Source organism: Acipenser ruthenus, chromosome 26 (assembly GCF_902713425.1).
Source record: "Acipenser ruthenus chromosome 26, fAciRut3.2 maternal haplotype, whole genome shotgun sequence".
Lineage (NCBI taxonomy): Eukaryota > Metazoa > Chordata > Actinopteri > Acipenseriformes > Acipenseridae > Acipenser > Acipenser ruthenus.
The window spans coordinates 24,931,065-25,191,513 of record NC_081214.1 but is presented as its reverse complement, the minus strand read 5'-3'; the positions used below and the strand labels follow the sequence as shown (position 1 = coordinate 25,191,513).

The 260,449-nt window shown below is 39.8% G+C and overlaps 15 protein-coding genes and 1 long non-coding RNA gene across 27 annotated transcripts; 10 read left to right on the top strand and 6 right to left on the bottom strand.

Annotated features, from left to right (window-relative positions):
* Positions 1 to 2,367: 2,367 nt before the first annotated feature.
* Positions 2,368 to 12,541, top strand: LOC117430642 (heat shock factor protein 3-like). 3 transcript variants are annotated; one of them, XM_034050924.3, is made up of 14 exons: positions 2,368 to 2,599; positions 3,941 to 4,049; positions 4,755 to 4,882; positions 5,786 to 5,910; positions 6,135 to 6,210; positions 6,974 to 7,035; positions 7,116 to 7,197; positions 7,497 to 7,624; positions 8,018 to 8,257; positions 8,760 to 8,865; positions 9,295 to 9,363; positions 9,725 to 9,785; positions 10,859 to 11,156; positions 11,347 to 12,541. In XM_034050924.3, exons 1-13 carry the CDS (start codon positions 2,507 to 2,509, stop codon positions 11,122 to 11,124), a joined length of 1,545 nt encoding a protein of 514 aa, XP_033906815.3. In that variant the 5' UTR covers positions 2,368 to 2,506; the 3' UTR covers positions 11,125 to 11,156; positions 11,347 to 12,541. The 3 variants fall into 3 exon arrangements, with proteins under 3 accessions (XP_033906815.3, XP_033906818.3, XP_033906814.3); XM_034050923.3 differs by having other exon boundaries at positions 2,369 to 2,599; positions 10,859 to 11,083; XM_034050927.3 differs by lacking the exon at positions 10,859 to 11,156.
* A 1,144-nt stretch (positions 12,542 to 13,685) lies between these two features.
* On the top strand, positions 13,686 to 25,514 carry LOC117430643 (V-set and immunoglobulin domain-containing protein 4-like). Its single transcript, XM_034902579.2, has 10 exons — positions 13,686 to 13,775; positions 14,869 to 15,231; positions 15,569 to 15,835; positions 16,479 to 16,529; positions 17,269 to 17,322; positions 19,088 to 19,141; positions 20,284 to 20,319; positions 21,620 to 21,727; positions 22,627 to 22,651; positions 23,271 to 25,514. The coding sequence occupies exons 1-10, from the start codon at positions 13,721 to 13,723 to the stop codon at positions 23,404 to 23,406; spliced, it is 1,149 nt and encodes a 382-aa protein (XP_034758470.2). The 5' UTR covers positions 13,686 to 13,720; the 3' UTR covers positions 23,407 to 25,514.
* Positions 25,515 to 27,650: 2,136 nt separating this feature from the next.
* LOC117430833 (uncharacterized) lies at positions 27,651 to 29,697 on the bottom strand. Its single transcript, XR_004548595.3, has 2 exons — positions 29,595 to 29,697; positions 27,651 to 28,433 (listed from the first exon to the last, which is right to left on the bottom strand). It is a non-coding gene; the product is annotated as an uncharacterized LOC117430833 (long non-coding RNA).
* Positions 29,698 to 51,743: 22,046 nt separating this feature from the next.
* LOC117430187 (rho GTPase-activating protein 20-like) lies at positions 51,744 to 71,907 on the top strand. The gene is made up of 15 exons (XM_034049988.3): positions 51,744 to 52,019; positions 58,627 to 58,709; positions 60,155 to 60,325; positions 61,166 to 61,315; positions 61,843 to 61,884; positions 62,166 to 62,253; positions 62,402 to 62,479; positions 63,225 to 63,291; positions 64,567 to 64,749; positions 66,420 to 66,592; positions 66,869 to 67,030; positions 67,499 to 67,608; positions 67,798 to 67,987; positions 68,800 to 68,917; positions 69,480 to 71,907. Exons 1-15 carry the CDS (start codon positions 51,939 to 51,941, stop codon positions 71,204 to 71,206), a joined length of 3,423 nt encoding a protein of 1,140 aa, XP_033905879.3. The 5' UTR covers positions 51,744 to 51,938; the 3' UTR covers positions 71,207 to 71,907.
* A 2,453-nt stretch (positions 71,908 to 74,360) lies between these two features.
* On the bottom strand, positions 74,361 to 78,443 carry LOC117963245 (adrenodoxin-like). Its single transcript, XM_034902499.2, has 5 exons — positions 78,428 to 78,443; positions 77,695 to 77,959; positions 75,980 to 76,095; positions 75,409 to 75,538; positions 74,361 to 75,005 (listed from the first exon to the last, which is right to left on the bottom strand). The coding sequence occupies exons 1-5, from the start codon at positions 78,441 to 78,443 to the stop codon at positions 74,891 to 74,893; spliced, it is 642 nt and encodes a 213-aa protein (XP_034758390.2). The 3' UTR covers positions 74,361 to 74,890.
* A 2,809-nt stretch (positions 78,444 to 81,252) lies between these two features.
* On the bottom strand, positions 81,253 to 109,136 carry LOC117430701 (moesin). 2 transcript variants are annotated; one of them, XM_059000882.1, is made up of 13 exons: positions 108,734 to 109,136; positions 97,197 to 97,280; positions 90,733 to 90,828; positions 90,078 to 90,352; positions 89,500 to 89,583; positions 88,596 to 88,742; positions 88,168 to 88,264; positions 87,356 to 87,519; positions 86,888 to 87,018; positions 86,270 to 86,430; positions 84,810 to 84,902; positions 83,338 to 83,568; positions 81,253 to 82,759 (listed from the first exon to the last, which is right to left on the bottom strand). In XM_059000882.1, the coding sequence occupies exons 1-13, from the start codon at positions 108,743 to 108,745 to the stop codon at positions 82,595 to 82,597; spliced, it is 1,740 nt and encodes a 579-aa protein (XP_058856865.1). In that variant the 5' UTR covers positions 108,746 to 109,136; the 3' UTR covers positions 81,253 to 82,594. The 2 variants fall into 2 exon arrangements, with proteins under 2 accessions (XP_058856865.1, XP_058856866.1); XM_059000883.1 differs by lacking the exons at positions 90,078 to 90,352; positions 90,733 to 90,828; positions 108,734 to 109,136 and having other exon boundaries at positions 97,197 to 97,255.
* Positions 109,137 to 114,024: 4,888 nt separating this feature from the next.
* Positions 114,025 to 128,645, top strand: LOC117963244 (ribosomal biogenesis protein LAS1L-like). Its single transcript, XM_034902493.2, has 13 exons — positions 114,025 to 114,334; positions 114,780 to 114,905; positions 115,271 to 115,340; positions 115,498 to 115,579; positions 116,180 to 116,341; positions 116,865 to 116,911; positions 118,683 to 118,792; positions 120,115 to 120,200; positions 120,613 to 120,822; positions 121,450 to 121,597; positions 122,960 to 123,312; positions 123,738 to 123,888; positions 128,032 to 128,645. Exons 1-13 carry the CDS (start codon positions 114,186 to 114,188, stop codon positions 128,105 to 128,107), a joined length of 1,770 nt encoding a protein of 589 aa, XP_034758384.2. The 5' UTR covers positions 114,025 to 114,185; the 3' UTR covers positions 128,108 to 128,645.
* Positions 128,646 to 129,523: 878 nt separating this feature from the next.
* LOC117430489 (probable ribonuclease ZC3H12B) lies at positions 129,524 to 149,766 on the bottom strand. Of its 2 annotated transcripts, none has more exons than XM_034050553.3 (6): positions 149,250 to 149,766; positions 136,844 to 137,619; positions 136,550 to 136,689; positions 135,888 to 136,122; positions 135,688 to 135,794; positions 129,524 to 135,463 (listed from the first exon to the last, which is right to left on the bottom strand). In XM_034050553.3, exons 1-6 carry the CDS (start codon positions 149,439 to 149,441, stop codon positions 134,037 to 134,039), a joined length of 2,877 nt encoding a protein of 958 aa, XP_033906444.3. In that variant the 5' UTR covers positions 149,442 to 149,766; the 3' UTR covers positions 129,524 to 134,036. The 2 variants fall into 2 exon arrangements, with proteins under 2 accessions (XP_033906444.3, XP_058856669.1); XM_059000686.1 differs by lacking the exon at positions 149,250 to 149,766 and adding an exon at positions 139,444 to 139,575.
* A 2,871-nt stretch (positions 149,767 to 152,637) lies between these two features.
* On the top strand, positions 152,638 to 158,684 carry LOC117963290 (zinc finger C4H2 domain-containing protein-like). Of its 2 annotated transcripts, XM_034902720.2 has the most exons (5): positions 152,650 to 152,809; positions 154,564 to 154,735; positions 155,618 to 155,790; positions 155,972 to 156,134; positions 157,244 to 158,684. In XM_034902720.2, the coding sequence occupies exons 1-5, from the start codon at positions 152,655 to 152,657 to the stop codon at positions 157,355 to 157,357; spliced, it is 777 nt and encodes a 258-aa protein (XP_034758611.2). In that variant the 5' UTR covers positions 152,650 to 152,654; the 3' UTR covers positions 157,358 to 158,684. The 2 variants fall into 2 exon arrangements, with proteins under 2 accessions (XP_058856763.1, XP_034758611.2); XM_059000780.1 differs by lacking the exon at positions 155,972 to 156,134 and having other exon boundaries at positions 152,638 to 152,809.
* Positions 158,685 to 159,470: 786 nt separating this feature from the next.
* On the bottom strand, positions 159,471 to 166,785 carry LOC131701654 (T-complex protein 1 subunit alpha-like). Its single transcript, XM_059000779.1, has 12 exons — positions 166,605 to 166,785; positions 165,595 to 165,680; positions 165,240 to 165,368; positions 164,542 to 164,639; positions 164,103 to 164,211; positions 163,418 to 163,601; positions 162,674 to 162,800; positions 162,249 to 162,424; positions 161,745 to 161,868; positions 161,245 to 161,437; positions 160,520 to 160,683; positions 159,471 to 160,407 (listed from the first exon to the last, which is right to left on the bottom strand). The coding sequence occupies exons 1-12, from the start codon at positions 166,678 to 166,680 to the stop codon at positions 160,194 to 160,196; spliced, it is 1,680 nt and encodes a 559-aa protein (XP_058856762.1). The 5' UTR covers positions 166,681 to 166,785; the 3' UTR covers positions 159,471 to 160,193.
* A 38,310-nt stretch (positions 166,786 to 205,095) lies between these two features.
* LOC117962384 (uncharacterized protein C8orf48-like) lies at positions 205,096 to 213,254 on the bottom strand. Of its 7 annotated transcripts, XM_059001255.1 has the most exons (7): positions 210,217 to 210,283; positions 209,307 to 209,434; positions 208,373 to 208,683; positions 208,031 to 208,171; positions 206,665 to 206,891; positions 206,205 to 206,357; positions 205,096 to 205,284 (listed from the first exon to the last, which is right to left on the bottom strand). In XM_059001255.1, the coding sequence occupies exons 3-7, from the start codon at positions 208,626 to 208,628 to the stop codon at positions 205,180 to 205,182; spliced, it is 882 nt and encodes a 293-aa protein (XP_058857238.1). In that variant the 5' UTR covers positions 208,629 to 208,683; positions 209,307 to 209,434; positions 210,217 to 210,283; the 3' UTR covers positions 205,096 to 205,179. The 7 variants fall into 7 exon arrangements, 5 of the variants coding, with proteins under 5 accessions (XP_058857238.1, XP_058857237.1, XP_058857239.1 ...); XR_009308961.1 differs by lacking the exon at positions 209,307 to 209,434 and having other exon boundaries at positions 206,702 to 206,891; positions 210,217 to 210,301; XR_009308962.1 differs by lacking the exon at positions 209,307 to 209,434 and having other exon boundaries at positions 206,665 to 206,839; positions 210,217 to 210,301.
* An 8,296-nt stretch (positions 213,255 to 221,550) lies between these two features.
* Positions 221,551 to 224,042, top strand: LOC131701736 (protein shisa-1-like). Its single transcript, XM_059001469.1, has 2 exons — positions 221,551 to 222,300; positions 222,743 to 224,042. Exons 1-2 carry the CDS (start codon positions 222,003 to 222,005, stop codon positions 223,279 to 223,281), a joined length of 837 nt encoding a protein of 278 aa, XP_058857452.1. The 5' UTR covers positions 221,551 to 222,002; the 3' UTR covers positions 223,282 to 224,042.
* A 3,554-nt stretch (positions 224,043 to 227,596) lies between these two features.
* Positions 227,597 to 237,145, top strand: LOC117430344 (myotubularin-related protein 8-like). The gene is made up of 14 exons (XM_059001449.1): positions 227,597 to 227,793; positions 229,798 to 229,920; positions 230,562 to 230,724; positions 231,290 to 231,447; positions 231,963 to 232,091; positions 232,515 to 232,649; positions 232,814 to 232,946; positions 233,026 to 233,135; positions 233,814 to 233,939; positions 234,191 to 234,240; positions 234,639 to 234,839; positions 234,956 to 235,084; positions 235,263 to 235,389; positions 235,742 to 237,145. The coding sequence occupies exons 1-14, from the start codon at positions 227,770 to 227,772 to the stop codon at positions 236,048 to 236,050; spliced, it is 1,917 nt and encodes a 638-aa protein (XP_058857432.1). The 5' UTR covers positions 227,597 to 227,769; the 3' UTR covers positions 236,051 to 237,145.
* Positions 237,146 to 240,793: 3,648 nt separating this feature from the next.
* Positions 240,794 to 245,098, top strand: LOC117430437 (ankyrin repeat and SOCS box protein 12-like). The gene is made up of 3 exons (XM_034902532.2): positions 240,794 to 240,952; positions 241,356 to 242,199; positions 242,996 to 245,098. Exons 2-3 carry the CDS (start codon positions 241,386 to 241,388, stop codon positions 243,127 to 243,129), a joined length of 948 nt encoding a protein of 315 aa, XP_034758423.2. The 5' UTR covers positions 240,794 to 240,952; positions 241,356 to 241,385; the 3' UTR covers positions 243,130 to 245,098.
* On the top strand, positions 245,006 to 247,958 carry LOC117411925 (ankyrin repeat and SOCS box protein 12-like). The gene is made up of 3 exons (XM_034019790.3): positions 245,006 to 245,128; positions 245,984 to 246,754; positions 247,221 to 247,958. Exons 2-3 carry the CDS (start codon positions 245,992 to 245,994, stop codon positions 247,346 to 247,348), a joined length of 891 nt encoding a protein of 296 aa, XP_033875681.3. The 5' UTR covers positions 245,006 to 245,128; positions 245,984 to 245,991; the 3' UTR covers positions 247,349 to 247,958.
* A 942-nt stretch (positions 247,959 to 248,900) lies between these two features.
* LOC117430216 (APC membrane recruitment protein 1-like) lies at positions 248,901 to 258,246 on the top strand. Its single transcript, XM_034050050.3, has 2 exons — positions 248,901 to 249,088; positions 252,171 to 258,246. Exon 2 carries the CDS (start codon positions 252,264 to 252,266, stop codon positions 255,669 to 255,671), a length of 3,408 nt encoding a protein of 1,135 aa, XP_033905941.3. The 5' UTR covers positions 248,901 to 249,088; positions 252,171 to 252,263; the 3' UTR covers positions 255,672 to 258,246.
* The last annotated feature ends 2,203 nt before the right edge of the window (positions 258,247 to 260,449 follow it).

Genomic DNA, 260,449 nt, shown 5'->3' with positions numbered 1-260,449 from the left:
ACAGAGCAAAACACAGCACATGGAATTAATGTGCTGTTCGGTTTATTTGTTTATTTTTTACATTGAGGCATCTAGTGGCCAATCAGTACCACTACTTATGCCTGTAAATATATAAATATATATATAGAGAGAGAGAGAGAGAGAGAGAGAGAGAGAGAGAGAGAGAGAGAGAGAGAGAGAGAGAGAGAGAGAGAGAGAGAGAGAGAGAGAGAGAGAGAGAGAGAGAGAGAGAGAGAGAGAGAGAGAGAGAGAGAGATTCAGACTGCAATAATAATGCCACTTAAACACACGTTGTAATAAGTGGAGAGGCTGGTTTTCTAAAAGGAGGTGGTAAAGCATATTAGTGTTGCACAGTGCGCTGAGGCCCAAAGGTGAAACATTGTGCAACACTGATGTAGATCCCTCCTGGAAAACACCAGCTGGATTAACAGATTTAAAGTGTGGCAGTATCTGTTATCTGAATTTCATTCAAATATATGTGCTGCACATTGTGAAATGTCATAAGGGCTGACGCTGATGCTAAGGAGTGTCAGTAACTCTACTGTTTTCTTATGATTCACTAAGGTGGAGGACTGGGTTACCAGGGTTTATGAAGGCAGTAACAGGAAAATCAGTTCACATAATCTAAGCAGTTAGAGCAAGCAATGTATTTCAAGGCCTCTTCAGTACACTCTAGTTGTTTGTGCCATTTAGTAACTTTAATATGCTGTTAAAAGTAGGAGTTAATTAAAATGCTGAGATGCATTTTTTTTGATGGGTTGATAGCAATAGAAACTGAGTATAACCCTTTCTGTAGGAATAGCACAAACAGCTGCAATATTTTCCCTACACTACCCCACGATCAAGCCTCACGCCTGTCCTGGACTGCAAGGAGCACCATTTCATTTCAGGGCTGAGACAGCATATCAGTCTACAAGGAACATGAAGTTTTTTTTCTACTTTTTTTGTTTTAATTGTTTCTAAGTGCTTTTTAAAACCTTGTAGTGTTTTACTCGATTCAGCTTTTCCATTTAGTGATCATTTTCCTGTTCCTCTAACATCCGTAAAAATTATAAAATTACAAGGAGCTTCCCACACAGAAGCAATTACCTGTACTTATATAAGATGTCACTTAGCAACATTTATATCATTGTATTAAATCTGAACTTCCCAAATGTAATTTAGATCCCATTAATATATATATATTAAAAAAAAGAAAGAAAGCTTTGTTCCCTAAGAGAATTTGATTTCAATCTTTCTACAAATGTAATTAATAAAATGAACGCAGACAGGACTTCATGTTGAAAATTCTCTACCACAGTGCGTTTTGCCTTTTTTCTGTTATGTGCTGATGTGATAAGTAGAAAAAAAATATTTGTTTATTACCCCACTGGAGTTCATGGACACTAGCACACTAATATTTTAATATACAGTGCAGCACGTTTGTTTATTTAAATAGCAGTGCAGTGTCTCACATGGGTTGGTGTATTGATTGATTATATAGTAGATCTAAATGATGCATGTAAAATAAGACGTGTTTTACTTATTCAATTTAGTTTTCATTATATATATATATTACGCCTTTCATACCACAGTATCTCAAAAAGCTTTACAAGGCGCTTAAAACAGAAGACGTATGCAATATCTCGTAGTAGTGCATGTCAAAATTACAATAAACAATAACTCTAAAGCTCTAAATACCCAAATCCCTTGCTTATTGAATGCTTTATATAGTACGGTTGATGTTTGTACGCAATGCAAGACTCTTCATGCGTATTTGCTTCACGTGACAGTATGAACTGCAGAACACCGCCCCTCTCCAATCCTAGTGCAGTACTTCACATTTCCTCCTGCAGATAAATACTGACATTGACTAACATATAAACTGTAACATAGTGCAACATACTACGTTTCTTCATTTAAAATGTGAGAAAGAAACTAAGTTAATGAATTCAGTGACATACGACGATGTCACTTTTTCAATGTTTTTCAAGTTCAGCTTCTCGGTCTGAGAACAAATCTTTGCAAAAATACCAGAACTACTACTGAATCCAGTTTTCGTTGCGTAAAGCAGAGACACGATACATTATTTTGCTGCTTTTGCTGTTAGTTAATATGCTCTCATATAACTTCTGGTAAGTACACTATAAGGATAATGCTAAGGTGTTTATTTGTATATTTCACGTCCACTGCTGACACGATCACACAAAGTCTCCGAATATCTTTGTAATGTACGACAACTACAACTACTGTTCTCCGCATTTCAGCAAACTGGTATTATAAAACGTCTTCACATACTAACTCCTCCAGTACACCAGCACTCCTTGCGCCACGTAAGCGGAGACCAGAGCTAGGACACCTGGCCAATCAGAGACAAGGAAATGTGCTACGTCACCCAACAAGAACGAACGATCATTTATTTATTTATTTCTTTATTTATTTATCTGCGTGTAATGTTGTTGAAATGTCATCGTTGTCTTCGTTAACGTAGAAACACATTTATTATTTCTGTACAATCTGCAAAATCATGAAGCAAAAGATCAATGTCCCAGGATTTGTCTCCAAACTCTGGACGTTGGTTGAAAGTCCAAGCACCAATGATGTTATTTGTTGGAGCTCGGTAAGGCCGGAAGCCGGACACGTATTTACAATAGTTTTCTTTAAATATTACGCTTTTTTATTTTTATTTTGTAATACACATTCGTTACAGTGCTCTGTAGACTTGGTTGTAGCGTGCACGTTATTTGCTTTGTTATTTAGGCTACATAAACTTTGTATACATTTTAAAATTAAAACTTTTCAGCTAGGCCGCATCGACATTTTTTTTTTAATTGCTTTTTTTTTTTGCAGTATAGGTGTATCCTAATCATAAAGATCATTTAGAAGTTTCATTCACAAAATAATAATGTGGTGTAACAGTAACAAAGGTCGTTGATTTGTTTATAAGGGCACATTTATGTAGCCCAAATATATTGCCTTGTACTTGTACTTTTTTTCTTTACTCAAACCTCAAATGCAATAAACGAAACCATTACTGTATTCTGACTTAATTATTAATTGTTTTGCAATAATATGCCAAGCATTTTCATTGGTGTTTCTTTTGAATTGCAAAGTTGCTTCATCCGTGTATTAGATGACATCCCCGTTTTACTTAAATTTGGCAATTTTGCTCTTTCGGCAAATGAGTAATTGTTTTAAGATGATTTGTTTCTTAGTAACCGAACAGTGAAGGGTGTTTGCTGAAATCTCTTCCCTTGTGATGACCAGAATGCCTAGGTCATCCCAGCAGCACTGTACATTACACAATCAGTGCATCATGAAGGGGACGTGACATTTGGAATAAGACAGGAAGTTTTGTATGCATTAATGTTAAAAACATAACTAAATATGCCAAGCACGGGTAGCAACGAGGTTTAAATTCAGAGATCATATTGATTCCAGTGCCAGTAAATGACTAGGTTTAAAAGGGAGTATTGAACCTTGAACCTTGTGTAACTATATCAGCATTTCTAGCACACACTGTATTTACAGAGATCCCAGCTTCTATACTGTATGCAGTCAGTTACCTTCTTTTTAATGGTGCTGACGTTTTCCTGAGGAATAACACGTTTTTGCCTGTATATTCCGAAAAGAAAAGCACCTTACGCTTCTCGTCATCATTCATACAGATTGTTTGGTGTTTACTAAAGAGTTTATAAATGTCATTGCATTACGCTAATGAGCAATACTTAAAGGTCCTCTTTCGATGCCAGTGTAAAACTTTTTTTTTTTTCAAGAATAAAGTGATTTTAAAAGTTATAACTATACGACTTGCAAAAAAAGTACTCAAGCAACAACTTTCATTCAACTAAGCTGTTTTTTTGTTGCTAGTTGTTACCTCAAGAATATTTTATTACACTTTTCTTTGTTGGATCCTGAAGAGTGCCATTTGCAGTGACATGTTCTCTGTCCTGTTCTTTAGAAAGGACAGAATTTCAGGGTGGTGGATGAACAGAAGTTCACAACAGAAATCCTTCCAAGATACTTCAAGCACAGCAACATGTCAAGTTTTATTCGACAGCTCAATATGTGTAAGGTTTTTTTTGGTTTGTTTGTTTTTGTTGCTAAAATCGTTGGCAAAAATATAATTCTGCATCTATTTTCTGTCTGTAACAAGTCAGGGGACTTTGAACTATTTCAGCACTTGATCAACCTATACCCTGCCGGGATGCTACAACTGAATTTTCTAGTACCTGAAAATCCAGCTGGCTTGCAACAGGCACTGATTTTTAGTGTCTGATTAATACGGATTGGTGGTTGATTCTTATTAATACGGATTGGTGGTTGATTCAGTCAGGCAGTGACTTATCGTGGCAGGGTGGAGATTAAAAAACCCTGAGTAACCTTACAATAAGATAACTAACACTTTAGTGATTATAAACAATCTATAAACATGTGATTAATAATGCTATTAATAATTATAGAATATGGTTAGAAATAATAAGACTGTTCTACACTTTTGCTTTTTTTGTGTGTGCTACTGTTTTTAACCACTTATAACGGATCCCTAAACTAAAGTGTTACCAAGATACTATTGTAATGAAATAGTGAAAAACGTATACAAGTGGATATGCATAGAGCCACATGTAACATATTGCATGAGTTTACTGGGCAGCTGTTCTGAGCGGAGTTATCTTTACCTTGATCTGTATACAGGTCTGCAGTGTTGAAAGAGTTTTGAATTGTGAGGGATTTTTCCGAGAGTGAAATTACCTACTTCTTTTGTTTGCTTGTAGATGGGTTTCGAAAGGTGGTGAGTGTGGACGGTGGTCTGATTAAACAAGAAAAGGATGGTGGCATTGAGTTTCATCATCCTTGCTTTGAGCAAGGCAAAGAGGATATGTTGGAAAATATCAAACGCAAGGTATACAATTGGGCTAAGACAGTCTGCTTCTGTTTAAATTATATATATATATATATATATATATATATATATATATATATATATATATATATATATATATATAGACACACACACACACACACACTGCTGTGCAAAAGTCTTAGACATGTTGCATTTTTCTACTCTGATGCATTATGAGCATCGGCAATTTACTCAAAGCCTCCACTAGTGTTTTCTACTATTATAACAGCCTTGACTTGCATGAAGAAGGAAACACATTGAGTGAAATAGCTCGCATCACTTGATTTTCAAGGTGTGGTATCCGAAGCATAATCAACAAGTACAGAGAAACATCATCTGTAATTGACAAACCCAGGACTGGAAGACCCAAAAAGCTGTCTAACAAGGATGAGCAATACTTGAAGATAATATCTTTAAGGAATAGAAAGAAGACAAGCGTTGAATTGACAACAGAACTGGCAGAAGGCACAGGTATCGTTGTCCATCCATCAACATTCCAAAGCACCTTTTGTTCCATAGTCCAATTTCAGTGTTCTTGTGCATATTTTAGCCCTTTAGCCTTGCTCCCCTTTCTTAACAGAGGTATTCTTACTGCAACACATCCTTTGTCCTGATTTCAAGAGTGACCTTCATACTGTTGATTTGATGGACAACGACACCTGTGCCTTCTGCCAGTTCTGTTGTCAATTCAACGCTTGTCTTTCTATTCCTTCAGGATATTGTCTTCAAGTATTGCTCATCCTTGTTAGACAGTTTTTGGGTCTTCCAGGCCTGGGTTTGTCAATTACAGATGATGTTTCTCTGTACTTGTTGATTATGCTTCAGATACCACACCTTGAAAATCAAGTGATGCAAGCTATTTCATTTATAATCAAGGTACAGTAATGCATTGCATATGTGTAGGTGTCTTCGGTCAGAACAGAGGCAACAAAGATCAGCCAGGAAGAAATGCACAAAGTGCTGATTGATGTGCATCAAGTGAAAGGTAAACAGGATGACATGGATTCGAAACTGGAAACCATGAAGAGGTAACTGATAATCTCAAAATAATTCAAGCTGCTGTTACTGTTCTAACTGGATGTGACAGTCAATTAAATTGCTAAAGTCAACACGCATTTAAGGATTACAATTCCAGGCATGACAGAAACCCAGCCACCCATATTTCTGTTCTTTATTTTTATTCTAAGACTAGACTACAAACATGTAGCAGACTGCGTGAGTAGGTAACAAGCTGTGCCAACTTTTATTTTAGGGAAAACAAAGCTTTGTGGAAGGAACTGGCTTCTCTCAGAAATAAGCACAGTCAACAACAGAAGATGATAGGCAAGGTAAAACAAATCTGAGCATTTCCTTTCAGAGTCCAAACAGCTCTCCAATGTGTGTGTATTGTGAACTGTGAACTGATAACCGAATGCCTGAATGTACTAATGAATCCTTGTCACTTTCTTGTGATTTTCCAAATATAAGAGTATATATTCTGTTGACGTTGCATTGTTTGTAACAACATAACATTTTGTGTGTAAAAAAAATAAAAACAAATAGGATGAATCAGGATGAAACAAAAAAAATGTGAGTCCAAAGCAGGCCTGTTTGCAATATCTTACAAAGAGTTGCAATCAATTAATTTAACATTCAGTAGCCAGTCAACACTTGTTGTGTCATCCCAGAGCATGCATGCACAGGCAGTTTTTAATAAGTCCAGTAAAAGCATGACATGGCAACTAAATACCAACCAAAAAACTAAAAAAACATCTTAAAATATAAGGGAGAATTACAGTGTACAATTATGGTACACAGTTCATACAAAGCAGTTTTATTCAGTACACTCTCCTCTGTTAATTAACTTCACTCCTCATAAAACTCAGCCAAGCTCTGAAATTGAAAGCAGATTATAGCCCAGCTCCCTGAACTCAAGTTCAGTTGCCCAGCTTTGCCTCTGTTAAAGCTGCAGTTCTTTTACAGCAGTTCACTGGAGAGCATACCCTCATTTTATGTATGTATTTCTTTAACTGTCTGGCTATTGCAACGTCATTTCAGAAGCTGTCTGAACTCTATTGTGTTTAAATATCTACGTGTGCTTTTGTTCCTCAGGTGATTCAGTTCATTGCAAGTCTTGTGAATGAAAATTGCATTGTTGGAATCAAAAGAAAAAGGTAATTTCATGATGATGTTGTTGTCCTTACTTTAGTCTGGAGCCACGATCACAAACTAATTTCGTCTCATTTATTTTTAGGCCGATCATGATGTCAGAAGAAGCACCTCTCGCAAAACACAGCCACCCTTATGTTCTCAGAGCCGATGAACAGAGTGGTACTGTAAGTCCCCACATTTTAGACAATCAGAACAGGCTAATACATTTTGATAAATGTTTGTGTAGCTGTGGTTCTATTATATAAATGGTCTGTTACATACAGTTTGAATACTAAACTATGTTATTAACAAAAACAGACTGAAAAAAGAAAATCATTAAATAAGACAGATAAATGCTTTGTGCATAGGGCCCGTTATATTAAAATTGCATTGTAATTCTACTACAGTAGTCTTCATAATAGTCAGTAATTAAAAAGAACACGAACAAAACCCTTAGTCTGTAAGATTTCAATTTGTTTTACAGAGTTACTCAGACAGTAATGGCGCTACCCTTTCAAGCAGGGTTGTCATTACGGACATCACAAATATTTCTGAGCCCGTCAAAAGTGGTGAGCTTATTCAAGCTTCCTCAGAAAAAGACAAAGTTAAGAGGTGAGTTAGAATGACTAGTAGAATATGATTGCAAATCACACAAAATTAGATCATGTAAATGAAGCCCATTGAGTACTTTGACAATACCTTTTTAATGACATATCACTGACAATAATACCAACTAGAAAGACGATTTTTAAAGCACCCTTGGAACTAAAGCCAATTAGCATCACAAATCCACTTCAGTATCGCAATTATGCCAATTTGTGTGGGATAAGAAGAACATTAGCTGCCAGATGCAGATGTGGTTTTACTAAGAATGATGCACTTCCTCATTAGCTCTATTGGTAGTGCAAATGAACACTGTGATAATTCTCTGATGTGCCACTTCTTTCATGTAGGTTAATGAGAGTGACAAACCGGCCATCTATTAGCAAAGTTTATCTTTTGCAGGGGTGGGCTGTCAGGTACAGTAACGACTGAGGACTCCGGTTCTGGAACGGAGGGTCAGGCAGCACCAAGCAGTCCAATCTCAGCCTCAGTCAGTCCTCCTCAAACCAAGCAATTAAATACAGATGCCACAGCAGCCTCCACTGAGGCCAGTGCTGCTGAGTTTCCAGACAACTTCATTGAATCCATCCTCGATGAGGCTGGGGATGAGGTTGCTCTTCAGAGTGATTCAATAGGGGACAGGTAACCACATGCCAACAGGACATCTGCTTTAGGCCATGCTTACCCTTATAAAGGGTTACCACAGCAAATCTGAATGTCCATTTTTGTAGTGTTTCCATGGTTATACTATTACTGTATGGCTTGTTATGTTTTTTAATACCTCTCTGGACTACAATGCTTACCTATGCTTTACCATAATTTACATGTGCTTTAATATACTGCTGTGCTTTTCATTATTGTGAACGTTAGTAAGGGTAAACGCTTGTCTTAAAAGAGTTGCCAGAAAATAAATATTTCTGCATTTATTTATTTATTTATTTGTCATGAACAAGTATTCTTGCAGGATGCCCATTCTCCATATTTGCTCTTTTCCCTATTTGGACATAACCCCATTCATTCCTTGGGGCCAAACATACATGAACTTACATGAAGCACAATTCATTATGTTTTATGCACTGTTTTTAACACTGACAAGAAACTGAACAAATGACACATTCTTTTGCATGGATTATGTATTCTTTAGGGATGAGGTCTTGGACTTCCTGGGTAGCGTTGATATCAGCTTGGGAAACTTGCATACACAGCTGTCTGGAAATCAATTCAACATCAGGCCTGAATTGATTGATGAAGTAAATATCTCAATTTTCATTTTATGTAGAACACAGAAAATATTAAATGTTTAAAAAAAAAAAAAAACATATTAAGAAATGTAATGTGCAGTCAGTTTATCTATGAAATATTTGTACAGTATTGAAAGAGCTTCAAGTTTAGACTTCTTTCAGAACTGTAGTTTAATTTATGGTCCAGTAGTATAGCTGTGATTTCTTATTATATACATGCATTTTATAACGTCCAATAGAAGTGTGTGTCGTAGAACTGTACAGTATTCATGTGTACATTTTTATAGGAATATGTTGCTGTTAATCAAACATTTAAACGCCCTTGGAAATCATAATTTAAAAAAAAACAAAAAAAAAAACAATATACTGTACAAAGCTGATGGTTATACCAGCTGTTTCAGAAACTTTAGAGGTTTACCAATGTATTACTCTTTACAGCTTTTTAATCCTGGCATTTCTGCTAAGGATATGAACATCATATCGCCAAGTTCTCCAACTATTGGAATTGTAAGTAAAGGAATAATACATTGTCTTGCTTTTTTTTGTTCAATGTCATCAGTGATGATTACGGAATTAGGAATACAAATTATAATTAAAAACTGGAACAGAGATTTAGTTGGCTTACACTGGAACAGTAAAAGGCTGATGTACTGTGAAGGGAAAAATATATTGGGAGGATAGTAACAAAAACAAATCCCATTTTGATCAGAGATAGTAATTTTGACTTATAGAGAGTAATAGTGCTTTGAGTCTGTTTGCCGTATCTGTTTTCATAACACAGCTTATAAAATTGTAACCTGTTGCTTTATTAGATGTATGTAACCTGTGTTTCACGTGAACATTTCATAAACTCAGTTATGTTCTTTAGATGTCAGAACATTTTGAAACCAGCGACAATGCAGAGACAGACGAAATTGACAGCAGTAATGGTAGGTTGCTTGTCTTCAGCATCATTTATTCATTTTAATAAACATTAAAGCCAGTATCTTAGTTTGACACCATGGGCTGAATGAATGAACTGCTCAAATGGTCTTCCACAGTCAATGCTACTATACCTTTTGACTGTTTATAATGTTTATAAGGCTATTTGATCACTCAAGTGTAGAAAATAGGAAACCTAATTCTTCTTAATTAGATTAGGTGTGGTTCCTGTGGTGGCATATTTGCATGGCAAAGGTATATATTTTTTATTGTCGGTCAAGCAGAATTTATATAGGGGTCATTCCACGCCAGCGCAACCAGAAAAGGGGCATTTTGTTGCCCGACCGTCAGATTTTGCTAGAAAAATTCAGAAATGTTATTCTTTTTTTTTTTTTAATTTCCCCTTCGAGCTGTGACAAGTCACAGCTCGAGTTTTGTTAAACTTAGTAGAAATACAAAAAATTCAAATTGCTGAGGGAGTTAATGACCAGTGGGGGAACTTGAAACCAGAAGTGTTTGACAAGTTTTGGAAGAGTGGTCCCTAAGGTTCTTAAAGCAATACTAACATTTTAGGACTCGCATCCCCTACAGGGTAAAGGGTTGGGCTGAAGTTTGAATAAAACTCGTCACTTACCCCTTGTCTGGCAACCTGCCAAAAGTGAGTCGGGTGTTCCTGGTATTTTTTTCTCGAAAGCCCTATTCATTACGAGTCGAACGAGGTGCTACACATGATGGGAGCGTCTAAGCTGAGCCCAGGGTGATTTTTCTGGTCAGGGTCACTTTTTCACTGTAGGATGACTTTTGCCAGGTCACAATGATTAGCATTTCTGAACTCAGCGGGCCCGAAAACCCCCAGGTGAATTTTTCTAGCAAAACCTGAGACTGTCGGGCAACGGCTGTGATTGAGTTGGTATGGAATGACTCACAGGGAAGAAAAAAAACCTTCTCCCAAACGCTAACTCAGAAATTACAGGAAAATGTCTAGATAACTCCCAAGAATATGTCCAAGAATCAGTGATTCTCTGGTACATTAAAAAGAAACAACATTTAAGAAAGTGTGTGTTCTTTATTTCTCCAACAGGGAAGCATGTAGTTCAGTGCACACACAATCCCCTACTAACCTTACTGGAAGAGCTTTGCTGTAGTTTAGAGCCCGAGGTGGCTGGCCCTGCAGAGCCCTCCTTTCTGTCTCTTGAGGATGAGCCTTCTGTGCCATTCAAAGACAGCACAACTGACCTGAGAGTGGAGTACAGCCCTAACAACCAAACGACTGACATTCATGAGCTTTACGAGGAAAAGAACAAAGGTGAATCTTGTTCCCCTTCAATCCGGCTGAAAAAAGGATAAAGGCTTTGGTAAACAAACTGAAGAGATCACAGGTTATTTGTTGTTAAAATAAATAAATGAATAAATAAATAAATGCATTTCAACCTGTTCAGATTGTAATTTGTCTGAATTTATGGAAAAGCAGTGTGATATGTTTTTTTTTGTTGTTTTATTTTTTTTGCGCAATGCATCTGTTCGTTAAATAGAAGTATTTCTAATACGTTCTTTTAACTTTTGTTTCAGGACCAGTCAACACACCCAATCCATCTTTTTCAGAAGATGTTCTATACATCTTGAATAAGGACACCTTGTGAACACTACCTTGAAGCATCTCTGTACAACCTTAAAAAATAGCTTTGATGCTACGATAGACATTTGTAAACCTTACACCTTTTCTAAATGCCTGCCTTGTGACAGATGCTGCATTAAGCGTGTGTCGGTCACTGTGACAACTGTCTTTGACACAACTACATAGTGTTGATTCCATGAAGCTAAAAGAACAGCTTTAGCAGGTGCTAACCTACGCAAATACATACCCCCAGTGAAAATACTTAAGAGATACAGGGGAGGAGTATTGCTGTACCTAACAGCTTCCGTGTACATCCTTAATCATCCATGCATCCATTTAACAGAAAACTTCCCAAACTTTAGGCATTTTCCCACCAGTTGCAGATATTTTCACATCAGTCCGCAGTAACCTTGTAAACGCATTGGTGCTAAATGACCATCTTATCCCCATGCATCTTTTGGTACAAGTCACTGCATTTGCAAAACTAGAATTCACATTGAGGAAATTGTTTTATTTTTTAAATGGTTAAACAATTATGGACACTCAAGGGATGTTTATTACAGTATACAATATCATTACATAGCCAGCAAATTATTACAAGAAATATATAATAATAATAACATTGTTTTTGTGTTTTTGTAATTCTGAAGTCATAGGGTAATTTTGGTACATTACACAATATTCCTTGCTAAGTACAATGGAATTGTGTAAGAAATTAGTCATATGCAGTACATTTATTTTAAAGGCAAGTTAAGGTGACACATTGTGAGTAGAATCAAAGTATTGTTGGGAGGCCCTGGGGCTCCTAATACCTCTATCAAATACATTTTTTGTTTTGTTTTGTTTTTTTTACTTCCTTGTAGAGAAATGTTATTGATGTTAAAATGTATTATGTTTTTAATCTACATTAAAAAATGATGTTTTCATAAGCAGTCCATGAGAGTATATTGATAAAATGCGCTCAGCACTAATGCATGTCAAGCTAAGACAGGGCATTTCACATTGTAGGGTCATTTTCTAGTGTTTTTATGTATTTTTTTATTACAAGCCTACAATGTAACTCCATGCAATGGGGCGTACTCGTGTCACGATTTTAAAATGGAGGACGTCAGACATGAATTAAATCTAAATAAATATTTGTCCCCTTTACCTCTGTTTATTGTTTGTGCTTACAATTTTTCTCCAGCTAAAAAGTCACTTTAATTTCTGTATTATCACTAAAATAGGGGTATGCATGTATGTGGGGTTTTCCCTTATAAGGTAGGTAATAAGTTGTGGACTGTTCTGTAATAGAGCTGAAGTTAAGGAAAAAAAATAAGGTGAAAATCGAATAGAAATCTACATACAATTTTACTGTCACAACATACCTTTGTGTTTGCAAAGTAAAGTAAAGCAGCACAAGTCCTGCATTTGCTTATTCCTTCATAACAAACGCGTAACAGCTTCCCATATAAGTAACCAATGTGCCTATTAGCAGGATTATACAGTTGGCTTAAAGAGGTTATTGGCATTTCAGAATTGCATAGTGGGCACTGGTGAAGGTTTTCCACGCAGACTTTGCTGAAAACCATGAATTTTTTTAATTGGTGTATAGGTTAGTGATTAGCCATGAATTACTAGATTAGAACAAAGGGGAATTCAGTCTGCCCTAGAAGACCGCTGTGGTTTATATACTTCTCTGATTTTATAGCAGAGAGAGAAAGGTGCTGTGGTTACTTGGATGTCATGAAACACTGAGGTTTGATATCGATGTCTAAAGGTCATGTTAACAGCCGGAGTCTTAGAATTGCATCACCCAGTTAAATGGCTCTATTGGAAATGGTTGTTCCACAGTTACATTATGAAGTGGTCTTCATAGTCACCCTGTATTTGGAGGATGGGTAAACATGAATATGAATTATACGTGTAAATGCTCAACAAAAAAAAAAAAAAGAAGAAGCCGCCTTGTGCCAGCTATATAGCAAAAAAAAAAATTTGCATTGTGTTGTGAATTAATATTGTTGTCGATTTTGTTTGTAGTTTATTGAGGCAGTACAACACCATGCCTCATGGTTTCACTATTCCGCTAATTGTTGGGGGATTTTGTTAGGTATATGAAATAGCAGTATTAAAATAAGACTAGCTTTCTCAGGCTGATATCACTGCAGCGAGGAGCACAAGGAATAGAAAATAGCAACTCTGCAGAAAAAAAACAAGGGTCCGGATTAGCATGTTACAACCACTTACGTGATGAGAGGAAAGAGAAAAAGGAGAACTGGTGTCACCAGTAAATGTATAAAAAAGGTCAGGTCCTTTTTTTCCCCCAGTCTTGAGTATCTGTTCTCCAAAATGGAGCTGCTGTTTGTATTCATTTTGCCACTGGCATTTAGTGCTTCAGGTGTTGGTGAGTTATTATTTTTATTTTTGACAATATCGATTTGTTTCACACAACGTAGGTAACCCTAATTTAAATTTCATTCAGAAGCGCTTTAAAAAGCAAAATCAGCTACTTGATTCTTCTTGAATGTTTTCACTATCCTATTGTACTGTGTGATTAATTATACAGTTGTCTCCATTGTTTATATAGTTATATAACCTGTCCTGGATCACAGAATAGGAAGAGACTTTGTTGTCTTTAATGTATGTATACACTAGATACTTCCCATTATACAGTGTCTCCCTAATGTGCGATCCAGGCGTGTAAGCTAGCTTAATGGCATAAGATTTCTGTAAGATCTGTTACGTACTTGGGTAAACTAAGTCATTTATTATTTATTTTTCTTAAAGTCCAGCCTTTGGATTTTTTATTTTATTATTTAATTAATCTTTCTAAACTTCACCGCATCCCTTCTTGCATTATTATTATTATTATTATTATTATTATTATTATTATTATTATTATTAGTCGTAGTAGTCGTAGTCGTAGTAGTAGTATTAATATGATTATTATTATTATTATTATTATTATTATTATTATTATTATTAATAATAATAATAATAATAATAATAATAATAATAATAATAATACATGTATTTAGCAGACCATATATTAATGTTTTGTCCTATATACAGACCAAAAATATATATTTTGTATTGTGAATAGTTGCCAGACAGTGATCATGGACGTAAGTAAGAGATTGTTTACTACCATCTCCTTAGTTATTTTATACATTGACCACTGAGCTGGTAAATCTACACATATACCGGTTGATCTGTAGAATTACCGATTTTACACATGAACCATAACACACACACACACACACACATATATATATGTATATATATATATATATATATATATATATATATATATATATATTACTACAATAAAATGTATGATACACTGAAAAATGAATGGCCTTGCCTTTTTTCCTTTTTTAATCATATAGTAGAATCCTGTAGGACAAAAAATGAATTGGGTGGAATCAATCACAAAAGCACTATATCAGAACATGAGTTGCACCTTCATTTCTTTTTTCTTTGTTTTTTGCCAACAGATGCCAATAAAAACCTGAGCGCGGTGCCCAGCATCACTGCAGTTCTGGGCAGAGATGTTACCATACCGTGCACTTACCAGCTCTCTCCGGGATACTCGGAAGTGAGTTTAAAATGGACAATGAGGAAGGATGGAGACACTAAGACTCTTCTCTACAGGGACAGGCTCAGCTACAGCATTCCTCTCTCGATGTACAGATCCCGAGTAAGCATTCCAAGCACTGACCAGGTCGGGAATGTCTCGCTCACTCTGAAAGAAATGTATTTCCAGGACAGAGCAGATTACATGTGTGAAGTGACCTGGAGAAATGGGAGTGAAAACACAGTGCAGGACACAGCGCTCATCAAAGTATCTGTCGTCCAGGGTAAGAGGCAGTTAAATATATGTGCAGTAGTTTTATAGTCATTTATATGGATGCTATCAGCATTCTGTCAAAGCATCACATCTTGCAGTCTTAACTATTGTGACTGGAACTGACTTGCACCAGGGAGATGCAGCTTATATATAATATAGTTTGCAGGTCCGAGATTCCATTTACCTAACAAATGAGTCCTCTGAAGCACTGCTCCATAGATGGAAGGTGTCTGTATGAAACTGTTTGACCTCTATTAAAACATTATTTGACAAGTGAATTGGTTTTAAATATAGACATACACATTGTTCCAGTCAATGCTCATGTTTTATTTTCAATTGTGTTCTAGTTCCTGTTTCAAAACCATTTATGCCCAACGTCCAGTCCCCACTCTACATCCAAGCGGGTCAAAGCATCAGTCTCACTTGTACAGCTGCCGGATCTTTACCCATCACATACATGTGGTACAAGAAGAAATCAGATGGGACCAAAACAAGGTTATCAAGACAAGCTGCCCTCACCGTATCTGATGCAGGAACATACTATTGTGAAGCAGAGAATTACGCTTCTGGAAAGAAAGTAGAAAAGAGTGATCCAATAGAACTTATTGTACAAGGTAGGCAAATCCACATGTCTAAAACAGTAGTGGATATGTATAAACAGCGCAGGAGTGGCATTAGAAACAGTTCAAATAAGAAATTAAATACACTTTATTACCCTAACTTTGCATGGCCTTACCTAAAAGAGTTTTAATGCTTTCATTTAATAGTACTTACAGACCTTTCACAATATCTTTAAAAGCTGACCGTTTAGATAATGGCTATTTGAGTAATGCAGGATAACACGAGCTTGCCACAGATAACTTCAGTATGTGACCCAATATCTAATGCCAGCAGAGCAGAGAGGGGGGGGCATCCTGTTGGTACACATATTTTTATAGACCTGAATGGCCTAAGGACTCTCTTGCACTGTTACTGCAGATATTTGATTTTCTGTACCTTGCTCACAAAGGATTGTATATTAATTACAATGGCAGCATTGGAAGTATGTCTGCTAGCGAAGTCAGATGCAACAATATTGTGAATAGACCGCAGCTTAGAGGATCTCAATATTACCATTCCATTATCTCATGATCCCAAGATAATTTATCTCAGGCTCTCGATATTACCCTTCCGTTATCTCATGATCACGAGATAATTTATCTCAGGGTATCGAGACCCTGAAGTTTGAGATGAATGTCTCTTTTTCCGTTCTCTCAGAGTGGATCGAAGCAACGTCTGAAGATTATACTTACCAATCCACTACTGAAGGTAATGTAATATTATCATGTAAAACCAAACTTTTACAATTTTGCACAATACACATCATTGTGTATTGCCAGTCCTCCATTATTTTACTGTTGTCAAGTGATGTTGGATTTAATAATAGACTCAGTATTTTAAACACACACAGAACACAAACACAATCACAAGTCCAGAGTGAATGCTGCAGTGTAAGTGGTGAAATACAATTTATTTAGTGAGTACGAGTGCAGTGAAGTCCGGGTTGGGTGCTGGCCTTAAGCGACAGCTCCTGGAAGTGTTAGCCGTCTATAAATGACAAACAGTACAATTAACACGGCAAACAAAACAAACACAAAACACTCACGGTATAAAACACGGTCCTTCAGCGGTTCTCTCACAACCATAACAAAAGCGCAGATTACCTCGCTACGTCCCCTTTTATACCGTCAGTCAAGTCCCCTTGGTTAGCGAGTGCAACTGTTTCTCCTCCAATCCGTGGTGGCCACATCGCTTCCCTTCTGGGTCGATGACTTGGTGTACTGTAGCTCCGCCCCCTTTCTAGATGACCGACTTCCACCTTTCCCTTGGAATGAATTATCAGACCATCCAGTCCGGGACACTCCGTTCCCTTTACACAGAACCCTCACAGGTCGGGAGGGAGATTTATAACCAAGATTCATTCTTTCTCTGTCACAGTTGCATATTAAATTTACCCACTATGTATATATAAAATCATATTTTCTGTTTCTTTTTTTCTCTGTTTTAGTAAAAAACATTCCAACGTCTACTTCTTATATTGAAACCAGCAGCACTGAACCAGGTAATGATTCCTAATCACATTAATGGGCTTCACAAGGCAACTAAAATCCAAGCACACCTTGGGTGGCTGACTTTCTTAACAAAATGATGTCTTATTGCCAGTACTAAAAGCTATTTGTGATGTTCTCTATTAGCGTGACTATAGGTACTATACCACTGAATGATGTAACACTCACCCGCTCCAACAAATTAAATTATATATATATATATGTATACAGAGCGAGAGAGAGATACACCATGACAATTCGCCATCGTCAGTTCGTCCCAGACAATTGGTCCCGGCGATAATTGGTCCTGCCACCAATTGGTCCCTGTGATAATTGGTCCCACCGACAGTTAGTCCCCGCGATAATTGGTCCCGATGACAATTGGTGCCCATGATAATTGGTCCTGACGACAATTGGTCCCCACGATAATTGGTCCCGGTGACAATTCGCCCCCATGACAATTGGTCCCCAAAAGATATTCTCCATATGAACATTTATAACCACGTGCAAGTGTTTAAAGCTGTTGGAATATCATTGCAAACAGTAAGAACCGCTTGTGTGAACGGGGTGTGTTGGGAAACGTGGTTTGTGTGTGGTTTATGTCTCTTTCTCCTCTCGCTGTTGCTTCAGCCATCAAGTGTCTGTCCCTCTCTGCTGTGCGAGATCAGCCGCTATACGTAGTACGCTGATCTGAGTTCACATGGTCTGTTTGGGAATATGCAAATTTAGACTGCAAATATGAGCCAATAAGTGTGTTCGCTACAACACTTTTATGATTAATGAATTTGTGTCTGTTGTTATTGTCGTTTTTAATCGCTTACCTCAATAAGTTTCCTTGCAAGACTTTGAAAATGTTCTGTTTAATAAGCTGGCCGCTAACAGGAATTACAACACATGTTTCACGTTTTCCTATTGAAGCTCGGTGGTGTAGCGGTTAAGATAACTGCGCTGCAAGGTAGGAGCTGTAGGTTCGATCCCCACCAAGGGAAGTTTTAGTTTTTCCCCTTCAAATAATATGATTTATTTATTAACACGTTAATTATTAAAAGTGATATTCCTGCGAGTTCAGCTTATCACATCATCACAGAGTGGGCTATGTTGTGGCACTGTTACAATGTATAACAACAACAATAATAACAACAATAAAACAATAATAATAATTATTTATTGAATCAATAACAGAACACAAACACAATCACAAGTCCAGAGTGAATGCTGCAGTGTAAGTGGTGAAATACAATTTATTTAGTGAGTACGAGTACAGTGAAGTCCGGGTTGGGTGCTGGCCTTAAGCGACAGCTCCTGGAAGTGTTAGCCGTCTATAAATGACAAACAGTACAATTAACACGGCAAACAAAACAAACACAAAACACTCACGGTATAAAACACGGTCCTTCAGCAGTTCTCTCACAACCATAACAAAAGCGCAGATTACCTCGCTACGTCCCCTTTTATACCGTCAGTCAAGTCCCCTTGGTTAGCGAGTGCAACTGTTTCTCCTCCAATCCGTGGTGGCCACATCGCTTCCCTTCTGGGTCGATGACTTGGTGTACTGTAGCTCCGCCCCCTTTCTAGATGACCGACTTCCACCTTTCCCTTGGAATGAATTATCAGACCATCCAGTCCGGGACACTCCGTCCCCTTTACACAGAACCCTCACAGGTCGGGAGGGAGATTTATAACCAAGATTCATTCTTTCTCTGTCACAGTTGCATATTAAATTTACCCACTATGTATATATAAAATCATATTTTCTGTTTCTTTTTTTCTCTGTTTTAGTAAAAAACATTCCAACGTCTACTTCTTATATTGAAACCAGCAGCACTGAACCAGGTAATGATTCCAATAAGTGTGTCCGCTACAACACTTTTATGATTAATGAATTTGTGTCTGTTGTTATTGTCGTTTTTAATCGCTTACCTCAATAAGTTTCCTTGCAAGACTTTGAAAATGTTCTGTTTAATAAGCTGGCCGCTAACAGGAATTACAACAATAACATAAGTAACAATAACATAAGCAATTTTTTACATTTGTACAGAAGGTCAACAGGAACTGATGTGACTAATACATCAGCCACAGAGTCTACAGCACATACTGCTGAGAAAGATAAGCTGCAGCATGAGACCAGGAGTTCAGGGAGTTTATTCAGAACAGGTTGATGTCAGTGCTAGTAAACTGATGTACCTTCGTGGGCTAATGAGATGTGAAGGAGGGACAGGACAGTGGTTGATTTTTCTTTCAAGGACCCCAATGCACATGTGAAGGAGAAGTAATTCCTCTTCAGAGCAAACCAGGAAAAAGAAAACACGGTTAATTGCATGTCTTTCATAATGGTCATGGAAGGTGTAATGTGGAGTAGGGTGCATGTTCATGTTAAACAACATTTGCATTCTGCTTAGTTTAGCTGTGAATTGAACCAATTGCAGAACTGTACATCTGGATTAGTATAGTATAGTACCTGTATTATACCCAGTGTAGATTTTTTTGGGGTTATGCTTTATCTGAAGTGACCTGACATAATTAGGCACATATCGCTATTGTCCTAACATGTAAGTGCTATGTACTTATTGTACATAGTAATTCGGATGTGTATTAGTTTACGCACAGTTTGTAATGACGGAATGTGTATGTGGCTTGCATACGAAAACTGATCCAGTTTGTACTTTTGATCATTTTATTTTTGGTCAGTAATGGATTTTGTAATTACAAATAGTGAATGTACTAGTACACTATAGGGGCTGTGAAAGAACATCTAACTTACATTGGTCATACCTTTGTACTTACATAGCACTTGATGTGCAGTTATATCGATTAAATACTAAGCTTCTTTTACATGCCATTCATGCTCCACAAAAACAGTAAAAATAATGTGTTTTAGTTATAAAAGTAAAAGTAACTGTTTGTGCCAGTTTAGGCTGTAGCTTGTGAAATAAATGAGAAATAAGCTTGGCTAATTTAAACAAACTTTTTTGCAGGTGGAAATGCCGTTTCTCCTGCGTCGCGCCAAAAAGGTACCAAATAAGTATATTTCAACTAGGACCCACTTTCTGTTGACTAGTGTGGTACACCAAGGGGTACAAGGTGCAGGTGCCTTTTAGAACAAACTAGCCCACGTGATAGAAATGAAAAGTCACTAGCTTACTGCTTTAGAAAACAAAACAAAAAAAACATGCCCTAGTCCATGACACCAGGAAGCTGCACACTGAAAAGTTGAGGTTACCGTACATTGCATTACTGCCAATGTTACATCGCATTTTACCAGGTTTCTTCATACAGGAAAAAACACCTTACTCTCACTACTGTTGCACTGGCTTAGTGGCAGGTCAGTGACACGTTTAGCACACATCTGGGAAAGAAAAATGAAGTACCTATTCTGCCCAGACAGATTGAAAATATGCATTTTAAAGAGAAAGTAGTCAAAATTGTATGGTGTTTGAAATCATTCGGAGTGGTTCTGAGTTATTAGCTCCAACATCTGCAGGATTAAAACAATTATTGAGAAAATTAACTCAGTTTTAAAAGGTACCTAAAATGCCATTTGAAGCTACTGCTGTAAAACAGGATTGTTCTAGCTGGAACCTTCTCACTGACCCTCTTTGTTTCAATAGTCCTGACTAGGCCTTTGCATTAGATTACACAACAATATGCCATTACCAGTAATTCAGCTGCAATTGCTGATTAACTAACATATGGTTTCCTGTTGCATGTATCTTAAGTTCATATAAAGCAATAATGGATTGAAATCAAATTATTGGGAAACTCAGCAGTTAATGCACTGTCCTTTTACACACCAGGTCAGGATAGAGGATCTGAAACAATGTGCTGTAGATGGGGAATGAGCTGTTCTCTGATTCGCCTTGGTTTTCTTTTACTGTCAGTAGAGGTCACTGCAGCCAATATAGCTGGATATATAGAAATGCTAAAAACGTGTGTATACCAATTCATTGCATACAGTATAACTGCATACAAGTTTGAATCACATTTCTTTATAAAATACAAAACTATTTAAACAGTTAAAAGAATTGGCCATATACCTAATGTCAACTGCTAGCATACATGGTGATAAGATCGTTGCATGACTCCAAAAGGGTACTAGTTACTAGTTTAAACAACTTTCTCTATAATTTAATCCATTGTTTCTAAAAAGAAACTTAGCTATAAAATTAGAGGAGAAGCGTCTTTGTGGGTGTCTCGCCTCTCTCTTCAGATATGCTGAGTACCCTTTTCATGACTCTCACAACACCTCTATTATTCTGTTACTTGCCCTGCTTCTCTTGGACTCTTCCAGTGACTTCATTGTGTTTCTCCCAGGGAACAGGACTCTGTTATGGCTCTACATCCTGATTGCTGCTCTCTGCATTGTGGTGCTCTTCGCTGTCATCATAGCCAACGTCATAATGAAGAAAAGGAAAAAGAAAAGTACGCTGTGCATCAAAACCATGACAGTACTGGGATAACACTCTGTTTGTGCTGCACTGTTATTCATTCTTGAGATCGTTCTTGAAGGCGCACGTGCTTTTGTTATCACTAGGGTTAGGCTGGCACAATAATAATCCTGGTCTCCCTTTTCTTCTGTTGAAGATTATTTTAGTTGTTGTTGTTTTTTTTTGTTTTTTTTTAATGGCTGTTGTGTTGTCCTTTATCTCCATGTGGGAGGTGACAAATAACATTATTATTATTATTATTTCCAGGGCTTGGTAACAAAAACAATAAACCTGAGCCGGAATGAACTAGCTGCTTCTTCCTGGTATCTACTCACTTCCTGTGCGGCAGGTTACATGACATGATTAGATACCAGGAAGTAGCATTTACTTGAAATATCTGCAGATTTCAAATTGAAGTGTAAAACAGTAGCAATGTATGACAAGATTTTCAGATGAAGAAAGGGGGCGGGGTAGTCATAATGCTGCTAAGAGGATAGGAAATGGAGTAAAAAAAACATGATTATAACTCCTTTAAAGGTCATCCTATTAGTGTATAATGCTGTCTTGTGGAGCTGAGTTTCAGTACACAGTGTATGACTATTCTGTGCTAAACACCGTTCCCTTCCTACTGTTTGATATTCACTGGAATGGATTTGCCAATGCTAATTGTGTCTTATAAGCCTCAATTTTAAATGCATTCTCCCTAATGATCCATAAATACAACCATTAAGGTTAATAATACTTTAGAATGGTTATCTCGAGTCGAAAAGCTAGCCTATTAGTCCAATGTGACTTGCAAGAAATGGAAAAAACATCTGCATTTATTAATTAAACTAAATAATGTGGTGTTTCTTATTATCTCATTAAAGATTTCTTTCTTTCTTTCTTTCATAGGAAATGCAAATGACCTTAATGTAACGTAAGTAAGACTCTGCACTGCGTGGTAATTCAATCTCACTTCAGGTTTACTTTATAGCTGCTGTATATGATTCATTTGTTTTACTTAGTAAAACCTGACTGGTGGGTGGCTGACACACTTAACTTTATTAGGGTTAGCGAATAGAAGGTAACACAAAGAAAAGTGGTAAGAGGATTCAAAATGTAAGTCCAGATCAGAAAGGAAAAGCTACACAGGTGACTAAGGTGTTACTGGGGGACTGTTGTGCTCACAAAGTGAAATCATGAACACAGCAGCTATCAATGTATTAGCTATGTACTCTGAACCAAAGCTGTCAAACTCAGTTCCTGAAAGGTTGCAGTGTCTTCTGGCTTTCGTTCCACCCGAGCTTCCACCACCTAATTGGCCTAATTATTTGATTAATTGGACAAATTTAACACTTCTCTCTAGCCTCACGTGTTTTACAGGCAGTTACGTTAATTGAGAGCTGGAATGAAAACCAGAAGACAATGCGGCCCTTGGGGACTGGTGTGACCCCGCTGCTCTAAACCCTTACTGTGCATCAGACAGATATACAGTATCTGTTTTTGGTAACTTCGTTAATGTCTATAACATGTAAGGATTTATCTTATTGTTGTAGTTTTTCCTCTCATCTTGCTGGGGCAAATAACAACATGGAAGACAAAAAATACGCTGCTCGCGAAAATGAATATGAAGCGATGATATGCAAAAACGAGAATGAGTACGCTGCCATGACTACGGACCGAGCCAGCTGAGGAATCAATGCGTCAGAAGTCAAACAACAGCCCTAGTTAACAAAGTCATCTGGAATGGTGCTGTGCTGCATTCATGCATGGTGATCAGTTTACAGATCAAAATTGCAATCTTTCACAACTCTGCTCAGTCATCAGGAGTTGCATGTTAGGGCTAGGTTACACAACGCATTGGGGCGGTAACCTTTTCACAACTTTTATTCTGTCTTGCAACCTTTAAAACTGCTGTTTTGTAGAAAACTGCGCAAGTCCCCTGGATAATCATTTGGGGCTTATCTCTGCATACTTGGAAGTGCTGTAAGTTCTTGCATATCGTTTCCATGTTTAGGAATGATCTGCTGATCTTGTGTGTCGATATCTGTGGTACTCTGATCTGACAAGCATTTATATTTAATAAAGAGTAGATTTCCATGAAAACAAAACCTTCATTAGCACACCTGCATTCAGAAGCAAACTGTTATACCTTTATCTGCAGAAATCAGCTATTAAGTAATGGGATCCATACGAAATGTCCTACATATTTTACAAACAGCTCATTGTTATGCTTGCAGCTTGAGTGCAACTCGTAGTATTTATATATATCTTAAAAACAGAGATATAATCTGATATCTGATTGAGGGATGTTTGGTTTTCACGTTAAAATGTCGGTAAACCCACACAAAAAAATAGCATTTGAGTAACTTTTATGGCAGAATTTTGGTTTTCACTAATTTATTTTTTTGTACGGGTAATTCAGTGTATGCGTGCTGGATAAGTCATCATCCTAATTAGTTGTACTTATAGAATAGTTGTTACAGCTGTCTATTATGAACCAGGATATAAAGACCATATAAACATTCTGTACAGCTGAATGTCTAGTTCATATGTTATTTTTTGAAGACATGCTGTGTTAACAATTGGACTGTAAGTGTGAAACATTTTGTAAAGCTAGAAGCTAAAGCATAAGAAACGTGTCCAATGCATTCCTCAATGCTATACTTTATAGATACAGAATTATAGTTGTATTGATGTTACTATACATGTCTCTTAATTGTGCTATAATTACACTGTAATGACACAGTAAGTACATATGGTTGTACAGTTACAATGTTATAACATTTTTAATTACAGTATGAAAATTAGAGTTTCTCGCATATTTTATAATTACAATGCTTTTATGCATTTGATTGTGTAGTAACAATGTAATTACTTTGTAACGGCACATCTAATTACAGTGTAATTACATTGTCATTTGAGACTAAAGGTGGTTGCTCTTTTACTTGCTATATTTTAAATTATATTTGTGGCATTCAGTCAATTAACAAAACTTTATAGTTTCACACTGGAATTCTTGTTCACAGTATGGTATTTTTAATCTGAAAATATTGTATATTATTCTAATAAAACACAATTGAGATGGCTTAATTTTATTCAGCAAGGAGTGGATACCTTATTTTAAAACCATTTAAAAAGCAAAACAGCAACTTAAGAGTTCATCTTAGGCCCTTTCTTTGCATTTAAATGACTGTTAAAATAGCTTACATGTGGTTATAGTATGGATGCATTACATTCTTAAACTAGAATTATTTGTGACTGATAAAACCACAGGGTCCGCTGCATTCTATGCATTCAGAGATCCTGCCACACGCTGGGAAATCTAAACCTCAATTGGAAAGAGCTGGTAACTTCAATTCACATTATCATATTTGTATGGTAGTTTGGTTGTACTTGTTTGAGCTGTTTGCAGTGATTGAGAGTCACGCATATTGTTTAACGCACTATTTAAAAACATATTTCCGCTAAGTGACAATACATTAAGTGTGATGATTGAACTTTGGACCAACCGAATACCAATAAAATGACCTATTGTACTATACTAGAGTATGCAGTTGAATACAGCCCCACACAGACTGAAGAAGCGTGACCAGTTGTGCTTACAGTGCACTAGATTGTACCACATGTGATTTAGCATCTCATTGTTAGCCTCAGATCTCTGAAGAACTGTTATGTAGCTGTAGTTGCCCACAAAGACTGCTTGTCCAATGATTAAAGACTCCCAATGAAATACTAATTGTTGATGTGAGCACACTTCACATTTACTCTTAATATGTACTATGTTGTACTGTATGCGTTTGGCAGGTAGTAAGATCTCTGATCTTAGTAAGACCTCAGATCTTTGAAGAGCCCTTCTGTAGCCCTTCTGGATCTTACCGAACCATCATTGGCTGTGACAGTGTCCATATATAGCTATCTCATCACAGGATATCACACATCCTCTTTTACTCAAAGCCGTAGTTAGCATGGGAAGTCATGAGGGCCATTGACATTCACTGAGAGCCTAAGTAGGCTTTTGCACAAAAAAATAGCTGCTTACTCATTGTTTTTTTTTTTTTCATGTTGCAAACAAGTGAAAAGGTATTGTATGCACGTATTACACAGTGTGTCAACATACAATATTTTACAACATTTCTTCCCTCTAAATTGGGGCATGGTACTCATCAACGCTGAGGTTCATTGGACCAGAACTCCCATGTTCTCCCATCAAGGTGGGTTGAAAATGGCCCTTTGTTTATGTTAAATATCCCTGTTAAAGAGACACTATGACACTATGAAATTAAATGTAAAGTTAGAGTAAACGGAAAATATGAAATGGGCGAGATTCCAGAGAACATCATAACTTTTATGCAATTAAATAAGTGCTTCCTTATCATTTATAGTACAGTGAAAAACAGGGCAAAGTGCCAATGGCTGGTGCACAGACTCCAGTTCTATATTCACTCCTAAGTACTCCAATAGAGGTTCAAACACAGAAAATAAAACAAAATCTCTCTCTCTCTCTCTCTCTCTCTCTCTCTCTCTCTCTCTCTCTCTCTCTCTCTCTCTCTCTCTCTCTCTCTCTCTCTCTCTCTCTCTCTCTCTCTCTCTCTCTCCCCCCCCTCTCTCTCTCGTTTGGAGTAAACCTGTACATAAGGCACAAAGACCAGGAGTGCTTGTCACCCAAAAGGTGAGAGTCTTGTTCATTCACCCAATATGCCCCCCAAGCCAATACTGAAAGAGGATTTGCACACAGACTGTTAGCCTCAATCAATATCTTCAACAGCTTTAAACTTGAATACTCAGGAAGGACGTGCAAGATAAAATTATCTCTGTGATCAGCGCAACAGTGTGGTCATGTGGTTGTTTCTGTCAGTGCTGTGTTGTTCAAACGGCAGACAAAAAGCTTTAATTCGTGTTGGTGCTTCTCCGTCCCTGTCCCAGCAATGCTTGATAAATAGTGAGCATCACAAGACTGATTGAAATGTGTGTCCACTACCGTGCATTAAACAACATGAACATGTGCAGCTGAGTTGTAAAAGAAACGAGAAAGAGAAGCATGCGAATAATGATGTTGAAAATGAAGAAGAGTGTCAAGGAATTAAAAGCATATTACAGGCCTAGTCACAAAGCTTTAAGAAATGTTCTTTTTTCTCAACACTTTCTATCTATGATTTAACTCAGGAGTTAAGGCTTGCGTTTCAAGTAGGGCAGTGTTTTTTTTTTTTTTTTTATTATTTGAAATTTGAAATGAACAGCTCAGAAATATAATTCAGGGGCTTAGGTAGTGGTTGTTTATTTCTAGTTAATATCAAGGGCTAGATGACACTATAGCAAAGTGGGGTTTTTTCTCATGTTTGAGTCATTGCCCTTCATCATCACCCTAAGATAGACAGGCGCTGTATAGAATAGTCACGCTGTTAAACCCTGGCTTCCTCTGTCACTTCTGAGAAAAGTACCTTATCTGGAACACCCAACTACAGTTCTTTGGACATATCGTGTCATCCTTTGTGAAAGTAAAGGTTTTTCTATTTAATCATGATCCACCACAGTACACTGCAGCATCCTTTTTGTGACACTGAGAGTACTTTATCTGAGCTGGCCATAAATGTTATTTCACAGTATGCTATCTCTTAATACTATTCAATCCAACAGAACACTAAGCATTGACCAAGGTCTTAACATTAATCTTGGACTACCTAGTGTTACTTTAGGGTAATCGGTGTCTGAAACCAACCATACATAAAATGTTACCTTAGATCACAACTGGCTGGTTTCAAAGACTCTTATTAGCACTAATCTTGGACTACCTTAGCTACAGTAACATAGGGGGTACAAGATTAGTGGTAGTCAAGGTGTGTGAAACCAGTCAATACTTGATAAAAGTTTCACTACAAAGTAAAACTGTATTGTGGCAATGTAGATACACACACACACACACACACACACATAAATATATGTATTATTTGTGACATACAGTATTTTAATGATCGAAACATAACATGTTATTCAATTATGTGACATGCTGTTCCAGCCTTTAAAACATTGTGTTACATTATTGAAATAAAACTAGCTTTTAGAGATTTAACGTTACATTTCCTAACAGAACAGGCAATCCAAAAATAGAAGTGTTGCATTTTCATAATCTCTCTTTCTTTTGAGGTTTTCACTTCACATCTAAGAGGAATGAGAGTCTGGTTTTTCAATCATTGTTTTAAATAGGAAGTTTGAAAACCTACACCAAATGAACTACAACTGAATGGTTCTTTGGAACAAAATTGCTTTGTTTGGCTATCTTTAACCATATGTTTTATGCTATATTACATGTCCTAATATACTTTTATCAGGGCATACCACACATATTTTATAATGGAAAAATACAGGTTTTTTTGGAAAGAGATATGAAAATTATACATGAAACACAAAGTGGGATAAACAAGGATCAGCCTGGGGAATAGCAGGGGGTGTATTTAAAGAACACCAACATAAAACAATCACATTTTTGCAGCTCAGTAAAATGCAAGGTGCTGCCTTTCTGCATAGGCTTGCACACAAGCCTGTTTGATCGCTTGTCTGCTGACTGGTCTCAGTACCCGGAGTGTGTGAAGAAGCCCCTCACTTGGGGTATTTGACAAACTGACACTGATACCAAATTGAGTGTCCAACTCAGCTTGTCAAATACACTGAGTGTGGGGCCTGAGAATCAGAGTCAGGGTGTGCACAGCGCGGCCATCGATCTGGAAGAAAAGAAAAAGAAAAAAAGAAGAGAAAGATTGGCAAGATAATCCCAGTGTTTCTGTGAATGCCTTTCTGTAGACAATTCCAGCTGTCATGCTAACTCAGTGAGGTGCTACAGCAAACACAGATTCCACGCAGATGCAGCAGCACAACTAACTTAGCCTGTCAGAAACTATGCTTGCATCTTGCACTGCACAGACTTTACTTGCAGGTCGTACCTGCAGGAGGAGTCAAGGAGGATGGACTTGCCCTTGTGGATTTACACTGTAATAATGTCAATTTAAACAGATCTAAAGACTATGAGAGACAAACTTCTCAGAAAACATTTCATCCTGTTTTTTAACATTGTTGATTGTCAAATTGTTGTCCCGCCTAGGCAAATGAGATTTCCCTTTGGCAAATAAACACAAGGCTAGCGGAACTATCCACAGTATATTAAATATGCAAAATCTTTTAATACCAGCCATTTCCAAACAGTGCAGAGCACTTCTCAAAATACCAGCCATTTCCAAACAGTGCAGAACACCTGGGTGGAATGTAATTCTGACTTCATTCACTGTGGTACTACACCCATCTCAACAACCATTCATACAAACTGACACTTTTAAATGTCACTGGAAATCAATGCACTCATATACAAATACATTCTTCATTACTTAGTTACTGCTTTTCGTATTAACCACTCTGCCAGTTTGTTAAAAAAAAAAAAAAACATCAACTGATTGATGAAACAAACAGTAGTTTCCGAGAGTGCTGTTATTTGTTGTGAAGTTTATGGCTGCATATATATATATATAGAGAGAGAGAGAGAGAGAGAGAGAGAGAGAGAGAGAGATGTCGAGTTAAAGTATTCCTCTAAGAAATGGTTCTTTGCCATTCACATTGCAGCTAATACGATCCTATTGCATAGCTCACAATTTAGAAACTAGGGAGCCCAGATGAAAAGCTTTAAAACCTATTTAAATCTACTTAAATCAAATTTCATATAGCAAACACTAAATGACAAAGTCAACTTGATGTACAAAGTTACTTTTAAGTTGTAATTCTCACTTTGGATAGCGTTAAGAAAAAAAAGAAAATTCTCTCTCTCTATATATAAATGTATATTAACAAATACATGCAAGATAATGGATCACAATAAAAAGGCAGCGCTCACATACCCAGGCACCTGTTTCTGGAGCCCTGTCCCCAGCACCTCCTCCTCCTCTTCCTCTGCAGCTCTGCAGTACAGCTCACTGCCTCGCTCTGTCGTGTCAAGAGCGACTGAGAGCAGGGCTGGAAGGCTGAACATTTTGAAGGCCACTGAAATTCTCAAGAGGAAGCATAAAATGGGGAAGATAACTGTGAGGTTAGCTAGCAGGAAATATCTGGGACTAAAATGTCAAAATATCAGAGTTGTGAAACACACAGTAGCAGCTTCAACTGTCTGTTATATATATTTTAATTAATTAATTATTATTATTTATTTTTTCTCCATATGTACTGTATATTATTATTGGGTTTGATACATATGCACCTTACTTACATTTTTGTCTAGTACATATAGCTGTCGTCTTTAGTATTTAATTCATATTAGTATTTATTTCATAGACACTCTCTTCAAATGGGTGTGTTACTGCATTGTTTAAATCTGTAAAGTCCACTACTGCACCAATGCAACACAAGGTTGAAACCCTGTGAAGCATTGTGCTCATAGCTGGGTCTATTTTTCTCAGTATTAGTACCTAGTTCTAAACAATACAGCATGGTATTAATTTACTCCAAGGAAAGGTCAAGTTGTTCATGAATGGGTTAGGTGTAGTAATAATACAAATTGTGCATCATCATAGTGATGGTATTTTTTTGTGCTATGGACACTCTTTAAAATGGTACAGCTTAGTACTGCTAAACATATAACCTCTGTGTTAGCACTGTCATCTATAGCCGGTAGCATCCAAGCCACGTGTGCAGCGTGCATGACTGTGTTGCATGGAGCTACTGAACAGTCATTTAGTAGGATTGCATTTTGCTGAATGCATTTTAATTCATTGAGGTAGTATTTTGGTCACTTTATGTTGAAAGTCAAAAGCCCGGTGAGTTTGATCATAAGAGATGAAGGAGGACCTGAAGAAAATAAGCCACTTTGTCTGAACGGGCTCAAAAACAACCATGATACCAACTTCCTCTTTTCATCAGTTTGGTTTGGCTTGGTTTGGTTTGGGGTGTTTTATTTATTTATTTTGCACATTCTAGAGGTGATAACCACTGTTTTATCTCTTTGGTTTTGCATTTAAAAATGTACTTTGTGGGTGTCAAGCAAGTAACACTGTTCTTTGAGAAACGTTTAGCGACAACCTTGGGAGGCAAAATAGCTTGGTGCAAATTCTCAGGCCCAGTGACTAAAAAACCCACTCCTAACTTATAACTCTCATAACTTATAACTTATATGAGTTGGAATTTGATTAAATGTAAGTACACAATTGTATCAGAAAAAACTGACGAACTGACCCAAACTGTCCTAGTGTAAATGGAGTCATATGGTAACCCTGTGGGTGTTCATTAATAACCTCCCTGACTTTCACTTCTGGACTTATCTGAAATGATGCAGTGAGTGGACTGAACACTCTTTTGGCCCCTATGTTCCTGTCATAGCACCAACCCCAGATCTCAACACGTGTTCTCACATTATTAGTAATAATCACCTTCATGAGTATCAGAACCCATTCTCCAAGTTTGACCTTTTTTGGCTTCGGTGGCAGTGGCAAGCTGCTCACCGAAATCATCACCAGACGTTTTGTGCAATTCAAATATAACTATCATTAACATAAATAAAAAGCTACTGTGGCATTGTAATTTAATGTATAGAAAATGTTTAGAAAGTGTAACAAAAAAAGAGTTTGCATAGTAATTACTGGTAATATTGCAAGTATGTATCACTAGCAGTACAAACTCTCTCTCTCTCTCTCTCTCTCTCTCTCTCTCTCTCTCTCTCTCTCTCTCTCTCTCTCTCTCTCTATATCAGTGGCGGCTGGGGAGGGAGAAAAAAAGCAGAGGACTTGCCCCCAGCAACAGTAGAATCTTATTATTGTATTCTGACTGACAACACTTTTCACGTTATTATTTATTTATTTATTTATTTGACAAATGCCTTTATCCAAGGTGACTTACAGGTGTTACAGGGCAGTACAGGGCAGGACAGGGTTACAATGCAAGAATGATATTTAAATACAGTATCATTTACAGTAAGTGCAAATAATACTACTAAAATGCAACAAGTTTTACCCCAGTTGGGCTGTTAAACGCATTTTTTCCACTAGCCAACAGAGAAAATAAAACAGTAGTGCATCATAGTTTATGCTAATACACGTACCTGAGAGTATTATAATGCTACACAACAATACACACACACACACAAGCACACACACACACGCATCTATAATATATAGCGATATATAACTATATAATATATAATATATATATTTGTATCTGAATCATGCAATGACAAGAAATTCTAATCGAAAGTAGAAAAGTTATTGAATGCAGTTGCTTTTTCAGTGTAGCCCGCACATAACTTATTAGCAGATAGAGGTGTTAGTGGTTTTCATTTCAGCATGATTAGAAGTTGACCGGAAAAGCCCCCAGTTTAAATGAAGGTTTAACACTTTCAGGCTTCTGCATATTTAATTTGCTGATGCATACCTGTTTTTAAACTATCTTGCTCTGCTTTTCTGTGCACTCTTATCTTCAACCTAAATATTCACGGGGCTGGGGGTGGGGGGTTCTCCAGTGAGAAATAATTCATCTTTATTTATTTCCAATGTTCCAGTCTGGGATGAAAGTAAGCATCTCAAATTTAATTGCCATTCAATGACAAGAAGTTCAGTGTAGTGTGCCCTGTCACATGCATGCTTTCAGAGGGCCTAACCCTGATGGGCTTGCACACCTTTTACTTTATGCAAAACTACCTTGTTAGTTCCCATGTTCTAGGGTCTTAGACAAGGGATTTACGCAGCCTTGCAATTCAATGAGTGGTGTTGGCTGTGCTGGGTTTAGGAGGACGCTGGATTAATGATCACTGCTGTTGTGTTTATTGAATAGCGTTCCAGAGGGCACCCTGGTTCCACATTGTAACGTGCAGGAAAATAAACACTTAAAAACGAATCATTTAATCTCCTCTACACGATGAACTGTCCACTTAGTGACATTTCAACATCTTTGTTTTTGGTTGCCAAATGGTTTAAAAAGGGAAGTGCTTAACCACGGGGCTTTTGTAAACAGCGTTGCTTAAGAAAAACAGTTGATTTTCATCAGCCGGACATTTATGTGGCAATTTGCATTCTAGCATTGAAATCGGAGGCGAGCTGTTCATAAAAGAGAGAGATGAAGACACTGTTGCAACCTAGAGCAGTTTAGTTAGCATAGCACGATTTCAAAGGGACAAATAAAAAAAAAACAGAACCCTTTTAGAAGCTGTTGAAACTACACTTATGTAGGGTATTTCACAAGCAATCCCAAGGCACTGGTAAAACAATGTCATGATGGAACCTATCAAAACACTTATTAATACAAACCAACTAAAAGAGAAAACAAAATATAACAAAACCCATGCCTTCCCCGCCCAGTCCTGACCACATCCCCAGACTGCAAGGCCATCAGCCTTTAACACCATAGCCAGACTTTACTTTGAACTTAAACACACAAATAGAACCACTATCTCTAACATCTTTAGCAGCAGCTTGGTGCAGTGTCATAAAGCACAGTGAAAGCATATACTCCAGCATTGGCCAACATGCTAAATCACCCATAAATATGCCATTGTAAGCCTTTAAAGGTGAAAGTCAGTACAAAGGACCCTTCTTCATGGCTTGCTATAAGTATATGACTGTTTCCGCATACTGTATTGTTTGTGATTTCCATGCTGAACCAAATGGATCACTCAGTTATACAGTTTCTGCATAAAATAACTTCAAATTACCTTTACAAATACGGTCACAAAGGCAGCAATTTGGTAAAGGGCAGTCCAGTCTGAGTTCCTCTGGGTTATTTGCATGACTGTACAGGAAAGGGCAAGTCCTGTTCTGTCACTGTGAGCTCCACATTGACTTCAGACCTCTCTACACACAGATAGATTAATAACAGTTGCAATTGGTAGATCACAAAGCTAGTATCCCAGGTCTTCAGCATTCAGTTATGGTTATGGATGGGTAAGGTTCAATTAAGACAGTCGGTGTTGGAGAGTCAAGTTCTGCCAAAGTACATGAACTTTCAACCCATTTTCATTTTTCTTCTAACTGACTCGCTGTGAAGGATTCTACATCTCAGACCATACACTTAGGGCTTTAGGGCCCTGGGATTGGGTTGATACTCTTTTGTTGTAGCACAGACTTATTTAAAGGGAACACAGATAAGGTTGCTGTCTGTAGACACCATCTTGGGAAGGTCAAAAACTGTATTCAGCATTCCCATTTGTCTTGATGTGTTTAGATTGTTAGTATTGTGTAATTAGATTTACCTGGTATAAGAGTATCTTGTCACATACAGGGCATACTACCAAGGAATGGGAGAGAGAACAAACCACAGAGGTGAGAGAGCTGACTGAACTCACCTTAGCACCGTGTCACCCTCACCCACAGAGGTGAGAGAGCTGACTGAACTCACCTTAGCACCATGTCACCCTCACCCACAGAGGTGAGAGAGCTGACTGAACTCACCTTAGCACCATGTCACCCTCATCCACAGAGGTGAGAGAGCTGACTGATCTTAATCCTCAATGACATGTCTTCAGTGTGCGAAAGCAGAGTTCAGGATCAGAAACAGGTGATCCTGATGGTGAGAGACACAATGGAGATGGCAATTAAACCACAGATCCTCTTTAAAAAAGACTGTGTACAGAAAATGCAGCAGTCAGTGTTGCGTGATGCACTGCAGTTATGGACTCTGTCCCCTGTCAGGGAGATGAGAGGAAGTAGAAAGATCTATAATCATGAATGCAGTGGTTAAGATGCTCTCTTGCGGTGTGCAGATCACTGTCCTGTTGCCGAAAGATAAAAGCCTTTTCTGAAAATAAAAAAATATGCATGGGTAACATTTCTTTGGTAACTATGGTCATGTGTTTCTTTATTGTTCTTTTTAAGTGCAGTCCATCACGTTGCTCAAACCGATAATCAATGCATTTCTGTTATTGCAATATCCCTCTACCAACAATTAGTGACACTGGGTTGAAGTCGTTATATTTAAACAGCATGCAAAATTATGAAGAGAGTCCTTGTTACAGTATTACTTTGTCTGTTTTCTTTGTGAAATGGCCATGGGCCAGTTAAAATAATGCAGATTTTTATTTGCTATTGTTGCTCCTTTTAAACACAATTTTCGATGTTGTTTGCACAGAATGCAGTCACGGAAGTGGTTTTGTTGAAATAAAAGACAGATAACCAGCCTGCAATCTTCATCTAATTGAGTGCTGGCAGTGTTCTAGGGGTAGAATAGCACACATGCATTTTGTTACATTTTACAAGTGTTTAGTTCCTCTTAGCAAGGCATTCTTTACCCATAGTAAATATGCAACTAGCAAACACATACAAGGCAGATATAAATGAGTCCTAGAGATAGACAGGCAGACCTGGGCAGATCAATAGATAGATTTCTCATCTTAGCTGTACTGACACACACACACACACACACACACACACATGCACGCACGCACGCACGTACACACACACACACACACACACACACACACACACACACACACACACACACACACACACTTTTACTGCACTTTACCTTAGCAACCCCACCTCTGGAAGCTACATTACATACATGTGTTCAATGTGCTTTTACTACTGAATGCTTTACTACCCTCTGCTATGCTTACACCAGGGTGATGGCTCAGAATGTGCCAAGTTTATTTGCCAGAAATTGGCACCATCTGCAGGCCAGATAGAAGAATTCAGAAAAAGGTCAAAGCAAATAAATCAATGAGAACAAGCTTATAAATGATCAATGTTATTATAACTTGCTTTACCCATATTCATGCAGCCTTCAGGGGTTTCTGTGTGTCGCTCTTCAGATACTGTAATACAATATGATGCAGTACAATAAGATATAATGACATTCACAATTACAGCATATAGCACCATTATATTCTTTACAATTCTTTACATAATTCAAAAATCCTATGAATTAAAATGAAAGCCATAGATGACAAGTACAGAAAACAACATGTGGACCTAGCCTGAAATAGTACTGTATATTAACTTGTAGTGGAGTGATGGGAAGTCTTGTGTGAGTATGTGTCACTTTACTGTAAATAATCTGAGTTCAGGTCGCAGGTCTCTCACTGCTGGCAAAGTGCATAATGCAGGTGCATAGCTCAGGTATATTGCACTGTACAGCACAGAACAGGTCACGGCTTCTCCTTCAATGCACCTCGTTATCTGTGCATGTTAATGTTGTTCGGAAGTTATTTTGTTTGTGAGGTTTGCCTTGTCTGGCATTCAGACCTGCCTCTGAGTAAGATCACATGACCTGCAGCTCAATGAAGTCAGCACATCCTTATACAGCCACTGCTAATACATGACATCTAATGACAATCTTAGTTCTAATCAAATCTAGCTGATTTAAATTGTATTAGGCAATGCTATTTGTTGTGTAAACAAGGCTCAAATGTGGTTTAATTTGGTTTCAAAGGCTTACAGGAAACAACACTAGCATCCAATCACTAAATATTGCTCCCAGACATAGACCCAACCCCTATAATTGTCCTGGGAATTAATCACCTGCCTTGCAAATAAGAAACTGTACATAGTTTGTCCAAGATAATTAAAAAAACGATTTTATTGATCGATTGACTGATTTAGTTGCAACTGTCTGTCATTTCCCCCAGGAACACATTACTATTGATTAAAAATACATTACCATTTCCATGTTGCCATGGCTTCCAAAACAAAGAGCAGACACCTTTAACCTTTCCCCTTTGACACACTGGAGTGTTATTGTATGTGAATCTCTGCTTCACTGCCTTATGGGAAAAATAGCTTTGTGATGAAGGAGCCGATAATAAACTGGGTTCTCTTAGCAGCATTTAATGTACTAAAAAGAAACTTTGTAAACTAAGCAATATTTTAAAAGCCAATGCATCCTGGGTACCCCTGTAATACTAGCCCAGCAGTTTGGTACTTTAGTACTGTGTGTGTGTCTGTGTTAATTAATCACAGCATATTAACTAACCTGGTAACTTACTGATAGCAAAACCTTGCTCTGTAATCACACAATGGAATTCGCTAGTGGTACTGCAATGCATATCCTTCAAACTGTTGCTGTTTCAGTGCCACAGGTATGGTAGAACACTAGTGCTGTTTCATACAAATATAACTGTCACGCTTTATTTTAAGGGCTGTTTTTTAGTTTATTAACTGTTAACAAACATTGTTAATTTTTAGCTAAGGGTTAGGGTTAGGGTTAGGGTTCGGTAAAGGCTTCTCGGTTATTTCAAAGGAGAAAAGCTGCAGAAAGCCCTTTTTTTATTAACGGCACATCATAAATGATTTGAATACCTTGAAACTAACGAGATTGAGGTAAATCCTTTGCACAGTTACACGACAGCCTGTTTACCCAGTTTTTTTTTTGTTTTAACGTAAAGCTAGCACAGGGTAAATTCTCAGACGGGAAGGGTTAAGAATGAAGTAAGAGAAAAAAAAATGTTCTATAATATTTCTTGTTTTCCAAAAGAATCTAATGAAAACGTTTCTCTTAAAGCTCCCAGATGGTCTTTGGTAAACAGAAGGGAAACACAGATAAAAATAGACATCCATACTCTTTCTGTGCTACCAGTGTAGCGGATCAGCTCTTAAAGGAAACTTACCCTGTTATAACCCTGGGGGCTAGACGAAAGCCTCCTGGTGTGTTTTTCATTAACAAACCTGTTTAATATTACGCAAGCTAGAAATGTGCTTTTTAAGTGGAGTCTTGCAATAATCCAACTCAAACATAGGTCAAAAGGATGGCTCTTACAGAAACAAAGGGGCTCACGTTTGTTTTTTCAATTTGTTAAAGAGTGTATGGGATCAATCCACCGCTTTTCTTAACAGAATTCAAACCCAATAAGAACTGATTATCATTATACTGGTGAACAGGAGAGAGAAAATATCATTGATTAATCCTGTGAGGCCTGATTGGGCTAGAGGAGTGGTAAGGAGCTGTGTGAAATCCAAAACTGACAAAACTTTTCACATTAATTAAAGTAACATTAATGGAGTGGTTGGGAAAACTTGGCCGGACTTTAGAGAGCTCTCTATCTGCTGTCTTTCACTTTCTTGGTGTTGTAAACACACAGCAGCTGTGAAAATCTGCTAGCACAACCAGCCTGTTTCTATCGACAAATTTGACGCTATAAATTAAGGAGCATAGGTGCAGAAAGACGGGCCATGCTCTTTACCTGGTGCAGACAGACGGGCCAATGTAAAACTGGACTACATTCTTTCAAACACATGAAACATCCTCTTTGAGCTGTTGTCCTACCCTGACCCTTACTCTAACCCTAACCCTGACTTTATTCAAATGTTAAGTTCAGTATTCGAATTCTCTCAGCTGGCCTGTCTTTCTGCACCTATGCCAATTAAGGGTTCAGCGTATGAACCAATGCCCCTAATAGTTCTATTTCAAACCCTTCGGTTATAGAATACGTTATACCGATGTGCAGTGTATATTAGAAATGTTCCTTACATAAACTAAACAGAATAAGGGCCCCAGCGTTTAGATTCAGTGATTATATCAATTGAATAGCACCTTATTCTAGCGGTTCATTTAGTTTATTTTGGAGCCAGTACCTCTTCCCATTCTTCCTGGAAGCACATCAGTTGAGTCAGACTGCTCAGATAAGGTTTTGGCCATTTCCCAGGTTATTACAGCATGTAGTACCGGCATCTGATTATACGTCTACAGCACTGAGTAACAGGAGATGGACCCCAGCAGCTCCCTGCAGCAGGCCTGCATCAATTGAAAATGTTCATTAGAAGATTCAGTTCCACAAAGAGCCCCCACGAGGATGCAGTGCAGTGCCACTAGGAATCATTTCAGCGTGTTTAAAAGGTATGTGCTTTTCTTTAAGAAACACATACAGAGCGAGGCAGCCAACACACACTGTGCTTGGTAGGGTGGTGGCTGTGGGGGTAGAATATATGCAGTTGATCTAATCAGTACAACCCTACCTGCCCATTCTGCCACAGTGAAAAAATCCAACCACAAAACAACAGTGCACCAAAAAACTAAAACAAACCACTTCTGGCTGTTAGCAACCATTACAGGAGAAACGTTCTCTTTGACCCTCAATGAAGATGAGGGTTTGGGTTAGGGTAAAGATGAACCTCTGTATTCTAATTCTCTCAGCTGACCCGTTGTTTGCCTTTTGTCTTGTAACAAAGCAGTTCAAATGCACTGGAACACTTCATTGAAGGGTCTAAGTGTTGCTTGTACACATAAAGACTTTCAATATATACTTTCTAAAGGCCACTCAGACATTTCAAAGTGGACCTCTGTTATTTAAAATGGCAGCTGCATGCATTACTTTGAATAACTGTTAAGGTTCTGCCAGTTTAATTTGAAGAACTTCAGTCAAAAAATGAAGTCCACATATCTGTCTGTAAACACTTTTGAAACTAAGACAATATGGCCCTCTCATAAACACTATATTGGCCCTTTCAAATATTTCAATCAGGGTACTTTGTAATATACAAGCTTCATATCCAACACAAACAGAGGATTTTGACAGCTGTGATAGTGTAAACAGCTCTGAAAGACAGACTCTGTAGCCCCAGGGCTGGGCATTAGGTCCAGTGGAAGTGTGCTAATGATTATGCAATTACAGAGTAGGGTGGCTTTACAGAATGCTTTTCTGTCTCTTGGAACTACGTTGTTGAGGAGATGTTAGCCATATGTTAAGAGAACATTCTAGAGTCCTTTATATCAAATCACTTTTGACTTGCATTCCTTTGTCACTACGTCATGAGGCAGCCTGGCTGGCAGTCGCAGTGTGTGTCTTTGGAGATTACACCCACAGTAAATAGATCTGCATTTCTTCATTCTCTGCTGAAACGTTTGTCTCGTAAGAGTCAGTTTACTAAACTGGTCTAAATCCACACTTGCAGACAAATGTATTATTTAGATTGAAGTAAGCTCACAGCTTACTCGTTTGCTACACCTGCCCTCCTTTAATTATTTTTCATCAGCTTTATTAACAATATTAGTGCTGCTAGGAATATTCTGGTTCTTAACTGCACTTTTTCACGTTAATTCAAGGTATACAAATATTTGACATACAGCGCAATAGAAAAACTCTTGCATCTCCTTTTTCTGTGGGTGGCTTGATCCTGCAGCTGGACCACTGGAATGAGTTTGACCTTCAACTCATGAAATATTAGATACCGAGAAGCATCAGCAGCAACTTTCCATCTATAATGTTGTCAGTAACACTTTACATTAATTACTATGTATTTGCATAGTAGTTACTTAGTAAATACATGTGCACCTACAATGTTGTTATGTATTAGTTACAACGTACTTAATGTGTAATTGTTTGTGCACGATATAACCCTAACCCCAACTCCCCAACCCTAACCTGATACAATTGTGTACTTACATATATCATGCAAAAAGATGTACACATTAAGTGCATTGTAACCCTGCATTATCATTGTAATGATGTGTAAATGCACATGTAAATACACAGTAATTAGAGACAGTGAATGTAAAGTGCTAGCACGTTGTCGTTGAAGTATCTCTGTGCTTCAAAATACGTAAACCAAAATATCTTCAACAGAAGAAAAAAATAAGGACCAGTGTGATAATATTGCTAGTGCTAATAAGAGATAAAGAAAAGCATTTTCTACCCTTGCTTAGCGCGGTGGAAATGCTCATGAGCTTTGTGTAATGAATTTACAAGGACTGATTGCAGAATCTTGTTTGCTCCTCCTGTTGAATCAATAGTCCTTCCTGATTTCCAGGTTAATAGTTTTGCAGGTGATTATAGGTAGACAGATAGAGCGATCTATAGTACAGAAGGGAACAGGCTGTATTCTGTGCTATAACTGTGTCCTTTGAGAACAGCATTTAGTGGGAGGAAGCGAACAGGGAGGAGATAACACCGTTCCCATGTGAAATCAGGAATAATGACCACGTTTTCAAATCTGGGAATGTTGTTTGTTTCACCGTATCAAACACATCTCGTTTATGTTTTGAAGATGAAAGGGGCGTAATAGTTTCCTGTCAGAAGCGGGTGTACAAATGGACAGTCGTGGCCTGGGGATAATCACAGTTTTAAACAGACTGGCTTTAGGAATTCCTGCTTTGGAAACAAAGTTAATCTGTTCATAGTCTCCAGTCCTTGAAGAGTATTATTGACAGCATGCTTTTTCACTCTGGCATGGCTCTTCTGTTTAATAGTACTGTGGACTGTGTCTAATCTCTTTGAAATCTATTTTTAAAAAACATTTGTTCAATGTTTTGAAAGAGGATTAAAAACACATTAAGGCATCCTGTTATTTAACAGATTCTTATTTATTTATCAGGGGTATAATATAATGTTATTAACCAGGTACAATCACCTTCTGATTAATGGTTACGGGTATGTTGCCACGCACGGTATCAGTACTCCATGGACAATGTGTTGTCTTTAGAAATCTCAAATAAAGGTTTCCGTGACAACAGCAACAGTTCAGCCCTGTTCACAGTATCAAGGGGAACTGCATATCCCCCTACGCTATGTGCCCACACCCAAAAGCCAACTACTATCCACCCTACTGGGACCTTAATTGCTTCAGCAGTTTTTGAGAATAAAAAAAAACAGATTTGTATCTCTGTGTTTACAGTTCAGTCTTTCCAGATAGATTTTCTTACTTGGAAGCTTATGTAACATGATGATTTATCTGCATTGTGATGCAACTACCGCTAGCATCTTTGGCTGCTATTGCAATGTGAAACTGTACTGAGAAACTATAATATCTCCAATACCAAAACATACACTTGTCGGGTGGGAAAAGAGTTTAGGGATTTTACACTAGATGCTAATCCTATTCCCACATTTAGTAAACACTACCTGATTGTAAACGCTCAGGATGTCAGAACAGTAATAATACAGCATTATTAATAAGGTATCAAATAGGACAATGCTGCACAGAAAATTGTGACCCTACAGGTTTCTAGGGGTATTCCCAGGCAATGCTGGTTGATGCAATCCAGGGTGATTCCCCTGTACTGTAAAATGCTGAAACAAACTCCATCATGGAAATACATCTTATCCCAGCAGGGTATGCAACAAACTGACCACTTAGTGCTGAGAGAGTTAAAGGTGTTAACATGTGATTAGTCTGTGCTACTCTGTGTGAAAATATCATGCAGTTTCATAAAAACAGAGTGTTGGGGCACAACAGGAAAGGATTCTATTTTTTGGTATTATTTTCAGGCTATTCTTGAACAACGTGGCTGGTTGATAGGAAATGGGTGTGGTGTATTAATCACTCATTGGTAGCAAACAGAGTATTTGTGCATGTCGTCAACACATTGACCTAGTCTGCAAACACGCTGCTTTTGAAAAGAAAATAACTCAAAAACAGGAAGTCCCTCCCAGCTACCCCAATCATTTGAATTTCTTTTTCTTTTTATTCACAGGAATATGGTGGGTGAGGTGCTTACAGTACGTGGTGTCTGAGGGTTGGAATATGAAGCAAACAGCCCATTATGCCATATTGGAAGTGGAAAGTTTGTATACTGAAGCTTTTGTGTTCCGCTATGCATGCCAGCAATAGAAAAGGAACACTTTATCACTGTGCAAACGCATCTCTCTAGCTTGTATTTATTTTCTCTGCTAAACTCCAGGCGCGACTCTCCTTGTCAGGCCCCACAGCGCAATACTGTTTATGTGAAGCTCTAAAACAAATAATAGTTAATGTGGACTAGCTGTGGATACATCTTCAACAGCTCAGAGTTTTTCAGCAATGTTCTGGGCCTGTTATTTGATACCAGGAATAGTAATACCCCATTACCTCTTATGAATATAAATAAAAGTATCTAACTTCAAACCTCCCATTCTGCTGTAGTTGGAGCATCCATGTAAATACACATTTGCAAAGACCACAGCCATTATTACATGGCACACTAGTACTTGCAGTATTTTGGTGTTGTAGGATTTTTAATATGTGAAGAATCAAACTTAATAAAAAGTTCAAACTGGTGGAAACAGATAATACAAGAGGGTTCTGTTACAGCTCGTATAATCAGAATATATTCAGACAAGCATTTCAAGGAGAATCTTTTGATTTCTGGAAGTCAAAACAAATACAGAATTTGGAATCAGAACAGATGAATGGAACTGAATGGAAATTAAAGTTGAAAGGGGGCTTTGTCCCAAATTGGGATGTGTGTCTGATTGTATACAGTATACAAGTTTGGATAATTACAGTTTTATTTTGCCAATTATTAAGCAATCAAAAAGTAAAGCAAGGAGCACATGTGCCCAATTGCCTTGTGATGTGTCTGTCTTTGGTACCTAGCACAACTGAGCAATGTTGGTGGATCGTTTCTAGGTACTGAAGTGCATGTAAAAGCGAATGGCCTACGTGAACACACATTTCGCTGGCAGAGACCAGACATGTAACAGCATTGCGCTGATACTGTGAGCCATGTTACTGGAGGACCTGAGGGGCAGTCTGTCCAGATTCACAAGGCCTGTGCATTCTAACCCTCTGCTCCACATTCCATCCAGGCTCCTGTTTGCTGTCTTGTTATGCTGATCGCCAGGTTCCCTCTTCCTTCCATTGTCTACCCCAGATTGGGAGACGGGTGATGTCATCCCTGCAGCGAGCACCCCCCTGCTACAGCTGCACTCCAAAGTGCTGGAATGTTCATTTCTTTCAAGTGTCATTTACTGGGTAGTTGTACAAAATGTGTCAGCCTGTCTATATGTCTGTCTGCACTGGTTCTAAAGCTTGCTAGATTTCACAGTTCATTATGGTAACATATGGTGTTTTGTTTTTGCTTCTTTTGTGAAAAGGTGTTCCCTCCTGAATGACACAGATAAGAGGAAGAAGGAAGGGATGAGCACACAGGAAGTAAGAATGGCAATGGAATCTGGGACATATACATTCCTTCGAATGAGACGTAAAACCAAGGTCTTATTGTAAGTGACTGCAGCAGCATAGGTCACCACCTAGTCTCTGTAAGGCGCTTTGGATAAAAGCGTCTGCTAAATGACTCATTTGTAATTAATAATTCAACTACCCAGTCAGCAGGCACTGAATGAAGCATTAGGAAGCATGTTTCAGTTTAATCAGCTGATGATTAAAGACCCAGGGGTAATTAAGATGAACATGAAAACAATCTGTGGCCATAGTATAAAATGCTATTGCTAGAACAGTACTATAAAATACATATCCTTAGGTGCTGGTATACATACAATGTGGCAACCGCTGCATCTGCATGAATTTATTCAGACAATACAATATTCAGAAGCCTTGGTGACATAATCAAACAATTATTAATGCAAATTGAAATGTCATCACTTCCCCACAGAATGAGTGCTCAGCTGGTTAAGAGATGGACCTTGTACATGTGTTTTTCTAATGAGGAAATGGTGCCTGATCAAGCAATGTGTTTCACGTGTTCAAATGAAATGCTTGTATAGTGTTTAGAGCATGAAAAACAAGAAAGGTATGTTTTCTGTCAGCTCAACTACGAGCACACAGTACCAGGGAATAATCAGCCTGGTAAGATATGCTACACGAAGCATATCCCAATCTGAAAAAATGTGACCTTTTTATTCCACATAGGAACTCTGATGGCCTGCTTTCTCTAAGTTTAGAAAAAATTTGAAGAATTTCTCAACCAAACACGTTTCATTTTACTCCACCTGCAATAACAGTGTCTAAAAATAAATGATGACCTAGTCATCTAATATAGTATACATTCATAGTCCAAGTTCTTCTGTTCTTATGTTCCACATACATTCTTTATTGTATCCATTTGGCACCCAGCTAACCTTGTGACCTTTCCCAAGGAAGTCCATACTATGAGGGGAGCAGCAAGCACACAATAGGTTGTAATGGATTGGGATCTTTCAGCCCAATGGATTGAGAGGCAAGGGTTGGGTGTGAATTGGTAGTCCTCATGGAAAGCTCTCTAGAACTAAAGTCAGCTCTGAATCATAGCTCCATACAATGCCTCAATGCATCTAACACCCATTTGCTATTCTGAGTGCTGATATTAAGTCATTACACTGTAATACACATGTAATAACATAGTAACTACACCCCTTCACGTAATGATTCCAGTGTAAATACTAAACCTGTTTTCTAAAAACACAGTTACTGCACACTGAAATGTATGTGCAGTTACAATCAATTGCAATAGTAGTAGTAGTAGTTTGAGCTAGGGGTGAGAGTGTGGGGAGTTGCTGTGTCTCAGCCATGCAAGTGTAGGAGTCCTTATCATCATTAACATGAACAATGCTTATAAGGCTGCAAGCAGGAAGACTGTATCCTGTGATACAGTGCAGGCAGCAGCTGTGTTTGCCTACGAGGAAAATTAACAACAGCTCAACTGCAATAAAGGCTGGTAAATAAAGCGAGATAACTGAGTGTAGTTACGCAGCAGTTACCAGCATCAATTGACGGAGTAACGAGAACCGTTTATTTAAGCGATCCATTGTTACACAAAGACATACTCCAACACCAAGTTAGCTTTATTCTCGTAATAATTTGAAATGACAGTGTTAATAATAACGACTGCACAGAGGCTATAGAGTTGACTGTTGTTTCCCTGTCTTCGTATAACTTACGCAATTGTTTCATCCAGAGCTGATTTTGTGAATGACTATTGAAAGATGGATATGCATCTTGGTTTGTGTTTTCTATGGAATGTGTTCGCTCTGGGAATTGTATCCACACAGCCCTGGACTTCCTTTGTGGAAGTGGATTAGGGTGGGATGATGACTGCTATGCTTCACTTGATAGTCAAAGCAGACGCTTGTTTTTCCAGAGCATTCTCCTGGCACTACTATTACTATTTCCTAGTAAAGAATGTAACAACTTTGTAAAGGCTAGTTTCTTTTCAGAAACACTGCATATAACTGCAATGCTATACTGTATAGGAATTAGGTGCTTGTCAGCAAAAGACCTTGGCTGAAGGCATTTAATTCCAAGTTCTTTCATCCTCAGGGGGGGAATGAAGCAGCCAGGACTGACCTAAAAGAAAAATGGGAAAGGGCATATCCCTTAGCAGCTATTTCCTGTCATTGAACTCCAATAAATACTTCTGTCGTGTTTCACTTCCTTCACTTTGATATGTGTCCTTGGGTCAGGTCGATTCTCGAAGAATTCATCACGTTGGCTGAGACTCACATAAAAACATGACTTAGTTGTTCTCGAACCAAATACAGGACCTGACGAGGAGGAGTCACATCTTATGACACTGAGGAAAAAGAAAACAAATCGACTGCTGAAAATATCACAAGTGGACTGGTGGAATGCTAGCATAATCTCAGAGCTCAGTCAGTGTACCTCAATCCTGACCTGAACACACCCCCTGCCATACAACACTGTGGCTAGCTCAAGCACAAAGCGCTTTGAACCCAGGCACAATGTTGAGTATTAGTATCCAGCGTCCCCCCAGACCTGGGATCAATCATAATTGTCATTTTGCAATTCCTAATTAATTGTAATTCCAATGTACTGCATCATAACTGTAACTGTAATTAAAGAAAATATCATTGCAGTTCTAATCACTGTATGCTTATAACTGACCACAGGGCTGGTGCCCCCCTAGTCCCATATTAGATTAGTTAACTAAGTTGAATTACCAATTCAAAATCCTCCTCTACTATTATATATAAAAACACAAGCGGTATGCCGCTACCATACTTGTATGGTACACACAGCTCGTGTACAGTACCATATTGAGTGAGGGTGGGGAAACCTATCTAGGAGACAGAATGATCTCATGTTCGAGAATAATATGAGGAACTTTATGTTGAAAAAAATACCCACAAGAAATAGGAAAAAAAAAAAAAAACAGTGTCAGAGTTGCGTCATTTTTAACACCCCAGATTCGAATGCCTATGAAGTAAATGAAGGATGCCTAAGCTAAAGCGCTGGTCCAGGTGTGTAAGAAACCGATACGTCTGCCTGTGTGAATAATGTGACAGTTCAAAGTGAGGGCCTGCTTGTCAAGCTGACATTCACAGTCTTCTAAGATGGAGCAATGACAGTGCACCAAAATATTATTCTCTGGAGTCATAACGTAAAATCCCTGCAGATCAGCATCAACCTGAAACTGAGCCTGGGCTTCCTGCACCCCTCCCTCATACCAGGGGGACTGGATTTGTTTTTCATGGTCCTAATTACAGTGAGATTCAGAGTCAGAGTTTCCAGGAGTCACTGTCAGTCCAGCGTCTTTCACTTTCTGGATTACTGACAGAATGGTCAACTAAATGAGATTAGAAATGAAGTTCTACCTTTTTAAAGTATGTATTAATTGCTAAACTTAATACATGTATGTATTATATTTCCCGCCATGTCATCTTGAGAAATAGTGTATCGGTTCATATTGGGTAACTGCAATCACACTTAAGCTTTGAACAATATACAGTTACTTGGGATGTGTGCTGCTTCATTTACTTACAGTCTGAACCCCAATCTGCTCGTCTGCTGAATCACTATTTGCGAATCAAACAATCACAGAATCTTCTTGATCTGTTCCAAGCAGGAGGCTTTGAGAAAACGGATTCCCTGCATAGTATATCTATTTAATACTCTATTTAACTTCTGTTCCCTGCATAGTATATCTATTTAATACATGATTTAACTTATATCACACTTAGCCAGCACGACTTTAACATCAGGTTTAACACGTAAATATTCAGCAAGGTTAATTGTAAAATAATCTTCAGTTCCATTCCCCATTTAGAACACTTTATTACTGGACTATAAACCACCCCATTCCAGAGAAAATCCTCATTGTCCAGAGCTGGACCTCCACAGCACCTTCCTATTCAAGTCCTGCAAGGAACCACTGCAAGTCAGCAGGCACTGTCCAGCTCGGTCCTTTTAGCAGCTGTGAAATGTGAAACACGGCCCTCCACACAACATCCTGCAGCGCAGCAGTTTCAAAATATTGTCTTTGCTTGTTGTTGTGGTTCAGGTTCTCCCCACCATTCCTGCAGCTGGCTGCACCATGGTGTGCTCACATCTGACCAAAAGAACCCGCAACACATAACGTCCAAAACACTTTGTTTCCAAACACAATGGGGGTCCCAGCTGGTTCATCACATGACTTTGAAGTCCAGCGACTTTCAAAACATTCTTTTTTGTTTCTCCTGAAAAAGTGTGTGGTATATTTCCCTTGTGTTTCTGTAAACATTTCTCTTTTGAGCAAGTCTGGTAGCCAGTCGTATGCTAACGCAATTCATAAGAGCCGGTTCAGAGCAATAATTAGGTGGTTTCGATAAACACATAATCGTTGATAGCATTCTATGGCACAGCTCTAACTTATAGAGATCCCCTATCACTGAGTTACTTGTCAACTATAAGATTCTGTCATTATGTTCAATATTATATTGTTGTTGTTTTTTTCCTATGCAATCTGAGAAACTCACAGAAACAATGTAAAACTTAAAGTTAAAGTATATAATCAATGCTAGATTCTTCCAGTGAGACAGACTGGTGACTCAGGGCAGCAGGATAGCAATTTTGCTGAATACTGTAAAAATTCTGTTTTCTTACACGTGATGTGATGGGGAAGCCAAACAAATAAACAAGTAAATACACAAACCGTAGCCAGTAGAAAACTGTATCACTGTGCTCAGAGCTGCCCAAAGTACACAGCAATAGACACATGCTGTCCAGACACAGGGGTGGAAACTGTTGCTTTTGGCAATGACTGACAGCCAGCCAGGAAGGTACAGCTGCAGGCATCTTAAAGAAAACACAGCATTATTGTTGGACAAAGAGGCCTTATTTTATTCCTCTGAATGGCAGGGGATGTGAATACCTCTGCTGAACACACAATCCAGTAAACTGCAATCACACTGCATTAAGTAGCACGAAGTTCAGCCACCTCCTTGCACTCGTTACATAAAGAAGCTCAACGAGTCGTTTTTCTAAGAGGACCCTCTCAGAATCCTGAGTATGAAACGATGCCATAGAGCGCTAAGCTGTTTCCATAGCTGTCTGGATTCATTCTATCTGTGCAGGGTTGTGGACACCCGTCTGTCTCTGACAACAAACAACAAGTTTGCAGACCAGAGGGAGGCAGAGCCCTAGCTATGATCCTTTGTTTAGGGATCGGTTAGGAGTGCTCAGTTCAGCAATGTGTTTATACTTTTTTATTAAAAACTGGACTCCACTGCCAGAAGAACCATTGAAGAGCAATATATTTATTACTCAGGGTCAGTCATTAATAAAAGTAAAGGCATACATGGTAGCATGCTTTAATAAATACTGTAAAATTTGGCATGTACGTAACTTTGATGGCAGTTTTTAGGATCCTTGAAAAGGATGTAACGGTTTATACTACATAACGGTGCAGTAAATGCTGTAAAGGTAGTAAGTTTCGCAAAAGTGTTTCAAGTTTTATTTTATTTTAAATTCATCATTTAATTGCTGGAATTAAACTTTATTGTTGAGTATGTGTTTACTTTATTACGCAAAAGTATATATTTAAAAAGCCCCAAAACAGGGCACATGTGCAACCTGTAGACACTGTTTTACGGTAATTAGATAAAAGAAGCACATTGCATGCAAAGAAATGTTTTAAAATGCATTAGCAGCTCATTGTTAAATATAAAGGACTGCAATATGTTGAGTGGCAGACTGTAAATAAGAGGTATATTAATTAAAATTGCTTTTTTGTTTTAGACTCTTTTAATTGTTCTATTTTTACAAACTAGCTTTTTGTCTTAGTTTTTCAAATTGTACAATTAAAGCCACGTGTTTTGTCTTTTTTCATTTCTGTTTTATTACATTTTGTATCAGACTTTTTATTTTAATGGTTTAATTGTTCATTTTGTGTGTGTGTGTGACGCTGTTTTTGGATCCTTGTGATGAAAGGCGCTATAAAAATGTGAATTGAATTGTATTGTTTTCTACTGAGCCTCTTTAAAAGATAACATGTTTGTGATAAATGGACCGTGCTTGAAAATCTAGACAAAACATTTAACTAAAAAAATAAAAAATCTATATAAAGACCACATCTAAAGCATTTAAATCCATTGTGCAACAATAACATTTCTTAACTGTTTGACAAATATTTGAGGCTAAAAAATTGTTAACTTGTTGGACACTCAAGTGTTGTTTTTGTCATGTAATATCACTCTTGGGATGAACATTATCTGAAGAGGATAATCATTTCTCTGTGGCTCATGGGTAACAAGTTTGGGTTCAGTGAGCATTAATTTCCCTTTAGAATAAACACACATCTTTTCTAATTATGCCAGATGTCAAATGAGATTTCCAATTGTAGCATTCCAAGCAGGTTTGCACCGTGTAGGTGGGTGTGGTATGTGAAGATGAGACTTTGAAACACCAGCACTGACTGCGAATACAGGGACTGGGCGGGGGGTTAGCAGAGGATTATTAGGGCGACCAGATCTTATTATTAAAATGTTCAACATGCAATTCTTTTAACGTCTCCGTGGATTTACACAGCGCATCTAAAAACCGACAATCTTTAATACAGACTGGCTTTCCCACTAGTGGTGATTTAAAAGGTTAAAACTGATTCTTTACATTTTAGCGCAGCGATATTAAGACCCGCAGGTGTTTAGATCATTATTATTATTATTTATTTCTTAGCAGACGCCCTTATCCAGGGCGACTTACAATCGTAAGAAAAAACATTTCAAGCGTTACAATACAAGTAATACAATAAGAGCAAGAAATACAATAACTTTTGTTCAAGTAAAGTACAAGTTTGACAAATCATTAAATAGACATTTGAATTGAAGGCAACAAAAAGAGAAACCAACAACTTGCGCCTGCTTCAGAGAACTCGTACTCGCTTTAGTTGTTTAACTCTGTGTTTTGAAACATTAGCAGGTGCTTTGCTCCTTGCAAAAAAAGAGTGCATTGAAGACTGGAGGAAACACTTTTACAAATCTGGTCCAGGTGGTCCTAATAGAGAGATGTCTTAGCAAGTCAATAGAAGACGATAACTTCCTGTCAGGGAGTGTTTGACCTGCTCTTGACTGTAATACCCTGAGTTCTAGAACTCCTGATAAAGCACAAAGCCTGGATGTGTTACTGCCCACCTTGTGTGAGGAGGATCCAGTTACTGTCCTTACTGTACACTCAGTCATTTAGTTCATAAGATATTTTTGCATCGTTATAAATTCATGATTGTGCAGCATAGAATATGTTTGGAGACATATTTCATGGGATAGTTAATCCTTAATGTTGACCTGACAGCTGAAGTCTGGATTTTTTCAAGGAATTGCAATGTGTGCGTCAATATGACACCTGCTATATGAGTTACTGCTTCTGCTAGCATCATGATTTTTAGATCAGTATAATCATTCTTTCCAGTGTAGGTAGGACATGTACAGTCTGTGCAAAGAACAGGATTAATCCACATTCTAGTCCACATTATAGACTGTGTTTTTTTTTTTGTTTGTTTTTTTTTATCAATAAAATAAGTGGTTCAAACTTTGTATTGGGAAACATAATTTTAACAAATATGTAACTTTATACCTTTAAAAAAAAAAAAAAAAAAAAGGCACACAAAGGATTTGACACTTTTATTGTTCCACATTACACAACAGTATTCCAATCAAGTGAAGTGCAAAAAAAAAAAAAATGACAAGTTTTTATTTAATAGTCTGCAGGGGCATTTTTATTGCCCTGTTTAATATTTCACCAACGTACAGAGATTTATAATATCATATAGGGTCCTGTATGATATTGAGATTCACTCTGTGAGTATATGAGTACGCCTACTGGCCGCTCTGACCTTGGGTGAGTGAAAATCAGCTTCCATCTTACACAGCATGTTGTACTATATTTTGTATATTAATATAGAGTTAAATAAGAATAATTAAGAGTGGTCATTTCCATCAGATATAAATGACCTGATACAAAGACTTTTCAGACATCAGGCTCTACTACAGTACATATTCTAAAGTAGTGTAAGGAGATACTCTAGAGCTGGAAAATAGCTCCAGTCTTGTTCCAGTGCAGCTGTGCAGAGAGGGACTCCAGTGGGCAGAGAGGAGAGTATGACTCTGGAGGGATGTCCTTATTTAGTCAATGAGGAGGAATCGGCTCTCAGTCCGGTCCCGCTCTGAACACTCACAGAGCAGTGAGCAAACTAGAAGCTCTCTGAGCCACTCTCACTCCAGGACAGCCAGGGGGGACTGCCTCATTTTCATTCTTTCTTCTCAATTTTTTTTTTTTAGACCCTAAACTTTTGTTTTTTAAGTATTCGGACATCAGGACCTTGGAAATAATGTTCATGAAACTTGGACTTTTGCTTTCCCTGGCTTAAGAATGACACCTCAGCAGAATAATTGCAGCCATCTGAAAGGAGACAGCGATGCAGTGAGGTCGAGGATACAAGAGCGAGAGAAGGCAAGTGCTTGGGAGCAATGAGAAACAGACGCCTGGATTAGTGCTGCTTGCAAGCCAGGTTATTGATACCATGCATGGGGAGTGCAGGGCTCCAATGTGTAAAGGAGGAATGTCAGTATTTTAGTAGCTTTCCAGCTCCTGTACAGCTTTCAGATGTCTGCTAATTGAGTCTGTCAGTCAGCCTTTTATCACTGCCATTGCAAAGTCATCGTTCCCCTTTGAAGACGGGCTAAACTTCAACTTAATGAACAACTGTTTACAGAATTGCAATATTTTGCACTCTTCACACAAACAGTGCAGCTCATTTTGTGCTAAGCACTGTTAGTTAAATATGCCACGTCTGTTTATAAAAAGCGGAGCTGTTAGAATAAATTAAGACATGTCGCCTGAGCAAGTGCACAGCTCCTGCACTGAACTAGAAGGTATGATCACTCCTTCATCTGTCTTTCTCTTTACTCGTCTTTCTGTTATCTGAACCATTCCCTTTCACAATCGCGGATTCTTCTTTCATTTATTCACCTGAACTTAATCATTAAAAAGTCAAATTGGGCACCATGGGTTATTGTATTGCTTGTTTTACCCTTTCAGCACTAAGCAAATGTACAGAATGATAACCCAAGGATAAATAACTAAATAACTTCAGTGTCTTGTACAAGAAATGGGGACAAACACAACATAAATATGGACATATGGAGGAGTAGTTTACTGATCTGCTGTTTTGTGGCATTATCTTTATTAGACTGCAATAGCTGTTTGCATTTCTAAGTGGCATTATCTTTCCTAGTCTGCAGTGTTGGGAGTTCTATTAGTAAATGGCAAAGGACTGTTGTCTCAGTGTTTTAAGGTACATAAGGTTTCATGCTTGTATATTGCATTTTGCAAAAGTAGTGCTGTCATAATCAGTATTTCAATTAAATTCCTTTTGCAATCATTATAAAAATTCACTGCTGAATAACATGGTGGAAGCATGGTAAAGCTTGTACAGAAAACTGTGGTAAATGATAAGCATACGGACAGAATTGCAAACTGCAAAACAACTGTGTACTTAACATTGTATAAGGGTAGCACAGTGCAGAATTTGAAACAGGCTGGTATTGCAAAACAACTTCTGCTTGGAAAGTGAGAGCGAGATCATGAGAGAGAAACGCTTCAGTTTCCAGTACTCTGTCCCACTGCTCTCCAAAGACAGCTTTACTGTGAGTAAGTTAGTATCTCCTGCAGTGTTAACAGCAAGTCATTTCCAAGTCTGGAGGAATCTGTTGGCTAAGACCGGCAGTGATTGCATTGTCTTATATGACTAGTTTGAGCTCAAATAAAGGTTTGGGAATTAAAGAGCGATGTTGGAGATGATAGTGGACAGTGGATGTGGAGTCTTCCTGACCTTCTATACTCATGCACTCAATCAACGCTATCCGTTTAACTCACCCTATTCACACACATTCCAATAGAGTCAATATTATCTTTCCGTAAGTGCCTTCAAGTGCATGGAAGGGTGACAGTATAATTTGTCCTGTAATTGGTTTATGTTCATATGATTTATAATGAGCTACTATGCACTTTCCTTTGGGGAAAGTTTGGATGACCTCAAAAAACTGACTTGCCCACCCAAAGGGATCACAAGAAGAGTAAAAGAGACATGGTCAGTTTATATTATGAGTACATAGAAAAGGACAGATTGGATCGCCTCCAACTGATCAGGAATCTAGAACCTGGAACCTAGTTCCGGAATTAGAAGGTGGAAGATATAATAAAAATGACCACTAGAGATGTGCAGCTGAAATTGTTGCCCCTTCTACGGGAAATCTTTATACAAAACCAGACTTTCAGAGGGAATAAAGAATTCAGCTAAGCGCCCCTTGTGGTCATTTCTATAACCACCTCACTTTTAGGAGTCTTTTCAGAAGCAGAACTCGTGGTTGAAGAGGGACATTAGTTAAAAAAACAAATGCCTGGTAAAAAAATTATTTAAGCAGAAACAACAATAGAAAATTATGTAGAACAAACACACACACACACTCACACACACACACACACACACACACACGCACGCACGCACGCACGCACGCACGCACACACGCACACACACACACACACACACACACACACACACACACACCACTACTGACACAAGCATAAGGAGTGGGCGTGAATTCAATTCCAAATCCCACATTTTTCGAGGCTCTTTGTTAAAATGTAACCTGATGTGTGAATTTCTCAGATGGCCAACTGCATTTCCTTGGATGCATTCCTAAAGTGTACTAATGTACACTGAGATAGCATATAGAGAGCCAGCCTTAATCCCTTCTCCCCTTGCACCACTATAAACACAGCCTATAATCTTGTCTCCTAATTTGGAAATACATGGACTGTTCATTCCACGTGCAGGAAGCAGCCAATGCACCACAGGGCACAATTTAATGAAAGTATGCACAGACTGACATTTCTTAAACAAATACGCATGGCCCTAGTTTCGTGGTGACATTTCATGTTGACACAAAGGTTATCTGGGTGTTTTTTCAGGTTGAAGAAATAGGGTCCTGTGGCTTCCTTCTTCCCAGATCAAGCTGACTTTAATCGCATTTCTAACCTCTTCTACTGCCAGGTTGAAAAGCTGCTACCATAATGACATTATGTCTTTGTTATATATCTATTTTTTTTTTTTAAAGCATGGATTTGATGGTAATTCTGGATCAAGTGAAGACATAAAATAAACTGTCAAACTGACAAAAAATTATTGTCTTAAACTCGTAAGAACTGACTAAAGCATTTCTTAACTTGGAAGGAGAAAGCTGGGGGCCACCTCTCTCTCTCTCTCTCCCTCTCTGTGCTTAATCCAAATACAAACTTTAGATAAGAATGTAGAAACTGAGTGGGATTTATTCCACCGTTAAAGCAGCAAAATGTTTTAATTCAAATCTAAATTTGTTAAATTGTACGGTTACCTAGGCAGTTCATCAGTGCTGTAAAACTGGATTGGGGACACAGTGCTCTATAAAGAGCAAGCGCAAATAACTAGTTTTTACATATTTTACACTACAATAAATACATACATAAATAAATGAATGTGTACAGCAACAGTAACTGCGGGAAGGTACCACACCTCTGTAATGCTAAACAATTATTTTACTAGGTGCTGACGGGGAAAAAGAAACTCAAATATACCTTCGGCTAACATCAGAGAAATACTATAAATTGAGGATAACTTGCTCCTAGCAGTGAGAGGGTTATAAAGGACAGCCACATTCCAATGCGTATCCCTCATTTTGAATTAACACGTTTGAATCAATATTTTAAACAAGACTGCTATTGGTAGGTTTGGCTTCAGTCTTGTTCACTGGAAATGGTTCAGATACAGTAGATACAGTATTTTTTCCTGTTCTGTGGGACAGGGTGAAAACCCCTCACATGTAAACAGTGTTTTTATTTTATTTATTTCAGCCTCTTTATTTAATATTATTGTCATGTTCATATTTAACTTTGTGTTAACTTCATTTCTTGTATACCTGTTGAATGGCATTAGTTGTTTATTTCTTGTATTTATTTGTTTATTTAGCAGACGCCTTTAACCAAGGTGACTTACAGAGACTAGGGTGTGTGAACTATGCATCAGCTGCAGAGTCACTTACAATTACGTCTCACCCGAAAGACGGAGCACAAGGAGGTTAAGTGACTTGCTCAGGGCCACACAATGAGTCAGTGGCTGAGGTGGGATTTGAACCGGGGACCTCCTGGTTACAAGCCCATTTCTTTAACCACTGGACCACACAGCCTCCTATGTATACGTGTTGAATGGCATTAGTTGTTGTTGTTGTTAAATGTGTTTTTAACTGACCCCTGGAAAGGGTTAATCTTGAGCCTTGATTTAAATCCCAGTTCCATGTGAGAATGTGGATGGAATGGAGAAAACTGGGGGCCATGATTGGTGGTCCAATCAATTAATTAATCATTCAATTTGGTTTAAATAATGCAGCTGTGTATAAAAGGCTGCAAATGTGTTCAGACTTGTAGATGCTGGGGCTTGGGAAAGAGTGTTGAAATGGTGTGAAATCTGAGGGTTTCTTGAAAAGCATTGCTTTTATTTTTGTTATTTAAAAATATTAAAAGGACGAGGAAGTTCTGATAGATTGCTTGCTGAAATGTAACCTCTTAGCGAACTGAAAATGGAGAACAATGAAATGTGGTGGTGATAGGTTCCACTGCACTTCTATTGCGATAAATGGCTTTTGTAGCCCTTTCTCACAATGGAAGCTCCTGACAGAGTAAACTCTGAGTTCATGTTTTATTAATTTGTTCACTGTAAGCCTTCTCATTCCAGGCCTATCTCTCATGAAGCAGGAGTGCTTCTTGTAATTGCATACCCAGACTAGATTATTATTAGTGGCGTATTTGATCATGTCAAATTTTACAAGTCATAGGAATACGCATCTCTGGTCATATTCAGACAGAACAAATGGCCTGGATTAGGTCACAATGACAGTACTGCTATAACCTTGACAATATATAGGTATGGCAGCACCGTTAACTTTGATTTCATTCCACTCCTTGTGTCCTGAAGGGAAATGCAGATTCGTACAGATTAAATATAATTAGAATGATGTGTTTGTAATTGTAACACTGTGGTTGCTATAGCAGCAGAGGTTATCAGCTTTGCTGTCCATATTAATCTTCTGTAGGCACAAAGCACGTGGATTATTTAGTTATAGATATTTGTTTAGCACAGTGAGAAATGTATAACAAGTTGTCACTGTAAAGGGCACATAACAATTAATGTTTAATAGTAATAAAGACCAGACCAGGCTGAAAGGTTTGGATACTGAATGCCTGTCCCGTGCCAAGTGCGATATGTATGTGAAACAACAGTAAGAGAAGTTCACTCCTAAACGCAAGAATCTTAGACTTGTACATTATTATCCATTAATGAATTAAAGCCTGTATGTGCAAAAGCAGGTATCTGCATATACTCTGTGTGTGTGTGTGTATATAATATATATATATATATATATATATATATATATATATATATATATATATATATATATATATACAGGAAACAGGTGTTTCAGAGCCAGGATTTTTTTCCCCTCACAAACATCCAGCTTCTTCCAAAAATATAACAGAAGTAAAAAAAACATATAGGAAAAACATAACACAATGAGAAAATGAAGATTATAGTCTTGACGGCACTGCATTGTACACAATACCAACCCTGCTAAGACATCCTACTCTGTTCAATGCATTGTCTGGCGCTAACTGGGGCCAGCTGTATAAGGAGTCATATCAAAGGTCATATTTTTTTCTCTTACAATTTGATAGAAAAATCTGATGCAGTAATCTGCAGCTGTTAAAAATTCAGTCTCAACACCAAAGTGTCAAACATCTAAAATGATGTATTAATACTTTACTGGTACTATCATCATTACATTTTAGCACTCAATCGTGAATTCCAATATAAAACTGTAATAACCTATAGCTCTAAAACTACTCTAGTCTTTCACCTTATTATTAGTAAATCAGAAAAAGATGATTCGAGAGTCTTTATGATCCCTTGAATTATATGACACGGGGAAGACTAAAGGACTTGTCATGTAATAGCTTTAGAAGTACCTTGCAGTATGCTACTTAAAGCATGAAGGAAGTTCTGTATAATAGCAGAAAGAAGCCGATAATGTACTTGCTTGAAAACTGTAGGTACTGATATGTTTTCTATTAAAATGCTTGTTGAAATTCAATGAACAAAAATAGCATAAGCAGGCACCTTTGGGAACAGTGCTATGTACTTCCTAAAATGCAAATGGAAATTTAAACCAAAAATGTGACCTGAATTAAACAGACAAAGGTGTTTCCCTTCGGTACCCACTAGTATCCACTGGTGTAAAATTAAAGCTTTCTTTGAGAAGCAGTATGGTTTTGACTCCTTTGAGATCTCCACAGCACGAAATTGTTATAAGTAGCATCTACAGTGCAGTTTGATTCCTTTCAGGATGGAGAGGATCTGTTGTGTTTTTCATATATCAGGTTTCAAAATGACGTATCATTCCTGCCTTTCAAGACTCGTAAGGAAAGATCTGTTAAGAAAATGTTTCCTTCTCTTCCCTGTGAGCATGCAGGTAGAAATGATAAAGCATCATTATAGCACCCATAACTAAGAGAAAAGTGTGAAACATCCACCATCGTTTCATGCCCCACAAACCCAGGGTTAAACACGTCCATTCTATACAAAACAGATCCCTGGCAAAAAGTCTATGAAGTGATGTCAGAAAGTCTCTGCCCCTTTTAAAATCTGTGATGCTATATTAGAACCCCACCGCTCAGGTGATGGTGAGTGCATAAGGTTGTTTTTTTTGTATACTCACTGCCTCAGTAAAGTGTTTTAATAAGCTCACCGGTTCTGGTGCTATAGAAATGTATTGTGTGTTGCACTGAATTTATCACTAGCCAACGCACACCATTTGCCTATTACAGCTGCCCCCAAACCAACATATTTCATGAAGTCTTGTAAGAATTCTTGTAGTTATATAGTAAAAAATGACAAGGCATTTGACAGCCACGGTACAGTACAGTGTGCCTGCACAAAGCTGTTGACTGTATTCTTTCCATTCTCTTTCAGAAGATGAAAACGACAATGCAGCGGAGGCGGTCTGCACCCTCAGCCATCAGTAAAGCCCTCAGCAGATCCAGAACACAAAGCAGGTGAGACCACACAGTAGACTGCTGTCACTGGAGTGCAAACTGGCTCTAAGTGTACTGCGGTGGAAAGTCTGAGTCAATTGGAAGCATGGCAAAACACACAATCGTATGCTAATGCACAGCACTTTGTACAACAGGCAGATAGAAAGACAGGCTGCTGGTTAGTACAGACACAATGCTAACAGGTGCTGCACTGAGAAGAAGTGCTCGTTTTCACTTCTGAAGGCTACGTTCTTTGATAGCAGGTTATATACACATTCCCTGGTGCTGTAAAACACATTAACCTCCAGATTCCAGCTCCCACTCAGACTCAGCGTCACTGTGGTCTTTCCTACAGCTTGGCTTCAGGAGCTCTAATGTTGCTTTCTCTACAGAATTCCTGACTTTATTTGGGAGCAGAGTTGTTCGTGGAAGCTGCAACCAAATAACAAACAAAAAATAAATTAAAAAAAAATCTAAACAGTGGCTTTTGAAATATAGTCCTGGAATTCTAACTGTTGTGCCATCTTGAGTTTGTCTGTAAGTAAACTGCTGGAATTCTTTTTTTTTTTTTTTTTCTGCCTCTTTTTGTTTACAAAAGTATGGAAGTTGTTCAGCGCAGCGGAGCAGACTGGAGATCTCAGTGTGATGGCTTTGCCTTCATGCTGACGCACAAAGCTACGATGGGAATCAATCAGTTTTACAAGTGCTGGCATGAGGCCTGAAACCTCCGGCCGCCGAGCACTGAGGGATACACATTGAAAGCTGTGGGGTCTGAATTCATATTTGGAAGGGCTCAAGCTGCTGACAATAGATTGGCATCCCTTTGCTCTATCTGCCCATTATCCTGAAAGAGAGGAGTGTCCCCCTCATTATCTTTAAATGAATGGATCTATAGCCTAGTACATACACTACTTTTCTAGTTGTCTGTATCCTGTTTTGTGATGGATCTGAAAGGCTGTATATTTAAATAATGCTCGGTTCCAGCTCTCTGAGCTTGTGACAGAGTAGGACGTCTAGTCCGGCACCTTGTCAGTTTCACCATCATTTGTAACGTTATCAGGACCAAGAATTCCTCTCTTAATATAGCATGGTTTACAAAGCTCTGGGAAATATGAACAGTCTGTGTTAGAACGCACATCCTTGGCATGTGCTGAGGTAAGATGACCATGATATATGGCACTGGAAATTAATAGTAGAGACTTTTTTTCTATCCAGTGTAATTTATGGATAGACTAATTATTCTGTTTGAAGCATACAAGACTCCTTTGAATTACTGGTGACCGATTTAATGTGATACAGTAAACTATTTTAAAGAAACTAACAGCAATCTGGAACAGCTAAATTAACATCAGACTGTTTTGTGACTAGGGTCCTATATTTGCTACATTGTTGGCTGGTTTCACAGACCCTCAATTTGCACTAAGCCTTCAGGTGATGACATCATTGCTGTCTTTGCATTCCTCCAGGGATGGGCCTCTCTCCCCAGGCTCCACCATCAACGGGTCTCTGATCCAGGCCTTCAGTGCCCAGAACTCAGCGTTCATCATGGAGGAGCGGGTACAGCTCACCACAGGGCTGCAGACACAGGAGAGACACCTCTTCCTCTACAGTGACACCCTCATTATCGCCAAGTCAAAGTAAGCACTGGACAGCACTCTGCCCACATCGTCACTGATGATAACCCCATCTGAAACAATCTGCCTGAAAAATCTGTATTGTGCAGGGTTCACAGAAGAGTCAAGGGGTGAATGGAACATCATGGAGGGATTTGGATGAAACACGTTCCATTTAAGGAAAGATACAAAATCAGGAGGGGGGGTTCTAGAAATCTTTCATCTTTTTGTTTGTCATAAAGCACTTTCTTTTTTATTTCTCCTGACACAGTACTCATTGACACTGTGCTGGCTCAGTTTTCCTTCTGGAACTCAGCAACCTAGATTTAACTTTGTGACTAACACCTTTCATATAATGAGCACATGTATCTAATGTTACAGCAAGGGAGGATTTGGCAGCCTTTGAGAGTGTTATCTGTCTGGGCTTCCTTATTAAGGAGCTGGTACCTACCTTTTGTTTTAAGATATAGCTGCCAGTGCATATATTTTCCCTGCAGTGTTTTGCAAGGTTGCAATTAATCAGAAAGTTAATTTGCAGTCAGCTTTGGGATGTCAGTATCCTTTGTAACAAGGACTTACAATCCTGACAGGGCTACCATTGTTATTAGTGCTATTTACATTAAGTACCTCTAAATACATTGCAATTACACTGCAATTATATTGCTACATATGCTGTCACATTGTAAATACACAACCGAAAGGTTAATTCCTGTGAAATTACAAATCAATCATGTCAGCAACTTCCTACACTGTTAATTATACTGCAAATAAGTGAAATTAAAAGACGCTTCAGGGAAAGTGTAACCACATACTGTGCTGTGCAAACTAAAGTTTTATTGGCAATCCTTTTTCGCTCTCTCACAGGTCCTCATCCAGCCTGAAGCTGAAGGAGCAGGTGCGCGTGTGTGAGCTGTGGATCGCATCCTGCATCGATGTGGTGTCCGAGAGGAAGATGAATCCAGAGACCTCTTTCGTTATTGGCTGGCCAACCACCAACTACGTGGTAACCTTGAGGTATTGCAGATCCATTACGTCGAACACACAATCACAAACTTGGAGATGAAACTGCAGGGATATTTATCAATTAGGTCACGCAAACATTTCGACCGAAACAGATTTTTAAAATATATATATTTTTTTATATTCCTTTTGTTACCATCTAAATCCACTACTTTTAAGAGCTCTGTCCTAGAACAAGTGGAGGGGTCCCATATTGAACCAGCAAATGTGAACACTGTGCCTAACCCTAAGTCAAGCAAACGGCATGTGGCTGCATCATGCCATGTGTGAGTGTGAAGATGGTAAAAGACAGCAAATATAATAGACTAGGATACGGGGCCTCTTTTAGAAAGTGTTTACTGATGCACGTTTTCTCTCCAGATGGAAAAAAAAAAACATTTTCAAGTTCCAGTTTGATTAGCTCATGATACTTCATCCATGTTGGCTACTCGGGTCCCAGATTGCTTTGAAATGGGATAGTGTTAGGACAAGAGTATGAGCAAGTCCTTAGTGTGTAAAAACTATATCCTATTTTCTTTCAGCTCCTCCGAAGCCAAGGGGAAGTGGCTCTCAGCTCTGCAATGGTAAGGCCTGTTCCACTGTCTGTGCTTTACAGCATCCGCTTTCAGCTCGGTGCAACCATGTTCATCTCTGTGAATTTCCAAACACATTACTGTAATATACGGTAATAGATTGTCAATAGCTCAGTATGAGTCATTAACATCAGGTGCCTTTTATATTCAACAAACTTAGTTCCTTCACCTGACTGTGAAGTTCTCATACTTCTCTTAAGTAGTTAAAGGTGTGTTGGATAAAAGTCTTAAATAGCTTTTCAAAAAGTCTCAAGAATGTTTCTTGTATGCAGGCAAATCAACGAAATGAAACAGGAGGAATACCAAAAGGAAATAGCTCTTAAAATCATGCTGCTGGATGTGGGGAACCACACTTCTTCAGTAAGTGCCTATATTCGGATACAAGTAACAGATATTAGTGTAAAATGTAAAATGATAATTGTGGGTCATTTTAAATAACCTTTTGAAGACATTATTTAGTTTGCTTTTAAGCTTTACTTTTTCAATGGAATCTTTTTTTTTCTTCTAGACAATGACTCTGAATGTGGGCTCGACAGACACTGCAGAGAAAGTAATCAAACTCAGCACTCAGCAGCTTGGAAGTCCAGTGAGTATTTAACAAGTCACCATATTGATTCTGTACATCAGACAGGGGAGCATAATGGAGGTGATTCATGCCATTAATATGCAGGTGCTGTTTGAGTTTGGTACTTAAAAATCAAGCAAGGAAGTGGAAAGTCATGATGGAATATTTAGTGTTTAATTGATATAACCTTCAAATTCCCCTGTTTATTTTTGAAAAGTAGTCATCAACTGCATGATATGCCCAGAACATACAGTATGAGTCAAACTTGTAGAAAAATGTATATTTAACCAGGTGGCTCATAGGCAGAAGTACTGTATTAAAGAAGAGATAGGAGAACAAAAAAAAAAAAACCAGCAACAATAACAACAACAAAAGAGTAATACAGTACCATAAGACACAGGATTAAGAATGCATAAAAACCATTAGTATTTTTCAAACATATTTTGTAGACATGTAAAGTGCTGTTAGGGTTTATTTAGACTAGGAAAAGGCAATATTGCATTTTTCCTCTGACTCACCACATACACATGCTAGTGAGTGGCATTTCTTTATAATTTCTCATGGAAATAGCTGCTAGCGCACTCTGGGAGTGCACGAGTCTGTATGATTGCAGGCTGCAGGATGACCATGCCTTCTGTTATCCTAAAGGAATTTCCTTCTCCCTGACGGGGACCCCAGTTAACAGTGGGCTGGAGTTTCCCTTCTCTCCACTGCCTGGCGTGTTCATCCTCTTCTCTGACTCTGTGCTCCTCTCTCTCACCCACAGGGCCAGCCCAGTGACTACCACCTCTGGGTAATGTCAGGCAAGGAGGAAACCCCCTACCCCCTTATCGGTAAGAGCCATCCCCAGCCATGCAGTCCTGTATAAGGGCCTGGCTTTGTTAACTGTGCTGTTGCATTTGGCATGGATTAGGAAATGACTCTGCTGTGTGTCGGATGTGTATGTAACTGCTGCTGGACCCTCTTTGAAACGGGTTCTTGAGTCTCAAAGGGGCTATCCTGGTCTGAAAATTTGAATTAAATACAGAAATAAATGAACACATGTATTGATCTATATAAAGCTACCTTGTTTAGCCCTGCTCTGTCATGGAGCTCTTTGCAGCCTATTTTTTATGCTTTTAGTGCTGCCTACACTGTCATGCATGGCATGTGGTCCAGTGGTTAAAGAAAAGGGCTTGTAACCATGAGGTCCCCGGTTCAAATCCCATCTCAGCCACTGACTCATTGTGTGAGCTTCCTGTTGTTTTAGCCTAACTGGCACCATAGCTGCTAAAAAGAGGTCTATTCTGAGCACAGTCGCTGCTTTGTAAATGTTTCCACAGAAAAAAGAAAAATAGACGTCCATAGCAGCTAAGGTTCAGCACATACTGCTCCTTGTAGTTACAGCAGCTTTGAACACATATGAACATTTTTATTTTTGATATATCTTTCAATGTTTACAGTGTCTGCAACAAAGAGACCCCCCCCCCCCCCCCCCCACACACACACACAGAAATGACTGCTGTTTCCTGATGCTCGGTAGCACAGTGTCTACAGTACGTGCTGTTTCTTCATAGGTTTTTAATCAGGTTTATAAGGCTCGCAGGTCTGCTGATGTGTCAGCAACAGAACATTCCTTCACGTCTCACTCCTGTGTTCCAGTGGAATGGAAAGTAACTTTGTCTTGTTTCAGTTCTCCTCCCTTTTACTTGACTGGCATGTTTCCAGCCCAGAAGAGATCTGAATAAGTCAGACTGCCCCCTGGTGCTCATGGAGTACCCAGTTAAGCAGTAAGACCTGACAGGCAGTATTAATGAGAACACCCACACACGCAGCAGTGTTAATGAGAACACCCAAACAGCGCTTAATGTCTGGCAAGGCTCTCTGTGCAGGGTCTTAAGTGTTTTATAATTCCATAGTTTATCATCTTTCGTGCTGCTATTTCTCTATTGAAATGTGTTGTCTTTTGAGTTTCAGCTCTATCTGTAGAAGTGGCCTATAAAAATAATATGGGTTCATTATACTTTTTGTGACAAAATGCCATATAGTGCATTATAAAAGAGCATTGTTTCTTGCAGTGGCTCCTGTGCAGTGTTTTTTGTATAATCGGTTGGCCTCCTCTTCAACAGGACACGAGCTCCCCTTCAGTATTATCATGAACTGCCTGAGGGACTCTGCAGACCAGCCCAGCAGGGCCAACAACAACATCCTGGCCCCCGACGGGGCCCTTCTCCTAGAGCAGCTCCCCTGGGAGCGCCAGTGCCAGTTTATCCTGAAGCCCCGGCCCGTGGCACGCAGCCATGTGAGGACAGGTACGCGCTTCTGTGAGTGAGGGGCCACAGCTCGTAGAGCCCCAAAAAGTTATTTATTCAACCAGGAGATTTACCCACTGAGACTAAGGCCTCATTTACAAGGGGGTCCTGTAAAACTATTTAAAAAATCATAAAGTACAAACAACGCAAGAAAAGCATATCAGCGGCGTACAGAGATCAAAAGACAGAGTAAATACGACAATGTCAATTTATTAATGTGGACTGTAGGAGAAGCAATGGCAGGGGGTTCTAAGCAATCCCCAAATACGATCTTTAAAACCAGAGAGAGAAAGGTTATACCATCTTTATACTATGATGGAAACAGTTCCACATCAGTGGGAGTTGATAAGCAAAAGATAATTCTCCCGTATGTGTTTTGAACCCTTGGAACAGCAAAATGAACAGAATCCTGAGAGCGTAAACTACATAGCCAATGCATGTGCTTTCTAACATACTGCACATGTGACAAGAAAATCACGTCTCAGTCATACAACCGACGAGAAAGAGCTTCACCAAATTCAACGGGAAGCGTAAATCAAATCACGCCGACTTCTTTCAAAGTAATTCTTGTTTTCAAAAGTAAGGACATTGGGGCTGTATCAAGTATAAATGATCTCCTTTTGAAAAATAAATGATTTACTCTTTTAGAATAAATGGCTTTGAAAATAACCCCTATTCATTTGGATACTCTAAAAAACTTATCTTAGCAATGCACTCATAACTTTAAATACTCCTGTCACAAACCCTGATGTCTTCAAGCTTTTGTCTACTTGACTGTTTCTTATAGTTTACCCTTGTAGGAAGTCATTGCATTTTGTTGAATGCAAGGGCCTGGCTTGGGCTAAGTACTAGAGCAATCGCCAGTAATTAAACTAAACAAAACTGGCCATATGGGAGACAAGAGTTTGATCCCTGTTTCAGATTGTTGAGCCAAACCCCTGTCTGCGTCTATTGTAAGTGGCTCAGGCCTTGAGTCTCCATTCAAGAGTACTTTCCACACAACTGTGTATTTATTTATTCCTTCATGTATTTGTTTAATATTTGCAAAACTGCATTCTCGAAATACTTTAGAGATAAAAAGAAAATACAACAAGAAAAATGTTATCTCTATCTCCTAGAGGAAGAAGTGAGTTTGTAGAGCAGATAGCAAATAACTTCCTGTCACGCTATCGCTGACAGGAAATCGAACAGAGAACCAGTGCAGTTCCTCTAATTATGTGTCATTTTTTTCAGCGCTAAATGGGCAGCTAAAAAACGTAAATGAAAAGAAAAATGTATTCATGAGTCTTTCCCTATGTCCTACTACATAGTAACAAAATGTTTGGGCCTTTTAATTGAAGTTTTTATATTGTCATATGTAATGTAAGTTAGAAAGACTAGAGGATGATGAGAGAGCAGTCTTGATATTCAGTTATGAAACGTAGACTGCGTTTAGAAATACTAAAAGACTTTTGTCATCAAATTTGTTACGTTTCTTTTAGTAATTCTAAATTTAGCACTCTAGTTATGAAAAGCATATTTGTGTTGTACGCCACAAAACAGTCTGTTTGGAGATACGGTCACCGCAGTAAAGTTCACCAAGCCACTGAAGAACTGAGCGATGCTCGTATTTAAACTCTGTACCATGTGACCGGTGTGGCAGTCTGTATTTGACTGTGCGTCTCTTTAAGATTCCTTCCAGAAACACATCAAGAGGAAGAAGTCTCTGATAGACTGGGCCTTGCGCAGGGGGAGCAGCAGCCCATCAGGCAGTCAACTGGGATCTCCCACCTCACCCCGCAAGCTGTTCGGCCACTCCCTGCCCTCCATCTGCCCCAGTGGAAAACTGCCCAAGCCCATCATGGTGAGCAGGAGCTGGGAGATCACAAACACTGACCAGCGATCACTGTGCCATATACTGACCGAAAAGACATGAAGAGATATGGTTAATCTAGATTTGCAGCTAACAATTGAGGCAATCAGGACTCATCCTGGTGTATCTGTCTTGTCACTAAGTGGCTTAAATGGAAGGTAAAGAACTGCAGTTTGGTGAGTCGAGGTACGTCAAGCAGCACACAGAGGCAGAACTATTTAAATCAAAGCCTGTCAAACTTCAATCCTTCCTCTTCCTCTCTTTTAGGACATGCTCTGCCTCCTGTACCATGAGGGCCCGTCCACCATGGGCATCTTCAGGCGCTCCGCCAACGCTAAAACCTGCAAGGAGCTGAAGGAGCGTCTGAACTCGGGCGATGCTGTGCAGGTGGAGGGAGAGTCAGTGTTTGTGGCCGCGGCCGTCATCACAGTAAGACATCTTCATGACCTCACTTTCCCCTTTCAGTCACTGAGCCCCTGCTGCTAGTTCAGCCAAATCTAAAGCAGATGTGGCGGCATGAGATGGAATTAAAGGAGGAATTGAACGGGATATATATTTTAGATTCATAAACAAATGCTACTGTCTTTTTATACTTACTTTTAATATTCATTGCTGTTTGCCCTCAGCCACACAGATTACAGAACTGGTTGCCCCTCTACATTCTGTGTTTTGAGCACTTTTGGGTTAAAATAGCAGGTGTAAATAAGATTATTTCAGTGTTCAGATGTGAAATGTCATACCTATTAGTCTGACATAAAACAGAAAAGTGAAGTTTTTAGACAGTGTGACAATTACAATTGATTGAGAAGTTTCTATACACAAGGTACTGTTAACTGATTGCTACCTATCTTCAGTAAAGATATACAGCATGGCATCTTCAAACATGTCTTATTACAGGACTTTCTGCGCAACATTCCTGGCAGTATTCTCTCAGCAGCGCTGTATCACAAGTGGATGGAAGCAATGGAGAGAAATAACTCTGAAGAGAAACTAGAGGCCATAAAAAGGTTTGTACGATGCTTGTTTGGTTGGATAATTAACTGACCTGCACATTTCTCTGCTTCACCCCACATAGCTTTGCGGTCTAGCCTTAAAAGAATTCCCAAGCTAAACAACATAAAACACAAGTTTCCTTTTCCCCTGTCGCAGCTGAATGCAGTGATTGAGAGTGTGATTTTTTTTATTATTCTGGACAGGCTTGTGGAGCGTCTCCCTGAAGCTAACGTCACGCTGCTTCGCTACCTGTTCGCTCTCCTGCACCACATCGAGAGGAGGTCTGAGGAGAACCAGATGACAGCCTTCAACCTGGCCCTGTGCATCGCTCCCAACATGCTGTGGCTTCCTGTCTCCACGGGGCCAGAGGAAGAGAGCAGATCCACAAGGAAGGTCAGGCTGCACTACAGCATCTCCCCTTAGTAATGAAGCACAGTGAAAGCATAGGACAGCATTGTAAAGAATAGCAAGGGATGGTAAATCATATCAATAAACATGGCAAACCAGGGTAAGCTATGGGAAATGCATAGTGTAACCAAGTGAAAAGCATATGCAGATATACTGTGGTTGACTTTTATAAGGGTCCATTAGGAAGTAATCTGCTTAGGTTGATAGCTACAGAAAAAACAGCAGCAACACAGGTTTCATTTTATTCTCTGCTTTTTAAAGAGCGCCCCTCTTTTGAATTATAAGCGCTCTTCAATCCTGGTTTATAAAAGAGGCTTATAGCAAGTTAAGCATCAGTAAGAGCATTTGACTTTGTGTCACATACTTTTCAACAGTGAGAGTGCACCTTTAAGAATAACATAAGATTATAAATACCATTCAGTATTTGCTTTTGGCTTCAGGGTTCTTAAAGGTTCTGTTCTCATGCCACCAAACCAGGGAAAAAAGTTTTTTTGGCAAGGTTTGCTCGTTATGAAAAGCAAACCATATTTTAGTTTTGTTATAGCAAAATGTCTGCAGTTAGTCAGTGTAGAATGATGTGTTATTTCCTTCACCTCCCCTTTAGTTTAGACAAATGGCTACATTGATTTACTATTAAACATATAAGAAACAGCGTACAATAAGCATTTCATATTAGAGAAGGACTGTCCACTGTTTTTAAAAAGGGTTAAAGCTGTGTCGTCTGCAGTAGGGTTACTTGTTTTTGTATTTCCGTTTGAAAAGGTGACTGTTAAACAGGTTGTGTTTTCTCCTTGTAGGTTGCCATGCTTGTTCAGCTCCTAATTGAAAAAGCTCCTGCAATCTTCGGGGAAGACATTGTATCGCTCTTTAACAAACATCACAAGGACCAGCTAAGCAGCTCAGAAGATGCACTGGGTGAGTGTCAGACAGTTGGCTAAGAATATGCATGCACATATACAGTTCATACATAAACAGATGCATCTACAGAAATGGTGAACACTGAGACACATCTGCCCTTGTAAGCCAGCTAGCAGTTTTTTCCTCGAAGCAAATCTCCTGACATGAATCTGACAATACACATCAGGCTTGATCCTCAGGGGGCGATCTCCCAAGTCTAACAATGCTGCTCACCTCATGACTGCAACTGTTCTATTATTGATGTCTTAATTATCAGCTGATTCACTGGCTTCCAGTCTGTATGGATTGCTCTGCCAAAATACATGGTTAAGCACATCCGAATCAACAGGACAATCAATAACATAACTGTAGACTGTAGTCCAAAGAGCCATAAACAAGCTCTTTGGACTACAGGCTCTGAAACGATTAACCTTTTTATTGTAGTTTTACATACAATTACGGTAATCAAATGTCTGTTTAAATGTATTATTAAAACCATAGTCCCTTTCCAGATCTCAAACAAGGTTGCATTTAACTTGGAGTGCCCGGTTCTAATCCTAACCTGTTGTCTGTTTTGCAGACGGGCACTTCCAGCAGCAGTACTCATCGGATGAATTCGATTCCACCTTTTCGGAACAGGAGAAGCCGAAAACACTTAACAGAAAGGAAAGGGACTCCTTCTTCCTTCCCTTAAACGATTCAGTGCTCAAAGAAGAGAAGGAGGACTGGGGGCTGTTGGATGAAATGGACGCCTATAAGAAGAAAGTCCTGAACGAAGACAGTGCTTACAGCTGCGATAACCTGGACGAGGTGTCTTTCCGATCCAGCGGGTCGGTCTGCTCGCTCGCCACTCTCCAGAGCATCAGATCGACGAGAGACCGCTGCTCCTCGGAGCCCAGCGTGTGCATGAGCTCCCAGCTGCTGAGCAGACTGCATGAGCCTGTAGCGCGTCAGTCTAGCTGCGATGCTGCAATGATCCGAGGGCAGACCGACTGCTCTCAGTACATGCAAAAGCTGCGGCTAGACAGCCCCACGGTTTTGGAAGGAGACGCTAGCCCCAGGGTGAATAACAGAACCAAACCTGGCCTGTGGAGGTCCCCACAAATTGCCTCGAGGATCAGGCACCTGGGGCCTCACAGGATGAACCTGTCCAACAGGTCCAGTTTCTCCAGCCTGTCCTCCACAACCACCTCTCCTTCTGCATCATCCCTGAGCTCGCTGGACAGTGCCTTCTCTTACTGCTCGGACTCCTTGTTCAGCCCGGCTGAGGTCTCCTCACTGCCTCTCATGTTTGGAACTTCCACCAGACTACAGCCCCTTTCTCCGGAGTTTCCCAGCAAGTTCTCCAAAGATTGGAGTATGACCTTGCCGGCATCTATGGCGCGAGAACCATGCGACTTGGATTGGTATGAAGAGTATGACGAAAAAGACGAGGAGAACAATAATTGCATCAACGAGATTGAAGATACAGCAGTCAGTCGAGTTCCAGAAGAGGTGCAAGAGGCCTACTGTGAAAGCACTTTGAGTGTTAACAGTTACAGGAGTGCTGAGGACGATGGAGGTGATTCAGAACACGAGGGACGAGAGACAGAACCGAGTCAAGCGGACGTGGGAAAGAACCAAGAGTCCATGGAATTGGAACCAGAGTTTGGGGCTTGTGACAGCGAGTCCAAACCACAGAGAATAGAAACATCAGTGAAGCACATAGAAATGGTTAGACCAAAAACTGGTAAAGATAAGATGAAGCGCACTAAGATAACATTCTACATGGCCCCGGGCAAAGTAAAAATGAATAACCATTCTGAGCAGAGCGAGAAAGAAAAGCCCACCATTTCAGTGAACGTGTCAGGCTCAGGTGACGATCCTCCAGTTAGTGCTGAACACCAAAGTCAGACTGTTAAGGTCTATATTCCACAGACTGTTTTTTACAGACAGAACACTCCTCTGGTACTGCAGTCAGTGTCAACGAGGCAGAATTCAGAGGTGCCAGACGTGCAGGTCCAAACTGAAATGAATGGTCCTGCAGAGGCAGCAGCGGCTAGCATTGAACACCTGCCCACTTCAAAGACTCACAGTAAAGCAGCCAGCACAATACGGCACACCATTCGCATCATACTGCCCGCGTCAGTCAGGAACACTGTCAAGGAATACTTTCTGCACGGCGACGCTAAGAACTGCCACACGGACGCCAAAGCTGTGGAGAAAGAGCTGGTGAGGAGCAAATTGGAATGGCAAAACAGGAAACACACGAGCACGCCAAAAGAGACCCTCGGAAAAATGGGGTTTGGTGAAGAATCTTTTATCTGAGCGTGGCGATTTTAAGTACATTCGTGAATTCATAGTTGACATGCTTTTGCTAGATGCTGTGCATGTATCTGAAGTTTCATATGCCATGCCGATTCATGCACTTAACAAAATGAGGTCTGTGACAAAAACACTTTCACTGATATATGAACTTCAGAACAGATACCATGAGGGTAGCTCCTTTGATATATAAGCATGTTTGATATTCACTAGTTAACACATGTTGAAAACACTGACTTGCTTGTGCATTTTCATTGGACAGTGTGGCCTCTGTTTAATATGTACTACACTATTCAAGAAGGGTACTTGCAGTTTCTCCAAAGGGAACTGTTTTAACAAGAGGAGTCATGTCATGAGTGTCATGTTTTAAGAAACATTAAGGAGACAACTAGCTAATCTGTTCTATGGTCAAAGGAGTTCCTCTGGCAAACCACATGGATGATGCCCTGCTAATTAGTTGTGTAAATTGCTCAATGGAAGGTAAATGTCCATTCCAGTGGTGTAAGCATATCAGTATGTGCCAATAAAAGAACACTATTCAAATCGAACATCTGCATTGAAATAGTGAGGGACCAGGGGTAGAAGACCAGTGAGGTGATGAGGAAGTCACGTGCTGGGAGACAGGGGTGGTTGAGATGGGAGACAGGGGTGGCTGAGATGGGAGACAGGGGTGGCTGAGATGGGAGACAGGGGTGGCTGAGATGGGAGAGAGGGGTGATTGAGATGGGAGAGAGGGGTGGTTGAGATGGGAGAGAGGGGTGTTGAGATGGGAGAGAGGGGTGGTTGAGAGGGGAGAGAGGGGTGGTTGAGAGGGGTGGTTGAGATGGGAGAGAGGGGTGGTTGAGAGGGGTGGTTGAGAGGGGAGAGAGGGGTGCAGCAGGGTTGTCCAGTTACGGAGGGTAAAGCTGTACGTTTTCAAAGAAATGTTTGGATGAGATGTTTTACCAGAAAGATGCAACGTTCTTTTGAAAATAAAATGAGTTGTGAGGCAGATGTGGTGGTTTTGAAGAATTAGTTTGGGATTCAAAGTGTTTAAAACATCATTCAATGAGAGTTTACAGGGCATGATACTGAGGGTTTTGAGCATCGATCTCAGATTTAAACAGATATACGAGACATGTCTACACTTCATTACATCGTACTTTCTGGACAGTGTAGCGATTATTAAAGGGTTAAAGATTATATTGTAAAGCACTCATGACTCATTCACAAAGCTTTAACTTTTATTTTTTTACTGGTGTTTTATTTTGAATATTTGATTCACCTTTTTTTAAACTGTTCTAGACTGTTGATTTCTTTGACAACGGTCTAGAACGCTTACATGGATATGAAACGTACAGTGCCCTGTGTATGGAATCGTCTAGGCCAGTGAACACACTGTGTTCCGCCCTGTGCCGTCAGCACCTGTGTCCATTCCAGAGCTGTGGCTGTCAGGAGCCAATCACTGAGAGGTTCAGAATGAATATGTAAAGGAGTTCTGTAACCTTCTTTTCAAAGCTGTCACGGTTTTAAATGTTGTTAATTGAGTCTGTTTTATCATCCTTTAAACTTCTATTTCTTCACATTAAGATGTGTCTGCTGCATTGTACATTTTGTTTATCCATCCTGTTTTTTTTTAATTAAATGCCTTCAGATATTCTGTTTTTTGATTATTTTTTTTACGACCACAAATAAAATATATAAAAAATTGTTTGATTACTTAACCAGTACTTACTTTTTACTTTTTTTTTTTCGTAACTCAAATTGGGTGTTGATTAGCTCTCGTTTTGTATAGTTTGCCAAATTAAATTCCTGGGTAATTATGGCCACATACTGTCCCCTGCTGGCCATTTGACACATTAGTCTTTTTTTAAATCCTTCCTGATCCAGTAACGCAGAACAAAGGTGCTTTTTACAGGGCGATCTTTATCCTGAAAGCAAAGCTGTCAGTTCCCAGACAGAGGATTTAGTAAAACAATGTTTCATTCAGTTAGCTGGGACACTTCTTACAAGCCGTTCTGAATAAAAGGTTCTGTGTTCAGGTCAGGAACCTTTATGCCTTCCTTCCTAACTTGTTTTAGGTCTATTTGACCCCGCAACAAGTTCCTGCCATTTCAGTTATAACAAACAAAAAAAAAACATTTCTGCCAATCTTGACATTTGCTTGGACTGTTTATGGGGATACAAACATCAGGCTTGAATGAGTCAATGTGACGGCCTAATCGAAGTGTTATCAGACATACCAGTATTCTCTTTTGTTTGACAGTCTGAGCTGTTTGAACAATGCAATGAATGTTGGCATGTAATCAATAATCAATTAAACTCTTAACACTCAGAAGAACTGCTATAGGAGGCAGTGTGGTCCAGTGGTTAAAGGCCACGGCTTGTAACCAGAAGGTCACCGGTTCAAATCCCAGTGCTACTGACTGACTCACTGTGTGACCCTGACTTAACCTCCTTGTGCTCCATCCTGCAGATGAGATATTAAATCAATGTCCTATTATAAATGACTCTGCATATAATGCATGGTTCACAGCGTACCTCTGTAAAGTGCTTTGTGATGGTGGTCCTCTATGAAAGGTGCTTTATAAAAATAATTATATTATTATTGCTTGGTGGGTTAAACCATCCCCCTGGAGCTTCGAGGCACTACATTTCATTGCAAATAGAAACTGCTTGGCTCCAGACTCTTATGGGCAATAGTGGGAACAACAGATTGTCATTAGTATTTAGTACTGAGTAGAGAACAATGCTTCTCCCAGGGCTTTCAAATCCAAAACCAACACCGACTGTATTTGTTGCAATCAGCATTTCTCATTATAGGACTTCATATGTGCAGAACTGTTGGTACCTTATGCTGCTACTCTGAGATCAGCAAATGCTGGCCTGGTAGCTCCTTGAAATCAGGAGGGGCGAGGGGTCCTTTAGTTGCTCTGCTCCCTGCCTTTCGAACTCCGTCCCAAATCATATCAGGCGTGTTGGCGCAGTTTAAACTTTTAAATCCATTTTTAAACATATCTGTTTGAATTGTATTTTTGAGCTGGATTGCTTGGCATTGGCTTGTCTTTTTCTTTTTTGGTTTTTATGGTAAACTGCCCTGGGATGTGTCGCATGAAGAGCGTTTTATAAAAGTAAGTTGTATTGTATTGTATTGTGTGAAAGAAATCACACACTGCAGTAACTGTAAATAGATTTTAATGATTACATTTCATCAGCACAAACAATGCTTGCAATATCTTTGAAAACCACTAAGCAATGTATGCACATTAATGGTCTTTACAACACATGCATGGCGAGTTAGTCTGAACGTGGGCATTTGTCACCACAGAAATGTCTCGAGGAAACCTTTATTAGATTCTGACCTGGATAAATAAGAAAAAGTCAATGTTTTTTTTTTTTTACATGCACTCAGCACACTAAGAAGGAATATCAGGGGCACTGGCTTGGGTTAATGAGGGCTACTGGTTACCAGGTACAGGTGGGGGAGGCAGGTAAGTGCTTACTAAAGAGATGAGAATGCTGTGGATTTCTGGGGAAGCCTCTTAATGGGCAGATACAAAGTGTAAAACTCAGGACACAGAAAAAACGTCAGCATCAGCAGCAGCCGCAGCAGCAGTATGAAGTGTGAGCTCTCATTGTTTCCAAGACGATTCTGCTGCCTTCCTGTCTCTCATTATTTCCAAGACGATTCTTCTGCCTTCCTGTCTCTCATTGTTTCCAAGACAATTCTGCTGCCTTCCTGATGTCATTCACCTTTTGCGGCACCTGAACCGTCATCCCATCCATCCCTTTCTGAACAAACACCTGACAGCCCAGACGAGACCTGCAACACACAGAGGGGCGGGGTTAGAGAAACCTGCAGCACACAGAGGGGCAGGGTTAGAGAGCTGCGACACACACATAGGGGCGGGGTTAGAGAGCTGCGACACACACAGAAGGGCGGGGTTAAATACCTGCAACACACAGAGGGGTGGGGTTACAGAGGAGTGTTCAGTAGGTACAGCAGGTAGGGTAGGGTCCAGAGAAAAGCTGGCTTGAGAGAGAGAATACTGTATTATACTGGATGTGGTTTTCAAAGTTCAAGGTTATTATAAACTGACTTTGATTAAACCTGCTCTCAAGGTCTTAACACAGATAACACAGGCCAGGTTGAAGAACAGAGCCTCTCTCTGCTATTCAGTGTCAAGGCCATCTGAAATTATCTGCTGACACACAACAAAACGTACGTGTCAGTCAGGCCATAGGCCAAGTCCAGCATGTCCAGCTCCTCATCCACCAGGGGCTCCAGCTTGTTAAAAACGTTCTCGTCGAAAATCAGGTGGCATGTTGAGCAGGCGAGTGTTCCCTCACAAGCACCTGGAACAACCAGACAGAACAGGGTCACATGTAAAGACATAATGTAACATCTGGGGTAAGGAACATTAATCATCATCATCATCATCATCATCATCATCATCATCATCATAATATCACCCCTTCGATTCAGGGTTGTATAATTAACAAAATAAATGAAGACTTCATTGACTTGGTGTTGAGAGCAGGATGAGGGTTAAGAACAGCCTTAAGCTCATTTAACTATCCACTATATCCTCCAAGCCGACTGGGCCACATGTATTCTTGGGATCCTAAGACATACACTGCAGTTGTGCTTACAAAAAAAAAAAAAAAAGAACCGTAGTAATAAAATGATCAAAACATGCCAACAACATTTTCAGTTATATGTGAAAGGTAATAGCAGAGGAAAGAAAGTTTGGCATTTGAAGTTAAAAACATGATTTATTCACTCAGAAGTCTTACCAAAGCCGCTGAAATCTAAATTCTTGTTAACCACGACATCCAATAAGCTTTCCCCCTCCGTCGCTGTAGTCGTAGTCCTCTCTCCATCTTGGTTAATGAAGTGGATTGTTATTTTGCTGGGAAACAAATATATATTAAAGGATATTAGGACTGGTATTCAAGCAGCCATTGTGCCCTTTTAATTAAGAAATGGGCTCCAAAACCCTGTTTTACACTTTGATGAACAAAACGTGTTGCCCTGAAATACTGCAGCTCAGTGAATCTTCTATAGAAGTCTATGACAAACTTGTTGAAGTGTAAGTACACAGCATGTCCAAACAACACACTGTACAAAAACAACTCTATTACAGAGCATTGTCCCCCTGACCCTAACCTGCCCGTGCGTCAGTGCTTTGATTCCAGTTAGCAAGGACAGTGAGCTGTGTGCGAGAGCGATTTTCACACATTCCATTCGAATTCCGTGGTCATTCTGCAATGTTTTTGTGTTTTCAAAGTATCTATAGTTTTTTAACAAATGCTTTTTAGTAATGCATGTCTTTCTTTTTTTTAATCAAGGTCTAAATCGAGCTATAGAATGGTTAGAGATTCTATGAGAATTCTGAAAAAGAGCCTCCCAACGCTTGTGGAATCCCTGTAGGTTTACACACTGTAGCTGCTCTGTAAGAAATGATAAAGGTGTACAATTATAATCCCCCCTGCCTGTGGATTTAGTAAACTGACATAGATGTTAATTCTATGCAGTAAAGTCTAGTGTTTCAGTCTCAGTGGGTTAACTGTCAGTCAGGAAGAACCTTTACCCTGAAGAATTGTATCCATTGCTCTTTATCACATGTTTACATTGGCCAGCCCCTATTCTTCAGTAATACTGCTCAGGAGGCCAAGGCTGGCAAGGCTGATAACACTGGAGAATGATCCAGCTAGTGAAGGAACGATCACTTGCTGTGATGCAATAGAACAGCTTGCACTGTAATAAAAGCTTGCTGCAGTATTTAGAAGCACAGCAAAGTGTAAGCCACAGGTACACGTATATAATGATGAAGCATGTCAAAACCATAGTAAAAACAAAAGGCAATGGGAAGTCTTTAATGAGTGTGCACACGGTGCCTACTGTATTGAGATCTGAGTTTACCATTGTGCTCAAAATGGATAAAACTTTCTTAACCCTTGACTTTTTAAAGGGCTGACTATCGTTCCTTGTTTAGTGGAATAAACCTCTTAGAAAACAGCATTAGCATTAGCATTCTCAGGAGATCAGCAGGCATTTTTGGAATCCTGGGTAACAATCTGTTATGGTCTAAAGTTTCCTGCATTTTTGGTGAAACCACAGCGCCTCACGCAAGTTTGTAATATTACCTGAAGTCAATCAAGCCACTTCCTTGAAGCTTTCTTGCCACTCTATCACCAAAAAGGATCTCTAAAATTCTGTGCATACCTTTGAAATGCAAGGTTCTGTTCACAGAACTGTAACCCTATCATGCATGCCATTTTTCCCACATATAAAGCAACAGGAAGAAAAATATATATTTTTTATTTATTTTAATGAAAAGTTTAATGAATATCAAACTGTATTCACTGAATCAAACAGACTTGCAGTAAAAAAAAAAAAAAAAATAACAAAAGCACAAGCACGGCTTTACGGATGGTATGCGTAGTTGTTGTTCAGAAGTAAAACTTTTTTAAAACCGATTTTAAAAAGACATTGTTAATTAACGCACCTGTTCTCTGCAGCGTCTTTAAAAACTCCCCGCGTGGTGTGGAAGTCTCGGTGCTGTGAAGCCACCCATGGCAGCGGGCGTCTGAGATGCCGTGTCACCGCAGACCCCAGCAGGTAAGGCTGTAGTAATACAGGTTCACAGAGGAGGGACTGGAGCCGTACCACACATCGTGCACGTCGCTGCCGGGTCTGCAAACCGGGGCTGCCTGGAAGGTCTAAGTACAGCGTCAAGAGCCTTGAAACTAGCACTGCCCAGGGAGGCGGCTCTCAGCTTGCACACGCGACCTCTTTCTTTGCTGGGGTTAATAATGCAAATACGTGCAGGATTTTTATTTTTTTTTCTAATCAGAATTTAATATGAAACTTGCATCATCAAAGCCAATGACGTGCAGTTCTTTATACAGTTTATGTATTGTTTATTTTTTTAGCGTATATTCGTCAGAAATGTTGTTTTGTTTGTATTGCTTATTAAAGTAGCATTTGTGAAAAGGTGTTTTAATCATTATTACGTTCTTATAACCTTTAATTACAAAATATTTTTCATTTCTGAAAATATCCTCCTGTTCCTATTTTAAGTTCTGTCGTTCCCTGCATTCTGTTAAATAGTTTTTTTGTTTGTTTGTTTGAGTACAGTAGCAGGCGCACACTAATTATGACCACAGTAAATGTGTAGTTTACTATGCTTTTACCATGTAAAGACTTTGTATTTACCATGCTTTACCATCATACTGTACCTAAGTACTTTACCATGTCTGAGCTTTACTTGAAAAGGGCAACACGGCTAGCGTTCAGTTCACTGACTAGCAAGGAGACTTCAAGGTGGGGAATGTTTAGGGAGTGTAAACAAACAAGAAAGCTGAGTGCAGAGACTGTTATCCTATGGTGCATGGAGCAATGACGTGAACAGATAGCAAGAATCTATCATGCTGCAGATGTAGTGCTCCGATTTACCTTGAATACAGCCTCTGCACTTAGCTAGGCATCCAGATAAACGACAGGCAGCAGGCTCTGGTGCTACTCATTCAGCTGGAATGTTATTTAGAACAAATCCTAAACTTAGTTGCCTATATATGACCAGATGTTCACAATCTACACCCATCTAAGTTGTATTTTCGTATACTCAGGTTTTCCCCACTGCCACGATTTCCCAATTATTTTACCATGTTCTACTACACGACTGCAATGCTTTTACCATGAAGTGCAGCACTAGACTTGCACACAGAAAATCTCTTCATCGTGGGCTGAACACATTTTATACTGTACGTGTGCCATGCTCCAAGTAGAGATATTTCACCTGTCCGCTTTAGCCAAGAGGTCTGTATAACTGCAAATAAACATGATGTTATCGTATATGTTATTCGATGTGACATACAGCCCTGTCCTTTTCTTTTCTTTCCAGATTCTGCTCACTGTCAGATTCAAGTTATCCGACTCCAGCGTGGTACCTATAGAAAAGTAATGGCTGTGAAAGATCAAGGCCGACAATGCCAGCTCGCACAGATTTAGAGCCGGACAGATGTTTCTCAAGGGCACACACGTGTTTTTGTAGCATTGAAATGCCCACCTTGTGATAACCTCACAGAGTTTCAGACAACCTTGGGAAAAGACATTAGGGTTAGGGGTGGGAAATACTTTGAATGGATTTCTTTTCTTTCGTGTGTGCGTGCCAAGCAGATTAATGCAGGGCTTATAGTTTTCAGGGATACTTTGGCAGTGCTTGCACAATGCTTCTCTTAGTCCCAGAAAGCAAGGTGGGGGTGGGGGGACTGCTGCTTGGGGTGTGCTTGCATTTATTACTTTCTGGGTTCACTGGCAAATGCCAATTATAAATAACTGCTTATCCCTCACAGCCTTATGATTTAAAAGGAATACGGTATAGCATCTACATTTATTCGTCCCTGTTTAATATCCCCTTATGTGTTCTTTACTCTTGTTTCTGCTCAGATCATTATGTACCATTCTTACTACATATCCCAACAAGGATTTAGAAATTATTACACATGGCTGATTGGGAGAAAGTGGGTTGGGGAAGCATATTGATGTTACACCGTGCACAGAAACCCATAAGTGAAGCACTGCACAGAAGCCTGTACAACGCAAATATACTTCCTCACTGCACTTCCTGAGCAGCCTTTCCAGTAGGTCTTGTCAAAATTTGTAATTATTGTACCACTATCCTTTCTGGAGCATTATTGCATCACTATCCTTTCTGGAGCATTTGAAGAGTACCAAATGACAAAGCTATTAAACAATGATAACGGATTGTTCTGGCATTCATAATTGAACATTTATCTTTTTTTTTTTTAACTACAGTATAAGGATATATAGGTGCCCTATTTGAAGTGTAATGCTTGGGGTTTTCAGTGGAAATTCACTCAAAATGAAAAATGCATGTGTGGTTATAGTCACTTTGCAGGCTGCTTTTATTGAAAGCAGTAAGTACTTTGCTGTTCTCTCCTCACGAGGAAACACGGATTCATTCAAAATCAAGTTCCATTGCTCCAGTTTTGGGAGCTGCTGTAGTTAGCCTGTTATTTGGCTCCCCCTGCTGGCTGAAAGCAGAGCACACATCTGAAGTTTGGTCTGGCATGAGTTGGACTCATTCAATCTAATGAAGAGGTTTCCATGCTGGGAAAAATACCTGATAACTGCAGAAACCTGCGTATGTTTTGCAGAGAAGACACTTCAAACATTTTAAGTGAAAATCAATTTATAGAAAAACTAGTTTTTACTTGTCCTTAAAATACACGTAAAAAAAGTCTTTCAAATATAGTTTCTCACTGTACCTCTTGCAATACTGGTATACAGAAGGAGGTATTTCAAATGGAATGAATGCTAATTTTTCAAGCACCAACCCAAATGTTGCAAAACAGACTTAACACGTTTTTCCTGTTTGCAATTTTGCTTCCTGTTGTAAAGGTAAATTTCCATGTCTGGGAGTCATGACACAGGAAGTAAAAACGTAGCAGGAAAAGCAGTACTCTAAAGTTTCAAAAGCTAGAGTGGATCATGAAAACCCTGCATAGCCTCATTTACAAAAATATATTGGCCATATAGATAAAGAGATCTGTGAACATGTTTTCAAGGTGTTATAGCAAACTTGTACTTCTTTTTCTGGGGTTTTCTGCCCTCTAGTGGTAGGAAGTGGTTTTGTTTCCTGTCTGTCAATGCTGCGTGTCATGCAGCTACTTTCACTATTAAGTTGCCTTGTGATATTTCTTCACAGCACAAAAACAAAGCAAAAAGGAAATGCTATTATTAAAAATAAATAAACTACATTGGGCAAATCCACAAAGCTTCAACTTGTGAGTTTCAAAGTTTTGTGAAAGAAGCCTGCAACATTGCAAATTGGTATCATGAATATCAAACTTTATTGAATGCAATAAAACACACTTTAAAACATTATTTAAGATAACTTTAAAACGACCAGTAAGAGCAACAATCCCCTGGACAATGGTTATCACCAGGACCCGGCACAAAAGCACGACTACCCAAAGCCCCTCTGATTACTGCTTCACTAGAACCGCTTACTACGGAAATCAAAACGTCACACTTCGAGTTGTCTTTATTTGTTCAATTTTATTAACAGTTTGAGAATGCTTTCTGAGCAGCAAACCTATCGGCAGAACAAGCTCCGCTTGGCATTAGAAATACAGCAACACAACAATATTAACATTCTTTAGATAGGAACTTTTTTTTTTTTTTTTTTTTGTCTTTCACATAATTTAAATGAACAAAAACGTAAAACTAACATGCCAATGGGACGGTTACATTAGTAAATAGACGCTTCTTTTACAAAAATCAAAAAGCTAGTTCTTTTTATCTGTTTTTTTAATACAAACAAAAAATGTTCTACAAGTCTTAATCAAGCGGCACTTTTCATTTTTTTTAAATCCTTTTTAAAACAGCTGGTGCTTTTAATATACAGATTTGTTATATAAAAAACCTCCTATGTATCTATGAAACTGTGCACAGGTATAAGAGAGCCATTATAGTAGATACACATTGAAAATAGAATACTCATTGAGATGTGTAACCAAGCAGAAAGCACTAATTGTGGCTTTGCAATGCTATGTACTGAATTTATTGAATAAACATTTCTAATACTGAACTTTTTTTTTTTTTTTTTTTTTTAATAATACTGCAAAAGTACGTATTTGCCTTTCATTGCGTTCACAGGTGGGAATTATGTACCTTTCCAAGAACACAATATTGTAGTTAAAAAAAAAAAAAAAAAAAAAAACTTAATTTTAAGAAATACAGTTTTTTTTCAGCATTTTTCATCCTTTACTGAAATTACTGACACTGGCGGACCTGCCGTTTTACACACTGCAAACCTGCACTTCACATTGTATTGCTTTAAAGGCACAACATATAAAAGGATTTCGAGTCTTGCGGTAGCTGCACAACTGGACACTGTTTCCTTTGGCAATGTGGCCAATTGGCAAAACAGACCTGCGCATGCATATATATATATAATGTGTGTGCGTGTGTGTGTGTGTAGCACTGAGGTAGTGCAAAGTTCCACTCACATAATACTGACTTTACCACATGATGCCTATCTCAATATTTAATTTTAATTCTATTCCATTGGTGGCTTGTATCATCAAGGTTAAATTACAGCACAGGGATGAAGTTTGCATAATAAAACTGGACATGGTAGATAAAGATGTAGCTCCTGTACTGATCAGTACAGACTACAACTGGAATTAAATTGCAAGCGGGACTAAAGGAACTATGCTGCAGGCTGCAATATGAAGGCACAAGATCCCCTCCATACTGTTAAACAGTGATAGCAATGCAATCAGTGTTGTTCTTTTCAGAGTCCAGTGAAAGCAGGTTTGCAGTGAAGGGCGACAGGCCCGCTGGGACTTTCCTGCGGTGCGACTGGCTGGTGCAGATCACATGGACTCAAACTCGTCGACACGCTGTTTGGTGTTGCCTTGCCGGATCTGGCGCAGCGTCTTGTACTTGTCACGCCCCGCCCGCACGTTCTCCGCGTGTATCATGTCGTTCGCCGTTTTCTTGGTCTCGTCCCGGGCGTTGGCGAGCTCGGAGGTCAGAGCCTTAAGAAGAAAGAAAACAGGGTCACTAAATGACAGCACACAGCGGTGCTCCCTCGCTACATTCTGGACAGACAATTAGTGAAGGGTTCTGAAACAGCACAGTTTTCTATCAGAATAACTTCACTATAAATTAACTGAATGATCATGAAATAACAACAGCTCTACTCACAATCAAACTCAAACATCTAAAACTACAATCACATCGATGACCCAGGTCCCAGAGAATCTAAAACTACAAATCACATCGCTGACCCAGGTCCCAGAGATGATGGCCAGTGTCCAAGGCACTGACATCCCACTGTGCCACCAAGTTAATAAAAATAGTTTACAAAGAACCATATCTGATATCTAGACTGGTCCTGTAATTGAACTGCATTCCTGGCTGTGTCTCACCCCTCGGTTCAAGTAAACTTGTGTTTTTTGCTATCTAATGCTTATGCTTGTCAAACAGCGCTCCAATACTGTATTGCGTGGATAGGGGAACCATTAAACTGGGTGAATATATCCTGTTTTAAACAGCCAGGCATGTTCATCTGTTATTCCACAGCTAAGCCCCTCCCTCTGGGTCCCCTGCTCACCAGGAGGTGCTTCTGCACGCGCTCGTTCTTCTCGGCCTCGGTCCTGCGCTCCTCCTCACTGCGGTCTTGGATGGTCCCCTCTGACGTGAGCTCTGCACTGGCCTCGGCTCCATTCTCCTCGTTCTCGTCGTTCTCATTCTCTGAGTGGACTGGCTCCTGAACGTGACACACCATCACCTTCTTCCTCAGCTCCTCCTTGGTCCTCTCCAGGTCCTCCTGGACCGAGGCTGCCTGCAGCAGCACAGACACACACACACAGTTAGGCATTTCAAAACACTGCTACAGCCAAGGGGATCGGTTTTCTACTCCCTCAAATGGGATTGTTTCACAAATCTCTTCATTAATGATGCATAGCTATTAGAAGTCAAGGACGGTCTTTAGCAATCATTAGGATCTACTTTGTAACAGGCTTTCATTTTTTAATCAGTATATTAAATGGCAGTATATTAAACTGTCAAGCTTCTGATGTTTTGGCATGGTGATATATGATCCAATTTTACCAGATTACCTAAGACTAGTATGAAACAGAAATAGCTTTACTCTACACACTAAGTTTACCACCTATGTTTGACAATGATTTAACATTTAACACCTGCCTGAAACTAAACTATCAGTGCCCCTACAACAAACATCCCGGACTGCTACACTGCTTTGACTTTTGATTTTGAAACCCTGTCGGCTGTATTGCATAGACAGCGTTTCAATTCATAAAGCAAGGGAACACTACACTACCTCTGTGTTTATTTTAGGAAGCACAATAACAGGACATGTGGGAATTGCCATTTATTATCATATTCTTTCAAAACCCCCAAAAATATGGAAAATAACACAATGGGGCACCCAACATCCTCCCAGGCAAACAGGATTTCCCTGCCTTAAAGAAACCGAGACCACCCTTCATAGACAGAGACGCCTAGGACGAGCTCCGCTCCGCACACACCCCCCCCCCCCCCCCCCCCCCCGGCCCCCCCACACACACACCCACACCCACAGACACACACAGCTGGGGTCTATACAGAGCTACATACGTACATGTGTCAGTTACACTGTGGGTCAGGTCACTATTTTTAGAATAAGGAAAAAATGACAGGGGACTGATTAGCTTATTAAGATTTTGCTCTGGGGCAAGAATCCACTTTTAGCCGATAGTACGCCTCATATGCTTGGAACATTGTTGTCATCCTGATAATTGCTTTTAATTCCGCCCTACCTATAACAGCCCTATGCTGGGTACCCATGCTTAGTACTGTTAACCCTTTCATGACCACTGTGCTATATAGCCCAGAATTCAAACTTATACCTTTGGTTTATTAAGGGGAATTCAGGGAATCTTAAGAGCTGAGAGGCAATAAAATGACCAAGAAAGCGCATACAGCCTTGGAGCCAAAAGCTCTTGGTTTGTTTCTAAGTCCTGCCCTGCACACTGCAGCTCAGCTCTCTTGACAGTTGGTGACACACAAGGAGCACCGCACCTTCTGCTGCCACTCCATGGCTTCGGTTTCCTTCTTCTTCTGGGTGTCCTCCAGGAGGGAGATTTTCGAAGTTAATTCCGCCAGTTCAGTGGCCTGCAGAAACAGAACACGAGTCAGCAGATATAAAAATGAAAGCTATCCTCGCCTTCTGCACAGATGTGCATTTAACCCTTCCACTCCGGTGAACATTCTACCTGTTTGAAGTCTGAGTGACATAACTTGACTTTCTGCTTGTGTATCAGGACAAATATCCACAGAACGTAAACCATATTAAACCTTTCTAAACAGCTGAGAGTCTGAAGATTATTAAGATGATGAAATATACCTTACGATTATCTAGTTTGAATGTGAAAAAAAAGCATTGTCTCCATAAGTGATCTCCTACCTAAAAACTGTAAAGTATCAGTGGAGCCACACCCCTCAGGAACTAGGACCTAAAATAATTTTATTAATGCTGGGTCTGGTTTTGATTTTACACCAAATTGTTTGGCGGGTGCGTAAATGTGAAGAAGTTAGCCATCAGATAGATCTATCAACTCATCAACATCTTCTGTAAAAAACAATTTTTTCGGGTCGGTAAGAATTCTTGTTTATGTAAAGCAGTTTAGTGTGCTCTCCAGTAATGCTGCGCTTGAAAATCAAGGGATATACGGCAATCGAAACTGTGACCCCTTCTGTCAGGAGGTTTCAGCTAAAGTACCCTTTATAATCTTCATTCACTGAAGGGTACCACAGTTGCAATAAACAGTCTGGGGCTGACAAACTGCTGGTTTAAGACAGAATACTAAACAGCAGACTTAATTCTTAAAACTTAATTGGATGCACATAATTAAGACAGTATTTGGGAATCTCTTTGGAAGCACTCGTATTCGCTTAAAACTCTAATACTTAACAATGATGCACTTCCTTTTATTATTAAAGCCAGCATACGCCTGCTTCACCTATATATAAGACACTCAATCAAAATCGAGCATGCGTACAGGTGGAAGATGTGGACGTGATAGATTCTGTGTATTTGTTTTCATCTGCGGTTCACTCTGAGCAGCTAAACAAAGATTACATAATTTTACACAGTGTTTTAGAGAATATATGCTGTTAAAAAATCATTATTTTTTACTTTCATTTTTATTTGTGCAATTCTGAGTCGTCCTACGTACCCCCTATGACCCTTAGAAGTACCCCCAAGGGTAGGCGTACCCCCAGTTGAAAACCCCTGCTCTAAGCAATTAACATCACCACTGTACCTGAAATTTGAGTGCTGAAGTATTCTAACTACACGCATGTTGGTAGTGATTTATCCAAACCACACATGCCAGGTATAATAGAGAGGCAGGTATATGGGCTGTAGTGGCAGTAAATGCCCTGTCCTGCATACTGAGCGGGGATTCTGTCAGTGGATCCGGGTCTGTGTCTGTACACCTGGTTTGAATCGATGCGGTTTTATCTGTTGGTTTCCTCACCAGGTGCTCCTGGTTCTTCATTTGGCTCTCAGACTGATGCAGCAGGGCGGCCTTGGCCTCCTCTGCCATCCTGCGCTCCTTCTCCAGCCTCTCTGCCTCCTCCTTGGCCCGCTTCCTCTCCTGATCCAGCTCGATGGCCCGTCGGGTCTGCTCCTCCAGCTCTGAGGGGAGAGGGATGCTCGGTCAGGCTCTGTCACCCCCCCCCCCCCCACACCACCACCACCACCATTCTAATCCTGAGCTGAACCAGTGCCCAGCATTGTGTTAGGATGAACAGATTGTATTGCACTGTAAGAGCTAGTTATTAAATAAGGCCCAAATGACTAACCCCCCTCATAATAACCTGCAGGTACCTGGTCATGTTCTCCTATATTGTGTGGATTATATACACAGTCCTATACTATACTGTGTGGATTATATACACAGTGCTATACTATACTGTGTGGATTATATACACAGTCCTATACTATACTGTGTGGATTATATACACAGTGCTATACTATACTGTGTGGATTATATACACAGTCCTATACTATATTGTGTGTATTATATACACAGTCCTATACTATACTGTGTGGATTATATACACAGTCCAATACTACATGTGTGGATCCCAACCTTGCTGGGCCTTCTTTGTCTGCTCCTCAATCAGGGCGAGCTTTTCCATCAGCTCTGCCTTCTCCTTCTCAATCTTCTCCTTGTCCTTCTCAGCCATCTCTCGCTTCTTCTTCTCATTCTCCAGCAGTGCCCTGTGAGAACAGCACAGTCAGGGGGCAGCTCCCTCCACTCATGCAAACTAAGGGGCATGCTTTCAACAGGTTTAATCCAGTCTTTGATGCACTGCTAGGTTTGTTTTTTTAAAGTCAATAAAAGTCAAGGTCTCTTAGGCATTAAATTAGGCATTAGGAGTTAAAGAATGGGTGATAGAAGTATGCAATCATCACAATTCGATTTAGTTATGGACATTACGGGTGCATTACCGCCTGTTCTTGTTTTTGCATTTAAACTGGATTTAAAAATCAATGGGGAAACGTTCTTTTTTCATTTTATTTTTTTGTGAATGCATTAATGCAGAGCAGCACCGACCTGTCCATCTGCTTCTGGTGCTTCTCCTCGCGGGCCTGCGCCTTCATCTGCTGCACCTCGATGGTGTCAGGCTTGCGCCGCCGCATGTACAGCTCGTGGTTACCCATGCACAGAGCCAGGATGCGCTTGTTGATCCTCAGACGAGGGGCGTAAAACACAAAGTCCTGAAACAGAGAGCAGGCGTCTTTATCCACCCTCTGCGACGTCACCCAGTGCCAACATGCAGATTGGCAGCATGTCTTTTTGTTGTTGAGCCCAGGACAAAATGATCAACCTAACAAAACAACCCGATAGTCCCGTTCATGTGTCCTATTCCAAGGCTATTCGTGGTTCTGGCCCTGGTTGGTTATTCCAAGAACTAGGTTAAAAACCTACAGTTCAAGGACTTTTAGTTTTCGAGCTCCTTCACTTTGGAACTCACGTCGATATTGTATCCAGAATTCTGAGTCGGTCAGTATTTTTAAATCTAAGTTCTGATTTGGCCTTTCACTAGCGAGCAGTTTGGAGCTCTTTAGACTTGCTGTTTATTTTATTTTATATTTTATTTCTTCATAGTATCCTGGAATGCTTGCACATGAAGGACGCTATATACTGTAAATTAAATTGGTATGGTATGGTACAGTCCTTCAGAAGCCTGGACAAAGGTATTCTTTTATTTAAATAGAAAACTAAAATATAATGATGACATTAGAAACACTTATTACTGTGTGCTGGGTTGCATTTTAAGTTCCATATGATTCCCTTAATGTTAACATATGCATAAGACATGCCCTAAAATGTAATAATAAATAAATACTGTGGTGAGTACTTACAGGAGCTTTCTTGTCAATCGGCTTGATTACAAACTTCTTATCGTTAAAGGAAATATTTCTGATTTCACTCCATGGGAATCCAATCTTAGGGTTCATCCTTTAAAACAGAGGGTAAAAAAACAAGTTATAAATATAGACTGCAGTGGAGCTTGTTACTTGACACAGCTGTGAAGTGCTGAGTCTACAATGCTGTTGCCCCGTCTCAATATTTAGATATTCACAAGAGCAATCTCGCATCAACATTCACAATTAGCCTCTTATGTTGTACGAGTGCTGTGCAAGTAAATTACAGCACTGTACAAAACATAGAAGACAGATTTGTGACTCTGATGAATACCCAACCCAGCAGGGCATTACTTGCTAGATAACAGCACCCATAGCCCTCAGTCCAGTCCAGTCCTGCTTTGCCTGTGCTGTGTAGAGCGTACTTGTCATTATGCTCGTATATATTGAGTCCCAGGGCGTCCACTCCCAGCCACAGTTCAGAGCCTTTCTTGTTCTTGATGCTGAAATAGTTCACTCCGTACATCTCCAGATCCTGGGCGATCTTCAGGTACTCCATCATGGAATCCTCTCTATTCAGAGACAGAGACAAAAGCATGGATCTCAATGTGTCCTCGTGAAACTACTCAAATATATTTGACCTTAAAAAAAAAAAAGATAGAAAGAAAGAAAGCACAGGGCGAGGGAATGGCTTAATGGCCACTTGAGTTATTATTATTATTTATTTCTTAGCAGACACCCTTATCCAGAGCGACTTACAATTGTTACAAAATGCATGAATGCAGACCAGCGTTTTTTTTTTGTTTGTTTTTTCTGAAAATTCATATTTCAAAATGGTTTTAAATCACTGGACCTGATTGTTTGCTGTGATTATTTTACCTTCGTTTGCAGGAGAAAAATAAAAGCCTCTTAAATCAGTGTCTTCCGAATATATTACACAGGTAAAAACTAGCATTATTTGACCACGTTTTGAATGTTTCCTTTTGTTTTAGCCATGATTGTGCCTGCTTTCCTATGCTTTGTGTCAGTGTACTGTATACCATGGTGAAAATAATGCATTTAAACACTGTGAATGGTTTAAGCCCCATTTTACTTGTGTCAAAAAGAGTTATTAACCCAACAGATCCCTTCATTAACGTTGTGTAGCTGGAAGTGTGTTAAAAATAGAACCTGATTTCACCCTCATTTTATCAGTCACACAGTCACAGGGCTATTATTAGGAAGTTCCAGGACTCTGTAAAGAACACCACTGGTTGATAAGTGTGACCCTGGGTTCTGTGTGGTAAGCGCAGCAGTTCTAGAATGCGCAGTATTCCCTGTGTAAGATACCTTAGAATTCCTCTGTGTTCCTCGTGCCAGACCTGAATCCGCTCCTCCCACTGCTCCTTGTTCAGCTTGTGCTGCTCCAACACTCTGCAGACAAAAACCAGCCGGGATATATGAAAACGCCACGCCAACCACAACCCACGCCACTTCGAGCAAACCCCCTCTCCTCAGCCTGGCACCCATTTCCAAGGAATGCTTTCTTACCAGAGGGGATTTGATACAGAGCACCAAATAATAGGGATTTGAATCGAGCCAAATTGAAATCACTTCTAAAAGCTTCAAAGGAAATGTAAGGGTGGGTGGTGGTGTTGAAAGCTGACGGCGAGATTTTAGATGGATTGCTGTTATTGTGCAGTACATGTGGAATCACACACAGTCATTACAATACTGCTGCTGCTCCTGGTCCCTTTGATAATGAGGTGTGCAGCTGAGCCAGCTTCCCTGTACAAATATGTACAAAGACATGGACTAATAAAGATATAACACACCCACTGTGATGGTGCCAAACAGAAATGTATTGAAAAGGATAATTGCAGCTGAAGGACTAGAGATTGAAGCTTCGCTCTAGAAGCAGGGCCTACCTCTGTGGCAGCAGCTTGTCGTTGCTCAGGTAGCCTGTTTTGTGCAGGTCTTTGTTGAAGTCTCCGTACTTGGCTTGCACGGCGTAGGAGCCGAGCAGCACGGCGGTCTCGGGCGGGCAGTAGATGTCATCGTTGAGGAGCCCCTCCTTGACCTGCAGGAAGAAGAGGCGCTGCGTGATGTCCTGGATCAGCTCCTCGGACACGTCCTCGGGGTAGAACTTCGCACGGAACTTGAACAGCAGGGGGCTTTCCTTGCGCACATCCTGGGCAGTCACCTGCAGGGGCACGCGACAAAACGTTTACTCCAGCATTTCATTAATTTAACCAAACTAAAACCAAATCAACTAAGTTCTATATTTCAAGATATCCTCTTAATGTGTTTTGGTAACGTTCTGCAACATTAACATGTTTTTTTTTTCTCCTTTAAAAAAATAGGGTTAGTTAATTAAAGAATGGAAAGGAAACTTTGAAAATATGGCCCTTACAACAGCAAAACACCAAGCTGCTTTTACACATTTATAGAAGCGATGACTGCTGGGTGCACCTGGAGCAGGAGCAGATGACAGTCCTCAATGTTATATGAACTATCCACCAAGCTGGGAGCCGCTGCGAGGCCACAGATGACGCTCCTGACAAAACAGTAAAAGCCGCTCACCTTCTTGTTGAGCTTGAGCCATGTGGAGAAGCTCTTGGTGTCCTGGTACTGCAGTCCGAAGAACCACACCTCCCTTAGGCCGATGGTCTTCACCACCTGGGAAAAAATCAAAGCCGTGGCGTTTATTAGTGACATCACAGCTCTGCTGCACCTTGCAGCTTCCCGCCCGTTCTACCAGGAGGACTGTGGACCTGCAACCCCCCTCCATCAACAGCTCTGAACGCCTCGGTCAAGCTAACTAGCAAGCACCACACCTCTACCAGGAGGACTGTGGACCTGCACTACTGAAAACCTATATCTGGAAATGGACCGGTTTATTTGCTGCCACAATACACGCTGTAGCAGCAGTTACAATGTGCTAAATTCTATTGTTGGTTTATGTGTTTTTGCTTTACATTTTATAATATTTCAACTTTAAATGACACTCACTCATGTGCATTTGGGCATTTTTTGGCGGGTATTTAAGCCGTCTATACTGTTCCAGTGTCACCATAAAATATATTTAACAAGCTGGTTAAAACTAAATCTAAATCCACCACAAGCTGTGAATCAGCAAAAATCAAAGACTCCTATCAACGGAGCCCTGCGCAAGACCCTCCCTCCCCTTTCCAGCTGTATAAAATCAACAAGCAGGGTCTGGCGGCACATTCCTGAGATGGTAACTAAACCTTGAGGTGGGTGTCTGCTGAGCCGCAAGCTCAGAAAAGGCTTGAGTTTCCAGGAGAGCGGGTGGGAGGTGTCAGAGGAGGCGAGCAGAAGAACAAGGCCCATTGCACACAGTTAAAATAGCAAAATAGCCTGCACCAAGATGAGGCCTTGAACCTTAATAGTGACGAAAGATTTCTGTTAAACAAAATAAATATGCAAGGAGGTGGAAAGTTCTTGTTAGGGAGTATTTTTAAAAAGGTACAACGGTTCTTCAACAACATTTATTCCCTGACTACAGTATTCTACAGGACTGACAACAATACTACAGTCACCAGCATGACAAAGCAATATCGTAGAGATCGTCTCAGTGGTTTTATTCCTGGTTAAAGAATGAATAAATACTATATATCGTAAAGCTGGCAAGTTTTCTAAATAAGGTTCACACTGTCCAGACCAGCTGAAACCTCACCAACAACTTTATTCAGCGCTGAATGGAAAGACTTATTTAGTAAAAAATAGCCGTTTCTGGCTGAATACTATTTTGCAGGCTTGTTTATTTATTTTTCTAAAACTGAATCATGCCATATTATCTTACATCAAGAAAAGGACGTCCTTTCAGCACAGAGCCAACTCCAATTCTGTGTCAATCCTAATTACAATTTAACAAAGCACCCAATGTAAGAGAGGGGTCTGGTACAGGGAAGTGGGATGAGCGTTCATCTAAACATGAACTGTATCATTGGGAATGGGGTAAAAAAAAAAAAAAGATTCAAAGATTATAAAGCAGTCTGACAGCGAATGGGTAATCCAATTGTCTGCTCTCTCAGAAGATTAGCTGCAAGACCTCCTATTAAGAATGTCGGCTCCAGTCAGCATCAGACCCAATACAGGAAGAGCGAGCCAGTTTCATTAGAAATAAACGAATGTTCCTGTTGATGCTCTTGGAAAATGAAAAGGCCAGGGGAGCGCTAGAGTCTAAACCAAACCCACACTTCATTAAAAGGTGAAGGACTTTTGAAGTAGTACAGTAACACTACTTCAGGCTGTGTCCCTGAACGCAATCTTCATCTTTTAATGCACTCCGAGTCAATTTTCCGAGTTGCTGGTTTTCTAGCAGTACTGTACTCATGGAGGGTAAATTCTCACTTCTGACTAGCACCCCATATTTACTGGGCAATGGATGTTGTACTGTGGAATCTGCACAACTCTCACAAGCTCTTTCTTTAGCCTCTAGGAACTGTTACTCTCACTGTTTTTACAGAGAGACGCAGGTTGCACTGCTAGCTGTCTGGAGTTATAGTTTTCTCTTGCAATTACAGGACGTGTAAACTACTCTCAATAGATGTCAAAATGTGCCCATTTTCTCACTCAGATTAAACATGTGATGGCTTTTGCGAGGAATTACCTCCCAATGGATTCCGTATTGTTCTGTAAAGCAGTGAAACACTGCGTAATGTTTAACAGAAATATCATCAGGAAGTCGTTTCAATTTCCAAAAGCACTGCACATGGTCATTTTCAGACTGCACCTAAATAAATGAACTTCCACAAAACTGAGCTGTCATCTCCTGGGATAACCCTAAAATAGCCTTGCCCTCTTTATGAAATCCCTGATATTGCATCGTTTACTTGGTCACTGCACTGCTGACTAATTTGCTGTACAATAAATGAACATCCTGTGCATGACGACACATACTGTGTATTGCTGTTACACAAGCCAGGCCTCTTTATCCCTTCAGTTCTGACAGGGCACTGTTTCCATGTTCCCCACTTCAGCGTCTTAAAATAACAGCCTTCAATCTCAAGAGACAAAGGGATCACGAAGGCAAGCTAGTCTAGTTCAGGAAGCCAAGAAATTCCACTAACAGTGTAGCTGGAAACTTCCTGTCTATATACCGTACAGCCCAGGCAGTTTCAGCTCAGGATGTTACTGATTTCAATTGATTTCCATAGTTGTCTGAACTTGGGAGACACCACAGTAAAGTTGATGAGTTAGCTGGGAAAAGGCTCTTTGGGAAAATAAACTGCAAAATTTGTTCCTACAGCGTGAATTTATATTTTCCAATCATGCTTTTTCTAAATGTTAATTTATCCCACGTCATGTGTTTAGTGCCCAGCAGGTGGCAAGCACCTATGGCAAATCACAATTTTATTCAGGATGGAAAGCAGGAGTAAAATACAGATACAGTAAGGCATAGAAACACCAGAAGTGGTCAATACAGTGTGTAGGTGTTCACACTGTGGCTGACACGGGCACACCTTGCTGTTTACATGTAGGCTGAATGAGAGGCTAATACAGTATAGTGTGCAGTCAGTACACGTTCACAAGTAGCTTTATCATACTGCTCTTTCAAAAGGAAAGAGAAAAACAATAAGAGGGGAACGAGGGTGAATAGGACAGGCGAGGATTGTATTCTGAAAGGGAAAACAAGAGTCTCATTGTGGATCCACAGGAAGCCGGCCCATGTGTCCAAATCAGAACGCACGTCACCAGAGAAAGCCCATCTGCTCCTGCACAAACAGCGGAAAAGCATCCCAGACCAAGATGCTTTCAATCAGACTGCTACGTGTTGTGTCTGGGAGGCGCTAAAAACCAAACGACTGCCAAGAAATCTACCCGCACCGAGGAAGAGGTCAGCAGTTTGGCCACTGGGTCTTTATCCATTTATGTGGGCATTAAGTGCTTTTTGAATGCGATTGAGAGTCCTGCAATAGTCGTCTCAGGGGCTGCCAGATGTTCACAGCATGTGCTGTATTGAAACTGTACTCACAGGGCCAGCTGCTGTAAGAACACTTTACTGCCGGGCACAGAACAGTGGAACACTGATTTGAATTATTCAGCTGTTTTTAGTTCATGTGAAAGCATCAGCATCACGTATTACAGTGAGGAGTTTATTGCAGCTGCTGTCAACATCCTGTGCCTGTGGGTAGCTTGGGGCACGCCTGGGGTCCATTACAAGTGTAATTGTGCAATTCCTAATTCAATTACAACAGCATTGGAAATTGAACCTGGGCACAGCTGCGGAACAGTAATTATACCACATAACTGATCAATACAGTTCAGTTTGGCATTTATTCGTCATACGATCATTGCTCTTGTATTTTCAAACACTTTTAGTGACCCCGTTTATTTGAAAAAAATGAATAAAAGTTCTATAGTATGTTTCTATATTTATCCCTGCAATTGTTGCTGGGTTATTTAGGATAAATAGAGGAAACATGTTAATGTGGGCAGTTGTTTATGTTACTTTAATGTAATTGTAATTGTGATTTCAAACAATTCTGCTGTAATTGTAATTCTAATTAATCCCAGGTGTGATCCGGGGCATTGCTGTTTCTTGACTCTAATCTAATGGATAACCAATTAATGACCCGACATCCTGTTTCTCCTGTTTAACATTATCTGCTGTCATTATTTAGATTCTTCATTAGCATTAATTAGCACATTATACAATACTACTCTAACTACAGTATCTAATCTAGTGTACACTCCATTATAATGTATTGTGAAGCAGATGGGGGAAAAAAATAAAAATAAAATAAAAAATACCTGGACTACCAGAATTGGGTTACACAAAACCAATGTATTTCTTTAGGGAAGCCTCATTTAGAAACGCACCCCTTTATTTTCCTGTACTGTGCCTATACTAGCTCATGCATGACCCTGCTATCCTATAAGCTGATTAATGCCACATCCACAAAATGAACGTTCCTTGAGCACATGCACTATGGAAAGCTGTGGCTGTTTCCCATATTGCATCTAATCTGGCAGGAGCAGGAGCCTCGTCTGGGAACAAATCCCACAAGTGAAAGGCAGTTATTTTACCACAGACCCTCTATTTTACAACCCTGACCCGCCAACACAGGAAATCTTCACACATGTCCCCAGCCTCGCGAAACGAACAAACTTCATGCAGCACAAAATTATTACAACGCAGACACCACAAGTGGCACCGGTGCAGGTCTGCAGGATAACTCCACTGACCACTCTAGTACTCCTTTGAGACACTGAAACAGTTTAATTATCTATCTGAGGGCAGTCTTTCTGCAACGCTTCTCAGTGCTAAAACAGGGTTACATTATAAACTATAATATCAAACGATTAGAACAAAAGGAGTCCAGACAAGCATTAGAAATGAAAGCAGTGATGACTTGAACAATCTTCACAACTACTTCTAGATCTTTCCGCTCCTGTCACATGAGAGGCACTGGAAAACACCCAGTGTTTTGTTTGTTTAATCCAAACGCAGTGCAGTACAGACCACACCCATATACTGCTGAAACAAGTTTATACAATCCCATCTCCTAACTAAGCAGCTTGCTACTAACCACTGCAAATCACTGCGGACTGCCTAATGTGTGTGTGTGTGTGTGTGGCAGCAGCAGCAGCAGCAGGCACAGGGAACACATTACAAAGCCAGTCTGTGCTGTCTTGAACGTGGAGAGCTGAATCAGTTCACAGAGAAAATGGATACTGTGAGTCAGCGGTCGACCGTTGGCTAAATTGGACCTTAGGGGATTGCAGCTGGAATAGCTAACGGACTCCCAAACAGCTGTAAATAATAATTCTGATCTTTCTGCCCCCTGCTCCCAATCTAGAGTTCCCACCCTTGCAGCTTCTGTGTGTCGAAGGAAAGTATAACACATGAGCAGCTCTTATCCTGCTGTTACCACAGCATGTAGGAACAGACTTATTAAATGTAACCCTGTTTGGAGAAGGCTGATTTGAGGGGCTTGTTAAAAGGTTTGCTACTTAACCCCTCCCCCAGTCTGGACCACAATGTGCAGCACACCAGTGTTCAAATAAGGACTGCTGCTTTTATTTTTATTGGGAGAGACTGGAGCCTGCAGAATAATGAAGTGGAAAAAATAAGTCAAGCCACTTTCTATGTTTTTGTTTTTCCAGAATATCAATGTTTTTAATTTTTTTACAGGGCTTACTGTAACCCAAAACTCTTCAAAGAAGAGCATGGTTCTACAATATATCTGCCCAGAGTAAGTGTGTTTAGGGTTAATAGCACCACCATGTTGTTAAATCCTGTTTCATAGGGTTATTTTTAATTTGCTGAGAATAATTATAATTATTATTACATACAATATAACCTTTCAATGAAACGTTTAGGATTATTAAAACTAACAAGAACTCCTGCAGTATTTATATATATATATATATATATATATATATATATATATATATATATATATATATATATATATATAGCTGACTGTTCTGCATGAGATGGTGCCCTGCTGTACCACGTTGCTACGGCACGTTGCAAAGGATTAAGCAGCGAATGAGAGAAAGGCTTCAACAGAAAGGCGTCAGTCTGAAGCAACACTGCTGCTGTGCCGGTCACAGGGAGGGGGTTCTGTCCATGCAGAGAGGCTGCAGTAACTGAGGGCAGAGCCAGGGCTGTGAGGAGAAGGACGATTACTAAAACAGGAACTGTACAAATCAGCAGCACTAAATACACAGCCTGCACGTTTCCATTTCAGCATGGACCGGGCAATGCACTACAGTCACCCATACATCAGCACCAAGTCATTTTAAAGAAAGGCTGCACTAGGAGAATAAATTCAACAGTTCCAGCATCTTCAACAAATACCAAAAGGCATAGATGCACATTGTAATAGGCTACTGGCCTGCTGTTTTGAGTGGAGAGGCATCATCCCTGTGTGATTAATAAAGTTAAAGGAGGGGCTTATTATGATCTCAAGCTGATTATATTATTAAAAGCAGGCCCCTCTAGAAGTAAGCTCATGTTCCCTGGTAGATGGTGGCTTTATGAAGAGGAACCTGGCCAGGCTTGGACCTACCTGATCAAAGAGCTGTTTACCAGTCGTGTTGGGCTGGATAGCAAACTCCAGCTCTGCATCCATTGTGGTGACTCGCACGCTGATCTGTGAACAGAACCAACACAAGAACGTTATAGTGCTTTATTACCTGTCACAGGTCAGCCCAGACAATCACAATACAAGAAACCCCATTAGATGCCCAGTAATCTTAGGGACGAAAGATCTCACGCCTTCCAGCAGCCTTGCACAATCCGGTATAAACCCAACTCCCCTTCACCATAACAGGTATTCAGTTTAGGGTTTATGTTAGCAATAGCAATTCACTATGACCCTCAGCTACAGTGTACTATTACATAAGCACACATCACACACAATGTGTTTGCTGGTCTGAAATGTGTTTTGTAATTCATAATAATAATAATAATAATAATAATAATAATAATAATAGACTACAGTAAGGGAAGGGAATGCACAGTTTTTGTCTCTAAATCTGAAAACCTACACATGAAGTCACCGAGTAGAAAACAGATTTTACAGTTCTCACCTCTTCCACTATAAGAGGTCATACCGAAACTCTAAATGTCTATGAGCTGCTGCTAAAAATAAGGATATTGTTGCCAATAACTTCTCATAATGCTAAAAATGGGAAGTGAAAGGCCAGTTCTGGGAGCCACCCAGTTTTTAATGAGAAATCATCATCTTTCTGGGTTCAGTCCTGGCTGGGAGGAAGCAAAAGCATAGCCTAGCAGAACACAGATCAGGATTCATTAAAAAAAAAGTGTATGTTTTTTGTTTTGCTAGTCCTTCATGTCTGATTAAATATAATGTCAAATCTGATTAATGAATTCATCTAAGGGGTGTATGTACAGTACTCTGAAGATTCCAATAGCACACTACACGACAAAACACTCACAGCTGATATGGAAAGAAGCAAGAGACAATCACTGCATCAACAGCATCTAAAACGATCAGTGGTTTGGATGTAACTTCAAGAAGCACACGCATTCCACAGGGGATAAGAAACTGATTTGAAACTGATGATGTTTTCCATTGAGGGTGAGGGAGAAGGGAGGTCTTCCGTGCCTGGTACTGCTGTCTGCCAAATCTCTGCGGAGCGGGGAGACCTGCAGTGTTTAGAGACTGAACCTGCAAAGCGTTTTTCACTGCCAGGGGTGAAGACTCAATTAGAAGCGGAGAGAAGACTGACTGTGACAACCCTTTCCCAGGAAGCTGGTCCTTATGGTAAATCACTTGGCAGCCCTGCCACTGTCAGGGTACCAGCCTAAGACAAGGCAGCGAAGGGGGAGGGTAATGCACTGCATTAAAACTGTGGTTTCTAAATGTAATGCTGCCCCTCTTACAGTATATGAGTCCATAAATATACTGCAAGAATTCATTTAAACGCCACAGTTCCAGCTTGTATTGTAAATAGTCTGAGTACAACATGCCATACTCAACATATTCATTGTGCTTCGGGCGTGTGGAATGCCAAGAGGCCCAAACTATCACAGTTCTCTGTAGCAGAGGGGGCTTTGTTCCCAGCGCACAGGACACATCATGTGTCATGGTCCCACAAGTACAAACACAGCAAAGCAGCACAGCTGGATACCCCTGAAACAGAGTCACTGGGACAGGTTTCAACTTGTATAGAAAATCAGTCCTAGGGGGGCAGGAGTAAAACGACCACTGCGAATCATTGTGGATCACTGAATCCTGATTCCACAGCCCTTAAACACTCAATGAGTCGGAGTTTAGCTGAATAAATGTTTTGGTCTGGAAGACGAACCTTTCTTTTCTTACAAACCATCTGTCTATCCCTGAAAAAGCCACTTTTTGAAGGGCTTGCCGACTTCCAGATTGAAAACACTGTTACTGAAGCCAGCGTTGTCATTAATTAGACTCCAACCCTCCTATTTTTTCATTAAAATATCTTGAAACCTTCTTTTATATCAGTAATCCATTCATCCACCATCTATTGGGTTTCAATAGCTTTTTTCTTTGTGTCCTAAAACACACATCACTGTTTTGCAATTTCCACTTGTTCCCAGGGTTGCTGTTATGTGAAAAGCTTACCTTTCCAATTAGAGACCTTAGTCGCTTATGCTTTTGTTTTTTTATAATAGCTGTAGTCACAGTAATACACCTCAATCCCCACACCATTATATGCTTAAGTTTCGTGGTAATCGTACTAGTCCAAGGTCATTCTAGCAAGGTGTGTGCTAAAAACATTCAAGCTTCTAATTATTACCCCAACTGCTGTTCTCAGGAGGTCACACATTAGGACTCTGAGACTCAGTGGACTGTCTCAAGCCCAATTCTATCATTCCTTTCACTTGAACTCTTGATCCAAGCTTGACATATTTAACAACTGTACTGCTTCACAATCTAAACGTCTTGCTCTCATGCATTCCACTGCAGTCACATTCATTTGATTTCAGAATATAGCAGGCGTACTCACAGACATTACGCTTTCCCCGCAGGTCTCAAACTGTTTCTTAAAGGTTCTCCTGCCTAACCCCGCGTTTCCACCGAGTCATATGAAAGCGCTTGCCATTTTTACAGGGATTACACTTCATTAAACCAGTCCCCTTCTTCAGCAGAGTTAAATGGGCTTTTCATACCACTAATCCAATCAGAGCTCGAGACCCCTGCTTTAAAATGTGACCTGTTATTCAGTTTCAGATTTAACCCTTCCTCTGTGCTAATCAATATGAACAACACCAGAAGCCAATGGAATGCCTTTATTATAATCACATGGACGCAGAGTTGCTAAGCCTAACCCAGACTGAAATTCAGGACCACTGTGCCGTGCATCTACCAGGAATGACCAGCATCCCAGAGACAGCTTCTGAAGTGCTGAAGCAAGCGGGAAGACAGCGGCTGCAGAGGACTGTGAAAGGCAGGTTGTGAACCAGCTGTATCTGTTTGATCTGTGTGCTGGGTGAAAAGCAGGGTGGAGTTCTGAGACTGTGAGCATATTGAAAGTGTTGAGTAAATATTTCAACCTTAAATTAACAGTAATAATAGAAGTTTGTCGAACTGGATAAAAAACATATTTTGGTGCGGAACTTATGGAATGAACAAACATGTAAAAAGTCCTTTCTGTTGCAAAACATACCCATGGCGTTGCTGATTTCCTGTATTAGTTAATACTGTCACACAGTAATACTCACTTCCAGTAAGCAAGCTACACTCAGTGCTCTGCAAGAAAGCTATACGATCGTACAGTACTACTAGAGGAAGCAAACCACATCCTCTTAGCTAGGCCTTTGGGCCCAAGCAGGCTGACAAGCTTCATCTGCATGAGTGCTCCTTTGAATCTCATTAGAGAAAATGTGATGAGAAATGCAAAACAGCTACAGTCCAGGTGTGAAATTGCATTCACTTCAACAGCAATAGCAACACATCCCCCTTCTGCTGAGTTGCTTCCTTTGCCTCCTCCTTCACTTTTACACTAAACACCAGTCCACTTTGAAAAGTCACAATCTTTGACTGCATATCCTTTTAAGGGAATTAAAGCCATATCTGACTAATCTCAAAGTCAGCAATCTTTAGGTGTAATTCCTGGAAATGGGGAGATGATGTTATGTGACCTGCTACTTGACCTTACGAATCATTGACAAATGAGACAAATAAAATAAAAGGAGGCCTGAAACAATGGACTGGAAGCCCCCGCTAGCCAAAGACTGAAGGTACACATTCAGAAAGTGCCAGCAGAGTGGGTTGGAGGAGATTGTAACCCTGTCTCACTATGACCAGCCTGGTCTCAAACAATCACCAGAAGCTTGGTAAGAATGATGCAAAGTTCTCCACGCTGGCGACGCCCCACGGCCCTCACAAAGGGCTGCACTATTTCACAGTTGTGTGGCTGACGTTACTGAATGTGTCAGTGGCCCTCCCTCAATATCACAAGCGCCTGTCACAATGCCACTTCCTGCCTTCACCAACACGAGAGCGGACCAGTCTGCTGGGAGGGGATCACACCAGGGCTTTGTGACAGCAGTGTGTGGTGTGGAGCACTTTCCCCCTTCAAAACCTATTACCAAGCTGAAGTTTATTATTTCTACATGTATATTGGTATTACATCAACCGCTAAATAAGAATGCTCCACTGTTATTGGAGGCACTGCAGTGAACTGAGACAGACAGATAAAGAGGTAAGCAAATCAAAATAAACTCCAGGGTGTTACTGGTTACTCCAGAGCTCTGAACTCCCACCTTGTTGTGTCCAGAAGCGAGGACACTGAGCGGCCTGAACCCTTCATTACACCAGTCAGACAGGCTTTGCTTCAAAATGTTTCACAAACTATTTCTGGTATATAAAAAAAAATAGCTCATCTTGAATATGTAAAGGAGGAACTAAGACACGGAAAGTGCTGCCATGGTAAGGGTGGGTCCCTTAAAGTTCTCTTGAGTCTATTCCAAGAACAATTACTGAATGAACAATCATTGTTGAGACCCAGAAGTCACAGGTCTTTCCTTTGACAGTAACTGACTTCTCTCGACACCGATTGGGGTTTGATGCTGGGTAATAATGCAGGTTTATTCGTTTTTAGCTCTCTTATGACCTTTTTCGTACCTCAGTTGTAAAACGTCCCTATGTTTCCAGATTAACTCCACAAAGCATTACAGTGCCTTGAGGCAAGCACACACACAACACATAACATGGACTCCCAGCAACAACTATAGACTGGTAATCCACCGTCACGTATGAAGTTTTCAAACAGATCTGTCAACATTTCATGAATCCAGGTTAAAGGTCAAAGGTCACATGGAATGCAGGTTTTACATGCAAATGATTTGGAGTTGAACAGTTTAACACTGTCTTCTAAATAATTAGTAGGAGGCAGGGACTTTAAAAACAATGATTAAAGCAATGAGGAGACAGAACATGTACGAACAGCTTCTATTTCAGCACAAATCGAACAGGTTACACCCTTCCTAAATGTTAATTTAGGATAACTGCTGCACAGCCTAATTCCCAGTTACATTGTCTGGACTGGGAGTGCTCCTATTACTGGAATGCCCAGTGATTCAGGACAGAGGGTTCCAACTCTAGTTTCATTCACTAGGGTACAATGTTCCTGTGCTTTCCTCGGAAATACAGATTCCTGTGTAAAGGGCTTTATCCTCAAGGGGTGAACCTACCTTGTTTCAGGATTTAATTTTACTGGGAGCCCTTAAAAAATGGACTACATCATTTTTCATAATATTTACTATAGTAAACCTGTATGTAGTATAATGGTCATCACTTAATTACGTACTGCAACCAGTATTTAAAAACGATGAAAAAGGTCTGTTTTAATTATCCAAAGTGTGGAGGAAGTAAATACCCCCTATTAAATATAACTATATTTACTCTCTTGTTTTGGTCATTACAAGAGACTGCAGCACAGTACGTATCACTGGCTTGACCCTAAAATGATCCATCCCAACTCCTTAAGGTACACAAGGAATAGGGCGGTTGTTCAAAATGGTTTCTTAAAACACATTTGAATGTGAATCAAGTATCACGATGAAACTGACACCTCATTGCATGTATAAGACAGACAGCATCTTTTCTATTTGAGGTACACATATGTCCCCTTGTACCTAAAAGGGTTAAGGAAAACAACCAGCATTAAACAAATCAAACCTGGCCCTCCCTGTGATTTCAGACCTCTCTAAATAAGAATACCCTGAAGTGACTAATGCCCTGCTACAGATGCTGGGGTTTCAATAAACAGATTTTGTTAAGACTTTAAAATTATGTTCTTGGTGTTCCAAATTATACGCAACACTGTCTGTAATGCGGTTACAGTGAAATGGCTTTTACATAATCTTCAGGCTCTGAGCCAAACTAAACTAGTAATCAAAAAGTCTGCAACGGTACCTGATGCAATATTCATTAATATCACATACAGACCTTCTTAAAAGCAAACTCTGCTTAAATATATGATCAAATGTAATTTTGAACAGTGAAACACTCTGTTTGACCACAGCAGGGAAGGGATTTAGCTTTCGGCTTCCTCCTGTGAGACTTCTCTGCAGTAACAATGCAGAGGTCAGCAACGTGCCAGCAAGGTCAAACACCAAAATGTGATAAATAAACAGGAAATGAGAAGGAGGACAACTTTCTGTACAGAAACTTAAAAACCGGAGGTGATGAAAAACATGCAACTTGGGGACATAAACCCACTGGCTGATTTAGATTTCGCATGTCTTCAAAACAAGTTTCATTCAGAGTTTGTGACGTGTGGATGGTTTCTAATGCAACCTGATTTGGGCGGGAAGCTTGTAATCTAATACCGCGGCAAATAAACCACAAAACCCAACCAAGGCTTGTGCAGTGGGTTCTGCAGTTAATGAAACAATCGAATCGTCAATGACTTCTGCAGCTGAAATAAAACCTGTAGCAGGTCGTTTACTGAAGACAATACAGGGATCAAAAAGAATTCAGTGCACTGTGAATCAAAACTCCATCCAGACTCACTTTAGAAGCTACAAGAAGTCTCCAACGTACAAGAAATGACTCTTGGATTAAATTGGGCACGCCAGTGAGCAAGATGCCAGTCTTGAAATGTGTTTGTCAGAACATTTCAGTTTCAACCCAGTGTTGCACCATTCAAATCCAAACCACCACACAGCTTGATTAACTGCTTTGTTCTCACAGACTGCTCTGCTTTATAGCACCCGGCTGCAAGATTCAGCTGCAAGCCCTGGGATAGTTCATATTATTTAACCTTTAACACCAGCTACCGCCTGCAGCTTACTTTATTACAAACTGTTAATCTCCGCTCAGCTTGTCATGCTTCCAGAGGTACTTCATGCCCTGCTTACATACCGCTGGTCTAGCCACACAAACTTACATGTGTTGCCTCTGTTGCTTAGCACTTGAACGGTTTGAGAATTTAAATGCAAGATATAAAACAGTACAATAATGAACACATGACTTCATTTCACTGGCAAACACCACGAATCAAGTCTGGATGCACTTTGGCATTCTTATATTCTTGCACTAAAATGCAGGTCGAGTGAATTAAAGACAGAAAGATCATCCCGGCCTTCATGTTGTGTCTGCTTTAAGATCCACTGAAAATATATTTCTTGGGACCAGCCCGGCCAACGACCAAACAATCAAGCTCAGGAGCAACACACCCAAGCATTCGATAATAATATGCAGATACAAAGATGGAAACACTAATAAATGATGTCAAGAAACTATGGTGTGGCAGTTAAATCTTAAATTCATAAAGTCAACAGAAATGCACACTTTCCATGTTGAATAGTGCCTGATCATGTGGTATCTTGATTAAGCATCAATACTATGTGTGCGTTACTGATATGAATGCACTGCATCAGCCTGGTAACAGTACCCCTAGTAACACAACAACACAGCAGTGTCAAGGTAACATGCATATGAAACTGGCCAGTCTGCACTAAACCCTTGTAACAAACGCACTTCTACCAGCTCTACCCGAAATGGAGCTGTTCAGAAATCAGCTGGGTTCAAGGGCATTTGAGGTAGGTCACGCCCTGTGTCGGAATTCTGCATAGCACCTCTATATAGAAGCAGATTCCTATCTAGACACCCTCTGTCCATTAGCCTCAGCTTCTGTCTATTTTCAAAGCAGGATATCTTGACAGGCAGGGACAAGCATGTTGCTGTGCTTGGTCTGATTGAAATCTGAAATACTGCCTCTACTAGAGATATAGCTGTGCTGTAGCGTCGGTGAATAGCATGCCTCTCTGGACAATAGCATGGTTATAGTGGAGCTATGATCAGGAGGTATTCAAGGCTCCAGCTCTCATGCTCCCCAAGGACTCTCTCTGTGTGATAAGGATCTCAATTTGGAGTTCGCTCAACACTCCATTCTTTTATCTGATTGGTATATCTCGCACACACAGAAAAACCTTAGCTACAGACTGTTCGGTCTGACTGTTACACAAGAAGCTACAGCATGTAATAAATAGACCATGCACTGATTCTCTACATCGGCATGATGATCCTTTTGCCAAAAAATAAATAAAAAAAGATATTTTCCGTTATCCTGATTTGGCCTGCTATTATTAGTCACTACACTCCTAGCTGAAATGCTGGAATCCCCGCTCATTACATCATGTCTCCATTTCCATATTGTACAGACACTGAGTAAGTGAGAGTGTGTGTGGAAGTCTAGGGGTGCTGTAATTAGTGTTTTCCGTGAGGCTGCATAGTGGTGTAATAAAGCGGGTCGGCCTCCTAGCTTCTTGGGTGATGACTGAGCTGAGATAACACCACATCATTGTGCTCCCTGTAGCGGGGAGCTTTGCTTCATAAACTGCCAAATAAGGTCGTCCGACCAAGGCAGCATCAAGTGACTGGGAGCCAGGAAAGAGCCGGCGGGGAGCTGACGTAGGCCAGAGCCTTGAGTCACTCTGCAGCACAGTTTCTTGGGAAGTTGAACCAAGGCCAGCAGTATTTAAGGAAGAATTGAATGCCAGTTGGTTTTACTACCAACCCCAAAATGACCGTTTTTGTGTTCAATCACAAAACTAAGTTAATTTAATTTGCAATCAAAAACTGGAACCTTCAAATGTTTTTTTTTATTATTGCTTTTTGAAATATAAATCTATTCAGCAAATTGTAGGTGTAAATAAAATGAATGCCATGGCAACGAGACAATGCTAGAAATAAAAAACAAATCCCTGACCTCTTAAATTATAGCTGGTGTTGTACTTCACCTTGAACAGTAGATTCCTTTTATGTTTACGGTATAAATTGGCTTTCACACATGACTTATTACAGTCTGTTGATTAATTAAATAAAGTCTGGTAACTGAGATGCTGTTATTAAAGAAGTCAACAGCAGTCTGGAACACTTTTGTCAACATCAAATCATTTTCCATCCATTGAAAACAGACCAAAAAAAACGTATTTAACTCTCATCTCTATCGCCACTCAAAACAGCAGACCAGTAAAAGTACTAAGCATGTGCCTAACTGCTGCTCTTTGTATATACCGGCTGGGTAGGGGAGTAGGGTAAAGTACTTACAATAACACACAAGCAAGTGTTTAACACGTGTGGAAACGTTACTGTTTAAACCAGTACAACCATGCCAGTCTGGTAAGAAAACAGACAGCTGCTTGCACAGGCCTTGGAGAATTCTTTCAGAAGGAGGATGCACTTCATTTCAGAGTTGCTTACCTAGTCAGATTTACTTCCCACCAGATGGCAAACTGGTGAAATCAAGATTTTTTTTTTATTATTTACTTGCATTCATTATTATAAAGACTAATAAAAGCGTAACTTTTTTTAAACATGATATTGCAACTGAATAAAAACTAGAAATACTAACAAAGACATACCCTGGGATCTATTCACAAAGTCTTAACTCAGGAGTTCCTGTACAATGTTTTAATGAGTCTTTTCAATGAAATGCAATATAGTTTGGTGTACATGAACCGTGTTCTAGAACGCTGGTAAGTAAGCCAGCTCATTTCTTGTATTATTTCATTAAAACAGACTCACATCCTTTTGACACAGGTCAGGACCCAGTATTTATAAGACACAGATATCCACGTCTTTGATCTGGACAGACCGATACCTGCGGTGTCCATGGTAGAAATCTCAACGATGTCATGTGGGTGTACAATCATTAACCGAATAAACCAACGCGTGAGAGGGGAAGGATTGCAGAGTCAGCAAAGAGGTTCTCCAACGTACTTGTTCAGGGGTCCTCTTTTTAAAAACAAATCGAAATAAAGAATAAACGAAATGCTGTGTGAAAGTTGTATGTGGATATGTCATGAAGTATCAGGTATATATAGGAGGCTGCGTGGTCCAGTGGTTAAAGAAACGGGCTTGTAACCAGGAGGTCCCCGGTTCAAATCCCAGCTCAACCACTGACTCATTGTGTGACCCTGAGCAAGTCACTTAAGCTCCTTGTGCTCCGTCTTTCAGGTGAGATATAATTGTAAGTGACTCTGCAGCTGATGCATAGTTCACACACCCTAGTCTCTGTCAGTCGCCTTGGATAAAGGCGTCTGCTAAATAAACAAATAATATCACAAGGCCTCTCTCTTACCACAACAGTGAAGGAATGTTTTACTTAACAGCCTGTTTTACAAGAGAACTCTTCAGAAACGACCACCGAGCTAAGAGACAATTGATTTGTTTATTAATTTATATGCATGGCACCAAAGACATATCTAAACATAGTTACAACATTTAAACAGCAGAGCTAGGGGGCTGTTAGTACACAGTACACTATGACAACAGGGCACATTGCAGGCAGCTACCCGCTGGGTTATCTGGTTACAAGGTGTTATTGAGAGGTGGAGAGGATGGAAACACACGATTAGGCAAACAGACAAATCAATCAAGAGTATTTATAGAAAGTGCAAACTGTCATTACTGTAGACTTTTTAAAAAAAAACATAACTATTAGTAAGTATCTAATATTGCTTTTGAAAAAGTTAAAATGAAAGTCTGATATATTATCATCGCAAAAAAAAAAAGTTTCCAAGTGTGGGCCGTTAAGATCACATCCCTGCCTGTATAATCTACGGTAATTGGTCGTATTAAGGGAATCGCATATCTCCAATTCACCACGTTACGCATTTCAGTATGCACGCATGTGGGCGACAAGCAACCACGCCTTAGTTTTAGCAGTTTACCGGTGGAGCGCAATTTGCGTTAGCTGCTGTGTATAGCTGTCTTAACCCTGACTGTCAAAAAGTCCCATTATCCGATTTAAAAAAAAAAAAAAACACTGAATAAAAAATAAAAAAGATTTGTCCACACAGTACCCGCCTATGTGCAACAAAATGAAGCTGGGCTCCGGGCCTAGGACTGTGGGCAGACAGGAGGCATTTCTAGGCACAGAAAGGCCATTGAATTTGAGAGGCACACTTTTCAACCAATCAGGTTGCAGCAGACAGGGGTTCTTTGTGCCGCTACTGAGTAACTGTTTTTCGCGATACAGCTCACTCGAATAGCATTACAATAAACCGAGGGATGCTGTGAGATACAAAGTACATGCGCATGGTTTCCAACAGCCCCGACCCCATCCCCCCTCTGCTTCCTGAAACTACCCTCTTCAGTAAAAAAACGAACTCAGCGTAATGGCAGTTTCATGTTTAATGATGTTTTAGTTTCTACCTAACGGTACACAAATTCAATTAATCCGGGGTTTGGGCATACATACATATAAATTGTTAGTATTATTAAACACTGGCTACAGTATGAACGTAAATACACTACCATCGAAACTGTGTTCAGCAGTGCATTTTGAGATATTTCCAGTCGCCTACTGTCCTCGGGAGTCCACAATTTTAATTAAAAAGGTAATTTAAGTGTAACCATAACTTGTTTCCCCAATTAATCTCGCACACTTAGAAAATCTGGCACACTACTTTGATAGCAATCTTATATACATAAAAAAAATTGGATTCATAAAAATCAAAAAAATAAACACACACACACAATATATATATATATATATATATATATATATATATATATATATATATATATATATATATATATATATATCACACACACGCATATACAAGTAAGCAACTTAAGTAAGTACTCACGGTTTTCGGCATTTTCCTGTCTCGGTCTGCTCAGAGCTTTGAGAAAATGAACTGTACTCTCGAAACTTTTCAGCAATTCTAACTTTTGCCCATCAGCTTTCCCCAGCAGCAAGGTCAGCCACAAGACGAACACTGCCAAGAGAAGTTATTTCACACCGTTTAAACAAAACTCTTTTGGATTAACTTGTTCTTTTTTTTTCTTTTCGGCAGTTTTCTCAAGTTTGTGTGGCTCAGTGTTATCTTGCTCTCGCAGCTCTGAGTAGGTCTCTAGCTGAATTTCCTGCTAACGGAACTGTCTGAAACCACACCCAGGAAAAATGAAGACATTCGCGTTGAGTTTTGAAGAGAGACCCCGCCCAAAGACTGTGCTGGACCTTTCTGCACGCTGACCCATCTCTGAGTCAAAGTCCATTAATAACGATGACAGGAATTCCTGCACTTTATATGAGGGATATTTCAATGCTTCCAGTGTTTGAATCGGTCTCGTTTTAAGTACGGTGCAACAAGTTTCCACTCGTCCATGGTTAAAAAATTAAAAAATGGCTTTTGTTTTGCAAGGTTTAATATTTCTGCGTACAAAAGAATATGCAACTCTCGTAAGTACAGTATGATATATTTATGTGTAATACAGTAAACTAACAAATAGCTATTTTGATGTTTTTAAGAAAATAATTTAAAATGAAGATCTTAATGTAAATCGTATGTATGACTGCGCACAGTCATTCACAATTCTGCGCGTCACCGCACTGTGTTAACTCTCAGAGTCCTGCCCATGTGATATGAGCTTCAGTCAGCAACTCCTATGGGAATTTCACTGGCATTTTATTTTCATATGTGACGTATCAATCCTGCCACTTGATGAGAAACCAATGAGTTTAATCACACACCAGGGGTGCTTTTTAAAAACGTGGTTGTTCTTTATAACTCTTATATACTGGTATTCTGAAGATACATTTAAATTGTTGGTGAAAAGGGTGATATACTATAGATTTCTAAAACCCTTACATTTTCAGCGCTGTTTAGTGATGCTAAAATGAATGTTCGCCGTATTACTAAAGCTCTGAGTATTTTGGGGATCTTGAGTATTGTTCATTAATATAAGCTACAACCCTTTTAGAAATGAAACGTTTTACCAGCAATGATAAGATGTGGTTTTTATGCACAAGAGTCTGCAGTTTCAGTATTGCCCCTTAATTGCAAAAATGTTTTACTAAACTAGTATAGCACTGTGATCCAGAGAAACTGAGAAAAAAAAAAGAAAAACTATTAAATAAAACAAATAGTAATAATTAGAAAAACATCCAATACCACCTACAGTACAGTAAAATTATGTATTGTGGCCACTAATGGCAGGGAGTTCATTGGTTGTATGTAGAGGTTCAGGACATCTTCAGATTGTCACCAGTTGAAAGGGGCTGCTCTGAATTTGTTTTTTAATAAAACCCAAGAGAGAGTTTACTGTACACAGTTTACAAGTACTCCAATAGTGCTGTGTGTAGGTGGAGGGAGTTCTTCCCGTTCAATCTATTAGGTGATGTGACCTGGGCAGAAGTCTCCTATCTCAGTTCCTGCTGATATAGGTCAGGCACAATCTGAACTTCCTGCAGTCCTGTCCTGACCGAGGGCAGGAAACTGTGTTTGCGAGCAGCTTTCTCAGTTCAGGAAATACACAGCCTCCTGCCGCACTGCTGAGAAAAAAAAAAAACAAAACTATGCATTGTCTTTTCAGAATCAAGAAAGGAAGAAACCGATCCATCAGGTTTCCAAGTAGCAGCTCTCTGTCTAAGTATGGTGTGTCAGCCTGTACCCAGAATCCCTTTAGGAATCCTCTTCTACCTGGAATGGGAAACAGTAGCTAAGAGTGTGGTATCTTTAAAGTTTGAGCACTGTCTTACTTATTGCTCAGTCAGAGTCATCGATTTTGGAAATCAACAGGAAGAGTACAATATGAAGTTCTCAGCTCTTAGCGTTTGTGGAGCAGCAGTATCCGATCCTAAAGCAAATATCTGCCCACTTTTTTTTTTTTTCCTGTGCCATGCAGTGCAATAATCAGAGGAAGCAGATATAAGCCAGGAAGTAAAAAAATCACAGAGAAACAGATTCTGCCAGGGTAAACACTCGAACATTTCCTGTTATTGTAGCTCAAAACGTAACATGACATCACCGCTCAGTCCCCGAATCGAAGAATTGAAAATTGCTCTTAAGAAACGAGCAGTTCCTGTTACTCCCTGTCCTGGTATGGGCTAGTGCCTGGATGCCATATATGTGCATGATGTGGAATCACAGCCCTGACTACTGGACCCGCTCCCTGTTTAATTCACTTCCACCTTGGTTTGCATGTTCGTGTGTTCCTTGTCACATCCATACCTGCACACGCACAAGCAGAGCAAGAATGTTTTTACCACTTGCTCTGCTTGTTTGTAAAGGCTGTGTAATGATGGCATGACAGGTGAGGTTGCAGCAGCCTGGATAGTGTCTCCTCACACCCTGCAAGTGCACCTCGACCCTGACCTCACCCCAACACACCTGCCAGCCAGTCCCTGGACTCTCACGAGCCACATAACAATCAAGCCAAGCTGTGTGGTAGTTTTGTGATGTGAACTCGTTTGAGATCATCAAACTTACTTCATCTGAGGGAGTCTTAACCCATTAAGTACCCAATTAAGTAAGTTATCATAACAATATAGTTAAAGAGAAAATGATATGATGTATGGATACGCTTGCTTTTTTGTGTGGGGTTGTCTGTGTTTCAGTTGGCAGTAGTTTTTCACATGCAGTGGGCCTATTTCTTAGGTGCTGGACAAATATAACTGATAGAATTTGACAAATTATTCAGCTTTGAGTCAAAGATCCCATAAGATATGGAAACTGTACACAGTATAAAAACTGTTCACACACCCACATCTACATAAGGATAAAGGTCAACATTTCATCTATGTTGTCGTCTCATAGTGAATAGTGGTCTTAAGAGGAACTGTAATGAAGCTGCCTACAGCTAATGCCAAATATTACAGCAACAGTCAATTATAGCTTCAACACTTCAACACTTTATTTTAGCAGTAAAAAGAACGCAGCACGGTTCATGTTCTCTTTTAATCTAATGTACTGTAGATAATAATTATGAAACCAATATAACTCAAAATAACCCCCACAATAAGCACAGGAGCAGCAGCAATTTGCTACAAGTGTTCAGAGGGCACGTTGGCTGCCAGGAATTAGACAGCAGTAAATGGAACTGGGCGGTGGTACATTTCATCATCTGCTAAATATAGCCTGTTCCATTAGGGGAAATGGCTCTTTGTTTTGAAAGGGCATCTACTATATTAACAGTAACGTGTGCACTGCTGCTTACTTACCTAGTAACATTATGAATAGAATGTTCTATATTTATCCATTTTAAGGTTCACAGCAGCAGGGTTGAATTTGGAAGAACATGCTGTCTGAGTGCCTACTATCAACCCTCTGTCAAAGTCTGTCCGATCTGGCTGTTGTTACTCCCAGTCCTTGATGGGGTATATCGTACTAGAGACTTCAGGCTGTCATACTGCTGACATTATGTATCTAAACGAGAACTTGGTCAGGTTTTTTAATTTGCAGTTGCCTGCAGGCGAGCTCTGGTTTTATCCTGAAACCACATGACTGGGAGTTCCGAGTCTGAGGTTCTTATGGTGCTCATGACAAACTCATCCCTGAGAGACAATTACCCAGGCCAGAGCCTGACATGTGCACTCAGCATTCTAGAAGAGAACTAAAAATAACTTTTAAGATGAATATGCGTGAGGTGTTGTTCAGAACCTGTGCCTTCTGTATGCTTACACTAGAACATGCTGTTATGACAGGACACAAATGGCAGTATACAGTACCAAACATACAGATGTGGCTCTAATGCACATTCAGCTTTGAGGGATAACAACTTAGAACCAAGGGTTCAAATCAATCTTCTTACTTTTTGTAAGCATTAGAAACATTGCCACTGGTTTCCCATATTGTTGTGCTGAAGATCTTTTTCTTATATATATATATATATATATATATATATATATATATATATATATATATATATATAGTGGGGCATACAGACCCCCCACTATAGAAAACGAAAGTCTACACTTCCTTTGTCCTGGCTCAACATCACTTCCTGTGGTACTCTGGTACACCAACAGAGCATGCCTGTCTGACACAGGAAGTAAAAGTAAAATGAAGTAGAATTGAAATCGCTGGGGGTTCAGAGTGTGAAGGTACTACATATTTGTAGAAGGGTGCATGGATTGACTTTGCTGCCGCAGTGGTATTTAACAGTCTTTGTGCTCGGTGTTGTTAAACACTGACCTTGCTTTGAAACGCCTGGAAGTCAGGAATAATTCAAACATTGTTTCCTTTGGGGAAAGGATTTCTGGTTAACCACAAGTTTAAAGAAACTTAAACAAAGCTAGGTTTGATCTCCTGTTGATACATCGATAAAAGGCTGACCCCTTCTGGAGGAACTCGATATTGCATTAGGAATGAATCCAAAACGTGGACTGTGAAAGCCCGGCTCAGCTTGCTGTTTTCACAGGACAGTTAGGGTACAGAGCTGTCATCTGCACCAACTATACAGACACGAAGAAAAACCAATACCAACAAGCATGTGCCTAATAGACAGTCCCCTTCATACTGCAGTATGAGGTACCATGGTACAAGCATAGTAAAGTGTAGTGAAAGCAAGGCAAATGTCAGGTTGTAGTTTTTATTTAATATATATATATATATATATATATATATATATATATATATATATATATATATATATATATTTGGGCAGCTGGCTCTTTGAGCTAATATATATATATATATATATATATATATATATATATATATATATAATATATATATATATATATATATATATTCTATGCAGATTTTTTTTTTTTTTTATAAATATTTAAAAAAATAATAATACTTTATAAAAAAAAACAAAAAAAACCCCCAGAAAGTATCAATTTACTGGTAAAACAGAAGTCTTCACAAGTGTAAGGCCTAGTTACATTACTAAAGGATATGAAGGTATTTTTATATCAGTAATCAATCATAATCATACATTGTATCCAGTTCAATGCATATCCACGGCAGTATTATCTGGTTACACATTGGAAACGGTTGTCCACAGTCTGCTTCATTTACCGGACCACATTATGTAGCGCTCTGACACTTCCTCCCTGATATGCAACCTACCTTGTCTCATCGAATACAAATATGTGCGTAATACATAATTCATGAGGTTTGTGGGCGTGTAAAACGACAACTTCAGAATTGATTCGACCTGCGTTCTGCCGATCTCGTTACGTCACAGTAGAAGCGGTGTGTCGCGGGTTAGGTTGCGGCTGCTGTAGTTCATGCTTTAGTTTTCATAGTAGCGTATGTGTTGAATTTGAATTCTTGAGCTCGGTTCGGTTCGATAGCAGTAATTAAAATAATGAAGAGGAAAACGTCGTCAGGGAAGGCGGGTCACGTAGTTGCTTGGATTAACAAGGCGGAATGGGACCAGGTTCTTGAATATTTATACTCTAAAGATTGCAGTTTACAGAAGTATGCTCTGCAAAGAATATCGGCATGGAGAGGAAGGTAAATCGAGTGAGAATGATGCGCCTCCAATATTGTTATCGTTAGGAAAAAAAAAACCAAACCTGTGTTTAGTGTGTTAGTATTATTTAAGATGTCTGTACACTGTCGCGCTTTATAGAATACAATTGTTTTTGTTTTAAGAAGTAATGTACATTTGGAAATTTAACTACCAGTGTATTATGACGTGCCATTGTAATGGTTTATTATTATTATTATTATTATTATTATTATTAATAATAATAATAATAATAATAATAATAATAATAATAATATCGATACAAGATCACTGTTAGAGGTATTATAGATTATACAAACCCATTTCATTATATTTCATTTATAAGCCAACCTTCTTTTAATTTCTTCTCCAGTCACTTTCTGTTCAGTTTTCTATGCACGTATAGCCTCATGTCTATGCTGTGATCTGTCCTCTTTGTTTGACACTCAGGTACGGCAGCAGCACCCCAGTCGCCGTGGAAAGCACTGCTGACCTGGTCAGGTGTCAGGTGGCGGACGCTTCTGGACGCGGCTGTACCGAGGAGTTAGTCCTCTTGTATGGTATGGCTCTTGTAAGGTGAGATTGGAGAGAACAAATACCGCGGTCTTAACACGCTCCCTGGTACTTTGGTTTTACTGACAGAAATGCACTGTTAAATGTTTGATTGGAATAATACTGCTACACACATTTTGATTATGTTAGATCTGCCACTGTTTAGTTGCTTTAGATCGCTTCATTTAGTACACATCCTTGTGCATTTATCTGAAATATATTTCATACTAAACAATCTCATAGACCTCAGTGCACTGTACTCAGAAAACAACACAGCTGGTTTATATACTTGCCCACAAAGGTACAGCAGTTTTTAGCTGTCGATTTGTCAAACACGTGCAGTATCTTGATACATGCACTGATAATTAATGCCCCGTTTTCTGCTGTAGGTTTGTGAATTTAATCACTGAACGGAAGCAGAAGACAATCTCCATTCCTCTGAGACGACTGGCCAATGAGGTTCGTAGTGTAAAACAAGAAGGTGCTTTTGGATGGTGTTGAAATCTCTGATGCTCCCTTTTATTCGAAAGTATGTTTCGTGGTTGGTAGCTGACTACGTTTGTGTTTGTGATCTACCTTCTGAGACATCATTTTAAGCTTATTTTCGTGTTTCCAGATGAACATTCCAGAGTGGATAGTGAACTTGCGCCATGACATAACTCACGGGAAACTCCCCTCCCTGAACTGGTGCAGGAAAGGTGGGTACAGCCTAGCATGAGCTTTCATTTACCTCGGATGAGACCAAGAGTGGCTGCTCTATAGTTAATGTACATTCAGATAGTATGGATGCGTCTAGTAGTTAAATAGATCAACCAATGCTGCAGAACTATTTAGACCTGTTTAGACCAGCTCGCTACAAAAAATGCATTATTGCACTTGAGAAGGTACAGAGAAGGGCAACTAGGCTAAGTATTATATGCTGTTTGAGGATATACAATAATTCAATCACTCCAGAACGATTTAGACTTCTTTACACACAGAGTTATTCATGCATGGAATAGTTTAGTACCAGCTACAACTGTAGAAACAGTAAAAATACAATTGGATTCTGTCACGAGGCATTCAGTTCTAACAGTGTATTAGCAACGAACACACTTCAATGGGTCAAACTGCCTCTTGTTCACAACATATCTTGTATTTGTTGTGAAAATAATAATTCATAAAATGGATTTCTTGGTTAAGATGAACCTTGACTGTGTGCACAGTCAGTGATCTGACCCAGCTGGAGTTCTGTGTGCGGTTCGGTTTCTTGATCCCAGCGGTGAACCCTGTTGTTTTCTGGCTGTGCTCTCTGTCAGGATGCGAGTGTGTTCTGGAGTGGCTGAGGCAGGAGTATTGGTCCCAGCAACTGGGAAGCAGCCTGGTGGAGCAGTGGGACTCCTCCACTGAGGAGGAGGAGGATGATGAGGAGGAGGAGGTCACTGAGCCGCACAAGAGACTCAAACACAAAGAGATCTACGGTGAGTGAAGCGTGAAATAACAGCCTCAGGGAAATGTAGCATGGCAATAGAATTCAAATCCCTAATTCATAGGAAGAAAGCAAGCATTCTCTCAACAGTGAGACACAAGTGGAGGGATAACCAAAGCTTCAGATCAATTCCCATTGCTCTTGCTGGCACTAGCAACAATATCTCTGCCCCTTTTGTCTTGTGCCGAAGCAAAAAGGTTTTTCTTTGTTGTCACTTTTGCTTCCTGTGCTAAAGATCACATTGTCTGCAATGGTCTTCCTGCAATCAGACGTGTGACCTACAGAACAGGAAATAAGTATACCAGAAAGCAGAATTTTCTTTCATCAAAATTATTTGCATTAACATACAGTACATCTGCTGATAACCAAAAGACACTTAAGTGGGGCAGTTGGTTGTCAACACCCTGTGTAAAGTATGCAAAGGGCTTCTGAGCCAATCAGTCTTTTGTGTTTGTTTAAATAAATCTTACCATTATTTTTGGGGTGAGAAATAATAATTTATTTTATTTTTTTAGAAAAAGCTAGAGAACTGTTGGTGTCCTATGAAAATGAACAGTTTCAGGTAATTCATAATTTTATATTTATATTCTAAATTAGCAGTAAGTACTGCAAGCCTTTGCTTTGTGCTGTGGGTAACCTGTATTGTATTTGTAAAAATAATGTATTGCCAATACAGTAAAACTTTAAGTTATTTTAAAAACACACCATATTAGGAAAACTTTGGTTGAAGCAAATGAATGCATTACGCTTGCATGCTACATGGGATATGGTTGTTGGTGAATATTGTCGGTCTTTCCCTGTCTTCCACGTTCTCGTTTTGATGTATTCGGCAATGCAAGCAGTTGCAATAATACAACAGCAGGTGGTGCTATAGACATTTGATTACAAATAACTTTTCATAACTCAGAAAGAAGCTGGTGTTCCAGGCGTATCCTCACCCAAGCCTAATTCTCACCCGTCAGGACAGTTCTCACCCAGTATTGTTTGTTGTTCCCTGTACCGAATCTGTAACTGTTGCTGCCATCTTGAGAAGGTCAACTCAGTCACAGGCAGGCTTTTGGGATCGTGGTATGCTTACAAAGATATTAAACAGGTGAAAATAGACTCGCTCTCTGTAGCACTGGAGAAAAAACTCCAAAAAGCCTTCAATGCAAAAACATGAAGTTCTTTTTATTTATACATTGGATGAGACATTTTGGTTCATGCTGATACTTGTGCAATTGTCAATACTATGAGGCCGATGTTTTAAGCTTACTGGGTTGTACGCTACCAGTGACCTACATTGGAGCTATCCAGTTATCAAGGACCTTTCTGTAGCACAGGTTTGTGAGGGCCATGGTGATGACTTTTGACCTAACTTCTAATTTGTGCCCACTGATTATTTTTGCTGAGAGGTGAGAATCGACACAAGCTCTTTGCTTGTGGGGAGATGTTTCTCGCTCGTCTGGCTTGCCAGCTAGAGAGCTGTTGGAGGCTTCAGCTTTGTGGTAAAAGAAACGAGGTGCTGAGAGGACAGGCGGCAGTGAGAAAGCACCGAGTAGTTCTCACTTCCTTAATCAGGGGTAGATATCGCCATGACAACAGGCTAAAACCACAGTGCAAACCCAGTATTTGGAAACTCTCCCCTCAGTGCCTTCATTAAGAAGCATAGTGCCAGAATGAGGGCTTCCCGGAACAGCCCATGAATTCTCTCACCCCCTCACTCCCTGAGCACGTAGAGTTTCTTTGGTAGCTGCTGCTTGATTTATAACCTTCCCAAACGTCTTGGGCCAATGGGTTATTTATTACTTGAGTGAGCGTCGTTATCACAACCAACCACATGACGCACAGTGGTGTGTGGGAGAGGGAGTGGGAGCGATGAAACACAGGAGAGCATTTCAGAACGGGAGATTTCTCTGTGAAAGCTGGGGACTGTGTTTGTATTCTGAAAAATAGTGGTGGGGGGGGGGAGAGGGAGTAAAAAATGTCCTAGGTGTCAGTTTATTTATTATTCCATAGACTGCTTATTGTCTTCCAGTTGACAGTCTGGTCTGTTTATTTTAGTTGGAAGGAGATCAGCTTTTTTGGATTGTGAAAAATGAAGGAAAGTGGAGGGGAGAGAGGGAGTCGGGCAAGAATGAATGCCTGCTTCAACTCTACAGAGAAGAGCTTGTTTAAAATGAGTGAACAGTCAACAGCATATTAAAACAAATCACATGAAATGAAAACAGGCATGATCAGAAGTGGGTTGTTTTCTTTGTTTTCAGTGTGTCAGTTGTATGGCTGTTTGATTTCTTGGAATGAAATGTAGTTGAACTCCTCACTGCCCTTCTCCACCCCACCCACACTGCAAGGTCCTAGCTGAGCTGCAGAAGGAGAACAAGGCAAAGAAGATGTGGCCCTGCCCCTCCTCAGAGCTGGAGTGGATCATGATGCAGATCAAAGACTTTGCTCCTGAGAACAGGTATACACAGCTCGAAAGAAAGCAAGGAATGAGGCTCAGTTCGAGAGCTTGTTTGGGGAAATAACTTCACAAAACACAGTCAATTCATTTATTTTTGCTAGCGTTCCACCACATGTACGGTCTTACAGGGCTGTTGCGCTTCGTTTTAATATAAAATGGACAATAAAAAAAGTTTGTTCTTAAATCGTAAATGATTGCTTGACTGTGCTGCAGTGCTGTCAGTGCTGTGAGGTTGGAACTTCTGTCCTAGAAAGTAGAAGCCACTGGCGTACGTCATCTAGAGGGAATAGTGCTGCTACAGATCCCTTGCTTCAGTTAGCTGATTTAAAGTTCAGTGCCTGAATATCAAAAGGCAATGTGATTCTGTTTTTTTAACCTGGGCTCGGGGGAGATTAAGCATTGTTCCCTGGCTGCTAGGAAGAGAAGTGATTAGTTTGCAGGAATAGATAACAGTGGCGTAGGTGCACCTCATTGCTAATTACAAGCCGGGTAGCGCAGTCTTGCTGTTATCTTCAACCTCGTTTGATTTGCTTTGTGCTGATGGTGTTCACTCTGGGCTGTTTCCACAGCACATGTCCTCCTACGCTGCACAGCATACCATTGATTATTAACTTACTGTGGGGAATCCCACTATGGAAACCAACCAGCCCCCCCCCCCCACTGTGCACTGCGTACATTGCAAGAAGAAGTAGTTCTTGGTAGAAAGAATCCAAGAATTACAATCAAGACGGAACAACAGTGTATGTCTGTCTGCTCGTCGTGTGGCAGTGTGGAAAACATGCAGTTTATCTTACTGCTCAGTGAAAGCTGATTTGGAAGAGCAAGGGGTTTTTCTCACTGCTCGCTGTGCCTTCGGTTTCATCCTCTGTGGTTCACGAGGTTAACTGTCATAAGTTTCATTAATTGTTATGTCAGGCTTTTGGTGCGGAGTTGAAATCTCTAAAAATAATAAGCTCCCTTTTTCGATATGTGTCGAGGTGAATTAAATCATTTTCAGTATTGCTTAAAACAAACGAACTGGTTTAACAGCCCCCCGAATAAGAACCCCTTCTCATTCCTTTTTTAAATTTATATTTTTAAGAAATTGAACCTTCTCTGGATAGCCTCAAGATACTATTATTAGAGAGAGAAAACATATATGTTATGTGATGTGTACAGGTAAATATCACAGAAAGTATGTGCGCAGCAAGCACGATGCAGAACAAAGGGAGCAGCGTCACGTGTGAAAGAGGTGTATTGGTCTGCCTGGGAGAGCAGGAAGTGGTCCTGAGCGCTGACTCCAGGGGCTCATGCAGTTCACTGAGATTCCTGCTGTCTTGCAGGGAGGCTCTGGCTGAAGTGTTTCTGGATGATGGATTTCTCATCCCAACCGCTGAACAGCTGGAGTCTTTACAAATCCACCCTTCAGGTAAGACCGGGCAATTAGGGGTTTAAGCAGCAAAATATTTTAAAAAATACAGTAGTGTGTACATTTATTAGAAAACCCCGCCCCCCCCCCCCCCATTGCTTCTGTTTTGTTGTGCCTATGAAATCCAACCACTGGAAAATTGTCAAAATAGGCAAATTCATGGTTTTGACTTTTTAGGAGTTGTTTTAGATGCCTAATTAAAGCGCAAAGTGGTTCTGAAATCCACACACAAGTGCCTGTTGTTTCTATACTGCTGATTACTGATCGAAAATTGAAATTCTCACACCGAGGTTTCCATGCAGATGGGTGTATAAAGGACATAAATGACCAATCTTGAGGTGTTCCAGTAAATTTGCACACTACTGTACAAAAACAATCGCACCCCATGTGTACTGTCCCCATTAACTTGCAGACAATGCTGAGTTATCGATGCCGTGTGTCCCTCGTGTGTTCGTTCAATTCTGGCACCCCCTGCTGAAGCTGCTGCACTCCCAGGTGTTCACCCAGATGTTGCTGGAGAAGCTGTTTGCTGAGCTGCAGCTGTGTACAGAGACCTCTGCACACAGGATCCAGTACATCACAGGCTGGATCACTGACATCCTGACCTGCAATCACAGAGCAGGTACCTCCACGACTTCACCAGAGCGACTGTCTGAACCTGCTAGGGGGGTTATAGGTCCTTGCACTTAAGAAGGCACTAGCTGAATCGTTTGCCTGCTTGACATTCTTATAGTTTTACCTGTTGTATATCTTTGAAGATTAAAATTGTGTAACATTTCTCGCTAACCTCTGCTAGCTGTAATCTACTGCAACAGGGCAATCCATCCTTCAGGAAAGCAAGTAGGGTTCCTGCTAAATGTAGTTCAGTTCAGCAGTTTATTCAGTTTAGTGCAATGCATATCTGTATCTCATTCTCTATACCAGGTCAGAGAAGTCTATGTACAGCATAACTTTTAGTATAGTCTTAATTCATCATACAATTTACTCCTAATACATCGGACTATCAAATAAAGCTGGGAATATGGGATGTGAAGTTGGTGTGCGTGTGAATTGTTCTCTGAAAACGCTGCCAGTGAATAGATGAGTCAGCTAGTAACACTCTTTGGTTTCCGTCTCAACCACAATATGAAGGAATTTACACCCAAGTCAGAATCACATTATTGAGAATGACGATCTTTCTGATGCAAGCCCTTTTAAAGGCTGCAGGGTGTAAATGTCACTGACTCCTCTTGCTGCGATTCCCATTTAGGCAAAGCGCAGAAAGGTCTCTCTCGCAGCCAGAAGGAGACAAGGGGTAAATTCCAGCTGTTTGCAAACCAGGTTCGACTGCAGTGGCAGAAACTCCTGACATTGTGCCTGGCTGCCCCGTGCCTGGCCTCCCCCTACCTGCTGCAGCAGTAAGTACCCTGTTTATTAGAACCCACGATTCATAGCCAACGTCCCACAGTAAGACACCTGTCTGTCCTGTAGTTAACTATCAAACCAGAACTAAAATGGGAGGTTTACGACTATGATCATAATAGGTAATCAGATGAATTATCAAATCATAGCAAACATAATGATAACAATAAGGCTTGATTTAAAGGCTTGATGTAACAAAAAATTGCGTTTCCAATATAGCGTGCCCAAGGTGGGATATGTTTTTATTTGTATGACTGACTTTTTTGATTCTCCCCCCTCTGCTCGAGTATGCATATACATCTGTTTATCTGCAGCATTAAACATGATTTAGGATGTCTGCTTTGAATGGCACTATTGTACGTCAAGGGCATTTTTAGATGATTTCATGATTTAAATGAGTTGTACTAGCCTTGTTTTTCTGAATTTGCAGTTCAATATGCTGTTCCAACCTAATCCAATTAATTAATTTAACACTTCCAGTCCTGAATTTTGTCGAGCTGAACAAGGAACTCCTTTTAATGAATGAGAACAGGACAAAATGATCATATATTTCAACACTACCTCAGACTGGGACCTAGGAGTCCTGTGAGGTTCTAATATGATTTCCAACCGCATATGTTAACATACTGCGTTAAGATAGGGACTGAAAGGGTTAATATTAGCCATGTCGGGCTGTCCTTGACGTCAGTTGGTGCTCCAGCCAGGAATGGAACTGTTTCAGTGGTGTGAACTACAGTTCAATCCCTGAATTGGTATGCAGGCTGCACATCCCCTGTTGCTCAGCTCCATGAGTATCGAGAAGAACGTGAGTCACTAGGTAGCTCTGTGCCTTTGGGATTCAAACGATGACTTGCAAGTATGGTGCTTTCAGTTATAGGGACAGGTGGCTTAGTCAGAGAGAAAAAGCTTGTCTAGGTTTTTCATTAAAAAGAAAAATAATTTGCCTTCTGTTGAAATCCCTGGAGCACTCTCTCTAGATGTAGTGAATTGGTGAAATTTATATTTCGCTCTTTCAAAATCCCAAAGAAACCACATTCTGAAACATAAGGCCAGAATTAAAGAGGTCAATCTAATTTGCGATGTTTGTTTCTATAACAAATTGTATCAAATATATCGTGCAAAGGAAACCAATTCATAGATGGTATCTAGCGTGCAGAAGATTCATAGATGGTATCTAGCGTGCAGAAGATTCTTTTCTCTCCTTTGTTTAGAAGAGAATTTGATGCCGCTGGGGGTCATTAAACTTGGGTTTGAATTTTAAAACCCTACTTAAACACGAGAAGCTCTAATAAATATTCTGTTGGTTCTGCAAATCCCATAGAAGTTAAGTTTGACGCGTAACAATGTTAATCCTGCAGGATCCTGACAGACATGGACAAGCCTCTCCCCCTCGACACACAGCAGCGGCTGCTCCACCTGTGCTGTATCTACACACAGCCAGGAGAGGGCGCCAGCCCTTCAATGGACACTGACCAGTGGGAGGAGGAGCCAGTCCACACCCTGGAGAGTCTGCAGAGGAGGATCATGCAGGAGCCGCCGTACAGAGCCAGGGGCCCAGTGCCCCAGCCAGCCAGCCCAGCCTCTCGACTCAACGCAGGGGAGCGAGTGACTGTCCAGGGGCCCTCACAGGACCTGCATGAGCAGCTGAGCCCAGAGGTCATAGCTGAGAGAATGGCAGCACTGAAAGGGTCACCGTGGCAGATATGCACAGGTATGCACAGCTGCTTACAACCCATAATTTGCTTCAAGAAGCTGCTTGATGAGATTCTGGGATCAATAAGCTACTAACAACCAAACGAGCAAGATGGGCTGAATGGCCTCCTCTCGTTTGTAAACTTTCTTATGTTCTTATGTATAAACCTTGTGTTTCAATACTGAACCATCAGTCAGGTTGGTTCTTTGTCCGGCTGTTGAATTTCTTGCAGGAAACTTTATTTCACCTCTGGAAAAGTGTGGTGATTGTTGCTGCATATTTTTCTTTGTGTACCGTCCCAGTGATGGAAATAAGACTCCTATTCCTGGTTTCACTGAGTTTAAGACACCACACCTTAACTTGTTACCTATACACTGTGGCTAATCAAGCTCATAGTGAAAACTTTTCATCTGTGTCCATATCTTTTTTTTTTTTTTTTTAAGATAATGTGAAATGGAAGGATTTCCCTCTGGGTAAAGTGCCTGGTCAGTCTGATGACCCCAGCTGTCTCCTGCTGGACAGTTACTCCACGATGTCTGTGCTGGAGCAGCCTGTGGACGTGGAGCGGACAGTCCTTCGCAGTGCAGCCCCCAGGTAAGCACCGCCGCTTTGAGCTGAAAGAGACGGCAGATAGAAAAGGCATGGCCTGCAAGTTCTGTCACAAAGCATTTCATCTCATTTGCATTTATTTGCATACAACTGCCTGTTTTTTTTATTTTTTTTAATTTAATTTTATTATTTGTTTAAATTGTTATTAAAGAAAATAACATTTTTCTCCAGGGCTGCTTTTGGTGACATAAACCATTGTTTCATCTGCTGTATCCTCACTGATTTTTAATTTAATCACTTTTTAAAAAAAATTTCAGCTTCAGGCTTTGTGTGTGAATCGTGCGAGAGGATCCCTAGAGCGTTGATTTTTTTTTTTTTTTTTTTTTGCTGCAGTCAGGGGAGCGGGAACTAGGGGTGCTGGGGGTGCGTCTTGAAGTACTGGGGCGCACCTGCTGGTGCAATGGTAAACCCTGCTTGTTTCGGGAATCTTATAGCTGTGTGTGCATAATAGACCAATCAGCGCTGACTGTCACAACAGGAGCAGGATATTTTATAAATCGCACCGTTGCAATCTCACACGAGTCAGTTAGTAGTTGGAACGCATTAGAAGCTTGTGTACAATAGAACAATTATTGAAGAGGTCCCAAAGAATGCCACAAACTGGGGGTGCTGCTTTGTGGAGCAATACTAAAAACACACTTGCACAGGGCTGGGGGCAGGGGCAGGGGCAGGGGCAGTGCCAGTTTCCAGTCTGACAGTGAAAGCAGACTGACCTTTTCTAACACTGTAAACAGGAACATTGTGGGCTTTGATAGTGCAGGCTGGAGGCAGCCACAGTTAGAGCTGTAGGTGGGGGAAGCCTTCAGTCTTCAGTGTGGCACAAAACTGCATATTTTCTAGCGTGGCCGCTGTAGATGAGATTACAGTCCGCTTGCCCATTCTGGATAAGTGACCCTGCCTTTTGTAAAACCATATGCCTAGTTAGAGTTCAAACGAATGTTAGAGTCTGAAGTGCACAATACAGGACTAGCTGTGGTGGTCTTCACAGAGGGACTCCACTGTACATCGATGGAATCTAAGCAAGATTTCAACAGGAATGATAAAAAGGGTTTGTATTTATAAGGCAGCTCATCTTTGAAATGCTCTTTTATTGGTATCCCTCTGTGGCTTGCACAGGCCTCTGTGTGGGTGGGGTGCTGCCCCAGTTCCTTCTGGTATTGAGATTGACTGTGCTGTGGGTTTCAATGAGCCACTCTGATACCTGTGACTGACAGACCACAGCAACCCAGGTGTGCTCTCTGCTGCACCGTCATTGGCTGTGGTTCGTTACCAGCTAATCCTAACAGGATCTACTCATGTCAAGGTTATTTAACTACCATGTGTCTGTTTCGAAGCAAGCCGTTCAGTCTGTGGTCTTTGATTCGTGACCCTCGCAACACCCCCCTCCCACATACACACATACACCTCCCACTCAACATAAAAGCCCAGAGAAAGTTCTTCTCTGGTTTCTATTTTCGTCTGTTACTGACATTGAACAAAGAAAAGTGCAGCAAAAGGAAACTGTTCTGACGTTCGAGAAGCAGCTGCTTCCTGTAGAAATCACCCAGAAACATCAAGAGATTACCGAGAGAGAGAGAGAGGAGAGGAGGGGGGGAATCATCCTCCCTGCCCAACACGTAAACCGACCACAGCAACACTGACATGAGGCGAGTGGGGGAGTGTGTTCTTGGAAATGGGGTAAAGACACTTGAACTGGGGTACACAGTAAATGTGTCCTGCCCATTTTCACATGTATGGCTTTAAGAGATGCAAACATAAACATTTACAAGCGTTAAAGGTTCTCTACGACGGTGGCAGTGTTCCTCGTCCTCTCCCTCCAGCTACCGTCCCTGATGTGGGAACCCGTGTGACTGCATTGCAGATGTATCAACATCATACCCCGCCCTTGCTTAGCTTTGTTTCTTGAATGATAGTAGTAACCCTCCGTAATGATTGAGACGTCCCTACACATCCCACACCAGAGATCCCTCAGTTATCCAGGGTTTCATGTGTCTAATGAGCAGGAGCATGTCAGGGCTGCTGCTGTGTAGGTGGAAGGCAGCAACAGTGCTGAGCAGTATGAAGCTGCATTCCCCCCACAGCCTGGCTATCTGACAGTGTCGGGGAGCTTGGAGGAAACACACTCCAGGATCTCGATCTGTGTGGGATCACACTCGGGGAAGACCTCTCTCTCTCTCTCTCTCTCTCATTATATTCCATTTGAAGGCATCTCTGGGGAATGATGTGGGCCCACGCTGCTGTTGATGAGATGACGTCTGTTTCTTATCGAATTGGAATCACATGAAAAAAACGGAGAGCGGTTTGGTTTTTTTGTTTTTTGCGCTTGACGAAACCAAAAAAGCTCTGCAGTATTACCTGCAGTCTGTAAACGAGGAATTACGGTCAGGTGTGACATCAACTGGTATTGCTGTAGGTGCCAGAAAGGGAGACATTTAGATTTCACAAAAGTAAGAATAAAACTATTAAACGATTTGTCACGTGACCCACAAAGAACAATTCCCAAGGATCTGGGAGAACTTGCACAGAAAGAGAGCAAACTGGGCCTTGAAGACAATGCATTTCCCTAAAATGGCTTTTCCAAGTTGTTGACCAGTGTTTCGATATTATTAGCAGTTGCTAGGAGACCAGTAGGAACACAGAGCAGTGAGTGGGTGGAAAGTAACTTTATTAAATGGGGTTGAGGCTGGCTGTTGCGTGTGCCTGGAGTGGAGGTGCGTCATGCTGGGTCTGTGTAGAGAATGCCCTCGAGTGAAGATTCTGTCTGGAGACAGCTCAGATTATTGTTGGATGTGGGAGTTACTAAAACGTTCCTTAAACGTCATACAGTCTTTGTACAATCTACCGAAACATATTTCTTGCACACTGTTCAGAACACGACAAGGCTGGTTTCACAGACACTGCTTTATCACTTGTCTTGGACAACCTTATAATATTAGTTGGTCCAAGATTAGTGATAATCGTGGGCCTGTGAAACCAGCCTTCCTAAACTCTTGCGAGTGTGCATTGAAAGTTTAAAAGTGACGGTGGCAACTGTGTACTGGTGTCGTGCTAAGGTGAGTCTTGTTAGCACACTAATAGGCAGTGGGAGTCTGAATGTATTACACAATATTGGCATTCATTCGTTCAGTCCTGTTTTGCTCTCGTCATGATGATGCCAGTGTGGTTCTGCAATCCCAGGGTAATTGTTAGCAAACAAAGGTGATCTACAGAGCTGCTCTCCAGGAAGCTTGCCGTGGATAATAGGGTGTTTTTTTTGTGAATGAAGGGAGAGGCATTTCATTATTGTGTGGGTGTAATGGATTTTGTATAGGGTTGGGCTTTTTTTTATTGTTTTTATTAACTTTGGTGCATTGTATAATCCAAAGCAATTCAAGAAGCTGCATGTTTAATCAAGGTCCTAGAGTATTTGTGCTGGAGTGGCAAAGAAGCACTGCAGTGTACCTTGTGAGGGAGTATGAGAGTATTATCGGTACACTTTGTTGAGTTGACTTGCCTTTTTCTAGTCTGTAAATGGGGTTGTCATTCATCCACAATGGGCTCTTGCTTTTGCACACATTCTTTAGCCATGTAATCTTCTGAGATATATATATTTTCTTCTTTTTGTTAATAGAACTGACAGGGAGTGGAGGTTTTGAATCATAACGTATTGTTTTAAACTGTGACGTCAGTGAGGACTGTCTTTGGTATAGAGTACGAGCAGCAGTACAGAAGAGAACAATCTTTTGATTCAGAGCCAGTGTGCTCCAAATCGGCTCTGCCTAAACTACTTGCTAAACAATCACGAGGACGACGTCCTTAGGAGAGAGGTCCATTGCAGGGTTGTTGTTTTTAAATTTAAGAATGTGATTGCTACTGGGCAATGCAAAATAAATGAAAGAAGAGCGAGCAGTGTTTAATACCCAGCAGTTTCAGATCCTCGCTTGATTTCACAGTGATGTCTTGAGATGTACCTGTATGATGCTGAGCATGAACGACACATTCTTGAGCCCGGTGACCGCGTTCGCACTTCATGGTTAAAAAGGCTTAAGCTTTATTAGTTCTTGTTAAATAAGCCTGGTGGCTCGTAAGTTTTATGATTGTGGCCTCTCCTTGTATTAATAAAATGGTAACTTTTCGTTTCCGTTGCAGCCGTGGAATCTCGGAAGGCCTCCTGTGGACACAAAGTGATCTTCACAAACTAAAAGGTGGCTTGCAGCTTTTCTAGAAGAAGAATAAGAAGAGGAGGAGGAGAAATGCTTCATTCACAGGCAGAAGGGGGACGTGTGTGCTCTGAATACAGAAGTTGCACAGAGCAATGCCTTCTACAGCCGGGGGTTTCCTACACAGAAACAAGCCTGGCTGCAGCAGTGACTTGCTCCAGATTCCACTGTTTCTCGTGCTGTAAAAGCTGGTTTGCTTGTTCTCTGGTAGCCCTGCAGACTTGTAGATTTGTCGATTTACCTGCTTTCAGCGTCTGGGTTATTGCGTGTACTTATTAACACCTTTCTGTCGTAACAAGGCTCTGAAGCTTTTTTTTATAGGACACTTGATGCAGTTGTGCTTGATTTAAGTTTGGGAAACAGATTCTCCGACAAGCCTGGCCTCTTTCAGCTCCTTTGCCTAGCTTCTAACGAAACAATACTGTTTCTAAGAAAATCCCACCACAATGTTTTGATTAAGACTGCACAACAACATTTTGCTATTTATTTGCTGTTGTCTTGGTATACTTTAGGTGCAATCAATAAATTATATTTCCCCCTTTATTGCTTTGTTTGCTGTGCCTCGAAATACCTACATTATGGACTATTATGTTGTCCGAGGAGGACCATTGGATTTCACCAGCTGTGTGGTTGTTTTTTTTTGTTTGTTTGTTTTTTACAAGAACATTGTATTTACTGGACCTGTGTGATATTCAAATGAGTTTTCATTTTCTTTATTACAAGTTTAAAATGAATGGATAAGTAATTGTTTGTCAACAAACTTTAAACAACATCCTGTCAGATATTGGCATTTGAGTTTAGAACACCCTAGTAGAACTACTGTATTATTATTATTATTATTATTATTATTATTATTTTGTGTTTTGTTTTTTAGCAACATGATGAAAAAAATGTTTGAATTTTTTTTTATACAAAAAAACAGAACTGAGAATAAAGCCTTCTTAAAGATTCCAGTTAACTGTTAACAATTAGTACTGTAACTATAGACCTGTGGAATGCATTTTGTATCATAGGGTCATAGGACAGCAGATGTCTGTGTATGAGGGAACTGCCGTAGGCTTACATATGAATACAGATATGTGGTATGATAGTATTGGCTGCTTTATCTGTATGACATTTCCTTACAAAAGTCTAGAGTATTCCTGTTAAATGAAATATCTTTGCACCTTGTGATTTAGAAATTGGACCTTTTATATCAATGGCAACACATTAAACAGTATTTTCAGAGAAGAATGCAGAAAGAAAATGTCAAATATGTACGCACGCGTGTGTGTATATATACATATTTATTTTAAAAACAAAATCTTGTTACATCACTTAATATTTCGTACACATTCAATAGCAATAAACCAGGTGCATATGGTAGCACAAAACAACTATTTTAATAAATAATTAGTTTAACATGGTATATTTTAATTTACTTCTTTTTTTTTTTTACTAAGTTACCTTTGAACAAAAAGAGCAATGTTCACTTCATGCTAAAACACAATGCAGGCATTTATTAAAAAGTAATAAACATCTTATTAAAAGGAACTATCCGTATTTAAACACTAAAATGACTGTACCACATTCAACTTCCAAACTTGTTCTTGAAGAAAAAAGCGCCTGTTCATTTTCAGTACCTTTGAAGTTACAGTATGAGTCAAATAAATTATTTTCTACATTTTTCAATTCATGGTGACATGATAAATACAGAGAAGTTAAATATTTAGAACAGTAGCTCTTAACAATACATTTAAACCAAGTCATCTGCTTTTTTTTTTTTTTTTTATATATTTTTATTATATTATAATACACACAGAAACATATAGTAAAGCATAAACTAAATTTGTCTTTTGTATCGTGATCTCCACTGCCTCAGGAACTAATGTTGTCTTGTTACTTACTAAAAGGATTTTGTTGCTGATTTTGACCTTTTAAACAAGTATTCTGTACTCCCATCTCCAGCAGTAGATAGAGCGGTTGTCTGTGGTGTGAAGTGCAAGGTAATTCAAGTGCCCACACACATCCTTACAGACCAAAACCCTTCACAACATACAGAATCCTGTTCAGTAAGATTATCCGAGTAGTGATCCTTGCTGTCTCAGTTAAGGACTTACAATCCACACCTATCGAAGAACGTATAAATAACACTGCAACTCTGAGTCTGTGTTATGCCATGTTTCCATTCGCCTGCTTCAGTATCAAACCGCCAGTGTCTGCAGCCAGATATATTCTAAAGGTCACTGATGCATCTATCACGTTTCTTTGTACAATTCCCATGTATAGATTTCACCTACCTCCAGTATTCTCCTGTTCGTAACATTGATAAAAAGGACTGTGCTCTGCATCCCATGTATGTATGTATGTATGTTAGTTACTCCTTATTCTGAGGTTTAACACCCACGGCTACCATACTTTATACTGGGAGCTCAGAGGGAGCTGGGAGAGGCTGCTTTCTGTGCCTTTGCTTATTTTGACAGCTCTATTACAATGATTTCTACAGATAGTTTTACATTCATAAACCGAATGTTACCCTTTATATCTTTTAACTGGACAAGAATCATTTGAGGAGAGGTCCTGCGACTGTACATTGCTGTATGTGTTTGGCACAATTTACACATGTTTATTCCACACACATTACAATTACTGTACAAACACCACACGTTGGCTTTATTTAAAGAAACAGACACACTTTGTCATTGAGACTTACATTTTGTTTGGGTCAACAGACCCAAAGAGTTTTTTTTTGGTTTTTTTTTGTGTTTGTTCTGTTTAATTATCAATATACATTTTGTTACAATTAAAAAGCAACAAATTTCATTCAACCAAAGAATAAAACAAACTACTGCAGCTCAGTAGAACACAAGACCTAATATTAGTCAACTCACCCTTAACAGCTAAATAACCACAGCAGAGTACACTTAACAGAAATACAATAGTTTTTCATTCAGATTGTTAAATCTGATAATGAACTTCAGATACACAATATAAGAATTCAATTAATAATGCAGTTAGTGTAATTTGTATTTAGTCTCGGCTCTCATATCTTCATTAAGAAATGCTATAGTAAAAGTCTCAAAACAAGTACGTGATAACATTTTAAACAATGAATAAAGCTTAGCAACTGAGGGCAAGTTGGAAGATAAGTAAATTGATTTATAGGTAAAACAGTGCAGAATTGTTCAATTGTTTATATATACAATGACACATACTGTACACATACAGTACTATTCAAATATCTCAATTAGATTTGCAAGATTTAGACTAGCTCAAGAACATGCAAGTAGGATGGGCTTCTAAAAAAAATTCTGCCAATATATCCTTCATTGCCTTTGAAATACAGCACATAAACTTTGCATTGCTTTTTAACTGGCACATATTAAAATAGGTAACCGAATACAATAAGCCTCCAAGTGGCTTTTTATTACTTCAGGCAAAATTCTGAGCCAGAAAGTTGTGGCAACTTGCAATCATAATGTTTCAATTTTTTTTATATATATAAACAAAAAATGTGGTGATCCCAGCAAAGTTTCATAGATCCTAGTCATTACAGAACTGCTTAGATATTAGCTTGAGTAGATTAGAAATACAATGCCTTTTTATAGTAGACATTTAGAGCGAATTGACTTTAAAACTTCATGAATTTAAACACCTAGCCATTTGCAAAACAAGAATAGTTAAATTCTAGCAACTGCAAGAATAGCGGGCAAGGCAGATGTCTTATACTGATCAAGTACAACAGCGCTTGAATTACCACACATTTTTCAGTTTTAAGAATACAGTGTAACAACAATATACTTCAGCTTTATTAACACGGTTTACATTTTATTTATAATAAATAATGTACAGATAGGACAGGATAACGCTAAAAGCGGTACACAAGAGATCTGTGCACACCTAGCAGTTTTAAAAAGTTTTTTTTTATTTTTTCTATAAACTACAGTGCCCAGTAAGAAATAGTACATACCCATGGGCTACTCCCAGTGACACACAGTGTCACAAACATTGTGGCAAAGAAATCGATATTAAAGCTATACTATAGATGATACTGTACATTTCATAAATATTTTATACAATCAAGAAAAAAGAGATACAATTTGTATCAACAAACAAAGGTCGTTTCTGGACATTTGGGGCATTGCTGTTTGCTGCATTTAAAACAGAAAAAGTATGGAGCAGAATCGGGGCAGGATTGTGCAAGTCAAGTACCTGAAGACACCCAACAGCTCTGTGTAGAAGAGAGGATTTTAAAAACTTGACGGGAGTGCGATCAACAAAACATAAAAAAGGATGACAGCCTCGTGCAAAAATAATTCTGTATTTTATCATGCTGGGAGAGCAGCTGTTTTTTCCCCTCCAAATGTAGTTTTTTTTAAAAAATGCATCTATGTTACCTAAAAATAAAAATACAAAATTAAAAAATAAAAATTCTAGTTTGGCATCTTTCTTCATTGCACAGGTGAATTCAGGTAAGGGCCTAAAAAATAAACAAATTGGCCTTACAAAAGCTAGTGTTAATTATAAGTGTGTACTTCAAAGTTATGGCTGAATTAAGTTCAGTCCAGATTACATAAAAAAAAGAAAAAAAAAAAAAAAAAGTATAATCAAATTAAATCAATAAAAACAAAAACAGCAGCGTGCAAGCCGTTAGCAAAATGCCAGAAACAAACCTGACTGCAGCCTCACGTTGGGAGTGTTTCACAGTAAGAAACATTTAGGCAGTGTCACACCTTCTCATGAAGAAACAGAGGGCCGTACACGGCCTTCCTGACTCTCATGAAAAAACTACAAGTCAACAAGTCTCCGCTCGAACTGGCTCGAGCTAATAACATTCCAAAATATTTAAATAAAACTTGGATCTAAAGAAGGGTGGCGGTGTCCTTTCAGTGCAGCATTAAAGAAAAAGGCAGCCTCTTCAGGGCTTCAGCTGCAGAACGACAGCCTCCCCCTCCTCCCCCCCAAAAAATCTACTGCAGGTATTGAAGGTTTGGAAATGATTCTAAGTGCATTTCCGTGAAGGCTCTTTTTATCACCTTACAAGGTACCTGAGACTCAAGGAAATTAATGCACACCCTCACATGGATTTTTAAATTTCACAAAGAGAAGTACCAGTTTAACAGAAAACTATACTTCACACATATTCTAGCTGGATGAGCCATAATCCGATGTATGACTTGGAAAATGATGTCAGTTTTACATTGATGCAACATTAAACCAACAAACATAAAAGCATCATGAAATAAAATTGTGGCATGTCTTAAAATAAAATAAAATGAACCTGCTATAAAGGAACTGGTACTTTTAAACTAATACCCAGCAACAACAACGGTACTTAATGTTTTGGCATAATCTCAGCAGCTTTGAAATAGGTTTTCACAATGGCTACTTTCTAAACATATTTATCCAAATAACAGAACCTATTAAGATACAGTCAGTGGCTATAAAAGGTAAATAAGAACCATTTTCATTGCCTCTGTGTTTAGCTAAGCATTTCTAAATAAAAAAAAAAAATAAAAAAAGTAGATTGTTAAGGAAAGAAATATTTTCATAACTGAATTGTTATGATAGCAAATTTAAATTTCACATTGCTAATACTCAACATATTCAATGGAGCAAATACACTTCTTAAATAACATAAAAATACCATAAATTAAAAGTGGTTAACAATCACTATGAGGTCACTTAAATAAAAGGCAATTTAAGTTAAAATCCATGCAGTGAGGTATGCACTTCCTTAGGTTCCCCCACCTTTTATTAAAATCTCTGGAAATTACTTTGTGCCAGTCCCAAAATATTTACAGCAGTGCTAGAGCAGATACAAATATATACACAATAAGATATACTTTGTGCATCACATTTCTTTTTTTTATTATTATTATTTAAAACTATGTTTTTTTTTCTGTCCGTCAAATATATAATATTATACTTATTTTGCCTTCAAAATGAAATGTTTTAACGCCCAGACCTTAACTTGGTGACTATGACAGCTGCAAGCTGCTGGGGGTCTGTCATGTGAGGATTCTTCTCCATAACAGAGTGAACAAGATACTGTGGGAAAATGTTGCAGAGATTGCGGTAGGTCTGGTACTGGTGCTCTGGGATTAAATGGCGTTCCTGAGGCTCTGCAGGCATGCCTTCCCACGGGGACCTCCAGGTCTGTTCCATCTTCTCAGGCATGCTTCGCACCATCACGCGCTCGTAGTAAGGCTGCATGAGGTTGCTGCTTAAGGGGTAAGAGTGGTACCCATAGGATTCAGTGCCGCAGGGAAGGGGGTCCCAGCTGGCGTGCTGCTCCCTGCACAGCGGAGGCCTCCTTTGTCTCATGGGGTTGCTCTCGTAGAGTCTGGAGTCTGATATACTGTCCATCCTGGTCATGCCTAAAGCCCGACCTGGCTGTGAAGTTGAGGACGGGTGGACGTTCTGAGGTATGGGATAGTCCCCAGGGCAGCTCGACCGTGCCCCAACCACGGGGTGCTGTACATGCGGCGCAAGGTGAGAAACTGACTGCTTGCGTGGCGCCTGTTTGGGCTCGTCGGGTCCGTAACTCTGCACTCTTTTTAAAGCCTCGTGGAAGCCATGGGAAAACGGCTGCAACCTGTTCTGAGAAGGAGGCAGGTGGCACTTGACGTTTTCCTCCGGACCTCCGTCCCCTGAACTCATGTACAGGTCCCCGTAGGAGTAGGAGGATTCGTTACTCGAATGGCTAATGCAAGGATCAGGGCAAGGGCTGGGGTTTCTCGTGTACATGCCGTGCTCCTGTTCCATGCTGTAGAAACTGTCTGTGTTGTGCATGCTGCTGAGGCTCAGATTTGAGAAGTCGCTCAACATGGAGTAGTAGCCGTGATCAGCCCCCCCGGTGTCGTACTTGGGGTACTGTTCCGAGTAGTTGATGGAGGTGCCGTGGCTGTTGGTGACCAGGATAGGTGGATACTGCACACTAGACATGTGTTCCAGCGACGAGCACTGAGAGAACTGTGAAGAACCCGGCACGGGGCTGCTGGCGGAGCGGGTGTTCAAGGCACCAGCAGCGTGGCTTTTGGCTGGCTGCATTGTTGGCACGCTGAGAGCAGACACAAGAGAAGGCACGGAGCTAGCCTCAGGTTTGCGAGCTGCCGATAGCCTTTCCTCTGGTTCACAGGCCACTGAGCGGATGCTGGGGTCTGACTGACGCTTGGGAGCGACGCGTTTGACTTCAGAGCTGCTCTCTCCTTTAGCTGTGGCAGGCCCGGTGCCACATTTTGCCAGGGCACCTTCACTCATGGTTTTCACAGCAGACAACTTGGCAAAAGCCCGCAGCTCATCTGCTACTGATCTCTGTGATTGGTTAGCACGCTCTGGGTGGTAATATTTGCATTTATGCCCATATGTGCACTTTTTTCCTGCAGAAAAATCAGGAAAACCATTAAAAAAAAAAAAAAAAAACACACATGTATACAAAATTCTTGAAGCAACATTTTCATTTGCTCTTAAGAAAGTCTCTCTTGGCCAGGTGGCCAATTTGTAATCAAGAAAATGTATGCATAGGACAAACACACAAATGTACTATTCAATACCTGTGGTTTATGCAGTATACAGATTTCTATTTAAATTAAACATTATTTACCATATGGACAGGGTTGTTTCTTATGCTCGGGAATAACTGGTCGTTTTCTGAGGAAATTCTCCAAACTTGGACCATGACGCCCCAAAGGATCATCAGGTGGCATAAACCTGCAAAGTTAAAAAGGTTTTTATTATTATTGGTTTTTATTTTGTTTTATAAAACGTACTCTTCCACAGAACGAATTCTGTTGAGTAACTTACTTGTCGTTTACAAAGGAGTACATTAAGAGCCGCTCTTCTATGAACTTCTTCCACTCTGGTTTCTCATTCTGCAGATCCCGGTAATTATCATTGGACACAATGATGCCATCAGATTCACATGCCAGCTTCACTATAAAGCGATCATCGTAGCACACCACCCTCCTCCCCTGGACTCTCCGTGAAGGTGTGAATACAAGAATCTTCTCTTTTTCAAGCTTTCTCAGGATCTCCTGATCTGGAAAGTTGTTTGAAAATGTTAGTAAAAAATCTCTATATATAATGCAGAGAATCCTTGTGATATGATGTAGAAAATGTGACGATATGTAAAGCACAGATAAGATGGAACAAATGCTATACATTATTTTAAAATGCCCATCAATATGCATTAAGGTATTAAAGGAAACATTATTTTAACACTGCATGAAGCTTAGCTGCGTGTAAGTAAATGAACTTTTATGTACTGTTAAACCATGCACTTAATATATTAAAGCATAAATGGCTAGTTTCAGAGACACTGATTATCCCCACCTGATGTTAACTTAGGTAAGGTAGTATAGGACTACTGCTAATCTGTGTCTGTAAAACCAGCCGAAATGGTTTAATTTGAAGAAGTTTTGCATCTTTGCCATTACGCAGGTGTCTGTGTCCCGTGTTGTTTGTACCTGTGATCGGTGCGTCGGGTCTGGACTGCTCCTTCCTCCACGCCGGCACGAACACTGTGATGTCTTTGTGCCCCTTCTCCAGAAACCAGTCGACAGCCAGCTGGATCCCACGACAAGAGAACACCTCTTTGTTTCCATGACTACAATTAAAACAATTTACAAAAACATTTATCTCCTCAATCGTTGTCCAGCTAGGTTCATGGTTAAGGAAAAGATTTTCTGGTGTGTGTCTTTTCCATACATTATTAAAACTCAATAAAAAGACTACAGTGGATGCTTATTTTAAAAACCTACCTCATAGCCACATTAGACCCGTCAATCACTATTGGTCTCAAATTGTCTAAATTGTCCACTGCTTCCTCTTCTAATGAGATTTCTGGGCTGGCGATTTCCTTTGTACAGAGGCCCCGAGGTACCAACATGCTTGTGCTCGTGCACGTACCACTCTGCGTGTCCACGTCGCCCTTATTGCCCAGCCTCACAAGTTCTGCCAGAATGTCATTGATGAGGGCGTCAGCCCCCAGTTTGTGGAGTACAGTCTCAATCTGCTCACCAGAATACCCCAGCTTCAAAGCAAAATCCATTTTGGCCTGGTACTCCTTATCCAGGCTGAGCTTGCAGCTGGCGGCCCTGGCGTCTTCGGCTCGGAGGTCCTGCAGGATGCTGCTCTGGGAGAAGCTAGGCCGGTCCAGGCAGGGGGAGCGGCAGAGCTGGCGGTGGGGCTTGTTGTTGATGAGTGGCTCCCTCTTCTTGCCGCACGCCGGCTCCGTTTCGCTCTCAGAGCTTGTGCCGTCCTCAGACTCCGCGCTGCAGTCTGCTGCTGTCTCTCTGAGAATGTTGACCTCTTCTCTGGAGGACCGTTTCTCCATTTTCAACTTCTCCACCATGGACCAGGCCGTCATTACGTTGTGCTCGCCGCCCGAAATCTCAAGAGCATTGTCTTTTATCTCCACAACAGCCTGCGAGTCATACTCAATGGTGGATTTCACTGTCAGCAGCCGTTTACGCAACGCTAATGTTAAGCGTTCCTTTATTCTGTGTTCCGGAGAGATAAGTGAAACTATATAGTCCTAAAGAAGAAGAACAATGGAAAATTATTTTCAATCTACAACCACAAGTCAGCATTAGTAATAGTTTCATGCAATGACAGTCTTCTTAGCATGTCAAATAAAATACAAAAACAGCAGAATTGAAAGTGGCATTGTAAAATACCCTCAAAACTATCTTATCTGCAATTGATAACGTCAAATAACAATTTGCATATAGTCCTTTTAGATATTTGAATTCGCATAGTTATGGTCTTGTATTACATGCTTTATGCAAATTATGATCTACTATTTCGATTTACTGTATTTATATAAGGTCAGAAAAACCTCCCCCAGTTAAGGGTTCAAAAATTAAACAAAATGTCACAGTAAAATCTGTTCCATTTTTGTACTGCCTGGTGATTAAGTGTGCGTTTGTATTTAAAACAGAGAAAGCAGCTGTGGCCTTCCATTCACCAACACCCAGAAGCATACAACAAGAATGTATTAAAAATGGGATTAAAACCGTTATTCAAAAAGAATCACGTGGCTGTCACTAGATAAACAGCAGAGCAATACGCAGTTCTGATGTCAAGACACTATTAGACAAAGTTTCCAACAAGGAACTTCCAGTTTACCTTGCACTTGCTTCCCCTTTTCGATCGGCTAAAATAATAAGATCATGTGAGTGTTGCCCTCTTCACTAATTACACCAGAGCTCAGTCATTTAGGCAACACAGCTGCACATTTTTTACCACTAATATCAGCACTGTATTTGCAGCCTATGACAGCAGGCGTTTGTACTTGTTTTGTACCAAGTAAAACTCTTTCCATAATTACAATGATCTGTTGCTTGTATTTTACCCTGCAAGTTAGATATAAAGCAACAACAACAATTTAAAAAATAAAGCAGAAAAATAAATCAAAAAGGTTTCCAGTCTAGTCCAATTTTACTTGTTATTGTTCCGTATCTAGTTGGTTCCTTCCTTACACATCTTAAACTTCAGTATTTAGTTTACTTGTCAAGGTTCTACAAAACAACTACAACACTCTGAAAAGTGTTTGGTATTTGTTTGTGTGATTTTCAATTCATAATCAAACGGTTCAATAAGAGCGTGTGGATTCCTGCAACAGCCTGGGCAAGAAGCCCATCTACATGTACAGTAAAGGGAAATATACCATCTGAAAGTGGAAACATTGTCATAACAACCAGACCCGCAGTACGAGCCAGCAGCCCATGACTTTTGGTTGGCAGGGGAAACCATTCTGAAATGTCAAAACTTTAATGCAAATTAATCATTATTTTTAGTCTTGTATGTAAATGTATTTTCAGAAATTCGTTCAAAATCAACAGTACAACTGTGTTACTCTTTTATTCTATTTTCATTAAGCTATAGTATTTACCATACACATGGACTTACAAGTTGCACAGTAGCTCTCAGTTGTAAGAATTTTTTAACAAGTAAAAGACTCCAGACCCACATTTCCTTGCAAGCTTAAACTTTAGACTAAAACCACATCAAAAAGGAGAGTCTGACTGAGACCAATGTGATTAATATTCTTGTTATAGAAAAAGAAACTGTAAACTAATTAACATCTTACAGAATAAACCCAAGTTATACATTGCACACACTCATATGTATAAGTAAAAACATAAATCTACAGATAAATACACAGATAAACATTATGCATCTTCTTGTGTGTAACTGCTGTACACAAACGGAACTAAGAACTAAAATGTACAAGTATCTATGTGTATCTATATGTGTGTGTGTGTGTGTGTGTGTGTGTGTGTGTGTGTGTGTGTAACTGAACTTTCTACAGAAGTAATATATTCATGTCCTTGTTAAACAAAAACAAAATACTCACAGTTAGCAATCACTTCTGTAATGTTATTATGAGAAAAAAAATCTCTCTGTTTAATCCAGTATGAATACAAGCGTCTTTCATTACAAGCACAGCAGTCACGCTGTCTTTTCACGGACATACTGCGTCTACCATGGTGTCTTTTATCCCCACAGAGCCACACCCCCTGCAGTGAGTGACACTACGTGTGACGTGCAGAACACTTTCCCCTGGCTTCAGGCCAGAGTTCTACAGTATTTGTTCTAATTAGATCTCAGTTTGAAACCTGGGAGTTTCAACCCACTGTTCATAAATGTGTGTGACTGTCAGACACAAGAGTATAGAATAATGGTATAGTGAACAGAGCTTTTTAAGTACACACTCATTACAATCAATGTCATTGTTACAAGTCTGGAATAATTATTAACTAGTTTATGTGATGGCAAAAGCAGGAAGTCTTGACTTGGAAATAATGCCATTTCAAACATGATGTACAGTGGAGACATCAGTGGAAATATTTTGTAATTTTGTCCACTGATCTTTTACTGTAAACTGCAGCAATGTAGTCATAAAGACAAGGTTTACTAATGGGCTGCTAATTTGCAGGGTAAGATGATAATAATGAAGTAGTAACGTCTGTATTAACACAATCTGGACTGTAGAGATGATTACAGCAACAAAACAGACAAAGAAGTATGAGAAGGAGCATCAGGGTATTGTTCTACTTCTGAAATATATCAAACAGTATTGCATGCAGTGAATGTAAACTGAAACACCTTGTACAAGAATTATTGAAAGTACTGTAGACGTGAATCTATGGTTTCATAAACCCCGATTACTGCTAATCTTGGAGTACCTTATGCTTCCTCAGGTACGTTAGTCCAAGATTAGTGTTAATCAGGGGCACCGAAACCACCCCTAAATGTTATGTATGAAACTTACATTGCTTGAAGGAGTAAACAGTAACTGCACAGAATAAGAAGACTCTTGTACCGGACTGAAACATATCGGCTTTCAAATAAACTAGTAGTGTTGTATGATGAATGGCATGTTCTCTTATCATAGAGGCCTGCATGAAACTGAACTAGACTACTGTTAAATAATCCAACAACAGTCTTTGTGAACAGGGTTTATTATTGCATAACTGTAGAAGTTAATACTGATTTGACAAAACGGAGGGGTCTTTAGGAAATTTAGTTCCCTTTAGTTTATTCACTTTGTGCCCACAGGGCCAACACAGGTACATCTCAATAGTGCAGCACTAATACAAAGAGAGACCTAAGCAGACCACTCAATAACAAACAATACATCCAAGTACTATCAATACAAACACACATGTGTATACATACAATGCACAAATATATTAAAAAAAAGATCAAGATATTTACATTTAAATTTCATTACAACTAAAACAAGTTCACCTCAAAAGGCAGATTACACTGAACAGCAGTTTCAAACCCGGAGAGGCTTGACAATGATAAAAGGGAATCCGGAAGGGCATTTCATACCCCCCAAGGCTGTGCCAAAGAAAGAACACCACCACAACTGAAGGCGAAAAGGACTCATGATCAGAGCAGCTCTGAGGAGACTCTCAGCCCAGGTCTTTTACTGACAGAGGCAGAACCTTATAGAAATGAACAAGAATAAAACAGGACCTTCTGCCACTTAATGGTTTGAGAGAAGAGTGACTATGAAGGTTGTCATGAGTAGAATCTCAATTCCAGTCATTCATTACAATCCTACAAGCACATTTTTGCACAGACTCAAGCTTCTTAGTATTGTATGTTTGAAATGGGTCCCAGACAAAACAGTTGTAATCTAAAATAGCTCTTACAAACTCTTGTACAGATGTAAAACAACATCTGGATGGGGCATCTCTAAAGGAACGAAAAATAACCCCCCAGATTATTCTCGTTTTGCTGCAAACATAATCGGCATGGTGTGACCAGGGCAAGTTATCAGATACCCAACCCCCCCGGAGCTTATGAGTGACTTTCTATTAATTAATCCCAAACCAATTATAGACATGATTGATATAATGTTGAAAAGCTAAGGAGTCTGTTTCTGGATTTATAATTATTTTATATAATGTAGTGTCATCTGCAAACATAATAATACTGGTACATTCTGAAAAATGTATAGTTGCCAGATCATTAACATACAAATTAAACAACATAGGGCCCAAAACAGACCCTTGAGGAACACCAGATATCACTGGTAGCTTAGAAGAAAGTTGTCCCTGGGCAGCAACACTTTGCCAATCCAATTTAATCAGCAGCAATTAAATTCAAATGACTAAAGTATTTGTATCAAAAGACAACATTCATGAGTTTACAGTGCAGTGACCAGAAACGTGGGTGGTTACAACTGGGTTAAGAATTCTCTAGGTGGTTCTAAATGTAGTCACAGGAAACTGCTAGTGTACCGTATGTGAGGGGGTTAAACCCCCGATACTGATAACACCTCACTCGTTTCTTAGGTAAAGATTACCATTGATTACATAATAGCATTGCAGGTCAGACAGTTTCACCAGGGCAAAGACAATTAAACGCTGAACCTAGTCGTCACGATTTTCCACTGTGCTCTAATGATAAGGCATGACTTCTTAATTCAGTAAGGTCAAAAATGACTTTGTGTAAACCCGAATTAAGAACTTAAATCTTAAGATCAGTATTCAAATCCTCTCAGCTGGCCCTGTAGGTACAGTAAATACTTTACTTTAACAGTAAATTTAACAGTAGTTTGGAAAATAACACTCACTACTAGTGTATCATAAATATAAGTGGGTGATCAGGAGAAACACAATTACTGTACATGCTGTATGAATCATCACATCATGGAAGGTTCATATTTAGGGTGTTCCTAGTTAACAGTTCAGAGGGGAAATGTATCTCAGTGGGTCACACATTGTACAGAATACAGCAGCTAGGTTTTGTGTCTTGCTGTGTATCATCCATATGATACTGGTCAAAATAACTGAATATAACAACATTAAATCCGACTAAGTCCTAGCCTACTTCCTGGAATCATGCAGTAGTCCAAATAACAAAAAAAGGAACACAGAAATAAGGGGGCACTTAAATTAGAAAAGCCAGATACTGTGGTCATTGAAAAGGGGTATTTCAACCCCCCGCCGTACAGAGAGGGATGTTACAGTGAGTGTTGCTTAGCAACCAGGCCTTGTCGTCGGCAAACAGCTTTTGAGCAGAGTCACGACTAACTGGTAGAACGGAGCCTGTATTTCTCAAAGCAGCACCAACATAATCATTATCAACAGAGAGAGGGGAGGGGGGCAAGGTAAATCAGGGTTTCAACAGACAGGTTTTTTTTTTTTTTTTTTTGGCTGCTGTGGACGTGGCTGCAAGCACGACACCAAGGATTATTTTTCACAGATTTTTTTTTCTGTTAAAGTGACAAGCTTTCTTTTTTTTTTTTTTTTTTGGGTGTAAAACAGAACCATATTTGTTTTTGTTTTTATGAACTATTTTCACTGCTGTCAGAAAAACCTAGCTTAAGAAAATTTGTAAACTTCAAGCTATTCGAAATCAAAGCATTGTCACCCTGGTGATCAATAGGCAAGGCACAGAAAGCAAGTGAATGTACAGTATGGCCAACATCCTGTATTAAACCTGGCTAGAATGAAGAGAATGATGATGAGTTCTAACTACAGTACATAGTTTTAAAGTCAGGATCTGCGATAAACCTTCATAGAGAACATGGCAAAACCAGTATATAAATATAATTTGACCTAAAAAGCATTTAAAATGTTAGAACAGGAATTCCAGTTTAGTTACTAAGCACCACACTGAACACACATTGGAAGTATTCTCATTAACTTGGAAACTTATATAATTATACTGAAATGCAATCTAACTCTATAGGATGCTAGAACTCTATAAGAAAGGTTGGTTCGCCATGCAGAGTGTGACAGACAGATGGACAGGACCAGGCATGGCTGAAGAATGCACCCACTAAACATCTTCATACTTCCAGAAATCTCAACTGAACTAGCCCTATATCTTAAAGATTGAGGAGGAAGAGGAATGTTAAGGCTCAGGTTTTAAAGATTAAAAGTTTGAGTATTATTTAAAATTGGTTTAAAACTGTCACAGTGAGTGAACACACAATACTTGCAATGATTATACTCATGATTAAAAAGTAATCACTGTGCAACTTGCACCCTAAGCATTACTTCAGACTCTTGCGGTTAGAGAATGCAAATGTCTGACAGTCTCTTTCAACACTCGTTAGCACTCAATGCACTCTGTAAAAAAATAAAACAATAAATACAATTAAATAAACTACTTACTAAGTTGAATAGAAGAATGCACGTGTCTAATATGCTGTAAATATGCTGTGTCTAATATGCTTATTTAAACTGAAGGAATGAATTCCTTATCCTTTATTAGGGCAAGACATATCAAGTACCCTAAAAAGATACGGATTGTATCTTACACCCCTTTGATGCTTTATCCCTTGATAACTTTTCCAACAGACTGGTATTTTTTTTTAGAAAATTGTGAACATTATAAATCCATAGCCCTTTGTATAAAAAAAAGGGAGTACAAACAAACAGCACCTGACCCAACCTTGAAAGGTCAGTCATTTCCACATGTGAAAGACCTCCAGGCTATAGGCTGTCTCCCTCAATTGGGGAACTTCCATCTTCTCTGTGTAAATGTTTGAGTAGTGGAAATAGATGATGTTTATTATTTTGCTATTTTACGACAGAGACGCTGGTTCCATAATAAAATGGAAACATACTTTTATTCAGCTCCCCAAAAGTGTGTCACAACCAACAAAAACGTCAACTATAAAAATGCCGATTGTAGTTTTCAGCAGAAGGCATGGGAGAGAAAACACCCCCTTGCCCATGAGTCAGAGACCCTGATAATGTTTTGCTGTCTTGATAGTTAAAACCTGTCCTCACCAGAGCACTTCACAGCATGTTTTATACCAACATGTTATATAAGCATAGTGGTGGAATTTATAAAAGCATTCTTCATCAAAGGAAACATCTTCTCAAAAATACTGCACCATCACTAGGTTCAAGTGATGCCAGAAATTTGAGGAATACAGCAAACATCATGTTTGACTCAAACTCCAATACTGGTTGGATGGGTGTGGGAGCCTGAATGTCAGTAGCAGAGTGTCAGAACAGTACTATAGTATGGAATCTTTTATTGGAGAAGTTAAAATGACGTACCATGAAATTGTCTTTTTTACATTTGTTTTCACGAGGTCAAAGACTTTCCTAACCTTCATTATCTGATTATTATATCAGGTGTAGCTATGACAATTGAGGCTCACGTATAAGGGCTCACATACAGTACACTCACTACAAAATGTCATAAGCCTTCACTGACTTCGTTTAGCACAGTAACAAGGTGAAGTGGATTACAAGCAGATACTAGAGGTGTGAGATTCTGTTTGATTTTCTATATTTTTAAGAATAAGCACCATACAGAATTACGCTATACGTTACAGACCGGCTCCATATGCACAGGAAATTAGGCATACAGAATATCTGCATGTCCTTATATATGTACATGTAAAACGCAGGCCCACTGTCTGTGAAGCACTGTCAACTGCTCCCGATTCCACAAAACTCCAGACGGTGGTTTTAAATGTCAAGTCGGAGGCGTGATTGGAGTTAGGGTAAAAGGTCACAAGCGATCTCGGTTTAATAAATTGAAAAGGTTTACACCCCCACAGAAGGTGTTTTAGGTAAACAGCAGGATTGCTAAGATTCAGGTGTGTGCAAAACTACAGGCTGCTCAAGCATCAGCGTGCCCTGTGCAACTTACCAAAACCAGGCAAAAAAAATCTAAACTCAACGACCAACTGAACCGTCGCATGACAGGGATGGTGATGTTGTCCGCAGACACAGGGCAAACTTTCACTGCTGTGCCGATGACACACAATTGTATTTATCTCTGAAACCAGGTGATTGCACATCTGCAAATACCTTAACTACCTGTCTCACTGATATTAAGAAATTGATGTCAACAAATTTTCTACTGTTAAATTCTGATAAAACAGAGGTCATAATTTTGGGGTCAAGAAATCAATGAGAGAGGGTAAATCAATGTGCCTGTACAGTGGACAGCTACCACACTGAGTCAAAGATAGAAATTAGAAATCTGTGTGTCTTTTTTTTTTTTACCCTGATCTTTCATTTGAATCCCACATTAGGAACGTAACTAAAGTGTCTTTTTTCCATCTAAGAAATATTTCTAAATTAAGACGCTTTCTCTCAGCACAGGATGCTGAGAGACTGATGCATGCCTTTGTAACTTCTAGAATAGACTACTGTAATGCCCTATTTTCTGGTATTCCAAACTGTGTTTTGTCCAGACTGCAGCTTGTGCAAAAAGCTGCTGCCAGGATCCTAACGAAAACAATAAATTCTGACCATATTACGCTGGTATTGGCTTCCCTACACTGGCTCCCAATACGATACAGGATTAATTTTAAAGTCCTGCTTTTAACCTATAAAGCCTTAAATAGGTTAGCTCCATCCTACCCGAGTGACTTACTGGTCCCATATGTTCCAGGCCAGCCGCTCCGATCCCAGGATGCTGGGTTTCACATCGTTCCAAACATTTAAAAAAAGGGCACAGGTGGTAGAGCATTCGGCTATAGGGCCCCTAAACTGTGGAACGAATTGCCAGCCTCTGTAAGGGAGGCACCAACTATGGCAGCTTTTAAAACTGGAGGCTATGTGGTCCAGTGGTTAAAGAAACAGGCTTGTAACCAGGAAGTTCCCGGTTCAAATCCCACCTCAGCCACGGACTCATTGTGTGACCCTGAGCAAGTCACTTAACCTCCTTATGCTCCGTCTTTCGGGTGAGATGTAGTTGTAAGTGACTCTGCAGTTGATGCATAGTTCACATACCCTAGTCTCTGTAAGTCGCCTTGGATAAAGGCGTCTGCTAAATAAACAAATAATAATAGGCTGAAGACATATTTTTATAGTCTATCATATACATGACTAGTACTACTATTGCATTTTTACTGTATGTTTTATTGTTTTTATTATTTTATCATACTTATGTATTTTATTGTAGTTACTAATGTGTTGGTCTGCTTCAAATGCTTACTGCTATGTATATTTTCCTGTTTTGCCCATGTGAAGCGCTCTGTGGCAACTTGTAGCAAAGGGCGCTACATTAAATAAAGACTGATTGACTGATGATTGATAAGGATCAGCCCCCAAATGCTAGCACCTGCTCCAGGAGGAAATCTACAAGCTGCCAAAGTAATACAATTATGATTTCATATCTGCAGGCTATTATTCTTTTTCCATGCTCACCAAAAGACCAATTACTGTAACACTACTCTTGGGCATCTAGCACTTTGGATGGTATAATGAAGTACACCATATATTTAGTCATTTTAATCTCTATATTGATGAAGTAATTTCAACCTCGTACGATAGACAGTGTACAGAATGTAAAGATAAAAGGAGAGTATTGGGGAAAGCTACAGAGAATCTAACAATTTTACAGGTACTTCTGCAAATAATAAAAGCATGCAGTTACTGAACAGTATAACAGATTTTTTTTTTTTTTAAATGCCAAGGTTGAGGTTTATCTAAATATGATTTTATTTTTAACTGCTAAATTAACAAAATATGCTAGTGGATCTGTACTCCAAAAACCTGATCCGTGCATCCACGAAAGCTGGCACATGTTTTAAAATCAGCTACAGTATCTATTGACAAAATATATTTATCTACTAGTAATAAGTCCCAGGGCAATAGGATCAGGAAATGTGTCAATATAAAAGGTACCAACACAGTTGGAAAGAACAAACTGCAGCCTTCTCAAAAACAGTCTGAAAATGATCCACCCCATACAGAAAATTACCCATTGTTTAAGATCAAATGAAAATTAAAACAGGGTAGCTAATATGTTCCTAGTGGGCTCTGAACTTCTCCATATTGCATCCATGTCACTGCGTAAGACAGCAGCGCTCTCATACCTCCCACACAGAACAACGACTTAAATCAATGACAGAGCAAAACTGATAGAACAGAATAACTGTGTACATTAATCAAACCCTGCCGTACACACATTTGGCATCTACTTCAGTATAAAGGTCTGTCTGGCAGCTGACTGGGTATTTTTTTTCAAGTCCCCTGGCGTAAGATTCTAACCCAGCATGAGGAAGTACAAACAGTAGATGAACTTTGAAAACAGGCTTATGAGGAAAGGATACTCAGATCAGGTAGCTGTTATTCAATGTGCCTCTCATTCACGTCTATCTGGCTGGTTTAAGTGACTGCTACTGTAAATGCGATCAATGACACATCAGTCATATTTTCCTTTCCTAAAGGTAAAAGCGCACAGGGAGTGGGCACACTGGATCTGGCTCTGTGTGACATAGCTTTATTCAGGTCATGTGCTGGACTTTCCTGAAGTTATCAAATAAAGCCTGGTTTAACTTGGCGGGTTCCTCCTCCTCCTCCTCCTCTTCACAGGCTGGACCCTGTCAAGGTCACACAGCTGCTTGCCCATGTGTCGGTTTCAGGGACTGGACCTTTACTGTATGTAGCTCACACAGGGCAGGCCCCAAGCACATTAGCACAAACACTGACTACAACCACAATGTGAGGTGTCTTGTCAAAAAATATTTGTAAACAGGCAGGACATTAACTATTAAAAAAATTGAGACTCATAAAAGCTGAAATGCTAAATATTTAGGCGGGGATAGCAAACCATAACGCCCTAAATACTAGCAGCAGTACTGTAGTTATTTTGTAAATAACTCTAGCTTAATTACCATGTATCTTGTTTGGGCCTATATCATTTTGGCATGTCTATGTTTATTATTTGGGGGGGGGGGGGATTTATTTAAAAAAAAAAAAATGTAAAAAAGTTAAATCCTCTAAAAAAACAAACTGCGTGGCTGCACGTGTACATTAACTGAATAATGATTGCACCGAATCTGTAGGCTAAGCAATCGATTATTTCGTATATTTGATAAACGTTTCATTCAGGTCTGCTATTTAAGACGCTACAACAATACAAGCATTGACACAGCGCCGGCTTTACAAGCCTCCGCGGCACAGCATACTGCTAATAAATGCAAACACTGAATTGTATTTCTAGGTGTGCTTGAGTTGTGAATTAATATTAAATTAATTCACCGTCTTAATTGCTGTTGTACTGTACCGCAATTCTGTTCACTCGACAACTAACTTGCGCAGCTCAGAATGCTTCAATTGTAATAATAACACATCATACAGGACGAGGCACAGATTTGAAAGTGGGGGCTAAATTTCTCAAACTTGTCGTTTTAGTGTCTTCCTTATGCAAGCCTTGTTCTGGTTGCAAAGACCTCGGCGCATACCCACTGTTCATAACCATAACGCCTGTTATTACTGCTACACACCCTTCACTTCAGCACAGGGGTCAGGTATGTCAAATCACTCAGCAAGTCAAATGTGGGAAAGCAGGGCTGTTTTTTTTTTCATGGATGGAGATACAGTCAGAGCTCCAACCGCATTCCTAAAACGATGTACAGTACATCAAAAATATACATTATAAAATATAAATCACACGCTGCCATCAATTAAAAGAAAAAGAGAAGTTCACACTGCTGAATAATTTAGCAGTGATACTGGGGTATAACTATTAAAAAGGCGTTTGGCATTTTAAACGTATATAAGGTGGTGCTTTTTATTTATTAAAAAAAAATATTCACGCCTGTGCTGTTCACGTGTTCATCATGCACGGCATACTGAAAAAAAAGCGACGTGGTTACAAAATATAAGACACTGATTTATATCAAATATAATCAGTTTAATTCTGTGTGGTACTTACGTTTGCCTTTCTGCAGTCGCCTTCTTCGCCCTCTCCGATATTCAACCTAATGCTGCTGCTGTCGACGGAGCTGCCGCAGTTTGACTCAGCGGAGCTGTGGCTGACCCTTACCCGGAAAACACGCTCGATGTGCGGGATACAGCGCTGCAGCAGGGGGCCTGCTCTCGCGGGCGCTGCCAGCTCCAAAACCATTTATTAATAAAAATGAAAGACCGACGCAAACAAAGCCTAATCATACGATGTTACAAAAAAAAAACGGTATTGTGCAATGGGTCAAACGCTTAATACAGCGACGAATTCGATATTTTCCCGAGCTGCGTTTTCCCCCGGCTGAAAATTTCCCCCTGCATCCTTTCCTCCATCATCCTGCCTCCCACAGACTGTCTCTTAGCAACAGGTCTTCCGCCCCCTGCCGCCGGTTGTGCAGATAGCTTACATTCCAGCAATAGCCTCTGCCGTGCCCCCCTCATGCAAGAAGGGCAGGCAGGCAGGGCCTAAACATGTTCGTGTTGTTATTGGCAAATGAAATATGCTGTGCTGGAGATGGTGATGGTGTGCTACTGATGTATACATACAGAACAGGGTTTTCTTTGCATGAATGCAATAATGGTGTCGCTTTTTCACAAGGGTGTGTTTTTTAAAGGTTAGAGAATAAGGTTAGCTTTGGGATATTTGATCACATATACATACAACGTATACTGTACACAGTAGTTCAGTTTGAGAGACCAAATAACATCGATTTACAAATAAAATAAAGAGACGCTTGTCTTCTAAAAGCTGTACGTATCACAGGACGTGAAGCCCTGCTCATCTGCAATAGACTGCCACTTGCTGTAGCTCCCTTCCTATTTTGGTTGCACAGAAAATCATTACTGTAGATATCTGACACCCCTCCTTATTATGTTTACTAAATACTAAGCCTAAGTGGTTGTTTGCTGGAGTTAAATACTGAGGCTGAAATGATTATAGAGCAGTAAAAAGACAACAGCGGATGACCCCTAACCTCACATTCCCAGGCCCCACCCCTTCTCGGTTTCCAGTGATCAGTTGTAACACTCCGCCATTGCAAATCAAATTGCGAGATTGCACATTGGGTTCTGGTGTCTGAAAGCAGCGACTGTATAAACTTAAAGCAGGGAGCAGCATGACTGGAAATGATATCAACCCTCAGATCTGTCTGTCCACTCCAACAGCAGCACTTGTATCTAAGATATTTAAGCAGGAACAGAGCCACTAATGTTTCAGGATGACATGCTGCTTGCATTATTATGACAGGAATGTCCTGTCCTAATTCCATCTCAACCTGTCCATTCTGTTCTAGAGGAAGACCAACATTACTAACTGCAGCGTCAGCTAAAATCTTTGCCTGCTTGACTTTGGTATTTTATAGACTTGTACTTGGTTTCTGTTGGAGGTCAATCAGGCCACGCAGTCCTTGGAGAGCAGACTAAATCAGTCTCCGAGATGCGCACAGACTCTCCTGCAACGTTTGTGCAGATTTGTCACAGTGCAGTGCAGCTATTTCTGATGCAGCTGTTTCTGATGCAGGGTATACGCTGTGATTGAGTATGGCTGCCATATACAGAAAAACGCAGTAGGGTACACAAAGAACACAAAGGAAATTCCACCACCAAGGATTCGATGTAATGTGTTCTATATGGTTGTTTCCGTGGTAACGAGATGACAGTCATGTGCAGTGTGTGCTACACGACTAATGGCCAGCAGGCTCAAGAATGTTCTAGAATCGGAATCCAAGCTGTGTTTGGTGAGAAAATCCACCCCCATATTCACCTTATTTTATTCTGTATTTCAAAAATAAAATCAAGTCATATTAATGGTCATCATTATTATTTGTTTATTTAGCAGATGCCTTTATCCAAGGCAATTTACAGAGACTAGGGTGTGTGAACTATGCATCAGCTGCAGAGTCACTTACAACTACGTCTCACCCGAAAGACAGGGTTACATAATGAGTCAGTGGCTGAGCCAGGATTTGAACCAGGGACCCCCTGCTTACAAGACCCTTTTCTTTAACCACTGGAACACACCGCCTCCTATATGTAGTGTGTGTTCCAGTTGCAGTGCTGTAGTATAGTTTGGTCAACAATATGAATGTCTCGTGAACTAAAATCATAGCAAAGCATGCAATTCTGATGAAAACCAAAAATAACAATATTAAAATACCTGTCCATTAAGAAGAAGAAGAAGAAGAAGAAGAAGAAGAAGAAGACAACACCTTAACTCCCTTTATTGAAGACAGTAGTGATTGAAGAAGGGCACTATGGGATTGGTAAAACCTGCCTACAGTATAATCATCTGCCTGAAGCATGCATTTCAAACGTACTGCTCATGCATACAAGTATCAGTTTAAATACCACATAGACTCTTGCTTATGATTCAGTGCATTGCTTTACCTCCTAGTGCTGCACGTTGTGAACGGGTATTGGGAGGGTAGAAATCTAGAGCAGATGTTACTTTGCATCTGTTGAATAGGGAACTCTTAAGGAATATTAATAATGAAGCTCCATGACCTGAGAGAAGTGGGACCCGAGGAGCACAGGGGAAGCGTTAAAGACCACTCCCGGCAAAGACTTGGCTGCTTTAAAAATGTAAGCTATGCCCCTGCAAATATGAATCCCTGACTGATCCTTAAGGGTCTGGTCTCTTACAGGAACATGAGAGGAAATTGCACTCTTGGTGCCTTTTGCATTTATTTTGCAGCTAAATATATACAGAACCTCGATAAATACAAATACGTCAACGGTGAAGTCTAAAAATGTTCACTCCTTAATGCAATGGTAATGATTTCCGTTTATACAGTAAAATACTGTGAGCTATTGTACGTATGAAATAATTAATGCAGCTTGGTTTTCAGACGATTATCTGCCCTCTAGCGGTTATTCCCTCAAATGAACAGCCAGAAAAATTGTCCAACGTGTTGTTTTGCACATCGCTGTTTGTTTGTAACCCTGTAGTCCATCGGTTTACTTGGAAACTTAGGAGATCGCTCAATATTCTGACGGTTCATAATTCTGAAATGAGGGGTTCGTTTTTTTTTGTTTTTTTTTACAAAAACGACAAACAGTAAGCACATTTCCTGACTGCATATTTTTTATGAAGAAATAAAAAAAGATATTTTTATTGTACATGTCTTAAATATAACCCTTTCATGCACGACTACCTCATATGATGAGGACATATGGAAGACGCAAATGCATAACGACCTCATATGAGGATGCCAAGCACCTGTTATTCCACCTGCAAAGAAGCGCTCTCGCTCACCACCCACACCGCGTCTCCGAGTGTGGAATGTTGTTGGGATTTGTAGTTATTTCCGCTTGTCTTTAATATGCAAATGATATAGGAATACTGGACTACAACTACCAGCGTTCCTTGACGCCTCTCATGCACATGCCCAGTTTACAGGCAGGGGCTACCTTGGTCTATTGTTTTGCTGGCATTTCGGACTCTTTCCTCCTGTGTATATTGGAATCTACAGCACGAACCATGGCGGATGAGCAGGAGATAATGTGCAAATTGGAAAACATTAAGGAAATCAGGTATGGTGCGGAGCTGGTTTGATTGAATGGAATTATTTCATTGAGAAGTGTAGGGTAGTCGAAGGGGACGCAAGAAGTGTAGTGTTTTGTTTTTTTTCACCCAACGCGATGCAATATATTGTAACGGTTAAAGTAGAAATCTCGTTGAGAATTGTAATTGAATTTAAACGTGCATTTTGCTAATATAACCTAAGAATGTGTAAATATTATTGGAACCGAAATTAAATCAAATACATATGTTTTCATTTTCACTATGACAAATATATATATATATATATATATATATATATATATATATATATATATATATATATATATATATATAATATCGTACAGTACATATTAAGTGAGTTTTGCGTATTGATTGGAATACGTGCAGGCTGTTTTGAGTTCCATGTTGAAAATGACAATGTAGGCAATTGATTTGTGGCTAAAAAGGTCAGAGAATTGACAGGGACCACCCACTGCGCGCGCGCAGGCACGGAGTGTGAAACAAACAAAAGAACTCTACAGTTGCGGCTGGAGATTTCCTGGTGCAGTTATCTGCTCATGAAAAGACACAATGGATCACCAGTTAAAGTGAAAGCGACTCCTTTTAGGATGCAATCACTCCCTTTGTATAGGAATTAATACACCCGCGAGTGAGTGGGGGGCAAAATATAGACCCGCAAGAATACAATTATATAAAAAATAAAAAACAGTACCGTGTTCTACTTAATAGCTCTCCTGAAGTCAATGAAACCATGTCTGTGGTTTGATTTGTATTTGTTTTTATTATTTTTTTATTTAGCTGTTCGGGTGTTTGTCTTTGTGGAAGCTGGAGAGTCTAACTTGTAAACCCGTTGCTGGATTAATCTGAAAACCGTTATGGCGAATGAATGAATAAAACAGGCACATTTTCAGACTTTTGTAACAAAACGTTACGACAAAATCAGATTCGTTGCTAGGCAGATGTTACCAGAAAACTACGACGCTGTTTCTTTTAGCAAACACTACATAAATCCATACAGTATTGAATAATGTGTTTCCTGGAGTGTGCCGTTACGTGTTTGTTTTAAAAAATGAATCTTCTCGTTGAACTGGGCAGCAGTAGTTTTTTGCATCAAGGAAGCACTTGGGTAATCACGAGGCGGTCTGTTAATACTAGGGCCATTCATTCCGTGGTCAGATACAGTAAAGGGACCCTACGTTTTGTGTTTATAGCTAGTTGAGGGGTGGAACTAAGACTCCTTGATTAGCCACGAGTATAGGTAACACGCTCAGGTGCTTCAGTTAAACGCATAGTAAAACCAGGAATTGCTCAAACTGCTGTGCAGTGGGAGTCTTATTAAAATCCCTCATCTAATTCGGTTGAACAGTGAACCATGGCCAGGGCAGGAACTATGCAGCTGACAGTAGTGTACTGTCACATACAAAGCTCTGTCTATCACAGCATGTTGTCTGTCTCCATTACCAATGAGACACACTTTAAGAGCTGGACAGTGTTTACATTGCAGGTGTGGCAGGGGTCCATAGTGTAGTCTGTACCCACCTGATTCTTACAACACACTGTGATGGGGGAGGGCTGAGATCCTGTTTCACAGTCCCCTGCTAAATAAAGCAGCTTGTATTCGCTTCCAGGTACTGTATAGAAACTGCTGAATTTTCTGCAGCAATATATCATATGTTCCTCCTTGCCTATGTAACCCCGGGACACTTTGCATGGCGAGCACTATGTCAGGGTTTGTTTCATTGTATTGAACTGTGTTTTACAGAAATAAGACCATTCAGATGGAGAAGATTAAGAACCGTCTGAAGTGTGAGTTTGAATCGCTGGAGTCGGAGGAGAAGCACCTGAAGGAATACAAGCAGGAGATGGAGTTGCTGCTGCAGGAGAAGATGGCTCATGTGGAGGAGCTGCGGCTCATTCATGCCGACATCAACGTGGTGTGTGACGAGCAGGGAGAGCGACGGGGGCGGGATTGCCCTGAGGGGGGGGGGGGGGGACGAGGGGGAGGGCACGTTCTTGAAATATCACACAAACCATTACCAGTGCTACGTTTCTCTCCAGGGCTTGATTCTAATAGGATAAAGAGACAATCTCTCTATGCTATCCCAGTATTGGCTAGAGCACAGGCTGTGTGTAATTCAAGCAGGGTTTCAAAGTGCTTCCCAGCATTCCAGTGGTGCCATTTCAGGTGACTGGCCACTCAAAGGGCCTGTGCAGATGACATGTCTATCCTCGTTACCATCTCTACCCGCAGGATGCACATGCATGACAGCATTTTGCCTTAAACACTATTTTTTGTATTTTTAAATGGAGATCGGCGGCTGGCATTTGCAGTTTTTAACCTTTTCTAATGAGGGATGACACTGCGTCTGTTTCTGTTCCCTCGAGATGTCACAGTGACTTGAGAGGGACGTGTTCACAATTATTACATGGGCAGGAATCGTGCAACGTAAATAAAACAGTAACACTTTAAAATAATGGCTGCAAATTCATCATGAATTCCACCTGAATCCCACAGGAGGAATGGCAGAATATCTGCTGCACCTCCTCTGAGTTCTGAAGTCATTTGTCTTGAATTCAGCCCTGTTAATTCATGAGGATTTAATTGCCCGTATTCATTTAATGTTCCTTTGTAACATGATGTTGATCGCACGTATAAGGCATGCATGAATTAAGACTTCTCTCAGTCCCCCATCAATTAAACATTTGTCATTTCATTTATTAGGACACTTTCCATTGCTGGGTTTTGCAACATGAACACGGATACTATCTTTCATGAAATGCTTTGCTGGAACTCCTCCCTCCTTTCTGTCCCCCAGATGGAGAACACTATCAAGCAGTCGGAGAGCGACCTGAGCAAGCTGCTGGAGTCGACGCGACGCCTTCACGAGGAGTACAAGCCACTGAAGGAGCACGTGGACGCGCTGCGCATGACCCTGGGGCTGCAGAGACTGCCGGACCTGTGCGAGGAGGAGGAGAAGCTGTCGCTCGAGTGAGTCTGCTGCAATATTCACTAGCCTGACCCGCACTGACAATATATTAAAACCAATAAGAGAAATAAAAAAGACCTGAATGCAGCCGGATACCGTATGAGCCGTATGAGCCTGTGGGGACTATGCTGCCTGCAGTTGTGTCCCGCCTCCTCTCATTGTCTTGTGTTCTGATTGGTGCAGCTACTTTGAGAAGCAGAAAGCGGAGTGGCAGACAGAACCGCAGGAGCCGCCCATCCCCGAGTCATTGGCAGCCGCTGCTGCAGCCGCCCAGCAGCTCCAGGTGGCACGGAAACAGGACACGAGACAGACTGCCACCTTCAGACAGCAGCCGCCACCAATGAAGGTACCCAACTGCTTCATTAATTCCACTCTACAAATTATGAGGCTGGTATTTCTATAACTGGGTTTACAACCATTTTTTATTTATTTTTTTATTAAAAACATAAAACCAAGCAGAACGCATTAATGTACACTGGACTGTTGAATTGAACCTTGTTGTCAAAAGTGATATCGATATTTGTAATGAAAGCAATCTTTTTACAGTACAGTCTTTCTTTTTGAAGGTATAATGTGTGAAGAATGACAGAAGGAGTTTGTAATTCTGGCTTTAATTAGTGAGGTATGGTGGGATGTTGAAAATGTATAAACGGCGGAAATAAATGTGCTTTTCATTGGAAATGGGTTAACTTGACGGGTGAGGGTAATGAAAGATAATGAGAAATCTGTGAGGTGTGTTTGTGATTGATGCTGTTCTCCCGTTAAGGCTGGCAGGGGTTCAGTAAGATCGTATGAAGCTTGCAAAGTGTCTTAATTGCACTTGAACACAGATCTCCACCTGTCCCTTCAATGTTACGAAGGCGGACGTGTCATAAATGTGTCTTGTGTGTGTGATTGAAAATGTAATGATTGACGGCTGTGATACAGAATAACCCCTCCTTCAGCATCACACAGTAAAAGGTTGCTTCACTGGACATTGAAAATCTCTGAGAGCTGAGATACAAGATTTTGTTTTGGAGAACCAGTTGAAATAAAACCAATGAATAACATTTTATACAGGTTTTGTTTTGTATACTGTAGTTGCCTTTTTTAAATCATTTTTGTCCAAGAACTTTGCTTTCAGTTCCCCAGAGCAGTATAAAAGAAGCTAGGCAGGAATCCTTTGAAGGAGTTTGTGGTTCCTTTTATGTCACGTCCCTTTGATGTGAACAATACCATGGCTTCAGATATAGTGTATAATAATGGAAGCATCCAGGTTCGTATTCTGCACGTGAATCAACACGTTGAAAAAGGCAGTCCATCTAAATGACAAAAGAGTGATAATCACTTTCGCACAATCACAATGGGGAAGAGAAAGGATCCCTAATCACAGCAGGATAAAACCTTGCTGCTGTTAAAACTGCATTATGGAGAACGCTATGGAACACCTTTTTGATTTTTCTTTGTTTAAACCAGGCTTGCCTGTCCTGCCACCAGCAAATCCACAGGAATGCGCCGATCTGCCCTCTGTGCAAAGCCAAGAGCCGCTCACGCAACCCCAAGAAGCCCAAGAGGAAGCAGGATGAGTAGGAGCAGAGATACTGGATAGGAGCAGAGATACTGGGCTGCATTCACTAAGAACTCACCCCTCTGCTGAATGTGCACCATGTCTTTGTGAAAAGAATACTGAACTGATAATGCTACAGAAGCTGCATAAACAGCTAACGTGCACGCAGGAACTCTGATTATGGGGTTAGTTATTTAAAGCTTTTTAACATCCATCAATGTTGTTTTTAGAAGAAAAAAAAACTGGTGTTATCTTAGCACGGTAGTAAATGCTTTGTGGATGCAGCTCCCTGTATTATTCCCTGTGAGACTGAAACCCTGGCTTGTGTGGGTTTACCACTGGGGAGGTATCAATTAGCTTTGTTTTTTTAAAATATATATTTAAATATGATGTAAGCACAATTTTTGTTTTTCTGTAATTGATTTTGGAGAAAATGTTTCATGGTGCTATAAAGTAATTTTTTTTTTTTTAATATTACTATTTTATGTAGATTTAAGAAATGGATATTTGTATGAAGGGAATACCAGTGCATATGTAAAAGCATACATGTACTGATCAGAATAGTGCTGTGTTGGCTGTGAAGGCGCAGTGTCCTCATCCCGTGCTGTCTGTTACTGATGTAGTAACTGTGTACATGCCAAAGCATTTCCACAAGGATTCCTTTAGGAGACTCGGACACAAGTGTGCTGTTAAAAGCAACATTGTAAGTAGACATCTGTGCTGTGTTGAGGTTGTAGTATTAAATGTCAAGGACCAAGGATTAAACAGTGGCCAAGAAATAGTACTTCTGTGCATTAAGAAATGTTTTACTTGAAGAAAAATGCCTCCTAATATACCAGATATGTAACCCTACCCTAGAGCTCTTGATCACCAGCTTCCAGTATACGTGCCTCTGCAGACAACACTGGCAGTGTGACCCACAACCTGCCACCAGCATTCTATTCACAACCTGATTGGTAAATGACTGCAGGGTACTGTACACCTCGCTCATGTCACTGAGGAGGACAGCACCTTATTGGTAAATGACTGCAGGGTACTGTACACCTCGCTCATGTCACTGAGGAGGACAGCACCTGATTGGTAAATGACTGCAGGGTACTGTACACCTCGCTCATGACATCACTGAGGAGGACAGCTCATGCCTCTTTCCTGTCTGTCTTAGTGATGTCCAGACCCACCCGCAGGGAGTCAGCTTGGTTGAACCACCAGCCTGCATTTGGAGCCTAGTTCTTTACTTTCGTTGATCCCGTTGGGTGTGCCGAGGGTTGATTTATTTTTTGTTCATTTAAAAGAAAATGAATAACGTGTGGTTTTGGCCAGCATTCTTTCAATAAATTCAATGTGTGCAAATAGTTTTTTTTTTTTTTTTAATTGGGGATATGAAGTTGTGCCAGGAGAAATTCGAGTAAGAGAATACACCATCTTGTACATGTATGGAGTTTTGGGTTTATATAGGAAGTATAAGAATGGGGAAACTTAAGCTAAAGTTTGCTTAGGTTATGCTCTGCACATGCTTAGCAAAACACAGTGTAATGTGGAAGTGGCATTTGGCCGGTCGTTGTTTTGTTGGATTTACAAAACAGATTCCCTATAAGTAAAATAAATATTCAGACAGCTGTCTTGAATGTGGAAGAGTTATTCATGGCTTACGTATAGGGCTTCCAGTTTTCACTTTTTATTTTCCATCTCTCTCACTCCCTTTAAACCTTAATTAAGCCATAACTGAATACCAGATTGTTTAAATTAGCAACGCGCTACTAGAAACTAAGGCAGTGGAAATGAATCAGCTGAATTCGACGATCAGAGCCAGAACGAAACGCAGGTACAAATAGAATCAGGTGAGATCAATGCACGTTGATTGTGAACTCAAGATGTGAGGGTAAAAAGAAACAACTTCCTTTGGTAATTAGTGTTTAAGAAAGCAAATCGGCTCAAAGGGACATAACATGATCAAAAATAAAACCCCAAAACTACAAGCACTACTTATGTTTTACCTGTCACAGGTACATTTCATAGCAGGACTACATTTACCAGAATGCATCGGGGTGTGCGTTGAAAAGCCTGAACTGTTCTAGTATATAAACATATAAATATCTCTTTCACACAAGGTCTCAAGAGCAAGAACAACAAGAAAAAGAGTGGTGAAAAATATTTATTCAGTTTCACAGTAAACAGCAAAATAACGTAAGTGTTGCAGGAAAGTGCTTCAATGCAGTGTGCCTCAACAAAACAAGTTGGAAGCCAAAGCGCCAGCACAATTCAAATCAGCATTTGTATCGACACACCAAGGCCGTAAAGTTGCTACGCAATGTTGCTTTTTAGTGTTTCTCAGCACTAGAAACAGCTCCCCATCAATTCGAATAAGAGAAGCCAATTACACATTTCTATTTGTCAAAGCAATGTATCAGTTTCAGATGTTAAAACTGTAACCGGTAAACACAATATTTAAATGTAGCTAACGCTCACTGCACTACAGCAGACACATTTTACCAGTAGAACAGCTTTTTTATTTACCATGCAATTCAACAATTTACATCACCTGAAATTTGGTAAATTCTTTCAAAACTTTTTTTTTTTCCCCCCTTTCCTTTTTTTGATATTACAACGACATCAGAATGAAACAAACTTTTAGTACAGCTGCTTGGATTAATTCAACAATGACAGTGCCACTGTAACCATTCCAAAGTTTTGGCTGTGCCATAGACTTTGACTGAATTCAGACCAGGGTTTGCACCACTAGGAACAGCAGCAAACCACCTCTGGAATGAGATACAGGCCTGAATTAAATCCAGATCACGGCTGTGCTTCAGCCAAGTACGCTTTGATTGCATTGAGGCCGCTGTTTGTTTGTTTGTTGGTTCAGTCGTCCAGCTCCCCGCGCTGCATGGCATCTTGGTATGACTTGCCTCCCTCCTTCTCATCGGGTATGATCTTGATGAGGTCGTCGATGCGCAGGATTGTGATGGCGGCTTCGGTGGCGAACCTGATGCTTTTGGTTTTGACGAGGGTGGGCTCGAACACCCCTGCCTGCTTGTTGTCTCTAGGCTTGCCATTCACAAGATCCAGGCCAATCCTGCAGAGGAAACGCACGTTTCAGATGAAGACTCACAATGAACCGATGGAATGGAGTTTGCAAGCACACACATTATGAAGGGACGCCATGCTGTTTACAACAGCACGCTTACCATTTGAAGTGTTTACTCTCTGGGTTGATCTGGGCCTGGTTGTGGAATGCTCTCAGCTTGGCCACCAGGTCAGTGGCGTCCTGAGCAGCGTTGACCGCCAGGGTCTTCGGAATGACTAGAAGCGAGTGGGCGAATTCCGCTATGGCCAGCTGCTCTCTGGAGCCCTGCAGAGTAACACATCACACATTTACTATTTCTTCTTAGCATTTAATGGCTTAGGCTACTCAGTTTTGGCCAGTTAACTGAAGACACTATAGTATACCCCCCGTGCAGTCACTGTGTGCGCAATTGTAGCACATTGAGTTTTTTTTATCCATGTATCCATTTCATAATGCATGTTTGTTTGTAAACTTCTGGCAGGTCAACTTCTTGAACTTACTATTTAAAACTACCCCTCAAACAAAACATAATATTTTGGTGTCACTGTATATTTGTAACTTCAAAATGTGAGAAGTGGTTCTGTGAAACCAGAAGTTTGTAGAATTTCTGTTCACCCTAAAGTGCATTTCAGTCCCCTCCACTTTTAAAAGATACAGTGACAGCCATAGATTCAAATATGATCAGTTCTAAATGGGGATAATCACTCTTACCATGCAAGTTCTGCTTGACAGCATGCTAGCTCTCTGCTGGCAAGAGTATATACAACACAGGTACCAAGAACAACATTAGCATTCACATTAGGGCAACAAATCTGAAGGTTCCTTGAAGGTTGGAAGTGTACGTGCCATGGTCGTGGCGAAGTTCTCCAGGTAGATTGAGAGCGCGGCCTCCACGGCACCCCCTCCCACCACGATGGACTTGGCCTCCATGACCCTCCTCACCACGCACAGGGCGTCGTGGACCGAGCGCTCCATCTCGTCACACATGAAGTCGTTTGCTCCGCGCAGAATCAGGGACGCCGCCGTCCGAGCTTTGGTGCTGGGAGTGAAAACAGGTACATTTACTTTCAAAACGTTCTCCTCTTGCTACCCCCCTCCAGGTACCTATACATGCACAAGCACAATGCATATTTAATACCGCCTCAGTTATGTCCGCTATGCGCTTAAGTTATCGCTTACATATGTCTTGTATATAACAGGTATAAATCTGAAATGTTTAATGGATAGCCTCAAACCCTTCATGTGGAAAGGCCCTCGGATGGCAGTTGTGTATCCCTGATCTACACTACCCTTGAAATACCAGTTAAACTGAAATTCAAATATTCAAGAACTGGGCGTGAACTTACTTCTTAATCAGGATGAGTTCGTCATCGCAGATGACCTCCTGCACCACCTCCTCGGCCTGCCCTAGCAAGGTAGCGTCGAAGCTCTCCTCTCCCTCCAGGTTGACCAGCGTCGAGCACAGAGTGGCTGAGCAGCACATCAGAGAGCAGAGTTACACGTCATTGCGTTTCACCTAGATATAAACCAGTATATACGCCCACACATGATGGACAACCTACGCCAGGGGTGGACAATCATGGCCTGGTGGACCATTCCACTCCAGGTCAAATTAGATCATTAACTACTTCAGGGTCTGGATGGAGGTTTCATTGGTTCAATTTAGAACAGGGTTTGGAACACAGACCAGGAGTGGAATGGGCCTCCAGGACTGTGATTGGCCACCCCTGAACTATGCCAACAACAATTCATACAGGACAGTAAAAATACAACATACAAGGAAAATATTCCAAGACACATCAACAACCAGAGACGTCCCAATCACCTAGAGGTCGGTGTGTGTGGCTTACCCCCAGATGCCTTGGCGATCCTCTTGATGTCCCGCTTGAGAACCCTCCTCACTGCCATCGCACCCGCTTCCACGAAATACTTGAGGCAGATGTCATCAATCCCTCCCGTGGTCAGAATCACATTGGCCCCGGATGCCAGGATTTTCTGAACACGCTCTTTGGTGATATCAAACTCCCTGCACCGTCCGGAAACAACAAATTAATCAAAGTGCAGTAGTTTCATCTTACAGGGAATACACATGCCAGTACAGAACACCATGTTTCTTACACTTCAGCATCTTATAAAACATACCTGCATGTTTCAACAGATTAGGAATCGGGTAATTATAAGAAACCCAATGCCAGACATGCTCTGAAGCTTTGTCACTCTTATGCCATGAACTTTAAGGATAACAGCTTGAGTTTTCAAGGCAGTAGGTTCATACCTCTGGCGAATCTGATCAAGTTTCTCTGGATCAGAGATGAGAACCTGCACTCCCAATTTCATCTTGGTTTTCTGCAGGCTGAAATCCAGACAGGCTATCTTTGCGTTGGTAATTTTCTTGAGCATCGCTATGGAAAGAAAATATAACATTCACTGCGAGTTCAAAGTTGCCTTATACTTGGTTCTCTTAAAACACACACACACAGAAAAACACAGCATATCATTAAAAACGTTCACTTTACATTAAAACAGAGTAGCACTAATCCCGGACTTGCTTACCGAACATTAGGGAGTCAAAGAGCAGTGATAATCAGGGTCTGTGACACCAGCCTGGTATTTATGGTACTGTGATGTGATGATGCTATGAAATCAAGGCTAGCCTTTTTAAGCAGTCATATTAATTTCCAAAGAAATGTGTTTTGCAGGAGGGGGTGGAGACACTAGTGGAGAGCTTTGTTCTACAGCAGTCTTTGAGAATAAGCACAACTGGTATAAAGGGCAGGATTCTGGCTCAGAAGACTGTGTGCTACCCACTGAGCAAAACATTAAACAAACAGACTCACATCTGTACCACAGCTGGCCTTTAAAACATAACACTAATAAAAAAATAGCACAACACAGCAGCTTTTGCATTTGAATGTCACTCTTTGCACAAAAGATTAGCCTTGTTTAACTTTACAATGTAGAGAACCATGCCAGCTACGCCAAAAAAAAGGTTTTTGCAAGCGTTTGGAAAGCCCCTTACCTTGCGAGCCCACTGTGCAATTGATTGCGTAGCCGTTGATCAACATGCTCTCCCTCTGACTGCGTCCATGTGCCTTCAGCACGTTCACAGAGTTGATGGGGTAGTGAGCCATTCCCCTGGAATCCGTGAACTTCACTGCGATGACTGCATCCACTACCATGTTGGCAAAGAAATCTGCATCAGTGGCCACAGAAGTCAAGGTGAACAAAGGGTCTGAACGAATGCATTCTCGTACTGCGCCCCGATCAATACCAATGAAAATCAACAAGTTAACCCTGACACCACTGGGTTACATCCAAACCTTTATAAAACTATTTTCTTATCTTGTATTAGGATTAACAACATTTCTACTGGATCTCTTATGTATATTTTAAAGATCCACTTGTTTTTCTTATGGGATTTTGGAGATATGCAGATTTTTCACAAGTACCTTAACTTCCTGTGCTTATAACTCCCTCTGGCGGACCATCTGCACATGACCATACCCCAGAAACAACATACAAGCAAAACACGCCAATATATGAAATAAGACCATGTGTTGCTACTGAGCAGCTCTTTAGTCCAAGCAGTTTCTTACTAGTTTAACCTTGCTGTTATGGTTTCCTTTCACAGAAACGGTGCACACAGCACATTGGAGTAAACAGTTTTAATAGACCTGGCCCCAATGCTTTACAAAAGGATATGTCCCGATGATTTTGGAAGACATTGATGTCTTTGCTGTGCTGATCAGACCCTCTCTTCCTAGCTCGTCTGTGTTTATGGTCAGGTTTTCATTAATGAATCTGACCGCTTCCCTAAAACAAAAAACAAAAAAAATTAGCTACACAGAGTCATATAAGAATGCTACATTCTTAATCAAAACACATTCCATACCTCTTAAGATACGTTTTTGCATTCCGCTGATTTACTAATTGGAAAAAACATGTTAGTCATGCTGATTCGGTGTACTGATAAATATAAAAAGTTAGGGTCAATCCATAAGCGTCGGAGGATTCGAATGCCATCCCCTCAGAAACACATGACATACGTGCTGATGGTAATTTCAACCACTGACCTGCACTCATCTTCTGACCCTGTGATCTGTGTTCCTGAGATTACTTGACATTCACTGCTATTGAACTTACTTGCATGCCAAACGATACCCGGCAATGATGCTTGTTGGGTGGATTTTCTGTGAAACCAATTCGTCCGCGTTCTTCAGAAGCTCAGCGGCCAGTATAACCTACACACAAAGTTTTCAGCTTTAAATCACACACGTTGGCGTCCCTCCCAATTCACATATTTGTTATCCGGAACATTATGGCAAAATACTGAACAACTAGAAAGTACAGCAAACAATAATCAGGCTTGACCAGAGCCATTAAAGTAATTCCAACCATACTGTGGGGTTTAAGGGTTACTGTTTGTTAGCAGCAGTGTGGAGTAGTGGTTAGGGCTCTGGACTCTTGACCGGAGGGTCATGGGTTCAATCCCCGGTGGGGGACACTGCTGCTGTAAGGTACTTTACCTAGATTGCTCCAGTAAAAACCCAACTGTATAAATTGTAGTTGTATGTGTAAAAAAAAAAAACAACATTGCAAGTCACCCTGGATAAGGGTGTCTGCTAAGAAATACAAAATAATAATAATTATAAGTTGACATAACACGTGATCCTGATCACAACCTGCTCAGTTCTTTCTGTGTATTCTCAGCCCGGGTCCCAGTTAAAGGGGAATCGTGAGTGAGCGTGTCTCCATGTCCCAGTTAAAGGGGAGCCGTGAGCGAGCGTGTCTCCATGTCCCAGTTGGCCTATGGATGAAGAGGTTGAGTCATGGTCACGTACCACTGATGTGGTTCCATCCCCAACCTCCTTGTCCTGGAGCTGGGCCAGTTCACAAAGCACCTTGGCAGCGGGATGGTCAACCTCCAGCAAGCTCAGGATTGTGGCACCATCATTTGTAATCGTAACATCCTGAATAAAAAACAAGTCACCATCAGCAACTCAAATGAGAGATATTAGGACCCCCAATTCTGAAGAACACACCCCTATCCTTACTGTCCAAATACCTTTGTATTGCACAGCACCCCCGGACTTCCAGAATTACATGCATATCTCTATGTGTGTGTGAAAAATCAACAGTGAAACTTCTAGATTCTGGATTATTAGGATATGGGATGTGCATTTACAAGTCACTCACCCCAATGTCATCCACCAACATCTTGTCAAGCCCCACTGGTCCCAAGGAACTCTTCACAATGTTGGCTATAGAAGCTGCAGCCATAACTAAAGAAATGAGGATGGGAAATGAACACCACAATACAAAATGTACAGTGGCATTTAAAAACTGTTAACATCAGACTTAAACAGGTAAAGCTAACGTTGATAAAAATAAAAAAAAATAGCTCATATTAAAATACACTACTTGACTTTGTAATATTTGTCTTCTTAATAATATTAAACAACCATTTACTCTTCTACATATTAGACATGCAGCGAAACGGATAAAGTAAAGCTCATTTTATTATTTGGAATGAGCAGTCTGGTATGGAACTCTGCAGAGCTGGTCACGTGACACTAACGCGCCGCTCCTTCAATGCTGCTACGCACTTAAAATATACTGCAAAATAAAATAAGTAACTTCCATTTTCTAAACGTAATTTTAACTTAAGTAAATGTCTCTCATTCTTCAACGACTCATCTGAAACTAAACTAAAGAAGAAAACAGAGCAATTCAGATTAAGGGACTTGTACCACTTATGCTAGCAGTAGTCATAACTCACTGTACGGTAATGCAACAGAATGTTGACCCTTTTGAAATTAGAGTTTCATTAAAACAGAACCGCATGGGAAAAACGACAACGGGCCCTCCGCAAAAATCAAGCATCCCTTGCCGTATTTTTTTTTTTTTGATGCGTCATCTATGCATTTTTTATTTTATTTTTAAAACAAACAAAAGCATTTCACATACAACAAACTTCTTGATGCGTCATGTCTGTTGCAGTGTTCTCGGTTATACAGTTTGTAATTATCACAATGAGCTGACATGTTTTAATTTGTACAATATATAATATAAATATGTTACCAAAACCTGTGCACGTAATTTTTGCAAGTGAGGCACGCCTCAGCATCGCTCATATACTGTACCTGTTTGCATGGTGATATTCGCATTACTAATATATTATAGAAACCATAAACGCATTGCTTTACCATTTTCACCGCGCACTGAAGAGCCAGTAGATCTGTGTCCCATGACACTAAGCAGTCCTGGACCAAAAAGCGACATTTTTATTTAATCTGATGTCGTTACTGGTACTTAACAATACTGAGAGCAGTTACAGAGTTCAATTCTCTTCAGCGTTGCTCAGTCTGTTCTAGAACTTGCATGGACTGCACTGCCTTAAATAGTGACGTAGCCTTACAGATAGGTAATCTGACCAATGCGGCAAGCCGAGGAAGTCATGAAACGGACGCCATTGTGGCTCCATAAGAGCAGCAGCATACTGTAGTAAACTATAGGAAATTTAGAGCCAATATGGCGAATTCGAGGATGCAGTTTCATGTAGTAAAAAAGGCGTGGTTATTTGTGCCAAATGAAACACAATTTATGTACTTTGTTTAGGTGGGACAAACTTGCATTTATGTATGTATGTATGTATGTATGTATGTATGTATGTATGTGTTTATTCATTTATTTTAATGTAGCTTAGCTATAAAAACAACGGCATTATATCAACAGCTAACAACATTGCAATTGTACAGCCTGAACAGAACATAAGAACATAAGAACATAAGAAAGTTTACAAACGAGAGGAGGCCATTCAGCCCATCTTGCTCGTTTGGTTGTTAGTATCTTATTGATCCCAGAATCTCATCAAGCAGCTTCTTGAAGGATCCCAGGGTGTCAGCTTCAACAACATTACTGGGGAGTTGGTTCCAGACCCTCACAATTCTCTGTGTAAAAAAGTGCCTCCTATTTTCTGTTCTGAATGCCCCTTTATCTAATCTCCATTTATCTAATCTAATAAAGGACTGCCTCCCTACACACACTGCTTTTTATAAGTCATACCTAAGACAAGCTAAATAGGTGAGTAATTGTTACCTTTGTGTCGCCCCCTTCTCCTCCCCCTGTCCCTTACTGCTACCCCCATGGTCCAGTACTGTCTCTGTACCACCAGACAGTGGACCTCTAAACCAAGTGGGTTTTGGTCAAAAGTTCCATGCTTCTGTATAATCATCAATCAAATCAGTCATTTAAATGTCTGTGTTGTGGGGGTTTTCTAGACCACTAAACCATAATAGCATACAGCAGTATTAGTGTACGTTTTGGATTAAAAACAGTGCTGTGTCCAAAATCCTGCATTACACTATATATCGTATTGCAGTTTTCTATAAGAACAGATTTGTCTCTTTTAAAAGCAGTATACCTTTGTTAATGTTGCACTGCTATAAATACACAATTCTGATTAAATAAGATGTCAGTAATGCCTAGTAGTTTTTGTATTGTACATGAAATAGATCTAATAAAAACATGTTTTGGCCTGGTGCACTACCATGGGATTTCTCTAGATGGCGCTCTTGTGCAGGAGGCACTGTGGCATTCTGACTTACTATCTAAACAGTCTCTCAACAATTTGTAATGCAAAACATTCCAGTAACATATAAATGCAGGATTAAATATGAATTGATCACAACTACGAGCTACAGCAGTAGATGGTTAGGCATATGGACCAGAGAAGCTCTATCATTATTGCTTTCTCATTATAAGGTGGCTAATGCTTTAAAGAAAATACTCGACTATCTTTTTAATACTGTTTCGTTTTGTGATAAACACTGTAAATGTAAAATAATAACAAATTGCTATGAAAAGATACTGTAAAAGTTAGTTCTGAGACTACCGCTGTAATTGTAGAATAAATGATGTGTTATCAGTGAACACTAGGGGGCGCTTGTGCATCATGGTTTACCTGAGAGTTGGAGAACTACATAAATAAAGCAAACAGAAGAAGGAAGATCCTGTATACACATACTCTATCAAGCTGAAATAGACAACAAGAGATATTTAATCCTGCATTTCTATGTAACTGGAATATTATGCATTCCATAGACACTCTGGCACTGCACTCAGGTACCCAGGCTCAGAAGCAGCGCATGGGGGGGGGGGGGGGGGGATGGGGTGCAGTGCAATGAAGTGCAGACCACCCCCAGGGATTGAACAGCTCTTTATCAGGGTTTGGAAGCCGACAGATCCACGACTTTAGGCTCTAATTAATCACGATTTTGGATCTGCCTTTAAAGTAATAATGTTTCCCATACATTTCACACGTACAGAAAGGGTCAAGGTGCACAAAGTTTGCCTTATCTTCATGCAGTAGATCTTTCATTATGCTTTTCTCAAACATTTATTCTGCAATGCTCCACACTGATTATTATTATTAAAAGCCTTGATATGGAGCACAGGGCATTACGATTGTCTCAGGAAACTGACGGCAAAGAGGATGAGCAAGCTGAAGCTTTCATCCCGTTTTCCTTGCATGCAGGGAGCGTTCCCAATTGGCTGCAGAGCCACAATCTCTGTAAGTGCTCATTTGGTGGTTGCTGGTTTAAGAAGACGGCCCAGGTGCTGTCAGAGCTCAGCTGACAGGTACCCACGAGCAGCAGCATATCAGTTGCATTTGTTATTGTAACAGGGTGGTTTTCATATGCTATTAATGAGCCGCAAGGAGGCTGTGAACTTGTTTAAAATGATTTCATAATAAAGCGGTTTCTAAATCAGTCCATGTGCAAGCCGAAACTGTAACCTGGCGAAAAGAAGGGCCGCTGTAATATTTACATCCCAGAAGACAAATACGGGTCTGTCCATGTGTGTTCTGAAGCAGACAGACAGTGGCTGCAGAGGATTACAGCATCTGAAAAGTATCAATCAAAATGCACATCAACCCAAAGGCTTTAATGAAGTAGGAAGCAAGTCGACCACAACAGGGCGATGAACTGAGCTTGCAGTGCTCAAGCCTAGTCTAGACATCTCTTCAATGAGACATGCTTCAAAACCCAATGTGTTTTATGATATTGTTAGTAGCACAGCCTTGCGAAATGTTCTTAATGGCTTGTAACATGACTGTAATGTTATTCAGAAATACAGTCAATACAGTGAGGTTGTATAAATGACCTGAATCTACAGGATCTACTGAGTATGCTAAAAGTGTATTACAAAATTGTGTGAAACCTCCTTCAGTATGTAACTAAAAAAGAAGACCAGAGCTGTAAAGACCCGCCTGTTTAAAATGCACGTGCGCTCTCCTCTCTTGGCCTCAGAGAATGTGTTCACAGCTGTCTTGGAGACAGGTAGCTGTTTGCGCTAATTGGTTAAAGCTGGGGTTTGAAAGCTTTTTCAGTAATTGCAATAAACAGAATTATGTCGGAGGCTTAAACTGCACTCTGTTAGCCAGCATTGACAGTAACAAATGGAAAAAGATGAGCCCAGTGTTTTGTTAGAACTACATAAAGCGTCGGGCCCTCACTTGACCAAATACAGTAATTTGTTGTGTATATGGCATCCCTTATGTGTACTATATAAAAGCTGCATGTCCCTTTTTGCAAGTCAGTTTCGGTCACGTCAGGGGTTGAGAGAAGGTTTTTTGTTGACAGGTTCTTCTGTATCCAAGATATAATTACTGATGGTTTACAACAAACTTTCTGGTGAACACACTGTGTCCCTCCAGAGCGATTTAAAGACCTTAGAGGTGGCCCTGTCTAAGTACCATTCACAGGGTTGACTGGATACATTTTCTTTTTTTACCAAAACTGTGAATCTTTATTTTCTTTGGTGTGCCCTTCAATGAAACTGCATTATCTCGCACAAGAATTTCAGGGGGAAAATTTTCTTTTATCTTTTCATACAAATCAAAGATGTTATCGGACCCAACTTCATGATTTGAATTCTGTCAAAGCCATGTGTGTGGACCGCCGTCATGCCACAGGCTGCTGTTGCTTCACGTGATACATATTAATGAGAACGGTCCTCTGGGGTCCCCGATTTAGCAGAGACCTTGAACTCTCCGCTGCTTCCCTGCATCCTCTATGCATAGAATGCCTGCGTCAAACACTTAAATGGGCGGGGACTCATTTGCATGTTAGCTTCAGATTTAGCTTGCAAAATAAATGTTTATTTTGAAAAAACAGATTTATTTTTCCAGATTAAATTGCTAACAAGATAGATTTAACTTTCTTTAAAATACTGAAAGGTCACGTATTTTGGATTTATCTGTTAGCTAAATGTTGATGCCAAGTGTTTTTTCACTGATTTATTTTTTTGATTCCCAGATTCAACATGTCAGCTAAATGCTGACCAAAATGCTTGCATTAATAATTCAAAACTTCAGGGGACAATGATAGATAGTCAGCAACACAGTGTGGAAAACAGTTTTATCTTCTCTTCTCCAGGGACTCCATGTAGCCACACAGTTTTACCTTTTGGTTAGTGTGAATGTGTGTGCTCTGTGTGTGTGTGTGTGTGCTGTGTGTGTGCTGTGTGTGTGCTGTGTGTGTGCTCTGTGTGTGTGTGCTAGTGTGTGTGTGGGCAGGTATTGTGGACAAACACAGCAAAATTTGAGAAAATGTCCCCACAAAAATAGTAAATCCTGGAAAAAAAACATTGTGGAGATGTCCCCACTTTGTAAAACACATTTTTAAGAACTAAATATGCCTTCAGAAAAATAATAAAAGTACCAAAATATTTACTTTGTTGTCAACTTTCACCCTGTGTGGAGTTTTGTCTGACTGGAGTTAGAATAGTAGATAAAAATATAGTGAGAGTCAATGAGAAGTCCCCACAAAGATAGGAATGCAAACGTGTGTGTGTGTGTGTGTGTGTGTTTTCCCCTGTGCTGCAGTGAGCTTCAGACTTGCTTTATTAAAAAATGTGAGTATTTATAGAAGCAGCACAATTACTAAGACAACAGCTTGCTGTGTGCTGAAGCAGCCGGCTCAGATGCTTTCCGAGCTAATGAAGGAAGATCATGATGTGGAAGACCTAAAACGTCAGGCCGCTCTGAGTTATGTATTTTAATCTGCTAAATAGCATCATGCTTCCAAGAGGCTACCTCTCTCTAAACACCTCTCCCTGCCGCAACCCATCAATCACACGCAGCCCGCTCACAGGCTGGTAGCTGGGTGAGGATAGATGGCTGAACCAGAGACTGACGAGGTTTGTCCAACACCGTGATACACAGCCACCTGTGCTCTCACTGTGCTGTGCTCAAACCATGCTTTTTTGGAAATCAAGTCAATAATGTCTATATGCATGATGCCACTTGTTAAAGACTTAGACTGGGCGTGAATGGGCGACCCCGTACGCAACAAGCGAGCGTGTTAGCCACAATGCAAAAGAGCTTGGCTCGTCTGCATTTGTGGTTTTAGAGCTTTTAACCTCATCTCATCTCACCCACAGGGCACAGAATCCAGAACGGCAGTTTGTCACTCACTGTCACTAGGTAACAAACTTCGTTATGATTTCAGACATCTTTCTGTTGAACAGAAGCATGGGCTTGCTTTAGTCAGGTTTATTTAAATTAAGAAAGTACACCAAAACTTTTTTTTTTTCATTGCTCCTTTATGAAAGTTTGTTGTGGTATTGTGTAGTAAAGTAAATCATAATAAACACATATCTTCAATCAAGCAGAACTACAGTTAGATTAGGGTATGTGCAACAGGCAACAGCAGTGTGGAGTAGTGGTTAGGGCACTGGACTCTTGACCGGAGGGTTGTGGGTTCAATCCCCAGTGGGGGACACTGCTGTTGTACCCCTGAGCAAGGTACTTTACCTAGATTGCTCCAGTAAAAACCCAACTGTATAAATGGGTAAATGTATGTAAAAATAATGTGATAACTGTATAATGTGAAATAATGTATAATGTGATATCTTGTAACAATTGTAAGTCGCCCTGGATAAGGGCGTCTGCTAAGAAATGAATAATAATAATAATAATGTGACTGCACATTAGAATTAGAGCTAGGGTTAGGGCTGTGGCTAGTTTAGATGTGACCTAGTATAAAATTATTATTATTATTATTATTATTATTATTATTATTTATTTCTTAGCAGACGCCCTTATCCAGGGCGACTTACAATCGTAAGCAAATACATTTCAAGTGTTACAATACAAGTAATACAATAAGAGCAAGAAATACAATAACTTTTGTTCAAGCAAAGTACAAGTGTGACAAACCACAATTCAATAATACAGCAGATAATAGTGATAGTTACATCAGGATATGATTAAATAGTGATAGTTACATCAGGATATGATTAAATACAAAGTACTACAGGTTAAACACTTGGCAGATTACAGTATTCTGAAGTACAGGATTAAGTGCAGTAAAATAGGGGGCAGATAAGAGCAAAATAAAGCACATTTACATGAAGGGTGATAGTGTCCCAGGAATTAGAAAATTAGAATCTAATACCAGGCCAGCTGTGTGTGCTTGGGTTTGCATAACATGAGAGCTGATGTCACATTTGTGGAGTAGCACACAGTCCTTGTGCTTGAGAGAGAGACTCTCCACTCTGCAGCACTGAGTGATTAGCAGCAGCCATGACTAACCCTGGTGCTCTTACGACTTTATCAGTGTGTGAGTGCAGAGCTGGGAGCACAAGGAGAGCTGCTTTGGCTGTGGTAGTAAATCCACTGGGCTGGTGAGAATTATCACAAGCCTCCAGGGAGGAAGGCAGTGACTCTTTTGCTGTGGAATCCTCAGAAGCAGGCTGTAAAACTGTTACTAGCTTGATGTTTATGAGAGAAAACAGCTGAATTTCATGGTTAGAGTACTGATGTATTGGGTAATTTCACTCAAAACACCCTAACAAGGACTTTTTTTTTTTTTGTAAAGAACTTAAATAATGTTTTCACAACAATTTACACTGATTTCAGCCTTCTAGTCCCATTGTGATTGCCTGTATTACCACGTTGACCTCTATATTGAAAAGGATTTGACATTAACTACGTTACCACGTACCAAAAACACACTACATAGAGAGGGAGAAGAAGTCTGATTTAAGTGGACATAACAAAAGGTGTTTTACTGGAAGCAAACCTTTGGAACGTTTTGTCCCCCTCTAGAAATTAGCTGCATTCAATAAAGACTTCACTCCAGTTCTCTATGAGGAAATAAAGAGTCACTGGCCAGCGGTGATGAAGATAGATCCCTCTCCATGCGTCAGTCAGCTTCTCCTGAGAATGCAGCCCTCACTACACTCACGCAGGATCTTTGCCTGGACAAGTAGAGTTCTGCATAGCAGCCGGTGTACAAACAGTGGAAAAGAAGCTATTGAAGATAAAATAAACATCAACAGAAAATCATCACTTACTATACCCATATATTCATTAGGATCCAAATGAATCACCAAAGTGCACAGTATATTAAAATGAAATTGCTTTTGTACTGTATTTGGGGTGTTTTGCAAGCATTGTACTTACTCTAATTGGCCAGTTAGTGATTAGAGAATTCAAAGACATCAACAGTAGAGATGTCGCTCTGTCCCATTGGTACTGCTGAAATTTAATCAGATTGACTAAAGCCTCCCGACATTCCCTTCGCAACCACAGTGAGTGGAGATGAAGGTCAGAACTCAACAGCCCTGTCTGAATGGATGCATTAATCATCTCAGAGACAATCTGCCAAACACCACCAGCACCCCTGACTGGATCTGCACTCCCCAAGCATCATCGCTTACGAATATGGAAGGTTAAAGTCATTAACAAAGCCTGTCTCGGAACTGAAGTGAAAGATGGAAAGGAAAATATGCCACAAAATATTAATATCCCAATAAACAAATCAATAAATACATAAATGCATAAAGACAAGTTTTCAAGGTTGCCTCAAGAAATTCATCAGGTCATCGGAAGGTTTTTATATTCACACTTTGATGCAAAACATGTTACTGTACTGGAATTTGGCCAGGACACCCACCACCTGATTGTCTTTGAAACAGTGCCTCAGAATCTTTCATGTATTGGACAAGACCTCCGTTTAACCCCTCACCTGAAAGGCAGCACAGCCTCCTCTAGCATCATGCAGGGGGGTCGTCTCAGAGTTTGCTTAGAGGGGAGAGAGTACCCCCCAACTGCACCAACAACAAAGCTTCCAGCAGCCAGTGGTTCATAGAGACACTGATAGTCAAATACTGTATAAACTGCAGACACATGCAAAGAAATTGAAATGTAGACTCTATTTTGAAGGAAGCGCAAAGGCTATTTTACCAGTTTAATATGCCAGTATATGACAAGTGCAATCTTCCCACATTAGTCATGTAATAGCTGCAGTTACTTCTTGGACACAACAGTCTCCCTCGCTAGTATTATCCGCCAGGAAGACTGTTATCCCCTCGTGCACTTGATCTGCCATGTAGTTATCGCTTAAATATGCTCTCTCACTTTCTGTTGATGTTTCTGCCTGGATCATAATTTGCTGTTCTTGCTCGCTATTCTAGCAAAAACCCTGGTTCTTAAAGGACTCCTGAAGGCAAAATGTTTGCTTAAACAAGCGCAGATAACATACAGGTAATGGTTGTTCCTCAAATTCCAAATAGGTAATAAAAGCCGTTTAGCAATTAGATCACATACTCTAAGGTTAAGCTTGATTTTGCAATCTATATAGGGCACCTCGTTTATAACTTCCCCTCTGTGCTATAGATTCAACAAGATTATCAAGGCTTGTAAGTGGCTCAGTCAGCAATTACGGGGATCCATGTAAGGTTAATACAATAACATCCAATGGAAGCTTACACCTTCCAAAGAACTGCAACGCGTTCCATGCACAGGGGGAAGTGGCTAGAGAATTTGCGAAGGATGGCAAACCCAATTTGAGTTGAATTGTTCTGTAGATACCATACCCAGGACCTGGCTTTTAAGTTATAAAGTGAATTAACAACATTGTATCTTTTGTTTTGTTGAAATGAATCACATTGAGTAAATCGGCAGAAACAAAAGACATGTTTATGGGAGAAAGGATTCTATAAATAGAAGACAAAATGAAATATTGTATCTGGGTAATATCGAGCACAGTGCAGGTACAGTAGGTGCGACGAATTAAAATACTTTGTTTAATCCTGTTTTTTAAAATGTATTACATGATACCATTTCCATATCCCAATAGAATAACAATAGGTAGTTTAATAGGTTAGCAAATGAATGGCAGAACAGAAAATTCAATCTGTCAAACCATTCTGTGAACAAAATAAAACCTGTAAAAGCATTAACCAAGCTGTCGATAAAATGCATTTCCTCCAAATCATAAATCCGCTGTGACAAAACAAAAAGCCATTCTGTTTCCACCACCTGAACCCATTTTGTCAATATCACACACTCCATCAAAAGTCTGTTTAGCCATTTTGGGTGAAAAATGACATACCGGTATAGCCTATACAAATATACAGCATCCACACCTGAGAGATGGATTAAACAGGTTTAAACGTCTCTGGGTGAATATTCATTTTATTATTGAGTTATTAGGTGGATGGAACCAGATAATGGAAAGTGTTGACATAACAGCAATAGTTATAATATGAATTACTGTATATCTCCACATTATGACTTGATGGTTTTCCTTTTGCTCTACCACTGTTGCAAAAAGTTGACATTTTCTAACATGTACATTGTATAATCTGTGTGTGTGTTTTAAGCTTTGGAATAAGATTCATTTTCTATATAACATCCCGTTGTATAACGTGTGGGTTTGTGTTTGAAAACACATTCTTACAATTATTCATTTGTAAAACCTCTGCTTTGTATAACCAGTTTGGGTGCAGCCCCCGTGTGCTAAACAATATGTTTACATTTGGGAGAAGGGAGTCGAGTCTGTGTAAACTAGCAGGGTTTGGGCTCCGGGGAGTGTATATAAGGGCAAAGGCTGTGGCAAAAGAACAGCAATGCCAGTCTCTGAAGGTAACCACACCCAAACAGCATCCTCACCCAGCAGCATCGCAGCAAGCTGAGACTGAGCTTATGTTAGGCAGAAGTGAAGAATAGTTCACTGCATTTCCTGACAACCGAATGCAATATTCTAATTTGGCAGAGGGATGCGTCCAGACATGGTAAATAATACTTTTGTTCTGTATTAGGCTTGCAACTGTAAATTAATATGTTTCAGCGTTGTTGCAATTTGATATATCGGTCTACAGTGTAATATGATTAACATTAATTGTTGGAATAAATTAATTCCTTCTTTGATCTGTTATTGTTTAGTCTTAGTTATTTCGTAATATTAGAATGGTGGTAGAATAACATTTGATGAATGTTAAATTACTGTTTACCATATTTGTAGCTGTATGTGTTACATATCAATTTCAAAGTAAAATCTACACATATGGAGATCATTATTACATATTAATACAATCCAACACCATCAGTTTCAATTTGTTTTTTGCATCAAACTTCTTCCACGATTACACAGTTCAGGATGGCTATATATTCCCTAAGGGATCTCGGCATTAAACATTCTTAGAGATTTTGCTGAATTTAATTATAAACCAAGCTGTGATCAATACCGGGCAGTGCTAGGGTATAATACTACATGTTGCACAAGCCTTTATTTACCACTTTTAATTAACGCCTACGCGGACTGATCAATAATGCGTCACAAGCGAGTGACGCATTTTTCCATTGTGTTGAAATTGTCTGCCTTTAATTTAGAACTACATTCTCACGTCAGACACCCTATGTTTTCTTTGTTCTTAATATAAAAAATAAATCTTATTCACACACTTCAAATTAAATCAAAACAATACATTACAAAACACTCACAAAGTGCTTTCCAAGAAACCTTCACAAAGCGCCAGCTTTCACAATTGATTGCAACAAACAATTAATAGTGTGCATGACTATTTCCAGTCCTCGTTCCATGTGATTTCCTCGTGATGCAATCTGCACCCTTTGTTCTTATTTTAGTGACGCTGACAGAATCCTGATATGTCCCATGGATGCACGGTGTCACTCAGTGGAATTGCAGAAGAGTTCTTTACAAGTCAATAGAAAAGGTTAACAAACAGTCAACAAAATCCTATTTGCCTGAGAAGATGAGTCTTCAGATTCTTGTGCTCACTCTCCTTGAAGGTGTGTTGAAGTGCCTACCAAGTGTCCCTCTGTTATTCACAAGGGAACGTCTCTCTTCACAGGTAGCTATTGCTTGTCGCTGCATGGTAACGGCTGTCTGACGGAATATTAACATCACTTGCCTTGTTTTCCAGTTTCATCAAACAGAGGTGACCTAATTTGAACAAACTCCGAGCTGAAGCTCATTAGTAGCAGCTCTGACAGAATGCATCATAAATAGACTTTAAACAGATGGCTACAAACAACCTCCTGCGCTATGAAGTGTGTTAACGCAAAGATAAGTTTATTGAAGCGCAAAGCAATAATCAAAACGTACAAGAGATCCAAGGTAAAAAAAAAAGTGAATTCAAAGAAATACCAAAACTCCATATATAAACCGCTGCTTGTTTTACTGTGGTTATTATAACCGCAATAATAATATAATATTTTGTAGTACTGTATAGTACAATATTCACCAGTACATCCACATACAGAGGATCATCATAACCCCATGAATAAATGCATGTTTCACAAATGTCACAGTCAACAGATACATATAATATGCTCCTGGAATGTATTAAATAAGTTGGAACAAGGGAAAAGTAGTTGCAGTAAAAGGATACAATACCTTCGGGTAGCTCATGTATAAATGCACATAAGTACAGTATATTTATATAATTCAGTGCAAGTAAACGAATATCTAAAAGACAAATGAAAAAGCTATGGGCTGGTACTGTATTTAATATAAAAAAAGCTTTTTTTAATGTAATTACACGTCACAACAGAGTGCTGAAGTAACCCTAAATGGCCTGCTGAAGCTTATCTGAATGCACAAGAGCAGATCTCTGTCTAAAGCCAGAGCATATTGTGTCACGCTTAGCCGCAGTCATGTGTTTAAAGTTTCTCTTTGTAATGGTACTGGTTTGGGTAGAAAATGATTAAACCAGCATATTTCTCTGCAAAGACACTCAATCAGGTAATCCGGTAACTGCTGACAGCATCGTAATGTTAAATCTCATATCCACCCATCCTCCAATTGTTTTTAATTAAGACCTGGGGGAAATGACAGCTTAATTACGTTGAAATATGAGCCAGGGATAAAAACGGATGTTTCTTCTGTGACCCAGTACACCAGGGAACAGTCGTGCCCTGGATATCGTGTTTTTTTTCAATATTTTGCACCTGTTTTAAAAAATGAGCTGGGAACCGGTGTGTTCTGGAAAGCAATTACAGCAGTGCAGAAAAACTGGCTTTTACCTGCAAAACGTTACTGAAAATATAAACACTACAATAAATCATTCTTTCAACCTGGTCCTGGCTGGCGATAAAAACCAAGTTTGTGAAGCTGCATTCTTTATGTTTCTGTCTGAGATGTGAGGTTGAAGGATAGCATTGCACCAGGAACAGAGTCTGTGTATTTCCTTCCCTTGCAGCTGGAGAGCTAGCAGTGGAGTGCTACTGGAGCTCCGTCAATATACCATCATTCTGACCCAGAGCGGCTGAGGCCGCTACGACAGCTCTGGCTTTACACTGAAGCCCAGTGAATACAGGGAGGCTTCAGTCTCTCGCATACCTGGGCAAATGCTTGTGTTGATTAAACATGTTTATCAGTACCGTCTTCACTGATTTTAAGTGCAGCTCTAACAGGGTGGAGACTGGACGCAGACTGCACGCCAGCATACAGCAGCATATTGTAGCATTTTATTTTTATTCTGCCTCAAAAGCTAACATTTTCATTTGCAATCAGTGCTACAAATGTTGCTAAATGTTGCCAGACAGAAGCCATCCCACCAGTGCATCACACAACACTGCCTGTCACGCTACCCATCGTTTGTGTCTCCACGCCTGTGCATGTGTTTGTTTGTGACTGCAGCTGTCTGTGTTGCCTTGCAGCCAGATTTACACATGGATAAACAGATACGCAAAGAAGCAGACCTGCTGTACAGCGTTACAGTTGGGCCATGCCATAGCTTGACTGTGATAAGCCTATCAAATTGAGGAAGATGCCTTCAGACTTTTCATCACAAGCAATCATGGACCTACCAGACTGCATCTTCTGAATACCCCAGGCAATGGGAAGACCACTTTCCAATTTTACCGACAGCTGTTATGTCTGAGATCTATACAACAAAAGCCCAGAAACACAGTCGATATGCTTTCCTGTGTGTATTTGCCTGGTCTGTAATTTAATCTGAAGATCTGATTGCAGAGTAGTGAGAAAATACAATGAAGTAAAACATTAGAGGAATCTCATTTCCATGCAGTCACTTGAGTCCCCCATTTCGCTTTAAAGACTGACACATATTGATTTGTCTGCCTGCACCTCAGTTATTTAAAATGCTTGTTTGTCAGCATGGTATATCTTCACCGTGCATTCAAATACATTGCACACGGACTCCAGCCAGACTTGTTTCCTGGCTCCCTCAATGACAATGTGTCAATCATGCTGTTTTACAGCAAATACAGCATCTAAAAGCAGCTTATTGAGTGCAGAAGCATGAGTGCAGTGATTCTGAGATTCGAGCTGGTGCAAGGTGTAAAGTGGTTGGGATGTGAAAACTGGGAACACTTTAAGTGTTTGCAATTACTGTGTATTTACATAGTAGTTGCTTAGTAAATACATGCATTGTTACATTGTAATTAATGTGTAAATCTTTTTGCACGATATATTACGCAAGTACACAATTGTATCAGAAAAGGGTTAGGGTTAGACGTCTTCCAGGAGACGTCTTTCCAGTGGCCGCTTAAAAAGGTAGCAGTAATCTTTCTGAATCAATTTCAAATCTTTCCTAGCTGTGCATCAAGGGCCAAGCAGTTGCTGCATGCTTTACTGATACTGTGGTAGATCCCTTCCTCTGGCATTTAAAAATGAAAAACATATTTCAGACATTCATTGTAATTTACACTAACAGTCTCCACACATCATATTATATACTGTAGCAACTGAACAGGACTTTGCATAGGGAAGCATTATTATTATTATTTTATTTTAATAATTCTGTCTGTCAGAAATGTCTGCATTCTTTAGCTTTTTAAAAAACGATTATGCTTTCTCATTCTTTTTTGATATATTATTGAATTTCTATGGGAGGCAAATCAGAAGTTTCTGTCAATTATTTATTAGTTTTTAATATGTTTTAGTAGAAAAAAAAAAGGTTATGTGTGCCTTCAGGGCCTCACCAATCACAGAACTTAATCAACATTCTTTAATCAACATTCTCACAGCTGCACAATGCAATTTCATTGTAACATTCCCCTAACAGCTCAGGCAATGACTGTACTGTATGACACTGCAATTGAGAGCTATTGTGCACATTTTTCTTCAATGCGCCACTGCATTTTCTGGAAGAAAAGAAACTTCGATAAATCAGCAAACTTCTAAAGGATGTTTTTTTTTTAACTCACTTCAGTCATAACTAGAACATATTTTAGAGGATCAATAAGAGAAAACAAGAGCTGCATGAATAACCCATCAATCGATTGCTTTCTCCTCGATGAGACTGCACCGAAATAAAAAACAACTGAAGTGATACTGCAGGGAAGGTGCAGGCAGAGTTTAGTTAGACTGCAGTTCATGTTGAACGGAATTGCTGTTTGTTTTACAGTTCAATAAAACTGTACAGTGCTAGTTACAGCTAAAACTGTAGCCACAGTGCAGCGGTTGAACAGAAGGCTCATTGTACTGTTCTTCCATGTGTCTGCTGCGTTTCCCTGCTGTTTGTTTGGGTTACAGTAGCATTTTTAACAACATTGATATAGCTGGACCTGAGCCAGAAACATGAATGTGTAAAAGGAGTTTTAAAAGTGACAAAAAAGAAGGTACAGTAGATATTAGATTACAAAAGTCAGTATAGTATGGTGCAACATATATTGAACATAATAATACAAATAACTGGGTAAGGATCAGGAAGCAGCCAATCAAGGCACAATTACACTGTTTCTGTTAACACACAATGTTGTGGGGCAGCTATGGCCTGGAACAGTGAACCTCTGTACAAGGATCAACCAGTCCATGTCTACTGGAGTCTTTGTTTCTAAATCATCCGTCTGTGTTTTTTAGGGTGTATTGCTGGTATCCTTTAAGATAAGATTGGGAATTTGGAGGAACGCCATTAAAACCTTTGTGTGTAAAAGGTTTTAATCTTTGCAAGGCGTCTACCAGTCGCTGAATCTGGAATCGGTTTGGCTGTGAGGATTATAACACTGCAATCCCACTTATTTCATCCTGCAATGTTTGTTGGCTGTCTAATTTATTGTCTCTGCTCAGCTGCCAGTGTTGGCCCAAAAGGACCCACACTTTATGGCGTTCTGTCAATGACAACAACTCCGACCTTCAAATCAAGGTTTTTTTTTCTGTTGACGGGACCGTACTCTGCATTTGAGCCGAGCATTGTCACCACTGAGGCACTCCAGATACAGGGTTCGGGATGGGTTGAGTGATTCTGTAGCTACCCTAAATCCTCATAACAGCTGCTCATCTCTGCAATCTCACAAGTGAATGCCCAGCATGTCGCTGTAATGCATTTGAGTTTATTTTCTCCAGACGGGGGTAACATTTATCTTCCAGTAATGATCGCACTAACACGGGTGCCATTATTCAAAACCCCAGCTGACTAACGAAAAGAAAGATGGATTTGATACACACAGCAGCAGCAGCAGCAGCACTGCTCCCCGCATTACCACATTACCTCCAGTCCCAGCATTATTAGGCTCCGCTCGTTACTCAACGAGAAATATAAAACAATAAAACCCATTATCACTGAGGCCTAAAATATAATGATGTTTCCTAACAGTGAGCTGCAGCGTCAACATCTCAGAATATTGATACAAAGGCTGTTTGCAGCACAATGAAGCTGGCGGCACGCCCGTCCAATGTGTCAGAGCTGATCCTGAAGCTCATTATTCTTCTGTGCCAGAGCTCTGCCATCCATCTGCAACAGTTCACTGGAGCCCGTTCCCTGGAGGGGGGCTGTGTGTTCTTAAACCTCTCTCCCAGATTTCAGCTTCACCTTCGTTATAATTCTGGGAGCAGCCAGCAACTGGAAGGCTTTCAAATAGGTCAGGAATGTAGGCAGAAAGTAGAAGCACAAGTATAAGTCATTGTCATAAGCCAACTGTCTCTCCAGGCTGGGTTAAAAGGAAACAAGCGTGGGCAGTGGAAGGTTTGCAATGCAGTCGATGTTTGAGCTGATGTTTATGTATAAATAAGTAAGAGGAACTGTCATCTGATACAAAGTATGCATTTGAGAGAACTCTTGTGTGTGTGTTTTTTTTTTTCTTTTTAAAGGTAATTTCAAACATTGAAGAGCTGTCATCACATGGACCCAAAACTGATCAAAACTATGTGACCTTTTCACTTTAAGGACTGTTTTAAGGAATTGTTTTTGTATGAAGGAAACTCATGGCTGAAGTGGAAGCTCTTTTCAAATCCACACTAAAATGTCTTTGTAATTCCGTATGAGAACATTATGCGAATGACAAGCAACTGGATTCAATTCCCTGACTCAACCCAGTCTAATTGCCCTTGTCACAGCGCTGGCATCTGCATAACGCATAACACATCCTGATCAGCTTGATAGCGCTGTATTTCATTCAGACAGCTCGCAAACCAGGAGAAACAAGGACAATCTGCTAGGCTGAAGTGAACGATCAGGCCGAATGCAATTCACCCAGCGACAAGCGCAATTTAGACTGCTCCGACTGTCACAACAGCACAACAGTACGGCTGTCAAAAATATTACATCATCTCACTCCAAGTAAAGTACACACAAAGTAAAGAAAATGCTTATTGTATGGTTTGCTCTTTAGTTGCTGCTTAGTGTGGATGCTGCATTCTACTGTATACCGGTGTATATAGATTTTATACAGCGGCCCAGCTAAAAAAACATATGCAAACACAGAGGGATGGATTGGGCAGCTCATGCATCCCTTGGTCGAAATGCAACTCTAACAAGACTATAATTTATTGACGCACCAGCCTACACCTTTCCCAAGCAAATTGAAAGTGACTACAGGGCAAGCAAGGACAGCCTGCTGTTTATTAAGAAGCCCTTTCTGTCAGAATGGAGTCCTATTTAAAAAAAGCCCTGCGCTCATTGATTAAAGAATACTCTTTTACTGCTCCTTGTTTACAGCAGAGGGGAAAATGCACTTTAGCTTACAGGGCTGCTCGCATGCCAGTGATTGCAGTGCACGTCTGATAGCATGCCAGTGATTGCAGTGCACGTCTGATAGCATGCCAGTGCTTCAAGATTACAGACTGAGTCAGAACAACATGAAACGGGCCATTATGCCCTCTTTGGTTGATCTCCTCTCTGCCTTCCTGCATCTTCTGATTATCCCTATATCTTCCATTTCTTCATACAAACACAGCAGTATAAAAAGTTAATAAATAAGAAGAGGACCATCCAGTGAAACATACTTTCATATGCACTGCAGTGTAGGAAAGTAGCTATTTCTCTTCAGAAGATTTGAAGGTATCAATTGCTTCAGTGACTTTGCCGTGTAAGTGGCATAGCAAACAGATAAAGGGCTGAATCAATACAGAGATCTAGCTCTTTAACCAGGCAGTGTTATTATTGAGTCAAATGACTCGGGCAACTAGAGTAACAGAGAAGGGTAACCCTAATAATACATATATATATATATATATATATATATATATATATATATATATATATATATATATATATATATATATATATATATATATATATATATATATATATGTATTATAACTTAAATGCATCCCCAAGGACACCCCAGTGGATTTTGAATAAATGTACTCAATTTTACAATTCTAAAAGGTATAATTCTGCTTTGATTTTGTCTTTGAAATTAAATGTAGCCTTACATTCTTTGCTCAGTTAATTGATGGTGTTTCAGTAAGTATGAACTAAGTGTGATTAGCTTTTTATTTTAGTACTTGAGCTTCATAAGCAGAAATCTACTCAATGGCTATGATATGTGTTTCATTTCACAGCTTCCTATTAATAGAAGTGAGTTTCGCTGTGGCAATGTCTTCTAAGTGTTACAAAAAAAAAAAAAAACAAACCCTGCATTGAGCTTGAATTGAGGCAGTATGTGATGTGAAACATTTCGCACCCCGGTGTTAAAATATTGACAGTTTAAGAGCAGTGCTCACTGGTTTGGGCTGAAAATAGCAGTGTTTCCACAGTGTCAGAGTGTAAAAGCATGGCGTTTTGTTTCAGGGTAACAATGTAACTGTCAGCGGTTTAAGCTTTAAGGCTGTGGTTTGGGGGAAGCAGAGCAGAGGGTAATTATTATTTTCTACTTCTTCTGAAAGAGTTCACTTCTTACTTTTAATATTTAATTTCCCCAGCTGCTGGTTTATTATTTGGTATGGTTTGTATTTGCTGACGTTTGGGTTGCGTGTGAGCGTGTTTGTGTGTGTGTGTGAGCGTGTTTGAGCGTGTTTGTGTGTGTGAGCGTATTTGAGCGTGTTTGTGTGTGTGTGTGTGTGTCTGTGTGAGCGTATCTGAGCGTGTTTGTGTGTGTGTGTGTGTGCGTGTTTGACTGTGTTTGTGTGTGTGAGCGTATTTGAGCGTGTTTGTGTGCGTCTGTGAGCGTGTTTGTGTGTGTGTGTGTGTGTGTGTCTGTGTGAGCGTATCTGAGCGTGTTTGTGTGTGTGTGTGTGTGCGTGTTTGACTGTGTTTGTGTGTGTGAGCGTATTTGAGCGTGTTTGTGTGCGTCTGTGAGCGTGTTTGTGTGTGTGTGTGTGTGTGTGTGTCTGTGTGAGCGTATCTGAGCGTGTTTGTGTGTGTGTGTGTGTCTGTGTGAGCGTATCTGAGCGTGTTTGTGTGTGTGTGTGTGTGTGCGTGTTTGACTGTGTTTGTGTGTGTGAGCGTATTTGAGCGTGTTTGTGTGCGTCTGTGAGCGTGTTTGTGTGTGTGTGTGTGTGTCTGTGTGAGCGTATCTGAGCGTGTTTGTGTGTGTGTGTGTGCGTGTTTGTGTGTGTGAGCGTATTTGAGCGTGTTTGTGTGTGTGTGTGTGTGCGTGTTTGTGTGTGTGAGCGTATTTGAGCGTGTTTGACCGTGTTTGTGTGCGTGTGTGAGCGTGTGTGTGTGCGTGTGTGACCGTGTTTGTGTGCATGTGTGAGCGTGTTTGACCGTGTTTGTGTGCGTGTGTGAGCGTGTTTGACCGTGTTTGTGTGCGTGTGTGAGCGTGTTTGACCGTGTTTGTGTGTGTGTTTGTGTGTGTGTGTGTGAGCGTGTGAGTGTGTGACCGTGTTTGTGTGCATGTGTGAGCGTGTTTGACCGTGTTTGTGTGCATGTGTGAGCGTGTTTGTGTGCGTGTGTGAGCGTGTTTGACCGTGTTTGTGTGCGTGTGTGAGCGTGTTTGACCGTGTTTGTGTGTGTGTTTGTGTGTGTGTGTGAGCGTGTGTGTGTGAGCGTGTTTGACCGTGTTTGTGTGTGTATGAGCGAGTTTGTGCGTTTGTGTGTGTAAGCTGGTACAGCAGGTAACCGATTCTTCCGGTGAGAAATGACCTGTAAACAGTCATGGCTTCAGGAGCCTCAAACACAAGCTGACGTCGGTAATTAAACTCCCTTCAGCATCTACAGATCATGTCACTTTCCATTTCTCAAATGCCACATTTCTAATATATCCACGTGTCTTCCCACCCTCCTCTTCATGTGGGTTAAAGAGGACGGCCCGCGGACCAGTTAATTAGTTCTCCACATGAGCCTGTTTCCCTCATAAAATCGTTATAAGGGATGTGTAGAGAAAGGGATGTGTAAAGGGTCTAATGACATTTAAATTGAATGAGAACACCTAGGTTAAAGAACATTGCCAGTCCTTAATGTTTAAAGCGTAAATGATCATAAACTCCCACGTGGGGTTTTGCGATGAGGTTCGTGACCTGCACTAAATGTGCAGCAGTTTAATACCATGATGGCCTGCTGTAGATTGTCAGAGCTCTTTACTCTAAACTGTCACTTTTCATCACAATGGAAAAACGCATCCAATAAATGTACCAAACCCAGCATTTCATATAGAGGTTCACTTGTATCCTCCCCTCTTTATACTGCACCCCTGGTGCTGTCTTTAAGATGCAATCCATGGCTTCTTCTCAACACTGTTCAATAACTCTTGGAACCACGGAAGATTGATCATGGATTCCAGAATCTCAAGGACACCTGGGTTCTAATGTGTTCTAGTATTACTATTCTGCTCTCATAAGAATTTGAATTTGAATTGAATTTGAATCTGAGTAGCACGCAGGCCGTTTTTACAGAGCTTTGCAGCAATTACAAAGCATTAAAGTTACATCGCACATGATGAATAGCCTGTGTTATCTAAGTGCTAATAAGCAGTGAGTCACAAATTGGCTCAATTTTTCTTCATTTTCATTGTTGCCATGGCTCAATGAGAGACACTAAATCCCTCTCCAGGCTAATTACACTCTCTTGGTTTCTACATAATACTATATGTGCAGTTCTTCCTGTAAGACATGCAGTGTGGTTAATCCCCCCATTTCTTTAACTTGACAATACAACTTCCTATTATAAACAACAGGAATTCATGTTACACTAAACTATTATTATTATTATTATTATTATTATTATTATTATTATTATTATTATTATTATTATTATTATTAATTATATACTAGGTGTTTAGGTGGACTCTCAACTATTATTCAGTGTTAAGTCTGTTAATTTGTTTCTGTCCATAACTGATTTTTAACACTGTAATAATAATAAATATATTCATAATCACAACTGGGGTCTGTTGTTTCTTGCTTCTTTTTTGTGTGTATTTTTTCTTCATTATGAAATTGCAGAATATGTAGTTCAAAACCTAGACCTCATTTGAAAACTTGCAGGGTGTTAGAAGGAGCTTTGATTTGCTTTGCACAGGGAACATCTTCAATTTGAGACTACAGATCGTCACACATGCAAAGAGAGGTTGCAATTATGTCACCCTTCCATTAATTAAAACGTGCAATAATGAAGCTTTCCTAATTACTAGCATGCTATTTTCAAATCAGCAATGCTGCCTGGTCACTGAAGTGTCCTACAAAGTGTTGATGGGTTTTGTGCTAATTAAATCTGGTTACCGACAGACTGTTATTTGTTTGAATGTGCCACCTGCCAACTGAGATGAGATGATTCATGTTTGTGTGAAATTTCATTATTCCATTATTTGCACAATCGATAAACACTCAGCTGCATTGCCTGCTCCTTCTGGCTGACTGAATGCAAGAGCAAGAATGACCGGGAAGTTAATGAATTACCATCATTTTGTTGAAGACAATGAACTTCATTACTGTGCTGCGCATTGTTAACACGGACAAATAAGGTGTACTGCATATCATCTCCCTGTATTTTACTTGAGTCTTCTTAGCATTGATTACATTGGAGTGCAGGACAATGTTACTGCTGAAATCTTTGCAGACAGGCACATTGTAAAATGCATTTCCCTGATGCAAGGCTATTACAAACAGTACATTTAGATACCTGCCAGTAAAAGCATCAGGGCAAGCATTTTAAAAAAATGTTGAAGTGAACCCGCAAAAAGAACCGAGTCCTTTTGAAGTGAACCAGCAAAAAGAACCGAGTCCTTTTGAAGTGAACCAGCAAAAAGAACCAAGTCCTTTTGAAGTGAACCAGCAAAAAGAACCGAGTCCTTTTGAAGTGAACCCACAAAAAGAACGAGTCCTTTTGAAGTGAACCCGCAAAAAGAACAGAGTCCTTTTGAAGTGAACCAGCAAAAAGAACCGAGTCCTTTTGAAGTGAACCAGCAAAAAGAACAGAGTCCTTTTGAAGTGAACCAGCAAAAAGAACGAGTCCTTTTGAAGTGAACCCACAAAAAGAACAGAGTCCTTTTGAAGTGAACCAGCAAAAAGAACCGAGACCTTTTGAAGTGAACCAGCAAAAAGAACCGAGTCCTTTTGAAGTGAACCAGCAAAAAGAACCGAGTCCTTTTGAAGTGAACCAGCAAAAAGAACAGAGTCCTTTTGAAGTGAACCAGCAAAAAGAACTGAGTCCTTTTGAAGTGAACCCGGTTCTTTTGCACTGATGTGCACATGTGAAAACAAAAGGAACTGAGTTATTTTCCTCCAGAGTTCGTTTCCAAGTTTGGTGAAAAGGCCCTTTATTATTCTGCAGTTATCAAATATGGATGGCAGGCGTTACTAGGATTCTTTTTTTTGTTCTTAGTGCTGCCTAACTGATAACACAGGTGATGAAAATGTCCAAAATCCCATTTGCAATTAGCCGGTAACCAACAGAAATCGATTGGAAGGGGACCACTGGGATTTAGAACAGAGCTTTAGCTACACTATTTACAGCAAATGCACTTTCAGTGGCCTCTATCAGGCATATTTATAAGCTTCCCACAATATCTCTGATGTAGGACACCGTGATTTAAAGCATGCTGAGGCAGATTTTAATATGCATAAATGCAAATGCTGCTTTCGGAGAACCAAGGGAACCTGAACAATACTGACACTTACAGAGTAACAGAATGCCAGAGCTTGGACCTCATTGATTGTGTTGTGTCAAAGTGGTGATAGCAATACCAGGTGGTATTAGAGGTTTAAATAAGAGAGCATTGTGATAGAGCCATGAGCTCAACAAGGTAAAGGATACATAAAATATTTATGTATGAGATTTATGTATCTGTATATGAGAGAATGTAGGCACAAGTACGGGTTTGCTTATGTAGTTGACCATTATGATGTCACTGACGGCGCAGTTGAAGAGAGCGGTGCCTCAGGTATAGATTTTGCAACCATTGCTAAGTGTTATTGAACATTTGCCTTAAACACAGCCTCAGGCTTTCAGCTTTTGCCTGTATCGGGAATGTCAACACAAATCCTTTTATCATGTGGAGGTCAGACATTTGGGATTGGAGTCCTGTCATTGTATGAAGGGTCCCAGATGGTCCTAAAGATAATAGGCGGTGATGACAATGCATTTTAGAGAGGAACAGGCAGTGGTCAGACGCAGGTTTCTATTGCGCTCGCTCGCTCCATTGTTGGCTGATGGGATCTGACCGTATTAATGAGCTTCAGAGATTTCCAGTCTCGGCTGGAGATCATATAAGTGCTTCCTACAAAAATCCTGGAAAAGCACCAGCCCCATTATATTCAGCCAGGTCTGGCAGGTAATCTCAGGGTTCAAGTGCTAGGTCTGTAATTGTGATAGAAAATATCAGACGGGCAGCGGGGGGGAAATAAAGAATCTTTAACTGCAGGAGGGAGCGGATTCAGGCAGACAGCGCACAGGTCATTTCCAAGCAAAAAACATTTTGCAGGGAGCTAAGAAAATAACGAGTTTGCTCTAGCGCTTTAAAGAGAGGAAAGCCTCCCTGAACTTGCTTCGTTTTAGGGGACCCACGTCTCTGGCAGTCATTATTAATGAGTGCAGACTTCAAGTCTAAAAGCAGCTCTGCCAATCCTTTTCCCTGCTGGCCCATGAGCAGCACAGGTAACGAGGGACCGTCTGTGGAGCTGCTCAGCATCTGGGCTAGCCTGCTGCTGACTGGAGAAACCACTGGAATGAGGCCATGTGGATGAGTGGAGAGACTATAGAAAGCGTGTAGACTGGTACAGGAGTGAGTCCCGGCAGTGTGTCTCTGTCAGGATCATGGAAGACCCACACAGGAATAAGTCCTGGATAAACATGAGTTCTGATGAGCTGTCATGTGTGCGCTAGCAATGCGGTGCTATGAGTCTGTGAGTCAGCTGGTTTGGGTTTTGCTGATGATCCTCATTAGCGTTGCCATGGGATTTTTTAATAAACAACATACGGAGCATCTAACTTCACGTCGTCTCTAAATAGAGCACCTGTCAAATCATTAAGTGTGACACCATTGTTTTCAACTCAAAACTATATGGTTTTATATATATATATATATATATATATATATATATATATATATATATATATATATATATATATATATCATATATATATATAAAATATATATTTTTATATATATATAATATAGCTTTTATGGCTTCTGTTTATTAAACTTGTGTGAATCTCTCTAAGAAAAAACAACTGTAAAGCAGGAAGCTTATAGTACCAAGGTGTGGATACAAGATATGTGATAAAGACAGACCTGGCCGTGAAACTAAAGTTCAGGGCCTGGGAGTTATAGCTTTGGTCTATATGGGATTCAAAAACTTCTCTTTTCAAACCCAGAGTGCACATTATTATTTTGAAGTTGGTTAGATATTGTTGTTGACTAATGCGGGCCCGGTGATACCTGGTTCTGTGTCTTGGCTCATCAGTTACTCCAGTAATGCATGTATGATGGTATGCTGTATGTCTGTGAAAGAATACCAATGAAAGTCGGGCCGACACGTGTTTTGGCTCATGAGTTCTTCATGCTGTGCCAAAGCTTTTGCTGCTTGTAATTGAAAGAAAGAAGGAAAACAACTTGTACTACTGTTTCAAGCTTCTTTGTAAAAGTGCAGATAAACAAAATGCAGTTAAAGTGTTCTAAACTTGCCTTATGAAGCATAGCAAGATGCAAATATGCAGTGTATGTGGTTTACAAGCTGTTGTGGGCTTACTTTGATATTCACAGCACAGCTTTATGTGTTGTATGGTCGGCTCACATTGGTGGAAGGGAAGGGAGTGCTTTCGGTTTGAGAAATCCTTCATGCCTGAGCAATGGGACATCTTTCCGGATTCACAAGGATTTTAGTGTTTAAGCTACTGAGCCGTGGACAGTACAGGTAGACGGGGCAAGTGGCACTGATGCATCACTAAACAGGAAAACACATCAATGTCAATTAAAATATCAGGTCTGTTTGAGTAATAACCATTACCAGCGTAGCACCATCTGCAAGGGCTGTGAATCAGGACCTCAAACCTTGAGGGATGTGAAAGACGCTCAGGCATCAGGGAACTCCTCCACAACATGTGCTAAAAATGCAATGATGAACAATGAGATTTGGAATTGTTTTTACCAGTTTCTGAGTCACGAACGTTATTAAATCAAGCTTAAATATTAAGCTTCTATTGTGCTTCTGTTGAAGTTTATTTCCCTAAAATGAAACTGCTAATTAATATCAGGCTTCTGACAATAACGTGCGCTGAGATCATTTTTCATTCCCTTCGGGACTGCTGGAATATTTAATACTGAGGAAAGCTTATTAATTGGGGTCTTTTATTCTCCGTCATATAAAAGCCTTGCTGTTAAGCATCTCTATATTGAAAAGAAAAAAAAATGTGTGAAAGAATATTAGATTTACCAAACTGGTGCTAAAAATCAGAGCAATTAAGAAGTAAAAATGTGAGTCATACTTTGAAGTACTAAAAAATAATACAAAATCAGAGGCTTGTTAATAAAACACGAAACATCTCCCATACACTGTGGTCCTGAATACACAGAGACAGTGGCGAGGTAACATGGTAAAAGAGTAGTAAAGCACACCATTGTAAACGATAGGAAAGGCTTCGTATAACCAAGGGAAAAACTGCTAAATTACCGCCCAGCTTTAATAAGGGTTACAGTTAGAGTGAGACTGCCCCACTTGTTGTAGCACTGCAATTTGGTGTAGATTCTTTTCTTGGATTGAATTCCATACAAAGAGAAACATGGAAAAGCAGGGTACAGCACTGTAAAGACATGGGGAAAAGCGAAGGGAGCTGCTGAACTACTGTGCGTGTTTTACAATGAACAGAATCTACCACTTCATTAGAACAGAGATTATGGACAATGCGGGCTAAGTAGTGTGTTAAGAAATTATCAGAAAAATGGAAAGAAAGAAAGAAAGAAAGAAAATGCAAAAAGATTACAAAAGCCAAAAACCTTTGAGGAATAAATGAATGAGCCGTCTCTTGGTACTGGAGGGCAGGAAAGGTCCGTTTTTTCACCCCAGCTAATTGTAGCGCTGTTATGAAAGATAGAAGCGACCATTTATAGAAAATGAGACATGATGACAGTGTTATACCTAATTGGCCTGCCTTTGGTTTTATATAGCATTTAATAAAACCACAAAGGGCAGACAGAAATATAAGAAGCACAGATCAATGTATGCATTTGCCAGCAAGCGAGGGTCTAATATATTCTCAGACAGTATTTTAGTTTTTGTGGATTAACTAGACCAGCAGGTGCTTCCCTGGAGACCTCTTAAAATAACTACCCCAAACTCTCTCCAGTGTTGTATAGCAGTACTTCCCTGCTCTAATACAAATAGCACATTTGCATTCAACATATTCCTCTCTGCCGAGCAAAAAGCAATCTTACTCCATATACAAAGTCATTATATTTTTCTCAATATTAATTCATTGCATTGAAAGCAGACGGCTCCTAAATTCAGGTGCTTACACTAGCCATATAGTATACGTCCGACCTCTGGTACCATATCTATTGTGTACAGTGCTTGTACAGTATTTACCATGCAAAGCATTAGTGCCAGCTGACTTGTATAATGTTATGCCTTTAACCCTCCTGTCTGGATTAATCATTAAAAAGTTGCTATCTTTAGTCCTGTGTTCCTGAAACACTTCAATGGTATTAAGTCACAATCTCCTAGGGGAGTGGCATCTAAGATTTATGGAATTATTCTTCAGTGAGCTATAACATCTTTAAGTTTATTCCACTCCCAGCCCTTACAGAAGTCTACCTTGGTAAATATTCATGGTGCTTTCCCCATGTTTAGACCTGGTTTCACCAAGTTTCACTTTTTTTGTGGTTTACCATAATCGACTCTTCTGTAACTCAGATGACGGTTGTGTCTGCTCAACAAAAAAAAAAGAAGTATGAGTTCATGTTTCCCTGGAGAATTAAGAATTTTTTTTTAATAGACTGCGAATGACTTCAACACAGCATTACTCATTTTAACACGTCACAATTTAAAAAAAAAAAGCCTATTAAATGTGTCTCCTGTGAAGTCAGTCTCATTCCTGTGCCCATGCTGGGTAATAGCCCACCAACAGTCTAAATAAATCATTTCCTCTCCTTATCCCCTATACCAAAACAACATTTAAGCAATTCATTTTACCCATTTCGCTAAATAGTATTTTGCAGAATACATTTTTTTTCATGTCATAGAGAATATAAATGACCATATCATATTGCTTTACAGTATTATTTTGTACAATATGTTTTAGATATAATTTAACAATATGTTAAGCCAGAGGGAAGATAACCCCATCCTGTTGGCGATCTAGTATATACTTCCATACTGCATTCATATTTTTCCCCCTCAAGCTATAGCCTAAATTCCAATATTATGGGAACTTGAACATTTGGAAAGTATTTGGAGCAACAACAGTGATTTTAGTGCTTTTGAAATGACTTCATAGTGAGGCTCATTGAAGGTGAGTGCTTGTCAAGTCTCCCTGCAAAGATTTCTACAGCTTCAAAGGGGGATATACAGTATAAGACTGCTTGTAATAGAGACATTGCATGACACTACAATATGAAATGTGTAGAGCAGCAGTCTGCCTCTGGGGAAGTGATAAGTACTAATTATTACTATTCATTGGGAAATTACGTCCAGAACAGCCTTGGAGTGCGGACAGTCTGAAGGAAGCTGCGACTCAATCACCCGGGGTCATCACTTGACAGGCTATTAGCTCATGCTTTGTATTCTTGCCCAAGTCATTGGTATGCTGGCCTGGTCATTGGTAGCAGCAGTAAGGAAAGAACAGTGGGAACGGTGATGAAATGCATGTAGCTGAGCCATAAATATCACTGCCAGGAAATTCATCATTCATCATCAAAGTTCTCGCACAATAAGGTTAAGAATCAATGTTTGAGCAGAATAGACTTCTTTTAGAATAGCCTTCTTTCAGAATAGCCCTTTTCAATTTCTAAAAAGCTGTGAAAGTCCATGTCACTGTTCCCCAAGGTGACCATTGACATGGTAGCTTGAGTTCAAACAAGCAGAAACAAAAAGAAACACATGGCGACTTTTTCACTTGGGAAGTAATATTGATTTGAGTTTGTCATCCACTGTGCTCCCGTGTCGCCCCAGCGTGTCCGCACGTACAGAGTGGATTTATGAAGCTGCACTGCGCCTCGACTGACCACCTGTTAATTCAATAGCACTCTTTGTACATCTCATCCATTGCTGTCTTGAGAAATCACTTCATTGGCACGTTGCTGGCACTTGAAATCTGTGAGCTCTGCTGTTTCTGATTAGATTTGAGCTTTGCAGAGAGTTTAGGTTTAGGTATTTACTTAATGGCCAATGGAGGAATCATTTAGGAAACAAACCATATCACTGAATCTCCGTATACACATTCAGATCTCTATTATTTATCATTTCATAAGATTTACATAATATCCTTTTTTCTCCTTGCTAACTAGCTTACTCTGGCCTTGTGCAAACAGAACAGAAATAATGTGCCCTATATATGGGTGCCAACTTCATAAAGCACAAGAGATTCATTAGTGTTTAGATTCATTAGCAGGTGCCTGCTTTTCGTGAATGTTTCAGCCGCTTTGAAATCCTGGTGCTTCATGCAGCTGCGTGGCTTTAATGATAAATATGCCCTTTCTTGTATCTCATCTTTTAAGCACACTTACTGCAAAGTCAATTCAGGTAACTTTCCTTTGTGGGTCCTGTAATAAAATCCCCTCCAGCTGTAACCACAGCATGCTCTGTGCTACATGCTTTCTAATATATTAATGCAAGCTTCCCACTGACATTTCTGTTTAGCAGCAGTTCTGCATTAGTGCAATAGACAGTGACAGACAGGAACGAATCCAGTTATAAAAACGACCAGACAGTGATAGACATAGGAACTCCAGAAAAAATGTGTGCCAATTCATATTGAGTTCCAGTGGAACACCACAAGAATAACGGCTAATGCATTGCAATTTAGAGGAATCTGCAGCCATTATATTAAAGTGCAAACAGAAAAAAAAATGCAATAAACTTTTTGATGGTTAAGTCAACTGAGCTGCCACTGCAGGGTCCCAATCAATGCATGCAGTTTTCTTGGGGTTTCAAATATCAGAAGTTTTTTTTTTACATTAGACCTGCCATTCGCAAAGAATGTTACCAGACATAATGAGACTTCAAAATGGTATTTTATATGTCAGCTCAGTCCGGCGAATAACAGTAGTGTATTTTAAATGTCAATATCCTAGTGGAGCCGGATGAAAAACATTTGGTATGCCCCTGAAAAGTAGTGGATCAGTGCAATACTGGTAAGTATGCCTCCGACTGCCAACACAGCCCTGTGTCAGAGTTATTTATTAGATTATATTCTGTAGGTTATTTTTAATACTTGCAATTAGCACTGCTGTATAAACAAACAAACAGATTTCCATGTGGTTCAAATTCACAAGCAATTACTAAATAATTTGATTTTTGTAAATTGTTTTGTACTGCATAAGATATTTTTGTCAACTGAATACAGCTTTTATATAACTAAATGGTATATCCATCTTGCTATGGAAAGAAGCATTCTGAATTTAACAGAAGCACTTGGTATCATGCTTTAATCTGGGGTTAAAGGGCACTTCCTTTATTACAGCACATCAGATCCTATGATTACTGCAAATACTTGCTTTCCTCAAAGAGCATTGCTTTGGCATCACTAATAAACTTGCAACAAAATACCTCGCTGCACTGCAAACACATGGGCTCCCTTCTGTGGTCAGTAATTGTGTGCTAGAAGCCCCCCAGGTAGGCTTCCTCACAAAGGCATTGTTGATGATGGTATACCACAAATGTCATGATCCGAGCTGAAACAGGGGTCCAGCTGAGAGGTGGCATTTGAAAGCAGGCTGCAGTGCTGTAGGAGCTTGGCAGAGTCACCGGTGACATGTTCCAGTTGCTGGGGAGCAGCTCTTAATTATCCTCAGCGGGGTGGGTGAATAGTGAGCCCTGCAGAGCTGTGTGTCCCGCTGCTAATACTGAGATATGAGGTTCCTGAGTGCTAGGAAGGAGGGAGAGAGGGTGTACTCATTTAATCCACACTGGTATTAATGCTGTCAGACAGCATGGCAGGCGAGAGCTTATGCTCCTCTGCATTAGATCGCCAGCTGTGGGATAAAAGGGTGTTGTGTGTAGAGTGCTGACCTAAAGCTGTACTGCTCATGAAAACAGGATTGATTCAAGCTTGTGTGAAGCGCATGTTGCTTTGTTTTGTCTGGTAACACTTTGCATTATGTGTCTCTAATTACTGTGTATGTGCATAGTAGTTACTTAGTAAATTCCTGTGTACTTACACATCATTGCAATGAATGTTACCAAGCTTCAGAGCCCTGGAGGTGGGCTGTGCCTTTCCATTCAGGATTCATAGACACACTAAATGTATTGTCCCTATAAAAGGCAGAGTGAGCCCTTCATTTTTAATGAAAAAAAAAGAAAAAAAAACTTAACATTATGAATATTTAATAACTTCAACATCTTATAATACTTGTATCTTCCCTACCTTGGAGTCCATGCAGTTTCTCCTATTGTACTAACAATAAAAACTTAGTGAAGCGCAGGGCATTGAAGCAGACTGTTTGGAATCAATATTGTTCAGTACAGAACACTGAGAATTATGCATTGCCATTGAGTTCTGTTTAAAAGGCTAGCTTACATGGCTTGTGTTCCAGTCTGTTCTTTATGATTAATGTTGTTAATGGATGGTAATTAGCTTCAATTTATGAAAACAGTTCTTCCAGCCAGGATGAAAGGTGCATTTAGCACTTTTGATTTGTGCGCTCTATAATTAAACACTGTCATTAAATTGATGTAAAACAATCGTCAGCTCTGCTGCTGCAAACACAATATACAGGCATTAACAGCAGCAGGATCATTTCTTCCATGGCTCCTGATTCAGGGATTTGTTTTTAAAGAAATTAAATTATCCAACAGCCTTCTGTGGAAAAGCCTTCTTGTTGTTCATTTTCTTTGCCAGTGGCATTTTTTTGTATAATATATATATATATATATATATATATATATATATATATATATATATATATATATATATATATAATTTCTGGGCTTTATCTAATGATTATCTGTGTCTTCTAGTGTCATTGCACAATTAGTGACCATTACAAAAAGTGCAATTGTGTCTCTTGTGCGACCAATCCTGTATCTATTCTCTTTGCACAGTACCTGTCCTGATACCAGGAGCTGAAATTACAATCCCATGTTTGGCCTTCTGGATGTGTAAACCACCTGTTATCTTGTTGTCTAATTACAGTCAATATCTCTGTAGGTTAGACAAACGATAATCGAGATCATAGAGAAAATGACTCCATTAAACCGAATATATTATGTTGTTGTTGTTGTTGTTGTTGTTGTTGTTGTTGTTGGGCAGTAATCTATATGATAGCCATTTTCTCAACAATAATTCTAATCCAGGCTGTTAATGGCTCGAGTCTAGATGTTTGCTAGATGTTTTAACACCTCCACACTCATGAATCAATGGGTAAGCCAAAGGGACAGATGACAGGCGAACACTTAACTGACCAGAAGCACCATTCACTTAATGGGAAACAGTGCTGGTATCAAGACTTTTATGGTTCACAAAAACTATAATTTGCTGTTGGAAGCTTGCTGTTTTTGTTCTTGATGATTTGTAGGGATAGGATTTTGCCATTGATGTTTTATGAAGGTTTTTTTTTTTTTTTCTTCTTTGAATGTTGTGATTATGGTTTCTTTGAATGGGATTTCTGCACATCACACAGTGGGCTGGACTAATATTTTCAGGATTATAATAAAGCAAAACCCCCGAGACAGCTGGAATGTACAATGTAATCCAGCACATACTGTACCGAGGGCACATACAAAACATTGCAGAGCATTAGCAGGCTTTCAAAGCGTAAAAGATTTTCCGGCATATTGCAACACTGATATTCTGGAAAGTTTGGACAGTACTTCATTGTGTCTAAAGGCACAGGATTCATTGAATTCCTTTTCCTTGTAAACAGCCTGGTTTTCCTGTTTCATGATTGGGAATACAAGTTGCTGCTCTCCTAAATAAAGTTCTTATTTTTGCTAAAACGAGGGCTGAGCCAGCAGAAGAGAGAGAGAGAGAGAGAGAGAGAGAGAGAGAGAGAGAGAGAGAGAGAGAGAGAGAGAGAGAGAGGCTTCAGTTGCACTGACTGCAGCACAGGAAACAAGCCTATTCAGCAATATCTCCGTCTAATGAAGATCTGCTTCTCTCACGAGTCCCTTTCAAAGAACCGTTTCTCACCTGGCTTTACAGTAACAGTTATGCAGCATCCCCTGTTAGCAGTCTATCGGATTTAAAACATTGAAAACAAAAACAGTTTTGCCAAGGCTTCAGACACAGCGGTCCAGGTAAGTGCTATGTTGCTGTTTCTGAATGCTGTGTTTGTGTTAACTGTTTAAAGGTGCTGAACAAACAAAGCTTGAACAGAGAAATTGAATAACGTAGACATATACTGTATACATATATATATATATATATATAATGAGAGAGAAAGACAGGGAGAGACAGGGAGGGACAGGGAGAGACACGGGAGAGTGGGAGAGACAGGGAGAGTAGGAGAGACAGGGGAGAGTGGGAAAGACAGGGGAGAGTGGGAGAGACAGGGAGAGACAGGGAGAGTAGGAAAGACAGGGGAGAGTGGGAGAGACAGGGAGAGAAAGGGAGAGTAGGAGCGACAGGGGAGAGTGGGAGTGACAAGGAGAGACAGGGGAGAGTGGGAGTGAGATGTAAGCAGGTTTTTTGTGTTGTTTTTAACCCAGGAAACACATTATCCATGGTTTCTTCCTTTATTATTAAGCATGCAATCTGCAGGCATGGGGCAATGGACCTCAATGTGCAGAGCCCTCAGGGATGTTTGTTTTCTGTCACTTCTAATTGAGAATGCTTCATTTAACTGGGGTAATGCTGCTCAAGTAAACACAACACCAGCAGCAGGTACTGCTGCCCAGACTGATCATGTTAAATACATCATTCAGAACTGGCTTCAGGAGAGCAGGGGTGTTTGTACAGGTATGGAAATCAGCTGTTAAGATGTACCTGCTGTGACACAGTTTCAGTATTGCAGAAATGGATCCTGCTGTTTCATTTTCTAAATGTCATGATACATCTGAATTTGTTCAAAATTTGTTCAGAAATGTGTGTGTGTTTTAAAGAATCTTTTTTTTTTGTTGTTTATTTTTTTTAACCAAATGTATATTAGGTGTTAATAATAATAATAATAATAATAATAATAATAATAATAATAATAATAATAATAATAATAATAATAATAATGAAGTATAGATTACTGAAAGAAAACATGAAAATCTCCTTGAAATAATTGCCCAGGTTTACCTTGATTCTCCACATGTTTGAACGATGCATTTATCATGCTATGGTTAGCAATGGCTTTTACACCCTCCTTTGTGATTTACCTTGCTTGCATGTGCTTTACCATGTTTTGACTATGTTTTAATGAAGTACTATAGCGTGACAGGGCGTGTGTCGTTGTGGGATGTCTAACAATGACACACGCACACACACACCCCAGAGTGCCATTCTGCGATTATACAATGGCTATGAGGTCATTTCAAATTAAAAACAACTAACAGAAGTAGGTTTAAAGAGATATAGTCACGGCTATGACATCACATAGTGAATGAATAGGAGGGTGACCCGTGCCATTGTATAATACACTTTGAATATGCACTTTAGCACTTTTTTTAAGAAAGTCTGCAGTAATGAAGTCCTGAGGCCAGACTGACTGTCTCATTTTCCACATGCTTTTCCTAGCTCAGTTTCTTCATTGATCCAGTACTAGATTGTACTAGCACTTCTATTTCAACAGTACAGTACTGGAGCTGGCAGTACTTTTGCATGTAAGAATTGTTTTTGTATATTACGTAAACCGAAACTTTAAAGCCCAGCAAAAAATTGCCCTGTATATATATATATATATATATTTTAAATGCATGACCCCTATACTGTAGTCCAGATATAACAAATATATTGAACATATGTATATTTTCTTTCCATATGAGTTGATTTACCAACTTGGCAGCCATCAGTTTGTGAGGGGCTTAGCCATACGCTACCAGTCTTTTGTTCATTAATCCTAAAAACCAAAGGTTCTCCCTTGGACAAGATGTGCCCTCTACTGCCTCCAAGTGTCCAACCCTGATCAGCACTCTGCATTGCAATGGTTCTGTACAACAGGGCAGTAAGCCATTGGTGGAGTAACACCACAGTGGTGACATTTTCACTGTGTGCTATGGTATATACATACACAAGTAAACCATGGCAGTTCCATAGTGGCATCATAACCGCTGCAGGAGGTCCACGCTGCAATATTTGTTCTAGATTCATCAGGCATCATAAAGAAGCAGCACGTCACAATCTGCAGTTCAATGAGTGATTAATATTGCTTTTATAAATCATGAATGCAATGCCATTTTTCATTGTACAGACATTACGCTGATTCAGTTGCCTCTGTGACTGCAACCATTTCTCTCACATGGCTCAAATATGCTGTATTCTGATTTGCAACTTCAAGTAATGAAGTTGCATGCAAATTGTCACGCGGTGCCATGGATAATGTGTGTCCAATCAGTGCTGTGTGACTGGTTGCATGGGTTCAATACACTGCACAGTGTGTGTGAGAATGCAAGGAGGTTCGGTTCTGTGTGTACGTAGACTCTCCAGCAATTTGAAAGAGAATGCTAAACCCCTGAGGACTCGTCCTTTCTCAGACATATGAGATCTCTTGATTTAGCGCTAGGGCGTGAATAGCATTAGGAGGTGTCATTAAAACCTGCAAAGCAATGTAATAATGAAATCAATTCTTTCCAGAACTTTCCAATCCTCTGCAGCTTACCTCTGATGAAAGCTAATCTGACACCTAATAGGCAACCTGAATGTAACTTTAATTTAACTCAGAGCTTTTCTCATTCCAGGTAATTCATCCTGCATTGCGCTTCAGAGTCTTCTGGGGCTGCTTTTAATTTTTGAAGGAGAGGTGTAATACATTTAAATAAAGAAGACCCCCAAAAAGCTGGAGGCAAATAGGCTCCTGCTGCCGACACAGCAATAAAAAAAGAATACAAGGGTGGACTGTATATTGAACTTCGTTCCAATGAAACAACTGCAACTCCTGGCTCCTTTTATTACTTTGAATGTAATAATAAACTGGGCTGTAGCCTGACAACTGCAGTGAAAATTTCATTTCAAGTAAACTAATATCTAAAAGCAAGAATTGTTTACCCAAGTCCTTGTTTGTCAGAACGGGACGTGCAAGCTTTGAGTTAAAGGCTCCAAAAAGCTTCCCCTGATGACAGCCATAAACTAACGAAATTATCTGGACATCAGCATCACTGTAGTTTTGGCTTACGACTCACCAGTTACAAATAAGGTGCTTCAAAAGGACAATTTGATCACCTGGCTTTCTTGCACTGAAAGCAAGTCACATCAATGTATGGTCAGTTTCTTTGCATCTGTGTCATTGCAACACTGTTTCAATGAGGCCCAAGGTATTGAGGAGCTCCTTGCCTATGCCCTGGTCAACAAGCAGCAGCCAGGCCAGCGTCCCCTCAGCCAATTACACTGGCGAGGCTGGAGTTTCAACACACGCAGGGGACTCCTCCTCTTCCATTATTGCTCTGGTGGTGGTGCTGACTCTGACCTTTGCTATAATAATGACATCTCTGGTGACTTTTTACTGCCACAAGTCAGAGCTCAGGGCTAAGAAACAAAAGAAGGCTCAGGAAGAATACGAGAAGGACCACGAGAAAAGCAACAAACAGCAGAGCACCGCGGCAGGTGGAGGGCTGCTGAACCCTTAACAAATCCCCCAGGACTTCATTACTGCAAACAGGAGCAGTGTGTTTCCCTTGTGGTATTTAAAACATATTTAAGGGACCCAAGAACAGTGTGGCTGATATGAATTTCAGAAACATATCTCTTCTCCAGAAGACATTCTATTTTGCAGGATCTTACGAGTAATATATTTTTAAATATATACACTATGTCAAGTGCCGGCTTTGCATATTTAACTCTGATTAGAGAGTAGTGCATTTCCATTTTACATTTCTGGGAATGGATTATTTTGAAGAGCATTGTTATTTTATACAGATAAAAATCGTAATTGAATTGCTGTTTGTTGGATTATTCTCTACCTAAAGAACTGACTGTACCTTTAGTGTAAACAAGGATGTTTTAGGAAATGCCACACACTTTGATTAGCAACGTTTTAGTGCTTCTGTGTTCTAAAATTGTTTGCGCTTTTTCTTTTTAATGCAAAAAAAAAGAGATTACTGGCAATGTCTCGCCCAAACGACAGCAAATCAGTGTCTAGTTTATAGAGGTTTTGTGCACAATGCATACAGTAACTATATTTATCATCATCAAGTTATCAATTATTAACTTCAAATTGTGTATCAATTTATATGTAAAAATATATCCAGTATATGTAACCGAAATGACTGCGTTTACTCTCGGAGTTTTCAAACATGTGTCAGTACAATAAAATGAGCTTCTCTCTATGAGTTCTAGTACTATAAAGATCCCCTTGCTTTATCTGATTTGCATAATCATTTACATGCGGAATGCTTTCTTCTGCCCGTCCAGGAATATGCAATTCTATCCCAGGTTTGCATTGCTACATTTGAAGCTGTCAGCACCTGATTCTTTTAGTTTAGTTTCAATGGGAAAAGATATGCATGAAAAGCTGAATATTATATTCCACTAGGTAGTTTTAATAAAGGACAGGCAAAGATATACTAAATATATTTGCCTTTTTGTTTTCAGTCAGTTTCTAAAACTAGTCTGCATTTAATTATCAGGAGCTTAAAAATGCCTATCGCTGTCTAAACACATATTCCTCACTGTATTAAAAGAATTGAGAAAAAATATGATCTAGTATTTAACACTCCAAATGACTAGTGCTTTTTTTTAATAGCCATTCACCACGGAAGTCAAAGGCAGTCAGAACATGGGAAGCGTTTCTTTGTGTAGTGTAGACAACAGCCAAACTTAAACAAAATCTCAATTTCACAGCATTCCTAAATAGGTGTTGCTAGTGACTGCCTTTTTTTTTAATTTGAGCCCATACCATTTTAGTTTTTCACTAAATAAAAAAAGGTGTGCAAAGCGATGCATTATTATCACATCTACAAACATGGATTACCTTCATTTACTGGAGTCAACAGGGAATTTAATTATAAATACAGCCAATGACATTATAGTCGTCTATTTCAATCTTATTTTTGCAATAAGTTTTTAATGCATTTCTAGGAACCTTTTATTCAATCAATTGCTTGCTGGTTCTGTTTCTTCAATCCTTCAGTGCCTCCTCTGTTAGAGAGTGCAGAGCGCTGTTTGATTAAAATAGAATTGGGTCTCTGGGGTTTAGGATGGTATGGATTGTTGAGATAATGAATTCTTTACTGACACAACTTCACTGAGAAGAAACAAGCAAACAAACAGAAAGAGAAGCAGCAGGAGCCTGCCCTGTAGGAAGTTACACGACAATCAAAATCATAGGGAAGTTATTAAAAAATATATATATAGTAATACAATGCAATAAAACATGTTCTATTGGAGTCCTGTCTTAACACTTGGCATCTTCAAATATCATGAATCACAAAAGTGTTCTCTTGGAATGCAGTTTAGTAATCATTATTTACCTCTGAACTTTCATACTTAGAATGATCACAAAATTCACTCCGGGGACAATACTGGCTGACTATGGACCGGACATTATATTAAAACGCAGTTGCCTGGTAAGTAATTCAAAGTCCATTCTCAAAGACAGGTGTATTACACCCCCCACAGGGCACATTATTTATTTATTTTTTAAGATTATGGTTTTGGTTCTTGCGATAGCCCCTCATCAAATTGGAGGGCTACGCTCTGCATACGGTTCATTTAAAATGCTCATTACGCAGCAGCTAAACACCCTGCTCTAATAATAAAACCTCAAGAGACACCTTTAAAAATGTACAGGCGTTTTCTAACAGCTGATACAGCCTTTATATCAATATGCATGTGTAATGTATTATAAATGTATTATAAATCTTTTGGGCTACAAACACAATGTATTTCCTTTTGCACTTACCAGCATACTTGATTTGTTGAACCACACAGCAGAATGAAGTATTTACCGGTACTAAAACTGCATTTCTTGTTTTTGATGATACACTTTAATAAAGTTAAATAAACAAGCCATCATCCAACTTTATTATTTCATTATACGGGCCCCTGCTACTCTAATGCACTGTTGCACAATCCATTATTAACTTCTTTCAGGCTCAGATTCACCATCTAAGATCCATTTCAAATGACACTAAATACATTTGCAGCTTAACTGGGTTTCACTACATGACAGCATTAACTTTAGGAGACCATACCATTTAGAGATATATTTAGGCACCTTTTATAAAGGCAATGTTCTTAATCTAATAACCTGCTGAAAGTTTAAGCAGCTGCATCAGAACCTCTAAAACAAACTCTTTGACATGTGCACAGTGCTGACGAAGATCATTAAAGTACAGCAATGGTAATAAAACTCCAACTGCAAGTTTAAAAACTTTTGGCACAAAAAAAAAACGTTTAAGAAATTGTCTTTGCAACACATACAAGTATTGTAGTACCGTCCTGAAGAAGCCTTGCTGGTTTCTTTGTTTACCAGGCTGCAGGTCTTGGGTTAGGGTTGATGTGCAAATTAGTACAAAACAGACGTTGTTCTCATTCTTTAATGCATAGTGAATGGAATGGTTGCCAAATGGTTGCTGTTTGTTTCAAACACGTAAGCTTTCTTTAGAATCACGTCACTTGCTCCTTTTTGATCAGTGCATGCCAGATCTTGCTGGGGTCATCAGAAAGTTTCGGAAGGTCTTTCAGTACTTCTCCCACCAGGCAGATAGGATCCTAGAACACAATTCAGTTAGAATGGAATATTTTTGCCCATCACAATTTACTGCAAAATTACCAGCACCAAATACTTAATATCCAATCCAATGCAATTTCCACAGTGCACTTAAATACAAATGCAGGGCTCATTACAAAGCAACGACCTTCATGCCACTGAATAACTATCTATTGACCCTGTATCAAACAATCAGCATGAATTAGCATTTTAAACTACTCTCATTGAGGCTCGCTGCAGTTAATTACAATCGAGTACATTCTCATGGCAGGTGTTTCATAGGTAGTCTCATCAAATAAAAATGACTGTTTGACACACTAAAAGAACAGGTTTCGCTGCAGTCATGTTAAAATCATATGCAGTAATCAGCACTAAACTGAAGGGCTTGCACATCTATTATTGACAGAATTCCAAAATATAATTACTTATTTATCAATGCCTATAGATGCATGAAGCCTTAATGTATACACCTTTACAGTTCTGACAAAATTACAACAATGTTAAAAAAAATGATATGTATATATATATATATATATAATCCTAGTTCAAAAAGTACACAGTTTCAGTGAATAAAATGCTTCGGGTAAAATCTACAAGACAAACCAATTTCTCGTTAAAATGATTTATATCTTATAGCTTCATCTTCTTGAGAAGTAGCGTGAACCTAAAATGAAATGTATTTATTATTTATAGAGTTTGTTTTAGTGTAGAATTCATATTCCTATTGTGTGTGTGTGAGCTGCATACTCAGCTGTTTTTATACACGGTTTGTTTCTGTGAAAGCTAGTGAGGTTTATAGCTACTGAATGCCACTATATAGATCCAAGCAGAATCAATTGCGAGTGCACATCGGTGTGATCAGGCCCAACGTGCTATTAGTTGCCTGATGCTTTACTATGGGGCTGTAACACTGCGAACATACTCTGTTGTACAGATTTTCTTCAAGCTTCTCTTGCAGCAATACAGATTCCAGTTGGGTCTTCTTTATTTTAATAAAGCTCTCTCTCGCTAGTTCTGCTCTTTTAGACAGACAGGCACTGCACATTGATGGCTGGTGTATCTCCACTTCTGTTGCCTTTATTCAAACAAAGGAAAAACAAAAAAAAAAACAATGTGATTAATACTGAATTTTATAAGTAGCGTCATATCGCAATTCTCTGTCTGCTGGCTGATTTCACAGACTCTGATCAGCACTACCTTACCAAAGGTAACATAAGATTAGTGAAACCAGCTATAATCACTTGGTGCCCTATTCACAAAAATATGGTGTGAACAAGGCCATGTGCACCTTGGTGTGGTTTAACCCTTCCCAACAGTGACGTGTACATGGCAGCCAAAGCATGTTTGGAGTCTTGGTACAGCACAGTGTTCAGCTCTCACACCTGCTTCACTATCTCCATGATGTGTTTTAGTTGTAACCTGGTAACTAGGTGCTCAGGGATCCTGCAGTTTAATGTTGTCTCTCGCTGCGCTGAACCTGGTAGAGACTGCTGCTGCTCCCTGTGCCTGCAGCACTCGGATCGTTTCTGCCAGCGTCCCATTTTTCTGATCTTCTCCCTGCAAAAAGATTTCACAGCTTTTGACTCTTCAGGGCAAAGCTCCAGAACATCTGTCCAGAAAAACAAAGGAAACAGTGTGACGCCATGCAAAAGCATTACACAACTACCAGACATTTTTATTTTTATTTTTAGTAAGACCTTTAGCAACGGGAGTTATTGACTCATAACATGCCACAGCAATATCATTACTCCTTAAATAATACATTATAATAAGAAGAAAAATGAAAGACCCTTCAACCAATAGTCACTGATATGATTCCTATCATAACAAGCCCACAGTAATACAATGTGTTGGTGCCAATAACTTTGTCATTTTTAAACGCGGTAATGAAAAATAAACCATTTAATGCATGTACAGTGCACCATTACACTTCTGTACAAATCATACTTCTGTTGTCATATTTTTGTAGTATTGTGGATTTATTCAGCGGAGCCGATCAGATATACTGAATCTCAAGTTGTGTTACAGCTGGGAATGGCTGAAGAGCAAGAGGCTGACTCAAACAGCCTGCCTCCCAATATAAAAAACAAATATCGAGGTGTACAACTAGTTCTGTGGGGACTGTCCATGAACCCAGCGACAACATTTATAGATTTACAGGACTAGTTTCTAAAGCTTCCCTTAATGCAGAGCATTACAAAGGTGTGAGGCCAAAAAAAGATGATAAAATTAAAACTAATCTGGTCTCTTTGTTTTATTATTTAATTAACCTCCTTTGCTGTACCTGATTTATTTTTATTAAAGTTAAATGGAAAAACTAGATAAATTGTTTTTAATAATTTGAAGCAAGCTGAGGCTACATTCTCCCATTAGGGAATACATTAACTGCTTAAGCAATTTACCTCCTAGTAATTGCTTCCTTTAACCTAATAATCCCAGTTGTCTCACTGTAGAAAAGTGTGGAAGTAAATAAAAGGCATGTAACTTTCACAGGGGGAGAAGCAAGTGAGTAAATGCTGATTACTGGTATTTGATCTTTGAGAATAATTGTTACAACTTGTTACTTATTGCACTCAACATAAAGATATTGAAATTGTTGTTGATTTCAACATATTGTTCTGTATACTGTAGCTGGTTTTGCTTGTTAAAGCATGTGTGTGGATATGCCCCCTGTTACTTCTGGTGCTCTCTGAAACATTCTAGCTTGTTCTATTCCAGCAACATTGACAGAGAACATTTCTGACATACCTGTTTGGGGAGAAGCGTTTGATCTCCTTTCCTGGCTCACAGTCGAAAAGGAAGCTTTACTCTTCAGAACTCTCATCCATTTTTCTGCAAGCTCTTCCTCGGCTGTGATCCCTGCATCGTCACAGGACTCAAACTCCTCATCTAATCCAGTTAGTGGAAAAGGGGATGTCAATGGGATATGTTCAATGTATTTAACTCAAAACTAAACTATTAATCTTGCCATAAACACATATATAGTTTAAAATGCATGTATTTATACACACATGCATAGGATATTAAAGACAAAGCTATAGTTATTTTTGACAAGCAGGGCACAGAGCTTAAATTACCAAACTCAAATACCTTGGTATTCCTTTACAGAGGAAGCTGGTCTACTTTCAGTGTGTGGACTGAACTCCTCATGAGAGCAGTATGATTCGAATGACTCGCTGCTGCTGTAACTCTCTGTCCTTCCAGATTCAACAGAGCAGGGATCAAGGGAGTCTCCAGGATATTTCACAGTGCTGCTGCTCTTGGAACTTGGCCATGACTCAAAAGACTCATCTTCATAGTTTCTAGACACATTTTGTCTTTCACTTGCTTCAGTTTCACTTGTCATGGTGCAGAGTATCTTTATTTAAGGCAGCAGAAATAAATAAGGTAGCCGCAACACCCTGCAAAACAAAACAAGAAATGTCTTATGACTATATCGTTGAAAAAAAAAAACCCTAAACATTACAGCGTTGGTTTAATGGATCTTCATTTCATTTCAATGTGCAAGACTTGTTTAAAATAATTCTGGTGTTTTGTAAATGAAGGCACATATTAAACAGTAAACAATACAGGAAATAAAAACTGAAAGACCAGCATGAATACTAGTACTGAATAATCATTGATCCAATAGGAACGTGCTCATTTTTATCCCCAGCACTTCTGGTCATCATAGAATGCCAGTCAGTACAGACTGGAGATACAGTGAATGGTCAAGAGAGAATCAGATGTCATTCGCCAGCTGCACCTTCTGATTCTGCTTCACCGAAGTTTTGTACAAGACATGATGGTTTGCAAAGTAATTCATGATTTTAAGTACAGAAAGACCACTCCAGGTACACTGTGCACTGCAATACATATTTATGTTATTTTTTTAAATCTTATTCCCTTTTTAATCTTATGCTTCCACATCCATGTAGATAAGCTGAATGCAGCAACACTTCAATGCCAAGTCAAGATAATGTGCACTACACTGCACAATATTAATTGGTTGTCAGTACTATAACAGTAACATTATCAATATTACCTATTGTTTGACTAGGGTTTCTAGAGGGTTTAAACTTTTAACAAGGGCCCTTCTGTTCAGCTGTCCTGTTGTCTTATGTATCTCAGAGGTGGCAACTCTATTCACACTGTGGCAGCGTCGTGTGGCCTCTGTAATTGGAATAATGTAGGGCAGTTGGCTGAAATTGAATTATTTTTAAAAGACTATGAAAGAACAGTTTTGCACATATGGCAAATGTACTCTCAAGACAATAAACATAAAAAGCGTGTGTCAAGATGAGAAAAGGCCCTAAACACCACAACACATTCTGTCCCTGTGGGAAGCCTTTTGCATCATTGCACAAAATCAGACTTAACGAGGAGCACATCATGATTTTTTAAAATTGTTTTATGTATTGCTTTATATAAAAGCTGTTTGATGTTACCGTTCTGTAAGAAAATATGGTCCTCACACTCATTTCACAGACTACAAACCTAACATTATATATATATATATATATATATATATATATATATATATATATATATATATATATATATATATATATATAGCACGCCAGATTTATCAAGGTATTGCCAGTACTCTAAAATGTATTTTCAAATTTGGTAGCACTTTTACAAGAGGCTATGCGCGATGCTTCACAAATTCCAACTAAAATTACATCGTAATAAAAATACAAAATTCGACACAAGCACAAGGTTTATTTATTCATCCTTGCTACTAATTAAACGTAAATAAAATACTGGATTTTCAAATACTAATTACTTGATAATGTAATTAATTTAATCCAATCATCTATTTTAGAACAATTCGTTAATTAATTGAACGCTACGAGAAGCCAATATGGAAGTAATATATTAGTTTACAAATAAATATTTTAATAATATGAGATAAAAATAATATAAAAAGTTGCTTGGGTAAAAACACTTACCAATCCGCGTTGCCACTGGAAACCAGCAAGGGCTTCAGTGCAACGACTAAAAAGAATCGGTGCTGCAGACCAAACACGGATTTTCTGTTCCTACGTTCAAGTAAAATGCAGTACTCGTTCTCACCGCTAGGTCACAGCAGAGTGATACAGCATCTGATGTAAAATTAGCTCTATCATGGAAATAGAAAAGGATTTGCTCCGTAATATTAAATGACTGTTTTCAAGTGGGTGGGTTATTATATTTAAATGTCTTCCATTATAGTGTGCTATTGAAAACTAAACAAAAAACGAAGTAAACTATGGTTGAAAATGAAACTAAAACTAATAGACATCAGTTGGTTGAGAAAAGAGAGACAGAAACTGTTATAATTATCAACTCGCTGAACAATTGTGGGTCTACAGGGCTTCAATTGTCCTCGGAAGCTAACTTCCTTGCTACTGCTTAATAAACACCCAGTTGAGGTAAAGTTACAGGCTGACATTAGCGACTCTTGCGGTGTCGTGTTTCTGTCTTGATTGAAGCCGTAATGTGAGCTGCACGGGCCTCGCAGCACAGTCATGGGCTCACCTGGGTGAACTTGAGTCATATTGTTCTCTTTCAGGTACCCTTAAAGGGTCAAGGCAGCGCACGAAACCTGATCAAAACCCAACAGCATCTCCTTTTAACCCAAACAAGCGCTTTCATCTTCCTGCTTGTTAAGAAATGGACACTGAGGTCTTAGTGTTCACTGTGGCATCAGTAGCATGTCCTTTCCATTACTCTTATTATGATCTGTTTCATGGTGCCTTTTAACCCTCAATGAGAGGTTTAACTGTGTTTAATTTAACTTCATGTGCATTGGGAACCTACGTTCATCTTGATAAATTGAGCGCCATGCTCAAGTGTTCTGGTTGATACCTGCATTCCGCAAACCCTTCTGAAAATTACAGAATCTGGTGGTAAACTTGTGGACCTCAAGAGCTGGCAATTGAAACACATATGTATGCATTTCCTACTGTATACCCATCAGGTTTAAGAACAAACAACAAAGACACACAGGCGCTGTTCATAGCTGGATTCTCCAGAAGTGGGAATTGTTGTGAGTATTAATTGCACTTATTTACACCTTTACGATATCACAGTCCTCTGAAACCATCTTCTTTCCATGTCACCATTAACCCACTGCACAAAAATACTAACACAATGCACTTTCACCCCTTTTGCTTTTGATCTTAAACTCACAAGATCCCGACAAGAGACTTCTTTCTTTGAAAATTCCTGCAGTGCTCTGGTTAATGCGAGCGGTAATCTGAGAAATTGGAGGTAACAATGGGAACAGCTAGAGGCTGCCAGAGGAGATGAAATTCTGCTTTCTCCATCTTGAAAAACCACCTTTCTTTATTAGAGAATGGAAATGCTGTATTTGATTACATACAGTTGGATGATCACATGCCTTTCCGGGATATGGAAGAAAAAAAACATTTCCTGAACAATCTACACATCCATCTAATCACAATTCTAACCCCAACCCTTTAACTTAATCTTAAACCTTAATGATACTATCATGTTGCAAGATGGATGATAGAAATATTACTCTCTATACAGCAGATGCCATTCAATGCGTAGCTCTTCCCTGAGATTAATTTGAAGTCACACTCGGCAATGAGGAAAGACCCAAACTGTTGTAATAGTGTTAACTACACGGTGCACACACTGTACTCCAGACAATGGTCTCCCTCGTTACTTTAACAAGCTACTGGCTGTTGCTTTCTTGCAAAGCTGCAAAGAAACTCAGTTCCAGATAGGAGTAGGTAAGCTCTATTTTGAGTTGTTTCTTGCTGGTTCTAGCGGTTTTATTCCTTGCAGAAATAGGTCAGTCTCTGCACTCCCCACCAAGTAGGTCCCTTTTGAGTCCTGGAACGCTAAAGTGTTCCAGTCTCTTTCTGCAAGCTGGCTCCCCTGTGTCTCTCTGAGACGCTCCTTCTCCTGGCTCTGTCAGATAAAACACATTCGGAGTACATTAAATGGGATGAACAGCTGATTGACTGTTAAGGCAATTATCCTGCTGCTTTACCTTGGCTCAGTGGTGCCAGGCCTACAGTAACTGGATTAAGACAGTGCCTTGCTGCCTGCCGCCTCACCCTTATCTTTACAGCAACCCTTTCCTGTTGTGACAGTGCATGATCCCTTTACATAAGATCAATATGATACAGCTGTTTCCTACTGTATGACATATCACCTGGGAGTCTTCAAGCCAGCAGAAGCTAGCATTAAAAAAATGAATATATTTATTTATATTGGTGCAATGGAATTACTCACAAGAAACAAATAAATATGCATTGTTCACACTACATTCTGAAGATATTGCATGCAGGATAATAAATATATTGCAGAAAATATAATAGACCCCTATAGAACTGTGAGTATATTGTAATGCCTTCTGTTGTGCAAGGAATGGTTGTAATGATTCAAAGGGACTTGTAGGTGAACTAAACATGTTTGCAATTTTACTTCAAGATGCACATCTCAGCTTTCCAAAAGCACATTTCATATATTTCTCTAGATTAACAAAATCTTTTGCTTAATGGAATCGCTGGTTAATAGAATCAACAGCATCATCCAGGCTGGCCAAGCTTGGCTGATCTGGGAGAGAGGGTGTTCATCAGTTTGTTACTTCCAGCTAATTACGCTTTCCTTTACAGTGCTGTTCAGAGACAATTTACTGGACTGCTTTCCACTGAATGAATACACATAATTAACCCATGGACCAAGAGAAACAGTAATTACAGCATCTCAATGTACATGGCCAGCAAAGATTACCCATTTAAAAAGGGGGGGGGGCGACGACTGGGGGGGACTTAATGGAAATCTATTGTCTTCTTGTATCCCCAAAAAAATACCAATTAGAAAGTTTATTCCACAATGAAAATGAGTTTGAAGACGACGGTATTATCAACGCAAGATACTCACCCCTACTGCACATCTAATCCAGGGGGCTTCAGAGCAATCATGTTACAAGCAGAGTAATTCAAATAATTTCCACTTCAAAGGGGGGTCCCAAAAAGAAAAAGAAAAGAAAACATTTAAGAGGAAACGCGAGCCTGTTTTTCTTTCCAGATTTCCATCATTTGGGATGCATTTTATACATATTTGTAAAAGATTCTACTTGAGGTACGGATGCAGACTGTCTGACAATGACACTATAAGGAATACTGGTTCCTCTCTGTTTGGGTATTTTCTTTGTGAGATTAGGGACACTGTGAGGAGAGCCCTGAGTGGCACATGTGTTCATTGTCAAGACAATAGTCCCCCCTTTCTAGTTACTCGTTGAGGCACTGAAAGCTCCACTGCTTAACTCTTTAAAGAGTGAGCCTTGGAAAACATCTGGAGTGCTTCTATTAGCAGCTGCATGGAGGAAGGCTGGCTCAGAAATACAAAGACCTGCTTTAAGAAGAGGCCTTTCAGGAATTGCGTTGCCATGTTTCTTCTAAATGACACGCTGTGTGATGCAATTTGTAGAAATACTAAAGCAGGAATAGTGAAAAGGTTTTGTCGAGAAGTTATTATCAATGTTTTTGTCGTTGCCTTGATAAATACTTATCTATGGTAAATGCATGATAAACCTGCAAAAATACTGTGGTAAACTTTTATACGGGTACATGAATGAATCATTTTTATAATGGGTATACTGGCTTCTGTTCCGTGTAACGCTGATAGTGCAACTAGACGGATGTGCATAAATAAACACTGTAGTAAGTAAAGAGAAAGTGATACCTGAATACAACGGCCCGGTGACAAGGAATGAAAACAAATTCTACCAGAGCAGGGAGAGTTTACTCGACATCCCCCTCCTGGTTCCAAACACTGAGGGAATGTGGCCTCCCCGGGGCCCCACATATCTGCAGTAAGGACCACCCAGCAGCATGACTACCCTGCTCTCCTTATCATTCACACTGCAGCATGACTACCCTGCTCTCCTTATCATTCACACTGCAGCATGGCTACCCTGCTCTCCTTATCATTCACACTGCAGCATGGCTACCCTGCTCTCCTTATCATTCACACTGCAGCATGACTACCCTGCTCTCCTTATCATTCACACTGCAGCATGGCTGCCCTGCTCTCCTTATCATTCACACTGCAGCATGGCTGCCCTGCTCTCCTTATCATTCACACTGCAGCATGACTACCCTGCTCTCCTTATCATTCACACTGCAGCATGGCTGCCCTGCTCTCCTTATCATTCACACTGCAGCATGGCTGCCCTGCTCTCCTTATCATTCACACTGCAGCATGGCTGCCCTGCTCTCCTTATCATTCACACTGCAGCATGACTACCCTGCTCTCCTTATCATTCACACTGCAGCATGGCTACCCTGCTCTCCTTATCATTCACACTGCAGCATGGCTACCCTGCTCTCCTTATCATTCACACTGCAGCATGACTACCCTGCTCTCCTTATCATTCACACTGCAGCATGGCTACCCTGCTCTCCTTATCATTCACACTGCAGCATGGCTACCCTGCTCTCCTTATCATTCACACTGCAACGTGGCTACCCTGCTCTCCTTATCATTCACACTGCAGCATGACTACCCTGCTCTCCTTATCATTCACACTGCAGCATGACTACCCTGCTCTCCTTATCACTCACACTGCAGCATGACTACCCTGCTCTCCTTATCATTCACACTGCAGCATGGCTACCTGGCTCTCCAGACTGTAGTCTCCTCTGCAGGGTTTTCAGATAAGCAGTCACACAGGAGGGTGCATTGCAAAACTATTCATTAAATAGAAGGGGAAGATCTCTGTCTGTATTGTCTAGGCAGTACTTCTTAGTTACTGTAGTTTATTGATATATCATATTAATATTATTGTGGCTGTACTGGTTCTCACAAAGCTTGTTGTTAAGTATTGCATATGAAAACACAGAATGAAATATTGAAGAACACTGCTTGATTATGGAATTAGGGGGACATTTAATTTGGGTTAATTCAGTATCTTCAATGCAGATGGCTTCCCCTTCTATCTTTTTGCCATTGATTTTATACTGTTATTTCTTGCCACCTTGTCTTGAGAACGAGATGTATATCTCAAGGTTTCTATCCTGGTTCAATAAATACAAAACAAAACCATCTTCTTTTAGAACAATCCCAACAGAGGCTGCTGAATTCTGGCTTCATTGTTCATACTCACATACAAGTGATGTAGCTTCAGCTTCAGCTTCCAGGGGATCCAGCACCACACCTGGGGTCCCCTCCTTGTCTAAAACGTCATCTACCTTTTTCTTGTTTTGTATCGAGCACAGCACTTTGCCTCCCAGCAGTGTGACCGCTATGAAGAAATTAATTAAGCATGACCTCCCCTTCCTGAAGCCATGCTGGCTGCCCCTAATTAAGCTAAGCTTTTCCAGGGGTTCCTCCCCCAGATGTCTTAAAGCAGTTTCCATGATTTTCACCCACCTCTTGTGTCAAACTGTCCGCTCTGGGGTTTCTTGGTATGGCTCTAGACCCATTTTAAAATGACCACTCAGTCCCCTGAGACTTCTCAAGAATTCAACTTTAAAACATTGAAATATTAAAGGTTCACCAAATGTAATCCGACCTTCTGCTTTTATACTTTGTGGATGATGGAGGATCTCAAATGATTATTTCCTACATAATGCTCTCATAGTAAATGAGTTTATTTATTAAAAAAAAAAAAAAATCATTTAATACATTTATGTTATGTTTGAAAATATTAAAGGCAAAAACATTTATTTAAATACCTTATCCTGTAACTAATACTTACTAATACGTTAAAATCAGATCCCTGGGTTACACTTATAACTACTTTGAGTTCCCAGGTGAAAATACACAAAAAGTTTACCAAAGTAGCAGCATAGCAAAGAGTAAGCACAGTGAAAGTATGGTACAGCATAGGTACGCATTGTGAAGTCCAGAGAGGTGTGGCAAAGTTTATTAAATATGGTAAACTATGCTGAAAGCATAGTATAACCATGGGAAAATTGCAAACATACTGTGCAAATTTACTGAGGCAAACTTTTATAAAGGTAGAGCCACAGGCATACCCTGCAATGAATCAACCCCTGGGCATTTCTGCTTCTCCCATACATTATGGTATTGTAAATGAGGTCTGGGATTGATTCTACTAATTGCAGGGGAGGTGCTCAGTAATAAGATCATTGGCATAAGAAAGGGAGTCGTACATCTCACATTACTATCTGATAGCAGGGAAACACACTATCTGTCTGTGTCTAGGAATTCAAGAATTAGGCGAGACCGTGAGGCTGGCTTTTAATTTTGAGTGCATTTACACCATTTTTTAGAAACAAACAAACACATGCATTTTTTAAACTAGTAATGAACAATCCTGAATGGCATTTTGTGGGATACGTTTCCCTTGAGAAAAAAGCTTATTCAATCTGAATTTAAAAGCTCCTTTCCATATACCTGCAATTACATTCAACTATTGGATTTTACAGTGATATAAAGCCTTGAAAAGGGTTGCTTAGAGAAAAAACAAACAAACAAACACATTTTTAATTATGAGCCAAAAAAGTACAAAATGAACAAGCAAACACTATACACAGACTGAGCCATGTGTATCTACTCATGTGTGGTGTTAAAGTTCTGAGCTGATATATAGACTAACCAAAACCAAGTTTTAAAAATGCAGGGACATTATAAAGGGTCTAAGGAAACAGCTTTAGTTATAGCAAATGGCTTTGACTATAGCAGAAATCACGTTATACTCTTCTTTTTAAGGAAGATGCTTCTCTTAAACAAAAGTGTAAAGAGACAGTCACGTAATTAGCACAGATTAGTCAAAGCACACTGCGAGTAAATTGTTCCTTTCTTGGGAGCCGGGGGATTAGCATTCAGCAGACAATGCCAGCCTGCTCTCAACAATTGGTGTCAGAAAGGTAATTTCGCAGTGCTAACTAGCTTCTGCTTACTTTTTTTGATAACAGGCCCGGGTATTTTGCCTGTTGCCTAAAGCCTTGCATTCCCATTAACCCATCTGCTAATTGTTTAAATATGTTTACCGGCTCAAGGAAAATGCTGTATAAACCTGTTTTCCACAGTGGCAGGGCTGCTTTACCACCTGCTATCTGCTTGCATTGTTTAGCACACAAACAGCAATGTTAAAAATCTGCAATTACCCTTTTTACCCCTAATCACCTTTAGCAGTGCTTTCAAATGAAAAGCCATTGCAGTTAAGAGTTCCCCAAGCACAGGCCAAATAGCAATCTAAAATGTGAGTCACAAATATGCCTTGTAGATCTGATATTATAATTTAAAGGTGTATTTAATACAATGCATGATGCATTATACCACCTTCTATAGCAGAGCCATAACAACAACAGCTGTGTTAGCTCTAATTGTAAAACAATGCATGTTTGGTGTTTTTAATAGATAATATACAACAGCATCCCCATTATGACATGCACTTGCCATCTGAGTGATAGCTACACTGCGATAATTACAAGAACACTCTGTAATAAGAGGGAGATTGCTCTCCATGCTGCTCCAGAACAACACGGCTGCCAGCCTGTTTCTTAGTTATAAACCTCCTTTTAAATTCTAGTAGTGCTTGGTGACTGTGATTATCTCACAAACAGCCACTGTGCGAAGCATGTTTATTTGAATAGCTTTCTGTGAAACAAGGAGTTGAGCCCAGTGACTCTAGCAACCTTTGTCAGTTCAGGATCCAAACACTGTCACTCTCTGTATCCCTATGGAATGGGCAGTGTCGTGTGATACACTGCCACTACATATTCTGTCCTGTCTCATTGGTGAGATGAGATGAGGTTAAAAGCTCTAAAACTACAAATGCAGACGAGCCTGACACTTTTGCATTGTGGTTAGGGTGCTTGTTTGAGGTGCATAGGGTCGCCGGTTCGAGCCCAGCCTCCATCCTATTACACAGATAAAGCAGACCACTATGAGAAACCTTAGTGAAAGACTGAGCCTTTTGGAAACAAAAATAGCATTGAAGGTAATATTGGTGTATCAGTGAGATTGTTTATTTACACTTTGATTGTCTACAGCGTTTATGGCTGGTGACTCCAGGACTTCTCTTTCAATGTTTACTCCTCTAACTCTTTGAGGCATTGATCATTCAAGGACCTTCATGCAGCCCCTAACTTACACTTGTTAACTTCTGTCTAATCATTAGTTATGAGATAATTATTATCAATAGTTTCTGTCTACATATGAGACTGCACACTTCTAATTGTTAAAACATCAATCCTTGTGAGTTCAATATATATATACTGTATATATATATATATATATATATATATATATATATATATATATATATATATATATATATATATACTGTATATATACTGTATATATACTGTATATATATATATATATATATATATATATATATATATATATGAATATATTATAATATATCTTTAAATATACAGATAACTGTATTTTCAAATATATGGAAAGCTGCAGTTACATGCAGATTTTTCCATACATTGCAGTATATATTTTAACTAGTAGCTGGTATCGCCTTGTCACACAGACAGGCTGCACAGACTAGCTGAGAATGTCAGGAGCCTTGACTGACATCATGACTGAATCCACAGCAGCCACCTGGGCCCGTGGAGCGAATGACAGTCACACACAGAGCTGCGGATACCAGGGCTGGAAATAGATTTGAATTGTCTTCACCAAAGACACAGTATGGGTGAGAGTAACATGCAATATCTGTGAGATATATACGTATATGTTCTGTTTTTTATTTGAAGTGCTGCGTATTAAAAATGAACTCTGTCCAGAATCCAGAGCTCTCCAGACAGAGTGGTGTGGGATTCTTTCAGCTTGACTGATTCGTGTTTCCCAATGTTTGATTAGGAAAGGTGGTGGTGGGGCTGAAACCACATCAATATCACATTACCCTCTCTTCTCTGCAATCTGTCTGTTCCAAAGGTAACATTTGGCACAGCTGCTTTGGATGCTGCAAAATGAAATGACTGCCTGGGAACCTTAAAATGTGTCACCAGGCAAATGTAAGTAAACGATCATGTGAAAAATGCATGCTCTGTATGTGCTGGATGTGCAATGGATCTATGTTGTGAATTTCCACGGCGGTTCCCTCTTTGTTCTGTCCAGATCCATCCCTTGTAAAAGCCTCATTAGAATGGATTTATCTGTAACTTCAAGCTGCCTGGAAAAGGTTACTCTCTCAGTCATGTGGGAATCTTTCAGCTACCGTCTTCCTGGGGAAGCATTCATACATAAACGACTTCATTAAAGAAACACATAAATCATCTGCTGGTATCCTTATTGAAGCGCTCCTTGTATTATTTTAAATCTGGATGATTGTCTGAAACTGTGTTTTTGAATTCTTGAGAGGTAGATTGCTGTGCTACTTATTAATTTGCAACATGTGACAGGTAAGAACACATGATTGAAGTTTATTATTATATAAGTAGGGTTAGAAATGAGATAAACAAACAAACAAACAAACAAACAAAAAAAACTGAAAATAATAAAATTCAAGTACAACAACATTCCTCCCCTGAGTTTCATCTAAGTGACTCAGCTGGATTCAAAGCTCTTCAGAGTGTTCCATTGTGAAGCTCAGGGGTTAAATTGGGGCGGAATGGTCCAGAACAGAGGTCCACTCTGTTCTTAAGAATTCAAGCCATTAGCTCTGTATGGATCACAATAGGGAGTTCCACCTCTTTTAAAATCCCAGTTCCACCTCTTTTAAAATCACAATTTAACCACTGGTGAGGCTGTCTTACCTGAGCTCTTCAGAGTGTTCCATTGTGAGGCTGTCTTACCTGAGCTCTTCAGAGTGTTCCATTGTGAGGCTGCCTTACCTGAGCTCTTCAGAGTGTTCCATTGTGAGGCTGTCTTACCTAAGCTCTTCAGAGTGTTCCATTGTGAGGCTGTCTTACCTAAGCTCTTCAGAGTGTTCCATTGTGAGGCTGCCTTACCTGAGCTCTTCAGAGTGTTCCATTGTGAGGCTGTCTTACCTGAGCTCTTCAGAGTGTTCCATTGTGAGGCTGTCTTACCTGAGCTCTTCAGAGTGTTCCATTGTGAGGCTCTTACCATCATTGGCTTTGACATCATCTTAGCCTGCTGTGGTCATAAACTGAGAAGGTTATTGAAAGGGGCAACCCTGCTGCCATTAATTATTGTTATTATTATTATTGTTACTCCTCCTGAGAAGCTTCCCAGACGAGTTAAAAGCCGTTCTGCTGCCTGCGGATAATTAGTCTCCAGAGACTCTTCATTTTCCAGATGTGCTGATGCCCTTCTTAGACTGAACATTGTCCAGTAAATAAACAGCACAGGCACTGGACTCGCCTGCCTCCCCACTGAGCCCCGGACATTATAAAGCTTGTTGTTTGAACAGGTGGTGAGGCCGAGTTTCTGGGCTGGGCAGCTGGTGCTTGATAGTAATAGGACACCTGTGTGTGTGTCTCAAGGGGTCCCATAAAAGAGCTCCAGACAAAAATCCTGTTCCCACTATGGCGCTGGAGGTGGCTTGTGAGACGTACAGGGTCACATTACCCTCATTATCATACCACCGCTAATGTATCCCACAGCGCTGTACACCAGTTAGAGCCTGCAGTTCAAAATCAGATTCATGAAGACTCGGATCACCCTACCAAGAGAGGGATCTGACAAGTTGAAATAAAAACATGGTGATGTTTCTATCTACATTTCCTGGATTATCACATTGCAGCTACAGCTAATGGCCTGGATTGAATCACAACTATTGAATCCATACTATGGAGATGTGCTGTTGAGTGGGGCAGTTTTATTTAATTTAATTACAACTTTATAGACCATCAAACACATACTTTCAGTGAAAGCAGAGTATTGTGCTACGATCTAATTAAGCACCGAATCTAAGAAACACCGCAGAACACTTACATTTTCATTTTTAATGACGCCACCACTGTAATGACGTCAATTGTTAATTCTCACCTTGAGATTGAATATTGAATGTGGAGTTTGCAAAACAAACATTTTGCCCAAATCTAATTAATCGTGTTGGAATGGTGTGGCCGAAAGTACTAGACCTATTGTTAAAAAAAAAAAAAAAGTTTCTACATTTATTTAAAAACGCAAATGACCCTTTTGCATGATCTAAACTATAGGCAAAAATGTATTACAAAAGGTAATCATAAACAAACGGTAAATGCAAACATGTGATACATGAGTTTGTCAGAGGGATAATTTATAGTACTATAATTTTACGATGCCGCGCCTTAATTACGGGATTACTCGTCCATGGCCAGTTAACAATGGTTGTTAATTGGGCTGAAAAACGTGACAATGGAAGGTATTGAAATGAAATTTAGCACTCGCAGAGCCCCGCCCACTACTGAGGGGAGTGTGAGCCGTGGGGTGGGAGTGAAGATAAAACAGTATAGGAGGACCAGGGCAAGGTTATTGTTGCTTCGTGTAAACTGGACAGAAGTAAGCGTCTGCGGGACATCAGCGAGGAGTTCATTTGTTCTGGACTGTTTTGTTTTCCTAATTGGGTACTGTCTGACAGTGTTCTACGTTGTTTGAATCAGCAGGTTTGACAAAAACTCGCCAGAAGGTAGTTTACAAATGGAAAAAAAGTTTTAAAAACTTTTTATTTTTATTTTTAATTGTTATTATTATTATTATTATTATTATTATTATTATTATTATTATTATTATTATTATTATTATTATTATTTAAAAAACATTGAATCCAAGCCAAAGCTGAGCAAACCAAGAAAGTTTTAAATCTTAAAAATCTTGTCCGTCTTGTTCTAAACAAGAAGCAATGGCATCTTTGCTGCTAGCTTGTGCGTTGGCATCCCTGCTGTTTGGTTTCCAGCCGAGCGGTGTTGATGCCGGTGGAGAGTATTGCCACGGTTGGGCCGACACCTACAATATCTGGCACGATGGCTTCCAGTGCCCGGAGCGGTATGATGGCGAAGAAGCCAGGTTTTGCTGTGGGACGTGCCATCTCCGCTACTGCTGCAGTACCCCGGAATCCAGACTGGACCAGGAAACTTGCGACAATGACAGTTATCTGGGTTTCGAAACTGAAGAGCAAACTAGCCACAAGCCACCTCAAGGTACGATGCAGTGTATGAGTCGTAATCTCATGCCATTTGTAGTAACGTTCTTTTTTTTTATTTTTGGAAACTTTATTTTAGTTTCACAGTTTAGTATTTTAAGTTTTAGTTTACTTGTTTAGTATTTTAAGTAGGACTTTTTTTTTCATCTTGTGTGCTGCAGCCTACTCTTTTTGTCCTTAGTAACTTAATACAGTACTTAATTGCTTCGCTTTTACAATCTGCAGTGCTACAAGAGGGGCTTTTAAGAAGGTTTTGAATTACACATCTTTGTAGTAGAAAGTAAACAGTGTGGGGTTACAGGATTTCCTGCTGGTGCTGCAATTAGGCAAAAACTGGTCCGACCGCCTCAATATAGCCATTCTAAGCAATTGAATGGTAAACGTATACGCTTTAACAAACCTGTATTAAATCTGCTCCTTTCTTCCCTCTTCTCTTCCAGTGCCTACGTACCTGCCTTTCCTCATTGTTGCCAGCGTGTTCGTATCCTTCGTCATCGTCGGCTCCTTCGTCGCCGTGTGCTGCTGCCGTTGCCTGAAGCCCAAAGCTGGGGAGCAGCAGAGCGGCTCCGTGCCTATCCAGAGCCGTCTGATTGAGTCGGGACCCTCCTCGGACGGCAGGACCCCCTCCCGCCACTCCAGTTCCAGCTCCAGCTCTGCCAGTCGCTGCTCGGCTGGGGGGCGGCCCCAGAATAACATCTGCACCATGGGCACCGAGGGAATGAACGTGTACATGAGCATGCCTCCGCCAGGCAGCTACCCGGTGATGGGATGCCCTCCACCCCAGCAGTACATGCCCCATAACCAGACCCCCTCTCCCTTTGTGCAGCCTCATGGGTACATGGGCTACGGGATCCCACCAGAGCATGCTATGCTGATGGCCCCTGCGTACATCGACAGCAGAGCGGCTTACGGACAGCAGCATCCCTTCCCACAGGCACCCATGCATACCGAGCAGCTGTACCCAGGAGTGACTTTATGAGAACTTATTACTGTCTTATTTTTTTAAACATTTTAAAAGCATAAAGACTGAAAAGTTAGGTTTGGATGTGTCAATCCGTCCTCTAACCTTTGAGTCATGACCTAGCCTCCAGGGCTGGGGTTCGGCCAAAACGCAGGGTTTGTTTAGAGGAATAAGCCAAGACTGTATAATCCAGTTAAAGATAGGGGGTTTCTTTGAAAAGATAAATTGTGGCAGCAGACACAGTGGCTTAGAGAGAATAAGTAGATATCCTTGTATATTTAGGATCTCCCAGAGGAATGTTTACCAAGCCAAGGGGGTGCTTTGAAATTCTCTAGCAGTGTTAATGCAATTAAATATTCCTCTTGTTTATCTTGTGGGGAAATTACATTGGTCTGTCACTTGATGATGCGACTCAAATAACATAATCTAGTTTACAACAAGATGAGATATTAAACAAGACTGTTGCAGTGTTGCTGGATTCTCCCCTCTGTGAGTCCAGTGGTCCACAAGCCAGTAGAAAGCGGAGTGGGACGCGAAACCAAAGACTATATTCATGCTGAGAAAGTTTCTCTTTGTTTTGCACACTTTGTTACAACTCGATGACAAGACTGCTTCTCGAAGCAATGCAAATGTTGTGAATGTCTTAAGTTTGCTTCTGGATGTGGAGCTATCTTTAAACCTGTTTTTTATTTTTTTATTAAATAATCATTTTTGTAAAATGCACTATTTCACTGAATTACAGTGCTCGGGGGGTAATAAAAAATAAATATAGCAGAATTGTCTTGTTCCTATTTATTTCGGTTTGTCCTCCACAACCTCGTGGAAATCCAAATTGTGAGGATACAACATGTTGCATATTGGTAATCTGTTTTAAATACATACGGTTGGCCAAAACCGTGTAAGCAATATATGTTGTTTCAGTATTTTAAATCTCCATTGCTTTAAAATGAGGACATTTACCGCATGTTTAAAGGCCATCATGAGGAACGTGTCTTCATGGTTGTCCCAGGGCATTTAATACTGTATTCTGATCATTCGGGATACATGGAAGGATTGTATATGGTTTTAACTAAATGGGCCACTCCGTTGCTTAGCTGTGGGATTTTCAAATATAGCCATCATGTGTTTGGAATAGTGCTTGTCCTCAGAAATCTGAGATTCATGCATTTTGCTTTAATTGTGGTGATGCAACACAGATGTCTTTATAAGAATGACCCTGCTTGTTTCTAGAGCAGTCTGGGGGTGGGGGGGGTGGGGGGGTGGGGGGGGCTGACAGCAGGGGGGTCATTGGGGAGGAGAAAAGTGTCATCTGTTCATACCCAGAGTGAGCCCATCTGAAGAAGATTGTGTTAATCTGTGAGAAGTGTCTTCGGTGAGGTGTGAAGGACTGACACACAAAGAACTTCAGAGGGGCCCAATGAACTGGGGGCTGGGATGCTTAAACAGATCATTAATATGGGGGCACATTTGCCTTAATTCTGGTTCATTAAGGGGTATTGGTGTATACTGCTTAGGGAAGTTGATTCTTCATCTAGTTGTCTTTGCCTAGATGTCTTCATCTAGACAATGTGGGGAAGCTATAAAAAAGGCTAAGAAGATGCTCGGATATATTGTGAGAAGTGTTGAATTTAAATCAAGGGAAGTAATGTTAAAACTCTACAATGCATTAGTAAGACCTCACCTAGAATATTGTGTTCAGTTCTGGTCACCTCGTTACAAAAAGCATATTGCTGCTCTAGAAAGAGTGCAAAGAAGAGCAACCAGAATTATCACAGGTTTAAAAGGCATGTCGTATGCAGACAGGCTAAAAGAATTGAATCTATTCAGTCTTGAACAAAGAAGACTATGTGGCGATCTGATTCAAACATTCAAAATCCTAAAAGGTATAGACAATGTCAACCCAGGGGACTTCTTTGACCTGAAAAAAGAAACAAGGACCAGGGGTCACAAATGGAGATTAGATAAAGGGGCATTCAGAACAGAAAATAGGAGGCACTTTTTTACACAGAGAATTGTGAGGGTCTGGAACCAACTCCCCAGTAATGTTGTTGAAGCTGACACCCTGGGATCCTTCAAGAAGCTGCTTGATAAGATTCTGGGATCAATAAGCTACTAACAACCAAACGAGCAAGATGGGCTGAATGGCCTCCTCTCGTTTGTAAACTTTCTTATGTTCTTATGTTCTTATGTTCTTATGTTCTTAAGTATATTTTATTTATTGTTTGTGTGGGTTTGCATCAGACACAATAGCAGAAATAATAAACCTTTTGTTGCTTAAAACCCTTCGTGCTGTAGCTAGATCCAGTATACTAATGTGGCACCTTCCTGATTTAAATGACATGTAATTTACTTCACCAGCTCTTTGCAAAATGACCCCCCTCCCCCCCTGAAAATTAGCATTTATCTTAATCTGCATGCAATTTATTTTAATCTCCTTAAATCTGCCCTTTTGTCTTCACAATTGCCCAGGAGTTGGTGACAATAGCCACCTGTAGCTGAGGTCATATCCCTGCTGCCCAGTCTTCACCTGGCTAAACCCTGTGCACACAGTGTCAGTCGTTAAACGTATTCATGAAACGGCATTCTCCTGAGTACAGTAGTTGTTCATGTGAATAGAGGGCGCTCTAAAAATTACAACCACAACATCTCTTAAGATTCAGCCGAAGAGTTCAGGCTTAGACAGTGGTCTGTTAAATAAACTGTGTGACAGACCTGAACTTCAGGCGGTGAATGTGCATATTAGAAGTGTACTGTTTTAGGTTCATTTGTTGCAGCTTTAGCACAACCTGGGATTGTTAGATCCCAATATTTTTAACATTAGCTGCACTTACTTCTATTCTTTTTGTGTCTAGATGCTGGATTGATAAATTTAAGTATAATGTCAAGGCAGAGAATAATAGTACTCTCTTCCATTAGAGAAAATATGATAACTAGCAGGGATTGTCAAGCCTGGTATTTGCTTTCTCGAGCCTGGTTTTCTATTGATCCAGTTCTTAAAATCTTTAAAAAGTAAAAGGGGTGAAGAGTGATCATACTGAATAACTGTATAATCCAGCATGCACAAAGGTTAAAGCAAAGTGTACAGTAATTGAGATACTAGATGAAACGTGTGTCTATTAGACCTGGGGCTCTGTTTGAACCTAACAGCTGTTTTTCTTTTTCTTTTGAGTATTATACAGGACAAGGGTGTCCCTGATTCCTAATAATAGGTGGTTGATGCAATCCTCTGGGATTCTCCATTGCAGTATAATGCTCTGATATAATCCAGGATTATCAGACCCGTAGTTTATTGTGTTATCTTAAAGCTTGAATTTCTGTGTATTTATTTATTCTGTCCCTTATTCAAATCCAGAGGGAAGTCTATCTGCTCTGTTACTTTAAAAACATTTTTCTGTTACAACCAGGTGCTGTTCTACATCACAGAATATAAATGCAAAGCGATTTATATTCTGTGATGTAGAACAGCACCTGGCAGCAGTGTGGAGTAGTGGTCAGGGCTCTGGACTCTTGACCGGAGGGTTGTGGGTTCAATCCCCAGTGGGGACACTGCTGCTGTACCCTTGAGCAAGGTACTTTACCTAGATTGCTCCAGTAAAAACCCAACTGTATAAATGGGTAATTGTATGTAAAAATAATGTGATATCTTGTAACAATTGTAAGTCGCCCTGGATAAGGGCGTCTGCTAAGAAATAAATAATAATAATAATAAAATGAGTTGGCCACTTTGCAAAAAAAAACACGGATGCTGCATGACCCTATGAATACAATATGTGTGTTTATAATAACTCTTATTGCAGCGGCACTACGTGCACTATTACCGCACCAACTATTTCCCATGGCCGCCCTATTGTGTTGCAGGCCTTGCATGTGCCATGCACGTATTGCACATCTTCATACTCGTTACACAGTAGTGATGTGATTACACAGTGACACCTAGTGCCTATTATTGTAATTGCATGTGGTATAGAAACCAATTCATGGTGCCCAGTTGTGGTTGTTTTATATTTCTGATGGAGTCTATAAAGTTACATTTCACGTTTTATTTAATCACATAGAATTGTAGTATTCCGAAGTTGGTTATAGCACACATTATGTCTTTATCAGATACTTTATATATATATATATATATATATATATATATATATATATATACAATTAAACCAGGGTGAAGTTAAAGGGCGTTTAATCAGATTTACAACTGTAAAGACGTTGCAAATAATGTGCGGAGAAGATTATATTTCCAAAAGCAAAAATGCCAAACGTCACGAAATACTTAGGTAAACTGTCAGATACATGGGGAGTATTTGTTGAGCGTCTGACAACCAAACTCACGCGATACAAATCTCCCCGATCAGCTGACCAGGGTTGTACACAGTCAATATGGCGGTGTGGCCAAGACAGATTTCCTGAGGAAATTTTGAGTGGGAATACATGTTAAACAGAATAAAACATTACAAGCTGAAGGCACTCTGGATCAGGCACCAGGGGAAATAACTTTACACCGAAATGGATCACATTAACACACCAAAGGTGAGATTTTTTAGTAGGGTGTACCGTTAGGTGAATGAAGATTGGCACTTACAGACAGTGTAATAAGTACGAGTTACCGGTGCATCTTGCAGCCAGGTCTTGCTATTTTCATTTGATTATCCAAATAAATGGTGTACTGTAGGTATCTGCCACTACAGCCTAGGAAATTGCATGTTTAACGTTAGCACGATCTAGCAAAACAATAACATTAGCATGGTATTGAGAGCTATGATGGCAATGTTTTTCGCAAAAAAAAAAAAAAAAAGAAGATGAACTGTGGGATTAATGACTGAGCATCCTGGTCGACATGGGTTTAACGGTCCGACAATTAGGTGTTAATTACATTGCATTTACCGGTAATCTTTCACTTGTATTAAATGGCCAACTAAGTAATCCAGGTGTTATGCCCTTTTAGTTGTTTTGGCAAAATAATCTAAGATTCAGTGTTATTATTACGGTATTGCATTAATGTCTTTATAATTACGTGGTTTGTAGGAGAGCATTTCGGAATTTGAATCCACAGAAAGATGTTATCTTACTTCCAGTAGGATTGTTTTTTTTACAGGCAGTAAGCAGTTGATTCCGCTGCTGCCAGTACAAAACGAATTCTTAATATAACCACCTATTTCACTTTCTCTAAACTTAAGACAATAAAACAGAAGTATTGCTTTATTCAGCCCTCATGTTAAACTACTGGCAATAATTGGACTTCATGTTTAAAACGTAATACAAAAAATGATTACAATAGGGAAGCCACATTGTTTTATCCCAATTTACACTGTACAGTGTATGCATCACAAAAACAACACCTCAGTTCTATTGTGGTCTGCGTGCACACGGATACCAAAATGATACAGCATGCGAAGAGCGAGAACAGAAGGCTCAGCTCTCGCTCGCTCTGTGGGGCTCGTCTTGCAAAAGTGTTCAGGGTGCAGTTCTATTTCTGCAGCTTGCACAGCTATATTAACCACCAGCATACTGTCTGAAAACAACTGTGTACGTTTTAGTATTGCATATCAAGGTTGCTTTAGAAACTGTTTTTTTAATTGGGGGAGGGGGGTTGAAATGTAAGGGTTCCTCCTTAAGAAAAAAAATACTGTACTTTCCAAATCATTTGTGGGATATCCCATATGTAGTCAAACCAGATGCAACACTTCAAACATGCATTCATAAATTCTGAGGTAAAACTTACTCCTTTGCACTCCCCGCTTCTGCCCCAGCCATGAACAGAGCCCCTTGATCACTTGGCATTTGATATTGTAAATTCAGAGAAAGTGATTAGTGTGTAGAAAGGCTTTGGCTTTGAGCAGAGAAGTGCCATGTTAATACAGCACTCTTGTGTGTTTGTATTTCAGAGGGGTTAATATGAACACTGCTCCTCCAAACAGCAGCTGCATGATGATGAAAATAGAAAATGTCCACTTCTGCCAGGAATGATATACCTATGCTTTTTTAAATTCTCAAATGCAAACCCAAAAGTCTTACTTCTGCTATTAACTTTGTATCATATAAAGTAATTCACTTCTGCATAGGAAAACAAAACCATAATCCAGACTTGAATTAGCTGTATTACTACATGCATGCAGTTAGCTGTTTCTTTTTCTTTGAAGTATGCTTCTTTTAAAGCATGCACTGTAGGGTCAGATAAGACTCGGGTGTAACAAGCAGGCTTTTCTTTTTATAAAACATGCTGGTGTTTTCTGCAGTGAAGCAGCGACTGTGTGTTCTTGCGTTGTTGATTCTGCAAACACAATAATGTGGGTCGTGGCAGCCAGGTACTGAAATTCGACATGCAGCTACTTGCACTGCAAATCTGATCTAGGACAAACCTGATTGTAGGCTTTGAACTGTTCAGATAAATACAGTGTGTGTCTGCAAGAATGAAATGGTGTATTGCATTTTATATTATTATTTTAAACCATTTAGGTGATGTAGGTTACTCCATTCTAGTAGCACCCCACCCTCATGAATTGTGTTAAGAATGTGTTTGGTTTAATGTTCCAGGTTGAACAAGTCAAGTTACTTGACAGGTATACCAATAAGAAGCCTGCAGCTGGAACTCTGTACTTGACTGCAACCCATCTGATCTATGTAGAGACTTTGGCAGACGTCCGCAAAGAAACCTGGGTAGGTGGTAGTTTGTATTGACTTTCTTACTAAGGTATTGACTTTATAGTGAAATAGTAAGGTGTGTCTGGCTGAAATACCATTGGGAATGAGTCACACTTACATCCTGAAACAAGAACAGTAATGTGGAATCTCATTGCTGCACAGTGTCTCAAATAGGTCATTCATGAGGATGGGGACCAGTCCACACAGTGCTGCTTTATGATCTGTGTTATTTCTTTGACATTCAATGCATTTCTTTCTGAAGGGGCTGTACACATGTGCATTTGTGTTGGTGCTTAGGGAATGCCAACACTAGAGTTTTTAATAAATTCATATTGCATTTTGCGGTGTGTCCTTTTTTAAATACCACTCCTGTGTAACGTTTATGGCCTTGGTTGTATTTTGCTGCAGCATAATTTTAAATGTTTTTTTATTATGTAAACTAAATCTAGAAAAAAAAAAACATCCACATACAAAACAAAATCTTTCATCAAAATGTACTGGCATATAGAATAGTGTAGCATAAGTTTAGTAAGTTTGAGGTCACGAACACAAATGTTATCTGCAAAGCAACTGGCAACAGTCTGTGCCTAACGGGAAGGAAGACCTGTGACCCCTCCTATTTTTATTGCACAACTCCTGTTGCTTTTCTCCAACAGATTCTGCACCACCACATTGCCACTGTTGAGAAGCTTCCTCTAACCACCACTGGCTGTCCTCTGTTGATTCACTGTAAGAACTTTCGGGTCGTACATTTTATTATTCCCCGGGAACGAGACTGTCAGGATGTGTACGTGTCTCTGCTCAAACTGTCCCAGCCAGGTACTGTATCACAAACATGACCTGTGATGATGCTCACTGCTGTAGCATTGATACACTTATTCATTATTTCAGTGAGGAATTCACTTTTCATCTTGATGTTGCCTCATTCTTAGATTTTGTAATCCTTTGTATTACTTATTCTTACTTTGTATAATCTGAATGTAAGAAATATTAAAGCAATATTTTATTTTGAAAATAATACCATATAGGGGTACAATATATGTTTTGAAGTTAACGTTATCCTATAGGGAGAAACATACTTTTTTTTTTATAGTTCTGTATTTGAAATCAAATATTTTATAAATTCTCTGTGATATGTAAGCTTTTTTTGTTTTGTTTTTTTGCTAGCATTTGACAGTAAGTGGTAAGAATTAAATTGCATGTGTTTTCTTGTTTGATGTTTCCTTCTAGGAGAGCTGTTGATGCTTAATAACAGTAAAAAACGGACACATTTTTAAAACAGAACATATGAACTGAACAGAACAAACTGAGTTATTCAGTTTTTCCGTTAGAATGACATTTAAAATAAAGTAACCTTTGATTTGCTTTTATTTTTCCCCTGCAGCAAAACCCGAAGAGCTCTATGCTTTCGTGTACAACCCTAAGCAGAATGAGGCAGACAGAGGAGTTAGCTGGAGTACCATTGATTTAAAAGTAGACTACCAGAGAATGGGGTTACCCAATGATTACTGGGAGATAACTGACCTAAATAAGAGCTATGGGGTGAGCAGAGCATGTATAATATAAATGTTCCTGGAATATTTAGTGATATTATTAATCTTGTTTTTTATTTATGTATTTATTTTTTGTTTTCATATAGAAGAGGGGATGTTCTGACTGTGTTTGTGCCTGTCTTTAGTCTCCCATTTCTGAAACATGTTGGGTACAAGATCACAGAAATGTCAGCACTGTGCACCTCCTTTGGGTTTTTACACTCTTATCCAGGAAGTTAAACGCATTGCAAAAGTAGGACATAGATACACAACATTTTATTTCTGCACCAGTCTTAAATGTATCGATCCATAAGAAACAAGGTCAATTTATTTTTATAGTGCAACATTTTACCATCTTGTAGGTTTTGCTCATTCATGGAAACAATATCTCTGTTGGTCTGTCTTCACATGGCCACAAGGTGAAGGTTTAGGGAGTTGCTGGATGGAATGGCGGTCTAACCCTATTTCAGTGGATACGGGGGTTTGAAGTGTGTGTTAAACTTGTGTGTTATTTCTCTCTTTCAGATTTGCAGTACCTATCCTTCTGAGCTCGCAGTTCCCAAAACCGCAAGCAAGACTACAATAGTGGGGAGTTCAAAGTTCAGGAGCAGAGGACGGTTTCCTGTGCTGTCCTACTTTTACAAGGAGAATAATGTAATGTTGTGTTTTCTTTGGTTTAAAATGAAGTCTTTGGTTTTAGAAGTGCATTTGAAGCAGTGTTCAAATTCTTTAGTTCAGTGTGCTGCCGGATAACCAGAACAAACATTTTTCTATGCATGTTTTTGTTGTTGTTGTTGTTGGATATAAGGACCCAATTGTCCCTCGCAGAAGTTACCCACTGAATGAAAATTAGAGACGGCTGTAAATGTTTTACACACTAGAATTATAAAATTGAACTTTGTATTCAGTAGCTGCTGTCAGCATACCTTTTATTAGGATTGCATGGTTAACCATTTGGGTGTGGATGGAAATTTTACTGTAATTGCAAAAAGAAAGTGGTAGAAAAAAAACCAAACAAACAATAGGTGCTAGATCAAGTATTTGCATCCGTTATGTTTTGATTTGTTTGTCCTCTAGGCTGCTATCTGCCGGTGTAGCCAGCCGCTGTCTGGTTTTACTGCTCGCTGTGTGGAGGATGAGCAGATGCTGCAGGCTATCAGCGATGCAAACCCAGGGAGCCCCTTCATGTATGTGGTAGACACAAGGCCAAAGGTACTAATTATCAGGACAAGAAGACTAAATATGACAGCAGATATTTAACACCTTCCATGTGTTTAGTTTTGTGATCAGTGTTGGCAGGTGTGTTCTCCTTTTAATTTTGCAGTATTAATTGATTGTGAAAGCACTGAGTGGTTATCAATTTTGTTCCTCATCAGTTGAACGCAATGGCCAACAGAGCTGCTGGAAAGGGATACGAGAATGAAGATAATTACTCCAACATTCATTTCCAGTTCGTCGGTATTGAAAATATACATGTGATGAGGAACAGCCTTCAAAAGCTGATGGAAGGTAATGAAGAGGCTTTTTGACCTCCCTTTCTTTTCTTCTTTCATTATACATCTAAACACAGTATGTTCTTTCTTAACAGTGTGTGAAATGAAATCTCCCTCGATGAGCGACTTCTTGACAGGCCTGGAGAATTCTGGCTGGCTGCGTCATATTAAAGCTATGATGGATGCAGGTGTTTTCCTAGCAAAGGTATTGGCCAGTGTGAAAGGCTTCAGCACCATAACACTATTGTTACCATCAAGTGTAATGGTAAATGCTTGTAAAGAATAGCATGTTGGTATATATTCAAAATCTGTGGAACTGTGGTTAACCATTTGTCATAGCCACTAATGTGCCAAAAGATTGTAACAGATATGATATCAGTCATCCTTATCATATGTTTTCTTTAGTTTCTGGCATTATGGGTAGAAACACTTCTTTTTTGTGGGTTTGTTGTAATTATACATTATTTTCAAAAAGGAGTGTGGTCTAGTGGTTAAAGTCCAGGGCTTGTAACCAGAAGGTCACCGGTTCAAATCCCACCTCTGCCACTGACTGACTCACTGTGTGACCCTGAGCATATAATGCACAGTTCACTGCCTACCTCTGTAAAGCACTTTGTGATGGTGGTCCACTATGAAAGGTGCTATATATAAAAATAAAGATATTATAAGTTATTATTATAAAAACAAAACATATTGCAACTGGGTGGCACACAGACCCAAATTAAAATCCCATGAGAAGGCTGCAAATGCTTTTGTAGATTATAATAAACATTTAAACAGCAGTTTGGTCAATGAGTCCAGTGTGCTGTATACAGTAGATGTGTTTTCTGCTTTTGTCCAGTTTTGAATTGCGTGTGGGTTTTGATTTTCTTATCCTGGTCAGGCAGTTGCAGAAGAAAAAGCCAGTGTTTTGGTGCACTGTTCTGACGGCTGGGATCGCACTGCACAGGTCTGCTCCCTGGCCAGTCTCCTCCTGGATCCATACTACAGGACAATCAGAGGCTTCATGGTAGGGACTGGGGTTTGACGCACCATGAGCATGCTTTATGTGTAAATATAAACAGGCCATGCTTTACAGAATTAGGACTGACATTCTTTGTAAAGATATTTTGGTGTTGCATTGCAGGGTTTTGATGCCTGAAGTATTACTTTCTTTTTTTTTTTGCTGTGTTTTCATCTACATTGAAAAAAAGTATGTGCTTGAATGAATGTTTGACCTTTTAATAATACTAATTTCTTCTTTTTTTTTTTTTTACTAAGGTTTTAATAGAAAAAGAGTGGATATCTATGGGTCATAAATTTTCGCAAAGGTATTAACATTTAATCTCTCTATGTTACTAATAACTGTTGTTCCTTTTGTACACCATCCTCCATCATGTGGTCACAGATCAGGTCCCACTGTCTGTATGAAAACTTGATTTATAAAATAAGTCCATGTCTCTTTCAGGAAAGCATATGATATATTTTCGATCAGCTTAGGTGATATTGCTCTTTGGAATCAGTACCTGAATTTTTTGCTTTTTTCAAGACTGCATTAATCATCATTTTTATCATATTACGATTAAAAGATAGCTCTTTATTCCAAAATATTTTTGCGACAATTTAAGATGATTACATTGGCTGCACAGAATGATAGACATCTCCAAACAACTCTTCTGTCTCCAAACATGATGTGTATGACAACAATGTGTTCGCTTGTGTTTTCCAGGTGTGGGCAGTTAGAAGGGGACCCCAAAGAGGTGTCTCCGGTGTTCACCCAGTTCATTGAGTGCCTCTGGCAGCTGATGGAGCAGTTCCCATGTGCGTTCCAGTTCAATGACAGATTCCTGCTGGAAGTCCACGATCATGTATACTCTTGCCAGTTTGGGAACTTCATTGGGAACTGCCAGAAAGAAAGGGAGGATTTAAAGTGAGCAAATATCTTTCATCTGTTTTCAGAAGACTAGTAATGAGAGAGAGAGAGAGAGAGAGAGAGAGAGAGAACTGTAAACTGTAAACTGTAACTGTTTCTAATGCTTTTTATAGACTCCATGAAAGAACCTATTCAGTGTGGCCCTTTCTTCTGGAGAAGACAATGCAATACCTGAACCCAGTGTACAGAGGCTCCTCTGCATTTGGCGTGCTGCAGCCCAACACGCTGCCTTTCAACTTCAAGTAGGTTTCAAATTTTTTTTAAAAAAATGTATTACTCCAATACATATGTGAATGTTTTTGCCGATGCTGGCTGTAGAGAATCAGAAATTCTCAGATGTATGACATATTTTTATTGTTTCATTCAGATAATTGATTGATAATCTGACTGTGTTTGTGCTGTTGGTTTTTTTTTCTTCAGGTTTTGGTGTGCAATGTATAACCGTTTTGACAAAGGAATGCATCCAAAGCAGTCGATTCTGGATCACATGCTTGCCTTGATCAGCCAAAAATCCGACGGGGAAGGGAAAGTAATTGAACTTCAGAATGTAAGAAAAAGGAAAAAACAACAATCCATGACAGTGGCAGCTGGACACAAAGGTCTTACACAGACACAGACACTGACAGCGTGACAATGCACTTTGATCATTTTCTGTTTAGGACATAAAAATACAATTTTGAAAGCAGAAACAAGACACTCTTTAGCAGTAGACTGAATTGTATTGAAATGTAATTGGAATTGGCTGATGCCAACATTGTTTTGTTAGTTTTCTCTATTTTGTGTAATTTTGCTTACAATGGGATTAGTTATGTAAATGATAAAGCAGTATATTTTGCAATTCTATTTGTCTGTTGCATTAAAGGGTGCCATTAAGTGTTTTTTGCGTTTTGTTTTTGCAGAAGATAGGAGGTGGTTGTGGAGCCCTGACAAAGGAAGCCAACAATCTCTCGGATGCCCAGAACTCCCTTTCCCTCTCCACTCCCAATATCCCTCAGGACTGTGCAGGAGAGCCTGAAGTTTCTCTGACCAATGGCACAGCAGGGATGAAAGAGGAACTTTCTTCTGATAGGTCCAGAGAACAGGAGGAGTCAAAAATAGAATCTCATAATTCATTCAGCAATGGCGAGACTCCGGTTCCCGTCATCTCCAAGTCCATCGCACAAGCAGAGGGCGTCTCTGTGGTTTCCAGTACTGCTGCTGATGAGTAACCCTGGCAGCCTTACCTAACACTGGGGGTTTCGTTAGTCAGCAGATACAAAGAGCAGGTGGGAACCCAGTAGCTGTTTGCACGTGGAGCTTTTCATCCAGTATTAATTATCTGCTGCATTTTACTGTCTTAACAAAAGTGCCCTTGTGAACTACTCCTTAATGACTTGCGTGTGTGAACATCCAAACTTTGAGGTTATAATTGACCTCAGCAATGTTCAGAAAACATGAAACACTACATTCATAAGCAGGGGTCTAAGAGTCGGCGATGTAAAAGTGATACAGGTTCAAATACGGTATGACGGTGTTAAAGCTGGTCTGCTTCCATTTAAAAAAATAAAATGATTGAATACCAGAGAAATGCACAAAGTTTCAGCTATTTTCTGCTTCTTATACTAGTGAAAAAAAGCACTTGCAGGAAAACATTTTCCGGGAGCACAAAATATGTTTAATATTACTAAAGGGAATAAATTCCAGATATAGGGAGGGACCAATTGTTATTATTTTTTCATATAACAGATTGTGTTATATTTTGGAACTGCCAAATTAGCATTGCTGTTACAGTGTAGCCAAAATGTTTGAGTGACTAACTAGCTTACTGTGTACTAACAGTATTTAAGTGATGTTGAGATCATTAGGATAGTCTGTCTGCTGTTCTATGCAATGCCACATTTTCATCTTAAAGACTAAATCTCGTTTAGATGCATGTATCCTATGGGTAATGCCAAAGTGCAATTTTAATACGTTCTTAATAATGCAATCTATTCTTTTTATTATATAGCTCACATGCATGTAAAGCAAGTGTCATGACATTTACAAGGGGAGATATAAAGTATACCTATACCATATTTGTATCCAAACTTCCTGACTTAAGTTTGTGTCTCGATATGATTAGCCATTTTTGCTCCATTTCAGTTGAATAAAAGACACAATAGATAAACAACATTAACGTCTTCAGAAACGGAAGCATTCGGCTTTGGGTATTGCTACTTTAATGTGAAGTCCTTGTAGTCCACATACAGAGAAATTGAATTTCTAAGCTGCCTGTTATGCTGTCTCTAGTAGATCGATGCTCCCTCGCTGCTAGTATATTGCAATAGGAAGTCTTGTGCTGCCAAAATTAGTTTTAACGTGGCGTCCTAGATTTTTGGATATAGCTTTGAAGTTCCTGTTCTGTGATACACTGTAGAAAGGGAAACAAATAAAGTAGTTTTTCTGTTCCGGTATTGTTAAAAAAAAAAAAATAATATATATATATATATATATATATATATATATATATATATATATATATATATATATTATATATATATATGTTTATTCTTTTTAAAATTATTCTATAAAAATGTTTTTTAAAGTATTATTTAGCAAAGAAATTTGCTTTGCAGAAGGGATGTTCATTAAAGAGTATAGTTAGCACAATTTCTTAATTTTTACGTGTCTTTATTCTTCCTTGAAAGAAAATCTCTCTTGTATATAAGCTACTTCATAATTCAAGACATTTAACCAAGCTTCTAAAATCGTATGCCAAGTTTTTCAGTTACAATGGTAATGCACCATTGTTTTGTTTTCAGAATTGGATTGATAAAGGGAATTGCACATATACATAGTGTTAGCTGGCATATACCTCTGTATGTACCACAGGAAAAAGTCTGCTATTTTCTATATTGTCTTGCATTGGAGCGCACAGATTTTCATTTTTTTCCTCTGTACATGCTGAACTCTACTAAATAATATATGATGTGTGGATGATTAGATTCTGATTTTTTTTTCCAGAACTATAAAACACTCAATGGTAGAAGAGTAATAATAACATGAACAGAAATGTATTCATTGATTTTGTGTGTGTGTGTGTGTGTGTGTGTGTGTGTATGTATGTGTGTATATATATATATATATATATATATATATATATATATATATATATATATATATATATATATATATATATATATATATATATGTAATATAATAAGCAAAACAGGAAAGCAAAAAGGTCCTTTTACATTTCCTGACCCAGTGTTTTGTGTGATTTGTGCCAAGAAGGGATATAAGATCAAAAATATCAAGTCTTATCATGAATGAATTCATGCACTTTGCTGTCTTCCACTTGTAAAGCAGTGCCTGTTAAATACAAGATGTAGTATTATAAGGGCAGGACAGAGTGATTCTTTAACTTCTTTCTCGCTGTGTGTTTAGTTTGTGTGGGGACTGCATTTGTTACTACTTGAAAGCAAAGGGTAACTTTTCTGTCTAAAAGGTTATCCGAATAATTTTGAGTCTAACCGGTGATGAGCTTTAATGAAGACTTATGGCTTTGCATTATAGGCTCAAGGGAGGGGAAATAATTTACCGTAAATCTTTTACATTTTTTTATTTTCAGTACTAGAATTGACGAATCTTGCTGAAACTAATTGACTAGACTATTCTGAACGCCTGTAAAAAGCAAATATGTGCTAAAAGGTGTAAAACACAGCTGATCGTTCCCATCATGGTTAAATGAGAGTGAAAAGGGACACTGCAGCTTTCTGCAGAATGACTGTAGCAAACCAAAAATGAATTGCTAGATGAATGTTGTTCAATAAAAATAATAAAAAAATCTGTGTACATTTTCAAAATTGTATTTGCACTGCAGCAGTTTGTATTGTCTTCAGTTAAACTACTGTACCCGTATATTTTGATACTGTTGGCTACAGTACAAGCACACAATGCTGGAAGTGGAGGGATCAGTACTGTGGTCTTTGTATAACAGTGTTTTAACTGCTCTGTGATGTCAACCTCACTTAATAGGGACATTTTTACACATGCAGAATCCACTGCTCCATCTGAAAAAGGAAAGGGAAAACATTCACATTTTATTAATATAATTAGTTACATTTTTCATGTTATTTTAAGAACACATTTCCTGCATGTTGCACTGTTTAGAGATTTGTTTTTGCATTGTATTTCATTAAAAACAAAAAAAGCACTGTATGATTTCAATTTTATTTTTCTTGTGATTGTTTTTGTAAGCCGTGGAATTTCATTTTTTTAAAGATAAATGTAATAAATATGTACCATGTCATATTTTACAGTGTTTTGTATGCGTTTTCTTTTTCCTCACACTGGGCTGTTGACCCAGTAGGAAAACAGGAATTAACAAGTAGCATAGGGTGATGACTGACTCGACTTCCTAAAGGACGCATTTTATCAGGTGAAAGCACCAGTTTTGAATGCTGGTAACTTCAATCATTGTGATCTTCCGGTCAGCACTACAATGCATAGCTAGTTACTTAAACATTATATAGCAATCTAAATCCGTTAAAAGGACACTAAAACTATACGAGGGCGAGACATCACAAGCACTGGAAGACTCAAATATTAATACAATATAAGAAATGGCATGCTTATTTTGGTGCTAAGACTACCACAATCCCATATTGCCAAAAGAACACTGATAAAATCGCATGTTGCAGCAGGTGGTGGATTAGTAACACACTATCCTTTCAACACAGGAAGCCTGGGGTTGATGGTAGCCCCCAATGGAAGTCAAGGGGTTACAGATCGGATACTATGTCTTGCATTGTCATCTGTCATGTGTCTAGTCTTGCCCAATTAAAAGAGCAATAGAGTTAACAGGAAATTAATTTTGCAAACAATATTTATCAAATATAAATGAGAAGGGAGGCCATATGTCCTAAAACACACTACATGACATCGTAAAAATGACTTTTATTACCCACACGCTCTGCTCTGAGCTGTAGACTAGTAACCTTTTAAACAGCTGTTTACATGGTTTGAATATTCAGCTTTAATAAATAATAATAAAACAAAGTAAACTTTTTTTTTTAAATAAATTACTCATGAGATACAGAATGAAGGGTTTCTTCAGAGTAAAACATGACCCTGTTGTTTTCATACGTATAGTACAACACAGTCTTCTCTGGTTTTCTATTAAGAACATGTAAATGGCTGGTGTCTAAAGAGATCCTATCTAATTTAATATATACAATCCTGGCAGCTTCTGGGACAGCTGACTGTGATCTGTATTACTCAGCGTGGCAGCTGACAGCTTTCATGAGATTGCAGACTGCAAGAGTCCTGAGCAGGAATTCCTTACCGCTGTAGTCTCACAGCATCATTCCAATTCCTAATACTTTTTCAGCAGAGCACTGGTTTCCAGGTCATTTACTTTGTTTTTTGGAACAGTGTCATAGTGCAATCACACAGAAAATGCATTTGAATTTCACCTGTTACGTGTTGAAACTTTTGGTTTCAGAATGTGTATTTGTGTACTTATTTTTATTTTTTACATTTATTAAAAAATAGCAGGCTGTTGTCCATCATTTCAATAAAGGAGGTATCCCTCAATTGATTGGAGCGGTTTATGTAGTATATATTCAAGTATGTAGCTACTGACAATCAACCAGAAATCAACAGAAAATTTCAGTAGATTTTTTAACAATTTGCCAAAAAATGAAACAAGTTGCTTTTGAAGTTATAAGTTAAATGAGAATAACCTAAAGTTTGCATCACGCAAGTATAAAGATTTAGAAACTGTGGTATCCACAAGTCTGTGCTGAGGCTCGCTGTCAGGAACCAAAGCAACAGTAGCACCTGTCTATCAGCTATCTATATTTACACTCCCTGCAAGAGCTCTCCAAGAATGGAAGTTTAGGGGGCATCCATTTTCAGTCTAAAAATACCCACCCTTGATGACCAGGCTATTCTGTGTTACTGAGGTATGTCATTCTGAGAAACACTGGCTTCAGTCTGCTTGAAAGTTTACTACTGGAAACCTGCTTGGAGGTTTTTAATTTGCAATCAAGCCAGTGACCATAGCTGTGTGCCATGGATAAGACATCATCTTCATCACAATTCCTCTGTTAAGTCATCAGTATCACTGGCTGCTGCTTGCGCATGGGGTAAGGCATGTCTTGGGTTTATTCTTATTAGGATTGTTATTTTAACGGTCTAGTCGTGCTGTTCTGTTCTGACTTTTTCTAGGGGTATATGGACTTCATTGGCATTACAAAGGTAATATTAATACATTTTATTTTATGAGTGATGCTTTTGAACATAAAATGGTGTTCTTTTGAATACTGCATTGTTACGTTTTTTTTCTCTCCAAATACTAATGAAAATAATCAATATACAGTATGATGTATGTCAAAGAACTGTGTTTAGTGAAAAAAACAGAGAGTGTGAACAAATACACATATATTATAAGTAGAATACAAACTGAAAACAAACTTTTTGCCTCCATTTAAAAAAAAGTGTCTAAGTGTCTTTCAAGACAACAACTAATAACCCATTCTGTATTTTCAGATCTGTACTTATGCTTCGTTAGTATAAATAATGGTACTGAGAAGGCCAATAAACATGAGTTTAGTGGACATCTCCAAGATCTTTTCAATGCTCCAGCCCAAGGACGAAGAGGAGGACGATGGTGAAAGACGTGAACTCAGCCAGGCAGTGTCTAACGATGACGACAAGCTTCTCGCTGAGCTCCTGTCCCAGGAGAGGTACAAAAGATTCATCAACAGCAGGAGCGGCTGGGGTATCCCGGGCACCCCTCTCCGCCTGGCCGCTTCACGAGGTCACCTGAGATGCCTGGAGGTTCTTCTGGCCCATGACGCTGAGGTAGACAGTTTGGATGTGAAGGCCCAGACTCCCTTGTTCACTGCTGTCAGTGGGAAGCATCTAGACTGCGTTCACGCTCTCCTACAGGCAGGAGCTAACCCTAACGGCAGCATTTACAACAATTGCTCCCCAGTGTTAACCGCTGCAAGAGAAGGGGACGAGGACATCTTGAGAGAACTGCTCCAGTTTGGTGCAGAGGTTAACGCTAGATCTAAGGTTCCTCACTGGGCTTCGAATGCTAGTGCTTGTAGTGGACCTCTCTACCTTTCTTCAGTTTATGGACACCTTGATTGCTTTAAGCTTCTTCTTCTTTACGGGGCGGATCCGAATTATAACTGCACCGATGAGAAGCTCCTTGCCAGGATCAAACAGCCCAAGACAGTGTTGGAGATGTGCCTGAGACACGGCTGTGGGGTGGAATACATCCAGCTCCTTATTGATGTTGGAGCAAACGTCTACCTTCCCACACTCATCATAGAGAAAACCACAAAGCAAAATGAAGCAGTGGAACTCCTGCTAAAAGAAAGAGGTGAGAATTGATTGTGGTATTAACAGATTAGAAGACACACATATACCAGGTTATTCAGAAACCATCTAGAACTTCAAAAATGTAGTTATGGATTCTATAGTAAAGCTTAAAACATGTCACATTTCTGCTAATGCCTTGTCAGAAGTGTCTCAAACAGAGTGTCATAATGGATCAGTTTCACAGTTGGCTTTCCATTACTTCTAAAATAACCTGTGTATTACAATCATTACCCAGTGATTATGGGGCTGTAATGTTGAGATGTATTCACGTTTTAGTTTTCTCCGACTGGCTTTGAGCTTGATTGGAGAAGGCCTTGTTGTCTGAGCTTCTCGGTTCAGAAAAAAAACCATGTGACTCAGTAACCTTTCAACTCTGTTGGCATCATCTGCTTCAAAACAATACCAAAGAAGAGATGGAGGAGTTGAAAGGTCACAGTCACACCACGTGATGTCTCTCGAATCATGAACGTCATTTTTTTTTACCCACAATGCCTTAGTTCCATGTTCAGGACCCCATTTCCATTTCTTTTTAAACAAACTGTTGTGTCCTTCATGTCATGTTTGTCCAGTAAACGTGCTGTTGGTAGATAATGTTTACCTGGTGTTTTAAGTAGTGTTTGTGTTGGGCTGCTATACTTTAATACGCTAAACATTTCCATTACCTTTGTTAGGTTCATCATTTTGAGATTAATATTTCCAGTTCACTATCAATATTCTTATTTCAGGTGCTAAAAAAATGAATAAATAACGCTGCTCTTTGTATATTACTTAACAATAATCTGTTTACATCTCTTCAGCTTGTCCAAAAACCCTGATGTCTCAGTGTCGGCTAGCAATCCGAAGCTACTTGAGAATGGCCAACAAAATGCATTCCATTGACCGACTGGACATCCCACCAATCCTGAGAAACTACTTAAACCACATGACCTGAGTGGTGTGGACAGTGATGTCATTGCCCCTGCTGTGGAGCTGCGCCATGGAAACCTCAATAACAGAATGCTGCTTTCCTTTTGTACCATGGTTAACTGCTGTTTTAATTACACTCTGGAAGCAAGGCAAGCTGTTTTAAATGGTTTTAAATACCACTGTGTTTGCTACATATTGTCTGAGGACCCATCCAAATTACCACAAGGGTCTTTAGACCTATTAAAATAAACTGTTATATAGTGTGCTGGGGATTCAAAGGATAAAGTGTAACATGGAGTTGAGAGGTATAACACTGCCCCCTGACGGGTAAAGGGGGTAATGCATTTTAAATTAATATTTAACCTCTGTAACCGCCTGCACAAGCAGGTTCTTTTTGTTGCCGTGTTTGAGGTGCTGGGTTTGCAAGCACTAGGTACGAAGTCTGTGAATCTGGTTGCCCTCGTGAACCCTACGATCTTCACAGTGAAAAAGAAAACCTAAAATCATCTGCATTAAACCCAACTGGTCTTGCTCGATTCATGGCTGGGCTTATTCTCCCTGCACCCATTGTAGCATCAGGGGAATGCAAGCAGAAGTCAGCTGTGAGTTATGCAGCCTTAGCTATTGATTAACGCCTTTTGATACTTAACCAACTTAAGTCTGGTCTGTCCTCAATGCACAATGCCAAGGCAGGAGGGTTGCCTTTCATATGCATCAACCTGATGCTCTTTATAAACCTCGAAGAGACTGAATACCTTAAAGGCTAATGGCTTCATTTTACATTGTAATTTCTCAGCATATGTGTATATGTATTTAAGTGTTTAATATATGCATGCTAGTCAAAGGGGAGGTGTCACTAAAATGTGCTTTACCATGCCAAGCTAATCTAATACTGCTTGATGAGTTACCTTTTTCAACAGTTTTTTAAAAACTATTTATTCTCTGAACTTTATTAAGGCATAACATTTTAAACTCTTCTCATCCACTATCACCCGCCAAAAGGACCTTTGCGGTCTTGAAAGCTTTTATTTTGTTGGAAGTTAGTCATCTTTTTACACAACTTGTTAAGATAAAAGGCCAGTCTGTTTATTTATTTTGTAATACCTATCTCTCTTGAATATAAATGAATCAATTTTAATCACATTAATAAAACATTTAAAAATACAGTTTTCTTTATTTGTGGCCTTGAACAAAAACCTTTTTTTTCTAGATAAAATGTTTAAAACATTTTTTTTAAAAAAAAATAATTTCTGAACTTGACGACAACGGCATGTGTGAATTGCATATTAAGACCTTCTTAGGAATGTCACATATTGCCAGGACAGGATGGCACAAAACCACTCAGTGTTTCAATACTTTATTAAACCTGTGTATTATTACATTGAAAGACTCAAAAGTCTAGTAAGGTAATACAAGCCACAAATAAATGATAAAACCTACCAGCTAAATTACACATCACTTGTCGCAATTTATTTTTTAATTTTTTTATTATCACATTTTGAAAACATTTATTTTCTGTGAAGCAAATAGCAGTAAAAGGTTGGAGAATGTATTTGAAAACCAGGAGACTTTGAAGTTAATGATTCAGTTTACAGAATTTTATTGATATTCTTTTGTAAATGACCGGATATAGCTTACAATGTATTTTCATTTAAGATAACAGCTAGTTGCAGAGTATAAGCAAAGAGGTATCCAAACAATGATATTGTCACGTCTGCATGTCAAGTACAGAAGTAGAGTTACATTATTCAATATATATAAAGTGTAAGACATATATTTATGGAGACCAAGCACAGTAGAACCAGGGACGGTGTTACTCCCGCCTCCTCTTCTGATTGGTTAACATGTCAGCGACTCCCAATCTCACTGGATTACTGTATTGTCAATCGCGGTCCCACGAGTCGGGTGGGTGTGGAGAAAGGCTGTCTCGGGAGGAAAGCGATTTAACTTTGTTTTTGTTTTATTTATTCTTAAATGTATTCATTCATTTCCAATACAGGCTGCCTTTGTCGTTTATAATTTAGGTGAGTTGTTTTGCTGCACATATTAATAAAATACGCTTTGATTTTGCAGGAAGTTTTATCGATGTAGCTTCATTACCGATATCGCCATTGCTGGTGAAATATAATGTCTACACTGGCTGTCACGGACTTATACGAGAGCGTTATTATTTCACACCAAAATCAAGATTAATGTGGTTATAAACAAAATAGCATTGTACAAATTAAACAGAATTGTTAATAAATTAGCGTGGGTGGACATAATTGTCTGTGCTGGTTTACAAAGGTTACATTTTGATGTATTTTAAATGGGTTATAAATGAACGCATGCAATCGTGTTCGATTTAGCACTTTACTGATATTGTAAAAAATAAATAAAAAAATGTAAAAACAAAATAAAAAAATACTATTATAATCTTCTTTCTGAATGTAAAACCAGCACATGATACAGCCACTCGTAGTAATACAGGCCTTCTGCAGCTGTGTTGTGGTTGGTATGCTGGTGTCGCTGTTGAGCTTCTCTGACAGACGTGGCATAACTGTCGGTACCTACCCTACTAGTATGTGTTTGTATACTTGCTCTAACTTCAGCAACAAAAGAGCCACTTGGTGGAACGCTCTGTTAAAATTATTGCTGAAGGTAGATAATGATGTGTTTTGAAAAGGAATATTGTCTTGCATGTACGAAAAGACCATAGGTCGTTGAGTAAGACTTTTTAAAAATCTTAAAAAAGGTTATACTGAAATGACTAGCATCTACACACACTGCACTTTTATGGAGCCTTTCAAGAAAGAAGTCCTAATTTTTACTGTTCATGAATGGTTGAGTTTGCTCCCCGGGGTGCCTAATATTTATACAAATAGTTATTTCCCTCCAAGTTATTTTCATGTTCCAGCCAAAAGATGAGAAGGAGGAGGAGGACGATGGTGAAAGACGTGAGCTCAGCCAGGCAGTGTCTAATGATGACGACAAGCTTCTCGCTGAGCTCCTGTCCCAGGAGAGGTACAGAAGATTCATCAACAGCAGGAGCGGCTGGGGTATCCCGGGCACCCCTCTCCGCCTGGCCGCTTCTCGAGGTCACCTGAGATGCCTGGAGGTTCTTCTGGCCCGTGACGCTGAGGTAGACAGTTTGGATGTGAAGGCCCAGACTCCCTTGTTCACTGCTGTCAGTGGGAAGCATCTAGACTGTGTTCACGCTCTCCTACAGGCAGGAGCTAACCCTAACGGCAGCAAGTACAACAATTGCTCCCCAGTGCTAACCGCTGCAAGGGAAGGGAACGTGGACATCTTGAGAGAACTGCTCCAGTTTGGTGCAGAGGTTAACGCTAGATCAAAGGTTCCTGTCTGGGCTTCCCATTCGTCCGTCTCCAGTGGACCTCTTTACCTCTCTGCAGCTTACGGACACTTGGATTGCTTTAAGCTGCTGCTTCTCTACGGGGCGGATCCGAATTATAACTGCACCGATGAGAAGCTCCTTGCCAGGATCAAACAGCCCAAGACAGTGTTGGAGATGTCCCTGAGACACGGCTGTGGGGTGGAATACATCCAGCTCCTGATTGACGTTGGAGCAAACGTCTTCCTTCCCACACTCATCATAGAGAAAACCACAAAGCAAAATCAAGCCTTGGAGGTCTTGCTAAAGGAAAGAGGTGAGACTCGATCATGGTATTTACAGATAATACATAAGATACAGAATAATCAATAATCTTTTTTTGTATGCAATGCAGAATGATACTCAGAAAGGGTGGAAGTTAGACTTTCATTGCATAGCAGTTTGAACCATTCCAGGTTAGCCTGAGCTCAGACTCCGCTGGGTGTCATCTCTTGTGTTTAAATAAATACAAAAAACATCACAATTGAGATTAAGGTGCCTGCATTTTGGACACAGGTGCCTAATGCTTCATTTTTCTTTCAATTAAAAGTATTTGTTTTACAGCATTTAGATGTAACTGATAAATTTATCACGTAGCCTAGAGAAATAAATTATACAGTTACAACATATCCTGTTTCCAAGTAAAAAAAAAACAAAACAACAAAATCACTGTAACTTTGGAGTTATTTATCATGAAATAAATTAAATGAGTCATTAATAATTAGCCTCCAACTTCTCTTCAGCTTGTCCAAAAACCCTGATGTCTCAGTGCCGGCTAGCAATCCGAAGCTACTTGGCCAACAAAATGCATTCCATTGACCAACTGGACATCCCACCAATCCTGAGGAAGTACTTAAACCACATGACCTGAGTGGCGTGGAATTCGCAGTGATGTCACTGCCCCTTTTCTATAGATCATGTGACTGAGAAATGCTTTCCAGTAAAAACGTGTATGTAAAATGAATGCATTACTGTACATCAAACCAGTCCAGTGTAAACATCTTTAGAGCAAATATTCCATAGCAGAGCAGTTTAAGACAGACAGACAGCAAGCTCCTGGAGGAAGAGGTATTGGCGACCCCTCCCTGTGAGTTATATCTTAGCCAATCATTTTGATTGTCTTTTTTAAGCTCTGGGAGATTGTGTTTTATTTATTAAACTCTTGTTGGTATTTTAATAACACAGATTTAATACCCCTATGTGTGTGGTAAAGTGAATTAATCCACAATATCGTAATTCTATGATTTGTTTAATGGTTTTTTTTTTTTTTTTTAAATCTGTGATAATTATTTCAACATTTTATATTTGTTTTTTTTGTGTTTGGAGGGGCGGGGGTGATAACTGTATAGAATTCAGATTCAGATGTGTTCGTTGAATTTGGCATGCTCTCCAACCATGTATTATTATTATTATTATTTATTTCTTAGCAGACGCCCTTATCCAGGGCGACTTACAATCGCAAGCAAATACAAATACATTCAAGTGTTACAATATAAGTCATGTAGAAATATTTTGAACAAATAAACAATATTTATTTATTTATTTACTTATTTATTATTGTTGTTATTGTCACGGCACACAATTAAAATGGCGGGTGGCCACCAGATCCATAGATGCCACTGCAGACAGTTCCTGAACCTGCTAGTGACCAAGAAGAGATGGAAACTGGGACTTCCTTTAGCAAGACCTCCAAGGCTTTCTCTGTGAGTGTGGGAAGGAACACGTTTGCTCCAAAGTCTATCAGGAAATATATATTGTTAGCATACATTCAAAATAAACAAATATACCTTCAGTATGCTTGTTACTCAAACAAACGAGCGGTAACATAAATAGCAATTTGTTTTTCTTTCTGTCCCTTATGCACAACATAAAACAAGATAAATAAGTGTGCTGCCTTGTGAAAGTTATTGTTCAGCAGTGTGCTGTATAGTTTGACATGCAACTCATTACAGTACAGTAGCAGCGTCTTTAATTGCAGATTTAGTACAGCATGCTAAGTTGTATATGCTTTGCATGGAGAGCGACACTGTGCAAACCTTTACCGAAGACGAGTCTCTGTGCAAATACTCGTTTAAACTGGAGAACACAACGTTGTGCATGTGTGAATCACATAAAATAGCAACCAGGCTATATGCAGCAGTTCTGGGAGCACTCAGGGCAACATGTGCAACCAAAACACAGTACACACGCGGCTGGTTTCACAACCCCTGATATAGCAGCAATCTTGGACTGCTTTACCTAAACAGCATTGAATAGCCCACGATAAATCCAAATCAAGGTCTGTGAAACCAGCCAATATCAGCCTCATGTTACTCTGACTAAACAGAACGTAGGCGGTTCTGGCGATTTGATCCGCCCCTTGTGTTTTACAATTGGTCAAAGTGCCATTCGTTCCCATCTAATAGGGTAACGCCATTGTCACTCACAGATCTCACGAACGCGGTCCCGCCTTTGTTGTCCCATTGAGTAGCTCCCCCCCAGCCAGAGATTCTGCGCAGGGAGGGAAGGAAGGAAGGAGAGAGAAAGAGGAACAAAAGTAAACTGGATTTAGAGCGTTCATTCCTCTCTCCCTCGAAACACACAGGCAACATCTTCTGCAGTTACGATCTAGGTGAGTTGTTTTCCGTTTTTCCATCGCGGGTGGTGTACATAAATACCGAATTTCCAATTCCTAGGCAGTGCAGCAGAAGTGTAGGTGGACTTTCTTTGTCAGTCGACTGTTTATTTTAAAAAAAAAAGACAGTATTTGACAGTAATGTTTGGGAAGCCCTGCACGCTGCGCTGTTATAATGCATTTACAAAATGTGATAGTGGTGGTCCAAACGAATCATACTGTGCTGTCTGTAACCTGTGCGGTAACCAGCACTGGCGTGAGGTTGAGCTGGGCTTTGCAGTGTGAAGCCCGTATATTATTATTATTATTATTATTAGTCGTAGTAGTATTGTTGTAGTTGTTTTATTATTTTATACATCAGGATATACTGTAAAAAATGAACGCGTTTACGTGGGCAGACGCTCCGGTTTGGAATGTGACTGTTTTTTTTTGTGTGCGTGTGTGTCCCAGTTCAACGTTTTTGACCGTATTTGAAATCCTGTTCGAATCAGTGGAACGATCCCTTGCGGATTCCACTCAGCCTCCGTAGGCCCGTGGCATACATACATGGAGTTATGCTAAAGCATTGTTGTGGTTTCTCGCATCGCAGCTCTTGATTTTATGCACTTGCTTAAACTACTACAGTAAAGCCGACCGTGGCATTATCTAGCTAGAGGACAGTTTTGTTTTTATTAGGTTTGCTAGACAAGTAGTTGCCTCAGTCGCTTTTTCGAAGTGCAAATTGAAATATTGTTGTGTTATGAAAAGCCAGCAGTCGCATGGCTTTTAAAGTTGCATTATGTTATGGTTGTCGTTTTCACTCGCTCAGTTTCTGTAGCTCCGTGAAAGACTGTCAAAGCCAGATTAACACTAAATACTGTAACAGCAATAAGGTTCAGCTGTCTGTATGCCATTAGTCATATAAGATTCTCGTACTATATCCCTGCTAGTTATTTAATTACTTTGTGTTAGCTTCAAACATCAAAGACCCGGATTGTAACTTTAGTAAACAGTTTGACACCCAAAAACAGCCCAGCTATACTGCCATTTGACACTACAGTATACGCTACTAAAATATGTTAGTAAGAGACGTCACTTCACCTTTGTAAATTTAAAATCATTTGATTTTAGATTAGGTATATAAGTATGTAGTTTGTTTTACAGGCTCTGTGTGCTTGTTCATTTCAAGTTTTAGCAGTTGCAGTCACAATTTTGCAGTAATTGTTAAACTGGGCATATGCGCATAGTACAGACTGCATGGTCACAGTTAAAAAGGATGTACAGTACAGAACAGTCTGAGCTCTGAAACCATGCAGTTGATTAGGGATAATGTTTCCAGGTGACCTGCTTTATTCCTAGGACAGTGTACACGCAGCAGGAAGTTGTATTGACATGCTTTAGGACTTTAATTGCGGCCAAGAATTTAAAACTTAAAGGTAGCATGAGTCCTGGCACCAGAGAACATTTGAACAATTTCCAGACGTGTTTAAAATAGCAGTTTACTTGACATTGGATAGCCTGTCTTGAACAGGGCTGTGGGTTTATGTTTGAGACACTGGTTATTGGATTACGTTTAGCTAAATCTTTATCTGTATGCATACATCTGTGTACACCACTGTCATACAGTAGGCGCTCAGACCTGCATTCGGTGCCTTTGACAGTGTGTTGTTGTGTATTCTAAAGAGGGATTATTTGGAACAATTTTAAAGTGTTTACGTTAAAAACATGCCTGCTGGTAAATATGTTGTTCTGTTTGTGGAGACAGGTACATTTGTATAGAACCGCTTGTTCACAATTGGATGTCCTTTATAAACACTTTTTTCATGGTCTTTTGAGAAAGATCTTTTCAGAGACAGAGAAGGAAGGGAACTGTTAAATACATAAAAATAATAATAATCGGAAACTTGGTTTTATTATTTTGGACAAGAATGTTAGCTAACAAAAATAGCAAACTGATCTCTTATGAATCTTTTTTCAGAGAATGCATGGAACTCTAGCTCTGAAATCCCCGAATTGCAAGTTTTAAACCTTTACAGATGGTTAATCGTTCTCTTCATTTAAAGAGCAACCATGTAGTCACTTAGCTGCTACCCTGCTTTAAATTGTAATTATAAACTGCAAAAAACAAACTGTTTATGGGTTTGTCAAGATTTCAGTACATCTTATGTGCACAGATATCCCGTCCACGGAAGCATAAAACATAGTAAAAACCAAAACAAAAAAAACATATTGCATTTTCTACAGTTAAAAAAAATAATACTGTAAATAAAGAATGTTTAACAGTAGTTCCGTAGTACAATCTTTTGTTTTTGTGATTTTATAGTGTAGTGTGATAACATCATTTTGCACAGGTTGAGCAGACAGAAGCACAAACTGTACAAGACCTTTTTTCAGTGCTCCGGAACGGAATTTCCCTTTTATAAAACTGCGCTTCTTGGCCAACATTTCCGCCGTGTGAGAAGCACAGTAAACTTCAAGCATCCAGGAGTGAGTGGTATGTTACCGGATGGATTTTGTTACGCAAGAGAAGCTGGAGCACCTTTTGCTTTAAAAATGATGGCTATTCTACAAAGCGGTAATTGTTGAATAAACAATGGTGGACTAGCAGGAAGTCTCTTTGTATTAGGTGTCAGTCAGTCACACCTCCTTCATTGTTTTAACACATCGTACTCTAGCCACCCCCTATGCAGCTACTGCCTAAAGAAAGGTTTGACCTTATTCAAACAGAAGAATAGTTAGTAGGGAGAGCCAGAAGTGAATTGAAATAAATATCACATTCATAGTTCTGGAGTGTACCCTACTTTTTCTGTGACGGCTGTATTTTCAAAACCACATGAAATTTGATGGAATTGTTCATGAAGTAGTGTCATGTACTGTGAATGAAGCTGACAGGGACCTACGAATGCTTAATTGGGTGAGCTAATGGCTATATCTTTTAGCTGTGCATAGGCACTATTGTAATTAGGTACCAAATGGAGACCTACATTTTATGACTGACACCTTTAATATGGTGGTGTATCGTGGCAGGGCCATGTGGAAGCTTATTGTGTGTTATTGCAACTTTATAAAAATTATATTAATAATTTCTTCTTTATTTTAGGAACATTATGGTGTATTTTCAAGAGGTGAGCCTGGCAGCAGAGTTTGCATCCATGTTCACAGTTGAGTGCACCTGGCTGTAGAAAACATTGCCATGGAAACCAGCAGTGGAAGAGAACAGACAACTGGAACAAAGCCTTTGTGTGGTGGCTGTGAAGAATCAGCCAGAGGGTGCCAGGCCCAGGGGACGGAGGCAGACGGGACATCTGAGCGCACTGATGCTACTCCTCCTGAACTGCCACCACCTGGGAAGCTGAAGAAAACAGCTTTTAAACTGTTTGGAGGGAGAAAGAGCATTTGCACCTTACCCAGCTTCTTCGGGGGAAGAAACAAAGGCCATGGGAAGGGGTCTTCTAAAAAGGGGATCTGCAAGAGCAGGACTCATGATTGCATCAGTGAGGTGAGCTGGGAGGACGGCAGAAGAACCGCTGACATGCCAGCGGGAGACTTTGAATACCGCGGACAGAAATGTTCATCTGTGAAGATGCTGTCAGGCTCTCAAAGTGTGTACTCAATGACTGACACGAATAAGAAAGCAGACGCACCTCTGTCAGCGAACTCTGAATGCTACGATCAGAAACTAAGTGCCGACAAGTCCTCGTCTTTCCCCAGGCCAAAGAAGGGACTAAAAGGTTTGTTCAGCAGCATCAGACGCCACAAAAAGAATAAAGCCGCAGATGCTGAAAAAGCTGAGACGCCTGGACTTTCTGTAGAGATCCCTGCAGGTGCAGTGCCTAGAAGTCAGTCAAGTGACAGCAAAGCTGAGTCTGAACTTCAGGATAGCTTTTCTGACAGCAATGTGGCAGACACACTGAATGAGAAAGACAATTCGATTGATACACCTGAATGTAGCGAGGATGCAAATCTTTCAGAAGAAAGTTTAGTAGAAACTGATGCAAATAGTAATAAAGCATTACACAAAGATAAGGTTCTCAAAGACTTGGAAGAGCTTGTGCAAGGGGAGTCGGCAGATGCAAAAGTAGATGGAGCCATTTTGTGCACGCTATCTGAGTTCAGCTGTGCCCCCGATATAAACCCAGACTACCTAGATAACGATCCACCTTCCGTTCATTCTTCCGAGCAGATCAGTTCAGTATTTGGGGATGTGGCTTCTCTGAAGAGCTTCGATTCCCTCACTGGGTGCGGAGACATAATTGCGGACCGAGATGACGACAGCATTGCTGAAAGCACGGTGTCGGCTGAAAGAAGTCGCAACGCGGGCAAAAGAAGCTCCTGCTATGTCACTTACCAAGGAGGCGGGGAAGAAATGGCGACCCCTGATGAGGTTGACGAGGATTATCTGCAAGGTTTGTGGGAAAATGAAGCTGCAGCTGACGTGTGCTTTACCCCTGGTCAACAGCAGATGCTCCTGGGCAATGACATGGACCTGCAGATATCTCCGGATGGACCCGCCCTTCCTGGTCCATGTGTGGATGCTGCTAATAATCACAATGTTGTCCGAGCTGTTGCAGATAACGGTCATACCAGCGGAGACCTCCTGACCCCACAAAGTGACCAGCCCGAATCTGCACCCAACAGTGACGAGGGTTATTATGATTCCACCACTCCAGGTCCTGATGAAGACGGGGGTGATAGCCTCAGCCGAATCAGAAAGGAAAGGCTTCCAAGGGACAGCTACAGTGGGGATGCACTCTATGAGCTCTATGAGCCTGACGATAGCCTCATGAGCCCCCCTCTCGCAGATGAACCCTCCTTTGAGACGCTGCCACCCACCCCAGACGCTTTGGAATTTTTAGGAATGGATGTGGATAAGAGTTTATGTCCCAGTTTTTCCAACAAAGCTGGACTTATGGAAGGGGTTAGACAAGTTCAGATAGAGCAGAAGCTTATGGGGTGGGAAGTTAAAAGCACAAAAAAGCACCCCAAAAAAGAGCAAGTCATCTTGAGCAAGGATAGATTTTACGCAGAAAAAAGCACAGCTGATTGTAATTCTAAAATGAACAATAACACACATCAAGCTTGCCTTAAAGAGGAGCAGATAGTTTCACAGACTAGGATAGGAAAAGGCTCAAAAGTAAAGCACAGAAATAACCAGACACACCCCAGCAGTGGAGAACACCACACTAACCAAAAAACAAATGCAAAGCTACTTCCTGATTTGGATGGCGTTGATGTTGTGTGCAGCACAAAGAACTCCCATCGATCAAAAGTCCCAGTTCCACTTGACGAATTACTGCAGGGAAATGGAAGATGCACCCAGTCTGAAAAGAGAGAGAGAAAAACTGATACTGGTAAAATGAAGACTGATGAAGCCCTTGAATATGATCAGACTGTCTGCTTCTCCCAGGCCTTGGTGGACTTTACTAACAATACTGCGTTCTTAAACAACCTTTCCGAAAGTATTGGCAGCTCTGATTCTGGTTCTTCCTTTACACACAATATGCAGGCCCTTCCAGCAATGGTGACTTTCGATGTGGTAGACATGGAAAACGAAGGGGAATGTGATCGTCAGATTGAAATGGACACAGATGAAGACATGTCGTCGCCGTATGAGGCATACGATGAGAGCTACTTGCAAAAAGATGCTTTTGCTGAGTGCGACGAGAGGATGTTTGAACTGTACGATCAGAATCCTTTTCTCGGCAACAGCTGGGGGGTTGCCAGTCTTCCACGGCATCTTAATTTCAGTAAAATGAGCCCAGCAATGCCGGCCCCATTGTCTCTAAACAGGAGGAGCAGATCACTAGACACTGACAGCTTGGAATTCGAACTGGCTGACATGTATCTGTCAAAGGTTATCCCTCAGCTTCCCCAAGTCTCCAGATCTGAATGGGATTCCAAGAAGGCTTCCACTCTCCATTGGCCCTCAGATTGCGAAAGGAAGGGGCGATCAGCCAGCTCAGAATGGAGGGAGGTTGCTGACATTCCTGATTGGCCCTGGCAACAGGAGGCTACATGCAATTTTGCCCTTCCTTTGATAGATGGAAAAAAATTAGGACGGGTCCAGAGTTGTAGTCCTTTGGGAAAGGGAAGGGCCATACAACATGAAATCCAGAGGGATAGATTGGATTTGCAGGTTGAGGGTGGTTCTCCTAATCGGAGGCTTCAGCCTCGGACTTCAAGGTTTACTCATGACACTGGGGCTGGTAATCCAATACAGAGCTCCAGGCAGATGGCCAGACCATCCCATCTCCCCTTACAGTCTGATGAGTGCCGGCCTCAAACTGGATCAAACTCATTGGGGACTTCCAGAGACAGCTCTGGGAAGGTGCTTGCTCTTGTTTCTCCTTTAGATGAAAGAAATGAGGCGTATTTCTCTAAGATTTCCTCTGCAGGTCAGTACTCTGATTCTTCCCACCAGCAAATGAAGTGCAAACCCATAGGTGTCACCCAAGGAATGCCTCATTTTCACTCTGAAAACCCAGACACTTTAAAACCAGAACTCTGTGTTGGACAGTGTGAGACTTCCAGCAAAGGGCGAAGTGAACATGAAATGACTCGACCTGTTGAGTGGAATAAACACACTGCACTGGATTTGTAGTCTTTATAAAGGGGGGGGGGGGGGATAAAAAATACCTTCCAACGTTGTATTACATTTTTATGTTGTCAATGATGTCATCACATATGTCACCAAAGACACCATGCAGCAAGTTTACTATACAGATCAATAACTTGACATCTGTTGTACAAAACCTTTTGATCATTAGAATACGACTAGAGATTAGTTTGACGCTAACTTTTTTTTTTTTTTTAATATGATTGTATTCAGAAAGATGGAGTCTTTTTTACTTAAACTACAAAGCGATTTTGAAAAGTACTTTAAAATGGTCAAACAGTGCAGAGTTGGTTTGATGACTGCTGCTTTGCTAGTCAGACCTCATGGAAGCTGATTTCAGTCTACAGGCTTCATGCCCTCTGTTTTGAAAAATAGAGAGAATATAGATATTTAATGTTTTTTAAATAGATCAGTATTTTAAACAGAAAATAGCTCATTTTATCTTTTGTTAAATCAGAGAATTTCTTTGTAAATGTAATTGTTTTTAATTAGTAAATTCTTATTTATTAGATACAGTAAAACACACAAAATTCCTTGGCAAGAGAGTGCAGATTTAAAAAGCATTTGATAGCAAGGCAAGAGTGCTGCCTTGTTCTAGAAGGCACCTTGAACCGCAGTACAATGCATAGCAGAGTCATTTCTGAATGTGTTACCTGTATAATATCCACACATTGGCTTCAGTACACTCTCCCTTATGTTGCACTGTGATGTTTAGCATTTAAGATGAAGTAGTTGAGGTCACAACATTTTTAAAAAGATGTTTTCCAAGCTCATGCAACTTAGTATGTGCCAATTTGCAGTTATATCTGGTATAAAAAAATTAAAGTAATTGCAAAGCTTGTATACTTACAGGTCAGATTACCAAACGACACTGTGTTTTTGCGTACAGAATTTTAAAAAGGTTGGATGACACTGAAATGTTGTTTTTGAAGGCTATATATATATATATATATATATATATATATATATATATATATATATATATATATATAATATAATTGTTTACGAAATGTGTTGTGTTTTTAAAAAGCCAGTGCTGTTTACATTTTATAAGTACATCTGCGGCCTGTAATTTTGCTCATTGGTTATATAACTGAAATCTGTGACACAGGGACAGTGGCGTCTGTTTACAGTGGAAGATCCAAATGCTCCTGTACTAAAATGCGTAAACCCCATTTTTTTTGCAAATCTCACTTGATGCTATTTTTATTGTATGTAGTATTGCTAGTAAGTGGATCTATACATCATCCTGGGGCAACCACAGCTGGGTTATTATAGAGTTGAAGAGGCAGTATTTTAAGGCATGTTAAAATCAAACTCAAATACAGTCCTACACATTTCAGTAAACGTTAAAAATGAAAAATGTATTTTACAATATATCTAACTTAAAAGCATGTGCAATTCTAGTTCTGATTTTTAACCTTTGTTACATTCACTGAGAAGTTTAACAAACCCTTACAACAGAAAGTTTGTTCCAAGTTTTTAACAAGGACAGGCTAATCATTTCCCTTTGTTACGGTATTGCTGCCTGTTGGACATTGGCATTGTTTCCTTGTTGCATGTTCACCAAAGGCCTTTCAGTAGCATAGATAAAGTCCAAAGTCGTGCTCTGCTACAGAATGTAATGTCTAATTAAGCTGGAGCCTACTCTGCAGAATAGATTGTATAATATCTAGCCTGCCTTGAAAATAGTGTTCCTCAGGTGCAGCTATTCTGTGATGAAACAGTGCAAGATTTGGCAGCAAACTTTTTAAGCACCCCATTCACAAGCCCGAGAGGTCATAGTTTATTTTTGCACATAAGTGCCTTTTTCAAAGAATGCTTTTACTGTAGGTACATGAGTGCATACTGTGGTGCTTGCCAAACTGCCTTCTGTGTGTTCCACAGCTTGTAGTTACTTGGTAGCAAGAGGTCATCGTTGTGCTTGTTCACTGCAATGAAATCCCTTGTGTTGGAAGTTGAATATGTTGCTGTAAATACTGTGTGTTTCTTGTGTGGATGGTTATTCCTAATTGCAGTGGGTGCAGTATCCCTTTTAATTCAAGCAGGTCTTGCTCAAGCAACTGAAAATATAAGTCCATGCATAATAAAAATGTAGAAAGATACAGGGAAGTGTGATTTTCGTATTTTCTGTTCTTTGGGATTTCCATCAGTCTTTATTCCTGCGTAGACGCTTATCTTGTGATCCTGAGTTAAATAACTGCAAAAGCTGTGCTAAAGTGCTTCATTTTGGCACTGTAGAATTCCAAACTTTATTTGCATGGAATCTTGTCCCTAACTAATTCATTTAGAGGAGCATTAAATGCAGCTGAGGTAGCATACCTTACCAGAAATATAGCCTATTGATTTGACTTTAGTCATTGTTGTTTGTAGCACCCTAAAGCAGATTAGGGAAACTGCACCTGGTGTTAAACACACAGCACCCTGAACACGTTTCTTTCCACTCGTAATTCTTTTTTTGTGGAAGTTTGTGCTCACGTCTTTGTATTGGATAGAATGTTGTCAGAAGGGCGTTTTATATAAGCTATTTAAATAAAACTTGAACACTACAAACCTGGAATCTACCAGTCCAGTGATCATTTCAGAGTACAATGCTAAATAGAATAAGAATGCTGTGTCACAGATTCTAATGTTGATTGCATGATTGTGTTTTTATGGGAACGTTTTTGCTAATAGTTTCTATGTGTTATAAAATGCATGTTTATTCACACACATTTTACTCGGAAGCACCTGGATGTTGTTGCCCTCCTTACGTCTGAAATTAACATTGGACAGTTTATATATATATCACTGATTTAGAAAAGTGGGCATCTAATCCTCATGATTCCACTTGTCAGTCTGACTCTCCTTATGCATGCAATGAAGTGTGACTGGCCAGTAATAAGTGTCTGTGTGGCAGGTGGGGCAGGGCAGCTCACTGGAGGACTATTGAAACGTGAACACTGTTTAATTACCGTTCATGTGTAATAGCCTGCCAGCGATGTGTCTGAGGACCAGTTGTGAAGGGAGATTATCCTTGAAGCATTTCTCCCTGGGGAGACAGTATCTCTCCTAATTTTCTTCTCATTGAAGATTCATAGTTATTGATTATGAGCCCCATATGTTCTTTCTCTTATCTGTAAATGCAGCTGAACAGCCTTTGTCTTTTTTTCTTGACTTTTTATTTATTTATTTTTTTTATACATTTAGTGTTCGCCAATTGTTTTTTATGATAATTTTCTCCCAATTTAGAATAGCCAATTATTTTTAGGCTCAGCTCACCCCTACCCATCCCCGCGCTGACTTGGGAGCGGCGAAGACAAACACGCTGTCCTCCGAAGCGTGTGCCGTCAGTCGACAGCTTCTTTTCACACTGCAAACTCACCTCAGAGCTACAGCGTCGGAGGACAACACAGCTCTGGGCAGCTTACAGGCAAGACCGCAGGCGCCCGGGCAGACTACAGGGGTCGCTGGTGCGCAGTGATCCGAGGACACCCTGGCCAACCTAACTTGAACCATCGACGTCCAGGCTATAGGGCGCATCCTGCACTCCCTTCTTGACTTTAAGGGGAATTTTCATGAATTACTACCTACCGTAGTAGCATGAGCAGTGCTATAATTAGAAAAAAAGACTTTTGACTTTATCGTTAGTCTGCTTTTTGCTTTTTGCTCTTTATCTATTTGCTGGACACCTGGCAACACTGACCTGCATGTTCCACTACCCCTTCATAATTTCTTTTGACATGCCCCTTGATTTTTTTAGTTAAATGTCCCAGTATAAAACAAACCGGTTCCATACGAGTAAAAGGGAATGGATGTAATTACAGTAAGTTATTCTAGCATTGATTTTTGATTACTAAATTAAAAAGGTCATGCCTTATTACAGCACAGTGCTGTTTAACTATACATGGTTTTCCTTTTTAAAGATTGTAAGCCATTAATTTTACAAGACTATTGATTTTAATGAGAGGTTAAAAACAGCTGGCTGCCTGTGGTTCAACGGTAAACTTGAGTCCACAGGTTATTCAAGTACCAGACTTTTGTATTCCTGTATTATATTGACATCAGCTGCTGCATAATCCCTGCAGGTTTTTTAATATTTTATTTCACAGCAGTGGTGTTCAAATGCAGTATTCTATATCCAAATCCTATTTGTAGAAGGTTTCTCTGTGAAAGGGAGGTTGCAAGATATTTGAGGGTTTCTAGAAAGTCTGTGCAAAGTGAAACCAGTTACTGCAAGGATACTTGCTTAGGAAGCAATAGGATAACAAAGACCAGTAGTAACCAACACTGTAATTCTAGCGTATTGCACATGTTCAGTGGATCAGCCTTGATTCTCATCGGTAACCTGCAGGTTTCTCCCACTCTGTGTGAGTAATCCTCACTCAGTCACGATGTCATATCTAGCTAATGTGAAAAGCACCACAGGCTCTTCTGCCTTAGTACAGCAGACGCCCGACAATTAAAATGCAATAACATCAGTTGAATTGAAGAGACCTCCTTTGTTGCATAGTTCAATCAAAGCCACCCTTCTTGCAATGTGCCAAACTAAGAACGATTTTGTCAAGTTGTATCACCACTCTGTACCCTACTTTGCCTGAATGCATTTGATTTTGCCAATTTTTGGGCCCAGTGAAACATGTACATTTTGTACCTATTACCACTGATACCTGACAAAAAGGAAGCCACAGCACTTATCAACGATCAGTCACTGTTGCTGCCATGGCAACTGGGATCTCAACATAATCTCTACAGTACATCTTTCTCTTAAGAGCTGAAGTTAA

What these genes read in the sequence shown, in the direction of transcription:
- LOC131701654 (XM_059000779.1), bottom strand. Translation starts at nt 166,680, where the DNA reads ATGTCGCTTTTTGGTCCAGGACTGCTTAGTGTCATGGGACACAGATCT. An exon ending in TTCAGTGCGCGGTGAAAATG is followed by an intron (nt 165,681 to 166,604) that starts GTAAAGCAATGC and finishes TCATTTCTTTAG; the next exon opens with TTATGGCTGCAGCTTCTATA. An exon ending in CTTGATCAGATTCGCCAGAG is followed by an intron (nt 162,425 to 162,673) that starts GTATGAACCTAC and finishes CGGACGGTGCAG; the next exon opens with GGAGTTTGATATCACCAAAG.
- LOC117962384 (XM_059001254.1), bottom strand. Translation starts at nt 208,628, where the DNA reads ATGACAAGTGAAACTGAAGCAAGTGAAAGACAAAATGTGTCTAGAAAC. An exon ending in CTCTGTAAAGGAATACCAAG is followed by an intron (nt 208,172 to 208,372) that starts GTATTTGAGTTT and finishes TAACTGGATTAG; the next exon opens with ATGAGGAGTTTGAGTCCTGT. An exon ending in AAGAAAATCTGTACAACAGA is followed by an intron (nt 205,285 to 206,204) that starts GTATGTTCGCAG and finishes ATTGTGTTCTAG; the next exon opens with GATCCTATCTGCCTGGTGGG.
- LOC117963244 (XM_034902493.2), top strand. Translation starts at nt 114,186, where the DNA reads ATGAAGAGGAAAACGTCGTCAGGGAAGGCGGGTCACGTAGTTGCTTGG. An exon ending in TATGGTATGGCTCTTGTAAG is followed by an intron (nt 114,906 to 115,270) that starts GTGAGATTGGAG and finishes TTTCTGCTGTAG; the next exon opens with GTTTGTGAATTTAATCACTG. An exon ending in CTTCGCAGTGCAGCCCCCAG is followed by an intron (nt 123,889 to 128,031) that starts GTAAGCACCGCC and finishes TTTCCGTTGCAG; the next exon opens with CCGTGGAATCTCGGAAGGCC.
- LOC117430437 (XM_034902532.2), top strand. Translation starts at nt 241,386, where the DNA reads ATGGTACTGAGAAGGCCAATAAACATGAGTTTAGTGGACATCTCCAAG. An exon ending in ACTCCTGCTAAAAGAAAGAG is followed by an intron (nt 242,200 to 242,995) that starts GTGAGAATTGAT and finishes ACATCTCTTCAG; the next exon opens with CTTGTCCAAAAACCCTGATG.
- LOC117411925 (XM_034019790.3), top strand. Translation starts at nt 245,992, where the DNA reads ATGTTCCAGCCAAAAGATGAGAAGGAGGAGGAGGACGATGGTGAAAGA. An exon ending in GGTCTTGCTAAAGGAAAGAG is followed by an intron (nt 246,755 to 247,220) that starts GTGAGACTCGAT and finishes ACTTCTCTTCAG; the next exon opens with CTTGTCCAAAAACCCTGATG.
- LOC117430187 (XM_034049988.3), top strand. Translation starts at nt 51,939, where the DNA reads ATGACACCTCAGCAGAATAATTGCAGCCATCTGAAAGGAGACAGCGAT. An exon ending in TGGGGAACCACACTTCTTCA is followed by an intron (nt 62,254 to 62,401) that starts GTAAGTGCCTAT and finishes TTTTTCTTCTAG; the next exon opens with ACAATGACTCTGAATGTGGG. An exon ending in TGGCCGCGGCCGTCATCACA is followed by an intron (nt 67,031 to 67,498) that starts GTAAGACATCTT and finishes GTCTTATTACAG; the next exon opens with GACTTTCTGCGCAACATTCC.
- LOC117963290 (XM_034902720.2), top strand. Translation starts at nt 152,655, where the DNA reads ATGCACATGCCCAGTTTACAGGCAGGGGCTACCTTGGTCTATTGTTTT. An exon ending in GAAAACATTAAGGAAATCAG is followed by an intron (nt 152,810 to 154,563) that starts GTATGGTGCGGA and finishes TGTGTTTTACAG; the next exon opens with AAATAAGACCATTCAGATGG. An exon ending in GAGGAGAAGCTGTCGCTCGA is followed by an intron (nt 155,791 to 155,971) that starts GTGAGTCTGCTG and finishes TGATTGGTGCAG; the next exon opens with CTACTTTGAGAAGCAGAAAG.
- LOC117430489 (XM_034050553.3), bottom strand. Translation starts at nt 149,441, where the DNA reads ATGGTTTTGGAGCTGGCAGCGCCCGCGAGAGCAGGCCCCCTGCTGCAG. An exon ending in ACCCGACGCACCGATCACAG is followed by an intron (nt 136,123 to 136,549) that starts GTACAAACAACA and finishes ACAACTTTCCAG; the next exon opens with ATCAGGAGATCCTGAGAAAG. An exon ending in TACTCCTTTGTAAACGACAA is followed by an intron (nt 135,795 to 135,887) that starts GTAAGTTACTCA and finishes TTAACTTTGCAG; the next exon opens with GTTTATGCCACCTGATGATC.
- LOC117430701 (XM_059000882.1), bottom strand. An exon ending in GAACACAGAGGAATTCTAAG is followed by an intron (nt 88,743 to 89,499) that starts GTATCTTACACA and finishes GTCTCTGAATAG; the next exon opens with AGAGGATTCCATGATGGAGT. An exon ending in CCATGGAGTGGCAGCAGAAG is followed by an intron (nt 83,569 to 84,809) that starts GTGCGGTGCTCC and finishes GTGCTGCTGCAG; the next exon opens with GCAGCCTCGGTCCAGGAGGA.
- LOC117963245 (XM_034902499.2), bottom strand. An exon ending in AAAGACGCTGCAGAGAACAG is followed by an intron (nt 76,096 to 77,694) that starts GTGCGTTAATTA and finishes TTTGTTTCCCAG; the next exon opens with CAAAATAACAATCCACTTCA. An exon ending in GCCTATGGCCTGACTGACAC is followed by an intron (nt 75,006 to 75,408) that starts GTACGTTTTGTT and finishes TGTGTGTTGCAG; the next exon opens with GTCTCGTCTGGGCTGTCAGG.
- LOC117430643 (XM_034902579.2), top strand. Translation starts at nt 13,721, where the DNA reads ATGGAGCTGCTGTTTGTATTCATTTTGCCACTGGCATTTAGTGCTTCA. An exon ending in AACCAGCAGCACTGAACCAG is followed by an intron (nt 17,323 to 19,087) that starts GTAATGATTCCT and finishes TCTCTGTTTTAG; the next exon opens with TAAAAAACATTCCAACGTCT. An exon ending in GCAAATGACCTTAATGTAAC is followed by an intron (nt 22,652 to 23,270) that starts GTAAGTAAGACT and finishes TTATTGTTGTAG; the next exon opens with TTTTTCCTCTCATCTTGCTG.
- LOC131701736 (XM_059001469.1), top strand. Translation starts at nt 222,003, where the DNA reads ATGGCATCTTTGCTGCTAGCTTGTGCGTTGGCATCCCTGCTGTTTGGT. An exon ending in TAGCCACAAGCCACCTCAAG is followed by an intron (nt 222,301 to 222,742) that starts GTACGATGCAGT and finishes CTTCTCTTCCAG; the next exon opens with TGCCTACGTACCTGCCTTTC.
- LOC117430344 (XM_059001449.1), top strand. Translation starts at nt 227,770, where the DNA reads ATGGATCACATTAACACACCAAAG. An exon ending in ATCACATTAACACACCAAAG is followed by an intron (nt 227,794 to 229,797) that starts GTGAGATTTTTT and finishes TTAATGTTCCAG; the next exon opens with GTTGAACAAGTCAAGTTACT. An exon ending in ACTTTTACAAGGAGAATAAT is followed by an intron (nt 232,092 to 232,514) that starts GTAATGTTGTGT and finishes TTTGTCCTCTAG; the next exon opens with GCTGCTATCTGCCGGTGTAG.
- LOC117430642 (XM_034050923.3), top strand. Translation starts at nt 2,507, where the DNA reads ATGAAGCAAAAGATCAATGTCCCAGGATTTGTCTCCAAACTCTGGACG. An exon ending in GAAAAAGACAAAGTTAAGAG is followed by an intron (nt 7,625 to 8,017) that starts GTGAGTTAGAAT and finishes TATCTTTTGCAG; the next exon opens with GGGTGGGCTGTCAGGTACAG. An exon ending in AGTGATTCAATAGGGGACAG is followed by an intron (nt 8,258 to 8,759) that starts GTAACCACATGC and finishes TGTATTCTTTAG; the next exon opens with GGATGAGGTCTTGGACTTCC.
- LOC117430216 (XM_034050050.3), top strand. Translation starts at nt 252,264, where the DNA reads ATGGAAACCAGCAGTGGAAGAGAACAGACAACTGGAACAAAGCCTTTG.